The sequence below is a fragment of the Vidua macroura genome, chromosome 5, assembly GCF_024509145.1.
Source record: "Vidua macroura isolate BioBank_ID:100142 chromosome 5, ASM2450914v1, whole genome shotgun sequence".
NCBI lineage: Eukaryota > Metazoa > Chordata > Aves > Passeriformes > Viduidae > Vidua > Vidua macroura.
Window position 1 is genome coordinate 17461693 of NC_071575.1, and position 288358 is coordinate 17750050.

The 288358-nt window shown below is 44.2% G+C and overlaps 1 protein-coding gene and 2 long non-coding RNA genes across 3 annotated transcripts; 1 reads left to right on the top strand and 2 right to left on the bottom strand.

Moving 5' to 3' along the window:
- Positions 1-62698: 62698 nt before the first annotated feature.
- On the bottom strand, positions 62699-233294 carry GRIN2B (glutamate ionotropic receptor NMDA type subunit 2B). The gene is made up of 12 exons (XM_053977411.1): positions 232813-233294; positions 182700-183298; positions 138868-138982; positions 93699-93907; positions 93210-93381; positions 92388-92541; positions 90736-90861; positions 87654-87883; positions 71550-71710; positions 68446-68633; positions 66415-66653; positions 62699-64606 (listed from the first exon to the last, which is right to left on the bottom strand). The coding sequence occupies exons 1-12, from the start codon at positions 233221-233223 to the stop codon at positions 62699-62701; spliced, it is 4512 nt and encodes a 1503-aa protein (XP_053833386.1). The 5' UTR covers positions 233224-233294.
- On the top strand, positions 202057-205410 carry LOC128807220 (uncharacterized). Its single transcript, XR_008437086.1, has 3 exons — positions 202057-202199; positions 203823-203893; positions 205212-205410. It is a non-coding gene; the product is annotated as an uncharacterized LOC128807220 (long non-coding RNA).
- A 35449-nt stretch (positions 233295-268743) lies between the features above and the next one.
- LOC128807659 (uncharacterized) lies at positions 268744-280445 on the bottom strand. The gene is made up of 4 exons (XR_008437231.1): positions 280323-280445; positions 279580-279699; positions 269757-269921; positions 268744-268935 (listed from the first exon to the last, which is right to left on the bottom strand). It is a non-coding gene; the product is annotated as an uncharacterized LOC128807659 (long non-coding RNA).
- Between the last annotated feature and the right edge of the window lie 7913 nt (positions 280446-288358).

Below are 288358 nucleotides of genomic sequence, written 5' to 3' on the forward strand. Positions count from 1 at the left end.
AAGAAACACCTGCTTAGAGGGAAACCACCAAGAGAAAGTATTCAAAGCCATGAGAAAAGAAGTCAAATGACCATATTCTTTCAAAAAATAGACTTGCTGTTTGCTGGAAATGGCTGGTGGGGCCTTGTTTTCAACAACCAGAGTCAGGAAAGAATATTGCATGTGAAACAACACCATGTGCACTGCAGTGTGCAGATCCTTACACACACTTCAGACAGGTAAGCATCCCCATCTTCAGAGAAAGGGGGAAACTCTCCCCTAGGAGAGATGGGCTGTGTTGGGAGGAGAGGGAGGGAGGCAGTAATGATGTCCCACATTAGGAGAAGGATGCTACATGCAGCCAAGACCTCACAGCAGGAAGGAGGCGTCAGTCACAAGCTGCCTTGCTGAGCATCAGTGCTCTCCAATCCCCCAAGGGGAGCAAGGGGCCTGACCCTTCCTGGCTGTGAACAAGTACTGGGGATGCAGCACGGGTCGGCTGGTCTGTGCCTGCCAGGACCACGGGATGCTGGCTGCCCATCTGCTGCCTTGCTACACTGCCAAACGTCAACAGGGAGAGAGATTTTTTCCTTTTTTTTTTTCATTTTTTTTCCCCTCTCCCGTCTCCCTTCACCACAGCTCATTTTTCTTCTGTGTTTCAGATAAGAGAGTGTTCATGAGCAGAGTTAATTATATTCTGCGGAGATTAATATGGGGCTTTTGGGTTGCAGCAGGTGCTCTTGTGCCTGAGGCAGCTCCTTTGCTGCTCCTCCATGCTGATGTGCAGCCCAAGAAAAACCTGCACATGGACCTGCTGTGGAGCTGGGGGCAGGCTGCAGAGTGCCTGTGCTCCAGCCGATGATCTCTCATGCCATGGGAGCCAAGGATACTGCAGAAAGAAGGTCCAACAGCCTAATGGGGAGGGCTGTGAGGGGAAAGGAAGGGAAGAAGGGACTAGTGAGGGCAAAAGCAAGGAGGTGATCACGAAGTGGGAAGAAGATGACACTAGAGGGATAAAGCATTCCTTTCAGGGATCTCTACAGAAACTGAGAAACTGGTGGTCCTTTTTGCATTAGGCATTTTCAAATGCTGTGACAGTTAGGTTTTTTAAAAGTTATGTTGGAGAAAGTCAAGCTCTTCTTCTCCAGCACCACAAACTCATTCTCTTCTCTTTCTCTGGCTTACAGTTGTAGCAGGAGACCTCTTTTGAAAGGTTGCCTTAGTGGGAGAGATTAACACATGAACACATCCTCTCCATGCTCCTGAGCTGGAATAATACAGCATTGAGACTGCCAAACAATTTCTGGCTGGAAGACAAATGCAGTGAAGAGGATGACCAACCAACCACCAATAAAAAGGACCACCTTCAACCATTTGTGCCAGTGAAGGGAAGACCCAAGTAAAAAGACAGGACAGTGAATTTCCAGGCAGTCTCTTGTTTCTTCATACAGTCCTGAGGAGTCGTAAAGGGAGGAAATTCTGTTTCTGCTCTGAGGATAAAGCAAAAGTAAGCAAAACCTGAGGGTCAGGAGGGCAAAAGCAGGGACTACTGAAAAGAGGAACTTGCTGGCAGCAGGAAGAACAAGAAATTATCAAATCTGGATCAAAATTACACTGGGAGAAAGGGAAAAAAACCTCTTGCTGAGGTGGAGTAGGCTAATCATTAGCTCTCCCGAGTGGTGGAGGGGGAGGGAGTCTGCCGAAGGAACCGAAAGAACCGGTGGGACGATTACTTGGGGACCTGAGGAGCTAACGAGAGCAGTTATTTCCATTTCAAATGGAAAGGCGAGAGGAGATCAAACACATTTCACAGTAATGATCCGGAGCCTTTCCTTCAACACTGAGCCACACAAACGCTCAGGGTAATTGAAGCCACATGTAGCTAAGACGGAGAAGCTGAAATCTGCTCAAGGGAACTGGGGGTGGGGGGAAGGTGGGAAAACACCCACAAAGCAAACAAAGATAAAATCCCAACCTGCAACAAACAAATAGCTCTGCACTGGGCTCCCCACCCTCCAATTTGCCTACCACATGTGATCCATATGCATCAAGTGCCCTGCAAAATGACACCACCCTCGTCTTCCTGCAGCTCCCCAGAATCCATGGACACCTATTCCCAATCCCATGGGTGAATGAGCCAGAGGAAAAAATTAAAAACTGGTAGTAAATAAATATTTTGTTTTAAACCTCAAGCTCAGATAATTATAGAATAAGAATGTCAGTAGAGCACAAGATGGGCATGAGATCCTTTTGCTTATTCATCCATTTTCTAAAAAGACTAAGGTGACTTCTGTTTAGAACTAATGAGGAATACTGATCAACTGCTCCCTGCTTTTCAGTCCCTGATCTCCTGCTGAGACTGCATTTAGCTATTAAGTGGTAGTTTGATATGGTCCCATTCTTCCTACCTGGAAACCAGACTGAGATCCACCAGCCTGTTTCAGAGGGAGACATCTGTTGTCACTGTCATCATTGCCCCAGGGTTAAAAAAAACCCTGTCAGTTCCAAAGTCATAAACACTGATTACCTTACCAGCTCCAGATTTATGAATGCCCATCTAAGAGCAAATCTGAGCCCCCATCCCATTCTAGCAGTCCAAAAACCCTAATACAAGAGAGAAGTGTTTCTATGTTGTAAAGAGTATGAAGGTCACTAAAGCTTAGTGTTTATTTATTCAATTAATCCAATTTTAGTTAAAATGTGTGCCCGAGGTTAGAAACAATTGCCTTACAGACAAGAGCATCCACAATGGTATCCAGCACCCAAAAAAGTCTAAGCTTGTCCTCCTCTTCCTCTTCCACAGTCACCTTGGCCAAGCTATGGCAGAAAATGAGGACTCTTCACTCTGGCAGCAGAGCCAGGAGCACCTTTATAGAAAGGGACAAGAGCAGTCCGCAGAACGCTGGGTCTTTTCTCCTGTTGGAGGCAGAAGCCCGAATTCTTCCTGCAGTACCCATCACTTAACTCATGCACAGCAGTAGGCAGAGGAGGAAAAGCAGTTTCTAAGGTAACCGCACACCCAGCGCTTTGGGCTGTGCAGGAGACAGCCAGCTGCTGCAAACGCTGGGAGGCGCTGGGCAGCGTGCAGGTGAGTGCTGTCCCTGGCAAGAAGCCCCACGCAGCACTGGGAGAGCGTGATGTCACACGGAACCAGCTGAAGGAAAGGCCTTTTGTGGGCCATGCTCAAGTAACCCCACCCTGTGGGGACAAAGAGGTGGGTCAGTGAGTTAGCTGGGCTGCCTGTATGCAGGTGCAAGGAAACCCTCTTGGAGCATGCCAGTGTGGAGGCTCACTGCATATCCCACAATGTTTCCTCCCTCCTCCAACCAGGTTTTGAAGGCTGCTCATTATCCCTGCTGTCTGTCTCCTTCCCCACAGTCCCACACGGAATATTTGCCTCCCAAGAGATACTTTTAACCCTTGTAGTCTGTCCTTTGCAATGCAGATCATCAGCATCAGCAGTCCTGGCTGGAAGAGTCTCCTTTAGCATCTGCAGCATATTGACAGGTGAGTGTATGTGTGCAGGCTAGACCCAGGTACAAGCCCGGTGTGTGTTGCGTGTGTGTGCATTCAGGGTAGATAGAGGTGTGCAGCACACATAGGCTCTGTGGCAGTGAGTGAAAGCCAGACACTTATTTCTGAGCCCATTTTGTAAAATACAGGCAGCAGAGCCTCTGCTTGTGCAGTACATGGGAGCACCTAAGCCAGCTGGCAGCCCCACCTTGTGCCGCAGCCAGCACCAACACAGTTTTGCCTGATATTGAAACCATTATTCTTCACCATTCCCTCACCCTGTGCTGCCTCTTCATCCCCCAAGAAGCTTGGAGCTAAAATTATATACCTGAATAATTATTCTTTGGCTTGAAAACAATCTTCCTCCCTCACCACCCTTTTCTTTGACATGTGTGTTTAATATCAAATTATTTATAACCCAGCCTCGCGGTCAAGCTTTTAATAAAAGAGCTGCCAGAGACTTTTAAAAGCATCGTATTCACTCGACTAGCCACATTATGCTGAGTAAGGGCTGCAGGGCTTTAGCAGAAGGAGCCTTGCTGCTGAAAATCCCCCCAGTCCATGTGTGCACATGTTTTACTCACTCACACTGTCTCTTGTTCTCTCTGTGTCGTTTTTTTCTGTCTCTCCTTCTCCCTTCACCTACCTAGATCTGCAGTCTCTGCCTGGCTGTCATGAAATACTGCCCATACTGATGTCTACAAATAAAATAATTATTAAGAAGGGATTCTTCAATGCCACATGGATTTTTCCCTCCCTAGGATTATGCATAACCAATGAGAGGTCAAAAATGAGGGAATGGATCCTTTCAACCTCCCTCCTTCCTTCCTCAGCTTTATCTGTTTCTTCTCACTGCACTAACCTTTTCCTTCTCTAAGACTATATATGCACATATACGTATTCCTCTCCCCATTCAGCATGAAATATTGATGAATTCTGCTCCCCTAAATGAAGGTTTGATGCACAAGAAGCCTGCAGTTCATCTTCAGCAGGAGGAATGCAAATCTGTTGAAATCCTAGGAGGGATAGGACAGCAAAATACAAGGGCTGCTGCAGCAGCTGCCAGATCATGTTTGATTCTGCGCACGGGTACAGACAGTAGCAGGGCAGGAAAGCTGCCCTGAGCAATGCCGACCCTCCTGGTTCCCCAAGCAAGAGGCAAAAACATGCTGCCCAAGTAGGGAGCTTATTTACATGGACTTTATGCCTTGCACTATAGGAGAGGGCCAAGCTACTGTTAGCACATATGTAAATCTGAGGCTAGTGAAGCTAAAAGGGAGTTATTCCAGATTTACACTACCATCAGGGGGGTTTATACATGTAGTTTTCCACAGTGCCTTCTGCCATTCCAGGCATCACTGCACATGTCCAACTTTCATGGCAGGAATAAAGCATGCATAACAATTTGGTAATCAGTCCCCTCCGGGCCTGATGTAAAAGACTTGCCCCCAGGGGATCTGAGCACTCGGAAGAAGAAAACCAACAATAACCCAAAACATTTAGGGAGCTGTACTTTTCTTTGCATCCTCTGAGGAACAAAGGATGATGCCTGTTAGTCTGTGTATGTAATTGGACTCCAAGTGCTAAGTGAGGAACATCAAAGAGCTGAGGATTGCTAACAGACCTCTGAGTGAAGCGCTGTGGCTGTTCCTGAGCATTTGGCATTCGGGTAGGGAGAGATGGAGATAGAAGGCCTTGAACATCACTGCATACAGGGGTCCCAAACCACAGCCCTTCCCCAGAAGAGCTACAGACTCCTTTTTAAATGTTCTATCAACTCCTGCATCTGAGAAGGCAGCCTATATTCTCCAGTAGGGACAGAGTGGCCAGGCAAGATGACAGTGAGGAAAGGCACGAGTGAGAAGGCATCAGGTGCCAAGAGTCTTTTCTCAGTCTTCCATGTCACTGAAACATCCTGGTTTTCCCCTGGTCATAAAGTCATAGGATGGTTTTGGTTGGAAGGATTGGCTTGAGTTCCAACCCCCTGCTATGAGCAGGGACACATTCCACTAGACTAGGTTGCTCAGTGTTCCCTCCAGCTTGGCCCTGAAAACTTCCAGGGATGTGAAACATGGAGATGTGAAAGCTTCTCCTCCTGTAGAGAGGAACATGATAAGAATTCCCCAAACTCTAATGCTTGACATTAGTGCTGCACTGGCACCTCTAAACCTCACTGTCATCTACACTACCTTCACTTTGAAGTGATTAAAGACCTCGGAAAATCCTCTCTGAAAGTCTCTCAGCTAGAAGCCAAACCCAGTGAAACCAAACACAAGCAAAGCAGCCAATCTGATGCTTACCTCAGGCGACCCTACCAAACTCACTGCCACACTACCTGCCCCAAAAGCCACAGCCTCTCTGCTGGCCTTGCAGACCCCTGCTGAAGCCAGACACACTGGGAGATTTATGAGGGTTCTCATGAGCTCTTCTCAGCATCACACACACCCTGGTCACAGCCAGCCCAGGGACAGAGCCATAAATCCCATTTCACAGATGAGAGGAGTGATGCACAGAGAGGTGGACTATTTCACAGTCAAATCTCCCATCCACATCCCTACTACCTTGGTTCCCCAGCTCTTCCCAAATCCTTTAGAGCAGCCCAGACCCTTTACAGTGTGCTGTTCTCACACTACAACTTGTGGTGACGGTGATAGAGGGTGCCCATTGCTCCCCCTCCTTCTCCTCTGTGTACTGGCAGCTGAATGTGTTATTTTTGTCCCCAGTTCAGAGACAGTTTCATGCATCCCACTGTGTGGCTTATCTTCTGCAATTAGCACTTTCCACCATATCTGATAGGAAAGAAGGACTCAGCTGCCCCTGATTAATTGCCAAGTATTTGCTTTCTTTTCCACTTCTGTGGCCTGGAATTAATTAGTTTATCCCTCTTATTCCTTTCATGGGCCAGAACATTCTCCCTTTTTTGTGCAATTATATATAATAGCAATGCTTGAAATCCCCTGGGGAACAGTTGAGAGAGGCTCTCAATGGGGAGGAAAGGAGCCTGAAAGCAAAGAGATTACTAAAGGTCATATGTCCTACAGCTTCCCTGCAGTCTTAAAATATATATTATCCTCTGACTCCAGCACAAATTCCTTCCCTGCACCACCTACCTCGCTGCCTTCTCCAGGTTTTTCAGTTAGTTAATGTCTGAACAGCAGGAAAAGCTTGCAGACGTAAATCCCAAGTGTGAACTAGAGATTTAAAGAATGCTTCCCCCTTGGCTGGACACCTTCAGGTGTTGCAGAAAACACAGACCTCATAGCCCAGCAGGGACAATCTCACAATGCTTGCCTGGCCACTATAAGGTACATGGCAATAGGAATACTGTTTCTAACATGAAAGAGATGCTACAGTTTAGATACAGCAGCTAAACACTCTCACAGTCTCTGGCTGAGGAGGATGACTCCTGTGGCTCACTCAAAAGCCAACCAACAGCACACTGCTGACTTGGGGGAAAGAAGATGCCCCTGAGCAAAAAGACCATGTCCAGTTCCTCCTTTGCAAATGCAGGTGACACTGGCACCAGCGTTCACATCCCAGTCTTGTTTTCCTGAACAGTAAATCAGGAGTAAATGAGTATGAAAGCTCTGTTACTGAAAGCAAACCTTGATCCTTTGTCCAAAAGGGGAAGACTGGTTTTTGATATTTTTTAATTGAGTATCCCCATGCCAGGTCTTGTCAAGACACTGCAGCCTTTGGGAAACAGTATGTGGGGCAGTCCTCTACCTGGCATGAGGAAAAATCAAGGCATCTGGGAAGGAGTGAGGCAGAACTTCATCTAATTCCTGAACTGTGGGCAGTAGATCCATCTAAGGTCTTATTTACTGAGGTTTTTAGATCCATAATTGTTATCTTCCTTCTGATCTTGTTTACACCCATTATTAGGTTATGTGGTCTTTACAGTCCACTCCATTTGAGTCACTTCACTTACTGCATTTTTTTAAGCTGGTGTCAGATGGCTGCATTTGGCCCAACACAGCCTGAGTTTCAGGGGGGTTTTTGGGTGTCAAGATTGCTGTGCATTAAAATTTTCATGCTATCTCACTTGAAGATAAGGAGCCATGATGCAGCCAAGATAGTGTCCCCAGTTCTCAGGCTGTCAGGACGACTGTGGTCTCATCCAGCATAGGGAGGGAGGGATTCCAAGACAGCCAAAAATTAGGCAAGCACTTGTTTTCCCACCACAATACCTGCAGAGCTAAAGCTGTTCAGGTTTTAGTCAGAGAACAGACAGCAGGTTGGCTCTTATGGGTGCAAAAGAGAAGGGATGATCAGGCAAGACAGTGTGCCTAAGACCCTGGTATCCTGTTCTTTGGACGGACATTTCTTTCTGCTAGCTCCACTGCCTCTTGTCTCTACCTTCATTTGGCTGTCTTCATTATTAGCAGTGACCAGTTGTCTCCCTACAATCCTTTTGGGCAGACTGGAGGTGATAAACCTGTGGAAAGTGAGAGTTCTGCATTGCCTGAACTGCAAATCAAGAAGTGGCTGAGGACTGCAGCTGGGTGGCACGGCATCTCCCGCAGCTCTCCTCCCCCCTCTTTCTCTCCTTTTCGCTCTCCTGACTCACAGCTCTGCCAGTTCTGCATCATGGACCCCTCTGAACTTGCTCTGCAGGCAGGGTGTGAATGGAGCACAGACATGCCTGGGAATCTGTAACTGCACAGAGATATCTGTGTGTGTCAGGGAGGGGGAAATGGGCCAGGGGCTGGCCTCACACATGGTGTGGAGCCAGGAAATGCAAGCATGCCAGGTATATTACACACACACTCACACCCCTATAATTTGAATCATGGTCTGCACCCTTCAGTATACACTGAATGCTTCAGAGAGCATCTGCTCAGCAAAGGGCATTAACATACAAAAAGGAGGGAGCTTGCTTTAAAGTCACTGTATATATCCACCCAGAGTGTGTGCTGCAGTCAGTGAGTTGTTTCAGGCAAAATGGTTCCGTCTTTCTCCTTGGGAAGGCACCTCAGTGAGCACTGCTGGGCTCTCTCTCAATTCAGCATGGTGTTGGGGCAGCAGCCATTTCCTTGCTCTCAGATGCAAAAGAACAAAAAAGCATCCACAGCTGTTTCTAATCCATTTGTTTCTGGAAAGGACAAGGTGAGGTAGTTTTTTGCCTCACTCTAGAGGGAGTTTTTCTAATGCTGCGGGGCAGAGCTGGAGCAGATGAGTGTATTTGGGGAGAGCAAATTTTGCCAGTGGTCTGTTGAGGGCTCTAATATAGCCTCTGTTCCACAGGGACCTATGGGTTGCAGTCTCCAGCAGCAGGCACAGAGGAGACCCTTTTGCCTCCCTACATGAATTCCCATTTATACATGAAGATCTTAGATTTGTGTTCTGATTCTGTTCCTTCAACACCTGCATCCCCCAGCCATGCTTTGCTGGTGTAAAATGGTCAGTCTGCCTTTACTTGGGCAGTGCTACAGTCATTTCACCCCTCCCAAACCTCTAAAGCCCTTTCCTTCATAATTAGGGGTGTAACTGACCTCATATGAAGAGCTCTTAAATGGCAGGAATGCAAAACTGAGGAGGCTCTTCATCCCCCCCAACTCTCCCCCACCCACCACAGCGCCTGCAATGTGATTCATGCACATGCACCAAGGAACATTCTTCGTTTTACCTTACAGCAATCCACAGCTTTACTAAGGTGGCACTCACAGAAGTGACTTGAAAGCAAACCCATAAATGTCTCTCTTAATTCCTCGGTAAAACATTTTATTTTCTATCTCTTTGTTTCACAGTTGTGAGTAGCAGCAGACAGGGAAGATATGCAACATACTGGCTTTGAATGATGTGGGGAGCCAAGTGCCTGCTCACGACAGCTCATTCAGGTTTGCAGAAGCAGAGCACAGAGGCACATGCATTCCTGCCTGCCCAGTTCTGAAATGGCATTTGCAATTGCTGAGTGCCTGTACAAACCAAGCATTTTACAGGAGCAAACATTTTTTCAGCCTCATTTGAATGCAAAGCTGCCATCATTACACACATAAAGTAAGCATGCAATAGCCTCACAAGACCCCCAGTGGTGACGGAGTTCATTCCCCAACCTCCTAACAGCAAAGTCCTGTGATTTCAGTGTCAAACACTGCTCAAAAAGAAGGTTAGAATTCCATTAGATCCTAGTTTGTTGCTACACACTGTCTACCTCAGGTTTGCCCTGCTGGCTTCCATACAAAGTGTTGTTTGTGCTTACTGCTATACGTCTTCGCTGGGTTTCCAGACATTATTAAGCATCTGACACAATCCATCCCAGAGGTAGCTGCATTTAGCTGTGGCTGAATGTATGTAGTCTGCAAAGCAGTGAGTGATTCTTCAAGATGTCAGTCATCTTCATTAACATAAATAAGATACATTTCATTTTAGTCACTCTAAAATCATTGAGTCATTTATTGATGTCTCAGTAATTTATGAGCTCTGTATCTTTGCTGGAAACTTACCAGTGTGACTGGTTGCAGGAAGAAATGGGCACAGTACAGAGATAGATCTCTGTCTAACTGAAGTTCAACTATTTCTTCGCTGGGTTAAAGGGTGACACAGGCTGGGGTGATAATGCTTGCGAGCTTTTCACCTGCAGTTCATACAAAATGCCACTGTATTTCCCAGTGAGAAATGGTCATCTCATGTTCCTGTTGGTGCTATGACTTATCATAGGCATCCAAAAACTGAATCCAATTCCCCTTTTTGCTGGCAACTTAGCCCAGAAGGCAAAGGACTCACTAGAACAGAGAATGAGCTTCCTTCCTGTTCCAATAAATGGTCAGCCAGGAGAGGTTCACATTATCTTTACTGTACTGCAGCTGGAGCTTTTATCTGGAGGGGTGATGAAAGGGAAATGTGAGTCTCCCGGGGTGTCAGGCAAGCTCTCTCATCAGTCTAATTTCAGACAGAAATTTTATCAGGCAAGAAAACTGAGTGGGTCCAGATGAGCTCTGGAGAGGCATCCAGATCCTCTGTTGATAGGACAAATCAAAATGCGATGCCAGCTTGTCACAGTTCAGAGAGAAGAGGAGCCCTGCATCCTCAACACCACTTCAACAGCCCTCAGCTCAGTGGTGGGATGGAGGATTTGTCAAAAAAATAGGTCCAAATTCAGCATCTCTCACACAGGCCTCCTTCTGCCACATATTTCAGCTCCTCTCTATTCAGAAATGCCCAGCAAGTGTGACTATGAAGCCAAAGAGGAGAAGGATGGAGAAGTCATGGCCTGCATGAGAGACAGCCAAGCTAAGTGTGATGTTGGGTGTGCGCACAGTCACTCCAGCTCTGGCCATGAGCTTTCCCTCAGACAGGAGGAGAAGGAGAGCAGGACAGGTAGGATGCCCAGAGCCCACACTGACTTTTCTCACTTCCCCATAATCTCACCTCTGTCACCTCACTTCTGGGAGAGAGGTAACTTTAAAAAGAGGTTTTATCAAGCCCATCAAAGGGGAAAAGAAAAGGATCCCAACATGTAAATAAACTTGTGTGCCTTAGTTTCATCATCGCACCCCTATTTGTTCCCTTTCCCCTCTGCTTCTATCACGTTTTCTTCTCTCTTATCTCTCTTACTTTCCCTCTCATCCCTTTCTGCCTCTTCCAGTCTTCTTCATCATGTTTTCTCAATGGAATTCCCATAGGGATCCTGCTCTGTTCACAGGCCCACAAAAACATCTCTCCTTTAAACTCTACTTTTAGACAGGCGTCAGCAGTGTTTCAGTGACCAATCAGAGGTACTTTGGCATCACTGCTTTGGCACCAGACATCTCTGTGCCATACCACCTCTTCCACACAGCCCACAGGAGCTGGTAGCACCACCCAGGGAGCCTTGGCCCTGGAGCAGAGGGAGGAGATGAACCTGTCCTCACTGTAGAATTGCATCACAGCTGGGGATGTTTCATTTAAGAAAGCACCTTTAAGGGCCATTGACACAGGGTGGTCCTTCCCTGCAGAATTCTGCTTGTGTGGATGACCCATGTGCAGGCTACAGATGCTCAGGTGCTGCCCAGTCTTGTAAATGGAAGCCATCAGGAGCCCTGACTTAACATAGAGAGGTTTATATCCCAAGATTAAAAGAGCTTGCTCCTCCTTCCTCCCACCTGAATGTCACCTCTTGGGATACAAAACCAAGGCTTGAGGCTGGAATTTGTCAATTCTGCATTTGTCACCCAGGAATGTTAATGATCTTCCTGCGTGGCCCACAGTCTTCAGAGGTAAAATAGCTCATGTGGAACATTAGGACTTCCATTGATTTACTTCTACTGCTTCCAGGCAGTAACATTCTCTTTGTTTTAACCACTTAATTGTATTTTCCAAAGGGTTTTTATCTACCTATCTGTTACATGCCAGTGGGATGCTGATGCTGTAGCTGGGTGGGCTCACACACAGGTGAACAGGTAAATATCAATGGGGCTTTTTAGACAGGCTGGAGGAGGCCATGTGACTGCAACAATCAGTACAGTTTTCAATGCAATTAAGGCATGGCTTTTCCATGTATGCTCCTTTGCAACCTACCTGCCCTGCTAACCCTAGTTATATCTGGTGGCACTGGAGCAACAGCCCAGCAAGCCTGGCTGTATCAAGCTTTTCTGGCCAGTGGAAAATGCAGATGCAGTTTCCTGGTGATGATAACTGAGATGTTTTATCTCCCATCTGTCATGAGCTGTTAGCATCCACACAATTAGTTATTACAGCCCAGCGATCAGCAATAACAGACGATGCTGTGGTATCTCTACTGCACGTTAATATCTGCCCTTAGTCAAATAAAGCAACCCCTCTGTGTGAAAATAATGTATGATATATCACACTGCCAGATGAGTTTTCACAGGCATCCGAAAGGCAGAAATGCAAGCAGAGCGCACACACAGAGCCCAGCACAGGAACACCAAATTGTTAAAGGCACGTCTAAACTTGTCACATGGGACACTTCTCTGAATCCAGGCATTATTGCTTTCTGAATATCCACCCTCCTCACAAGATGTACTGAAACTCTTCCTCACTGAGCACAATACAGAAGTCAGAGCTGAAATCTGAAAGCTGAGGCAGCTGTCTGAATGTAAAAGACAATAAATCTATACCAAGTCAAAAGGCCAGAACCATCTTAGGATAGCTGGAAAAGGGTATCTCTAGGCTAATGTCCAGATGGGAATCCAGACCAATCCCTGCTGAGCTGCTACCATAGCTGCTTGGTACTTGGAACATTTTGTTTTAAATTTTTAATTTGCTCTTAGTATAATTTTTAAATTACCCTGTTGAACTCCTTGGAACAGGTTCCACTGAGACTCCTCAGATTTCTTGACACATTTAGGAGCTCACCCTCAGCTCATAGGGTGAAAACAATGTCTGTCAGAGATGCCTGGACTTCAGGAGGAGGTTGGAGTCTGCACCCAAGTCTCATGCCATTCCCAGTACCCAGCAGCAGGGTCTCTTGCGAAGATGAAGCACCTGGCCTCAGGACTGTGGCTTCTTCCCTTCTTCTGCCAATATGTTTAGAGGTGGAGAGGAGAGAAATCCCTGCCATCCATGTCAACAGTGACTCAATGTGTTATTTGTGGCAGTTATTCCCCAAGATTTCTTTTTCCACATCAAAATTCAAGACCCCAGGAAGTCAGATCAGGGCTAGACTGTAGAATGCTAAATCCTGTAACTCAAAGAAATACGCAAATGTATAACAAAGCCTAGATTAAAAAAAAAAAAAAAAAAGGCTACACTATTCTTTTTGTGAAGATATTTCAAGGGTCCAGGATATTATTTAAAAACAGAAACACAATAACCCAAATCTCCAAGGACTATGCAGTCTTGTGCTGCACTGATGCATCTTCCTAGGCTTGGTCTTTCATGCTGCCTGCCTGTGACTATTGCTGCTGCAGTGCCTGTGTGTCCTGACACACAGGACACCCATGTCCCTGTCCCTGTCCCTGGGCCTGGACTGCACACCAGGGATTCTCTCAGCTGCCTGAGCCCCTGGGGAGAAGAGTGGGTGCTGAGGATGGTGAGCCCCTCTCTGAGTCATGGCCCTGCCCCAGGGTGACTCAGCTGAGGGGACACAAAGCTTTACTTTTCTGTTTGTTTTTCTTCTCAGTCACTTTCCAGGTGAGCCAATCACTCCCTGAAAACTACAGAGGGTGCACAGCTCACACCCATCATTCAATGCCTGGCATGTAGTGGAAGACAGTGGGGCTAGCATTGCTTTTGGTTCAAGATATGAGATGAGCCCCTGATGGCCAACAAGGGCATTGTGGAGCACAGTGTACGTACTTCCCGTGAGATTCCTGGGCATGCAAGGCACCGTGGAAATGCAAGACACCCTTGGTACTATGTCTCCACAGGTCACTCCATCCTTTCTTTAGAGCTTGCAAAGAGAACAACCCTCTGCCACTTTTACTGACCCCTCTACACTGGCAGCCACCTTACAGAGTTTAGCCTGTAAATGCATTTTACCCTCTAGCCCCAGGCAGTCCATCACATTCCCCATTCCTCTCCCAGCTGCCCCTACCATGTGCCAGCACATCCCTGGGGTCCCCTTGGGTGACTACTGCCCCTGACATGGAGATGTCTCCTGTTTTCCAGCTTTCCTGCCTCTGTCTGTTCCTGCCTGGCACCACAAACTGGCCTCTAAAGGGCCTCCCCAAGGCTTGGGAGGGGTGGCTGGTTTTGGGGAAAGTACACAGGTGGGTGGCTGCAGAGGACAAGGGTTGAAAGAGACACACAGAGAGAAAACAAAGCTCCTGGAAGAGATATGCGATAAGAAGAGAGCCCTTCCCACAGATTTGTAGAAGGTCAGAGGTGTCAGTAAGTTGGAGAAAACCTTGGAGAAGTGGCAGTGGTTTGCTGTTGTTGCCCAGGCACGCCTTACACTGACAAGCCAGGTCCATTGCACAGGAAGTCATGTGCAGGGGAAAGCATTGCTGTAGGCAGAGCAAGGGATGCATATGAAGAGCGAGACTTCGGGAGATCTGGATTTGGGGCTCAGCCTCTAGGCTTTGGTGCTTTACTGTGTGGCTCCTGCCTGCCAGCTCTTCTGTTTGCTCATTCTTGTGCCCAAGTTTTTCTCCCTCTCTCTCTTACTTTTCTGCTTTTCTGTTCAAATAGCAGCTTCACTGTGGCTTGGCCAGGGTTGGAGCTCCAGCTGAGACCACAGGGCCAAGGAGCAAAGAGCACAGCGGTGGAGACAGGTGGTGGCTCCACATGGTGGAGAAGGGACTTGGTGGTGGGGGCAAGGGTAGGGAAAAGGAAAAGCTGGAGGGAAGGAGAGGATGAAAAATAGGAGTAGAATAAGTTGAATGAGAAATCAGAGGAGAAAGAGACCTGGCATTCAGCTGGGCGCCACACAATTTACACTGTGAGTGGCTCCTCTGTGTCTGAAATGTTTTAGTTAATGCTTAGATGCTTAGGGAATAAAATATGTGGAGGGCTTTTTTTTTTTTTTTTTTGTTTCTTTTTTTTTTTTGTTTTTTTTTGTTTTTTTTTTTGGTTAATAACAGTCATCTATTTATAGGCTGTAAATTATACACCATGAACGTTACTCAGAGACAAGACATTATTTTGCTGCCAACTGGGAAAAGGGAAGGAAAGGGGGAAAAAAGCAGATGGAGAGAAGGGAGAGAGAGGGAGAAGGCATACAGAGAGAAAGTGAGGAAGCTGTGAGCCTCTGACCCCCCCCCTGCACCCCATGAATCTACAGCAAAGGGCATGTCATGTGCAACAGGGATGACACTGAAAAGAGGAAGAGAAGCGTGTGGAGCCAGCTGCGGAAGCCCAATTCTTCTTGTTCCTTCCTGTCATAGAGGAAACATGGGACCATTTCTGAATGGGTTCAACCATTTTCTAGTGCTTCTTTTGAGTGCCAGAATAAAGCACCATGAAAAATTTTGCACAGTAGCTCATAGCTTGTGGAATCTGACACCCTCCTATCTGTTGCAGACACAAGTGCATGGGCCACTTTCCAGGCTTTCCTGGCCCCTTGACAGCAATTTGAGCGCTTCAGAAAAACACTTTACCATCCCCCCTCCCTTTTCAGTCCCTTCTGGTTTCCCCCCGCAAACCCTCTCCCTCCTTTTTCAATCACATGTGCAGAGATTCATCTGCCAGAGTTAGAAACCAGATCACGTTGTCTTCCTTTGCAGTCAATAGAAATAGGGAGAGTAATTTGCCTACTTGATCTCCACATTAGTTATGAGATGGCCCTACAATATTTCATTCAGTATAATATTTAAGTATCTAACACTAGATGAGACAAGTTTAGGCTTTATGAGAAACCCAACAAATTGTTTCCATCAAGCTTGCTGTGTACAGGATGAAAACATTCAGGAGTAATCCCAGACCATGGCAGAATAAGAGCAATTTATTTTTAATGCAACTGCTGATAAAGGTTTTCATGAATACTTGGGCTTCAGAAAGCATCACAGCAGATCTAACACAACTTCCTCATTTTCTAAAGCTTATTGACCTTTTTCTTTGGCTCCCTAAGCTTCATCACTTAATTGTTCCTTTCTTTCCACTTCCTTATTTCTCACCTAGATGTCCTACTATTTTTATAATGTCATTCCTTTTGATTTCATACACTGTAAAAAGAATAAGAGGTTTTGACCCAGCTTGCCCATAGGATTAAAAAAACTTTTTAATCTCTGAGGTTTCCCAGTATCTATCCTATATGATCAAAAGCAAAACCTGTAGTGTGAAACCCACTCATTTTAGAGCCCCATCATAGAAAGAACTGTATGTGCACCCTGCTGGTACTAAAACCATACCCTTGGGCAGCAGCCCACTGCAAAGTATCTGTGACATCCACTGAGAGATACCACAGTCCAGGTATGGACCAGAACCAGACACTACTCCCTACGCAGCCTTGAATGCAAGGGGCACGTGTGGAGGCATACAACACTGAGATCCAAACTCAACTCAGCTCTTTTCTCTGGTGCTTAACAGCTGAGGGCACATGGTCAGCCACATTATGCAGCTAGGGCTCCCCTGTGTTTCAGTGAGGTCAACATGGAGAACTGGAAAAGGATAAAGATCTCTTTGACAGCCTACTGAATCATCAACAGTTGAGCAATGAGTGGCTGAGTAACTGGTGGGGTGCTGCTTGGCATTGTTTCAAACCACATGTTGCTCAAAACAAGAAATTTAAATCAGTAATCCACAGGGTAGAGCAGAAGTGAGACCATGAATTTGGATCTGAGCTTGCAGAGCAAAAGCCTCGAAGTGTTTCTCTAAGCTGCTAGTTAGGAGGGACGGCACACACGTCTGAGATGGTGCTATGTTCAGTGCCGTGTCATAAAGTCGGTGAGTTCCCTCAAAGTTCCAGCAAATGGGAGCAACTACATTACAGTGCTTGCCTTAACAGTGCTTGACATTGCAAACCATTCTAGAACACTGCCCTACAGAGCAATCCTTTTCATGATGAGTGCCTGTTTGGTGATGTGTGTGCAAAGGCACTTCCTAGATCCACTTAAAAAGGCACAGGAAAAACATCCTAGATGAATCCAAGGGTAACTCTCATGCAGTCAAGTACAGAGATATCTAAGCAGACACTTAGCAAAATGTTACATCATACAGAGTCCCATAAATATGTTCAGAGGTATTGCCTTTTGTCCTGGGAGTGCAATGTGATATAGACCATTCAGCTGAGATACCGTGTCACTGAATTGCTTTTTCATTCCAGCAGTGAGTCTTTCCACAGCTTGGAGAAGACATCCATGATGGCAGTGATATGTGGGCAGGGAACCTGCAAAGCAAATGCTGCTGCCAAATAATAGAAACTCAGATCTCCAGAGTTTCTAGTTTGGCCTGGAGGACAAGTCAACCAGCAGAATGCATCAGCGTAGATACTCCTCATCTGAACCTCAGGGAACATCTTTACCTAAGCACAGTGCACCCTTACCCCTCAAGCTCTGATCTTGCTAGAGCTCAAATACAAGCAACATGAAAGAATATCCCACAGTTGCTGATGAATTAGTACAATGCTGCCTTCTCTCCAAATCAGTGCTAAAGCTAAATTTGTCTGCATCACATTAAAGAGCTATGCTCCCTTCCCAAACCCTGACGTGTGAAACCTCACCTCATTCCTATCCCCTGAAGCTCAAAACTGATCCTGGACCAGTGCTCCCAGCAAGCCAACTGGCATCCTGCACCCTTGTCAGGGTCTTGCAGCCAACCTGTATTTTCACTGGTGCAGCAAATCAGAACCGAGCAGTCTCCTGATCTGAGCCTTGCAGGGCATAACAGTCCAGTCTCCAGAGCTACTGTCTGTAGCCTCTGCTCTCATGCTCTTCCCATGCCAGAAATGCCTGTTGTCTCTGTGCCACAGAGCCAAGCCATAGCTGCCATTCCAATGGCAGACACCTGCCAGGAAGACCCAGCAGGGCTCAAGTTCTGCCAAATCACATCTGCTTCTTTGTCCTGGTTTCCCCCAGCTCATCTATGATTTCAATTAACTGAAATCACGACAGCTATTCCAGTCCTACGTAGGCAGGGCAGATCCCCTCACTGTTTTTTCTTTTTTTAAAATGAATATTATTTTGGGGTGTAGGTGGAGGGGTGGTGCTTAAGTGAAAAAGTCTGAATCTGTAGCATAAAATCTCATCTCAGCCTAAAAGAAGAAGCAGGCAGATTGATGGAAAGCATCACCATAATGTGAAAGAACAAATAGGGTGAAGATGCTGCCAGATGGGAAAGTGAATCCTCCCTGGTTCTATGAGTATAGATATCGTTGGTGGTGTATGTACCACTGGCACATTCTGCAAGTAAACTTTAATCTTAGCTGTAGCTATCACCAAATTATGCCATGGTCTATAAGAAGCAGCAAAATATTGTACCCAAATGATCTGGGGGCTTGGAAAATCCTTTGCTTGCCTCACTCAGCAGATCCCAGTTTAGCACCTCTGTCCTTACACCAGTGACTTTAGCAGAATGATGAGTAAAGGGGATTGAGGGATATTTCTTCCCTGTGTACCCCATTTCCCCCTCTCTGACAGCTGGAACCTTCTCACAGTGAGACAGCTGGGAGCAGTGGCTCTTTGCAGAAGGCAAGATGGTTTCTATGTGGGTGAGATTGTTGTTGTGAGGGCTCCAAAGAAGAAGAAAAATCTCCTCTGTTACTAAGCAGGGATCTGAAGGCCATTGTCAGGGGAGAAGCAGAAGAATTTCCATAAAAGGAAAAATTATTCTGCCTGCAGCCAAACCACCTGGACTCTAATCTTGTCAGATCTCACATCAGTAGCAGGACTGGTCAGCAAGGGGAGACAGGGTGTTGCAGTGATGCAGGAAGAAGGGAGGGAACTTCTTATCCTGTGCAGACAGTAAATACATTATCCCTGTTGATTTTATTTATTTTTTCCTTTCATGACCAAAAGACGAAGAGTCTTTCATGATCCAGAGCGTGAAGTGTGCATCACATGATGTCTAATCTGACTTTCTCATCTAATTCCAATAGGAGCATTTAGATTATGCTGCATTACTTTTCCTCTTTCCACTTCCTTTCATCATTCACCTAAGCTGCTCTAACCAGCTGTGAGCCCTAGAACTGTTTGAATAACTGTGTATGAAAAATTTCCTTCTGTTGTAAGCAACATAAGGCCTCTGGAAACAAAGTGACCCTTTGCCTGATCAGCAAGAGGGGTCCCAGGACATTAAAGCAGAAATGGACATGACAGAGGAGAAGGGAAGTAGAGTACAGAGTCTCTGTCCATTGATCCAGTGCCAGAGCCAACACGGATCACTGTGGCCTGCAAGGAAAAAGAGGCACCTCCAAATCCCTGCCCCTTTTTCTGCATTACCCAGGGATTACCTCAAGCAGCGTGTCTCCTTGCTTTGTCTCTGAACCGTGCCCAGCATAGATGGCAAAGCTGCAGAGGCTGACACAGCGAAGGCACCCTCCAATGTCCTTGAAGTCCCTGGGACAGAGCTAACGTCTGGGTTAAGTGCACTCACAGCAACTTTCCCTTGGCTCAACTAAGTCGGTGTTGAATTCTCTCCACATGATGGCTGTTTAAATTCACTGTAAGACAAGTAGGAGGAAAAGAATGGATCGGGGGAAGGAAATAACCAACTTTTGTCCTGCTGCTCTTTGGCCAGTAAAGTGATAAAGCAGAAAAGAGAGGAGGCTTTTCCCCTGCTGTATTAAGACGCTGAAAGTTGAAGAGCAAATGAAGAGTATATTTGAAGATAGCACAAATCCTTGATAAAGCCTCTCTGAAACTTGATGAAAAACTTCAGTGTGCATTAGGAAAGTTGGGATTTGCTAAAGGATAAATCCATCAGACAGGACAAACTGAGGAGAAGAGACAGACAGAGATGGTTTGTTTGGGCTCCCAAACAAGTGGGAGTGGGGTAGGGGTACAGAATGAGCATTAACCTCTGTTGGCCTGTCAGTCAGGGATGGAGCACTAGCATGGAGGTCAGGCATGAAGGGTCTTCAGTCTCTGCTAAGCCTCTTGTGTCACTTGAGGAGACAGCCCCAGCATGCTGGCACCACAGATGCAGAAGGTTCTGGGGCAATCATGAGCTTGGCATGGTCCCACTCTTGCCTTGCTCTCTGCCCACTTCCCTGCCACAGGGACAAGCTGTGGACTGCACAGACAAGCAGCACCCTTGATGGGTCCCTGCCTCATCAGGAAAGCAGGATAGCATGAACTGCTCTGCGCCACAAAAATCCAGAGTAGTTTCAGATGTGGTGATAAGGACTTTGGGAGGAGATATAAACCGCTAATCTCACTCTTGGTTTTCTCCAGTGCCTCCTATAGGAGAGCAAGCAGAAGCACTCTGCCTAGGTTTCCAAATCTGCACTAATACTATCTCCCCAAATAGGAAAATATATGGCCTAAATTTCCTACCTGCTCTTCAAAGATTTCTCTTACCCCCTATGCATTTCCAACAAATTAATTCCCTTGGAACAAGCCTGTAATTAAAAAACTGTACAGGGAACTTTGTCATCAGGTAAATACAGATGATGGTGTCTGGAGACAGAAATTCTTTCAATGAAGATTAATAAGCAGAACTCCTGTCCCAATCTATCTGGCAGTGGGGAGAACTGGGTTTGAACATGGCAGAGAAGGGTCAATGCTCCCCCTGCTCTGCACATCTGGCACCATGCACCCAGAAAGCATCGTTCATGGAAGCCTTCAGAGGATACAAATGGTTTCTCTGTTGTCAGGCTTTTTGTTTAGGCAGAACTGTTACTTAGACTGTTCCTGGAGCAGCAGGGGAAAAGGGCAGAGAAAACATGCTTATTCTTGATCAGAAAGAGACACATCTATTTGCCTTATGTGCATTTGCTTCCCAGAGGGGACATGGACAGGAACTGATGTTTGCAATCCACACAGTGCATAGTGGGACGGCAGGTCCAAGAGAAGCAATAGGACACAGCTATGCCTCTTCCTGGCAGATCATCCTGGAAACAGATGTTTTGCCTTAGGAGTTTGTGCTCTTCAGTGCCCACCAGGCAGCAGCAACCTGACTGCAAAGGCTTGAGTCAGTGAAGGGAGCAGGGAAGAATAAAGAGAAAAAGCTTTGCTTTACATGTTGAATGGAAAAAGAAAATATCCCACATGAGGACAAAAAAGCCCACAGAGGTCACAGCACATAAAGGAATAGGAGGAGAGATGATCCAAAACACATCCCAGAAGCTGTGTTAAAGCAGCAAGAAGAAAAAATGCTGAGGAAAGACATACTAAGTATCCAGCACTAGATCAATTAAATGTAGCCAAATTAGGAAAATAGTCAAGAAAAGACAGGCAAGAGAGCAGCAGATGCTGGTGGCGAGTGAGGTTTGGAGAGAGTGCTCACCTTTTAACTAGGAGACTTACATGCATAGCTCCTGTTAAAGGGCAGATTTGGACAGAACTACATTCCCACTAAAAGGGAGACTCCTCTGCCTCCATCTTGCACAGCCACATAAGAACTGTTCCCATGGATTTCATATGAACCATCCCAGAATTTCTTTTATCAACCCAGCAGCACTGGCAAAGGTGAGTAAAAAATCGTGTGTTTTTCACAGTGATCCCTTCCCCACCACCACTCACTGGAAAGTGGAATGGGCTTTGTGGCTGTCAGCAGCAGACTTTAAACAGAGAGGGGAGGGGTTGGGCACACTGGCCATGTCTGATCATCCAGCCCTTTCCACAGGCAGCAAATAACAGGAGCACACAGCTCTTGAGAACAATCTTAGAAAAGCTCTTCCTTATGCATAATAACTTGTTCTTTTAACGACAGGGACAATATCTGCACTTCTTGTAACTTTGGCCCTTGGGACATTTAATGTTAGAATTCCAGAAAGCTGGATTGCCTGGCTGGGAAGGCATGGGCACTTCAGGGAACACCAGGTCTCATCTGGGATATGAATGACTTCAAGTTAGCTCACGGCCCAAGGTGGTGACTGGAATGCTGCTGACATTCCCAGGAAAGAAAGAAATAAAAACAGTATTATGAGAAGGTGAAGAAAGCCTTTGATGCTCAGTTTATTGGGAGGCATAATGTGATATACGAGAGATTTAGCCAGCATTATCTGGAGTACATTAGCCAGCAGTACTGGAGGAGACTGTCAAGTCCTTCAGAAGAGTGATGCAGAGCTGTTCAGGACACTTCCAGAGAATTTCTAAGAGGAATCATCCTTGCAGACCTAAGAGACAGGGAGTACTGGGCTACTCCTTCCAGCTTGAACACTCACTGATATCAGCAAAAACCAAAAGAAGCTACAGGATGAGAAAAGAAGCAGGAAAATTTGGAGGGTAGGGTGTGCAGAGGAAGAAGAAGCAGATAGGTTGATCCAGCCCCAAGCAAGTGAAAAAGACCAGATGCAAAAAAAAAACAAAAACAAAAACAAAAACAAAACAAAACAAAAACCAACCAAACAAACAAAAAACCAAACCAAACCAAACCAAAACAAACAAACAAAAAAAACCAACCCAACTCCAGGGACAAAGAAAGAAACAACAGAAAACATTCTGAATATCTCCCTGAATCCCTGAATTCATGCCCTGTATTTTCATGCACAGAACAAGGCTTCAGGAGATCAAAAGAAAGCAGGGCCTCTGACAAGCAAGGACATAATTAAGAGGAGCTGTATTTGGCACCAAAAGCCCCTGAGGTGTGCAGAAGCAGGGTAACCCCTCACACTGCAGAAACCTTAACACAGGACTTCAGATGTTACAATGAAACCCTAAAGGTAATTGGCATTTGGAGTGCCAGGAGGTCCCAGAGACAAGCAAAAGGCCCCTAGAGCCCACAACCCCAAGGCTGGCCCAGTCTTCCATAAAAATTTTCAACAGGGGTAGGGTAATGTGATTTTTTTTCCCTGACAAATGTTTGTTTGTGGTCAGCATTTCCATGCTCTGTACCACTTGCAGCTTGGCAGGGGATATTTTGCCTGCAAAGCTTTCCTTAGGAGGCAAAGGCTCTCATTTGAAAATGAGAGCAACAGAAATGGCAGAAGATGCACTTCTGATGTGGGGACGGAGCTTGATGTTCAGGTGTGATTAATGCCGTGCAATTTTTGGTGTCTAAGCACAGATAAAAGCATAACATAGAAAATGGGGCTAGAATTGCTTGCAGTCAAAGGAGAGACAGCTACTTTTACATTGTGATTCTTTGATCTTTTTGAGATAGGTACATAAGAATGAGATAAATCATGCCCTTCCTCTCTCATGGATATAAGGGGAGCCTGGCACTGTGATAGGCAGTCTTCATAAGAGAGCAACTTGGTCCTCACAGCTAGAGAGCTTTTAAAGGCTTCAGTTACCGACATAAATATACAACTGACCTGGCAATAAAAAACAGTGAGGACACCAATGGCACAAACCCTGTGCCAAAGCCTATATATCTGAGAAGATGCTGTGCTTGCTGCAGGCACAGGACCACTGCCACCACAGGGGAAGACCATGGGGCTGCCTTGGCCTTCACTCAAGAGATCAAGACTTTTCTCCAAAGCTCAAGTGCCCTCCTCCTAAGGCCCAGCATGGCCCCAGCAAAAGGACAGCTGTGGAAAGCAGAGGATCACCACCCACACACCCTGTAGAAAAAGCTGCAGAGTCTCGGAACCACCACAGCCTTCAGTGGAAGAGGCAAGAAACAAGCAATTATCTTTTCCTTTACAAGACAAATGTTTATCTTTCCCATCACTTAAAGCAGCCTCACTGCCAAGTAGGACCTGACACTCTGCTCTTCCCAGCTCCATTTTCTCATTTCTCTGTTTTTCTGGGTCTACTAGCCTTGGCCCAGGAAGGCCATGGCTGCCTCTGTAGCCGCCCAAGAGCCTCAGCCTGAAGGGCAATTACAGTGAACACTTGAACACTTGCCTTTTCTCTGTTTGATTGGCAGCTAAGTGCAGGGTAGGGGAGTTGTGCCACAAACAGTGCTCAAGAAGTACTTCACAGAGAAGTTAAGAAGACACTCTTAAAAAAAAATGATATCCTGTTCTGGAGGGACCCAAAGAGGTCTTTGTTTAACAGGCACCACACACAAGTGAAGAGTGACAGCTCAGGAGCCCCTGCCCTCCTCCACATAATGAATGAATTTTGCTGGTTTCCAGGGAGGAATATTTGTGTCTTGATGTTCGGAATGCAATCCTATTTGGGGAGAGGTACAGAGAAGCCTTCTCCCCCTGGTGCTTCAGCATTGCTGTCTGAGAGCAGCCAGACTGCTCCACCTCTGACATTTCCTCAGACATTGCCAACAGGAACACAGTTAGCTCCAATTGCAGAAGGCCATTGGTTTTGTATGTGCATAAGCTTGTGTGCTTTTCATGTGAAAATGAGCTTACAGAGCTGTAAAACAATAATTTCCCTATTTGCATAACTTTCTTCTTCATGTTCTATGCAGACACAAGAGCCTGAACAGTGGCCACAAGCCAAAGAATCCAGTCAGAATCTGGAGAGCTCCAGAGGTCCATTGGGGTTGAAGGAATATTTTACAGCTAGGCAAGGGATTATGTTCAATCTTGTCTCTTAGGAGGAGAGATACAAGCTAGGTTTCTTTGCATAAAGTCATCTGTGGAGATTCTCCACAAATGGCACGCATTGAACAATTCTGGCCTTCACTAGTTCTATCAATAAACTTCAGTTCCACTTTTGTTCCCCAGGGCCTGAGAGTGTAGGACATAACAAAATATCCCTTGTACACAGGAGAGGTTCAGGATGAAGCAGAGGGAGCAGTGGAGGAGCAGAGCTGGCAGAGGGTTGAGCCTATTTGAGCTCACAATAGCAAATGGATTTTGCTGGAACAGATTGTGGGATACCCAAGAGAGAGAAGTGGAACTGCTGTGCTCCCTGAAAAGCCAGTGCATGGAAAGATTGGACAAAGAGTTGAACAATGGACCTGAGTGTCAAGGGTCCTTATGGTTCCTCTCAAGCCAAGTGTTCCAGCATTGGAGACATACCAGCACTGAGGACTGCATCCGCCCAGAAAAGCAGAGAAACCAGACCGTCACTGGGACTGGCCATTTCGGAATCACTGCAAGTCCCTTTTCAAGAGTTTCTCCACTCAACACTAACAGAAACAGACACACTCCAAAACACCAAAAACCTGGATGCACACAGTGAAATGAGGAGCCTGTTACTGGAGTGAAGAGCAAGGGGACAGAAGGACTCTGACAATGGCCAGACACAGAGGGCATTGCATGTGCCAAAAGGGTCTGGCAACCCAGAGTCTTCCACATCTTCCCTTCCTCTTGCACAAACCTGACAACAGCACAGCTTATTTCCTCTGCCCTCACCTCATCTCACACCTACCCCCATCCTGGGACCTCCTTTGCCTGACACAGATGATTACATCTTTCAAGAGAAAGGCTCTTAGGCTGTGCTGTGGTCAGTGGACCACCTGTCTCTTTCAGGTTCCAGTTATTGCCTTCACAAGCCCAGGGTGGTGATTCTGACTGCTGGAGGAGTTGCTCCTCAGCTGCCTGGTGAAGAACTCTGCATGAGCTTAGCACAACAAACCTGCAACAAAGCCCAGACTGGGGAAGGTGGAGGAGGATGCAGTTTCTCTCTTAGCTGTAGACACCCCAAAGTTGTGATGTACTATTGTTCTTGCCTCAAAAACATATGGCAAGAACTCCATCTGTGTGGATCCTGGTCAGACCTTGACATGCTTTGGTAAAAGTTTTACTCTGAAAGTATGGTTTTGTTTTATTTTTTTGTTTTTTGGGAGGGCAATGAAACTGCAAAATGCAAGGAAATAGTGGAAAAACATGTTCAGCAAGAACAGTACAAGCACTGCATGAATGTGTTCCAGGAGCACTAGGGGAGAAGAAAGCAAAACGTGGCACATCATCTATTCCATCAAGATCCAACACACTGTCCCTCTAGTGCCAGCACTGAACATAAAATCCATTTTTCCTCCAAAAAGCAGCCTAATTGATGCACAGAAGTGTGAGGACATTACCATGGGGGAAGCACTGTGGGTCTGTGTGTGTACAGGCAGGAAGGTGGTCCTGTGGAAATGGGGGCAAGAGGTGGTGGGCAGTGGGCAGGGGTCAGTGTCCTCCAGCAGGGCACTGGAGGGGAGCAGGGCTCAGGGGGGTTGGCACAGGGGCTGTAGAGAGAGGCATCTGCAAGGCACTGCACAATTCACTGAGCACTCAAGTTTCTGAGTGCTCAACAGCCAAAGCACTTGATGGGAGCTGTTATTTAAACAATCCAGTTGTTAATAAGTGGAACCTTTTAGTCCTAATTGATGAAGAACCACAAGCCTGCAAACCTCCCAGAGCTCTTCAATTATAGATACTGCCCCAGAACTGCTGGGAATGACTGAGCTGGTTTGTGAGCTGCCATGGAGCTGCTCATGTCCATCACTTCATTCAGCTCTGACAGTGCCCTGGTTTGTCAGTGCTGCCATGATTGGGCCTTCCTTTATATACTCTGCAGAGGCAGATTCACCTACAGCCAGTCAAAGGCTCTGAACTCAGAAGAATAAGAGCTTTTTGTGCAGCTGTTTGCAGCAGTTCTGTACTCTGTCCACTGCAGGCTTCCAGCCCACCTCCCACTCATCAGCTCACTGGCTCTGATGGAGCCTATCTGACTAACACAGACTTTGTAGCCAAACTACCATCAAGTTTTTCCATTTTTTTTCCTATATCTCATAACTTCCTTAATCTTTTCCCATCTGTGGAGTGCTGGACAAGCCCAGAGATGCTTTGTTTCCATACCCAAGCTGAGCCTGGTCAGCATGGTCAGAGCCCAGGTACTTACTGCCTTTAGCCAGGCTAAGGCATTTTTTCTCCCTTGATTTTTCTCTCTGCTGCAAGGTACCATCACTGTAAACTACCTTCCTGTATGTAGCTATGAATAAAAAGCATGCAGACAGGGACCACTGAGAGGTGTGAGTGAATCCTTCTCACTTTGCAATATATTTGATGAGTCAGCACACAGTTAGGTGTGGGAATGCATCTAAGAGGCACCAACATCTTCTGAAGGCTCTGAAATCCTCTGGTTCACTGTTTGGGAAACCTCTGGCTCTGCCAAATTAAACATTCAGAATGTTAAGGTCCCTTCCAATCCAAACCATTCTGTGATTCTGTGAAAATGGCTAAGGGATAACTACCCTTTGGATACAAAAAAAAAAAAAAACAAAAAAAAAAAAAACACCCCCCCCCCCCCAAAAAAAAAAGAAAAAAAAAAACAAACAACAAAACAAAAACAGCAAAACAAGATTGCTAGCCTGGATACAGCTGCTGGACTCAAAGGCAGGAGGCTGAAAGCCAAGGTGAGGGACAATGCAACAGCCAATTGCTTTTCTAAACAAATATTTAACATGCCCAAGTCCCATCCATGGATTTATCCAATTGTGTACACTCCTGCCAAGCAAGAAGAGCCTCATGAATCAGTTTTCTAACAGAAACACAGTGTCAAGAAATTCTTCATGAAGCCCCAAATCCCTGCACATTCTCAGAGAGTCTTCAATGTGAGCAAAATCTCAAGGGTGACAATCATATCATGGTTTTAAATCCATGTCTTGGACCCTCCTCTTTCTTCATAAGGAAATAAGTTTCTTGTCTTCTGGTACAGCTGTGTGCCTTTGCTTTCAGACCTCTCATTTGTAACCCATGAAGATAAAAGAAGGATTAGAGGGAAGAGGGAATTCTGAGGTGGCAAAACAGAGTCTGAGCTGCTTCTCCACAGGCAGCCTATTCATTCTGTTGTGTCTTGCAAGGACTTCAGCTGTCTGCTCCTGAAGCCACCTAGACATTAATAAGCATTGTGGGGAAGGGAATGCTACTTATTCATGCTAGTTATGCATTTCTAGACTCAAAAGTAAGCCACACTCTGGGTAGGAGCCAAAATGCCTCTTCCAGAGCAATCTCCATGTGTATGAGCTGCCAGCCCAGCCCAAGTGACCAGACCCCCCAAGGAAAAGGCAGTTAAAGCCACGCTGGCAAGAGACATCCTACAAGCCACTGCATGGGGAGGGCAGAGCTCTGCAAGTCACAGCTGCTGCCTGTGTGGAAGGCAGAGGGATCCTGCGTGCTGGTGGTCACCGCTGTTCCTGCTCCTCAGAGCTGATGGGACAAGTTCACCTCTGAGATGTTCAAAGGGCACATGGGCACACACATGACCCTTTCTCTGCTCATGTCAGACCTTTTTCTCCACAGCCACAGCTGGTTTACCTCCTCTAGCCTGTTCAGAACTCTTCAGTAAGGCTTTTATCTCTCCTGCAGACCTTTTCTTCCTGGCTTTGAGCTCTCTTCCCTGACTTTCAAGCTTTTCTTTCTGTGAGAACTGTTCAGGATAACTATTCTGCCGTGAGCAGTGGGGGTGTTAGTGGCTTCAACAGACTTAATCAATCACTAACAGTATTCAGGGCAGACTGTAAAAATACTTTTGCACATTTTCATGCCAGGGCCTTCCTATTGTTTCCACATGCGAGGAATATGCCATGACATACTCCTATTGGCATAGTGGGAGAGCTTACTGAATGAAATCCACACACCCCCTCCCATCCTCTGATGTTTACATCTTGGGTCTTGCTGCACTGTGCTGTCCCCGTTTCCCTCACATCTGTAGGCCAAGGAATATCAGGCTGGAGAACACAATGATACATCTCCTTCTATAAACAGGTTTCCTCCAGTATAATGTCCATCAAGTTTGGCTTCTTGACACTTGCTTCTTCCTAACCAGAAATCAGCCTTTATAGCAAGCAATTTTGAAAAATGAAAAAAGGAAAGCATAAAAAATCCCGCAACATGGAAGCCCTGTGTAACACGCGTTTTATTTTTAATGAAGAAGCCTTTGAGGCAGCTTTGAAGCAGTTGTGTCAGAATAATGTGTGCTTAAGCTCTTTGCCCTTGGGCTGTTACCTTATCAAACCTCCAAAGAAAGCAGGAAAAACTGCATTGAGGCTCAGAGAGGAGACTATACAGAAAACCTTGGGTGCTGCAGCAGGAGATTAGGGTCAAGGTTATAGATCTCCAGTGATGCAGATGGCTCTTCCACAGCCTAGTCCCTCGAACATTTGCCTCATACTTACTGCTGTGGGGTTATTCTACAGCAGCAGCAGAGTAAAAGGGTGAAGTCCAGCTCTCCAGATTGTGTGGGCGAGATCATACCTGTAAAAGTATTACTGCTAGAGGCCAGGAGGCTGTCTGCCCTCAAAAACCTTTAGTTCAAAGAACTCTGTTGATGAAGACAGACAGCGCAGGAACTGTGGTGGCAGCAGAGGGCTGGTGGCACCGCAATAGGGTGGCTAGGGAAGCCCCAGCACTGTGGTATTTGGGTAAAGGCTGCAGAAATGTCTGACCACTATATACACTTTACTCTTCAGCCCCTACACAGATGGTTCATCCTGCCCAGGGTTTTCACTGTTCAGCATTCCCTTTCCTGCCAAAAGAAGGGTCCAGAGACCAGTCCTCCCTTGCATGGACGAGGCAACCATGGTATGAAGAAAATCTGAGGCTCAAGTGGACTTCATGTTCCTGTAATCAGTCCAGCCTTAATAAGAGCTTCTGCAGCCCCACACCACCTCCACCAGCACTGAACCTGTGTTGTCACATGCCAGCACATATAATAATACAAGGAAGCAGGTCACCTAGGGACTTGGTCCTTTTGAGGCTGCGTTTGTTCTCACACTGTTCACCTTGCTTAGGGATCAGCTGCCCCGGTGCCCCGAGCCTCTGGCACTTGCTCACACTGCTGCTGATAGAGCTGAGCGCTGTCACACAGCACAGCAGCCATGTCCCAGGCTTGTTCACGCCACTGCAGCGTGCAAAGCTGCAGACAGCAGAGCTGCCCTTACTGGATGCTTTGTGGCTGTGAAATCTACCAGCAGAGGAGATCTGTGTCATGCCGCAGCTATAGCCACCTTTTTGGCAAGCAGATAATCCTGCATTCTCTATCTCTGTGTCCTGCAGCCAGCTGAAGATACAGCCTACAAAGTGCCCTGAGGACCTACAGAAAGGGGAAACACACTCGTCTCTGAGGAGGATGTGGGTCCACATGGGTACTGGAGGGCTCTGAAGTTGGCAAGGTCACTTGTGGCGAGGAAAGAGCTGTGCTTTTGGATGGTTCGAACTCCATGGGGGTGGTGATCTGGCAGCAGTGATAGCAGTGTGTCAGCTGGGTGCAGGGCCAGGTCAGAGCCTGTGAGGCGCACGGCAGTGGGGCAAACAGTGAAAGAATTGAACTGTGCACATGGGGAATTGCAGATGCTTGTGAGGTATAGGGAGGGAAGAGAGAAGGTGTAGAGGCTGTGTGTGCAGGGGTAGGTCCAGCTCTTAACATAGCCAGTCATTCACTGTGCTCCACAAGCCACACAGCAGAGTTTTCTTTTGACCTAGGAAGAGTGGTGAGTGATTTCCCATGCCCAAACAGCTTTTGGGAGAGGGAGAGGTAGGTCACTGTCTTCTGCCCTTGTCACAAACATTGATTTCCTTGAGAAAAGTTAGACACAGGGATTTATAATGATCCTGTGCCTTGCAAATTTGCAATTGTGTTTTGGCTGACTGAAGCTTGCTTGAGATATTCAGCAGGCATGTTAGTGATATGAGACCTTGGACTGCAACATAAAATAAAAGAAATCAGTGTTCAGCAAAGGATATGTGAAGCTGCCAAAAGATGAAACTGATCTCTGTTCTTGCAAATGGAGTTTACACTTTTGTATTCCCAATTCCCATCACACAACAGGGACCATTTCAACATGTGCAGACTGTGACACAGAGGAGCTCTCATCATTGCAGAGCCACACAGAGGACAGGTCACATAAATTTCTCTTCCTGGAAAGGAGAACAGGTGGAGCAGATAGTGTAAACCTCTGGCAAGTTAAGGATCACAATGTCTGCATGCCACTGCGCAGAGGACACCACGTATTACAGCCTACTGCAACCCTGCAGCTCATGAAAGCCATTCTGGAGGGTTTGCATTTGATCCTTGCAGGGTTGGTCATGATAGCAAAGTTGTCCAATTTCGAGTTTCAGTTTGTGTCATGGAGATGACGTGTACAACTACACAGACAGAGGTGAGCTCTGGCAGGTTGAGAGGCATTGGAGGCCTGCAATACAGATCTTGCCTAAAAATGCACAGGCACTGAAAAACACTGCAAGCTAGACATCAATGGCAGGGCGTGCGTGTCAGCAGGATTGCCATTCAGCAGTGGATGCAAACAGCAAGACAAAAGTTGTTAGAGGATTTTCTGCTCTGGATGAGAATGCCACATAGGAAAGGTGCCCTGTTTCTGCCATAAACTAGCTAGCAGACTACAACGTTGATGATCCCATTAGAGAATGTAGTAAGGAAATAAAACAGTATTATACAAATCTGAAGTATTTTAAAATTTTAAAAAGTGGGCCATCTGGAATATAATTAATGCTCAAAATTAGCAGAAGGGGACCTCTTGACCTTGGAATCACCATGAGTACTTGTAATGGCAGCAAGGACTGTGCCTCTGATGGGCAGAATCAGATGACTGCTGGGCCTGAGCTGGCTTGCTTTTTAACATTAACTCTCAGCTGAGATGTGTCTGTAGCAGAACCCACAACAGCACAGCAGCACTTGGGAAAAATAAATGTTTTAACACTCTAGCTGACAACTGCTTAAGGTTACTTACTGCCCACACTGAAGCACAAGCTAACACTACAGGAACAGATACACACCTAATTAAAAAAGCCGTGGTAAATAGGGCAGGGACACAGCGGTGGCTGGACTGCCTTGCACTAAAGCAGAGACAACCTCAGCACAGCAGAACAGTGTCCAGGCACAATGGCTCTGCATTGTGCATACTAGAAAACCATTGGAGAGAAATGTTGTTCTCAGTAGAAAGAAATGTAAAATGAGTTAACTAAATGTCTCTGAAGGACAAAACCCTGCTGATGATTTAAATAGCTGTTTTGAAACCAACCTTTACCACAAACTGGTTTGTGATTGACAGAAAGAAAGGAACAAAGAAGCAAAGGAAACATGACAGATCAAGCCAAGCATATCTACATCACAGCAAGCACTTCTTTTGATAAAAATAATTTTCTGAAATGGCCTCCCAGGGGGTCCATGGCACAAAACTAAGCCTAACATCTTTGCCTTTACCAAGACAAATTACAGAAGTAGAGTTTGTAGTAGGCAGCCTCACCTGGGTATAGTTTACAGAATGAGTTGCCAGTGGAGACGGTACTGTTGACCTGGGATGTTACACAGAGAAATAGAGCTCCCTTTGGCACTCACCAAAAGGATAATGGCTGCATTTTCTTAAAATTCTTTCTTTCCTTTTTTTTTTCTCATCAACAGAACTTTATAATTTTTTTTTCTGCTGCATGCCAAGATAAGACTGTTTAATGGAGCATAAACAAACAAATGAACCGCTGTGAAAAAAAGCAGTTAAAAATCCTGGAAAGACATTAGTAATGGGAAAAAAATCTGCTAAAATGCAGGACTTTAAATAATGGGTAAAGTAATACTTACACAAGGTCTGTCTGCTTTGCTGCAGCTGAGTTGCTGCAACTAAACTCATATAAGGAAAAGCTGAGAATGCTGTGGCTGTTCATCCTGGAGAAGAGAAGGCTCAGGGCCTGTCAGTGTGCACAAATGGCTGAAAGGGGAGTGCAAAGACATTGGAGCCTGACTCTTCTCTGTGGTCAACATTGACCAGAGGCAACAGGAACAAATTGAAACACAGGCAGTTTCCTCTGAACACCAGGAGACACTTGGTGTCTTCACCATGACGGCAGCTGAGCACTGGCACGGGTTTCCTAGAGAGGCTGCAGCATCTTCATCCATGAAGGCACTCAAAAGCCATCTAGATGTGGTCCAGAACAACATTCGAGGTGGTCCTTGGCACTGCTTGATCAGCAAGGCCAGACAAAATGACCTCCAAGGCTCCTTCCTACCTCAGACATTTGTGCTTCTGTGAACCTAACTGGCAAGAGGAAAAGCCTTGGAGAAGTATAAGAAGATGCCAAAGATTACTCTTTGAAGATTGACAGTCCAAGGTGTTAGCTAGTGTGAGATGACAGAGAAGGGGCTGTTAGAAAGGTTGCCAATCTATGGCATCAACAAAAATCCTAAAGACAAATTGGCAAAGGATCCGTGATGTTCATAGAGTTTACCAATTGTCCATGGTTCTGACATTGTTCATATTGAATGAAATGGGAAGAAACTGTTCTTATTTCTATGAAGTAACCTTTGCACAACAAGGAATGAGGGTTAATAGAAGTAAAAAATTGCAGGGGTTTTGTAGCAAGTTTTGGGTGCATTCCTAATAAGTAGTGATTCATTTGTATGTTCCTCTTCAATGTGTCATTCCAAGCACACCATCAATGCAGAATCAAATAGGGTAAATGAGAAATCCATACAAATGACAAGAGTGCTGGATAGATAAAGTCCTATTGGATTCAAGTGATCTGTCTTAGCATAGAACAAAATATCTGGCAGCACATTATGAGATTCACCACTTCAGAGATTCTTGAACAGGAATTCTGCCATAGTCTAAAAAGTTTTTGGATCCAATATTAATTAATACTGAAGTTGCTACAAAAGAAACCTATATGCCAAAAGGCACAGAAGACCTTTCTAAAAAGAGGGTAAAACTGTTACTAGCTAGAGAAATGAGAAAGAATTTGATGTTCATAACCACTAAATGAGAGCATGTGGCAAAAGTGACCATGACATGTTTATATAAAGACAAACTACATCAACAGAGTTTGAAATAGAAGGCTGTGCATGAGTCTAGTTTAAAACACAGCCTGCCACTGAAGAAATCACAGTATGATCAAAGGTCCAAGGGTAGGGCAAGTAGATTTTGAAAGAAATGAAAAAAGCTGACCAGTAAAACATCTCTGCCACCCACATCTAGGTTGCATGTCTGAGATATCCCTCAGAGGTACCCCCTGAGAGAAACAGAAGATTGCATCTTCTTTTCCAGGACTCATACAATGTCAGCAATGTTGCTCTGTGGCTGCAGAGCTAACTCAGTCCTTCATGGCATGAAATGAGGTTCTCCACCTACTGGAAACAAGCCAGTGGCCAAAGTTCCCAGAAACGACAAGTCTGGTAAACCAGGAATGGTTTGCTGATCAGAATAATGTCCTTTTCCCACTGTCCGACTTTTGTTGGTGGGACTGAAATTATCTCTACTAGTATTTTTGACTGCAGGATTGATATGCTTTTAGGTGTTTTAATAAAATGACAGAATGTTACATTAACAAAGAGGAACCAGAATGTGTATCACTGAGGAGTCACTTATACTCCCATATTACAGTGTGAACACAGTGAGCTTTTTCAGGCACCCAGGTATTTCCTTGTGTTTGAAAGCACCAAGGTTGAAAGGCTTGTATGTTTCAAGGCCCCTTTGCAGCCCTTCTATAGGATTAAGAAAAGCTAAGACTTCTCCTCCTATCAGTTCTGCCTCCTGCACCTCCACATCCCACTCACTTTTATAGCTGTGACTGGATCCACTGTGTACATGGCAGATACAACTGGTATCAGTCAGCAGGCTGGGTCTGTTTGCACTGTCCCTGCTGCAGCTCTCCTTGAGCAGACACACAAACCTGCTTCCCCATCCTTGCAGCCACAAGGAGAGCATGGAAGTGGCTCATGTTCCTTCTGTGCCTGTCACAAGAAGAGCAGTGCCAGGGGACTTCATGCCACGTGTCAGATCCCTTTGTAATATTCTTCCCTTCCAGTCTTTCCATTCAGGACCCTTCAGCATTTAACAAAACAAAGCAGCTGAAGTAAGAACAGTAGAGGAGTGCAAGCAAAATGTCTAAATCCATGCAAATAGGAAAAGCAGCTCTAACACCAGCTGGTCACATATATATCCTGCCAGGAGGATAGATCCCATGTTACTCCCAAGGGCAAGGAATTCCCATGCAGAGCTGCCCCTAGCTGCTAACTCACTCCATGAGTTTGATTTTGTTTTGGGATTAATTTCCAAGAGTGCCCATGCAGTTTTATATGACTGTTTATTTCTAAAAACATTTAGCCTACCCTTTAGAGTTCTGCTTTTCTTCCACTGGAAGATAATAGCCTCACAAGGGACTGAGTCCCCACTGAAGTACTTACAAATGTGATGTAGGTGGTTAAAACATATTGTTTAATTTCAAGAAGCTCACACTGTGTTTGTACTGTGGCACACCTTTGGAGACAAACTCAGCACATAGCAAAGTCTCCACCTGCTAGCTGCTGCACAAATACAGACGAGAGCTCATCATCCCTCCTGTATGAGTCCTGCACACCAAACATGGTGAAAAGCTGCTGGCACAGCAAGACTGCCAGAGGAGGCATAGCCCATCAGCCAGGGAAGAGGCAGGAGAGCCAACAGAGGGACCCAGAGTGGAGATCCCCTTCTCAAGCCTCGTACCTGTGCCCTGGCAGCTGCTCTGCTTTCCTGACCTCTCAGCAGTAGGATAGTTTGTGGTTATGGCATATCCACTGCCTAGCCCCTCTCAAGGACTTGTTTAACTATCACAGAAAGAGAAGTCTCAGCCCAGAGAAACCCTAGAGTGAGATGAAGGGGAGAAGGAGCAGATACACACCTCTGCTCCAGCTACCTTTCCTCCCTCTCATGGCTTACATAACCATGGTGCGAGTGGTCCAGCAGCAAAGGGTACCTATAGCATCCTCTCGTTAATGTCAGCAGTGACAGAATCACATCACAGACATCGACTGTGTCCACTCAAGGATTCACGGTGAAGAAGCAATAACACAGGTTCATGTTTCATGCAGGTACCAACAGTCAGCATGCTTTAGGTGGCTGCTTTAGACTCATCCCCCTCATCTCAATGCACCTGAGTGACCCCTCAGAGAGGAGACCCTCCTTCTTCTGCAGCTTGTCTTTCCTGTGGCCTAAGACACACCAACAGGAAAGGTAGTAGTTTTTCTTCACTACCTGAGCTCTACACTACCTGAAGTTGGATAATCCCCTGTCTTCCTCTCCCTACTAGAGATTAATTTATGCTTTTGATTTTGTTCTTGGTAAATTTCAACCAAGTTCTTGTTGGGGAACAACACTCCTACATTAATGTCCAATCTGTAAATTTACTATTCCTTGTGCTGTACTGTGACAGTGGTTCTGGTCTGGACAGGTGGGAATTGATGAATCTGTTCCTCTCTGAGGGGTGTTTTGAGCCATAAGAACTCCAGCCAGCTGGACTGATGTGGAAAACAGCTGCAAGTCTCTCTAAGGACATTGCCCAGGAGCCTTCCTGTTAATAAATGCCTGCCTGGCTTTCCACAAAATCTGTTACATTATATGTATTTGATGTATGCAAAAAGAACAAATCCCAGGGACTGATTAATTGCAGGACGAGAGATGTGAGTGCCTTTAATCTATAAAAAGGAAAAGCATGTAGCCTTTATGACTTCCTCTCTTGTACTAGGCTGGCTTGGAGTATCCATTGGCCTGTTCTTGATCATTCATCATGCACCTGTTTATTACCTACACGTTGGTCTCCACCATCCCTAGTCCCACCATGCATCAGCTCCTTGCTCATCCCCTGACAGCTCCCAAGCCCCTCTTGCTTTGGATCATTTGAATTGCCCTTCACTGGACCTCTATGATTTCTGCACTCCTCATTAATTACTCTGTTCCTTTCTTTGCTCCTGTGTTTATTCTTCTGTTGGTATTGGCACACCTCTGCTTGTTTTACAACCACCTGGCAACACATGATGACAGGGTGTTGAAACAGCTTAGTTGGTGAGGGCTGAATAGCCGTCAAAATGCCATGTTAGTTACACAGGCGCTGCTGACTGAGGAATTGGCTCAGACATTCAGTCACCCAGTACAACGCACATTCACATTGACTTTTGACTGAGCTGAGGGAGGGGAGAGGCCTGCCTGGCCGCAAACATCACCACCACGCATCTCTGTGGGTGTGAGCAGAGCAGCAGAAACATTGAGCAGGTGAAGAGAAAAGCTACAGCCTCCTTCCCTATGTGATGCGCACAGAGGATACAGGGCTTGGGAGAGATGCTTGAAGCTGTTTGTTCCCAGCACCAGCAGTGACATCACTGTCAAACTAGTTCTCAACACTGTCCACAGGCTAAGGAAGCCAGCCATGGACACTATTTCTGCATTCTTCAGCCATACTGAATAACCCTCCCTCACACATCTGCCTGGTGGTGGGATCTGCTGTGCCATTGACAACACCCTCCACAAGCTGAATATCGAGTCTAAGTACCTACCAGGCTTCCAAAAGGGTCAGTGGCAATTCTGCCAGCTCAAACTGATATCCTGTGTAAGGGGACATACATGCAGAAACCATTTTACTCACCACTAACATACAACCACCTCCCAGTCACTGCTACCCAGGTACTGAGGTTGTCACAACCTGGCATCAGAGGTGAAAAGAAGGATGTACAGAAGGACACATCTAAGTGTTTTGGCAGAGCACCCTGACAGATCAAGCAAACGCCACTTTCTGGTCATGTCTCATTTGCAGTCAAACAAAGCATCTCCTCACTAGGAAATGTTTAACACTATCATTCACACAGCAAATATGTTAATGTAAACAGCCCAATGTTGGCTACATTAACTACACAGCACATTGCCCAACAGAGTGGGGCAGAGCACCTTTGCCATGCCTGAGCTGCTGCGTTCATCCACTATTATGAATGGGTTAAAGTAGGCAGTTCCCCATGGCAGCACTCAAGTAAGAAAATACTTACAACAGCCCTTCAGTCAGGCACTAAACCAAGGATTTTTTGTAATTTTGGGACAGTCATTTTCCTCTACATTGTTAACTAAAAAATATTTCTGCAAAGAATAGGTATCATCTCACAGAATAATCTTTTTCTGATTGCATCTCCTGAGCTCAGACATATCCAAATGCATGTGCAGTGCTGAGTATATGTCTGATTACTGAATAAAGAGAAGCATTCAGATAGCTGGTACAAGGAGCACTATGCAGCAATAAGCAGTCAGTCTTTGGGAGATTTGGATAGTTCAAGATTTTTTCAATATATGGATGCTCAATCTTTTTTGTTTTCTTAGCAGGATATTATTACATGTAGCCCCATGTAGCACATTGCATGATCACGCAATAATTTAAGCTAAGTGAATTACAGCTTTTGTTGGCAAAACAACGCAAAAGATAAAAAGAGGGATATAAATATGCATGCATACACGTATGTAAAGGAGACACAAAATATTTAAGAAGTCACAGGAGGAAAAAAAGAGAAATTGGTGGTTTGAAGCTGTAGTTGGGAAAATATGAAAAAAATCATCCACACTCATTCAAAATTACAGGTAGAATTTTTAGATAAGAAGAAATTAATTATACAAGCTGGAACTGGGCCAGGACACTGTCCTTTTCTATACTACACAACGTTATCATGTTTGAACATGCTTGTAGCAAACTGAGTCACAGGACGCAAAGCTGAGCACAACTTTCCTCCTCTGAGAGCAGGAGCAAGCCAGCACAGCCCCCTCTGGGTCACCCTGGCCTTATTGTCATGGGACATCATGCTTTTGAAAGCAATTTTTCCAGGGCCCTGCTAAATCAGTCAGGATCCAATCTCTGACTGAACACAGTGTTCAAGTACAAGGCACCACTGTCCTTCATGCTCTTGTAGCCATTTGTGCTAATGTTACACCAGCTGAGAAGAGAGCTCATGAGGATTTAGGTACAGAAAACACCCCTGTGCAGCTGACACCACGGAGCAATTCACAGGGACCTGTAAGCTCTCTACTTGTACAGTGCTTTATTTACAACTCGTGTGGCAGAAAATGGGGGGACAGAGGGGAAACACAACATTGCAGCTGACTGACAACCTCAGTTTTCTTTTTCACTCCTGACTGAAAGCAGTGAGTACTTCTTACACCAATAGATCTTCCTGCAGGATCCTGTTTGCCTCTCCCAATGAGGCTTTATCCAATGCAAGGCACCACAGTGATGACTTTTGCTTTAGGGTCCTCTAATAAGCCTTCCTAATTTGAGAATAATGAAGACTGAAGGGTTCACATCCCTCAGGCCAGTCAAGGAAGAGGGCAGCCCAGGATAGTAGAGATTGGGGAGGATACTAATACATTTTAATTGCTTGCTAAACTTTTCTTGTTTGTCTGGTAGAGAAAGGGGCCCTCTTTGCTCCATTACTTTCACTGCTGGCACATGATGGAGTGATTTCATCCCCCTCACCCCGCACAGGAGGATGTGGCAGCTGGCACAGGACCTTTACTGGGGCAGCCATATTTCTGCATACCTTGGGATTAATATTGAAAAGACACAAATAGGAAGATGGAAGGCAGTGCACACAACACAAGAGGTGTTGGGAAACCTTCCCACTTCTGATCGGTTGAGTTCATTTGCCAGCATTTTCTGAGGGACAGCGCAAGAAGTGGTGCACCCAGCAGAGGAGAGTTGGTCCCCAAGGCAAGTGCAGGAGCAAAGGTCCTTCTGAACTACAGCTGCACTGTCAGTGCTGTGGAGAGTGTCAGGGGTTATATCCTGAAGGATGCTGTGTGGTTGTGTTCTGGGACAGACATGTGGGGACACTTGCTGTACTGAAGACAATGTCAGCCATTGCAATCATAAGTACCTTTGATTTCAGTTACATTTTTTCCCCAAAGACATACATTATTTTCTGACTCTTTTTGCTGCTTATTGATCTGCCATTGAGTACAGGCTGCCAAGAGATGCCTCAGACAATAGAGTTCATTACAGTTCATTGTGCTCCCATTTTACATCACTCAGCCCTCCCCTTCTCTGTGCCTGACATTTTCAGCTACCCTGTAGCAAAGAACTTGGCCAGGAGGGAATTCCAATCCCACCTCTATCCTCAGGGCCTGTCACTCAGTGCAACTCACCTGTAAGGGAGGAATTTACCCCCCAGTCATGTCTGCCATCTTCAATTAAACACAAGCAGCGGGCTTTGGTTGACCTGTCCTTAGTTGTCTTCTACTGAAGATGTCCATGGGTCCAAACTCCCAGCAGATGTTTCCCAAACAATGAGTTTGGTGGGAGATTTCTCTGAGCCAAAAGAGATATCACTTTGGAGAGGATGTAAATATTTTTCTATAGTCCATTGACTAGACAGAGTCTAGATGCCAGTGAAAGCCTAAGCATGTAGGTGAGGTTTGAACCCCTAAAGCTTAGGTGAGCCCCTAAACACACACACACACACACACACACACACACACACACACACACACACACTCTAATGCCAATCATCTGAACAATTGTAAAAGAAATGCTCTTCCAAGGGCAGTTGTGCCTCCTACACAGGTCTTGGGCCAGCATAGCCTATGTTTGAGAAATGCTTACTGCTTAGAGGAAAAAGGCTTGAAGATAACCCCTGCTAGACACTGGTTAGGGTGTCCCTGTTAGGGAGATACATCCCCACCTATGTGGTGAGAGTAGCAGATCCTGGATGGAGCAGTGAATAGCTCTTTTCTATCACTGTGTTCCTGTGCTGTATTTAAAAGCTTTTCTGTAAACCTCAGCTCTTTAAAGGACCAAATGGGCCAGTAAGTGCTAGTGACATCAGAATAAACCCATACTTGTCAAACTTGAGTACCATAAGAGCAGTGATAATGTGATTATTTCCCTGCACATTTTTACCCGCTTTTTCATACCTAGTCCCAGGTCACCAGATTGTGGCTGAGGTGAAAGTAAGAAGAAAATCTATAGAGGAAAGTTAATAAATCTCTTCCCACTTTCAGCATATTGTTGTCCATCTGGGAGATTCAGAGAGGGAATCTGATTTTTCAGTTGCTGTCCCATTCACTGATAGCATCTCCAGACCTCTTAAATATCATTTGCTTCAGCTAAACCACCGTCAGTTGAGCCATTTAAAAAGTTCTGGTTGGATTTTATTTCAGTGAAATTTACAGAAGTGAAAAACCCCTGAGAAATACTTTTCTACTGTTCGAATCCTTCTTCAATCCCTTTTGATTATTATCTTTACTTTTCTCTCACATACTCCATTTATTTTTCTTTTTGGATTACTTGTAGTCGATTAGGAGCTTTCAAGTGCGCAGCTTGGCCAAAAGGTGAGTATTTTCAAACCTGAAATTAAATTGGCAAACATTTCTATCTTCAAAACAGAACCTGTCAATTAAAAATTTCAGTAGTGAAAAAAGGAGTAAATGTTTAGAATGGTATTGAAATGGTACAAAATTTTTCTGTTTTGAAAAGATAAAAGCTCAAAACACTGAAACTTTCAAACCATTAGTTTCCCTGCATCTCCAGCCAAGACTTCGTTCTGGCTTGCAAGTGAAATCTAGTGAAATGCCTGCCTGCCTCTGGCACATGAACCCAGGCAAAGAGCTAAAGTTTGAATAAAATATACAGTATTTCAGCTAAGTGTTGGAAATTAACCAATTTTGGTGAAGTATCCTGCATTTGAGTGGGAATTAATGCAGCTCCATTCCAGACCCAGAAAACAAAATTATGTTTTCTTAACAAAAAATATCAGGTGCTGGCAGAATTGGCCCAAAAATCACATTTCATTTTTGCATTAAGCCACTGTCAAAAAAGTAATTATTACCCATCAAAATGATGTTGTTGGAACTCAGAAATATAAGGATGAGTACCTTATATTCGCACATGATTTGAGGCTGAAAACCAAAACCCCAATATTCATCTTTTTTTTCCTTCTGGTATCATTAAGGTTGCTAGTACACCAGTAGATTTTGAGACTGGGAAGAACCACTGTCACAAGGCTATCCACACAAGCAGCAGCTGAGTCATTTCACTGCAGCAAGCCCAGTGACTTACTGGGGGAAGGGAACGGGACAGGTATATCAGCTTGACAGTGGAGGCCTGGAGCTGCACCCCTCATTGGGTCTCAATGTCCCACTTCCTTCGGTGATGAACAGCAGTGCAGACATGGGTAATGACCCATTTGTCTCTCCAGCTTCATATAAAAACTGAGTATTGAGCCTTTCAGTCTCTCTTGTGCTGTTATTGACTTATCTGTCATCATTAGTACTTAACATCTATTTTCAGGATTTTCAATAAGCATGGGCTTGTGTATCTATAATCCTATTTACCTTCATGTTTACTAGCTGGAGATTTTCTTTCCCCGGTTCACAGTTTTGCTCACCTTATGAATTATCTTCATTTACTAACATTTATTTTGTGTCAGCTGCTATAAGCTTCTTGGCTGAACACTGCATTTCCTGTTCTGAATCTGACTTGGTGCATCTGAGTGTTTCTGCTATGTTCCACACTTTTAATTGCACCCCACAGGTAGTCTAGCATCCCCTGACTAGCTCAGCTAGTCCATTTTCTTTATTTTTAGCTCCCCTAAAAATAACTGACTGCCCTCTCACCATTAAAGGTGATGCACAGCTCTGTATTTCCAAAACATGTCAGTTCTTGGCATTTCTTTATAAATAACCTCTTGAGCCTATTCCATTGTTTGGACCAGGGTAACCTCTGCAAATATCAACTCCTTCCCTCAACTTTCCTGTAGTCTTGGGGGTTGTGATTAATGACTGATGCCAAGGTGACATCATTGAAGACTTCCCCAACATCTTTGCCACCCCTGTCTTTGCCACTCCTCTATAGTCTCAGTCTGGGCTTTGTTTTACATAAACCATGTGCCAAAGTCTTGACACTTGCTGGCTGACAGGAGGGGTTCAAGATATCTCCAAAATCTTGCAGGGTGGTTAGCAGTGATACCAGCAACTTTGTGGTGACTTTCATCATGCAACCCCCAGAAATATTTTCAGGCAGTATAAAGGGAGAATCAACCCATTGAGACAATTTCCCATTCCTATCTCTGCCTCAGTATCGTTTGTGTTTCATGAATATGATCAGGCTGCTTCATCCACTCACTCTCATCACCCAACCCCAAGAATGTAGCCTCAACCCATGGCTAATAGTGGACATCAGGGCAAGAGCCCCTTTCAAGTCACATTTTCATCCTAATTTCAACTCATCACCATTTCAGGCTTTTAAAACATCACCCAGGCAGCAAAATTCCCAGGCATTCTCCAAGATAAGAACAAAATGAACGAAGACAACAAAGAAAATATTCTGATTAAGGGCTCCAATTTTTTTTACCCCTGATATTTTGTGGTACATTTCTTTATTTTCGAATATAAAGTGACAGAAATAATTTGTTGTTAGAAAAGAGAAAGTATCTTTGACTATTTACAGGTTTTGTACATCACAAAGGTTTTCATGTTTTTGTTGATTTTTCTTTTTTTTTTTTTCTTTTTTTTTTCTTTTTTTTTTCTCCACATCCTTTAAACGATGCTGAACTGGAAATCTCAACAGTTCACAAAACCCTCTTCCCCAAAAACAAACCCCCATGAGAAACAAGAGAAATCAAAGGGGAAAAAAATTAACTCCTTTCATAATTGTCCAGGAAATCCATTTGCTTAAATACATATATTTTTATATTTATAGATATTATTTTTTCAAGTTCAAACACCCAAAATTCAAGAAAGAAAGGGAAAAAAACAACCAAAACAAGTGTCTTCCCTACCCCCCTCCAGAATCTGTTGATCCCTGCTTGTCCAAAATCAGAAAGAGTTATTTACAGAAAGAAGAACCGGAGGAGGGTGAGGGTGTAGGAAGGAGGAGAATGAGGTTGTGACAGGCAGAGAAAAGATTGTAGGATTAGGGCCTCGGAGAGGTGAGGCAAGCCTGAGTTCGACCGCGCTTTCCCTTAGGAAGACGCTACACTGGGGAATGTCCCCAGTGTCCCCTTGCCCCCATGTTCAGCGCAAGGGTGCTGCCTTTCTGGATCCTGTCTCAGCCCCACACAGGAGCTTGGTGTTCATCGCTGGCCTTCTCCCCACACCCTCCCTTGTCTTCCCCCGCCAGCCAGCCAGCCCTGGACATCTCCAGCCATAGGTATTACAAGGAGAAGAAGGAGTGCCTCAGGGGTCTCCGCTGCACCCAGCTGAGCCCCTTCACACGGATTCATGATGGGCAGCAATGATTGATGCCCCTTTCCCTCCCATCAGCTACTTTTGCTGCTCACCCATTTCACTCCCAGTCTAAAGTCACTGAGTGCTCAACTAAACTGTGTGTTCACAGGAGCCTAACTCCAGGTCCATAGGTTCCATTACACGAGATTCATCCTGCTGCCAGCTAACCTTGGCACCCTTTCCTTCTATTTCGTGACTGCAGGGCATTGGCAAGTAACAGGCACTATGGAAAGACTTTACAGAAAATCCACCTCAGATCCCAATTCTTCCTTCTCTCTTTACAATATTCTGACTTCAACTGCAACCTGCTGGAAAAGGTCTGCCAGATAAGTCAAATTTTACACGACAGAAAATGAAGTTTATGTTGCAGATGTGAGCCTGCAATTTCCACATGATATGTGTGTATTATAATGTATTAATCAGGAAACACTATGTAAATGTCTGTAAATGCAGACCACGATCTTAAATCAGTTTTGCATAATGCAAGTAAACAAATTAATCTCCCAATGTGCTTGTAAATGTTAATAAAAACTTGACATTAGCCGTTAAGTTAATGTCACTAGATGATAATGTTACTGGATGAGAAAGCAGTGTTGTGTGTCACATGTGTCCTTAAAATGCAAATGAGTAAAATCTACATGTCCAAGAAACATGCTCTTGAGAACTCAAATTGCTGTTTGCTACAAGTCATGTAAGCTCTACTTTATCCGTCAGCAATTTCTTTTTAAAACACTGCCTCCTCCCTGGAGAGAGTAAACCATCCAAAATGTAAGGAACCCTTGCATATTTGAAGAGTGGCAGTGACTGTGTAAGTAGGAGTATGCATAATTTAAAGAGATTCTGGCAAGACAGATCTACAATTTTGGAGCAATTGATTAGGCTGCAAATTGAACTAAGCTGATCTGTAACCCTAGGAAAGCTGGCTTTTTCATCCTAGACTTTTGAAAACAAAAGGAAGCTGGGTCAGCCTCTGTCCAGTTGCATGTTTGTTTGCACTTCAAACCATCCTTCAAGGTTTGAAAGCAATGCCCAAGAAGTAGTTGGCCAGAAAGTTCAGTCACTATTCAAACAGACCAGGTTGTCTTGGATGAAATTCATGAAGAGTTGCCAAGCTGAATGAACACTTTGCATGATACAAAGAGGTTCTTGATGAAGCTTCTCCAATGTGACAGTCTGAGGTGTTACTGCACACTGGTGGAACCAAAAAAAATGGAATTATTTTCTATACAATATTTTGACAGTCTCCCTGTAAATGCTGAAAGTTTGTAGCAGCCTGACAAAAGCAGCAAAGGGATGCTCAAGACTACTTGTGAGGAGTACAGTAAGACCTTGATGTGCAAGTTTCCAAAGAAGGGAAATGAGTTGTATTTTGAATCCTAGTAGAGCTTCAGCTGAGAGAAATTAGGTCAAGCTGGCAGCAGAGGCTGAGCCCCGTGTACTGCACACATCCTCAGAGAGTATTTACAGCTTAGCACCTCTCTGGATTAGGTCCATACATGCACTTCCCCATGTTACCTGTAAAAGTAGAGCTAATTGAAAATGCACAGAGCAATCACAATTTGTGATTCAGGTTCTCTTTGTCCAAGGCTGGGATAAGTTACAGCATTCTCAAGGCTTTGCCCAGTTGAAGAAGTGGAATGAAGCTGGAAAACAAGAGCACTGCTAGAATAGCAAGATTTCTCACAAAAGTCACCTGAATCAGAAGTTGATTGCCCTGGGCATGCTGTCATCCCTTCATGATTTCCAGAAGTGTAAGAAGAAGAAAATATTCTTTCAGGTACTGAAGTGGTGACTCTGGAGTCTTGTAGCTTGCTCCTGGTCACAGATTCTCCTCCTCACTGTACCCCTGCCTGTGTAGGAAAACCTAATCACTGTAGAGCATGGGGGGAATCTCTGTTGGGTGGATGTGCACAGTGCTGCAACGAGACGAGTGTATCTCTTTCAAATCTTGAAAAGAAACAAAAAAACCCCAAACCAACAGGCTGAGACCCTGACTGGCCCTTCAGGTTGAGATCTGTCAACATCCCAAATCAAGTCTCCCAGCATAAACTTCCTACTACTGACTGCATCCCAGAAAGTTGCTACAATCCTTTCTCCAAATAGCAACCATGAGCACAATACTTTTCCAAATGAAAATGCCAGATGTCCTTTTCCTCTGCTCCTAGTCTTTATCCCTGTTCATACAAGTCATACCAAGTCACCTGGCTTATCACGTCTGGATGCCTCAATTATTTCCCCTATAAAATGTATGTCTCATTTAACCTTAAGAAAATTAGATGCAAATGCATGCAAGATTTCAGGATATTTGCATAATATATGTAAACTATGGCATCTGTCAATTTACTTGTTAATGTAAATGCTAATATTAACGTATTTTAGTTTAGCATCAAAATTGCAAACTCTTTGAAGTAAGGACTGTGGCAGAGTGAAGCATCAAACAGACACATCTTGTCTGAAAAAAGGACCTAAATGGTTTTGATCAATTTTATGTCAGGGTTTCACCTTGCTGGTACAGCATTTCACTTTACTTGCTGCTTTCCAAATTAATGACTGGTACTGATACAGTCCAACTCCACAGCAATAGTGTTGTTAGGAGAGATGGAGTCATTTTGATCAACACAAAATTACCCCTAAAGCCACCAGTCACTGCTTGCATTCAATGTGCATCCCCAAGCATACCTTTCTGGTGAAATCCTGCCCCACATGCTACCTACTTCCCCCTCAGTGACAGGTGCTACTGAGGAGGGAACTTTTGCATCTTCTCAAAGGATCCTCATATCCTCAGCTCAACCCAGGGCATCCTCCAGGATTAGTTGGTAGTTGAGATTAATATCACAATATTTTAGGCTTAGGAGAACTCAATTAATTTATCTCACTATTAAATAATCCAGCCACTTCATAAAGAGTTTTTTTTAAAGAATAAACATTTCTAGCTTCTGTAATGGAAATTTCTAAAGACATCTGAGCATCTAAGTACTATTAGCTTTCAATAAGATGGGTTTTGATTTAATAAATTTCCTGTGTGCTTCTAAAAATCCTTCCCTATGTGATGCAAACATGGCAAAAGCATTAACTGTTTATTTCTTCCCAACACACAGTGCTGATGGCTCACATCTGGCATTGCCTGGGGTGCTCTAGGTCCAGGATGTATAGTAGGGGGACTTGAACAGAGCCAAGCAAGTGCTAAATGATTGAGACTCTGGACTCAGGGCTCATCCCTTGACACCAAGGTGGCAGAGAAACTGACCCTGCCCTGTGTGGCAGGAACTAGTCTATTCCCTCAAAAAAACCCAAGTAGAAGCATGCCTAGAGGCTGTGTTTGAGCACCAAAGATCTGCCTTATTCTACCACTGCAAAACAATGCTCTGCATTGAGAGACAACAGTCAGAATTTCCAAGTGAGGGAAGAACCTTCTCTTTCTCCTTTCCAGGAAATTTTCCCTTGGGAGCTGGGGAAATAGAGAAGGAGGAAACCAATTCCTTCTTTTCTGCTTTGATGCAAGTCTACACACCAGCCTTGAAGGAGTGGTGAGCACACGGTGTAAGTCACTCAGCATTCCAGTGCACGTCCCCTGCCCAAGGGCAAGCGCTTACCCAAAGCTTCACCTTGCAGCTAGCAGGCCTCAGTGTCTTGCCTTCTCAGCAAGGATAACTAATCAAAGAGCCACAGAGACAGGTCCAAAGCATCATGCTGCTCCAGTTTTAATCTAATGCCTCAGACAAGAAAGCGGCCACAAAGCCCTTATTCCCTGCATGTAAAATGGGGAAGGTCAGCAGGGACAGCAAACTCAGTTGTCACTGCAGCACAGAGAGAACCCTGAAGTGGCTTGAGGAGGAAGACTATCTGAACAGTTAGTTCCTAAGCAATGTGAAGCTGCAAAGCTAGACAAAGTGGCTGGTTCATTACAACTAGCTTTTTTTCATTCCAAATAAGATGCTTTTACCTGTATCTTAGCACATCAAGGTTCAGCCTCCAGAGCTGAAAAAGGAGTATCAATGTGCAGGAAAGGACCAGAACCTGAGCAAGTGCCTTAATTACATGGAAAAGTCCTTGCATGTGAAAGGCCTAAGAGAAGCCTAATTGTTTGCTTCAATAAGTAAAGAACATCAGATAGTCTTCCCCAGGTATGGGAAATACCACTTTGCAGATGCCTTTTCTGTAACTACAATCCTAGTCCCTTGTTCAAATGTAAAAAAGACACATTGAATAGCTGTTTTTTGCTGACATAATCTTGGCTTCCTGGTGGTCAAACAAATAATGTATGAGAGCAAACAAACCCAGCAGCACTCGTCAACAAAGACGGACGCATTTCAAGAGTATCCAAGGCTTGCATGCTCCAGACCTCCAGACTCCTGCCTTTGCTGTACGTATGTACTGGAAGGAGTTCTGTCCTCCCTCTGGCATGGTTGAATGTCTGCCTGAAAGACCTGATATCTGAGCAGTTTGGTGCAGAGACAAGGTGAGCAGAATGAAAGCTGTTCCACTTTGTCATTAGGTCCTGTGGGTTGAAGGGGAGATAAGCCTGCTGCTTCATTCCAGGGAAGGGAAGGTGAGCGAGCACACAGGCTGGAGTAGAATGGCCCTTGGCTGAATTTCCAGCAAAGCACGTTGCCACAGCCCTGGTTCCAATCTGAGACATTATGCTTGGCAATCTGAATCTTCAGAGTATTCGCCAAGCATCTGCTTTAACTTTGTTCCACTTTATGGGTCCACCAATAACAAATGCAGAGCTAGTGCAAAATGGTCACAGGTGGAAGATACCATATTCTTTGTGAGGAAGCAAGTGGAATCTACAAGGTACTGGAGGAAAGTAAGAGAAACAATACCCCTAAGTTGTGTGTAATGACTTCTCTGCCCTCATTAATCACTGAACAAAACAAAGGAGTCTCCCATAAAGGAGCAAGGGCCCTTTTTCTTAACATGCAAGGGCAGGAGGTCACAAGGGCAAAAAGGATGGCACTAGCAGACAGAACAAGTGGGAAGAATGGTAAATAGCCAGATAATCACTGGATGAACAGACTATATTTGTAACTAATAATGAGAAGAGCTTCATAAAGCAGACAAAGTCTCTTCTTCCCTGTAGGAGTCAAAAAGCAATCACAGATGACATGGTATAGGGATTAGCAACAGGGAGAGACAGGCTAACTAGGACCCACAGAGGCCAAGAAGATGCTTCAGGATTTGGTAATTTTTATGCTAACAGGACTCTCCCTTGCTTTTTTCCACCAAGAGGTAATGTTCCCGTGGATCCCTTTTCATACCTGGCTCAGAACTCAAGAACCCACCAGTCTAGCTGATCTACACTATCATTGCCTTCAGGTCCTCCTTATTAACTTCACTCAAGTCTATGCTGACTTGAGCACAAGACAAGATTTTTATCCAGGATTCTTTTTCCTAGCACACTGCTAGAGGTGTGGCCTAGGTTGATATTGAGACTTTACTGTTTTTCAGGCTTCTCAGTCAGTGCTGAACACAATTTATTTAATACCTTTTTTTAAGCTATATGGTACTCTATTTGCCTCTTCCCTTCCAGTCTACAGTGCAGAAGACATCCAGACAAGAAGGACAGGAGCAAGAGAGAAGGTCCCCTGCTAGCAGGCAGGGCAATGTTTTAATGATTGTGTAGGAGATGGGAGCATGAGGGAGTGAAGCTGAAATTCATTTCCAGGATATCTGATTCACTCAGGCACGTGGAATACCTTCAAGGCAGAATGAACAGAGCAACCTACCAACTTTCCTTGACCATTCCAGAAACCAGCATCTCCTGTCTTCCAAGCAAGAAGAATCCACAGCATGTGCTGAGGAGCCACCTTGATCCACAGCAGGGTGGAGTGAGTGCTAGCACCTGCTCAAAGGCAATGCAGTGCTCCAGCACCTGGAATCAGAGCCCTCAGTGGAGATAAAGAGCACTGATACCTCACCACCTTCAGGGGAGCAGAGAATCACAGCCATCATTTCTAAGAGGGTCTGGAATGCTGAGACAACCTACTGTTTTGTCTGGAATCTGGAGAGGCAGTCTGCTTCCTTTAATAGACTGGGGGGAGGAGTAAAATTTTTTTAAGGAGTGAAGAATGGCACCAATATATCCCACAAAAGGACACTAGCTTATTCTCTTACTCAGAAGGAAATGTGAAGAGCCCCTGGTTTAACTCCTGTAATTCACATTACAAAATAAAAGAATTTTTTCAGTCCTTCGTTAATGTCTTACCTCCTTTGTACCTGCCTCATACTATTGATACCTCAACTACCCAACAATTTTAAATCAAGAGGAAAAAATCATGATGAATGCAACACTCAAAAGCAATTCATAGCCATTTTCAATTTGCCTTTTGGTTTTTTGAGTCCTTGGGATTCATTCTGTTCTTATTTTCAAGGTTTTCTTCCCAGCAATCAGAAATATAAAAGATCTTTTCATATAGAATGAGTTGTGGTTTTTCCTTCTTTTTTTTTACACAATCACAAGATTCCAGCTACCAAGACTGAATACCAAGACTGAAGAAAAACATTATGTACTGTGAATCTCACAGTAAAAGCCATGACTGCAGTGTCCCTCTCTCATACACAACTGCTTCTCTCTTCCTTCTTCTTCCCTCAGTAACTAAACAAAAACACCCTTTGCACAGCTTTTATTCTTGATAATTTTATTTTGGTGGTTTTCATGCTACATAAAAATTTGTTTTTATATCAAAAAATTATTCACAATATTTCCAAAATAGTTCAAGTTTTTTTTTTTTTTCTTTTTGTGTTTTTTAAATATTTTTAATGTATTTTTATTTCTTTTTTTTTTTTTTTACTGCAGCTAGGGTTACAAAACATCCCATTTCCTCTCGCCACCACCAATTCACTGTCGGTTCCCTTTTACATTTGCATATGTAAAAAAAAAAAGAAAAATAACAAAACTTTTTATATCATTCACTTGAGAAATAAAAAGTCATTTGGCACTCATGTCTCTGTGGCTCTGATTTTCACCAGTGAAGTGGCTGGAGGTGGGCGTATGTGTGTGTGTGTGTGTGTGTGTGTGTGCATGTGCACACACATATGCATGCATAAAGGGTACAAAGAGGAGGCAAAATTTAGGCAAAGATGGTCTCAGAAGTGGATAGGATATATCTGCTGTGTTCAACAGCCTGATGGGTGGCCAGGTTCACCGCAAGGTACCAACAGCTCAAGAGAAGAGGAGGTAGCAGTGTTGGGCAGTAGAAGACTTAGACTAGAGGTGAGTATTTATTTTTCTTTTGGTTGATAGATTGAGCTTATCAAAGGTGCTCTCCAAAGTAAATGTACATTAGTTAGAAAGCAAATACAGCTGAAGTTGACCTGTGCCAGGTCTAGAGACGCTACCTGCCCCAACCCTAGTAGACACAACAGTCCTCCACCGCTGTTCTCAGCCACTTCCAAGTGCCAAAGGATGAAGGTGCTGGGTTTTCCCTTAGGTGTTGTGATATTGAGAGCTGGCCAGCTGCCCATGCACCACCTTTAATTCCTACTTCATGGTCTTTGACACTCTGCTCAGCCTTGAATGATGTTGTCCAAGGTAAGAGTCATTCCTACCCATTTGCAAATAGGAGAGGCAAGGCTGAAGACCTCTGGCCCATTCAGGGTCATTCATTTGTCCCTTTGCAGACCTACGTGCCTGGCTCCTGCTCCAGTGTGGGAAGGACTGTGCAGGGGTCAGTGACCCATCTTCCCCTGCCTGCCCTCCAGCCTGATCCACAACCCACACATACTAGAGGATGATCAGCTGTGGATGACCATTCCCTTTGGGTCAGACCCCTCTGCTACAGGGGTCTTGTCCCAAGAGTGGCCATGGAAACTGCCAATTCCATCCTCACCTGGACAATCTTGCATGGCTTCAGAAGGGCAGGACACAAGGGTCGGACAGGCACCCTGCCTTGCAGCAGCCTTTGGTGCAATGGCCAAAGATCACTGGAGAAATGTTTTAACATTTTTAAGGGAAAAAAAAGAGAAATTTTAAAAGGAAGGAAAGAGATGGAGTCCCCCCCCCCAAAAAAAACAACAAAACAAAAAACCCCCACAACTACAACAAAATCTCCAAAGCCCACTTGTGCAACAATTAAAAAAATTGTCTTCTGTGACTCCACAGGGAGGTCAGTGAAAGACTACTTCCCGAAAGGCTGCTGCCTCCACTATATACCAGGTCTCACCTCCAATTACAGATGGTGCTTTGGTCACTGGCAAAGAGACATTTCAAGATAGCCCTGCCATTCAGGAAAAACATGTACAAAGGAAAGACCCCAAATACAGCTGAACCATACAAACAATAACCGCACAGAACTGAGGTCTCGGAAAGTTGTATTGCTGAAAACACCTCCCTGCGCCCACTAAAAGGACTGTGTAAACAAACAAACAAACAAACATACAAAATAAATCAACAGCTAAACAATAAACCTTTTCCCCCCTATGTTAGAAATTCTGAAAATGCAAAGCTAAAAAGAGCAGTTTGCTCTGTTTCTGACCTCAGGTGAGAGACAGCCTGCTCCAAAGATAGGAAAAGCAACCAGACAGGCAAAGAGGCCTCCAAAGCTAGCAGCTTTCTGTGCTAACCTCCACACTGACTGCTGTCCAGTGGGAAGGTTTTTTCCTACAGCACCTCTTGAAGGCTCCAGCTTGCTAGGAGTTTTTAGGTGTATAGCATGTTGATAATAGCAATAATATCTAAAATACACACACGCACATGTACAAGCATTCACACACATATATCTTCTCTTCCATAAAAGACAAACCTGGCAGAGCACAGGATACAATTTGATGGAGAGGAAAGAGCAGCTAGACATGGAAGAAAGCAGAGGAAGTAGATGGAAGTGGTCTGATAGAATGAGTCATTGGAGACCACAGATTATTCTCTTACATTTCATATATATGAAAAAAAAGAAACCATCAAAGAGGCCCAGTGACACCAGCACTAAAGGGCTGGTTAAGCAGACTTAAGATAGGCTAAATGATGAGTGCCCTAGCCCCTAAATGTTGCTCCTTCCTTATCTGACTAATCATGGCATCTCTTCGTTGGGTCCTGATTGTCTTCTCTGACTGCTGACAGAGGACAGCAGTGTCTTGTTCAGCAGTTCAGCCAGCGGAAGTGCTGTGCCGGTTGCTGTAGGGCCCTCCCAGCAGGTCTTCCTCTCTGGTGCTAGCAGTCTTGTGATCTCTCCTGGAAATGAATGGGATGGAGAATGGCTGCAGAAAGTTTACTCTCTTCTACTCTCCCTAGTCACTGTCCCATCGGGAGAAATGGAACCCCTCCAGAGTGTGGGATTTGCAAGCTCCCTACTCAGCTCCAAGCAGCAAAAGTGATGTTCTTCCAGGTAATGGGATGGGAGACCAATTCAATTCAGCTCAGCTTTTTTGTGTGTCTATCTGACACAAGAGCAAGAAAGGACAGGCTAGTGTTTTCTTGCAAGCGGAATTTCAGTGCTTGCATTGCCCTAGGAGGCAGCAAAATTAATAGCAAGGGAGTCTCTTGTTACAGTCGCAGATCAGATTGACCAGATCTCTCCCAAAAGACCTTACCAGTCAGTGTGTGATTGTCTTCCTGCTCCACCTACCAGTTAAGGCCAAAGCAGGTAATGAGTGTGGCACAATGGTTTGGAAATGTGGCACAGTGGATGAAGCACAGAAGTGAATGAACACATGGAATGGGTTTCTGATGCTGTAGTCAAGCCCTCTACAGGGGTCTGCATCCCAGCCTCATCACTGATTCAGAGCTGGTCCCCTGGAATCCAAAAAAAGCAGCCATGCCAGGGTGTACTAGGAAGGAACAAGAGGGTTGCCAATTTACCTGCAGGTACCTACCATCATCTGGCTTTAGCAGCATACGGCCCCCATCACTTTTGTCTCAGCTCAAACACATGCATACAGACACCTAAGCACACGCACAGTGGCACCACACATACAAATGTGTGCAGGCTGCATAAATACACACACCAACATGAACCCACCCCTGCCCCCCACGACAGACACGTGCAAGAAATACGGACAAGTAGCAACAGGCATGCAACGTACACATGATGATTCCAAGCAGAGGGAACCCCTCTAAGCTATGTTCAAGCATGGCAGGTTCCTGGGAGATGAATCCTGGCAAAATACACTGCAGGAAGAGGCCCACACAAGGAAGAGAATCCAAAAAAGCCATTCCAGGCAGCTAAGCCCCTAAGTGGCTTTTCTGAAAGCTCCTTGAATTTCACAGGAGTTTAGCTGCCTGTGAAGATGGATCTGGCTCCAAGGCCTGGAAGGAAAGCAGAGGGAGAAAGTACAAAACTTGAATCTTATCCCTTTGACTGATTTTTGTCTATTCAGGGACAGGTATCACCTTTTTCCAGTTGACATGGGACTTACCAGCCAAGTGACCAAGGACTTAGAGAGAAGTCTCATGTAATGGATGCATTCTCTCTGGACACCCTGCAAACGTTGCCTTTATGCTGTACTTTTTGCACACTGAATAAGCAAAGGAAACACAGCAAAGGGCCTCATGATGTTCAGAAAGGTAACTCACTATTTTGCAATAAATTAATCTATGGAATGTTCTCTCAAGGACTTACCTACCTGCATCATTGCAGGAGCACTAAACAGGCCAGTATTTCCAACTCCACTTATGTTTAGAGTTCTGCCAGGAGTCACTGAAATGTACAGACATACACCTCCTCCCAGACTTACAGGAATTTGTAGCCATGTATTCACTGGTACACAAACCTCCGTGGACCATGCTGGGACAGTTATGCCAACATGATAGCAAGGGTACATCAGAAGCCTGACTACCCTCTTCACACCTGTGAGCAGAGATCCATTCCCAGGAGGCTGTGGTGGTTTTTCTCACCCAGAAATCAGAAATACAAGCCTGCAATGGAATGGGTTGAGCAAGAGTTAGCTGCATCTGGGGGAAGACTGCTGCTCTGAATAACCTCTGGCCATGTTGACCCTTTGCATTGCTCCCTGCACTGCCCGTGTACTTCCATACAACTGCACTACACACACAGAGACTGACTGGCCCTTTCTCAGACCCTGGCCAGCAGACCCTGGTGTCTTCAGGGATAAGCAACCAGTGCCAGGGACATCAAGGATGGTGGGTTGATGGACGTTCATTAAGGAACAATGCAAATTGTCACAAAGGGAAGGAAGGAGATGTCTTGGCATCTGCCTAAGGCCTCTACTAGTTTCATACTGGCTCTGTCCATGCTTATTCACCATCATGTCACTCTCCTTCTGCTATGACATCAGACCACAAACCCTAGCAGCTAATGCCAAGTACCAGCCTATACTGATTTGTCAGATAGAAAGGGACCAAATACTACCAGGCATACCAGGTCTGCAACACAGCAGAACTCCACATAGGTCTTTAGAAGCCTTTAGGCAATAAAGGAAGTGTCCTGTGCTTTTAAAAGATAGCATACTTCTCTCCAGCAGCCTTGCTTTATTCACATAGAGTAAAAGCAAAGAAGCTGTACTGATCCTGATATGGGTCAGCCTGGAGTGGATAAAAACTGTATCTCTCCCTGCTATAAATTTATCAGTCAGCCATCAAAGACAGAAATTATGTTCTTTCTCTGGGCTTTCTCAGAAAATACAATTTCACTGCTCCCTTGCATGGGCAAATTTGCCATATTGATGATTTCTTGGGTGTGCAAGAGCAGAACACTACTTCAGTGAACATGACAGAGAAGTCAAAAATAGCTACAAAATATCATCTTTTAAAAATCTGGTCATGGCTAGAATTTTCCAGGAGAGAAGAAGTGGACGCCTGCCCTTCACTCATCTTCTACACAGCATTGCACAGGCTAATGAAGACAACAGAGCAACAAGAGAGTAATAAGAGAAGTGGGAAAACGGCCAACATAAGTAATTCTGAGGGAAGAGGCACTGAGATGAAATTGAAGAATTGGTGTAAGATGGGAAAGTAGATAAGAGGCCAGGAAGATGAAGCAGTAAGCTGCTGGAGAGATCAAAACACCTGAAGTTCTGCTGAGAGGAAGGACAAAGAGCAGAGGAAATAAAGTGGTCAAGAATGGCACAGAGGGTCTGAGACCATGCTCCCTCCCCTTTCACTGGTACTGGAAAGACCACAAAAAGAGGGAGAAGGAAGGGTTGACCAGAAGAGGAAGGCCCATAGAGAGGTCCCTGTAATCCACAGTAACAAATGTACCCTGCTGACATCCCAGGGAGAAGACAATGGGGACCAGGGAAGAGGAAGTAATCAAAGAGCAAAGCACATAGAGAAGGAAACAGCCTTGTGCCTCACACAAACAGTCCCTAGCAATCAACACGGCTTTTATTACAGGAAATTATTAACACCCTCTGCTACCCACCACCCCTTACCAATCCCAAACCTCCCCTCTCTGGGGACCCTTTCTTGGCACACACATATAACATCCAGATAAACTTTCCGAACCAGCAAAAGCAACCACTGAAACAACTTCAAACACCACAGACCAATAAAACCACAATTTAGAAGTTAACTTTCCCAACCCCCCCCATGCCATTATTTAATAAGGAAATACTGTACAGATATAAAACCCACCCTTTTCCCAACCTGAATATAATTGCTTGAGCTAGTTTCTGTACATATATACACATGTATTTACACAGTAATGCTGCAGTCAAGAAAGCAGATGATGTAAAAGTCACAAAGTGAGTACATAAATTAAATAACTACCAGCAGAACATTAGGAAAGGTCACGCTGTTCCTACTTGGCAAAAATATGTTGTGGGACAGAGTCATTAAGTGTACTGCAATGTACTCTGTGGTGTGTGTGTGTGTGTGTGTGTGTGTGTGTGTGTACATACAGGCATGCAAACCTCACAGCTTCCTGCTGTCTCAGGTTTGTTCATGTATGTCTCACTTCCCCAGTATGTCTTGTATGTGTGTGCATGCCCAGAGGAACCCCTGTTCCACAGCATGAAATTATTTTCTGACCTGTTGGAGTGTATACCAGTGCTTGCTGTGAATCTTTAATGTCAGGAAGCCAGCAGGTTAAGGGATCTGAACTACTAACACATCACAGAGATCCTTCTTTACCTCAGCACTCAGGGGATTGTACCCTTGACATTGGCAGACATGAGTCTTGCTCTCTGCCATATGGTTTCACTGCCTTTTTCTATACACCAGCAAGTTTATGCTGTGTCAGTTTTGTTGTCAGCAATGGCAGAAGGGTGCCAGAATTCACTCAAATGGCATAGCTAGGAGAGGAATTTGGGGAATCTCAAGAAATGGAGAAAAAAAACTGAAAGCCAATTGTACAGTGGTTTTTGTTGTTGCTGTTCTAGTGGCAGACACCCAGGTTTGTCTGCAGTCAGCCCCAGGGAGGTCCAGAGGGCCCATGATGAAGATGAAGCAATAGTGTTTATATTGCCAGTGAGACACTCGGCACCCCAGTTTGCCTTTGATGGGGGAGGAGAGAGGAAGCCACAGGGAAGTGTAGGCAAATGCAGCAAGGGTCTATGGCTTGGAAATCTATTTGGCTGCAAATTGAAAATAAGCCCTTGTGGGGACAACAATCAGGTCCCACTAGTTACTATCTCAGTGTAACTACCTGCAGCATGCAGCAGCATGGTAGGTGTGTTCCAGGTGGACACATCAGGTGTGTTCAGCAGCAGGGAAGCACTTACGGGAAAGAGTGGGTGCAAATGGGGATCGTGGCTTGGAGTCTGTCCCCATTTGTTGCCAGCAATTTGGTTCCTTTCTCGCACATAGCTCCCAGGGACTCCTGTGGTGACCAGGCATATGCCACAGAAAGCAAGCATAAGTGGACCCCACCCTTTGCCAGCTCGGACAGAGAAGAAAGGGTGAAGTGTAATTCCATAGAGCAAGGGCACAGAAGGTCAGCACAAAGTCCTTTCATCCAACACTCCTGATCTTTATCGCTTCCATTTTCTCTTTCTTTTTGGCAACCAAAACTGTGTGGGGAAGTGCAACCTCCCACCCTTCTCCAAGAGAAGGGCTCATCAAAGGTTGCTTGAGTGGAGTGGAGGATGTGTGAAAGGCCTAAGTCTGATCATTGGCTGTGTTCCCAGGCTTGCTTCCATCTGTTGATAAGCAATGGAGGTGGGAGGATATGCCATATTTGACAGAAAGCTCTAAAGCAAAGACTTGCCTATGAAGATCCCTGAGGTATCTCTGATCACTCCAACCTGTCACCACCATCATATTCATTCTTTATCTCCCCCTCTCTCTTTTGCTAGCAATTTTGCTGTGAGCAACAACCTGATCTGAATGTACAAAGGGGCACTATTCAAGATGGATGCTAGTGTCTTCTCAGAGTGAGGAGCTCAACATCAGCAGGCATTGCTGAAGAAGAGACCCATCCTGGCAATTTTTAACCCCTCCATCAAATCCTTTGCAGCATCACAAAGGAACCTTCCTCCCCCAGTATGCTGGAAATCGAAATACCAGTTCCCTACAGGCAAAGTTCATACTTTGATATTGCTGAGCATTTTGAACCCACTGGGGTTCTCACCTGGAGAGTTCTGACAATGCATGCTGGATTTTAGAGAGAATGGGATTTTTCGTTGCTGTTGTTGAGGTGGGGACGGTGTGCTTCATTGTCTCAACTGACAACAAGTTCTGACTGCAGCTTTTCTTGCCTACTTAGGATGTGACATTGCAAGCTCTGATACTGCCCTCACTGGGAGGCATGATGGGAGACTGAGAACTACTACACCAGCCTGTGTTGTGTTGCACTTCAGTAAAAAGCCAGTGTGAATACTCCAACAAGGTTTATGATGTGGAGATCCATGGCTGCAAGTTCTACCTGCCATTTGCTTTCTACTGTGTATGGCACATTTCTGATATTTTTTTGCATATTTCCTCCATCTCCTTCATAGACATCCTCCTTCAACTGAGTACATATGCTCCAGTACCACTTCAGAAGAACATGGCTCATGAAAATTCCTCTCAGAGAGCCATGCCTCTAGCTAGAAGTGAGGAGGTAAATGTCAGAAACATTGCCAAAGGTGCCTAATCTTTCCTGGGAGGCTGTCTGCAAATAATCAGTAGAGGTCACCAACTGTAGAGGACACAACGGTTTTTGCTCAGTATTCTTGTGTGCAGAAAACTTCAAAGAGAGGAAATGTTCCCAGCCACTGCCCCAGAAAATACTGGTGTTTCTACAGCAGAGAGAGAGAAATGGTAAGGCAGGGGATGTGGGGTTTTGTCAGGCTCTGGTATGAAATCTCATTCTTTTCTGGACAGGTAATAAACAGCACATGGGTGGTTTTCTAGTATAGACAACACCTGCTGCTAATATTACCTGTTTGATTCACTTGAATACTTACAATGAAAATACACCAAATCTAAAATTCTAAATATATAATCAGAGTTTAATAACATCATTGATTTATTTTCTTGATTATGAATTATACCCTCCCCCCCTCCCACCCCTTCCCCTTCATCTCTGTCCCAAAAACTTGTTGACCTGTCAGAACTAAAATAAACAAAGCAACCAGAAAAGATCACTTATAGGAGAAAGGATTAACCTGATGGACACGTGGCCTAATATATTACGGGAGAAGGCAAAATACCAGACTCCTGTGGTTAGACCAGTGGTTCAGTCCAGAATTTCCAGTTCTTCTTTTCTGGTTGCCCTAGAGCATTCATTTGAGTGGTTTGTGGCACAGTTAATATTTGCAGAGCACTCAGAGTGTTAATAGTGCTACAACAGTAAGAATACTAGATAAAGATTTTGGCAAACTACCATTTGCCAATCAGTGGAACAAGGGACAGACCAGTTCGGAGAAAATACGAACCAACTTTCAACCCGGAACACAAAAATCAGAACCTTTAAGAAGAGATTTGAAAAAAGTTCCATTAACTTCTTTTTGGTTTGTTTTCAGCTTAATTTCCCTGCAGAGCCACCCTCCAGGTTTCCTCGTTCCAGGTGGGGAGGGACGGAAAAGTACCGAGATAACCGCCAGAGATTAGCTGCCCTCGTCAGCTGTCAAGCTTCCCAACCCCAAGCCCTTAGGAAATACCAGAAATTATCACGAGCTTTCCCAGGTCCAAGATTTCTAAACCAAAGTAGCATTGGAGAAGTCTCTTAATGTCAAAATGATGGTCCAACCTGAGTGGCCAACTTGATGGTTCACCCCACCACTATCAAGACAGTGTAGTGCCTTGAGGCCCAAACTCCACAGAGAGATGCTGGTACAGAGAGTTTATATGCAAAAAGGAATTGGGGGTGTTCCCATCAAAATATGAAACCCTGCTGGCAAGGCTTGAAGTGACGTTCCGGCGTCTTCCATTCATGAAGATAAAGGTGACAGGGCAATACAGGGGGCCTCGGGGGAACACAACACACATGGGTTTCTCTCTCTCTCTCTCTCTCTTTTTTTTTCCTCATTCATACGGCCTCGACCTGCGTAAACCGCTTCCAAAAATGCAGCCTGAAAAGTCATAGAAAACAAACAGAATGGAAACAAACTTCCCCTCCCTCCCACCCCACGACCTGAATATTCACGAGAAGAGAAACACCAATTTATACAAAAACGCAATAAAAAAGAAATATTTACAAAAGAAAGGAACGCCTTCTTGGTGGCTGCTATCAGAGGTGTCTGACAAGCTGCCATGTGTTCTGGATTGCAGATCGCTCTGTTAATTTGTTTGGTTTCTTTTTTTTTTTTTTTTTATCTTTTCTTTTCCTTTTTGTCCTTGTAATGAGAGAAGAGGGAAAGAGTAAGAAATTCCCTTACCCCAAAGACTAGGGGGTGGCATCACAAAGACTCTTCCCCTCTTTCCTCCTTAATTTCCTCTGTGAAATATAAGAAAATATTCCCCTCACCAACCCTGCCCATCCTCTCCTCACACACTTTGACTTTATAGGTAAATCCCACCCTCCCCCCTGCCTCAGCTTAAAAAAAAATAAATATGTAAATAAATAAAAGGCCTTCTGTTGGCTTAAAAAGAGAACAATAAGATAAAATCAACCATGGTGTGGTGAGGAATGTGAGAGAGGTGGCTTTCAGCTCAAGAAATGTGTCTCACAAAGACAGGGCTGCCATCTCCCTTCAGAGTCAATCCTCAGCAGCGTCCCCATGCTCTCAGCACAGGACTCTCTCAACCCTTCACCTGGTGAGCCATGGTGATTGAGACACTGGGACAGACCCAGGATAAGCCACAGAGACTTTGCCATATCTCTCAGGATGGGAGAGGTTGGTCCACACCCCCACTGCTGGACATAGATGACGTATGAAAGGTGTGTTCAGCTTCTCCCTCCTAACATTGCTCCTTTTCCTTTAGTTTAGCTTGCATCTAAAATGATACAATGAAAAGAAAAAACACTCTTATTGATACTAAGTGCACCAGGAAAGCTGTCACTACAACTGCAGGGATGGGAAACCCTAGGCTATTCCAGCTTTACACCTGTGCTAGTATCTCTCTCTTTCACACAGAGGCACACACACACGTACACGCACATCTCAGCTTTTCACATCTTCAGTCTTCAGCACAAGTTTCTGTGCTCTCTGGCATTTATTCAAGCACATCCCTTCCCAGGAAGACAAGCTGTGTACTTCCTCTGTACATTCAATAGTAAATATACACATGTTTTTCCCACGGGTGCATACACCCTCCTCCCATTTTCACATGTGCAAGGAGGCATTTAAACAGTCCACCAGCACCACCACCACCACACGCACCCTTCTATGGCATTTCTTTTTTCCTTTCCACCATTGGTAGCGGGCACCCTATTCTTTTTGTTCCAACCTGCTGGCCAAGCGTAGAGAGAGCAGAAGGATTAAGCTCCTTCTTTCTCTCCCATTCTTGCTGAAAGGACATGCCAAAATGGGTTTGGTGTCCCCTGAAGTGACAGTGAAAAAACTCCCCACCTTTCCTTACTCTTAAGCTCTGTTCTACTGTGTTTAGGATAGCGGGTTTATTTTGCTTTCTTAACAGACATTTCAAGTATAAAGTTATCGTATATACTCGCAGATAGGCAAACCCATACTATATACTGCTCCCACCCTTGAATAATGTCAGAACTAGTGAGCAGCTCACAGCTAACGAACCAACCCTGTTCCTCTTTCCTCAAATCCTTCTCATTTCAGTGCAAACCAGCATCTTTTGTCTGAGTTTGGGAAACCACCCCTGGAGTCAGAGAGGCTCAAACTCATACTCCACTTTTCTCTCTCTCCCACTGGTCTGCCATAGATTCAATGACTGTAATAGCCATAGTGAAACCACTAGCCTGACCTGCAGACAAATCTTCCCTCCCTCCCTCCACACCCCCCAGCAGACAATTCAAAATTTTAGCGTAAAATTTCTCAGCATATACGCAAATATATATATATATATATATTTCAGCCCTAAACCCCCATAGTCTTCACAAAATAATGTAACAAGAACCTCAATATAGCTAACATGTAAGTGCATCATCAAATTAGTCTTGTTATTCTCCCTTCACTTTCTCCATGTCAAACACTACTCTTTTCTAGGCAGTTTTAGGAACAGTTGCCTGAGCAAGCATATTTTCTTGCATGTCCATTACACTACTGCTGCTGCCTCCACCTGTCACACACACACACAGACGTGTGCGCACATGCCTTTCCCTGCTGGGAGCCAGCAGAAGTGAACACTAAAGTCACTGCTGCTCCTCCTCAGCCCACCCCTTCCCTGCCTTTTTCTCGGCTTCCTGAAACCACGAGCAAGGATATCCAACTCCGACATCACTGTAAAGTGCAATGGCCAGGAATGGAGGAGAATGGGAGGAGCGAGAACATGGAAAAAGAGATAAAATGGGAGGCTTGGGAAAGGAGGAGGAAGAGGGGAAACCAAAGAGGTGGCACTTGTCACCAGTGCTGCACTACTCACAACTCCAGTATCCCACAAACTAAGGACGACTCAGGAGAGCAGCTGATGGGATTGATCCCACCCCACCCTCCCATGCTCCACATACATCCCCAGTCCCTCCCCGCGCTCTTCCCCTCTCACTCAAACATCAGACTCAATACTGGAGAGTTTCTCATAAACATGCCCGTTGCTGGAGCCATTGAAAGCCCTGGGGTTTTTGTTGTTAGGCACACAGGGGTTGGACTGGTTCCCTATACAGATGTCCTTCTGGAAACGGGCTGGCACAGCCCCATGAAGGGCTGAGACCACCGGCTTGTTGGTGGTGACAATGGCTCGGAAGTCTGGCCTAGCTTTGGGCCCTCCTGCCACCACAGGCTGCCTGAAGAAATAAGATTTGCTGCCGTGGAGCAAGCATTGGTCATCCCCAAAAGTGGGGATGAAAGGGTTTTGGGTGACCCGGTCGGGGTAGAGCGACTTGCTGAGCATGTAGCCCCCACTGCTGCCGGGGTTGTTGTGGTGGTGGTAGCTGGTGGCGGGCACTGAGGACTTGTTGTTGGCAAAGGTGGTCTCACTGGCTGGCATCTCAAACATGTGGGCGTAGGGGCTCCCCTCCAAAAAGCGGCCCTTGTCCTTGAGGCTGACGCTGCGGGGGGCCAGGGCTGAGTCATCCTTCTGCAGGTCCACAAAGGTGTCATAGGAGTGCTGCCGGCGGAGTTTGTTGCGGTTCTTCTTCTGCACTTTAGAGGCAGAATTGGAAGGGCTCTGAGGATATTTGGAGGAGGAGGTGGCACTGGTGGCCACGGGCACAGGGGCAGGCGGCTGGTCCAGCTCTTGGAGCGAGTTGTCCTCGCTAATGTCATACAGGTTGCCCGCTTTCTTGCAAGCCTCACAGCGGATGCAGGCCTGGCGGGTGGAGTTCTGCCCCACCGTTGATGGCGTGTAGTTGTGCAGCTTAGAAGGGCAACTGCGGCAGAAATTAGCCCCGGTCCGGTCTTCCCAGTCTAGATTGGTCAGGTTCTTCTCCCACGGCGCTGGGACCCCACTCACGACGCTATGCTTGTGCTCATTGCCTCCACCAAACTCGCCTGAGCCGTGCTTGTGATGGGCCCTGTTAGTGCAGGATCCACCTCCTCCTCCTCCCGTGTCACGCTTAAACTCATCTCCCCGTTCTTTGTAGATATCCGTCAGGTCCACGTGTTCCCAGTGCGGTGAGTTCTCCTTGGTCCGAAACTGGTCAAGGTAGAAGTCCCGTAGCCCTTCCTTGTCCCTGAAGTAGCGCTTGTGGTCAGGTGAGCGGGGCGGGCGCCGGCGGTAGGCCAGCTCTATCTCATCAAATTCCCTCCGGGACTTGGCGGAGGCTGGGCGCTTCTTCAGGCTGTCCTTGTACTGCTGCTTCCGCCTCTTGGCTGCATTGCCCTCAATGTTGCCATATGTGACCGTGTGAGTGGAAATGTCAGAGACATCTGAGCGGATCAGGTCGTCGTGGGTCCCACTGCCCCCGTAACGGTCACTCTTGAAGGAGAACTTGCCATAGAGGTCACCCAGCTGGCTGTGCTTGGCAGGGGGTAACCCCAGGTCCAAGGGCTTCTTCCCGATGGAGCGGGACTGGGCGTTGAAGGGCGGGTTGTCACAGTCATAGAGCCCGTCAATGGAGCTGGTGCTGCCAATGCTATGGGGGCGGTGGTGGTGGTGGTAGTGGTCCTGATACACATTGCTGTCCTTCAGCTGGAGATTGCCAAAGGTTCTTTCCACCTCACTAATATAGTCACTAAAGAGGTTCTCCTCACAGGGGGGGTTGTTGTAGGATTTGCAGTCTGAGTGGGTGAAGCTGCGGCGGTGCTCAGAGATATCATAGACGGATGACTCGCGGCGGATAAAGTCCAGGGCACTCTGTGGTGAACCATTGACCCCTGACAGGTTGGCCATGTTCTTGGCTGTCCGAAGCAGGCGGAGGATGTTGGAATGGGTGTTGTTCATAGTTGCTGTGGGGGAGTTCATTGCTGACTGGCGTTCTTCAATGGCCACGCCATGGATGCAGCTGTAGATACCCTGAAATGAGAGAAAGCAAGGAGGTGAGCGGTCCTGTAAAGAATACAGAGGGGGACCTGAACTGGGAAGCATCCTGTGCATCAAGAGCATGTTCCTGTAGGATAGTAGGGCCTATCAGCCTTCCATAATGAAGCACAATCAAATCAAATCAGATCTGCTCTACCAACCCTTGCTGTTCTGACCCTCTTTCTTGACCCTACCATTTTTCTTTTCCCTCCATTCCTCTTCCTCTGCTTTGTTTCAAGTTGTGTCTCCAGGATGCAGGAATGCCTGCTTGCATCTGTAAGAGTTAATCAAATCTAGCAGGTATAACACAGAATTGCAAATGGGGACAATAATATCCTTGGGAATTATAGAATCAAGACAAATGATTCTGTGTGGATGAGAGGATGAAAGTCTGTTTTGGCCCCTGAAAATCGTCTGGGCATCAGTGAATCAATGAGACAGGAGCTATCTTAAAAGGGAACAGCTTCATTTGTCATAAACTTAGCTACCTTTATCACCAGGACAGATTAGAAAAGGAAACAGAGAAAGAGCAGAACTCTTGAATAGATATTTAGGTATTTTGCATGTGGTTTACTAAGGTATAATAGAATTCTTAATTGCATTCTGTTAAATTTAACAATGATAACAGGCTCTAAATTGACACCCCTGAAAGCAGAAGTCCTCTAATCAACCTCAAATCAGATAAGAGAAAGGCCCAATTTCTCCACATTCTCCACAAGCTCATTTCACCCATGACTGTTTGCAAGGGCTATCCCTAGGAACAGAACAAAAGGGGCTCCTTTATTCCCTGACCTGCCAAATGGTGCCTGATGATTAATGTCAATTGTGAAATGGACACCATCACATCATGTTATCATGGTTTATCAGCAGCTAGCAGATAATTAACACTTTTCAGACCTTTCACCAACCTGGCCCAGGTCTAACAGATAACCACAGAATGAAATAATCTATTCTTAGCTTAGGGTCACCAAACACAACACCCCATCTCATCTCCAGACTAAACCACATTAGAAATTAACAATATAGAAGAGAGACTGCGCCCTTGCATTCAAAAGGCTTTGTCATTTCTCTTCAATATGTTATGCAGCAATTATATACTCCTTGTACAATCCAAGTAACTTCTGCTACATCAGCTGAGCTAAAAAATGCCAAGATTTGACCTCACTTCAGAATGGATCAGGAGAATGGACGAGTGGCTTGAAAGAAGGAAAATAAAGCTCCAAATGGGATACTGCTAGCAACACTAATAGTAGAAGATGACTCAGAAATGGCTAGAGTCTGTTTTAAATGTAAATGTTGTACCCTAAGGCAGTTTTGCATAAAGCAATTGCTAAGTTTATGTGGTCATCCTCTGTAGAATGATTTCTGCATAGTTCAGGGTATGGCTTTAGGTTAAGGACTTCTGACTGTCAATGAAGGCACACTTCTAGTTAACAAAAGGTCAGCTGAAAAGCTGTAATTTAGAGGGCAATGTAAAACTCCTGAATTTCTAATCATACTATCCATCATTACTTGATAACAACTCACAACTCACTTGGGGGAGCAAACAGTAACAGTTAACTTGTCTTTTCCTGTGTTTTCATCTCCATGTGAAATTTCTGTTTCCTTTACCATAATCCAGCAGAGACCAGAGATGTCACAGAAAAAAAACTAACATGTTTTTTCAACATTAACAGTGCAAAGATGACACTGTGCAGACTGCCACCTGTGTATTAGACAGTCTTGGTGGATATTCCCATCTCCAGTACCTAGGAGTGTCTAAATAAAACCTCTGTTCATCCCTGACAGTTAATGGCACTCACCCTGCTGATGGAGAAGACCACACCGGGCTTGCCAGAGCAGACACCCATGAAGCAGTGGCGGAATTGCCAGTAGAAGAGATGCTCACAGATGAAGGTGATGAGACTGAGGGCCATGGCTGCTCCCAACATGTAGAAGACACCTGCCATGTTATCTATATCCAGCTGGCTGCTCATAACCTCATTCTTCTCATTGTGACAAATGCCAGTGAGCCAGAGAGCTTCCAGTTCCTCCATCTCCCCTAGAATGACAGACAGGAGGAAAGAAACAGATTAGATAATCCTGCACTGGCTGAAGAGCTCAAACTGGAGCAGTCTGAAATCAAGAAGCTAATCTAATGTAATTTCCTGTCTCCACATTCTTTTTCCACATCTACAAAATCCATAAAATATTCTGACTGACCTTCTGATGGGGGCAAGTGTCCATTTGTCACAGGAAAGTCAATGGGATTTTTCCAAAGCCTGACATTAGCCATAACAAGCTGCACCACAGGACTCAGCTATGACACTTGCTGGATGTCTACACTGAGATCCTGAAACAGTTGTCCACCACATGACTGAAGACCTGGCCTCACAAACTTCCACTTCCATTAAGTCAATGAAGGGAAAAATTAGTGACTGATAGTGATAGACAAAAATTAATCACTTCTAGATGAAAACATTGTACGTTTCCAACTCAGAATCAAAATATTGATTGTTTTCAATCAATTTTTGTTTCTATCATATCCATAGCTCATTAAAATCAGGTGCAATGTTCCAAAAAATTTTGAGCATTTTTACTTGTTTTTCTTCCCTTCAATTTTGTCCAAATTTAACACTTCCAAGGGCTTTGACCAATCAAAAATTTTACGAATTTGTATCAGCTATGAGCAAATGTTCTGTACTCTAATTTCATACACCACTTACTACCATTATGGTACTCTCATGAGGGGTGATAGAGAGGTAAACACTCACACGCACGCACATATTGAGACATTCAGAACAAACTAATTTTGCAGGATGACAAATTGTTTCATGTTGTTAGAAAAGTCTGTTTCTCACATTTTCAATCTCCAGTCCAGTGGCAGGGGGAAAAATCCATATATTTAAGTAGTGCCATAACAGAGTCTTTGAAGCTTTGTGGAGAACTTATGTCCTTCTCTGAAATAATACATAGTAGGCTTTTTAAGAAACAGAACAATCTATCTGTCAGGTGGCCAGTCTTCTGAAGTATGTCCAAGTTATGTTCTTTCCATATTTACAATACCATATGTTATTTTCAGATTTCAGGGGAGAAATAGAATACTTATAAATAAAATAACCTGTGAATTTTATTTATTCATAAAAAAGGACACAGGAAAATGTAATGTGAAATGGAAAGACGGGAAAATACTTGCTAAGAAGGAATTTCTCTTCCCATGAACAGTTTTTGTTAGTACTAGCAATTTCTCTGTAAATTAAGAGGTGAACTAGGTAACTATAATGTTCTTATTACAAACTCATTCCAAAATATGCTTCTGAGTCTCAAGTTCTTCCTTGTTTTTTCGTTTTGTTTTGGTTTGGGGTTTTTTTTTTAGGTTTTGGAAAATCTGATCTAGCTCTTTCATCCAGAAATATTTATCCTTTAATTCTGTAAACTCTGCATGGATTGATTCTATCTAGAGCTATAAAGTATGGAATAACCACAGACAGTCTGGTATAATTAGTGGGTTTGGTCATGGCAAAACCTCAAAGCTAGTGAAAAATTCACACCAGAAATCTTGTTTTTACAAGATATTTTTAACATAATATATTTTTCAAACACATATCTGAGCTTGTTCTATGAAAACTTTAATGCTTTTGGCACTGCTTTTGATGATACTGCTACCCTGCAACAATAACATGAAAGAAGTGACATTCTCGCATTTTTGGTGTGTTGCCTCTAAAAAAACCCCATTAATAATTCCATGTTCTCAACTCACATCTGAAGCACCAGAGCTAGAAACTTCCATTTCTTACATGCAAAACTCAGTATTTCTTAGGAACATTCCAGTACTTATTTTTCTTGTCACTTACCATCTCCAAAAAGCTGTAGAATCGCAAGATCAACCTGGCGCTTCCAGCCTGAGTCCTTTTGGATGGCAATGCCATAGCCAGTGGAGGCAAACACTTTCCCACTCCCAATCGTCACCAGCTTGCAGCCTTCATCTCTGCCAGCCATGTAGTTTAGCACTGCTGCATCATAAATGAAAGCATCCAACTTCCTGCACAGAGGCAAGAAACAACAGGGTATAGTACAGAAAACATAACATCTGTATGAAATCAAAAGGTGTTTTTAGGTAGCTAAGGAAGAAATTAACCTCTTTAAGATGTACTGCAATATGTTATGTAGAATCATAGAAAAGTTTGGCTTGGAAAGGATCTTAAAGACAATCTAGTACCAACCCCCATGACATGGGCAGGAACACCTTCCACTAGACAAGGTTGCTCAGAGCCCTATCCAGCCTGGCCTCAAACACTCCTAGGGATGGGGCATTCACAACTTCATCACCTCACAGTAAAGTGTCTCACCACCACCATGCGAAAGATTTTTTTCCTAATACCTAATCTATCTAATCTTTCAGATTGAAACCATTCCCCCATGTCCTGTCAGTACATGCATTAACAAAAAGTTTCTCTCCAGCCGTCTTGTAGGCTCCCTTCAGAAAAGTCACAATTAGGCCACCCTAAAGCCTTCTCTTCTGAACAATCACAATTCTCTCAGCCTTTCCTTGTAGGAGAGGTGCTCTATCCTTTTAATCATCTTGGTGGCTTCCTCTGGACTTGCTCCAGCAGGTTCATGTCCTTCCTATGCTGGGGACCCCAGAGCTGGATGCAGCACTGCAAGTGGGGTCTCACCAGAGCAGAGCAAAGGGGCAGAATCCCCTCCTTCATCCTGCTGCTCACGCTCCTTTGGATGCAGCCCAGGATACAATTGGCTTTCTGTGCTGTGAGTGCCATTGCTGGGTTGTGTCTATCTTCTTGTCCACCTGCACTCTCAAGTCCTTCTTGGCAGGGCTGACCTTGATCCCTTCATCCCCCAGCTGGTGTTGATACCGGAGGCTGCCCCAACCCAGGTGCAGCACTTTGCACTGGGTCTTGCTAAATCTTATTAAATCCCCATGTGCCCACTTCTTGAGCCTGTCTAGGTCCCTCTGGATGGTATCCCATCCTTTAGGCATCATCTTCACCTTCACCATAGTTAAATAAAATCTAAGCCTAAAGCCGTCTTACAGGTGAATCTGAGTTATAAATGAGGATCGTTTATTTCTTTCTGACTATCTGCTAATCGTCATTTCTGATCTTAAAGGAAATTTGGAATACACACATACTGCTAGATAAAGATGGATGAAGAGGAAGTCAAGGGGATCTATATCCTTAAGAATAGCTTGTATTTCTGTACTGCCTTTCATCTTGAAAGAATCTAAAATGTCTTATAAAATATATCAATATTAGATAGCAAGGTAGGGATTGAAGTAAGATATTTTCTTCAATTCAAATGCTGGCATGACTTAGCTGAGAAAAATTCTTTTTTTTTCCAAATCAAATACAGTCAGGATGTTATGTTTAACCCCTCAGTTACTGTGAAAAGTACTAGCAGATCTTTATCAATGTCAACTTGGCCATAAGGGCAGCTTTATGGTTTACCCTGCTGAATTGGTCTTTGTTAAAGAATTTTCAGCTGAAAATCACAACAAAAATTCTGTTTCAACACATAGAAATCCCCATTATGGACTGTGTAGAGAGCACAACGGCCTGATGAGAGCCTTTTCATACTGCAACAAATTGATTTGGATGTGGGGGGCAGTATTAGGAGGCTGCATCTTCCACAAACCCAAGGACAGCTGATGAGTAAATCCTCCCACTAGATCTGAAATAAAACATTTTCTGATAAATGACCTAAGATCTTCCGGTTGCACATTCTCTCTCACATACTATGTTTACAATACCCCTCCTGCACATATATTTACAGTATGGTGATTATCTCAGTTCAAGTCCTTATCTGTGAGGAAGTCTGTCTAAGGGTGAATATGAAGCCAGGATGACATCTATCACAAGTGATGATCTCTATTTCATCCATATATTTCCAGGACAGTGCATATTTATTTCCTGAATGATGACTATCCTGGCAAATCTACCTTCTCAGGATAATATCCAACTATGGTGCAGCCATTTTTAATGGGCTGCAGGCCTCTGAACCTGGCAAACAGGTTTAGGAATATTCAGTCAATCTAGTAATTAAATTGGCTAAACATCTTAATTTGTGCTTTGAAATGAACTTTCTCATAAGAGTGCAACATGAGTGTAAGCAAAAATATTTTTTGTTCACTGTGGCTGGGCTCTGACAACCAAAATGGTCAGTTCTGAGAGCAAGTCTTTAATTACAAAGGACAAAGGCTTGCAAAATGTCATTTTGAGTTAGGTCCTTTGCAGATTCACTGTTATTAAAATAGGATGAGCTATTCAAGCATGCTTTTTGCTAACGATTTTTCCCATGTCTCCAAAATTACCCAAGGAAACACATTTTTTTAATACATCCATATTATTCAAGTAATGTTTTGTTTAGCCCTTGATACTAAAATATGCCAGAGAGTAGGCTACTTCCAAACTATTTGCTTCAAACCTACCTTCCATTATATTGTATTAGCTGGTGATACACTGGGGTGGGATTAGTCTGACAGCTTCCTGATTAACATAATCTTTTATACACAGAAGGAGGGAAAACAAAGGAATTTCCAGATGACAATATAAATGCTCTGAAAAAAACTTTGTCCACAGAGACCTGTGAGCTTTTCCTCTGTATGCATAAAAACACATCAGCATGAAACATCTTGATGAAGCAAGGTTTTCGGGACCAATACACACGTGGATTATGTACACAGGGACACAGTAGATCCTCTTTTCGTTTTTAAATTCTTATAAACACAGCAAAACCAGAAACTTTTATACAGATGTCAATAGAAAAACCTGGCAAAAAGAACCACAGAGTCCTGTGCTACTGTGCTATGTGTGGTCTGGCTATATTTTAACCATGGAATGATAATAGAGACTCATTTTTCAAACCCTAAAAAGTAAATTTTCCAGAGAAGCATGCAAATGGTCAGGTTTCTGTGGTGAGTAAGCATGTAAGAAAGCCTCACCCAGTCTTCAGCGAGAACAGTGCATCGTCCACCCCCCTCTGATTGAACTTCACCATGTAGCTGTGCATTTCAGGGTAGTTGTTGCGGATGTTCCTTTCCGTGCTGCCGTTGGGAACTGTCCCGAAGCGGAAAGGGGGTGAGAAGTCATTTGGTTTCTGAAACTGAAGAGACAGAAAAAGGAATATTTCTCACAGTCTTTCAGACTGAAGCAGTCATCTGGTTGGGAGAGCATCGGAAGGTTGATCTGATTTTATTTTACTATCATGTAGAAAACATAATTGAGAAGATATATTTTATTGTTTTCAAACATTAATATCTCCTATTAATGCCTAAGAAACAAGAAGTAAATCTGAGCAAGCTGTTCTTTTTCTCTACTCTGGATTAAGTGCATGAAATAGTCAGTGATCAGAGATTAAATAGGAGGTTAGATAAAAGGAAAAAGGAAAGGGAAAATGAAACAGTGGTGCTGGAACACAGTCAAGAAATGGTTTCCAGTACAGTCTATGTGATGTGCTTTTTACCCACAAACTGTCATTTAGTTCCTAAGAAGTATCTTTTTCAGCTCTGTGGATGCCTTTACACTTCCTGCTCCTAACAGAGGTAGAAAAGTAATTAATGAGGAAAGATGCCTCTCAGCACACCTCACACCCACTTCACCAAATTAGTAGCATTCAAAGTTTTGGGCAAATGTCCCAAATAAAATGCTGTTAGTGGCTGCAAGTTACTAGTTATATTTGATACCCAGAACAGAGCTGGCAGAACACTCCAAAGCTTTTGCTGCTTACAAGAAATACATTCATCATATCATTCCCCCACGGCTGCAAGCCTGTGAGATTTTATATGCTGCTTGCTTAACTCAAGTCATAATCAATGCTCTCTGGGACTTTATGAGGAGTAAAATTTAGACTGTCAATTATCAAGACTGCTTAAAACCCCTAGAACCAGCAGATGAGAAGGAGCCAGAACTATAAACCAGGAACTGAATAAGCAGTAAAGAAAAAGATGCAAAGGTAGGTTAAATGGAAGAAAATCTCCTCCTCTCTGGATACATCAAGCAGTAGCTTGCCTGGTGTTGTTTCTTGACTCCCAGCTGTGACTGTGTATTTCTATGATCCTGAGAAGCACACTGACAACGGGCTAATGGTCAGACCAAAACCATTTAACAGCAGGAGTGCACCTGGTACATGAATACCTGCAGTCATACACTGCCACCTTCTACAGGGCTGCAATCTACAGATAGTTCTAGCTTAAAACACATGCAGATGAGCCTTGTTCTTGAGCTCTACTTAAAGCCATTTTGGAACTTGGTCAGCTCAACTGAGGAGGCCAGAGCCCCTAAAGCAGTGTATCTCACTCACATCTCAGCCATGAGGACAGCTAGAAGCTGGGTCTGTGGATAGGTTAACACACTGTTCACCTGTTTCTGTGTACCAGCCAACTCATCTCTCCAGTTTGGATGGCAAGATGGGCTAGGTTGTATGTGCATATGAGTGTGTGAGAGAGAACACATATCCTACTGCTTTAAACCAATAAAAAACATCGGGGCTGTTTTTCTGAACTCAGCTTAGTGCATCACCAACAAAACAGAAGTTTCACATAGCATAAAACAGACTAAGGTGTCTCTTAGAAGTTTGTCACACCCTCTAGAGAGGAAGACAAACTCACAGCTATCAAAGACTGTATTGAAAGCAAACTTTGATGGGAGAAAAATCACCGCAGCATGCTAAAATTATTCTTTTTTACTAAGTTGATTAAAGCAGCAGCCTAGGGGACCCATCACAAGGAGGGCACTCCCATGCCAGACACAAAGAAACACAGTCTCTCCCCTGACATGCTAAACCAGGAGATTGCAGTGTGGGCAACTTGCTTTCCCAGAGGCTGCAGAACTCCACCTTAAAGGCATACAGGACATTCCCATTCCCACAGAGCCCTCCAACAGAGTACAGTCAACAGGAGAAGCATCAGGCAGGCCTGACCAACATTTGTGTGACAGAGTTTTGGCATGTCCATTTTATACTTCCACCCTATATTCCCAGTGACACAATCTCTACTTTTGTCTGCTTCCATCATGGTGCCTACAAACTGGAGTAAGAAGGATTACAAAGTCAGGCATTTCCCTGTGATAAAGGAAATAATCCCAATTCTGAACTATTTTTTGTCCCCACGCTCTTCCAGAGCCCATAATAGCAGCCACAGGTGAAAGGCTCCAGATTTAATTTTTAATCTCCTGGGCAGTCAATAAATGAATGAAAACATTTATCTGGTAAGAAATTACTGTTTCTGGCAACAGGAAAAGCACGTTTCTAGAGAAAGAAGTCAGGTTGATGACTTCTACAAATTCACATACTACTCATTCACTCACCAATCCTTACCTCCTGCTGATTCCTTAGTCAGAACAGATCTTCAAATGCAAATTACTCTCCATACACCAACACGCACACACACTTCAGCAATAGCTTGGTGAACAGCAAGACAGGAAATGATATGAAAGGATCCATATGTGGCCCACACCAGAGAATTTTAGCCTGAGTGCCCAAGAGGAACAGAGATTCCCAGCTAACCTAGCTTAATATTTATAAAGCTGAAAGTAACCAATGTCCAGCTGACTCCACAGTCGATGTAGCCAGAGATAAGCAGCTACTTCTCCATATTTCAGACGTACTAGTAGTACATGCATGCAGCTTTCTGATAAGAGATAGAAGTTCAAAAATCCCCATGTGTGTTTCTTGGCAGTAAGTGGGCACAGCCCAGTCCGGGGATGAAGGGATCTCCAATGAGCTCTTCAGAGTAAAAAAATATTGCATAATTCTAAACTAATTTCTGTCCCACACAGCTCATCCTGAGGGAACAAGAAGACAAGTGAGCCTTCCCAGAAAGTTCATGGGACAGATGGGGAAGGATTGTGTCCTCTTCTGCCGACACGGTAGAGGAACGTGTGGAAGAGCTGGAGATGATCTGTGAAGAAAGTTAATTGACAGATTGTCAAAGAGTTCAGTAAGGAAAGCCACTTGTTTGATTTCTCCCAGGGGCTGGGACCATGAGCCTGGATCATGAGCATCATCCCCAGGGAAGCAGGGCTCTTTGGCAGATGGGTCTATAGGGAGTCTGAGACATGAGGGAGGAGCTGATGCACAGTGCAGGGGCCATTACATGGAGGAAGCCTGTGCAGAGGTAATCTCAATGCTGCAGTGAACACAGACGAAAGAATTAACCACAGATATGGACAGAAAGGGTCAGAATGTAGATTAATTAGAGAACTGTCCCATTATGTCATGCAAAAATTTCTCCTGTCACAACTTTAAGTCACAGCTTTAAGTCACAACAACTCCGCTCCAGGCATCTGTGAAGAGGAGTCCTGTGAGGTTTTGGCAAAAAAAATGTGGTGGTAATAGGGGAAGGGAAGATAAACAACTACATCAGTTGCTGAGAAAACCCAGCTGTACAGGGCCCACACTTGTAGGAGTCCCATGTTTTACTTGCCTGTAGCAGGAGACCTGTCCTGCTGCCCAGCTCTACCTACCTCAAAGGGTGACTGCCTGTGAGGGAACCAGCAGAGCTCAGCTGCAGTCCTGTACCCTAAGAGCCCCAGACAGAGATGTATCCCACTTACATCCTCCCACTCATTCACCGTGGAACCTCCGTTGTGAGATGTTCCCCTATTATGTACCCAAGGTGATGTGCACATCGTGTCACCCATGAAAGAAGTCCCGCTTGCTTCACATCAATTGTGAAAGCGGATGCTAGAGATGGGGGTGGAACGCAGGCACCGAGGATGCCTGAAGGGCTGCGGTAGCTCTAGGACATGAGATATCCATGTTCAGAGCCCAATGGCTGCCTGCCTTTTCAAGCCCTTTCTCCACAAACTGAAATCAAGGTGCATTAAGTGCAAAGCAGACCTCGGCTTTGCAAAAGTAACCTCTCCGAGTCAGAGAGCAGAAATCTTCCTCTGGAGAGCAATAAACACACGCTGGAAGCTGTTAGCACATTCAGGGGGGAGAGCTCCTTTGCCACTCCCCTCCACATCTCTCCATGAGAGCTGTCGACAGCGGCAGTGAAAGCGGGTTTAAGTGACTCGGCTGGCAGAGCTGTTTCATTAGCAATTTGGAGCCATGCCGTGCAGAAAGCAGCATTGTTCTCAGATGTTCGGATATCAATCTGCATAATGAAACAGGTGATAGGAGCTCTTCCCATTCATGCAGCAGCAATTGGAGGGGATTTAGAGATGAGGGGAAGGGGTTATGTCTAATTGGCCACAATTAATTTGATGAGATTTTTTTTTTCAATATATTGTCTATCACCGAATGGATCCTACAGAAAAGCACATCTGCACTTATTTATCTGCCTCATGTAGGCCCTGTTTACACTGTAAAGTGTTTGCCAATAGCATTGAAAGCAGTTTCCCAAACTCAGCAAGCTCTTGCAACAAAAATCTCTTTTTTAACAGCCGATCTACTTTTACACTGCTGAAAAAAACTCCAAATCAATCCACTGCTGAATAACATAATGAGCTGGCAGAACTTGGCGCAAGGGTGGGTGCGTGGGTGTAGTGCTTTACCCTTATACAGCTTCTCTGGGAGGGCTCCTTACACTTTGTAAGGCCCAGATGACCAGTTAAAGTTCTCTACCACAGGAAGACCCACAGCTCTGACCCGTCAAACTGAGAGTCACAAATTCAGCTCCTCTGCTAGCTTCAAGTCCAAAAGAGCTTAAGCCCATGTTAGATACTTTGAGTTCACTTCATTTACCCAAACATAAGTGCCAAGCTGAGATGCCTAGGGAATTTCACCCTGGGAGCAGGTCTCTCATAGTCCCTGTGTCAAATCTGCCCACCACCTGAGGCTAGTTTGGATACCTAAAATAGCTCTAGACATCCACATCGGCCCAAATGAATCTAGCCACTGGGCCATTCAGTTCTCAGGACATCTCCCACCAAAAGTACAGGGAGCCAACCACTATGGGTAGCAACAAGCCTGAAATGTCCACCACCTTCCTAATGTATAATCTCTTTGCACTGCCCAAACATCCTCAATTGTCTCCTCTTGTTCTGGTTCAGCTGTATGTCACTGCAGTCAGCTTGCCCCTTTCTTCACTGCCTGAAAATCCAACCAGGCTGTTTGCACAAGAGCTTCCTTCAGAACCTTAAAAATTGAAGAGTGGGTCAATGGTTTTCAGGTAGCTCTATGCCTGTACTTAAGTCCTGATAGGGTACACATGTCCAAGCAGCATGTCTTGCCATAGCTGCTTCCATGTCCTCTGTTTCAGCTAGGAAATTAATTCCTTCACATCTAATGGACAACTCTCAAAGAGAAAAAGCTTTTTTTTTTTTTCCTTATCCCCAAAATATATCATTTTTGTCCCGAAGCTGCATCACAAACAATGCCACAGAATCACAAACCTGGATTTGACCCTGGGAGATGTCTCTTCCACCTCTATCTCTCTGGTGAGTCTCTCCTGGACATCACCATTCCTGACAGCTCTTAATCCAGCCCACTGTGGAAGATGGCTGGTGCTGGAGACTCCTCCATTCCCTGGACAATGCCCACCAGAGCTTTACTACTGGAAAGTTCTTCCAAGTATCTGAACTAAAGCCGTGCAGCTGCAAATACAACTGCAATATTTTCTGTTATCTTATGTTATATTATCCATGGGCAGGGAAATCCAAATAGTTTCTTCTCCTCTGAAGGTGCATTTTATATTTTTGAAGACTATTGTGCTGCTGCTTCACCATTTTCTTTGACTGCAGCTAAAGAAGCCCAGTTTCTTTCGTCTTTCTTTGCAAGCTGTATTATATGGACCTGCAACCATTCTTGCTGTTGTCCTTTGGCTATATCCTGTAGGTCTTTCCTTGACTTACCTTTGGTTGGTGAACATGCTCTTCATCATATCAAGAACAATCTGATCAAGACCCAAAGACACTGAGAGAATGTTACAGTAAAAAAGTTTGCAGTAAGGCAACACAAACAATGCTACTCAGTGTTCATGCTCATTATTACTCTTCTCAGGGCCTCTCTGCATTATATCATGTTTTGCCTATCCTTCATTTTCAGCTTGCAAGTTCTTCAAAGCTGCAACTCTGTCCTGATCTGCATTCAGGTAGTGATCAGTTTGTTTCTGGAATGTCAATCAACACTGCCAGCACCATCTTCAGGGCTTTTTCTGTATTCTTTTCTTTCTGCAGCTTGGATTGTGCACATAGGCACATCCACAAACCCGTGCCCCTGTCACCTGTCCTGGTAGGGGAGGTGCTCTACAGATTTCAAGTACGGAACTTGCAACTGTTGGTGTCTTGGTGTTGTAGGCACTTTAAAATTGACAAAATTGCATCCCAGCTAGGAGTGTGCCAGCTATGCCAGCCCAACAGTATAGGCAGAAAATCATACTGCAAACCTAAATCTTAGCAGTGGTACAAGTCTGTGAGGAGAGCAGACTAAAGTGACTGTGCTGCTCATTCTCTATTATTAATGACTCTCTTGTACAGATACTTCTTAAGATTCATTCCTACAGCATTCCTCTCCCCTCTGTACAGTCATGTAGTTTTGACATTACAGATATTTTTTTATTTCCAAGGTGGAACTCTCAGCCATTTCTAAGTGACTATGAGCTTTCAGATCATCCTTTTACCCTAGCTCTTTTTATTTCCCTCCTGCATTCTGTCACAATAACATTCTCTGCCTCCTCAGCAGTGGCTGGGACTCCTCACAGCTCTGAATCCAGTTGCCACATCAACTCTTCCTGAAACCCCAGTTTCTTGTCTTCACTAGTCAAACAACACGTCTTGATTTATAAACAAAAAAAGGAAGCTAAAAATAAGGGGACCAAATAGCACCAAATCAAATATGTCGATTTTGGGAGGGCATAAAATTACCCTGTCCTCCCTCAGACTTTGACTTTGTGGTTTATCTTATTATTCAGTACCCAGTGATGTTTCAAATTCTCTGTCTTGCTTTGCATAGCACTTTCACCCATGAATTGCTCTAGATAAGTCCAAGAAAGGAGTTATCAGTTAGTGCAGCTGACTGCAGTGAAGTTGGCAAAGAATTCTATTAAAGTCCCTTTTAAAGGAAGATGTAGTATGGGTCAGACATGCAAACAAAAAAGAAAAATATCTGTGAATATTTGTTGGTGAAATATGGACACTTGCGGTTCAGGAAAGGGAACAGAGCAACGTGGTGACAATGCAGAGGTGAGGGGGGACAGGTGAAAGCAAAAGAAAAGAGTTCAAATATAGCAACTTTAAAAATAGTTGTCCTTGCAAAATAACTGAGATGAAAGCAGAGATCCAATTGGTGGAAGAAGCCTCCATCACATGCGGTTATTGCCAGAGCAGTGCACACAGTAGGATTGTGCAGCCTCTTTGCAAGCTGGATTGCTATGTACAGACCTGCTCTGTGCCACTTCTGCACCTTGGGTAGTGCAGCGTCACCCCAAACAGATGGTATGTCGGGGATCCCACGTCCTCCATGAACACACCTACTTGTGCCTGCTGCCACCACACTGCCTTTATGCTGACCCAAGCACTACAGATACACCAGGTCTGAGGGGCCTCTGCAGGATCCCAGCATCACGTACAGACAGAGCCCACCCACACCAGCACACCAGGAGTCTTCTGGGTGGGGCAAGTGCATGAACATTACATAGGCTCTACACAGTTTCTCCACCCGACAAGTAATATTAAAGCCTTAAATATTCCTCAGGACACATTTGGCAGTATATAGGCTTCAAGTCACTGTTAGGTGTCCCTCAAGCTTGACCAGAAATCTGTAGTGGAATCACTGAGCTTCACCAGTCAGCACCAAAAGCTGCTTGCACAGCTCAAGTGTTAGAATGTATGATATCAGAACACCACAGTCGTATCTGTTGCAATGAAGGGTGCTATGAAATCATAGCTACGGTACACTTAACTTTTGGTTGCGTGCATGTAGAGGATGGAGATCTTCTGTTTATCCAGCATCAAATCATGCCATGTATTTAATTCTTGAAAGTCAGCTTCCTTGGAAGCTAAACACAGTGGGTCAAAGGGTATCTCCTGAATAATCCCAGGCAAACACAAAAGAGAAATTCATGAGGCAGAAAGATGCCATTTACTACACTCATGTTAATATCATTAGGAGTGTAGATGTTCATTCAGAGGGAGAAAATTAACTGATTAAAAAGACCTTGAGAGGAGAGGTGACAGCTAAGTACAGAGGAATTTGAAATCTGCTTTGTTTGCACATGAGACAGCTGGTTAACAAATTATGAAACACTCTGAGAAATTCAGAGGATGTAGTTTGGTGGGGAAGCAATTCCATTTTTCACCAACATTTTCACTAACAAAGGAAGGTCAGATCCTCCTGTCTTCTGCGTACTAACAGTAGCCAGCCTACTGTTATGCGGGTACTATCCACTGGGCAGCAGGGTGAAACCCTGCACAAGCCTGGCAAACCTCTAAAAGACTTCACAGGGCCCATAATTTTCATCCATGCAATTTTAAAAACTTAGTAATCACATTAGTGCAATTTCTTAAGCACATCTGTAGGGCAGAGAGGCAAAGCAAAAAAAGCAGGGCACTTCAGACAGGGCAACACCTTCCCAGAGCTGGGAGATAACACCTTCCTTTAACCTTCTGATGAAAGCTGCCTCCTACCTGCAAGTGAAAGACAGAGAAATGAAAGCCATACCACTCCCATGTGAGTCCTGGGCCACTGAGCTACACCTGAAGTAAACAAGTCTACTGGGCCACTGAGATTTAGGGTTAGTTTCACCTTGAGTAGACAAAGGCCTGGGAGAAGCAGGGCTTCTTTCCATGCGGTGAAGTAAAAATGCCTGGAAAGGTAAAACCTGCCAAATATATATCAAGTATATGTATGTGCACATAACTATAAATACCACAGTCACTGGGTATCAGGAATGAAAGTGTGGGGGTACAGCTGTTGTATACTTTTTTTTTTTTTTTAATCATGTTGATCTTATACTTGCATCCCTTCCACACCAGTAATTCAACCCTGATCATTCAGCTGAAGGAGGCCAGCTCTCATCTCTCAGGCTGCCAAATTTTGGTGGCAGGGCCATTGTCTTTTATTTGACTGCAAAGTGCCAAGTACATTTATGGCACCATATAAATAATAAATAAAAATATTCATTGTTTTCCTCTCCCCTGGCTTATACTGATGTGAGAAGCAGGACAATCTTTTGCTTCCCTCTCTCCCTCTCCCCCTTACGTAACCCTCCAAAGACAGCTTTTTCCAGACTGCCAAGCAATTAGCCCAGAAGCAATCAATTTTAACCACTACCTCCAAAGGGGGATAGCTCGAAGAGCTGATGAAAAGGAAGATGAAAAGAAAGGGTCAGTGATGGCCAAGGCCTGGAAAAGGTCAGGGTGCTGTGGAGGAGGAATGCAGAAGCTGCAAGCTAAGGACTATGCCGCGGCACCATCCCTAAAGTCCCTCATCTAGCAACTCTCATCTGTACCTCCAACAAAGCTCAGGGGTTTGCATTTCTTCCTTTCCAGCAAGGATGAATTAAACCTACAGTCTGACTCTGAGTCAAAAATCCTGAATAGTCCCATTACAGGTTTTTACTGTCATTAAATAATAGAATGGGGTGGAAGGGACTATAAAAATCATCTAACCCCAATCCTCATGCCATGGGCAGGGACACCTTTCATGATACCAGTTGCTCAGAGCCCCATCCAACCTGGCTTGAACAGTTCCAGGGATGAGGCATCCACGACTTCTCTGGGCACCGCTTCCAGTGCATCACCACCATCACAGCAAAGATTTTTTTCCTAATACTTAATTTAAACCTATTCTATTTCAGTCTGAAGCCCTTACCCCTTGTCCTGTCATTACATGCTCTTGTTAAAAAGTCTCTCTCCATCTTTCTTGTAGGTTTCCCTTCAGGTACTGGAAGGCCACAATTAGGTCACCCTAAAGCCTTCCCTTTTTCCAGGCTGGACAATCCCAATTCTCTCAGCCTTTCCTTGTAAGGAGAGATGCTCTGTCCCTTTAATCATTTTGGTGGCTTCCTCTGGACTTGCTGTAACAAGGTCTGTCCTTTTTTTGTGCAGAGGACCCCAGAGCTGGATGCAGCACTGCAAGTGGGGTCTCACCAGAGCAGAGCAAAGGGGCAGAATCCCCTCCTTCATCCTGCTGCCCATGCTCCTTTGGATGCAGCCCAGGATACAATTGGCTTTCTGTGCTGTGAGTGCCATTGCTGGGTCATGTCCAGCCTCTTGTCCACCTGCACTCCCAAGTCCTTCTTGGCAGGGCTGACCTTGATCCCTTCAACCCCCAGTCTTTTTTGATACCAGAGAAGTCCCTACAGATGAACAGAAAAAGAGAGAATCCTGAGAAACCAAGTGAAGTCTAAAGCACACTGCAGCCTCCTTGCTGCTCCGCACTGTACAGTGCTGAGCTGAAGAAAAAGAGGGAGAATGACAAAAAAAACTAGTACTGAAGCAGGGGGAAAACAAAACATGTTTGAAGACCCACTGACTTTAAACATTTATAGTCTTAAAAACTACTGAATCACATTTAGCACACATGCACAGAGGTTTACTCCAAAGGTCTCAGAAAGCATAAAAATTATCCCAATACAAAGTCTGCAGAATGTCTAAATCTATGATAAACACACCCATCTGCAACTGCAAAAATTTGTCTAAGATTATATGTATGTATACAGTAAATGTAAGACACAAATCAGAAAAATCTGTTACTAACATATCATGTGCTGTAGCTATTTAATAGCTATTTATTAATAAGAAAATTTTATCATAATATGTAATTACACATAGTACACATGCATTATGTGTGTTTACACATTATATATAGCTACACTATGTAATATTTTAAAATACTTCGTACTATAGCACCTGATGATTTACAAAGACATACAGAGAAATAATCAGATTTTAAGCCATAATATTTCAGACTATCAGAGCTCTGAGTTTTTTACACTTCACTATGAAGCAGTGTTTCTTTTATTAAGCACTAGTTGATACCACTGTTATTGATAAAGGTCATATTTAAGCAAAAGGCAGAGTTCAACTCATTTACAAGGAGATGTACCTCTAGGAAAGCACCGTGGAATGAAATTCAACTCTTCCCCATGACATAAGGTTTGGAGATTCAAGAACCTCTTTATTTTGGGCAGGTTTTTAGTGTCAAGTAAGGTGGAAGAGGTTATGATTTATCACAAGAGGACAGGATTGGAAGTGGCATGGTCCTTCTTCTGTCTGCCTAATTCATATCTCCACAAAGGTGTCCCAACAATAAAAATCATACTGCTGTTGAAAGATGGTGTACTTTCTGCCTTTGGACACTGCCACATAAAACTTCCTTTGTATCCTGCTGAAATGTATGGAAGTATCACAAATGTCAGTTAACACTATTTAATCCCATGGAAGATTTGTACTGCCTCCAAGCCATCCAGTTAGACAATCTTCCCTTTGTAGAGCTCACAAGGCACAAGACTGACCCTCATTTTTAGTCCTCTTGAAAAAGTCTAGCTGGAGGTATCTGCTCTGCATTTTCTCCAGAACAGGTATTTGTTGTACAAAAGCTGCAAGCTCAGGGAAGCATTTAACTTCAATCATGTGAAAAATAGCCCATTGACTTTAATGTCACCACTCATGAGCACAAAGTTAAGCACATGCTTACGTCTTTTGCATATCTGGGATCCTTGAATAATTTTGATTTAATGTGCCGCAAAGTACAATGTGGGAAATAATTCATTTTTCAGTTTCACAGTCAAGCATCTATTACTGCCAGAAAAGAGCAGATCTTTTTCTTTCTCTAGGTTTTTCAGTGAGGCTTTTGTTTTGTATCAACCTGAAATGTTCCATCCACTTCAGATCTACCTATGTTGTTTTGTCTTCCAATTATCTCTGTCTGTCCCCTTCCTTTGTTACAGAAAAAAAAAATCTTTTCTCCACTTTTTCCCCCTTAAATGTAGGTCAGTTTTATGTGTAGTGCCTTTAGTAAATGACATGTCAAAACACATGTCAGAAATATCAAAGTATTTTGTATAAAGTACACTAAAATGAGCTATTTTGGAAAATATCAGAAATTCCTTCTGCCTTCTAATACTCTCCTCAGGTTTTTTTTCATAGAATTACTGGACATTTTTAATTTCAAAACCTACCTTTCAAAAAAAGAAATAAACTCATATCTATTGAAAAAATAACTGACCCATGCTGCATTTGTCTCAACATTGCATTAACATCTTAAAAAGCAAATAAGTGAAATACGTGTGAAATTTGTGTATTAATTTGCAGGCACATAGAAATCAATTTCTCTCCTTTTCATGTCAATTACAAATTACCATTTTGATATTTTATTAACTTCTTTGGCATTTCCAACTAATTTATAGGAAAGGATACTATTTTTTTATTATTATTAACCTACTGCCTTCTAAATCATTTTATTTAAATGCCCTGCTGGCTGTCCACATTTGCTTTTATTCTATTACTACTTTATATGAATGGAAATTACGTATAGCTATTAGATTACTTCACACATTAGTTCATTTTATATAATCTTTCCTGTATTTATTGCCTTCGTTAGACTGAAATACCGCAGGCGCTTGTTTCTCTAATGTGTCTGAAGCTCTCCCACTAATGGAAATCGGGTTATATCTTCTGATTACACTCAGATGAAATCCAGACCCAGGAGCTGACTGCATATTCTGCAACAGGCCCTCTTACCACTGAGGCTTTCGCAGGGGTCAGGGCAGCAGCCCCCCACATGGATCCTGGATGGATGCAGCCCAGCAGCACATGCAAAGGTGCTCCAGCTGGGCTTGCTGGGAGCTGGCATGGCCAGTGTGGCACTGTCCCTGCCAGGACCACCTCCAGCCCCTCTGCTGGACCAGTGGAAGCAGAAGGTGCTGCTTCGGCACCTGCGCAGGAGGAAAATGGATCAGCACGCCACAAGCACAGGGAGCTGGAAAGGAGATGCTGTCAACAGCAGGACTTTTCCTGCAGAACTGCTGACAAGGCCAGTGCTGCTCTCAGGCAGGAGCAGGTTTCTCCTCCCTCAAACTGCCCATGGCTGCCCCAGAGTTAAGAGCTAAAGCTTGACGTATGATTTAGCAGCTCCCAATGTTAACATGGGGGAATTAACAGCCATCATAAGGTGGGTTCCTGCATCAGCTCTGGCACCTGTCTTGAGCCAGCTATGCTCAAAGGGTGGCATTCAGCAAGGTGAGCATCACCTGGGACAGAGAGAGAGTGGCAGAGGTCCCTACGTTCATACAGGGGGCCCCCAGACCCCCTCAGTTCCACCTGGTACCCTGGGACAAAGGCATCCACTCCAGCCCAGCTCAGACAGACGTGCTCAAGCATCCATAGAAACACAGTGGGGCATGACGTTAGTCATTGTCTTGCATGCCATTAGGAAGTAAATGTTGGGGCACAGCCAAGACATCATCCAAGAGACATCCACCATCCTGAGACATCTGGAGCATTTCAGTCTGCTTTTCTGGGGAAGTGGCACGCCAGCAGCTGTAGGCATCTCTTGCAGTGGTTCTTCCCAGGCAAAACCTAAGGAAGAGGGTCCAAGGAGATGCTCAGGATTGCTGTTGCAGAGTGTAGCCAGTCTGACCTTGGCAAGTGCACCCCAACCAGGCACAGGAATGGATTTTTGGAGTGCATCTGGCATTTTGGCTGCTCTACAGTGTCAGTGGGACACCTTCCCCAAGTACTGTTGAACTACAGAGACATCTGCAAGCAGATTTGGGTCCAGGCAAGTAGGAACAATATCCTTTTGCTACTGTCACTTTGCAGATTGGCTAGGATTACATCATCAGCTGAGTCCTTGTGGTCCTCCAGCTGATGGAGAAGGCCAAGAGACCAATCTGCCTGACTTTTGCTGTGGACACCAGATCATACATTTGGTATAAAAGAGATTGGAAGCAACAGTCTTTCCTCTTGGAAAACAGTCTTTTCTACCTGGCTTTGAACAGTGACTGCCTCTTTTGAAAGTCTGAACTAGCTTTAAGCAGGCAAGAGAAGTGAGGTAGAGCACAGTGCACCTCCGTGTGCCCTGGATGTGGCTGTGCCCTTCATCCTGGCCAAGCGGTGCATTGAGAGGGTGAGTGAGTTGCAAGCACTGCTCCCTTTGGAAAAGGGAAAAGATGAGATTCAGAAGAGTGAATTCCTCCCAAACCAGGGGATCTTGAAGCAGTGTGACAAATGTCTGGATGACTGCTCCCAAATCCTACAGGGCCATTTGCATATTCAGAAGGTAAAATTCATAAGCCCAGTAGATCAAGCTCATTCACTCACTTATTCTGGATGGAGTCAGTCCCACCTGCCTTTATTGCCCAAAGGCAGCTGTTGGCTTTCAGTTTTGCCAGCCAATTTTCATTTGATTCCAGATGCTCTGGTAGATTGTAATCTTACCCAAATATTGTACTTGCACTAGCAGCTACGTTTGAGGCATACCACAATCCTCTATGTACTATAGCCTTTCTGCTCCCCAAGGAAAAAAGCACATATGCTTTAGCATAGCAAAAGTAAATACAGGTACGTTGGCAGAGAAAAGTAGAAGAAAATGGCCTCAATCCAATACACACAGGTGGCCCTACAGTGAAATCAACTAAAACAGGCCCAGAAATTTGTATTCAAAAGCTCTGTGAAGCTCCTGGAGTCACTGCTTTCAAATGATATTTCATGCACATATCTCTGCAGGTATGAAGAATATCTTGAAAAATGTGAGAATGAAAGCATGTTCTCTCCATGAGCCTAGGCACAGCCTGAAACAATAGATCACAGGTATAAACTATCCCATTTAGCCCAGACAGTTGAAAACCTAATGATGACAAACTAATGTTACCTCTGATAGGGCTGGCTGGTTTTGAACAGTATCTTTCAATCTGAAGGAGCTCACAGCTTCTAAAGAGTCTCTGCAACAATCTCCACCTGACAGAAAAGCATCCTCCCCTCCACCCCATCCTCAACACAGCACATTGCAAATGAAGAGACAATGTGAAACAAATTGAGGTCAAAATTAAAACAAATAACAGAAGCACTTCTGTGTGGATTGTACTATTCTCTGCCATGTTTCATTCCAGGAAAAAGAAACAAAAACCAAACAACAAAACGAGTAAGAAAAACTCCTATGGTTAATCCATCACAGAATTTCCAGCCTGCTGAACAGGATACCATATACACAAGAGGCCTGGCCACAAATTATTTCTAGACTGTCATGACAGACACAAGAGTCAGTAACTATAACCAACCCACAACCCACTGACACTTGCAGTCCTCCTCTTGCTGCTATCCCCAATAGCAATGTGTGCAACCCGATGCTATTTGGCTGCCCTGCAATGGCATGACCCCTTAAGCAGGCCCAGGGACTGGGTAACAAGCTCAGCATGGGCAATCGAGCCTCACAATACTCAATTCCTTGTGAGTAGCCTCACAACAAAACAAAAGTAAAGCAGTGCACAAAGCATTACACCCTCACAAGCCAGACAGTGCTACCCTGCATGTATCAGCAATCTTCTCAAAATCCTCAAGTGTTCAGAGTCCAGCAAAAGTGAATGCTCTGCATGGACAAAATGCTGTGCAGATAAACAAGTCATTGAAATGCAGTCTGAACACAAAACCAGTTCTTGTGGTAAGCCTCCAAACACCTTGAAAAAACAACAGCATAACTTCAAATGCAAGCAATAGTAAATCATCAAAGGCACAGTGATTTACCCCCATGGACAGAACTTGTTTTCAGAATAAATTAACAGATCATATTTGCTAGCCTAATGGCCAGCATTCCTACCCAAGACAAATTATTTAATTCTGAAAAAACAGGTTACAGCCATTATACACATTGTCTCTAAAGCTCCATTAATTTGTTTCTTGCTGACAATCAAGGTGTGGTTTGGGATCGTGCAAGCAAGCACAGTTCAGTTCTGTCTATAATTCATTCCTGAAGTGCTTAACACATGTAAAAGTGCAACTGAATACCAATGAAGAACAGTTGTGCTATTTAAACTAGGGTCTAAAGCTATGATGGTGTGACTCTGAAAACACCTGCCCACTTTCCTTGTGGAAGGAAAGAAGAGAGAGTAGAGCAGCCTATTCTGTGGAAAAGGCTGCTTTGAGGGTTTGGGTGGATACATTACCTTTTTGTCGCTCAAGCCAGACACCTGGTCCACATATTCCTCTTGGATCATGAAGGCAGCCAGGTTGGCAGTGTAGCTGGCCAGAAAGATGACAGCGAAGAAGGCCCACACCGACACCATGATCTTGCTAGTGGTACCCTTGGGATTCTGTACTGGCACAGAGTTGTTGAACACCAGCCCCCACAGCAGCCAGATAGCTTTGCCAATGGTGAAAGAGGGACCTCCTGGTTCTAGAGTGATTGAGAAACATGATCCCACAGTGAGAATGTGAGAGTAAGTGGTCTGCATTTCCAGTCACATACACATCTTGATTTCAGAGTTAAGAGCAGAATCTATTCCCACTTGTGAGGCGAACATCTGCAGCTGCACTCCCCTAAGTTCATTCTACCATATCTCAGCTAAGTACAACCTGATTTTTTTTTTTAAATGCCCTCAGGTTTCCATATTTTGTCTATCTCAAGGATTTCCACTGAAACCTTATATGAGGTCATTTTTTAAAAATTTGATTGAAATATTTAGAAGACCAAACATTTAATTTTGGTTGAAGTGTTGTCCCCAGAAACAGAATTTGCTCAGAAACATTCTATCCTCATTTCCATTTGTTCAAGAGTGATGTCCTCAAGCTCCCAGCATACATCTGTGTAAAACATGGCTGTCTTTACAGTACTTGTAAAGGTACGAGGAAGAGCACCATCTGAAATATCAGGGCTCTTCAAATACTTTTGCATGAAAGTTTCATTACTCAGTCTGTTGAAGATCCACGAACCAGAGAAGAACACAGCTCTCTCTCCCCATATTTTGTGTCTAAGGTACATAACAGTGACATATACTTGTTCCACCTTAAGAAAATCTGCAGGTCTGCCCTGAACAGTCAGGGAGCAGACCCAGTGTTTTAAAAGCTCCTATTTTCCCCTTATTTGCTTTTCAGTGTAGAAGCTCACTCATACCCCAGAAACCATGTGTGTTAATGAAGCACTAGATCTGAAAACATGTGAAATGGCACCTGTCTCCCAGCAATCTTGTATCCTCAGCACGTGCTGAGGATTATTAGTGGGAATAGTGGGAACTTAACCCAGAATTTCCTCAATTTGAGCACAAGAAGAGCTGAGAGGGAAAATGCCAATGTGATCACTCTTTGGATACTGAGAAGATCATCTTAGGATGAATGGAACAGTTCAAGCATCTGTCCTTTCTGGAATGGTGCCAACCTGATCAGCATCCCATGCTTTATCTCCTCAGGCAGGCTGATTGGGTCCTAGTGCTGTTGCCTGTGGTTAAGATTGACTCCAGCAAATAGCAAAAGGGAAGAAAGTTTTGACATGCCTCTCTAAACCTCTGAGCAGCAAATAGCATCGATCATCTGGAAACACTAACCGTGTTACCCTAAATACAACTGAACAATGCAAGGGGCTCATTTTTTACCCAGGAAACTGCACGCCAAGTTTGGAGCAGAATCATCACCTGATAAAACTGGTGCCTTTAAATTCCAAGGAGATAAAGTTCCCAAGAGAAAAATAGTTTGGCAGTCTTTGTCTTTTTACACACTGGAGTGGTATTTTTACATCCCTCTCTAACTAATGTGCCCTAAGATATACAGGTGAAAGGCCTGAAAAATTTCAGTGGGAATTGCATGGTGGAAGGAAATCTTGAGAAGTTCCCCTCTAAAAGCCTTCCTCTTTCTACTGATCACCCCACGTGCTTCCACAATTACTTTGTCAGACACAAACAAACCAAGATTGTACTGGGAGATTCCAATCCAAAAGATTTGATGTCCATAAAGAGAAAATGCAGGTGTTTGAGGCATACTGTCAGGGGTGTACTGTCATAGTTCAAATGCAGCCAAAGTAACATTAGCTAGGGTTCTCATTACCAAAATCAGCATTGCAGTCTCTGCAGCAGATTTCTGTATCTTCATATTTCATCTTTCAGGGATAATAGCTGTCTGATCATGCAATACTCTTCATAATTACTCAGAAATATTGATACTTGTAGCTGCGCTTTGGCTAACTTAACAACTGCACAACTGTGTGCCTGTACTAAAAGCTGCTTCCAGTTCCACATCTGTATTAATACCTCCTAAGAGACTCAGGTTTCTCAGTACTTGTGCCCACAGATCCATGCAATTATGATCAAGTGCCATAAAGGCCCTCCATAGCTCTAAGAGACAAGTTCTCCACTTCCTCATGTATGTGGTTCTGCTTGCATTCTCATTAACACTTTTTATTTTTACTCCTCTCTAATTTGATGGCATAAATTCACTCAAAGCACTAGACTTGGGAGCAAATGAGTGCATTTTCCAGTAACTGTCTCTCTCCCACAATTCTTCTACATGAACCAATAAATCCAGAAAGGTTTGAAGGGCTGATTCACCAGGCGGTGAAGATCTGCAGATGACAGAAGACTCAACTTGCTAATTGTTTTCATGTCAATAAGAGGAAAAAGGCTGTATCTTAGGAAGGACAGACAGCCTTTCTTTAATTCATCTGGCTGCCTTCTGAAGATCAGAACCACAAAAATGGATCACTTGCTTGGTCCCAACTTTCCTGCTACCCTTGAAAAATAATTCTTTACCCACTCCCAAGAAAATGAGTTTCCCGTTCTCTCAGTTGGTCTTAAAGAGCCAGAAAGGCAGGGAAGACCTGACCAGGTGACAGATGTGGATTCTGGAGGACATAGCACTATGCCAGGAGGCCAGCAGAGTGGCTTGCTCTGCAGGGAGATGTAGCACTGAAGGATGGATTGACAGTGCTGAGCCCTGTGATTGCCTCAGAGTGCAGCATCGTAGGCCCTGCCAGTATTGGCTACCAGGGCCCATTTTCCTTCAATGAGAAACAAGTTGGAGCTGGTATGTGCTTTAGACATAAAAGGCAACACAGCCCCGTCTCTCACGCCAAGCAAATTATCCATTATACACATCTGCTCTCTTCACAGCCTTTTTTCCACCTCCATCCCTCTCCTCTTCAGCCTGAATGAAGAGCTCAGAGTGGGCTAGATCTGTATCACTTTCAAGGCAAAGGAACACCCCAACAAACAAACAGACTGGAAACCAGAGGGGATCATAGCAAGAAACAGCTCCCCTTACCTCTGCCATCAGCAAGGCACCGATTATAGCCCACAGGGCTGAAGTACTCAAAGACGAAGACAGCCACCGCAGAGATGATAAGCAGCATCACAAACATCATCACCCATACGTCAGCACTGAAAGGTTCTGGAGAGGAAGAGAAAAACATGGTGAAACCTGATAACACCTCACCTCCTTTGCTCTCCAGAGAAGCCCAGTGTGGGGCAAACTGGGTTGGGGAAAAACAGAAGTTAAAGCAAAGTCTTCAACCTGATTCTGAAAAATTTCTTGAACTGGAAAAATTGAAGTTTCTGTCTCTGTAATGACTGCATTCCATCGTACTGTTGCATTTGTGACACATGGCTCCATCTGGAACCACACACAGCCATTGTGGCATGCACTGATAAAATAAAACGCATTGATAAAAGATTGTTCCCAGGAAGTCCTCCAGCACCATCTGGAGAGAGTGGGGAAAATCAGGCAGAACTGGCAGAGTTTCAGACAAGCATCCAACTTTCAAGATGTTATCAAGCCAAAGAGCATCTCCAAATTTCTAAGGTTCAGCCATAATGACAGTATATTTAGTATTCCATCCCTCTAGCAATGGGAACACTGGCTCATTCTAGAAATGTTAGTGTTCATGTACTGCAAGTATTTGATCTCTGCCAGGTTTGCTCCTTCTCCCAGCCTGAACAGAAAAAGATAGGACTGAACCAGATCAAAGAAACAAAGAACTTTGCTCATTTGCTAATATTGCAACTTCAGTTAAATTGCAGTTTAGAATTTTGGAGATAACTTCAACGTTGCTTTTACATACCCCAGCAATATTGGACTTGCTAAGGGAAAAAACTTCTGAAGAGTTAGTAGTCATGAAACTCATATTCAAAAAGGTCTGGGAAAATTTCATTACCCATAAATAAGTATTTCTGTCTGTGAATGTTCTCAGGACTCTGGCAGAGAGCAGACAGTAATTACATAACTCATATACTGTGTTTGCGGCATCATAAAGCATTTTATAAAGCCAAATAGTAGACACTAGGAAGACACGAATGTCTCGGGGAAATGCAGTATCATTTCCATATTCTCTGACCACCCTCCATCGCTGAAGGACATTAGAAATGCCTTTATTGTAAGACACAGTGTCAGCACAAAACCAATGGCTCAACTGTTCTTGAAAAGCTCTATTAGTTCTCTAATTTCTACTAGGTGTCAAGGGAGGGCCAAGTTAACAACACCTTTACAAATAATGTCTCTCACTGTGCAACTAATTATTGCTAATTGCTATCACCAAGTATTATGGTATCCCAGCTATAAGGTTTGAATCAATTTTCTTCTGGCCTACACTCCTTGAACATCCTATTAGTTGAGTCACTAGGAAACCATGTGCTGCAGTGTATGTGACAACTCTGAGAGAGCCCAATTTTTCTAGTATTAGGCATACAATTGCTGAAAAATGCCTTGCCTTGAAACTCATAGGCAGTGCTTATTTGCACTTGCATTTGCCTGGATTTTGCTTGCCTGGGAGTCAGTTCTAAAACATCACAGTATATTTTTATACACCTGTCCCACAGGTACTCCCAAAAAAGAGCTTTCAGGCTAACAATCACAAGCAACCTTCACCTAATTTTTTTATGACCACCGGGTGAAGTTTTAATTTTAGATTGAAACAATACCTAAGAAGGCAGAAGGTGAGACAGTTCCATTGCTACGTGACACCATGACACTGATTCCCGTCTCAATGAAGGGCACAGAGAAATCCACCACTTCTGAACGTTCCTCATTAATGGTGAGGGATCCCACAGCCATATAGGCCCGTTTGGTGACAACCTGGAGGAAGAAAAGAAAGAGATCACACACAGACACGAGGCAGCCCTCAAGCACCACAGTCAAGCCCCTTCTCATCTCCCTGTCTTTCAACACAATCCTTTTACTCCTGTAATCCCATTCCCTATATTGTTTGTAACATCTCTCCTTTCTAATCTTTCATCAGGACACCTTCTTCTTTCAGAAAACCTATAGACATTAATCTTCTCCTTAAAGCTGGTATGTGTACAAAAAATAAATCCACAGAGGTCTTAGGATAAACACATCATCCACAGAGAAGACTCCTTATCTAATTTTTCTGTCCTTGCTTTATCCTCCCTCTAACACTGCAAAGTCTTATTTCATTCTTTATTCACCTTATATACAACCTAAGCATAATCTAGGTTGCAGCAACCGTGGTGAATGGATATCAGCCTCTTTCTAAGACTGTGTAGGCCAAATTTGTGAGACCACAGAGAATAATAATTAATGGTCAGACAAGAAAGGTTGTCATGGTCAGAGTGTCAGAGCAGATTAATTCACTCAGTGCCAAGAAAGAATCAGGCCAGTCACTTCTGGAGTCACCTCTGTCCTTGCCTCAGAAGTGGACCCAATAATGATGGGAGGCTAGACCTGACCCACATCACCCAGCCCAGGGTTGAAGCCCACCAAGCCCTCCTTTTGCTGCTGACCTCTCCAATCATTCCATTCCATGTCCCATTGATCTTTTTTCCATGCTTGCCATTAGTCACCAAGTAGAGGTCATAGGTGAACTTGACAGACTTTGAGATTTTCTTGAGGATGTCTATGCAGAACCCCTTGCAACATTTCTTCATGTAATCTGGCTCCTCATCAGTTTTATTCCTGAACCATCACAATAATAATGGGTTAAAAGACTGGGAGAAACACCAGTAATTCCCCTCTGTTGTCAGTTTGCATTCCCCCTCCCATTATATAATGTGGACAATTTATATTGTGCTATCTGTGCTGGAGGGGGAAGGGACATACTACAATGATTTGCCCAAAGGAGCCCATCATGAGTGGACATGGGACAGGCTGGGCAAATGGAGGTGATTTTCTAAAAAGGATTATAGATTATGATGGTATTGGCCCAACAGACACTTTACATTCTGCTGAGAGCAAAGAGCCCCAGATGAGCAGAAGAATACAGAGGTACATACTCAGTCACAATGCGTTTCTGGCAAGGGACCGTGTTCCTCATGCAGGTGCCACTTAGGGGGTCCACATTCTCCACAATGACAAATGGTGCCTCTTCCAAGGTCACGATACTCAGGTGATCGTCCTCACGTTCCTCAGAGTCAGGATACAGTTCGAAGCGGGGCCACACGTAATACTTCATCTGCAACTTTTTTTCCTTCCACTTCCCCACCTGCGGAGACACAAACCACAGAAGATAGGCTTCTAATTGTCCCATCCCTTTGCATCAACCACAGCTACTGCAGGACTGGGGAAGAGGACCATTGTGGAGTACCCCAAACTCATGACTCGTGTAAGATGGAGACATTTCTGGGGAGAAGGCTCTGAGTGAGTGGATTCAAACAAAGGGGAAGTGCAGAGCAAGAAATATCTCTGAGCTGTCTCATCTCTGCGATGGTCTCACCTTCTGAGAGAGTGAGTGGATAACCATGGGAATACTGTAACTGTGGTCAAACAGACTTACGTCTTTCAACTTTTTCAGCCAAACAACAGGAACACAATGACTTGGTTACATACCTTAGCTGGAAACAAGGAATTGTTTTATGTTTCTGATGCATGAAAATTAATACCAAAGAGTATCTATGATGATTTTGAAATCTTGTTGTTTTTCTCTAATTCTCATAACTTCCATAAATTTCTATTGCAATCTTAGAACACTTAATTTTCCATTTCCTAAGTGAATAGAGATCATATCTTGAGTAGTCAAAAAAGGGGGTGGGATTCAATTAAAGAATGAAAGCTGTTTAGAAGGCACTGCAGTCTTTAAAGAGACAATACATGCAAGCTTACCGACTGCCGAGGCAGACCATTTCTTGCAAAAAAAAAACAAAAACATCCGGGAAAAGAGAAAACTTGAACATCAACTGTACTTTCAACTATCAAAGTCTCGCCTTTGTTCTCAATTCCCCCTCCCACCATCACAGTTGACAGTAATTAGCACCTTGGCTGGCAACCAAAGCTGAGAGGGTGAAGAAGCTAACTGGGCTTTAGAAGAAGCTTTCCTGCATGATTCTCAAAGCAAGTCCTCCAGGCCAGGACTGAGACATGCTGACTTGATGGCAGAGGCAGTGTGGGTGTGTGGGAAGCTTGCATGACTGCTCTTAGTGGTGTACCTGCTTGGTGGGTAAATAGAAAAGCTTCATTCCACTCCAATCCAACACCCCTCCCACCACCCCCAAATTTCAGTAATTTATTTATTGAAATGACAGAATAGGAGGGAGAAACATTTATTAAAGGCTCATTAAGTGTCAGTGGATAATCTGTGAAACTCAAAGCCCAGCTGGGGTTTGGCATTTGAGAGTATCTAGAATTCACATAAAACACTTGTCACCTTCAAAACAAACAAAAGCTTCATCTGGCCATGAAAGAAAAATCCACTCTGAGGGCTTGTGGAATGAGAAGAAAGACAGAAGAAATCACCCAGAGATGGCAGTTTCCACATCCACCCTCCCTGTGCAGGGTGAACACAGCACCCCAGCTCACCCCAGTGAGCACAAGGCAGGGAGGTTGTAAAAAGATGGGCAGCTGGTCTTGCCTTCCCAAAGGCAAAGAATGCTAAGGAGAGCTTGCCCATAATGTTCCCTCCACCCATGAAGATGCTCTGTACTCATGCTAATATCTAAGCCTGGATGTGGAAAGTGAATTTCTAAGGGAATTAAGAGCACAGACTCACATGCTTATCCAGGGTCTGCTCAGCCCTGGATTTCTCACTCATTCACCAAGCAGGTCAATTTATCATCATCTGAGCCAGAGATTTCTGCAGTGCTACTTTAGCTCTCAACTAACTGAGCTCAAATCCCCAAAAGTAGTAACTGCCACACGGGGCTCAGCAGGGACCAGTGATTAAGATGCCGCACAGAACAGCCCAGTTTTCAGCTCAGTAACATTAACTTATCATAGAAATAAGTGGCTGATGAAAGAGGCATCTCGCAGAATCTCAGCAGCACTTAGGGTATCTCAGTAACAGGCATGATATAACCCCCTAAGTGATAAATTAGATCAGATAGGCAAACCCAACCATAATTACCCAGAAGTTCTCTGGGACAGAAAGGGGAGTTCGTAAGGCTGTGTGCCAGACACGTCTCAGAGTGTTGTACTACACAGAAACATTATGAAATTAGGATAACAATGACAGCCTTGCCACAGCCTTCTGTGCACTACATCACCTCACCTGCAAATACAGCAGTACACAACCATTCCTTATTATCCCAATAAAATAATTCTAAATTGTCCAAAGAGGAAGAAAACAGGAGGTAAGCAAATGTTCTGATCTAGATCTCCAAATCAACTATAGACTGTCTCAAAAATATGTGCAAATGTTACATTTTATTGCTAACCTGAACAATCAGACATGCCATATAACTCCATACATGTAAAAATATGAAAAAGAAAAGTAAGAAGAATCATAGTGAATTAAAAGAGGCCAGACTTCTTTACATGCTTATGCATGAAAAGGTCAAATATATTTGCACATAGTTAAAGAAGGATGGGCACAAGCAACATGTGGGCAATGAGAAACACCACATGTGCAGAGGATGGAGACAATGCAAAATAAAGAATACACAAATGTGTATTGTATGCTAGATAATCTGCCAAAAGAGGGAAGGAGCAATTCACTGAAGGGACAGAAGTTAGCTGAATTAAATGTCACAGATTTGTCCAGGTAAAGATGTCTACACCTAAAGATTATAACCTACTAAGCTGTGCAGAGCAGAGCAAGGCATTTCTGAAGTCTCAGGGTACTTTGTATTAACAGCCTATGAACTGTTATTACTTGGGCTCTGATGAGTGCCTGCCTCAGCAAAAAGAGGAAAAATAAACTATCCCAGGCATCCTTCATATTGGTCACCCTGAAGTTTCAAGACACATTAGGTGTTCTCCAATCAGTACAGTCATCCAAACTCCCACTAGGAGCCCTGAAAGATCACAGAAACAGTAAAAGTAAAGATAGTAGGAATTTATTAAAACTCCGTTCTAATCATATTCTCCAATCCCTATGTAATGTTACTTTATGCCACGACACAGCTCTATCAACTGTCCCTTGCTCTATCTGATCTTGTCAAGAAAGTAAAGTCACTTTGGCTTGGAGGTGTTGAGGGAGGGGAGTAGCTAACTTTTACCTTAAATATAAGATCCTATTTTGGATAACAAGATTGGAAGTAGAAGTCCAACACATTTGCAAAGAAAGAAAGGGAGAATTTTTGTAGAACAGAAAGGTAATCACATATGCTATTTGTTTTTCTAAGCATATAAGTTATCCCATGCAGACAAAAGGCAAGATTGCCTATGCAAGGGGAAAACAAGTGGGAACCTTCTGAAAGCCTTCCAGCCAGCTGGCAAATTGCCTTAACCGCGGTATAATGCAGCCAGAATAAAAGAGTTCTGCAGTATGTTAATGCGCATCTTTAATGAAAGGTGCATCACATTAGTTCCTTGAAACTAATTCTTAACAGAGGCTTTTCTCTCCTCCCAAGGGAAGCTAAGGTTTGTAACAGCCATTTGTGGCAGATGTTTCTCTAACCTGTCCCTACACTGAGAGAGAGTCCGTGGTCTCCACAAGCAATCTATTCCAGTACCTAGATATCCTTCCCATTAAAAAGTGAGGTTTTTCTCCTGATGTATAACCTAAATCTTCTTGCTGCAATTTATACCATGAGAGTGTATTTCCTTATTCTCCTACATGTGCTCTTTTCAGTGTTATCAGGTCAGTAAGATATTTTTAACAGAGAGGAGCTGATACTCTCATTCAATGTCTATCTTATAAGCTCCATTGGCAAAAGCAGCCACCTATTCAAATGGCCAGCATCCAGCCTCACCATTTCCAAAATCCTTACCCGGATGGGTAGTATGGACAAGTACAAGCTACGCCCATGAATTTCCAAAATCATCTGTTCCAACAAAGGCAGAAGTAAATTCCTGAGTTCCTCCTAATATGGCAATGTAGGACTTCAAAACACAAGAGCATCTGGAAAGACTACTGTCAACAGATGGAAAACGAAAATCTCCTAGAAATTTGGTTTTCAAGGGCTAGGCACAAGAATACAGTTCTGAATTAAACCAGAAATGTTCAGATATGTTTCTTAGGCAAGATACTCAGCAGCATTGCACTGGTATTTGGAGTGGAGGTTCCAGAGAGAGCCTGAACCTTCAGGCACTTGTTTTTCAACAGGCTGGAGTAAAACTAACTAGGTGAAGTCTCCTGAAAGTTATTATTTTATTCAGGCTCCTGATTGCACCATTGCCTTGCACCACTCTCTTTTCATTTACAATCTTATCTCAATTCCTGCTCTCTCTCTTCCCTGCCTCTCCCATTCCCACCCCGCTATAGAAGAAATGCAAAAGGAACAAAAGGGATTTGGTTTCATCTGCAGAATAAAAAAAAAAAAAAAAAAGACCATTCCAAACTCATTTAGGACTTAAACTGCTTTCTGCATTTTCCCAAAAGCTCAATGTTTCCTCCCTTACTATTGGTTCTTTTATTTCTTTTCCCCCAAGAGCTAAGGAGTTTATTCATTCCAGTGGGGAAGCACTAAAGCAACAACAGAGAGCATGAATTAGGAGGAAGAAATTCCCTATTCCATGAAGAATCTCTGTAAGCCCATCTGCACCCTTATGGCTCCACACTGGATAAAACTGAGATAATGCCATGTTCTTACATCTGGGGTGCACTGGGTAGATAAACACAGAAAAGGCCATGGGACTCACAGATACTGTAGAAGTGAGGAGACACATACACGTGTCTAGAGCTAGGGAACATATACACCATATATCTATGAATGGTATAAATGTATAGATGTGAAAACTTCCTGTCTTTAATATTTGGGAAAATATTACATAACTTCTACACCTGAATTAAATACATGAAAAATGGAAGATCAAATATAGAAAAGGTAAAGGTAGGATGTTGGACAAAGGGCAGAAAATAGGACTGTTATTGGTAATATAGCTGATGGAGAAGCATACCTAACCCCTCTGGGAAGCAGGGCAAGTCCAAGGAGAAATAAGATTCTTATCAGTAGAATTGGTACAGATCCTGAATGAGGACATGAGAAAACCAGAACAACTGGGCAGGACCTGAAAAGGGCCACTCTAGAAGCACCATGGAAATAACAGTTATAACTGGGACACTGCCAATGGAAGCAGGCATTACTCAGGGTACATAAAATAAAGGTAGACCTAGGGGATGCTGTTGCAACCTTAATGCTGCAGTAGACTGTGAAGAAATAAATCATGCATAAATAAAGTAGAATCATTTTGGATTGAAATAGGTTTTGGAAGGCTGATGCAAGATATTCCATGAGGACCGAACTACTGTAGCTCCACAGGCTTGGCTTTCAATCTAGATGGAGATGTCATTACTGTTTCTAAAGAGAAATTTTATCAGGAACTAAGTTATTATGGAAGTCTTTAGCTTCACAGAGATTAGATATGAACAAATGCAAATTTTCACAGCAGCACCTTGATGTTTCTTTTTCTGGATCTGATAGCTGGCATATTTCTTTACCCCAAAATTACTCAACAAGCAATAGGTCGTGATGTTTTACACTCAGTTTGGGCAAAGCAGCAAGGAACCTTACAGAAAAGCTAGTTATCAGAAATAACCTTGGATTGAGCGATTAGGGGAACAGAGAGCCTGTCTTAAAGATGGAGATTAAAAAGCTTGTCTAACCTAGATAAATGAAAGCCAAGAGGGATATGACTGCTCTGTATAAAGGGGGGATAGATACACAAGGGAGAAAAGAAAGTGATTTTTAAGCAGTAAAATCAATGCCAGCAAAAGAACAACTGATTGTAAGGAAATTTGCCTTGAAAATAAGACAGATTTTAACCATCAGAGGGGAAGTTCTGAAACAGCTGCCCAAGAGTAGCTGTGAAAACAACTAAACTAGGGTCAAGAAGAAGCACAACTGGTTTGTATAGGGCTATACGATTTTGCTGCCTAGAGCAGAAGGATGAGACCAGATGAGCCTTTCCAGTCCAGTGACTGCAAGTAAGCAAAAGCAAGAGGAGGAATTCCACTGTGAAAAGCCTTTTTCCGTCAATTTTTCCATCTGCAAATGTCAAAATTCAGTCTTAATCATCGTATCTCTGTCCCCCAGCTAACCCACATGAGCACAAAGACTCATGCAAATAATACCTCCAACTCCTTTGCTCCTACTTCCCTCATTCAGCAGCAACACCTTCTCTAGTGCCCTAAGAATAAAACATTCCTCTCAGCCTTCACCCAAGCTGGTTAAGTTTCGACTCTCAGACTTACAGTGCTGACATCATAGCCTCTACCAAACATATCATTCCTGTGATGCTACAGGTTTATATCCTCACATAGGCTGGTCTACAGCAGGTGGAAAAGAGATTCCACAAAGAGCAAATATCCCCTGTTTACAGACACTCTAAGGTGATTAATTAACCACATCAGCCGAAGCAGCCAAGAAATGGTTGTGAATGCTCCACATGCAAAATTAATTAACACAAAAACAACACTCTTTCCTGAACCTTAAGTTCACCTTCCACAACCACCTGGGGAAGGATGCTTTCTTGACTGCACCTGCAGAAGCAGGAATTGTTTCTAATAGCCTTTCAATTAAAATGTAGGCTGCAGAAGATGGTGTGATTTTCTCTCTTCTATATTTATACAGCACCTAGCATATGCCAGAAGGAGAGAGGCTGAGGTTAGAATACAGACAGGGTGAGGTACTTGCTCCTGCTTTACAACTCATTCTGGGAATAAAAGCTCTTTGCAGAAACACAGTCTTCCATCTCACTGAGATCTGGCATTTACACAACTCTTGCCATTTTTGCTGAAACATTTATTTCCTGGTGCATTTACATGCCTTTTGCAGTTGCTAAGGTCCTGTCCCCTGCCATGATTAGCCAGAGAAGGTTAATGAGGTATACTTTGAGTACTTTTGACTTCTGCAAAGTCAGTAAACTATGGGGCTCCACTGGTGTCGCAAAAAGGTCAAAGCTGTGAGAATGCCAAAGAGTTTGCCTTGCTAAATCATTCCTCCAAACCAGAAGGCAGCAAGAATTCAATACAGGTATAAAACTAGCCCCTCTGGGAGATGATGGTGTTCTTGATGGTAGCATTAACTTGATGTCCCAGAAAGTGGTTCATCCAGGCAAGGCTGGGGAGCAGGGACACATGGGGGACATAGTTATTCAAGGACCTCAGTGCTACCTGATGTATATATAACCATGATTTATGGAAATGCAGACTGCAATCAGCACAGGCATAAATAGGAGACATGAGGAGAGAGGAAGCTGTTAATGGTAGTAGGGGCTATGATCTGAGTAGGCTGGAGAATGTAACTAAGCTTCTAGCAGGGGCAAATCAGGTGTTAGGATTTGGGAAGAAGAATTAGAACAAAATTTATATCTTAAAAAATACTGAAAACTGACTACCATCCAACATAACCCACCTTCAACTAACAGGCAGTGACAGCACCTGCCTCAGACTCTTAACAGTGTTGTATACTTAGAGCCATCATGCCCTTCTGAAATGACTGTGTGAGGACAGGGGAGCTTAATAAATGTCCCAAATTCCAGCAAGATCAGTCTTTTCTGATTCTGGTCTGGTAAATAAAATCTAAAGTCGGGGAGCTTATACTGTCCATATCATTTCTCATCTAAGGTCAAAGAAGGTTTCACCTTGAGCATCTCTACAGCTCTCCTTTGCAGAACTGTGAGGCAGGGGAAAATGTAGCAGGGGTACTGGTAAGATTGCACATTTTTTGTCCCAGGCGGCTCGGGAGTCACAAAGGCTTTAAAGAAAATGTATTTTTATGTGCATGTATAGGCATCTAAATGCTTTATGTAAGCATTTTGCAGTCTCTAGGAGTGCATCCGCATTGTGCAGGTGTGTGTCTGCATCCAGTACGTGTCCATGCATGTAATGCCCTATCTAATGATTTTTCCCCTTGGCTTTCCCTGTTGAGTTCTGAGTTTGAGTTTCATTTTGCTGAGCTTTCATTTATTTCACTCAGATTTTTTTTCCCCCCTAAAGCATGTTACACAGAGGGAGGGAGGGATGCTTGCCAATTCACTCTGCAGTCTGGGAGACAGTTTAGAGCTTTGGCTGCTAAGTGTGTCCAGTACAGTGGTGTACAAAACCCTGACACGTGTGCAGTGACACCTACTCTTTACACTGATTGAATACCTCTCCCAGAATCTCTTGGGATCTGAAGCTGAAGGAATGTTCAAACATACAGATGCAGAAGAAGGCCAAAGTCGTTCCCTTGTGCTGAGAAAAGCTAAATGTTGGAGCTGCCCCAGCAGGGTAAGGAGAGGAAAAAATATAAAGAGAAAGGGGGTGAGTTACCTAAATCTCACTTTTTTCTGTGCTGTGCAAGCAAGACTAAAGGCACTGCTTGAAAAGCATCTCTAAGAATATCAGAGAGAGATCCTTTACCTTTCAGTGGGGGGTGTCACAGCAGGTGAAACACCTCCGCACCTCACACAGAGCAGCCAGAGCCCCTGCCCCCTGCCTGGCAGTCCCACATTGCCCCTGTGCAGAGGTGCATCCCTGCCAAGAGCAGCACTGGCACGGCTGTATGCACACCCTCTGGCAGAGAGATACGGGGTGCTCAGCTCTCCTCTCACTGCTGGAAAGGGGAGGATCAAACCTCTTCCAGAGGGATTACTGCACATGTTGGGTGCCAGATTCCAGGGAAACCAGTTACAAAGCCACAAGTCACTGTTTCTTTCTTCTCTCACCACTGACAGCACTGGGCTGCTGATTGCAAATGCTGTCCTCATCGACAGAACACCTTTTGTCTGGATCCTGGGTCTGGATTCACACTGGCATAGCCACAGCCAGCCCCACTACCACCAAATCTTCAGGATGCATGTCTGCAGCCCCCCTCAACCTGGCACACTGCAGGGAGTCTTGTGCAGTGCACCAGGGCCATCTCAAGAGGTAGCCAACTGAAATACTGTTCCAAGTTGTCACCAGATCTCTAAACTGAGTTAAAACAACAGGTCTGCTCTGCATCCTGGTTCTCTGCCAGTACTCTTTTCTTGGCTTTGCAAAGAGACAGGATGGGAAGCAAAGCTGTGGGATAGAAGCAACGAGGGACAACCTTGCTGCTCTCCCTCTATCCCATGGGTGGTTAAAGCAGCTGCTCACTGCATTCTTGCACCTTTTCTTATCCACAGCATCCCTTATCTGCCTCTGTGCAGGGAGCATGTAAATATCCTCAGGCCCTCATTCATTTTCACTCCCTTCTTTCTTTTATTCACTCAGGCGCTCCCCAACAAACACAGGTGACAGGGAGTGAGGGCGGGGGAAAGCAGCAGACAGCATCCATCTCACCAGTCTAACAGAAATGGATGGTGGTCCCTCCTGCCCCAGCTCATCAGTACCCCATCTCTCAACTACCCACCTATGGTCCTGCCTCCTGTCACCACTGTGCACCATGGACACAGTCCTCACTGCACAGACCTGTGTCCTAATCACTGCCTCCCTCATGTCTTCAGTCTGGTGCTCCTGTGCCAGGACCAGTCAAAGGAGTGAGAGTCAAGAAACCTGCAGGGATGGGGGAATAACTTGCAGTGTGATTTCCCCCATCTCAGCTCCCACTGACTTAGATATGGATTGGCTTGTGCGCATTCCAGCAGCGTCCACCTCTGTCCTGAAATGAACTGCTGGCCCAAGCCACAGCAGTGGGAGCACTCTGCATCACCACCAGAAGTGGGACTTGCCAGGGTTCTTCTGCCTGTGCCACTGCAGATCAACCTCCCATGCAGTAGAAACTGCCAGGCCAGATGGGGCCTCCCAGGAGCTAATGTGGGCTGTGCTCCCCAGCTGGAGACTCCTGCCTAAGAAGCTCACGCTTCAGACTTTCTGATGGATGAGAACTCCAAAAAGAGAACCCATGAGTTTCACGACCCCCACCTGACCCACTGCTACAGCCAAGTGCTGGGCTTTGCTTGAAAACCATAACATTCAGCCAAGTTTGGGTGGAGCATTTGACAAGACCTGCCAGCTCTACCTACACCTTACAGAGAAGACCCAACCAGGATGGAGCCCACCAGCAGGACAGCTGGTTCATGGCACATGTGCATTACTGCCACACTGGTTGTAGCCAGCAAGTGCTCGGGGAGTATCAGGGAGTGATTCTGCCAAAGATTTTTTTTTCCTTTCCCGTGCCTTACACAGGTACTCACACACAGAGGTACCCCCCAGCAGCAGTTATCTCAAGCCCATCTGAGCTTGGAGTCCAAGCAGAATTGCCAAGGGCCCAGCTGAGGCCATCTGGGCTGCAAGGCATCTCTGTGCAAAAGGAGCACAATCAGACATGAGTGCGGAGGAAGTGAGAGGTAACCTTGAAAACAGTGATTTAGAAAGGAGAGGAGAAGCTATGTATTTGCCAACTCCAGCTAGCAAAGAAGAGTTAAACCAAGAACTGTTTTCCTGGGAGCATGTCCTTAAAGAAATAAAATTCTTCCCTTCTCTCAGACCTGATGGACCCCAGACACACCTATTTTTCAAAGATATGTATGTCATTTTGATCATAAACACGTCAACATAAACCAGATCTTGTGCCATTTCTGTGGCCTAAGAGTAGGACAACAGGCATGACAGAGGCAGTCTTGGAGACATAAGATGAAGCTAAGGCTCTCAGCAGGTTGCAGGATATCTTTTATGATGGCATGTAAGTCTACACAGAGAATGATTTCTGTCATTGGTTTTGTCTAGAACCAGGTGGATGACTTTGTGTATTTAAATGTGTGTGTACTGCATAGCTACCACTGTTATACGGAGATAAGCAGTTAGCCTGTAATTAAGTTCTCTGACATTTTCCATTGCAAGAGTCTTCAGGCCAGTTCCCTGAGAAAAACCAACATCTCCATATTTTGCAACAGGCATTTCAGAGTCAGCAGGGCAAAAATTCTGAGACTAAGGACATGATTTTTACTTTGGCCTATCAAATTTCATTCGGTCTTAGCTGCATTGTAAACTGTTGAATAATTACAAATTTCTTTTCTGTCACTTTCTTGCAGAAATCCTGGCAGACAGTCCAAACAGCATCTGAGCATAAATGTTTGAAGAGTTAAACCCAACACCTCAGTAAATCGGTGGCAACTCCCCACCAGTACCATGGTAAGTACAACACCTCAGCTTTGGCAGAGCAAGAGAAAGGCAAAGGTCCAATCAGGCTACACACAAAATGTGGACAAATCATCTGGGTTCTCTTCTATCTGTTTAAATGTGCCTCTATGTGAAAAGGTCACCTGCACTCCGCTACTCAGGATGCAGAAGAAAGGCAAACCACTTTAAGCTTTCATGAATGTCTGTGAAACAAGTGCAGGTTAGTCACCGGATTGAACAGACTCAGTGCTGGAAGCTCAGCATGCATGAGAATGAACAATTTATTTTACTGAAAAGATTTTGAGGGGTTTCCTCTCAAGAAACAAATTAAAACACAGCACATATAAAAAACCCATCACCAAACCATAAAACCAACTACATTAAGGGTAATTTATTTACGCTGAAGTATTAGAAAATGGCAGGTTTGCAATTTCCTTTTCAGCTTTTCTTCCATCCCACTTGTGTGTGGACATTTTGAATCAAATTTTAATTAATGAGTGCATGCAGCTCTCTCCATGGAGTCCCTCCCTCAACCCTTGTACTTCAAAGAAACTTGAAGAAGTAGAATTAAGGTGGCCTGGGAAACAAGACTGGCATTTCCTAGCTTGACTTCACAAGCTAAAAACTGAATCACTGTTCTTTTATTTTCTGTATGTAATTGCTTCTACGGCTTGAATGTGCATGAGCTATTACAAAACCAATAAACGGGCCAAGAACTTTCTGTGAAGATGGAGAAAGAGCTATACCTGAATCTCCAAGCACTGGCAGAGGAAAGAGGAATAAAGAAACAGCAATGGACAGCAAGAAAACCAACCAATGTAGAGATTACGCAATCCTGTTTATGATGAAAAAAGCAGCACTGACCTTGCCAAGGGGTTAAATGAGGCAAAGAAAGAAGAAGCCAAATTGGAAAAGGTGCATTGGAGAGAGGTGGAAGATGGTGAAGCTGGCAGGTCCCTCATTGTCATGATGCCCAGAAGGTGAGGCAAAAGGAAGGCACTAATCAGGCACATCATGCTGCAGACAGGTTTCTTGTGGTGCAGCAATAACTCGTAAGAGACTAAGAGAGGGCTGAGGGCTGTACTGCATGGAAGGTGAGGAGAGGACCAAGCTCGTCTGGTCTGTGTAACCTCAGAGCAGAAGCACCATGGTTGGGGTAGATGCAATGGGGATGGTTACAGTCCAGACACCATGTAGCCTTAGCCCAGCAAGGCCAAGGTGAGAGCTGAGGCAGCTTGCCAGGCTCACACAGCTGCCTTGCACCCTGCTGTGCTGATGCACCCCCATGGCACTGCTCTGCACCGTATGGATTTACCATCGCAAGCATATGCCAGCACAGGCAACACATAGCTGTGTTCACAGGGCAAACTTGCCCTAAGCAGCTGTGCAGCAGCTGTGCAGAGAGCAGATGCTTTCTCCTCAGATGCCCAGGAGTGAAGGGACTGAAATGCTGGCTGTTATCTTGTCCTGTGCTTACTCTGTAACTTTAAGTGAGCCACCAAAGATTCCTGAAGCTCAGCTCCCCCTCTGTTAAAGGGTCTGAATAATCAGTCCCTTGTTGCAAGGGGTATGAACAAGGACCTGACAGCTGAGAGCTATGACAAGGGTAATACAGTAAGGAGATGCCTCAGCTCACCCACTCCAGAGAAGCTGGGCAGCTCAGGGCTGCACCTACACCACCTTCCCGCCTCACACCAGAAGAAGAAGCTCTGCCAAAGAAGGGTGGTGGTTGGTGTAGAGCAGCCGTGCATGACGACAGTCAGCAGTGGGAATCGTGCTGATTAATGACAGAGCAGCAGTACTGCAAGTCAGGCATGTGGATCAGCAGCTTTAAATGGAACAGCAGGATTTTACATGGTACTTGCTAAGGACTAGTTTTCATGCAGGAGATTAACTAAAGCTCAAGAGAACATTCTTGGGTTCTCTCCACCTGCGCTGGAAGCTGAAGTGACACAAGTGACCAGGCAGCTGTCTTTCCTTGCTCTCTGAAAATACCTTTCCTGGAAAAGGGAGCACAGTGATGCTCTGGCTGATGCAGCGGCACTCAGCCCTGTCCCTTTCAGCTTCCAGGAAGCAGATGCATCCCATCTCCCACACTCAACATAAAGCTCAATCAGCTGAGGCCCCTGGCCACAGCTCTCCCTCATGGCTCTGAAGCTGCCACTATGCCATCCAGGGTCCCATACACTAGTTCTGCACACACATAGAGGTGAGATGTGGGTGAGAGGGAGGGAGGGAAGGAGGCTGCAGCCTCCTCAGATACCAGCATTGCTTCTCCTGTCCTGCACTACTCAGAGCCCACCTCCAAGGATGGTCCCCAGCTGTGGCTGAGAGCTGTTGGCTCACCAATGCAGTGCTGTCTTCCACAAGGGAACACAGGGAGCCTGAGACCAGGGCAGGAGAAACAGTCCCAGAGAAAGACTGACCAGTAGACCTCAGTGACAACACAGGCACTGTGATAGGACAGAGCCCCACAGCCAACCCAAGAATATGCAAATGCAAAGTTTCCTCAGTGCCACCTTTATAGGCCTGGGTGCTTTACTGCTGTGCCAAGAATATCCAGTAATCCAGGCCTTGCCCTTTTTTGCAATAGAAAATATCGTGTTTATGACTGAACATTTATTCCTTCCAGTCTGCTGATTATTTCACCAGGCAACCTGAATGTTCCATTAATATCATCTTTTGTGGAGCTAAATATATACACTAACCACATATACAAATACATATAAATACATCTCTATCTAGCAGAGAATCCAATTAAGTGAATATGTTACGCCTTAGCAATTAATGAATTCAACAAGCTGAGCTGCCTCTTGCATATGATTAAAGTTCAAGCAATATCAATCATAACAGCAAAAAAGATTCCAGATTTTCCTACATGCTGTCTACAAAGAGATTGTTAACACTTAAATCAATGGGCAAATTCAAGTGTGTTTGCAAACCTCAGGAAACTTGTATTTTCAATGACATACAGCCTGTCCTTCAAATTATGGTAGCCTGTTCTTGAATGCAGTGTCTCAGGCCATCCCTACTGCCTTATATATCTTTCTGCAGCATTTTCTGGATGGCAAGTCTGTAAAAATGCTTGTGTCCTATGGATCAAAAGAGAGCAAATTCCATGACTGAACAGATCAGAGTGACTCTAATCACTTGACTCACGCAAATGCTTTCCTTCTCTTTGTGTTCAGTTGCCAGTTTTATGTTTGTGCTTATACATGTGTAAGTGTGTGTTTGTGTGCATGGGTGTGTGCTTGTTCTTTCACACATTAATCTTTTTCCAGGACAAGCCTGTTCGTGCAGTTTCTGCCTCTCAGCAATAGAAAACACTGAGCCCTCTAGGGACTGCTCATTACCTCCTTCTCTCACAATACCCCTCCTCTGCATTCATAAGACAATCCCCAGGGGCAAGTTCTACATAAATAAATATTTAAGTAGCCACTAAATCACCAAAGATGCAGAAAAGCACGTGAGGGACTTGTCTGCAGTATTCAGGGCACAAAGGAGAAAGAATACAGGCATGGCTTGGAGGGTTAGGAGCCGACCAATGATGCAGGTTTGAAATGGAAACACAACCATCCCCTTCTCTTCTCGACCCAGCCAGTACAGTGGGTTGGTTTTCACCCTGAGACCAGAGCTGATATAATACAGGTCTGTGTTAGTACAGCTGCATAAATCCAAAAGCCAAGAATGTGTCATACTGGGAGGCTGACAGAGGAAAGAGCCTTTAACTGAACCACCACAGACACAGACAATTAATCCTACTACTAATGCTGAGTCTTTTTCAGTTTAACTGCTCCATTGTTCTCCTTGTTTGTTGCCATACTCCAGAAAGAGGCCTCGAATGCCCAGGAGAAGGTTGGAGTCTCATTTCTGAGGACTAATTGGGTCTGTCACAGAGAGGCCAGGCATGAGACCCAGACCTGGTTGCTCCTCTGCCCTCTGAACTGGGTACCAGGAGGTGCCTTTGAGAGTTCCTTCCAGGCTCACCAGCTTAGAGATCCTATATCCACACAGAATTACTTGTGCCTGTGCCCATAGCACTACAGATTTCATAAGTCTCTATGAGATACCAAAGGATAACATTTAGATCTTTTCTAGATTCCTTGAGAAACACTGTTCTGAAAACTAGTATTTTAGGGAATATGTATTTGGCCACTTATGTCACCTATGTAAGACAGCAGTTTGAAGGGTGCTAGCCATGTAAAATATGCCATACCCTAGGAATCCACATACTATTTGTATGCTTCCCAACATATTCAGGAGAGCTAAAATGCTCTCAGAAAATCAGTCAAGAGACAGTTTCTTGCAGAGCACACTCTAGCAAAAATCATAGAGCCCACAGCAGGCACCAGCAGACTTGAAGGACCACTTGTATGATCAGAGGAGGGCACTTTTTGTGCACTGGCACGCAGCTGTTGGAGGGTGACATTTCAGAGAGATTTGGAGAACTTTCCTTCAGGAGTATGTCCCAGATTTTACACTTCCCCAGAGAGCAGAAAGGTCAAGGAAGGCCCCCTTTCAGGTTCACTAGTACTATTTTCTCCTCCAGTACAAAGATTCTGGCTGCTACTTGAGTTGTGGTAAGAAGCAAGCCATCAGCAAGAGCTTTGGGCCCAAAGTGAATGCAATCAGCCAAAGTCACTTCTTCCCTCTGTTTCAGCAATTTCTGCAGCTTTTCTTTCTGCCTCAGCAAGATGGGTTTTTATCACTTTTTTCACCCTGCTCTACATCAGTGTTCTTTAGGAAGGGAAGACATTTTGGGTTAAAAGCTCATTATTGATAATGACAAAATAAAATACCCAATCTGTATAAAGAAATCAAAAAACCCAGCCTTTGCACATATGCAAACCAGGGTGTTCAATGGGAGAGGGTTTTTTTTACCTGAACTCTGTGCAATAAGTATATAGAAATGTACCTCCTTCCCTAGGCAACTTTCTGCCATTACAGGGAGAAGCACCCCGTCCCTCAGCAATCTGAAGAGTGAGAAGAGACAGCAGTATCCACCAGAGCAATAGATGGAGGTGCCCTGACAGTGTGGTGCATACCACTGAACATGAGAATTCAGCCCATTCCTTCCATCCATTCCCATTTCTCTATAAGCAGAGTGGAAAATGAAAACATCCTTCCCAAGATGTCAATCCAGTCATCCAGATGTCAAATCATAACTGCATTTGCGCACTTGGGATTCCCTTGGGATTTTTCACAGCCATCACAGCTGATGATTTTCCTAAGTGGCTGCTGCATTGTCAGGTTTCTTGCAGTTTGCTTTCTGTGTGGCATCAAGCCCTTTCCACCCATCACCTCCCTGTCTGTGATTACCCCCGCCTGTCAGCACTGCAGTAAATACGTGCATATTCCCGGGTCTCTCGTTTTTCACTTTACAGAACTCTCTCACCTAAAAAATGCAGACTTCCCAAACAAAACAGACACTAATATAGAGAACAAACAGGAATTTTTGACAGGCTAATGGGCTCCACTCACTATCCATGAATCTACCTACACATAAGAACTTTAGTCTGCTTCTTGCAGGTTATTGCACTTGTGCAACTGTGCCATTGTAAAGCTGTTGTCAGAGGTGCCTGTAATCTTATAGATCAGGAAAAATCAGGTCTCATGGGAGTTGGACAAGATATCTTCCAAAAGCAGAAGTCCAGTGACATACAGCAAGCAGCACAACAGGACTCAGTGCAGGAGAGCTCAATGCTCAAACTTCTGGGCACAAAAAAGCAAAGCCTGCTTCTGGACAGACTGTTTTTTGGAGGGGAATGCAGCCAGGCTCCTGACCCCATTTTGTCTTCAAAGATGCAGGTCTGAAGTTTGGGATTAGGGCCCAGGTCTGTTGAACCTTACTGACACAAATGGTTCTGCTCCCTTCCTTACTCTACCGTATTTTCACTTCGGCTGTGGCAAACGCCTCTTGGTCTCCCACCCCTGCACATCCATTCTAAAGGCTGTTCCAGAGATTATTTTCCTGATATAATTTTCCCCCTTTCTTTTCAGTTTTCCTTTGCCTCCTTTCTCAGTTGTATCAAGTGCCCCTTTTCCAGGACACTTCATGCCTCTAACCCCTCAGTCAGTAACAAGATGTGAATGCTGACCTGTTCCACTTTCTTCAGCAGCTTTTCAGAGACCCACACAGTGTTCTTCAGTTTAGCCTTCCTCTTGAGGGAGGTCCCATGAACACCAGTGAAGTTCTGTCATTGCTTTTTGTCTTACCCTACCATAAATCTCACTTTTGCCTTTTACTCACTCTCTGCAGATAATTTGCAATGGTCAGGCTGCTGATATGTTAAGCTTATAGTCTGCAAACTTAAAATTCTCACCCATTTACAATTCATATTTCCCTAGCAGGTTAATGCAAAAATATTCATTGCCATCAGTGAATAAAATATGTCATCTCTTTACAGACTTTCTCCAAAATTTCCTGAGCAAGAAAATCCTGGCTATTTACTACTGTTCGTAACTTGCCTGCATTCGCTGTGCACTGGCTCTCCCATCTGTTGGTGTGACCATGTTTTCTCAGCTTATATTTACCTGGTAACTATTTAGTAGCTACAGCCACCATCTATGCCTCTCTGTGCAGCTTGCAGCGCAACAGGGCACTGGTTATTGACAGGCTTTTTCAGTGAATAGAGTAACACAGCTAATCAAAATAACCATAAAGCTTGTTCTGCACAGTTCATAAATCAAACTCACCAGGGCTGGTCTTTTGCATGACAGAGAATGATAGTCTACTGCAGCCTGAGTGCTATTCATTACAGTGTCTGTTTCCCTAATTACCCCTCCATTTTCACACATTTCCTAACGGCTAGTTAGAAGGGCTTTGCACTGATGAACGGCTGCCACATCTCATCCTAAGAAAGCACAGTTACATCTCTGCAGAGGGCAAAGCAACCTCTGTGAACACAGATCATTCACACAGAGTTCAGAGACCCTCCAGGCTCAGGGAAAATAAGAGATCTGCTATCACTGATTTGCCTTTGCCTGACCACAACAAGTTCATAGGTATCTGGGAAGTCTGTCTTGAATTTATGTAAGTAATTTATATGTATTTAATGCCACTTGAAAAAATGGCAGAAACTGAAGAAGTGAGTGTCTATTTTTTTTCCATTCATACCTCAAAAGTTTGTCTCCCCATCTCCCAGCTCTCCTTCCCCCTATCCCAGCATGAAACACACCCTTTGAAACACTAGCTACTCACTCCATGCATGTGATAGACTCTGATTAAACTCACAGATAATAACCTTGCAGGGCAGAGTCAAACTTGCAGCAGTACAGGCTGTTCTCATCATTGGCTCCCAAAAATAGTTTGTTGCCAATAAGAGTCAATCAGTTCAGGCTTTGCCAGCCTGTACTTCTACTGTCCTCCCCCATCACAGGGGCTGCTGACACAACTTGTCTCCTCCAGAGTGGTTGCAAGGGTTTAAATACCACCAGGAGTCGTGTATTGGTTGCTGAAAATACCTCAGGTTTGTAAAATTAGTGTACAGCACGCTTCCAGGGGTCCTCCCTGTCTTTGTTCCCTTGTGAAGGGAGATACGAGAGTTCTGGCCTGCAGTAGCTATGAGACAGCATTTATGGACTTCGGTCTACATCTTCCACAACCTCCTAAGACCTAGTGGCAATGATGATCCTGGAACAGCTGTTTCAGCTTCATCTCAACAATGCCTGCAGCAAGAACTCAGCACAACCGTATCCAAAGAGGGAGGAGAGAAAGCATGAGATTGCAGACATGCCGATCTGAAGACATTTGGGAGGATACAACACGGAGCAGAAAAGAAAGTCCCAGGACAGAAACAAACAGAAAAGAGGTTCTCAGTATGCAAGGGTGGAGTGCAGCATTGGCAAGAAGCCGAACCAAGCCTGTGAATGGGTCATTTTGGGGAGAGAAAGCAGTCCATTATGTCTTAGACCTGTTCATTTTGATATCTACATAGCAAAATTTTTTTCCTGACATCAAGCAGTGAACCTACTTTGAAGCCAACGGAATTGCAACACTTATGCCAGAGGTGAATTTGGCTTCCAAAGGACTTTTCTATGCTGTGATTTAGATAATGAGCCTTCAAAGCTTACGTTGCTGCTATAGCGTGAGTGGAGGAGAAAAAGGGCCAAAAAAGGCTGCAATAGAATAGCCATCTGTTATACTCAAGTCTAGAGCCCAGCTAACTCAGCTGAGCCTAGAGCTCAGCTATGGCATAAAATAAGGGCAAGAAATACTGGAAGTTAATGAGCACCCCTGGCGGAAATCCTACCCCCATCTAACAGTACGAAACAGTACAGATGTGTTAATACAGGTCTCTTTATGAAAACTGCATCCCAGAATACTTTGTGAAGTTAAATACAAGGCAGAAAATGGCATGCAGCATAAAGAATAGCTGGTGCACTGAGCAATCAAGAGGCAGTGGAAATGGCCATATAATTTCGCCTTTTAAAAGCAACTTCATAAAAGCTCATTCATCCATAAAAATGCTGCGTTTCTGTTTTCTGCATTCCTAGGAGCTTTCTTTCCTGCCCCCTTTATCTTCAACTACAGATTTTAGATCTTCTCAAAAGACTAAGAACACCTGTCCTTCCATGCCCAAATATTGCCTCCATACTTCAAGGTTGTTTTATATAGCTCCTAAGTATTGCCAGATAGGGCTAATCAAAGAGTTCACAGGGCCTCAGACTTTTAATATATATTAAAAGTAATGCAGATGATAACTGTCTATGAATATTACATCACCAGCACAACCACTACCCCCAAAAAAATAAAAGTATGTCAAGGCAGTATGTGGTGAATACATTTGAAATTTTAAAAATAGAAATTAATGGGATACAGTTTTAGGTATGGAAGACTAAATTTGTTTCCCAGTTCCTTTGAGAAAACAGAATTTGGCACTCCGGCATCCAATGGAATCTAGACATAATTTTAAACACCATGACATTCAGCCTTCAAACTCTCTTCAGCTTTAATGTCTGCAGAAGCTATTCAGACACCAAGTTACAAACACCATTCATTATGCTATAATACAGGTATTTCATTTCCTCATTGCACCTAAGATCTCCCACTCTCTCCATATATATGTTTAATTTATCTACTCATAGTGTGCAATATCTCCTTTCAACACTTTGAGAGACTGACCTCTGGAAGGTGTTTTGTGGTGCCTAATAAAAGACACCATAATAAGGACGTTAAGGATGAGACAGTTGATATATGAAAGTCCTAGGGAATTACAGCAACCCAGAAGACAAATACAAGAAGTTCGGAAGAGTGGAAGTTGAGGCAGTTAAATCACTGTGGCTATATACTGCTGATAGATAGGAAGATAGACAAATATATACACACAGAAGATAGAGATGAAAGAGAAAAACAAAGATAAGGCCAAGTAAGGCAATAAAAAGCAAAGCCTGACTTAAAGAAAAAAATAAAAGAGAGACAATATGTAGCCTTTATCCTTCTTCCAGGATTACAGATGCTGTGCAGAAGATGACCTGCCAACCGTCCAACCTCACCTTGAAGACAGCAGCTGGCACACAGCACACACAGTTAGTGACTGCAACAGCTCTTGGGCCCAAGCAGACCCTTGGGCTAGATGCACCCACTTGTTTCAAGTAAGAGAGATTCCTCATGAGCCCTGCTCCCTTGCTCCCCTTTTTTCCTGTGACAGTCTCTAGTCACTATATTGACCATGGTGCAAAGGAACTATTCCAACACACGGGAACCACCTGAACATCTAACCATACAAACCACATCACAGAAATGTTCCCTCCATTGGGGACCAGGTAAAAGTGCTGACACTGTCACTGATGCTGCCACTTAGTGCTGCCAAAGGGATTGCTGCAAATCGGGAAGCTCTGAGATTCAGAGTCCATTGCCTGTTGTGCAGTCTCTCTCCCTTTCTCCTCAGTTCTCCAAATTACAACTAAACAATGCCATTTCATTAAATCATTGTTCATAAGACTTATTTTCTACATCCCTGATTACTCTCGCTGCTTCCCCCAGTGTCATTCTAGTTTGTCTAGACCTTTTGTGAAGTGCTATCCACAGAACTGCAGAGAGATGTGAAGTCTTACCATCACCCAGCAAAGCACAGAGATTACATCATATGCCTTGCAGGCTAAACTCCTATTTATATGCCCAAGTACAGCATTTGCCTCTTTTTCAACAATACACAGCCATGTTCAGCTTCTGATCCTCTTTTATCCTTTCCCCCAGTCCTCTTCTGCAGAACTGTGATCTAATTGATCTTTCTCTGCACTGTATTTATGTAGTCTATTGTTCCTGCCAAGGTACAATAGTTTGCACTTGTCTCTATTGAATTACATCACACTTTTTCAGTGTACCTCTGGTTTGTCAAGAGCATTATGAATTCTAACCCTGTTCTCCATCAAATTCACAGTCCCTCCAAGCTTTCTGTCATCTTCAAATTTAATATGCAAATTCTACATCAACCACCAAGTCTACTAAAGAAAACATTGAACTGAAATGAGCACAGGACAGACCCTCACAGAACTCCAGTCCATTTTCCCTTCCCTTTTGACATTCTTATTCATTTTTGCATGCATTTGTTATTCACTCTCCTCAAGACCTTGTTCCTCTAAGTTGCTAGCAAAGTATGATAAAAGAGATGAAAAAACCTTACTGGAGTCCAAGTAGATGACACCTTAAGTTTCACCTCTGTCCAAAATGCCTGTTACCTTGTTACAGAAAGATATGAGATTGGTCTGACATGACTTGTTCTTAACAAATCCTGGTGGACTTCTATAAGTCTCGATGTCATTGTTCACATGCTGACGAAGAGTTTAGTTGATAATTCATTTCATATGCTTTCTTAGAATCAGGGTTAAGCAACAGTGATTCCATAAATCTACAATTCCCGAGCTCCTTTCCCTTCTGCTCCCCCTGATCTTTTTTTAAAGACAGGCATTGATGTTTCTCCAGTATCTGGCAAATACCAGCTGGGTCAGCTTTATATGTAGAGATTCAATGCAGTGCCTTCAGTGAATGCCCTTTCTGTACATTTGCTTTGAAAATTGAGCAGGTTGGGTATGTAATGTGTTGCTGCAACAGGAAAAAGGAGGTTGTTACTAAGCAGTTTAGTCAGTGTATCTATGACTCCATCCGCAGCATCTCAACTATTTCGGTCCTTCCTGCCACTCCACACTCAGTTTTGTCAATATGCCTCTGTCCTGCCAGCAGCATTCCCAGCTACCCTGTCCTGCTTACCCTATCCAACCTGTGTGCTCAGTAGGGACTGATGTTAAGCTGATGGCTTGCACCTTCCCTGCTGTGACAGTTCTCACCCACTGTCCTGGTTTCAGCTGGGATAGGCTTAATTTTCTTGCTATTAGCTGATACAGTGCTGTGGTTTTGATTTAGTATGAGAACACTGTTGATAACACACTCATGTTTTAGTTGCTAAGTAGTGCTTACTTGAAGTCAAGGACTTTTCAGTTTCCCATGTTCTGCCAGCGAGTAGGTGCACAAGACTGGGGAGAGCACAGCCAGGAGAGCTGATCTGAACAAGCTGAAGGGATATTTCATACCATTGAATGTCATGTCTGGTATATAAAGTGAGAGGAGTTGTTTGGCAATCGTCAGTTGCTGCTCAGGGATGGGTTGGGCATGGGTCAGCAGGCATTGAGAAATTGTATTGTGCATCACTTGTTTCTCTTGGGTTTTAGTCTTCTCTTTTTTATATTCCTTCTTATTTCCATTATTATTATATTTTATTTTATTTCAATTATTAAACTGCTTTTATCTCAATATATCAGTTTTACCTTTCTCTGATTCTCTTCCTCATCCCACTGGCAGAGGTTAGCAAGGGACTGCTTGGTACATAGCTGTTGGCTGGCATTAAACCACAGCACCCACTCTTCCTCCTCCTTCTCCATCTCTTCTGAGACATTTCAACCCTGACTTCCTGCTCTCTCCTGCACCTGCAGCTGTGCCAGGGCATCTTTCACCTCAATAAAAGCAGCTAATCCTGGGCAGGCAACAAGTTGTGAAATGTTTCAGTGTGAAAACCCAAGCTGTGGAAACCCAGAAGATGATGTGAGGTCTGCTACACTTGTTCCAGTTACAGCAGAGGACAGGCTGGACAGGAGTGATCAGGGAATAACCCACTGGAGGAAGAAGGCAATTGAACTGTGCTCTGGTGTGACAAGTGGAAGTCAACAGCAGACACAAGTTCTATGCTGGAAGAAGTGAAGCAGTTGAGACAACTGGAGAAAGGAAGTTTCTCTATAACTACTGAGAGATCCATTAACTGGTGTGCTGGGGAAACAGTGCTGTTCCAGCAATGAGCTGTGATGGCCAAAATAGCATTTTCATGTACTAAATACCATGTGCACTCTTCAGTGCAGACAAGGACTAAGGTGCTCATCAATTATTGAGCTTGCTTGAAAAGGCATTTAGAAGAACTGCACAAGAGGCCAGTCTGCAGTTCTACCTCAGTCCCAACTGGGCTGCTCTTAGCAACCCAACCAGTGGAAAGGAAAGAGAAAGGTGGAGGTGGGGGGGAGAGAAGGAAGTAAAAAGAGAGAGAGAAGATGGCGGGGCTCACCCCCAGATTGGGGTGACCCCAGGAGGTGGTAAAGTCTCTCCTCCAACCCGGGCCTTCAATGAAAGACTCAGTAGTCTTCAGTCGTCCGGTCACAAGGGAGTTTATTGTATGTTATCTCAAAGCACACACACTCCCTGACATTCTCTCTGACTCCTTCTCCTTCTGCGTCTCTCTCCGTCTCTCTCCGTCTCCGTCCCTGTCCGTCTCCGTCTCTCTTTGTCTCCGTCTCTGCCGCCCAAAGGGCTGGTGCCATCTTTTATATCACACACTACGTAATAAATGTTTATAGTTTTTCCCCAATGCTTATCACCTATATTGAACAGTGACTTTCTACTCTAAACCAATCTGTGGGTGCCAACATCACCAAGTACCTGGAGGATAGGAAGGAGAAAGAAGGAGGACAGGGCACGCCCAAATCCCTCCATCTTAGAACTTCTGACCCCCATGTACAAAACTCAGACCCCTCTGTACAAGGCCTAAAACCCCCCTGTACAGCACTCAAAAATCCTTCCTTTCACTTTGTGACTACTTCTATTATAATATCTAAACTTTTGTGATTTCTTGTTCTTCCTGCAAGGTTGGTAAATTGTTCCATGGATCAAATTCAAAACCACAGGGGTTTCCGGCTGCCTGCCAGGGTCTCAGATGCTTCTGACCTGGACCCAGAACATCCAAGAGTGTCTGAGAGACACCTTGGGTTCCAACAAGAAGAGGGAAGAGCCTTCTCCTTGCCTCCTTGATGCCCTATAGTATCACCCTTTTCCTTCCAGAGCAATTCCTGGTTTCCTCAGGATGGAGCCCATACCCTCTGAGGCCAGCTCCAGGACTGCAGACAAGACCTTAGACTGGAATCAGGTAAAGCCAAGGACCCATCCTTGCCCCAGCAGCACTGTTACACATCTTGAACACGGCACTGCCCCAGACCTCAATGGACTTCACAGCTCTATGAAGAGCTGCCGTAGACTATGGCATAGCTCAGTGAGCTATGAAACATCTGATGCTCCTTTGTGTCAATGGCCATTTAGGGAAAAGCACAAACAGCCCTTACCCCAAATGAGTTGCCAACATTTAAACTCCCACCCCATCTATCAAACGCATTTTCACATATGATAGAAGACTCTCTCCTAACAGCACAAGCCCATGCAACCATTGCACTTCACCAGGAATGTTGGCTATAGCCAGCATTTAATCTTCACCATTGTTTTGGATATGAAGCACAACTCTCCAGAAAATCGCATGTCTAGGTGCAGCTCTCTCAGGAGATCCACAGCTGATGTATTTTCAAAAAGAGAAAATGAGAAGAAATCTCAAAGAACAGCTGCAATCTCAAGGAACATTCACTCACAATCACGCAGAACGTTTCTATTTGTGAATGAGATTTCCTTGGATGTGAAACGTCACTCAAGCCACATAACAAGCATGAAGCTAAAATTTGACCAACCACAGAATTATACTAGCACTAAAAGGTGTTTCTTTATTAAAAAGAGGGTTTTTTTTCTTCACAGTAATAGAATTTGAAAAATACTTAGTAAAGTCAAATTCTAAATGCTTTTTTTTCAAGATTTTGTTACAATTTTGAAATTTTAAAGAATGGTTGGGTCAAGCACACATAGAATAAGAATATTTTGGATCACCATGATCCTCAAAAGGCAGAGCTTTCTAAACCAGGATATTGTAGAAGACTACATACAATTATAGAAGACCACACCAAAATCAAATTGATTACAACCCAGAAAAGAAACAAAGTCTTATGTTTTGAATCTAGAGTCTTTAAAAAGTGGCTACGAATTTGTTGAAATTTCTATTAGTGTCTTTCATTTAGGATCACACATACATGCTTTTGGGACCTTCTCCACAAACTAGAGCATGAGGTTATGGAACTTGCTGTCATAGCACAACAATAGGGAACATGGCTTGATGCTGAAGAAAGGACTGAGCACTCCTAGGTTTAGAAAACACTCCCAAAGTTGCAATGGCAATGACTACAAAGAAGCAAAGCCAAAGAAACTTGCATTTATAGGAGTGGTAAAAACTCTTGTGGTCAATCAAGAGTGAAAGAGGTGACGGTGGCTTTAGGCCCTGCACACACACATAACAAGGCAGTGCTCCACACACACTGCAAGGACCAGTATCTCTTAATTCACACACAGCACCAGTACACTTCCATATCCACCCTGTTAAGCCCAACCATCCATATACAGATCTGCAACTTTCTGCAGACATCAAACACCACTCACCTATGCCCCTCAAAGAGCAACAGGCAAAGTTTTGTCTGCCCTACAGCACCTTGCAGAAGCATCATCTCCTGGAAACACTGCAACAATGATCAAGATTCACACCCAGTACCAACCACTGCCTGCTCACAGCCATGTTGAGGTTTGTTTCTAGGCTTACATTTGGTGTATTGGGTGCAGAAGCAGACAAAAGCCAGAAGCTAGCCTGGATAATAAGTGTCAAGCAGAACACAACATTGCAGACTTTCACACTCGGCATTTTGGTTGCCTGAGATCTTTGGCCATTGAACAGAAGTCCCAGACTGCAGCCAAAATAAGATAATAAAGAAGATAGGGGAAAAAAAATCACCCCAAAACTAAAAACTAAGACTATTTCCCCCAAAGACAAAACACTGATGGGGAATCTAGCTCATTCAATTATGTTTAAGCCATTCCACAAGTAAATCTACCTCTGCTTACTGTCCTGGCCTAGAGGAAACTCTGAAAGAACACAGCTTTGAACACAGAATTACGCCAGAAAAATGCTTGTCCCTAGAACAGTTTTATTTCTTTTCCTGGGCTCCTGAGGACCACACACTTAAAATATCCAAGGGACAAAGCCTTATACATGAAGTCCAAATCACTGGATACTTAAATTAGTCCACTGGCATTTTAACAGTTCTCAGCATCTGTGGAGGAGCCTGGAAGGACAGCCTGAAGATGCAACTCACTCAGCTCACCAGAAAGCAGAAGCAGTCCTGCCTTGCTACTGAAAAAATGGGACATTATGTCTCGAGCCACTCTGAAGTCTCACACATCATTTATTGCCCACATTAAAACACTACCTGCTGTGGAGATACACTTCTACTCACGAGCAGAAAAATTTGTAGCATAGAGCAGAGGTTTCATAGCAGCTGCTGAAAGAAACTTCACTATCTCTGATTATCAATGAAAGTCCCTTGATCTGTCTTCACCATGAAGTTAAGTGGCAGAGACATTGGACTGAAGGAGATGTTTAGGATTTAACATGTTCTTTCAAGAACTACTTTTCTCCACCACCTCTTTCTCTTTCCACAGTTAAATTTCAGCTGCCATTTCTCAAAATACATCTTCCTCAGCAGTCACGAAAATTGGCTTCTGTGTTCAGGGAGGGAGGGAAAATTGTCACAAGGACAGTTCCGCCTCTCCTCTCTTGGCTCTCTTGGGGAATTTGTGCACAGATTTAAGAATGAATTAGTCTACACCACATGCCATCCATCACAGGCTGCAGAGGTACTACAAGAAGGACCTAGAACAATCAAGCATCACCCTTTCAGAAGCAACTGCCACCTTACAGCATTAAAAACTGCTGCTGTAAAATAGGTAGTAAGAAAAGAACATTTGCCCACAGCCACAAGCCAGGAGATCATTGGTAGTCAGCATGGCTTTGGGACAGAGAATTACAAGATGTCAAAATTTTCCTATTCTCAAGTAAACTAATTTGTTTGGAATGGCAGTACAGAGGAAATTCTCATTCTGAGACAATAAATACTGAACAAATTTATCCCAGAAATATGCCCCTTTGTAAACTACACTGTCAAAAGACTGAGAATGGAAATCAAAGCAAATAAAATTGCATCTTCTTCAGGGGGATTTAGAAAAGATATCATCACAGACAGTTTTAGTGAACTGCAGCAAAACCCTTTAGGGGTTTGCTCTGAATGTGGCAAACTCTAAGAGGTAAGGGACACTTTCTCCAGAAGAGAAGCCAGAAAAAGAAGGACAAGTAGTTTATTAGCCAACAATGATGCTCCAGGCACCACAGATGTAAGATTTGCCAAACCTCATAAGATCATTAGGTTTATTTACTTCCCATTCTGTATTGTGTTTTATTTCAATCTCTCCAAGTGCAATAGCAATAAAATTGAAAAACATCCATGGAAACACTTCCAATTAACTCAAGGTCAGAAAAATTACATTAGAGACCTCCACAGCCCATAAAGAAGAAAACCATCTCAGAAACAGCCTCAGAAAGCAGGCAGGCAGTGCCATTTGTCATAAAGGTCAACAACCTTTTGCCTGTGTTTTACCAAGAGCACAGAAGAAAGTATCAGTGTCTAGCACCCTGTGTGAATGCCACACCACCTGTAAGCTACATGCACAAACCTGATTTCTATCCAAGCTGAAGGATAAACCTATAAAACACTGAGGATGCAAAGCCACAGAGGGCTCTGAAGAGCAGATTCAGTACCTTCAGTTGCACCAGAAACACAAAACAAGGTAGATCTACCCCTGAAAAAGATATGTACTGTAGGGTCAGTGTATGAGCACTTTTCAATGAAATACCTCTAACCTCACTATGACTTTGACACAGGCTCCTATACACCCAGTAGTGAGAGAAATAGTGACTGCAGTAAGAAGGGAACAAAACACAAGTAAAATTTAAAAAAAAAAAATGTTTTTAAACAACTGTGGTTGTGCTATCTCTTGTCTGCATGTCCAACACAAAATAGATGGGACACTCTGGTACCAGGAGATCAGCCATCCAGTCTCATTTCATGGGCAAATTGGAACAGTCTAGTGCTTTTCTGAGTTCTTGTGGCCTCTTCCAGTCAAGTCTGAGCCTTGAAAACTACCAAAACCAGATGCTGCTCACACTCACATGGAGGTCTTATCCCTCAGACCAACCACCCTTATAGAGATAAGCAATTACCTTAAACTACCCTGAAGCTGAAGTGAACAGAATGGAGGTGTTAATGAAAAGCTTGTGTCTGACTCAGCAACTGGATCATGGTAATTACAACCTTCACAGTTTCCCTGTTCCCAAACCTAAGCTGAAACAGGTGAAGAAAATCAGAGATTTTTCAGATCTACTTCTGCACAGGCAGAAACTACCTTCACCTGCAAGGAAACCCTCTGACAGGCAGGCAGATAAAGGGAGAGGTCATCTACTTTAGAAGATAGGTGTTTGCAGTATCTCTTAGAGCTTCTCACAGAAAGCTGGTAACCTGTCTCCATCTCTTTCTATAGAGGCCATGGCGATGTCAGAAAATCCTTGAAGTCAGTTCCAGTTTCCAGTGCTGTCAGTGCTATGCTGCAGGTAGATTGTTGACTGGCCACGTGGCAGTCAGTATTCAGTTCATTGCTCTGCAAAGTGCTGCAGAAACAGATGACCAGTTACTGCAAAATTTCAAGCAGAAATAACCTTGGCTTAGTCTCTTCCCCAAGATACACGTTTGTAATCAAGGGTGCAGTCAATTTTCTTTCAACACAGATCTCATGAGAGTCCTTTATTTTAAACTTCCCACCTCTTCCCCCTTTTCTTGGCTATCTTCCTTTTCTGACTTTGCTGAGCTTTCCACGACAATCCTGTCCAGCACTGTCTGAAGGGACAGTGTTGGGAGAACATGAAAAGACTTCCTCAGCATGTGCATCTCACATTAAGAACCAGGCAAGAACTGCTGTCCCAACCTACCAGAAGACAGAGATTGTGCTTGTGCCCCAGAAAGAGAAGGCTGGGTCAGGAACTGCAGTACCATTTTTACAGCATCAATATAGCTCAGAATAGTCTGGTTTGCAGCAACAGAAGTGGGAGAGAGCAGAAGGCAGCAAGGAAACCTCACACGCCTTGCATGTCACTATAGAGGATAGTGTCTGGGTGGTCTGTGAGAGAGGCCTTTCAAGAACAGAACACCTCTTTTTTGCTTTAATTTTTAGGAACCATCTTGCAAAATGTGATGCTGTCTAAATATTTATAATTCATTCTTGTATCTCCTTCCAATAATTTCTGTATACTTCCTGCCACACAGCTGTGCCCATGTTCACCATACCCTTCATAAGCCCTCAACAGGGCTCACAGCTTCAGATATGTCCAGGATCACAGAATTGTTTGAGTTGGAAGAGACCTTGAAGATCCTCCAGTCCCAAACCCCCTGCCATGGATAGGGACACCTTTCACTAGACCAGGTTTCTCAAAGCCCCATCCAACTGTCTTTGAACACTCTCAGTTCAAGAATCTCAGCCTTGAACTGATTTCCATCCCTAGCTTTTTCCTCCGAAACCAAGGTTTGGTTATTCCATCAGCATCTGCACAGCCTTGCATATATCATTGCAGAACTTTCTGAAGCAGAGAGAGATGATAATTTCCTCTGAAGGAGGTACAGTGGCTAAAAGTATTTTCTGTTTTTAATATCAGAATCATCTGGTTCATGTTTCTGGTTTCCTGAAGCACAAAAAAAAAAAAAAAAAAAAAAAAAAAAAAAAAATTGAATAGAAATGAGAGGAGGTCCCTGACTTCTACTGCTGAAAATTTCAAAATAGTACTCAAAAATCTGAGATAAAAAACAAACAAAAAAAAAATGTGCCCATTTGTAGCCACAAAAGACTCAAGACTGTCACTTTTCAATCTTTCAGACTTCTCAAAAAAGTTAGGGTGTCTCAATGAAAATAAACACTTCAAAAAAAATTTTTTTTTAAATACTAATTTTCCACCAAAAAAACTTTCAGAAGTTTTTCTGCAAGTTAATTCAATACAAGTTGCTTCAGGCCAGAGTAACTCAAATACATGTGTTTGCACATGTAGGCCTCTTTCCCAGGGCCTACACTTTAGTATTGTAACAAATCAGCATCAGGTTACATGTCCCTGCGACAAAGCCCCAGTGAGCAGGATAGACAAACCAGTGCTTCTTCCAGGATAACAGCCACACTTCCATAATATTAATATCTTCATTATATCCCTTTTGGTGCATTTCTCTACAAGAAATTATACTTAACAGTTTGCCTGCCTGAGATAATTTACCAGTAGAAGCCATACTAATTGAGAAGTCCTCAGCTTGAAGTCTCTGCCTTACTTTCTATCGTCCCTTTAGAAAACCTCCACTGCCTTTCACTTCAGCTTTGCACATCTGTACCTGTCTCAGGGACAGCAACTGAGGTGGGACAGAGCACCCAGCACAGGGGCAGAAAGCATATAACATCCCAAGGGCTTGAGACATGGGCTTCATCTTCACCTTGCATCCTTTTTTATCCACTTTGACCCTGGATGCAGACCAAGCCAAGCCAAATAGCAGCCTCCCATAACATCCTTCTCCTGCTGCTGGTTCTACAGAAACAGAGTCAGCATACACAACATCCTTCTCCTGCTGCTGGTTCAACAATCCTCAAGGCCCCCATCTCCTGGGTGCCTCCAATCTGATGCCAGAACTGACATCCAATACCCCCAAATTCTGGTTTTGCCCACTGCTCCCCACTTCTGCTCTCCATGGTTCTCACTGTGCCCTTCACATGTGCCGCTTAGTCTCTGAGGGCTTCTCCTGAACCATTTTCTGACCTTCCCACAGGCCCACCTATTTGACCCTTGAGCCTCTTCTGAAGTCTCCCCTGCAGCGCCCTTTCTGCTGCAGCAGCCCTCAGGGAATGTGAAAACTTTCAGGGGGATAGGTCACCCCAGCAGCCAGCCCTGTGCTGCCACGAGGAGTCTGTGGACACACACAGCTTATCCAGGACCTGTAGAATGTAGTGCCAACAGAGCAACAGCACTTGTGAAGCAGAGAGGAGACCCACAGCACCCACACTCATCCTAACTGAGCCTGTTTGAGGTTGGACTTTTCAGGCTCTCTCTGTACCAGAGGAAGCAAAGGTGCTTTTGAGCAGGGCTGACTTTTAGGCACTTTGAATTGCCACCTGGAAGAGTCAGTCTGTGACTGGTCACAGGTCCAACCTCATAAATTTCACTTCCCTTTTTCCTGGGAAAAAGGGAAGCTCTGAGCCTGCTCAGGAGCAGTGGTGTCAAGCAGCACCCCAGACACCAGCAAGGCTTTGTGCTAAGCTCCCCCTGTCCTGAGACTGTGCTTGGAGGTCCTGCTTTCCTCAGCTGCCTTCATCATCCACATCCTCTACCTACTCCTGCAGGCACTGCACAAAAAAGGCAAAGGTCCCTTTTCTGGAGCAGGACTTGAAAATGCCTAATCTTTTGCTCACATTTCCTTCATTTCAGATCCCAACTGAAATCACGGGGAACATTTTTCCTCCCTTACCTACCCCTTTCACTGCCCTCTGTCAGAATTATTCAGCTCTCTGAAGCATTACAAGATACACTATGTAGGAAAGATATGGCAGAAGAAATTAAATAGTATTGTTAGGTATCTATAATTACCCCAAGTAATTTTTTTCCACAGTGCAGCAATTTGAAATCTCTCACAGCACTCTCTTTGGAAAGCAGATGTTGACCATGTCAGCTGTGTGCTAAGAATGCATTTTCATGAGTTGCATTTCTTGGAATTTGCAAAGTGATGGTGGTGGCAGAGGGGGATGATCCTGGAAAATTCCACCCATGCAGGCACAAAGCAGGCAGTGCAGAGACCTGCCATCCTCCTCAAGGTATCAGGGGCTTCTCAGCCCTTTCTCTCTGTCATGGCACCAACTGGGCCAGCCCCGTCAAGCAAAGGAAATTTCTTCTACCTTCCTGCCCATAGGAAGGCAGGCAGTGCTGCTGGGGGAAGAGCACATCTGGGAGAGGAAGAGTTTCTCCTGGAGGGGGGATATCTGTGCTGCTCTCCCTCTAGAGAAACACGCTGACAGACATGGAACAATGAAAACAAAAAATTTTGGTGGATATCTCTGCTGTCAGTTCCTCTCCATCTCCCTCCCATGTGGTCTGTCCTGTCCCATAGGCAACAGCTACAGCAACCAGGCTCCCAGCACGTCCATCAGACTACTGTTCTGTATTTTCTGAAAGAACACACTCTTTCCTGATACTACATTTAAATGCACTTTTGCTCTACCCCCTACCTCCCATTACTCTTTAATTACATTCACTTGGACTGTCCTTCTTTCTCTTATTGAATATTCCCTTCAAACACATGCAGAAAGTTATCATACTCCCTATCTAGCAAAATATATATATTTGGGGAAAAATCTATCCTCTGGAATCAGGCAAAGGTCCAGTGAGACACAGGTGAGCCAGAGGAAACAGGTTTTAACTAAAGTTCAAGTAGCATTGTGCAATAAACCCTGGGAATTCTTCAGTGTTTATTTGAGACAGGGGACTTCTTAATGGAGGAAGTTCCTAGTCCTGATTTCACTAGACTGTACTCTTTTAATCCTTATTTATTTATAAGACAGTGTCTCCATTAGTCCCAGGCTGGAGCAAGGTGTCTGGGCAATGAGCAGGAAAATTTATACACACATAGAACTCATTCTGGACCCAAACAGGAAACAGAGCATGGATAGCACAAACATTCAAATAGAGACACAGGGAGTTCTCTATGGGTCTGTTCCTCAGCCTTTTAAAAAACTGAGACCTCAAACAGCAGTAACCTGTAAGAAAAAGAACAGGACATGAACCTGGTGGAAACTACAAATGCTGATCCATACACGCAGGACAAGCTCCAGGAAAGCAGCTGTCCACAGGTAGCCCCTGTCAAAGGTGAAAAAAGCTACAGAAATGAGATGCTGCCATAATCCCAGCAGTCTTTACAAGGCAAACATAATTTAATGCAGCAATACAAAGAACTCTGGCCTCAGTGAAAATGAGCACACATCTAAGAAGGAAAGCAAATAGTTCCCACTTCTAAAAAAGAACAAAAGTAAAGCACTCACTGAAAGAAGTGACCTGAGCAATCCTGAATTCTTAAAACACCCAGATGATGCTTAAAGCAAACAGTTAACTCAGTGTGCCAGAGCTGATCTCCAGCAGCAGACTGCAGAATGGACTCTTTCTGTTACTTCCTAATCTCCCAGCTTGGACAGTGAGACTGTTGTATGACACTGTTTAGACTGGAAAACTTGCAGCACATCTCTGCTGTCCAGTGCTGCACCCAATATAAATTGATTTACCAGCAAAGACTATTTCCTCTCAAAAATCACATGATTACATAAACCAGGATTAATCTAAGGGGAGAACAAAAAGATGTGCAACACCTGTTAGTATTTAGATTTCACTCTGTAGTTTCTCCAGTCACATAAGTGCTCAAACTTCATGTTCCACCGCTGACCAAAATGGTACTCTTTTGAAGCTGTGCAAAACCAAATTATTCAAAGCAAGATATGAACAATTAAATAAAAATATTTTTTTAAAAAATTAAATATACTACTTCAATCTAAACCCGGGTATTTCTTCCATCTAAACCCAGGTTTGTTTGCTTTTTAGAATTTTCCACTAATCAAACTCAGTCATTCAACACACACAAAAAAAAATCATATTCTTTACCAGACATGAATAATAAAAGTGATGGAAATTTGGACCAAAACACACTTCATGTACTCATTAGCAACAAAGTAGCAACTAAAAAAAAGAAAATAAACTATAAAATCCCAGTCCCAAAGGCAAGACCTTTCTCATGAGAGGTGACAGAGACCACAGTTTGAGCCTCCATTCGGAGTCAGGCTGAAATGATTTGAATACGGTTTCCCACTGCCTAGTATCTGTCCTCACTGTTTGCCTAATAAGATTCCGGGTTCTGGGGGAGGATGCTGCCATTTTCTCCTCCACATCACCTCTGTGAATGGTACCTAAAGGCTTTTGTGAGTCTACATGAAAACACCATGGTGTTTTCATGTAAATGAAATGTTTTTTCATTTACAGCAATAAAACTTCAAAATAAATCCTCCATATCTGGTCAAAATTAATATTTTCATTGATCCTGAACTATGTTTTTTCACAAACTCATTTGTTTGTCCCACCATATTTCTGAGGCTGGGACATTACCATCTGGAAAGAGAAGGACACAGGCCTTATCACTCTTCTTATTTAATGATCCATGTCATTTTCCCCACAAACAGACTTTGTGGACAAAATTGGCCAGAATTTAATTAAAAATTCCTTGCCTCCTTCTGTTTGAGACTCCCGTTCCTTACCTTACATGGTTGTGCAGCGCTATTTTGCATCATTAAACAGTCTAACCCCATTCCACCACACGAGCAGCTGAATGTTACTCATAGTGAAGTGTTGTCTCTATGTTAATTTTGCAAAGTGCTTAGGATCCTTCGCGAATGAAGGAACAATAGAAATGTAAGCCATTATTGTGTATGGGAACTGAGGAAATAAACCTAAGGGAAACAAGCACCAGAAGCTGCCACACAAAATGCAGACCAATTTGAAAGCTTAAAGGGGAACAAGAAAACGGCTGTCAAACAGCCTCTCAGGCTTGGCATGGTGGGAGACATTGCAGCATGCAGCTAGCCCAGCAGAAGGAAATTAAATAAGACTATCAAACTGCTGACTCAGCAGAAGACAGCACAACTCCCAGCACATTTTAGAATTAAACCCAGGTCAGTAAATGCCAGGTCCTTTCACAAGGAAGAAAGGCCAAAGGATGGTGACAGAAACTCAGACACCACTGCAAGGCAAGGAAAGAGTCAAAGCCAGGATCTAACATTACCAAAGGCAGTCTGAAAAAATTACAGACTCGAGGAAAACACAGTTCAGGCACAGGGAAAACAAACGATGCTGAACATACTGTATGCTCAAATCAATGACAGTGAGCGCATGCCAGAGATCATGAGCAGCAAGAGTAACTCAAGCACAGAGTAGCTCCAGTGATAACCACAGCTTTAACGCTGAAATACCTTTGAAAAACAGCAGAGAAGTTTACACGTAACAGTGCAGAGAAGACCACAAGGGAAAAGATTGTCCTGGTCTAGTGAAAAATACCATCAAGATGCAGTTCAGTATCAAGCCAAGTCAACCACATACAACTAGGGTTCAAACACAAAACAAGGAGCACGTGAGAACAAGCACAGGAACACTGAACCAACACCAGAGGAGAGAAGCAAACCAAGCCAAAGACACAACAAACAAGCTATTTCTTACTGAAAAATGTCTGAGCCGTTTCATATTAGAAAAACTTTATTTCAAATTAATTCAGAAGCAAATATGGCCAGACTTTTACTGCAGGAAAATCAAACTGCCAAAATCTTACCCAAAACAAACAGAGAAGCGGAGGAGGAGGAAGAAAAAGGAAAAGGCAAAAGAAAGAAAAACATAGGGTCCTATGAATATGCAGCTTTTCACTTCTCTCAAGCCCCATGGAAGGAAAACAGAGCCTCTAGATAATAACATTCAGATAATGTAAAAATAGAAGAAGCAAAGGATTCACAGGCCAAGCAAAGATGTCGTTGACATGAGACAGTTTCTAGCAAATGCAAGTGAACAGATGAAAACACACCCTCAGGCGTTGGGGGCACATTCACTCACTGTGAGTCTCCTTCAGCTGCAGCTCTGCTAGTTCTTTCTCCAGACTCAGTTTGGTTGGCTGCTAGCTTTCTGTGCCCTCATCTCTTCATGCATTTCAAATCTTAAAGCTGCCTAAATTGCCATACTTTCTTCAGCTGCCTTTTCATAGCACAGTCTGGCCACCAAAAGCAACAGGAAATAAACTGCCTCTTCCAATGGCACCGGTGTGGCTCCTCACTGCTACAGACTCCCTGAAATGATTCCCAGTAGAAGACTGGGTACAAAGCAAGGGAAAGTGAAAGGGGTATGCTGTGCATCTATCCAGGACTGAAGGATAACCTGTTCACATCACTCCTGAGTGAAGTAATTACTGTTGGGCTGATAAATAGTCACAGAACCACAGAATCTTAGAATATCCTCAGCTGGAAAGGACCTATGAGGATCACTGAAGTCCAGCTTCTGGCCCTGGACAGGACCATCCCAAGAATCACACCATATACCTGAGAGCATTGTCCAAACACTTCTTGAACTATGGCAGCCTTGGTGCTGTGATCACTTCCCTGGGGAACCTGTTTCAATGCCCAAACACCCATTGGGTGAAGAACCTCTTCCTAATATATAGCTTAAACCTCCCCTGACACAGTTTCATGCCATTTCCTTGTGTCCTGTCACTGGTCACAGAGAAAAGAGATCAGTGTCTGCTTGGCTGCTTCCCCTTGTGAGGAAGAGCTACACTTTATGACCCTTGTGGGTCCCTCCCAACTCAGAATGTTCTGTGACTCTGTGAAGCCGTGAATTCTGTGAGACTGCTATGAGGTCTCTGCTCAGTCTCCTCTTCTCCAGGCTGAACAAGCCAAGTGACCTCAGCCACTTCAGTCAGCTAATTTGTACATTGAATTTGGGGAAAAAGTCACTCCTGTGTTCAGATTCAAATCAGGTACAAAATCAAATCACCCTCCCTGGTCTTGGGTTTTTTTTGGAGTTTGGGGTTTTTTTGAGGATGCTATAGATTCATCCCGGATGATGATAGGATGGATCCTTGATACTGTGCTGTGATAGGAATATGTAATTACTGTACCCCTACCTGAAAGCTTCCTATAGCAAGTCAGCTATCTCCTGCATTAAGATATGGATGTTTATTTTCAACATGCTGAGATGAAACATTCCCACAATCAATGAAATGCTGGAACACATATACACAGCAGCATCTGACATGCCATGGAAATCTCCAAGCTGCTGGCAAGCAGGAGGGTTTCAACCAGAAGCAATGTGGCTCTGGCACTAGCACATCAGCCCCTGCACTGGGAGTTTGTGCTGCATTGCAAGATGTGGCCTTACTAGAGGTTTATTGGTTCTCTGAAAAGTTAGGATTATCCCCTCAGATATAAAGAAGACTGGAATTTTTCCAGCAGCATTGGATATTTTGGAGCTGTTGCACCTTCTCAGCTGCAGCTCTCCAAGCACTTCTACTGCTTTTCTCTGCCTGCCCTTCACACTCTTGATGAGGCTCCCATAAGCCTGCACAAAGCCAGTTATAATTCTCTGCTGCCTATCAAAGCCTTCACAAGAGTTAGGCAGTTGGTGTGTAAAGCCTGCTGCCTACCATGCTGACTAATGTTGTCTGATTGTTCCCTTGTACTCCCCCGTTGGTCCATCTGTACCCATCTGCTACCTTTTGTCTTGTAATTAAAGTGTAACCACTTTGGGGTAGGAGCCACCTTTTTTGTTAGTGTTCACTCAGCTCCCTGCAGAGCAAAGTCCCAGGTCCATAACTGGGTGCTGGGGACAGCAATGATGGCATGCAAAAGGTGGATATACACGTGGCAAAGGGTTACACTGGCACCTCTCACTTTGTGGCATGAGCAAGTCAGCTGAGAGAAAGCTCCAGACAGGAGTCTTCATGCAGAATACAATGGAGGTGAGGGCAGTCTTCTCTTGGGGCTGGATGTCGTTATCACATGTTGTTATTAGTACACCAAGCACAATCCTCCAGGATCCCCTGTCCAAGGAGTCAGGTTGGCAATCCCAGTAAAGGTCAGATGGCTGCTATCACCCTCATCAGCTACACCAGCAGAGAAATGGTAGGAGGCATTCTAACTACAGCCTGGGCTTAATAAAGATCTCCAGATATTCCAATATTTGATTTGCATAAGAGGACAAGGTCTTTCCAAGAAGCTGTCATTGTTTCAATGTAAGAATTCCTTCCAGTAGCAAGGGAGTAGGGTCTGGTGGAGAAGAGCCAGAATATTTTTCTGCAGGCTCATGAATCATACAAATACTCTCCAAAATTTAAGCAAAGTCAGGAATTGCTTCAGCAAGAGGCAAAGAGAGCAGACAGCTTATAATGACATAACATACAGTGGTTAGGAAGAGACACCCAATATGTTCTCTTTGGTCAGAACTAGACTAGTTTATTATTACAGGATGAAGTAATCCAGCAAAGACACAGTTTGACCAGCATGTCTGCAAGATTTACATAGAAGGCTTTTTCAGAAAGATAGTTCCATTTATCCTCTGATAAGGAAGGCTTTGTGTGGCACTTGAGTCTGTCCTTCTGCTTAGGAGTCAGTGTAAGATTAACATGGCCATAATTAGCCACAAATACATACAGTTAGATCCTGGGCAACTGTGAGAAGTCAGGCCAAATCCTGGCAGTGGGTGCAGCATAGGTGCACAAATAAAGCCATCTGGTTGTCTGATTGAATCAGGGTCATAAACAGACCCATCAGATGTGACCTAGATCAGATATCTAAGGGACACTCACTTGGGAGTGAGATATCCATAAAATATGTATTCTTTGATGCAAGTCTGCTGTCTAATTAGAAGTAAGGCATTCAGCAAATTATGGTCTCTTAGAGACATGTCCAGAAAGAACACTTTAAAAATAAGGGGGGAAATGCATGTACAGACTCCCATTCTAATTTCAGCCATATGTGCTTGAATCCAGAACAGTCCCTCTGCCCTAAGAGAAGCTATATACTTCTAAAAACTGATTCTGTGGGAACAGAATCAGTCTCTTACTCTGAGTAGGTTTAAACAAACTTCTATGCCATTTCTCCTCAGGGACAATGAGTCATAAATCCCCATGTACACAGCAAAATTAGCAAAACAAGACTGATTGGAAAAAACAATCCAATCTTGTCTCACTGTAAAAGCAGTCAGTGGAATAAAAAATAATATCCTCCCTAGACACACAGGCAAGATGCCAGAACTCGACACACAGAGCAGAACCTGACCAAAGGCAGTAACTTCTACCCCATGGAGGCAAGCATACATGTGCAAGGTTTGCCTAGGTGGGCACCAGACAACACTAGGAAGAAACTGTCTCAAAACATCTAGTCATCTAACCAAAGGCAGGGGAGGGCCTTCAGAGAAGACTTGGATTTGTACACCTGCAGTTTTCACCTCACAACTCTACATTCTTGTTCCTCTCCTATTTTTAAAAAGCCTTCTTTAAGGAGGCTTTTATTCTCTAAGAAAGTTAAAAAAAAAAAATCTAAGTCCTTCCTTCTGCTAAGCAATGTAACAGATAGGATAACATGATTCATATTGATTCTTCACGGAGTGGTCAGTACCACATGGACTGTTACTAAAAGCCAAGAATACTGATCGTATTTTCAGTCCTCTCCCCTGTTATTTCTCCCACTGGGACATTGAAACACACAAAGAGATGACAGAGAATATTTCTTTTAATGCACAGTAAGACTTGAGATCAGTCCTGAAGGCTGCATCATCATCAAATGCTACAGCCTCTTCAGTGTCTCTGTGGTGCTCATCAGCTCCCCAAAGGTGCAGACTTCAGGAGGTGACAAGTGCCTCCGTAAGAGCTTTTGTTCACAGACATGCACAATAGCCTTCACATACCAACTGCCTGCTCACACAAAAGGTTCGTGGTGGAAGCTTGAAGAAATTATGACCTCATTGGATCAGGTTTGAAGTTTCTGCTGATCAGCTTGTCCATAACCCGGGTTGCCTCTCCTATGAAATAAGCTGCTTTTTGTGAGACACTCTTCAAGTTTGTCTTGCTCATCTAATCACAGAAATGTAGTCTGGCAGAGAACCACAAGAGATCACTTACTGCATCCACCAGCTCAGAGGCAGGACAAGACAGACTGAGATCCTGCACTGTGGGATATTTTTCTCTATATACTCCAGCAAATGAACCTCTACCAGCAAATGAGCCCCACCATGTCTCACCATGCCAATAATTAGACAGCTCCCTACATATCTAACTGAAATCTTTCTGCTTGACAATTTAGCAAGACAACTTCTTCTTTCTCCCTACAGGGGCATCAAAAGCACTTGACTAGTACGTCCTTTTTTCAACAATCATTTAGGTGTCCAAAAACTTATCTTGTTCTCTTTCCTTATTTTTTTAGATAAGGGAAATCTTCATTTTTCATTTTTCTTTTCTAAATCATTCTTTCCTTTCTGTATCTCCCTCCTATATCCCAGGGGAACTCTTCCCAGGCATGGATGGGCATAATGGTGCTCTCTTCCAAACTGGAGACAGGGTCACAGAAGTTCACAAACTCATCTTATGCAGACTGTGATCGAGGTTGAACACATCTCTGGAAAGTCCATGCGGCAGAGAGTAGTGGCACTATTTTCCACCCTACTGCAGCATTAGGAAGTCCTGGAAGTCCACAGTCACTGAGGCAGTTGAGAGGATGTCACAGCTCCCATTCCCAGGGAGCATTAATGTGTACAATGCTGTAAGGGTACAGGCTAGGAGCAGCCTGCCTGTGAATCATGGTCTCACCAATGGCTAGAGGAAGCAGAACAGACCCTGCTGGAGTTAAAGAGTTAAAGACTTAAAGAGTTAAAGAGTTCAAAAGTCAAATGCTAATAATTATAGCACCAGCAGCAGGCAAACATTTTATCTGCTGAGTGGGGTGAAGGTTAATAGGGGCAGAGGATTAGTACATGCAGCAAGGAGAATGAATCTTTCAACATAAGTTTCCCATCTGTCTTCTAAGATGGTTTGTAGTGGCACCCTGACCAAAACCATCACCTGGGGCTTTGCTTGTCCAGACAGGAAGAGGAGTGAATGGGGCATGCTTGGTAAGGGATGGAGGGAGCTTGTGAATCAAAGGGCTCTGTGGGGTGGCACAAGAACTTGGTGTCATGAGCCTCATGGAAAGGTGCTCTGAATCCCTAGTGACACACCTAAGAGAAGAGGCTGAACACAAACTAGTGATAGAAGTGATGCCAAACTCACTAGTAATTAAAGTAGAGAAAGAATCTGAAAGAGGGCCTCAAAGTTCATAACATTTGTGTCACCCCCAGGTTTGCTGGGGGAAAGTGAGGAAGCAGATGGGAGGATCTGGGAGCTAATGGGACAGGACTGTTGGTGGGCAGCTAGTGGGATAGGACTCAGTAGAGGAGGATATAAGCAGGAGCTGGAGATAGCAGCACTTGCTAGCTCTCACAAAGGGATCATGAACCCAGAATTAAGTCCTCATCATATGTTGGATCATAGGAGAGCAGAAGAGAAAGGCAAACAGTGAAGAAAAATACTGGGTGAAATCTCTTCCCACACAAAATATCACAACCCACTGACACACAACCTAGTATAGTACTGACTCTGGCTCACTTTGGCAAGACATCTGGCCCCCGCTCATCACTGCACTGAGGCATGGTCCTTCATGGGGCATAAGAGTAGACATCCTTCACCACCTCCATCTGGATACCTGCACCTCTATGATAAACAACAGGGGCATCTAGGCACCCAAAACACACCTACACTATCTGGCCAGTGAAGAAAAGAGCTTTACTAACCAGCTGATGAAAAGGTAGTGAGGAAAGGCATGCAGCATTCTGTCCACAAGGAGCAGAGTGAATGAAATTCAGCACATTTGCTTATCATGGTTAAGACAAGCAGGAGAGCTCAAGTTACTGCCCCCTTGCAGAAAGTGGGTTTTCTTCTTGCTCTTTCATGATTGTCAGCCCTACAAGGCTTCAGTTTGTCTGAAGCACTCATGAGGAGATTTATTGTCATCAGAGTCTGGGGGCAGCTGCAGCTCCTATGGAAAATTAATTCCTGTTCTGAAATAACTGGTGAGGTTGTGAAGATATTTATTGGGAAAAAAAAAATCAAAATCGCAAAAGATTTCACAGACCTGAAATCCTGAAACAGTTCAGTCACTGTCTGGATCTTTGCTGCTCAGAAAATGGAAGACTTCACACCTATTTTAAAGCATATCTTTTTATATATACTCCATGAGACATACCCTCAAAATCCATTTGCCATCTTTCAAGAATCAAATGCGCCAAGCTGTACAGAGCTGCAAGCTGTGTTACTAAATCCAGAGGAGACTAACAGAAATGATCAGAGGACTAGAAAACATGACCTACCAAGAGGGACTGAACAAATTCTTGTTTAACCTACACCAGTGATGACTGGGAGACAACATGATAGAAGACTTCAAACCTACATGGGGACAATAAGAAGTGGTAGAGAATAAACAATTCCCTATGTCCATTAGGGAGGTACTAAGTATTAATGGGCTTAAATTGCAGCCAGGGAAATCTAGGGTAGACATCAGAAAAACTTAGCAGGGTAAGGAGAAAGAAGCCATAGAACAGATTGACTTGGGATTTTGTGGGACTTGTAGCATTGAAGGTCTCTCAGAACAGGTGAGATAAACATCTGTCAGGAATAATTTCAGTCTAGTTAAACCCTCTCTTGGGGCACAGGGAGGGACTAGTTGACCTCCTGATGTTCCTTCCAGGCATAGCATCTGATTATAGATAAGTGTGTAGTTAAAGACTGAGCTACAGTGAATGCAACTGGACCAAATCAGTGTTTCCCACTCAGCCTTTCATCTCATGTCTCCTACTGCCTGTTTGCCTAAAAGTTCCCAGGATGAAGCATCTTGCTATTTACATAAAATTAGTGAGAATTTTGTTAATGTTCCAAAGCACTATAAAGGTATTGGAATTATGTGCTAAAAATATATTAATTTCTTGTATTGTGGCATTGCCTGGGACCTGCTGTTGAGGGCCAACAGTTTGTGTTGCCTGACTCTCTGCAAACATGGAACAAAACTATGATCTTTGTCACAAAGATCTCTGTTTCACACTTATATTTTCTTGTTTGCATTTCTGCTGAATGGAAAAAAGAAAAAGAGCATGAGGTTCCAGGTATGAAAGGTTTTGGTCTGTGATCAGAACATTTTGGAGATTACTTCAGTGTCTTCCAGAAAGAACCTGCCAGCATAAAATTGAACCAGTTCAGAGTTTGATTATAATAATCTGATCCTCTCTGAGGAAGACACCCACTTCAAGATAAAAATTTGTGTCCAGGAAACACTCTGTGTTTTTCTTACCACTAATACCATAGTTCATCATAGCCTCATTTCAGTCCAGCCCCAGCTCCTATGAAATGAAGGATTGTTTTAGTTTAATGGATGCCAAGTAGTCCTCACAGACAGCAGGGCTCAAGCAGGTCACAAATCTAATCCCAGCACTCCTGATAACCAGGATCCCTTCTACTAATTGTCTGTTTCATCTGAGAGACCACAAATACACTCTCAGAGACTGAACAATCCTTCTTACCACTGATGGAAGCCACCAAGCCTTCACTGAGGGTGCGACATGTGAAGCGTGTGACAGGCAAGATAAAACCAGGACTTTTTAGCTGTGCCTCCCCAGAGACCGCAAAGCATTCCAGCAACAGATTCCCACAGCCAGGCCTGCTAATAACTCCTTGGAGGATTCATGCTGCTACGGCTTCATTTTCCTTCTCTGACGATGGAATTTTCCCCCGTGAGAACAAATGTGGTGCCAGCTAGGAACAAATCCTCCTGGACTTTTCCTGGTAAGCTTTAATGAAGTTGAGTGACGGGCTGAACCTGATGTGAGGTCTCTACAGCCTGAACTTTGCACATCCACACCCTGTGCAGTATCTAGACAGCCTGCCTTCAGCTATGTCCAAGAGTTGTCCACACATGCTATGCCATGCCCTTTGTTTCCTCACATTTCTGGCCCACTGAGACCTCCTCTGAATCTCCCAGACCACACACCCTCATCTGGTCTGAACAGTGCCAAGACCATGAGGTAGACAGGTCCTCCTGGAAACCAGGCACAAGCTGGGGGCTTTCACCTTCTTCCCAAATTCCTGCAACTACTGGGAGACCCTAGTGCCTGCCAGGCACTAAAGTGATTGCTCTTCTATCTCATTCACAATCTGTAAGTTGTTCTCACAGCTGTTTTCTGAATACATTTCTCCTGACAGCTCCCCATCTCATTCTCATTTCCCCATTAATTTCTTCCTCACTTTCACCAAGCAAGTGAGTTGCAAGTCCAAGCAGGGGACAAAGGGGCTTTTTTTCTAAGCCATACATATGATTGCACACAGACCAACTTCTTCATATCTATCGAGTGTTCTGACGAATTTTCCTTCTTTTGCTCTGACTTCTCACACCCAAAACGTTTTTTATATCTCATTTTCTTAGCCCTTAAACTACCCCCTCTGCTTCAACAAAAACCCTTTGGAATTACTTGTTTGGAGCCTGGACCACTGACATTTATGTGGGAGGTGAAATGAACCAAAACTTCCCACTAACTCAGAAATTCACACCATTTCTAAAATGGTGCTTTGCAAATTATTCCAAAATATGCAAATTTGGATCTTTGAACAACTCAATATGATCTCACGTTCGTTCACATCCTACTTAACACACCATCCCATTGCAAGGGACACTGGCCAGATATATCAAGCACAGTTAATACTGGCATAAATTACTAAGTGTGGCTGTAGCTCAATCATAGTCATTTAGTGTACAGAACTTCACTGCCACCAAGCCATACAGAGAAATATTTTCTGTCTCAGCCATTGAAACTCATGGCACAGAGGAGGTATCTTCTCTGAAAGGCCAGGAAACTTATGTTCAGAGATTACAGAAAGGAAGCTGATGAATTTTTTATGCGTGCTAATGGAAGACTGTAATGGCATCCTGCATGGAGAAGACAGCAGCCTGGGCATTGGAGATACCAGTGGTCAGGGATACAAGAAGCAGATTGCCAGCCCTTGATAAGTACAGAAAGGTGGGGAGGATTATTTGCCTGGAGCCTTCTCCCTTCTTCTTCCCTGACACAGTTGGAGAATTACCAAACATATCCTACCCTCTCCCACTTCCTCTCCTTGGTCAAAAGGATGATGACCAGCTTGGGATGCATCTGGTATCCGTCCTCACTGAACGACAAATTCCTGCCTTCAAAGGTGACATTGATCAGGTACCTGCAGGAGAGAGAAGAGAGCAAGGAGAACATTAATGCTTGGAAACCAAACCCAAAACGAGATCCTGCCTCGCTTCTTCAGCTCACATCAGGAGGGTAGAAGCACAGTGCAAAACAGTAGAAAATCTAAGAGGAAGGGAGTGAGAAAAACAGGACAATTACTCCAGAAGTTGGGACATCAGGCAAGGCAGGGCAACTGCCCCCATTTTGTGGCTGGGATAGGGAAGTGATGTACTATGTTGGCTCTCAATGAATTCCTAAAAGCATGTCTAAGAGTCACACGCATATGTATGCCCACAGTCCCTGGTTTTCCTCTGCCTCAAAGGGCAGAGGGATCTTTAGCAATCAGATGTGTAAACACACTGCACAGCCTACACTTCACTCACTCTCCAAAGGGGATTTTGCATGCCACTTGAGGACAGTGATGGGCGACAGGTGAGGCGGTGGAGACAGCCTCTCCCCAGCCCAAACATCGAGGCAATGACTCAGGAAGCAGTGGAGACCAGAGGAAGCAGCAGCACACCTGCAAGAAGCCCTATCCCTATCAGAGCCAGCACACCTCATGGGGCCCAGAGTGATCTTGTGAAGGAGCTTAGGAATAGGGATAAGGATGTTGAAAGAGCCTGGTGAAAGTCCTTTTTCCTACGGACAGAGTCAAGCCTTACACCCAGTAAAATCAAACTAAAGGGTGATCAGCCCTGCAACCAATATCAGCAATTCTCTTTGTCTGGAAAGGCTCCATCACTTCTGCAGAAGGCACTCCCTGTTGGGGTATTTCATGTCAGCTGTACAAATGGACAGTTAAAACAGTCTGGGCTTCAATCTCATTTATCCTAAAGCCTCCTTACTCAGCTCTGGCAATAGGGAAGGCCTTTAAGTGGACTGAGATTACAGCTACACTCATTTCAAGGCTTTGCTGCACTGTGAGAGCATGTTAAAGGGGTGCTGCTGTAAATAAGAATCAGGTCTATTGTTTTCTTAACTGTCAGATCATCTAGAAATACACTGTAGGGAAGAGGAGGTAAATACACATTTCACAGTTCAGTGGTTTATATGACATCGCCATGGCACTCTGACGGTTTACCCTGTTCGTATATTTCACTTCAATTCACAATCCTGTTGCATGAAGTAGATTTTACCTTTGTAAATCTGCTCTGGCACCAGTAGCATCACATCACCGTGAGAGGCAGAGGTGACCAAGCTGCCTGCAGGGCTGGCCCCTGGACTCTGCACTCCCCTACTTTGCACAGTTCTATAAATTACACAAGCAACATTTCTATTACAGACATGAGAGATTTTCTGTTCTATTACACCATGACATCAGGAAAGATTTTCTAATATTCAGCTTCAATTTGTCCCTTATGAACTCAATTTGAATCAATTTTAAGAAAATAAATAAGAGGGGGAAAAATCTGTTCTTTCGGTGTGTTCATGCTGCACAGAGACCTCCCTGCTAATCTAATGAAATCATTGTATCAGGGAAACTTCTTCAAACAAATAAAAAAGCAGGTCTTATTTTACTTTCTTCCTTTTTCAAACTTTTTTCTTTTAACTCCATTAATCAACCAAACTCATCTACTAACTCCCCATTGCCAAGTGCAATCAGCAATTATGTTTATTTCTAAAGGAAATTCCACATTTGCTCCATGTTGTGACCTTCAAGGGACATGTTCAGCACTGGAAATACAGCCATAAGGGAGCCCAGCATGAAACATCTGCAACAGGACAATTTTCAAAGGCAGACTATTGGTTATTTTCCAAAAGCCAAAGCCATTTGGAACCCAAACATTGAGCAAACCCCAAAATATCCCCCACCTGAAAAATCTTAGCCATGCAATTGTTTGTAATGGCATAAAACATCCCATGTCAGAACCACACATGCTCTTTTTCTGGCTTTTTTTTTTTTTCCCAGCTGTGTGAATTGTTCTGGTACTGAGGAATGCCAGGCACAGACCATTGCCAGGTATGTGCACCCTACAAGACCTAATTAAGGCTCTGGTGGTGGTGGGAGGGATCTTCCAGCGGACCAAGATTACAACTTTATGACTTCTCTGCACTGGCCACCAGAGTAAAGACAAAGAAAGGCTCCAAGAAGATGAGGATGCCATTAGCCTGATGGGAGTTGCAGCTTTATATGTCAGTAATGAGAAAGCAATGCCAACATCTAATTAAACAAACACCAATATTAAACCATTCTCAACCCTCTTTCTCCTCACACCCAAGAATGATTCCACTACAGGAATCTCCCTTGCACAGCTTGACAAGAAGAGTTCATAGAAATCAGCAACAGATATGAGACAAGAGGGTGTCATTTATGCTCATTTTCACTGGAAAGATTAGAACCTCTAATAATAATCAAGGCGGGATCATCAACAACTCCAATCCTTGGAGCTGCCTTGAGATTTATACTTAAAGCAGCACTAAAATCCCTTGCTTCACACCTTAATGACTGAAATTAGTCCCCAAATTTGGCAATATAACTCTTCAGAGTGTTTTCTCTCCAACCCATTAGCAATATGTTTACAAAAGTTTGCAGAAGTGCAGAAGAAGTGGCATTCCCCCCAGCTTTCCCTGCTCTCCTGTACTTATGCTGCCAGCTAACACAGGGATGCAGGGTGAGAGCAGCTCACAGGGAGCTGCAGGGCTTGCTCAGGAGCACTGAGCCTATGTGACAAAGCATCAGGGCTTGAAGGACTCCCAGGCAGGCCGAGTCAGCAGCATGCTGCAAGGCAGCCACACTCGAGTGGCTCTGCCCTCCATCATTGCTGCAGCAGCAGTCATCCCCTTCAGCAGCACTGCTGCCCTGGTACACCAGTACCACTGCTGCCTGCCCTGGCCAGGGGGGATTTGGTTCCTCCCTACAGTCCCTAAGCAGGCAAGCAGGGGGCTCAGAGACTCCCTGACATGTCTGAACTGAGCCTCCAGATGTAATGGGGGCACAACATGAGAGCAAGAAGGTTGTGCATGCAGGTGACATAAACCAGGAGGAAACCGTGCCTGTAAAAATCTTAATCCCTGCATGTTTGGCACTCCAAGATGGAGGGAGTTAGAGAAAGAGAAAGGAGGCATGGTGGGGGCTGACACGGGCAATTTAATTTAATTTGCTAGAAGCACCTTTCAGCAAAAGATTTTGCTTATGTGGCAACTTCTGGAACTACTTGATGCAAGCACGAAAGGGTTGAGCCCTTCGCCAGCCCAGTGGGGATGCAGCGGATGCAATACCCAAACTCAGACGGGTGAGAGCAAAACATACACAGCCTGTGGAAACAGGCTGACGCCGTGAGCCCTGTGGTATGGACAAGCAGGCAGGAACAGAGGGACATGCCCTTGAGCACGAAGCAAATTAGACCCAGGGGTACCTAAGTCCCCATCCTGGGCTCTGAGGTAACATCAACCATCCTAAATGTAAATCTGTCAGCCCTGCAAGTTAAGGGAGAGTGTTTTAAAGCATTGCAAATAGAGCATTAAAACCACATCAGATGGCCAATTTAGGACCAGCAGAGAGATGATGGCATTTTAAATGGTTTCAGCCATGATGGAGAAAGCCTGGAGAGGCAGATGGTGGGCACAGAGGGCTTGAGGGAACACAGAAAGGGTGCTAACCAAATTTTTTTTCTGCCCCGGAGACAGGTGTGAAGGAGACGCATTTGAAATCAGCACTAGGTGCTCCTACATCTTCCTCCAGTGCCTTGCTTGGAATCAGCTCCTCCTAAGCCTGCTGACCGGAGGGGCAAATTTGGACATTGCATCGGTTCACTCCGTCACATTCCCTGCCTCACATGTGTGCAGCACACACACAAACACACATCCTCCCCTGCGTCCTGTCAGTGCTTGTTATACTTCAGGAAGACAAGCAGTCTGTCTGAAATGGCGTGATTATCCTTCCATCGATCGCTTCCCTGAATAAGACAGACCATATAAATAAAACAGCCTCTCCACAGTCAGCACTGGGGAGTCATCTCAGCAGCCCAGCACACGAGGGAAAAACAAGGTGTAGGTGGAGGGTGGGGAAGGAAAAGCTGTGGGATACCTTTTACCTTTGCAGGGTAAAAGGCAGGTGGAATGTGATGCAGGATAAAGGGATGGGGATGCATACCACCATCAATCATCCTGTCTGGAATCTCAATGTAATGGGAAACACTGAGGCCAATCATAACAGCAGTGAGATTAAAGCAGTGAAAGGCCTTTATTCCACAGAATCTGCATGGTGAAATAGCCTTTTTTTTCCCCCTAGAGACAGTGTTAAAAATTCACCCGTCTGAAGTATCAGGGAACAGACCCACTTCATGCCCAGGAAGGAGCAAAAAAGCAAATGCATGTTTCTGCATTTTAGTAGAAGTGCCCACAGCTCCAAACCACGTTCCCTCTCTCAGCACTGGCAAACCAACCCAACCTTGCCTGATGCAAACAACCAGGGCAGAGTACATCAATCCAGCCCTGCAGCAGGGTCCTGCCCATCCCTCACACCTGCTCCTGAACAAGGATGGACAGACAAAAGGATGGGTAGACCCAAAGGACAGGGAAAAGGAGTCTAGGACCAGTATATTGATCTAAAAATGGGAATTCTGACCTTCAAGGGGCAACTGATTGACAGATAAAAGACTTAACCAGCACTAACTATGCTGTTAATGCCTTCATCTGAGTGACTGAAGTAGTGTTGATTTTTTTAAATGAGAAAACCGCAACTGATCCCTTTCACTTCTGACTTATACCTCCATTCTCCAAACCCATGGAAGGTTTAAAATAATACAGATATTATTTCTCTATACCATTGTTCAAAATTTCTGTGGCTGGCCTCTGCCTCAGAGCACAGCCAACTCAGACACAAGAGCCATCCAGACCCAGCTGTGCATGCATGAGTTCTGTTGAGGTAAGACAGGCTCCACAGGATATCAAACCCAATTGTTCACCCAAAAAAAAGACAAAAACAGGCTCTGCCTGGGCATTTGATCAAATTTTGCCATGGAATCTGTTCTGAAAATCCTGATCCTGGCTGAGCCTTTCAGAGGTTCTCTCACTGCTCGCTGCCCTGCACTGTCCCTTACGCTGCTGCACTGTCAGTGGCTCATGGAGTTGTGAAAGGCGGGCACATCTGGCTGTATCTGTGTAACATCTGTCTGGTGTCAGGTACAATTTAGAGCAAAAGAATTCCATGCAAAGGGCATGAGTGCAGCTGATTTTATGTAACAAGAGGCTATTATGAAGAAAAAACCAAAACAAATGAGAAAAAAAAAATAGAAGCAACCATTGACTAGGAAAATTAAATCTTAAGGGAATGGTATCTCACTCTTCTGCATTTATTTATTTCTCTTTCACTGTCAGTGGTACCACCAAATATAGGGAGATGCACTGTAGGAAAGAAAGAGTAGAAAAGAGTGCTCCCAAATTTTAAATTGTACAGGCATCCTGCACCAGAAGATCTGCCCAGACTACAGCCTAAATTACTTCTGGGAATCAATCTGACCAGTAGCCTTAGAAAAATGCCCAGAGCCCAAGACTGTTTTCATTAAGCAAAAAGATTTGGAGATCATCTAGATTAGGAAATATCCCTCAGGCTAAAAGATAACAGAGATGTAAGAGATTAATTTGGTTTGTCTCTGCTGTCCACACCTTTTTATAAGACAAGAGGGCAGCTACTGGGCTGCAATAAATCAGTGCTACTCATCTGACATCAATGGAGTGATACTGGTCAATCCACTGAGATTGGCCCCTCACCTCTAGGAAGATGAATTTTTTTGGTGTTTGATCCTGACCTCTGAAATAACCATTTCTGGTGGAAGACAAATTTCTACTGAACTATCCTTACTATTTCTTCAACATATTTAGCAAAGTTGCTTTGAAAACAATGTGCATGTGTGCTGTGACCTCCAAGTAAAAGTTCCTAGGTACAGTGGAAAGATGAAGCTTTTCCATCAATCCCTCTCTTCATCTTAAAAAAAAAAATGTATTTCCACTTTGTTTCCCATTTCTTCTATTTATCTACCACAAATTTGTCATTTCAGAAAGACTCTGAGATGACAGTTCCTGGGGACTGAGGATATATCTATCCTTGGAGGATGCAGGGAGCCACAGCAATGGCAGGGCTGCTTTCCTACACGCATTGCTTGATCCTAATGAGACGGGACCATTCCTGAGAATGAGAAGCAAAGCTCACTTTCCACAGCGTGTGCAGCCCCAGCCTCCCTCCTGAGAATGTAAGGGGAAACTCATTATCACACCACAGGGTTTTGCCTCACAGGAAGCAGACAGGGTGGGGGAGTCATTGTGCAGGGTCACTGAATTACCCCTCGAAAGGGAACATGGGTTCCAATCTGGAGCAGACATGACAATAATGACACCTAAGTGGAAGGCTGCTTGCGTGAGCTTCACAGTTTTCACAATAAATTTTTCCTCTGTGTACATATTGTCATTCAGAACCTGATCTCCCATTTGATTTTTATTCTATGTCACAGTAATTCCTGCCAATTACATTTTGAAGTATAATTTTTTTTATTGCTATACCTTTACATGCTTCCTTATTCATTAGGTACAGAAAGAGGTACCATTCAGGCCTAGTGGCATTTCACACTCCCTCTGCCAGGGTGCTGCTGAGAGTACCAAAGGCAGACTGTATGTGACTTGTAGGATAAACAAATATACAATAGGATGAGGTAACCTATTCATGGGAGGAAGAGCAAGATAAATCTTGATTTTGCCTGGTGTGTTATGCTGGTCACAGCAAGATCTTGAAATTTCAACCAAAGACAATTTTTTCTCACAGACATCCTGACTAACCTATTTTCACAAACGCCAGAGCCATGAAAAATTATCTGGCAAAACCACTTTTTAAATGGGATAAGAATGTGGCTGCAACATTTTCTCACAAAGAGGTCAACATTTTGCTAGAAAGAAAAAGAAACATACGATCTGAAAACTGTAGTAATTTTGGACAGAAGATGAAGTTTCCAGTACCATCATGCTCCCACACAGTCTGGTCTGTTGTGTGACACCTTCCACCCTTTCTTCTGTGGAAAAAAGTCCCTATTAAAACACATCTGTAATATGTCACATGGAAAGAATCCTATAAGGAACAGCATCACCTCAACAGGGGAAGAAATACCACTGAAGACTTAGTTCAAGTTTTGTGAAGGAGAAATAGGAACACAAAATTCCCATGCTCCTAATCACAAGAGACAGCATATAGGATTTCCATGTCAACATATTCCCTTTTAAACCCCAAATACTTGATTTACAAGTTCTGATTTTTTCTAAATTTATCTATTTTTTTGTCCTTTTTTTTTTTTTTTTTCCTCTGGGAAAATGACACAGTCCTAAGTAGTTAGGGAATATACCTCTACATCTTCTGCCCCCCCTGGAAATAAAACAGAAATAAGGAAAAGTGTTCTAAGAGCATAGTCTGTTAAAGCTGGAACTATCTATAAATGTCGTTAGAAATCAGTCTATTCTCAGAAAGGTTTTTTTAGACAGAAAAGCTTTGATAAAAACAAATATACTTCTGAACTGACTCACCAAACCTTTAAGTAACAGAAAATAGCTAATAGAAAATTAGCTTTAAGGTCAAAATTGTTACAGTCACTGCATAAAATAAAAACTAAATGTTCAGTCCAAAATTGGAGCAGGCTGGAAAGCTTTACAGAGTTATTAAATTCCTGCCAATTACATTTTAAAGTATTATTTTTTTTATTGCTATACCTTTACATCCTTCCTTATTCATTAGGTACAGATAACATATCACTTTTCTCCAAAGCAAAAATAGATTTCAAGGTATTTCTTCCATATGAAAGGACTAAAAATCAGCTTACACGGGGCAGTAAAAGCATGGAAAATTACATTTGTCAGAACAGCTGACAATGGGTCATAATTATGTCTTGGCACCAACTAACAGGTCACTGATGAAAGCCATACCACTAGAATAAGGCAAATACTGAAAGGTTAAGAGATGACCTTCAGATCTTTTTATATGTCTTAAGGCATAGTCATACAATCATTGATAGGAGAAGCAGTCACAGAACAGAAGTCAAATGAGGCTCTTCAGTGATTTCTTCACCCAGGATCATGTCTTTCAAGCTCTGTCAATTTCAAGAGCTGTAAAAAAATATTCCAGTTGAACTATTGTCCCTGTGCAGTGAATTTAATCCCGCTGACAGCAGCCTTACTTTTCTTAATAATTTTTTTACATCCCCTTGAAATCTCTCACATGGCTGTGGACCATGGCTTAAAAAATCTGGCCAAGCAGATGTGCATGTCAATGACCTCTTTGGTCTTCTGAAGGTGGCTGGTACGCTGCTGTGGAGCCAGCCATCAGGGCATCTCGCTATTTACCCAGAGCTCATTCCAGTTTCTGCCCTGGGAGTCAAGACCCAGCAAACAGGTGAACACGTCAGTTTTCCTATAGACCTTTCAGAACATTTTTGCTTGTGGAAAACCACTCAAATCTGACAGAAAGGTCCATCTCACTAACAGAAGCCAGGCAAGGCTAAACCAGTTGGAGACCGAAATAAATCCTTTTATTATATTCTCAGAAAAAGTAACCTAGCTCAACTTTTTTGACCCAAGGAGAAACCACTAGTGATTTTGGGGTTATTCAAGTTTATCAAGTGTTGAAGGCATTCACACATTTGTAAGGGGCAATGAATTTACAGTGTTGGCAGGAGCAGAGTCACGCCTGCAAGAAGACTCACTCCAAACAGTGTGACTGGATTTTCTTGGGTCTGTAGCAGTTTGGCCAAGCTGGCACCCTATCACTTTCTTCCCTATAACATTTCCAAGAGGAAATCGATTCAAAAAATAAACAAATAATCACTCCTGTCTGTAACTGGGAAGGGAGGGTCTAGAGGTTGCTCTTCCTTTGCCAGAGGAGCCACTCTCCCTCTGCTGCTCTTCCCTCTCCTTTCTCCCTCTTTCTCTCCCTCTGTGGGTTGATGTTTCCATGGAAACGTGTTCTTTACTGCCGCTGAAATTACATTGCATTTAAAGCATTAACCCTTCCTTGGCCTGAGGAAAGTCTCAGAACTATTAGGGTTCTTTTTTTTTTTTTTTTTTCCCCGTTTCCTTTAAGCTTTCTTGTGATTTTTTTTCCCCTGTAGCATTAGGAAAACCTTTTTCTTTCAAGAAGGCCTCCCAGCTAGCATTTGTCTGACAAGGGCCACAGGATGCATCACCAGTGGGGTAGTGTCTAAATTAAGATTTCTTAATTTCCTTTTTTTTCCTACATGAAACCCTTAACGCATTTCTTTCCACCCTATGTGCAAAGAGGGAAAATGCTGCAGTAGCAAATAAAATGAAGAGTAAGATAGAAGGAGAAGCAAGAGAGCCACAAGTTGGCACATGTGAAGAACACAGCTTTGGTTAATACCAGAGCTCAAACCCTTGTAGTCACGCACTGATCAGCATCTTCTTCATTACAAAGTGCCATAATCACAGACCTCACCACTCCTCCTCCAGCCTGCCTCCTCTTCCTCTTCACAATCTTGTCTGTAATTAGTCATCCTTGTCCTCACTTGTAGTTAGCACTCCAACAACACTGGGTGCAATTAGTAGCCTCCTCACCATTAGCACCTTCCCTGTGCGGCTGCTTCTCCACCCAATCTGCCATGTCTGCCATCCTTCCTTTTGGCTCTCTGCTGGCATCCGCCACTTCCGTCAGCACTTCCAACACAGCCATTGCTATTACACTGCTGCCTTCACTGCAGCCAGCTCAACTGCACGACTGCTACTTTCTCTGCTCTGACTGTGACAACAAGGCTCTGAAAGTCGAGATGTCCCCATCTGGGACCCTGGACCTCAGGTCCCAGGTTAAAAATTACCCTGCAAATCCTCAGCCCCCAGCCTTTGCTTATACCCAGTCACAGCAATAACACCTCTGTGCTCTTCTTTCACTAACATCATCCCTTTTTCAAACACTGGGAAATTATAAAAGAGAGACAAATACCAAGAAGTTCCTTCCAGTTTTTCACATGGTTTCCTACACTCAGACATGCTTCCTTTCTGTCCCAAAGTCCCATGTCCTGACAGATTGCAAACTGCTTCTGTTAATTCCACCTGTATAGCTACAGAGTCCATATTCCCTTGCACCATCTATTTTGGGTTTCCCAACACACCCTTCAAGCCTATCTCACCATTCTCAACTCTTGCCCCAAAAGCCAGGGTGTGAAGAATCCTGCTTTGAGCTGGGTGCATATGTAGTGCTGTGAGGAGGGATCAGTGTGGGAGGAAGATGCTATTCTGAAATGAATGATAAATATGGATAATAAACTCAACCTAAGTCTTTTATGCCTGTCTCTAGTGGGTTCCCAGTATGGGAGATAGAAATATCATGGGTACATTTTGAACACAGCTGGGAACACTGCCAAAGTCCTACTCAGAGTTCACACATTTACATCATTTATATCATATCCGACTTGTGCCTTGTATTATTAACTTTGTAGAGTGTTTTGTGATGCAGTTTGTAGTTCAGGTTCTGTTAAATCAACTTACATGCCTCTCTCTCTCTTCCTTTTGGTAAAAGAGAGAGAGAGATCGGGGGCTACACAAGGTCTTGCTAAGCACAGGAGGGTGACTGGTTTGCTGATATGATCAATGCACTCCTACATTCTCACATAGTGTTCTGGAAAATCTTTTGGGATCCATCCCTGAGGTTTGACAGGTGCAAAAAGAAGGGAAATACTGCATTCTGGTCAATAATTCAACTCCTAGATCAGATTGGTAGTGATTGAGTAATTTTTCCAATTGCTGCTAAGTGTTCAGAAGCCTTTGTGAAACACTGAGATGGGGTCCACTGGATAGGTGCCCAACACGCCGCTGCAACTTCTCAGGCTTCTTCCTCAGCAGTGCTGGAGAAGAGGTAGAAAATGGAAGTAGACAAACAACCTAAGGCATGGGACTGAAGAAATTATGTTTGTCTAGAACAGAATAAAGGCATATTGCCAAGGAAAAAGGTAGAGTTCTGCTCACAGATCAGGCTTTTTGCAAGCATTGCTGAGAGATCAGACTTTTTGCTTTCTGTGTGGCAGACCACATTCTGTGGCAGTTGGAAATCCATCACCTTCCAGGGATTGATCCAAAAGAAGAGGCTCTAAAATGATCTAGCACTATGACTTTATGGTTTTGTAAAACAATAGTTTTTCCAACAATCTGAAAAGACTCAATGTTATACTCCATCTCCTACTCCACATGTCCAGGCCAGACTCCATGACTATTACGGCGTCTGAGGTCAGGTGAGCAGCAAGTGACAGACAATGGGGAGAGGTAACCATGATGAGGAGATAAGGAACTGCAGCAGGCCACCTGAACATAGTCATTTATATAAAAATGAAACAGGGCATGCGTCCTCAGTGTGTCCTGAAGAAAGAAAAGAGTCAGCTTCAGCCCATGTTGCTTCATCTCCAGTGAAATAAATGTGCCATTTTATTCTAGAGTTGCATTTGATCTTGAATTACTTCTCTGCTTCTTCTCTGAGAAAAGGTCACTTTAAAGAAGCCTCAGGCATGATACTAACATTGCATCCAATAAAAGACTCTCAGGAGGTCTGAAATAAGTACAAGGTCCAAATTTGGGATATATTATCTGAACCTTATTCCTTCTCCCTCCTGAAAGTCAGAGTGGGAAATTTGACAAGATTATTTCTTTGCTCAGGAGACTTACAGGACTCCTTGGTCCTAGAAATACCGTGAAAACAGTTTTTCAGCAAGTATCTCAGCATTCCAGGCCACAGTGTCCATGGTGGGAAATCTGAACACAGAATGGATGGAAACAAGTGTCCCAGGAGTGAGACCAGAACATTTCCACGGAAAGTGCATCAGAGGGTCAAGCTCCACATCTATTACCATACCACAGCTCTCTCCAGTTCAACCAGCTCTCAGAAATCTAACTACTTTCACCTTTAACTGGTACTGAAGCTAACAAACAAAATATAACCCACAAATCTCATACACAAGTCCTGATAGATGTGGACATACCCTGAAAGCTTGGGAATTAGCCTGAGCACTTGGGAGAATAATGTGGCCTCTAGTTCTGGTCTCATTCAGTACCTTTGGCTGCATCACTCCCACAGCTCTTGCTATGCACATATTGTGGCAGCGTATTAGTTGTCTGCACCCTCTTCTGTTAGCAGCAGTCACTAAAACCACTTCAGAAAAAGCAGCCTCAAGAGGAGGCACCTTTAAGAAATCTCTCACCCCTCCTTTTTCTCCAACACGTCTTGGGTGCTTATACGTCATTGATTCAGATGCTGAATAACACGGTCCCTTCAAAAAACTGGTCATAAGCTCCAATGTCATGTAAGCACTTCTCAAGGCCATAACCCTGGTGGGGTGCCCGTTAGCTGGAGCTCCCATCCAGAGCTTCATACCAGCCTTCCTCCAGGAGGACCTCCAATTCCAAGACAAAGACCTCCCTCTTGCCCAGCCACAAGGCTTCAAAGAGGCAGATACAGCCTTCCCTACCCACACATTGAACTGAAAAGCAAACTTTTAACATGAAAAAAAAAACCAAACCAAAAACCCAAACCCCAACGGCTGTGGGGGGATCTGAAATTCTTTGAGGATTATGACTTTTCCATGGCAACAGGCTTGAGAAACAGGAGGGCTGGGGAGGGGGGTGAGGAGAGGGAGAGGGAGGGAATGGGAGGCAGAGTGCTGAGGAGGGAGCAAGCAGCACTGGTACATTGCCATGGAAACCCTCTTCCATCGGCAGCCAACTGCCAAAGTCAGTCAGGATCCTAGAAATGGACTTGGAGTTGGGCCTGGGAGGTGCTGGGGGAGTCACCTTTGCCAGCCCTGAGGCTTCCTCAACCCCAAGAACCCCAGTTCCACTCCTGTCCCTCTTTCCCAACAGCCTTGACACTGCTTCTACCCTTGCCTCCACGAGACAGAGTCAAATTTGGCCCAGCTGAAGAGTAGGAGGAAATACGAGTCAGCAAATGAAACAACCAGAGCGGGTGGAAAGCAGCAAGGCAAAGAGGGATAATTTTTCTGATAGCCCTTGGTTTTCTTTCCACCTTTCTGGATCGATTTGGACCACGCAGATGTATTTGTTTTCACACCCCAGATGGCTGTAGAAAGAGGATGTCACTCCTAATCACTGAAATCAAGATGGAAATGTTACTTTCCTGCAAACTTAGCTACCAAGGAAAAAAGAAGAGCTGTTGCTGTGTTCACATTTGCACAAGGCCAGGTCCCCTTCAACTGTGTCTGTCCCACCCAGTATAGCACGTCTCAACCTACCTCTAAAACATGACAGATGTCACAATATTGTGGCCAAGCAAAAATTAGGTGAGATTCTGTTAATGGAAATGAAGTAGACAGTGAAAATAAGTTAATTCTGCCTTCTAACCCACATCTGCAAAACTTGGAGGGCAGGCAACTCAGTGAAATGAACAACCATTCACACCCTTTTGCACGCTGTATTTTGTCAGAAGCCTTTTGGTGCTGTAAGAAATGGTCAAAGACAGAGTTTGGAGAAAGAACTTTAAAAGGGCTGGCAAATTTTACAAACCCTTGCTAGTATTTATAGTTGTACCCCTAGCATGGTAAGGGATGGATGAGTCGTTTCAGGCTGCAGACGGCTGCAGACGGCAGGAAGGAATTGACTCCTACTCCAACCACACAACTGGCTAAGCAAATTGTGGAGGAAGATTCCCTTCTCCTGAAGCATCTGTTATCACCCATCTGATTGCACAATGAATCAGTAGTATGAGGACAGGCTGCTGTGAGAGTGGGGGAAGAGGGAAAGAGATTGCAAATCAGGCAGTTATAAAGCAAGGAGATGCCAGTTTCCACCTCATCACAGAAAAGGACACGGACCAAACAGAAAGGGCCTGACTTGTTATATGCATAGTGGGCTCTGTTATGTGTTTGGATTACTACTGATAGTATAGCATCAATGAAGTAGCTTAACTTTTATTGCAACAGCAGCTTGGTCTTCCCACATGTATTTCAGAGCTGGAGATCCCAAAGTGCTCTATGCTCTGATCATTCATTTCTCTAAATGATCTGCACTGATGAAATAAAGCAACCAGCCTCCAGACAATGCTCAAACAGAAGAAAAATTCCTTGCCCCTGCACTCTGAGCCCAATCACAACTCTACTGGACCACCAAGTGATTCATCTGCATTGCTGTGCTTATTACTGAGATTGGAGCCCAAGCCCAGGCCTCCAGACCACATCTAAGATTATCTAGTCACATTATATGGGATAAAGAAAATAAGCACGGACAGGGCAGAATTTTTCTCAACTTTCCTGATGAGCAAAGAACAGCTGACTGACTCTTCTGAGCTTCATAACCTCCTATGTGTCTGATGTAAATATACCACAATAATCACTTCAGGCTGAAAATTAGTGAAAAATCACTAATGGGTCAAACTCTTATTTCAACTGTTGTTGGGACCTAAAACCAGCCAACATTTTGGAGGAAGAAAAAGGAAATTATAAAAATTACCTGTTATGGGCTTAAGCAGTAAACAAGTTAATGCAGAAAAGAGTCAGCACGGGAGTAGTTTTTTTCACACGGACTTTGGTTGTGAAACAACCAATAAATCAAATCCAAATCAGTGCTGATTTTCAGATCTGACAAGAAGCTCAACATCACCTGGCAATGTGCATTTCCAGCACAGAAAGCTAACCATATCTGGGGCTACATCAAAAGCATTGTGGCCAGAAGGGTGAGGGAGTTGATTCTCTCCCTCTGCTCTGCTTTGGTAAGACCCTACCTTCAGTGCTGCATCCAGCTCTGGGGCTCCCGGCACAAGGAGGGCAGAGTTCAAGGCCAGGCTGGATAGGGCTTTGAGAACCTGGTCTAATGGAAGGTGTCCCTGCTCATAGGAGATGGGTTAGAACTAGATATTTTTTAAGATCTCTTTCAATACGAACCATTCTATGATTCTACGGTCTGTATTGAAAAGTTCCTGGCAAGTCTGTTCTTTTGGGACCAATTTCAAGTAGGTGACCTCACAAGGGGAATTTCTTTTCAGGCTGGGCCCCTTTGAAATCTTGAAGTAAGGTGTTGGGAGTCACTCTGTAGGCCAATATAAGGGATGCTATTGGGGAAAGGTAGTAGGCCCAGATGAGACCAAGTTTGGGTCATTTTTGTGAGATGTGGTCTGATTTGGAGCCTGGACAAAGTACCATGCCCTAAGGGTAGGAGAAAGGCATGGGGGCTCCCACTAGATGAGAAAACACTGTGATCCCTACCCAAAGGGCATCAAAGCTGCATCTTAGGCTCAGACAAAGGTGAAGAGGACAGTGCACAGCCCAGAGCCCACTATGCATATAACAGTAACCATGCACTAATAAAAGGAACCAATATCCAGTATTTTCTTCCTGAATTCACTGTTGCATTTACTCTTCAGGAATACTCGGCAACATTGGATGCACAGGTCAAAAGGGGACAGATTTATTTCTTGTGGCCTGAAGTCTGGTTTCAGAGATCATCTACTTCTGAGCTCAGCAGGGGCTCCCAGCCAGCTCACCCCCAGTTATTTACCAATAAAATAACTCAGTGGCAGTACCAAACAGGAGTCTGCCCCTAGAAGCCAGACTCCTATTGGCTACTTTGTGCCTGGCACTGAATTTTTTATCCCTGTATCCCTTGCACCTGCACCTGCCTCCAGAGAAATGGATAAGCTATTAAATACGGACTGGTATCACTTACAAGAGCTTTGCCGGCCCATCTGTGAAATTGCTCTGTGTCTCTTGAAGGCGTGCGCAAGAGATGTTCTCTCCCCCCTCCCTCATCCTCCACTGATGGATTGGGTCTGTCAGCTTGTCAGCTCTCATTGGGCACTGTTTGACATCAGTCCACACTGGGGCAGTGAAAATCTGTTTGCAGTCAGCTCTTCCAATAGCTCCTGTGAAAGAGGGGAGGCTGACCCACTCCAAAACATGCTGCCTCAGCTGGCGTCCAAACAGCCACATATGATAATGGTGATAGAAAACAGCTTGAGAGAGGGTGGCAAAGCTACAGGTTTCTTTGGGGTCTGTTGGGCAGGTCAAGGAGAATGCTGAGAGCTGGGATAGGGCCCTCATGATTCCTGAATGCCATGCACAAACATTGCCACCAAGACCAGTAGTCAGTGACTGAAAAAGAGGAAGTTTACACAGCTGAGGTTGTGCAGGGACGCAGCTCAGTGTAGTGGGCCCTGGAATAATGTTCTGAGCATCCCTGGCCTCACAACTTACAAATGTCATCTGTCAATCCCAGACTCAGTCCTTCCAGAGCAGTTCTGACAGGGGTAGCTGAGAAGGGACATCAGAGGCAAGCTAGGCTTGCAGAGCCTCCAGAGGGTCAATTGCCATGGTACATCAAGTAGCCAGTCATTCAAACTAGAGTTTCTCAACCCTGCTTTCTTAATGTCTAAAAAATTCAAACTGTTTAATATATCTGAAAATCCTCAGTCTTTACAGAAAGCCAGAATCAAGGCTCTTGTGGCTAATCACAGTGCCTTGGAATGAGAACATTAGGAACACTGAAGCTTCCATTATACCCCCTTCAATTCATTTTATTTTGACATGAGAAAAGTCATGTGAGAAATATGAGTTTCTAGGAAGAAGTTGAGGTGCTACGACAGGTAGTGGAGAGACTAAGAAGATGTAGTGTAGCTTACAGAGATTCATAAAGGGAGCCATTTCAACAGGGAAAAAAAAGCAAACTGTACTGCAAAATTTCACATATTTCACAAAATTCACAGTTTCAGCTTTGCAATTCCACTTCCAGCTGCAAGCCCTCATTTAGCTCTCTGAAATTGTAAAGGCTTTGACCCCATTTGTTATTGCAGCCCTTGATTGGCAAAACACTTCTACAGATGAGCTCTTCAAATTGCCATTTTTTTGCTCTCCTGCAAAGTAAGATTTGTTTAGGCCATGAAAGAAGAAACACTTGATTGGATTTCTGTGCCTAGACAACAATATTCCAGATACTGCCCAGTCCCATCATGCCACACACTGTGAGACAAGCAAATAATAACATACCTCAGGATGAAAATATCACAACAGCAAACAGGATTTTAAGAGTCACAGAGAAATTCAGGTTAGAAAGGACCTCTGCAGGTGACCTGGCACAGCCCTCCACTCAAAAGAGGGCCAGCTTATGTAATCTTTTTCCATCCATTTTTCAATTAAGCAACCAAACATCAAACTATAATCATTAGCTTACTTGTCACCTATTGTTTCACGTCATAGTAACCCACTCTTACACACCCAAATGACACATAAACAGAGAGCTTTTTAGCTCCATCTTCAAAAAATAAACAATAGGTCTCTTCAGTTACTCTAACAAATAGCATAATAAAAAACAACTGAACAAAAACACTTGAAGCATCCTGCAGTTAGGTACGATGGGTAAAGAGTGGGAAGAAGGTTCAAGCAAGAGAGGAAAGATTGAAGGGCAAAAAATGTGACTGTAGAATGGTTGGATGGAGAGGGGGAGTGCTGTGGCATGAAGAACCTTTGAATCTGTGATAGAAGTATAGAGAAATATTAAAAATTTCACAAGCAAGAATTAGTTTTTCTGAGTTTTCTAGCTCAGCACTTCAGAGTCAATGCGTATGGGCAGTTGAGCTAAGCAGACATGTTTTAGATACTGAAGGGAACTTGATTGGTTTTGGAGTATCTTTTCCTCAGAGCCCCAGTGGGTGCCACCTTCCTGCTGGGCTCTCTGACCACAGTATCTGCTCTGCCAGGACTTCAGTCCAGAGGCAACCCTAGGTGCAGGCAGAGGGACCCACAGCAGAAGCAGCTCATATGCACAGCTGTAAGAGCGAAGAAAAGCTGATGACCTTGAAGAGGGAGCTGATGTTGCTTTTCTTGCACCAGGATAGACAGTACAAAACAGAGGGATGAAGGGCTCAGGGTGAGTGGTAAGCATAGGGCCAGTGTCACGGTTTGACACGGAAGTGAATTTTCTCAGGAAGTTGGTAGTCAAACCAATCAGTGGTGAGGGTTGGATATTGGCATTTGGACTGACTACTGAAGGCATGGACACGCCTCTGAGAACACAGAGGGTGAAAAGCAAGAACTCACAGGGGAGCGCTCTCTTTGGTTCTGGTCACTGGAGAGTGCAGAGTCTCCCTTGCCCAGCCACAGGCTGGGTGGGGGAGGGGAAGCCATGTGGCCTAGGAGAGGTAGGCCAGGGGCTGAAGGACTGGAACCTGCCAGCCCCCTGCAGATGGAAGGGTGGAGAGAAACTGAGATACCTTTGTTCCCCACCACCCCCAAGAGGGAAGGAGACAGAGAGCCTGACGACACCTGGAATTTGCCAGCAGAGGAGAAGGAGAAGTGGGGGGGAAGGTGCCCAGCTGTAGGAGCTGGAGTTCTGGGCAGAGATTTCAGCTGTCCGGGGAGTCCGTGACTCTTAACTCTTTCCTGGGAAATGAAGGCTTTGTAAAATATTACTCCTCCTCAATTTGAAGTAGAAGAGAGACAGTCTGGGATCTGAGGTGTTAGAAGAAGGAATTTTTTTGGTGGGAGGAGATGATGGAGTGGCTTGTGGCTGGACTTTTCTTGTTAGCCATAGACTGAATCAAATTCTCCTGCAACAGAGACTGCATTTTTAGCAGGATGCGATGGTGAGCCAAGAGACCTGCTTCAGCAACTACCAGCACAGGAATGGCGAGAACAGAGAAAAGCTGAGGAGAGAATGGTGATGCCCTCTGTCCTCAGGAAGAAGATGATCTCTATTCTTGAGACCCTCGGCCCCAGGGGAGGAAGAAAATGGGGGGGACTGTGGTCCCAAAATGAGAAACCGAACTGTTGTTTCTTTTGGTCCCTGGCAAAGTATCCTTAAAGGAGCCCTATGGGCAGTCTGTCCATGCACGGTGGTGAGAGCACTGTGACATGGAAAGGAGAGTGTCACACTGGCAGATTTTGTCCAGGCGGTTGCCATGTGTGACATGGAAACAAAGAAGGGAATTGTGTTTCCTGGGGGGGTCTATGGTGCAAGAAAGATTCCTCTCTCCCTTGATGGACTGAGTATTGATTATCTGAAGGGTGGCAACTTGATCAGGAATCCCAGGTGGTGTCTCACTGTGGTTTGTTGGAAATTGGGTGGGGGGAGGAGGAGTGTTTTGGAGGGTCTTCATTCTGTATTTGATGGGTGTGTCTTTTATAGTAGTAGTAGCTTAATAAAGTTTTCCCTTTGTTATTAAGCTTGCGCCTGCTCTGCTCTGTTCCTGATCGCATCTCACAGCATTTATTTGGGAAGGTGCATTTTCATGGGGGCACTGGCATTGTGCCAGTGTCAAACCTTGACAGCCAGGCAAACTCATTTAAAGATGAAACTATCTCCACCTCAGAGCCCTGCCCTGTGCATTGGTTTCATCATTAGCGATGACAAAGATGACTGAGGATTCCCAACCTGGAACAGAGATATGAGAGCATCTGCAATTCCCTCCTATCACTGTCCAAATGAACTTCCTGTCTCTGCAGAATTGATACATGAGCTTTTATTGCTCCTACCCCTGTGTAATAGCTGGGGTTAGTCCTATTCAGAAAGCTGGTTAATCCACTGTGGTTTCTTTTTAAGCTATTTGCCATAATATTCCAGCTATTTTCATATTTTAGATACTGTATTTTTAAATCTCCTCCTTTTAGTCTTTTGCCTTTCACATATTTTACCTCAGGAAATTTTACCTATTTGCTCTTGGAATATTGAAGAAGGTATGGTAGGGTCAAGCAAAGAAGTCTCAAGAAATTAGTACTGAGATGGAAGAAATACCAACAAACTCTCAAATACAAAGGTGGAGGCAGCTGAAGGACTGGGAAATACATGTGAAACACTGCCTTGAGAGCACCCTGCAAAGGTGCCACCATGGAGTGTAGGGCACATAGGTGAGAGAAAGCATGCACCTCTTGGTGTGTGCTCAGGTCAGTGCCTCTTGACAGGGACACATTTTCCCACTGCACTCTCAGCAGTCCTGAGCGAAGCTTAGCAGAGGTGTATCCTTGCCAGTTTCCTTTAACAACAGGGTCCTGTTACCTGTGATTTTCTGTGAGGTCCTTCTAGCGCTGTCAGTATGGCAGCTGAATACCTGAAGAAATTTATTATAAACCACAAAGCAGAAGTGTCTGCTTTTTACTCCCATCTCCCAGTCATTGCTGATGATATGGAATAAAAGGAGTGGAGGTGGGGTGGGAGAGGGCTGTGAGCCCCCATGCACAATGCAGGGTAGCTCAGATAGGGCTGGCTCTTCACAGGTGTGCAGCATGCCTGAAGAACCAGCTTGATATTTCAGATGAGAGCTTTAGGCAACAGTAAGCCTTGCAGCAAAGGGCTTGGCACTCACTTAAGACTAAAAACAGTGCACTTCTTATTAACAGGCTGATGTAAAGCCCAGAGCAGGGGGAGTGGTGCGGGGATGATGCAGAAAGGAAGGACATGTGATATTCATTCAGTAAAAGAAAACCAACAGCTAAAGAATGCATAAGGTTTTAATATCAATCGCTTTTCCTGCCCTAGAGCCTTTTGGCACTCAGAAGCTAATTTGGGTGGGGTGATACCTTCACATACACACAGCAGAAACACACATCACACACCCCATCAGCCTCCCACAGTTTGAAAGAGGAGTAGATATCCAAACCATAGACTAAAGAGAAGAGCTCTGCAGGGAGAAGTGCTTAATTGAGAACAGAACTGGTCCTAGCCCAGAAATCATCAAACTCTCCAACTCCAGGGATGAGGACAGCTTTCTTGATGTTAGCCATTTCCAGCCCCTGAGTACGTACACTGCCATTCCCTGCAAGAGGAGCCACAATTCCTGTAGGAAGCACATGCAGGGTGGGTACACCCACATCTTGCCCATATCTATCTCTCTTCATTACTCCCTGTCTAAGCTTCCAGCTTTCCCACTCTTGGTGCTAGAGGCTCTCCCACTACCATCTCTGTGATTTAAAGAGACTGAGGGTGGTACAGCCTTTAGCTCCCATGGTCCTGCACAGCAGCCTCACCCACAGCAAGGAACAAAAGGAGAATTCTCTCCAGGTGAGGAGAGGACCCTAACCCCCAGAGTCCCCTCTGTGTTGCTCTGGGTCTGGTCACCGCCAGTCCTTTGGCTCTAGCATGGGTGCTCAGAGCTATCCTTGCTGCTTTCAGACTGGTTTATACCCTGGTTTCTGGGTGCTTCTCATCATAAATTGTCTAGCCCTGCCTCCCCCTCTCCCCACGGCACAGTGCAGCTTCTTTGCACAGTCATACATGGGCCAGAATCCAGGATCACTGCTAACCATATCTGAAATGAAGAACCAATGGGGGAAAACAGAAAGTTCATTTTAGCTTCAGGTGACAGCCAGGGAGAGCTAACGAAGACAAAGCAGAAAGGGTGGCAAAGACAGATGGATGGACAAGAAAGATGGCACATTTATATTTTCTTTTACCCAGATGTAAATGGATTTGTTGCCCTGCAACAATTTACAACAGCTGAAAACCGGTCTGCAAAGCCCAAGAGGGAATAAGGATGTCCCAGAGAGCTGGAAAGGTGGATTCATGCTGAGCTGCTGCTCACTGGGAGTCCTTCTAGATTCACAGCCCAATCAAAATACTGGCCTCAGTATTTTCTTCGCACCATAACCAGATGGACAGGAAAAGTCTGCTCCACTGACCACCTTCCTCCCCACAACTGCCTCAGCCACGTGCATAACAAACTAATAATTCAGTCATGCATCTTCACCACACTTTCACTGCAGCCCACACACTCACCCACCTGCTGCCAGAATAGGCACCCCCCACCATTGCCAGAGTCAGTCAGGCATGTTTTTCTCCCACTCGTGCAGTCCCACTCAGCTCCATCCACACCCCGACTCTGTCTGCCTTTAACAATTATCTCCAGCTCTGGGAAGGAGCACTGCAGATTTCCATCCCAGCCTTCCCTCTAAGTGCTTATTCGTTGCATCACAGAACATGCCCTGAGCTGGAACGAAATTTCGCCCTTTGCATATCCTTACTTATTTATACGTGCTGCCCATGCTGGTTGCCTAAGGGATGGGAAGGAGGTAGGAGGGTATTAACAAGCTCTTTAACATGATACCTCTTAGAAATGGAGTAACTACCACTATCTGCATCACTATCTTTCGCTTGAGTGAGAATCAGGCAATGGACGCTACTGCTGGCCGCTTTTCTATGCCCACATGCTACCATAAGACACACTAGGAATTTGGGCTCAGCTGCTGACCCAATGATTCTAAAAGTTAGCATTCACACACAAGGCTCAAATTTTACAAGGTGTGAGATGGCAAGTGTTTTCAGACACTTTTCAGAGTTCAAGACAAGGTGATGCTCTTCAGAGACAGAGCCTTTTACAATCCATGTCCATAATTCTATGTCATTATTCACAGTCTTTTGGATGCATATATCCTCTGCTCTCTTCACTGCCTTCCTCTAGTCACTCACCAAGACCTTCCTTCCCTCTCCAGAAAAGCCCACTAGTTAAGCCCAGTAGTTAAAGCACTGGGTCCTTAAATCCTCAATGCCTGACTTCAGATAAGGATGTCAAGCAAAGTCTCCCTGGGAAGGTGCCCTAAATTTGAAGATGTCATATATACCGATATAGAAGAAATTTTCTAAATCCCTTTTTCAGAAGTAATTTTATATCATAAAAAATACTCTGCATGGGCAGAACACTCAGACCTTCAACCATACACAGCCTCAGCTGATGATCTGGATCTGCCAGGGGCACAGGCATGGAGTCAGAGGAAGAATGTTTTTACCAAATTGGAGAATATGTAAAGAGGAATTTAAGGAAAACAGAGTCTGTCGGAGGGGCCACTTGCTGGGAGGACAGCTTGCTGGCATGGGACAGGCAGCTGTTTGAGTGTTTGCAAAGCCTTCACCTACAGCTGTTCCTATGCAATGGCCCTCTCTCTTCAGGAGGTGGCTCAGGGCTCTGCACAGGACATTCCAGTGCCCCTGCATTGCACCCCACTGTCTGCACCAGGTGGGTCCCCAGGAAAGCAGCTGGCCCTGAACCTGCACAGCATCCCTGTAGCCCCTGGCTGTGAAGCTGATAAAGGATTGTTGGTATAATGTGGCATGGGAAGAACAGAAGAAAAGTGTGACTGGAGAAGGGGCCATGAGGAAGTAGGGCAGCACTTTTCCAAGACAAACATCCTTCTTGTACTTCCTGGAGATAACACAACACAGTACAGAGTAAGGGCAGGAATGAGGCCAAGAAGCAGCTATGGACTATAAGGGGGGATCAAGACCATCCAAGCCTTCCAAAGCCCTCTAACCCATTTCCAACATGTGTGGAAAATTATCTGTGCATGATAGTCAATTTGCACAGAAAGTGAGAAATCTGTCTTCAAGGCAAGGAAACCTATCTATGAAAAGATACCTCCACCAAGCCCAGGGAGCATCCCCAGGATCCTGGACAGGAGCCCCTTTCCCATGGTGCCACCAGGCTAAACCCTCCCCAGGGAGTTGGGGGTGTCAAGCCTAGAGAAAAGAAGGCTCAGGGGGGATCTTATTGCTCTGGAAGAAGGTCATAGAGAGGTGGGCATAAGTCTCTTCTCCCAGATAACAAGAGATAGAGCAAGAGGAAATGGCTTCAAGTTGAGCCAGCGAACAGGCTGCCCAGAGAGGTGGCGGTGTCACCATCCCTGGAGGTAGATGGAAATGTGGCACTTAGGGTCACAGTTTAGTGGTGGACCTGACAGTTTAGGATGATTGGATTCAATGATTTTAGAGGTCTTTTCCAACCTCAGTGATGCTATGATTCTATGAGTCTTTGAAGCCTGAATCTGTGGCATCTAAGAGTGTCATCACAGCAGGCTACAGTGCCAGCCCCAACTTGGCTAAGGATAGATGTAATTGTACTGGTAATAATACAGCTGCTACCCCTAGAACAGTTGTTCCTTGAAGTCACAGAAGTACCAAGTAGGACTTCTTCCCTAATACAAGCAATTTGTGTGCACAAATAATACCAGTTGTTGGGACCAAATTGATTTTTCCCCCCCAAGCTCTCCCATCCTTCACCACTGATATGTAGCTGAGGCTATTCGGGAATGAAAGCAGAAAAAAAAAAACCTGCTCCAATTTTTTTCCCATGGATGCTGGTTCATGACTATCATGCTGAGGAACCATAAATACATCATTTTCACTTACTCAGCTCACTGAGTTCCCCTCTCTGCTGCCAAAGCCATAGAGCCAGACCTTATCTTAGCTACACAGGTAAATCCCTGTGACTTCATTTAGTTTTTCTCTGCTGCCCAGTTCTTCTGTGGCACTCTTCAACACACTGATATTACAGATTTCTACCATGATAATTAAGGGTAGAGCTTTGTATTGGGTCTGGCTGAGATGGAGTTCATTTTCCCCCAGCAGCCCTCACTGTACTGTGCTTTGCACAGTACCTAGAAAGGAGGTGGTAAGACACCAGAGTTTTGGCTACTGCTGAGCAGCGCTGGCACAGCATCCCACCTGAGACTGAAACTGTGCTTCCAATTCCTGTGATTGCTAAAGCTAAATGTTCATACCATGCCATTACACACATCTTAATTAATCCACTGATTGTTCCCATACTCTCCCAGATTAGGATACCCTCTCCTAGAAAACATTAGCTTATTAACCCCAGTCACTCTTTCTAAAGCAGTCCCAGAACAGATAATTGCCTAGCCCCTAAATGCCAAGGTATTCATAATGTTCTGATTTACCAAGAGGCATTGCAAAGTCTCTCTGAAGTATTTGAGTGTAGGAATAACACACAAGCTCTTTCAGAAGCATCATTAAAACCAGACAAACCTTTCAATCCATTTAGTGAAGTGCCTGGAGGCTGTCTTTTCAGAAGGGAAGCAGAAGTAAATACAGCACACTGAAATTGAATACATGCAGTGCCACAGGCAGCAGCCCTCTTGCACATCATTTGTGATGCTGGTGTTTTTTCCTGTTTCGCCTTTTTTTCAATTTATACTCAGCACATTTCAGGCTCATGTGAGGAGGAATCATAACAACCCTGGAGATTTTTATTTATCCCTGGGAAAGGTATAAAGTGGGCATCAGCCAGGCAAGTTACCTCCACTGTCTACTGAATGTCAGCCAGGAAGTATCACTTACCTGCCATGAGAAGGCAGTTCATAATTCAACCCCACTCAAACCCCCACCCCTCTGCTGTGGACAATTCACAAGAACTATCTGAGAACGGCCTCAGGAGAGGGATGATATCAGCACTGAACCAGATTGAGATACCTTGCTCATCTCACACATCCCACACCATTGCTGTTAAGTGGCCATAATAGGATGAGAGAAAATGGCTTCAGGTTGTGCCACAGAAGGTTTAGATTGGATATAAGGAAAAATTTCTTCACTGAAAGGATTGTCAAGCACTGGAACAGGCTGCCCAGGGAAATGGTATAGCCATTCTCCCAGGAAGTATTTAAAAGATGTGTAGATGTGGCACTAAGGACATGGTTTACTGGTGGACTAGGCAGTGCTGGGTTAATGACTGGACTCAATCTCTGAGGTCTTTTCCAACCTAAATGATACTTTGATTCTATGAATATTTAGCTAAGGCTACTGGTGAGGCTCGAGGCTGCACCACCTACTCTGAAATCTCTTCCCAGAACACAGAATGCCTTTCACAGAGTCCAAAGAAGTAGTATTTTTCACTATGTTTTTTCCAAGAAGAGACCAAGGGAGGATGCATCAAGTGTCAGAAGATGCTTGGCCAAATCTTTGCCAAATCTCTCCCAGCATTCTGATCCCAAACTTGCCTCTTCCAGTCTGCCACACTCTGTAGCTCTCAGCCAGAGCTCTCATCTGGAGCCTGTAACCTCAACATGCCACTTGGCTCCTAGAAACATTTTACAAAAAGCTGAGAAAAAAACAGTATCTCTGGCATAGCTTTCTTCCCACTATGGCTTCCCATGTTTGGGATGATTCATGAGCTGCATGAGTTAATGTGTTTTGGTGAAGGCAGGACTGCAAAATAGTTCAGCACTGTAGCTGAACACCCATGGCTGCAGCAAGGAGGAAGGGAGAGAAGGAGAAGTAAGAAAAGGACAGCCTTTGGAGGACTGGATTTTTTTCCACTTTTGCACTTGTTTTCTCTAACTGTTTGGATGGTTGGTTTTACTTCCATGCTGAGGACTGGTACTGATTTTCTTTCATTGTGTGGCATACATTTTTAAACAAAGATTAAAGGTGCTGAAAGCCTGGGGTAGACACTTTTTCTCTTTTTTTAAGAAACATAATTTTCAATTGAAACTGAAAAAAAACAATTTGTTTTTCTGCTTGCTGACTGAGACCCAGGTTTAAGACCCTACAAGAACACATTCAGCCAGTAAGGAGATCTACCTTGACCTCCTAAAAATGTTCCAGGAAGCCCACAGACAGAGGAGAGATTTGCATTGCTGGAGCTGGTATCACCATCTCTTCAAGCTGTCTCTTCTTCTCAAGGTAAAGCCTTCCTTATAGATTCCTCTAGCTATGCCAAATTTTATCTTTAAGAGTGACATTTTCCATATCAGATGTTCATGTCATGTCTGATATTTGATGAAGATTGAAGTTAAAATGGTCCATTCATTTCCAAAAACAGGCAAGAGGAAAAAAGCTATTTTACCAACATTAGGAAAAAGATAGTGACCTTTATAAAAAGCTCCCGTAGTTCTCTGCTTTCAAGGGACATGAATTTTGATGAGAGAGGAAAGCAAACATTCATTTCATGCTGATTTTCCCCATACTTGTGAAAACCTAGACAGGTCATAAGCCTTTGGAAAAACTGTAATTTACAGTTGTTCAAGAAAAATTATTAGAGCTTTCAAAAAAAAAAAAAAAAACCCATCCTTTTTAAACTCCTCTCCTGACTGGGCCTTCTGCCATCTAAGGCTCAAGTAAGGCCTATGAGTGGACTGGGGAAGCAGAAGAAGGAGGAATACATATATTAGGTTTGTATTTCCCATGATTGTGCCTGCTCCCTGCACACAGAGATGGCTGGAAAAGGAGGCTGGCTAATTCCAAAGTAGCAGGAAAGAGCCAGGAAGGTTATCAGGACACACTGACTTGGGACACTGCAAGAAGTAAGGGGCTAAAAGAGAACTGGGAGGTGTGACACCTGGACTATTTGGACAAAGAGATTGTGATGTGTTGGAGCTGAGAGGAGGAGAAGACAGATTGGACAAGGAGTCAGAATGTGAGATAAGTGGAAATGGATGAAAATACGTGACACAGTCCAGCAGTCGAGGCTGGATTTTTATAGACCCAGGTTCTGGAGCTTAGATTGCTTGTCTGTTAGAGAGATTCTAACTTTGCTAGGTGATAACCAGACTGGGACAAGAAGCCAGAAGGGTAGAACAGACAAGACAAGCTGGTGGAGACAAGACAAAAGAGGTCAGCAGTGGGAGAGAAAAGCTAACGAGTTTGTGACCACTAAACCATGCAGTTTGGCAAAGTGTTGGCTTATTCAATACAAAAAGTCAAGGACTGCAAAAGAGAGAAAACATCAGCATTATAGTTATTCAACCAATTTGAATGCATCCCATTTTGCATAACAACTAAGAATCAGTCCTGCATCAACAACTTTTCTTGCAGGACCCTGATCTCATTGAATGCACTAAATAGATTAATTTGGGAATCAAACTTAGCTGTTTGGAAAGTGGGCAGTAATCAAGTGAGAGGTTGAGAATGGCTAGGACAAACAGGAAAATCATATTGCTAAGCCAGCTGAAAAGTGTACTGCAAGGCTGGATTTGTCCCAGCCTCATGCACAAGGCCATGGTGGCACAAATAGAAAAAAATATTATTATATTATATGACATTATGATATATTATATTATGAAATATAATATAATATAATATAATATAATATAATATAATATAATATAATATAATTAATATAATGTTATGTTATGTTACGTTATGTTATGTTATGTTTTGTTATGTTATATTTTCAGTTGAAAGGGACCTACAACAATCATCTAGTCCAAATGCCTCCTAAACACTGACAGGCTTGGAGCATTGACCACCTATCCAAGAAGCCTGTTCCAGTGTTTGACCACACTCTCAGTGAAGAAAACCTTCCGAACACGCAGTCTAAACCTCACATGGCACAGCTTCAAACAATTCACATGCATTCTATTACTGGACACAAGGCAGAAGAGATCAGTAAATTCTCTTAAACCAGATTTTTTACAAGCAGTCTCTAAATCTGTGCACCCTGTTTTCTGGATGCTTAACAAAAGCTGGACAAATCCTCTGGCCCCTTTTTTTGGTCTGGTGGCAATTCCAAACAAAAATAAGTACTTCATTGAGAGCCCAATTTTGGCGGATCAGTAACTATAAAGTTTCACTTTGTTGAAAGAAAACATATATATATTCAGCCTGTCTTCTTTTGAATCTGAACATTTTCAAACATCTTTTTTTTCAAATGAAAGGAAGATACATATTGAAGTTATAAACTAATTGGAATTTGAAATCCAGTGTTTCATCTCAAATATATTGAAAGAAATAATTCAAATTAAAATTAAAAAAAGGGAAATGGTTTGGAGACTGTTTTGCTTTTCTCCTGGGTTTAAGATGATTTCTGCAAAATAAACAATTATATGGGGTATAAACAAACAGCCCGTATAACTTGTATGTCATCAAATTTCCATTTCTACATTAATAAAAAATCAATGAAAAACGGTGCTCAGTCCTAGGTAAGACTTGGCAGGAGGCAATTGAAGAATTGCCGAGTTGAAGACAAAGAGGAATTTGCTTTGAACACTGAAAGCATTCTGTAATGATCAGTACTTTGAATAATGAGATTCTAGGTGTCTCAGATGGGCCATGAAAAATTAATAGACATTTTTGACCTTAATCTTGCTGCGCCTCAGTTCCCTGCCTATACAACGGATTTACATAAAGTAGCTTGTGTCCTCTCATCTCGTAGGGTAGGGTGAAAATCCATGAACTTCATGATGTACTGAGATACTGGCCTAACCTGCCACAGATAACACCTTGAGACAAAGAATCCTCAATTCTCAGCAGCCTGTGAAAGCAGACACAATACAAAGCTTAAAGATACACACTAAGCAAGGCAAAAGAAATGAAATACTGAATCACTGCTCAGTCAGCAAATATTCCCCATCATGCATACAGAAGCAGGCAGGGGTCCTGTCTTGAAAGATAGTACTGAAACCACTGCTCTATAATGCATAGACACAAGAATGCCAAATTAAGATTGCAGCCTTAATTCTGGCATTTTCTTCTGTTTGAAGTGCTTGCCTTTGCAACTGAAATAATATTCTTCTGACACAGTTGTGTGTACGTAATATATGAAAGGCTCTTGGCTCGGGGGCCTTGGACATCACAGAACATTGCAGCAGTCCCCCTGAGTTTTCCTCCCCAGTTATTTTGCTTCCAGCTCATACCGGTTTTGCAGAACTGTATCAGAGCTTGTCTTTTCCTGTCTTTCTCCTTTACCACATGCCCCTCCTGAGAACTGCTTCCTCACCTCCTGCCACCCACCCACCCACCCTGCCGGCTCCCCAGCACCAGCTTTCATTGCTGCATTGTTAATTATATGCTTGGGCAATCACGATCCTAGGACTACGGGCACAGACAGAGGTCTCGCTTCATTAGATATAAAACAGCAAAGAGGTTACCTCATTTCAGGGCAAAATTGCAACAGTGTTGGCATTCTGTATCCTTCCCAGATCTGGTCCATGATGCAGAGATGCCTGCCTCCATCTCTTCTTTCTTTGCAACCTTCCACCCAGTAACTGTACTGGTGGGTGGCAGAAAGGAAAACTTTGACTCATCACATCTGTCTCTAGTGGCAGTTGTCATGCTCCTCATAACCCCAGGTTCCCTAACATTTTCACTGCTATATAACTTCTGGAGTATTATAATCTTTATTCATACCTCTTTACCTGAACAGCAGGTTAAAAATTCTCTACTTCTCACCTGAAAACATCTTTTGGAGTAAAACTACCTTCTGAGAATTTCTGGTATGGTTTTGTTCATCATGCAAAATATTCCCAAAGCCTTATGCAAAGACCATACAAACAAGAAATCAGACATTTGCAGACAAATGAAACAAAGAGACCATATCAGGGTGGGAATAGGGCCTGATGTTTAAAAAAATTCTGTGCAGAGGGGAAGATAACTTAGAAATTGCCAAAAAGGAATTACTTGAAAAAAAGAGTTCAGAGCTTCTTTAGTTTTCAAGGGTTTTTTTTTCCTACTAATATTAAGCTTCAGAAGCTGAACATGTCAAAACAATAGACAAAGACCAATCCAGTCCAAAACTGTGGATAATCCTCTTCTTCCTGGCATCATGACACCTGTCAGTGCAAGATTCTCCTTTGCTAACACCCCTTGTCCTGTCCTGTTGTAAGTTACTGACTCACTCCTTTTTCTTATTTTCTCTCTCCCTTTTTCTCTCTCTCTCTCTCTCTCTCAGCTCTCTCCTCTGGCTCTCCCTGGTGAACAGTGAGCTGCAAGAAGCATTCCTGGGCTAGAAATTAACATATTAATGAAGAAAGAGCCTTGAAGAAGGGTTGAGAGATGGGGAGAAAACAGAGAGAGGAGGCAGGCAGAACAAAATAACAAAGGGAAGATATTATGAAGGGACACAGAGCCAAAGCACAAAGGGAGAAAAAAAAAGCCTTTCTTGGGAACTTGTGCTACTTCAAACACTTCCATGGGAAGAAAAGATGAAAGAGAGAAAAGAAAGGGGGTAGGAAAAATGGGGTGGTTCTTGTGTTTTAAGCTAAGATTTAATATTTCTATAGAAAAGAATCATCTATTGAGGGAAGGATAAGAAGATGGAAGATGGGAGTGATGGAGGGACACAGAGACACACAAAGGGGGCATGACTGATAACAAGAGCAGTGGGCTCATCCTTGGATGTTTGCAAAACACCATTAGCATGGAATCATGGAAACACCAGTGCAATAGGCCTTGCCTATGGGCCATTGCCTCCCCTGCAACCTCCTGTTCTCTCCTTCCACAGTGTAAACCTGAAAGCCTTGCCCAAAATTATGCTAAAAAAGAAAAATAAAATGTCAGTTAGCAAGGACTACAGTTGATCTGGTAAGCTCATAAGCATCCCACTCCCAACCCCTCTCAGCTCTCTCTTAGGCAAACAGCGGGAAACCCATTAGGATCAGTGAATTGAGGAGGAAGTAAAAAAATTGTTAGTTCAAACATTTAAGTACTTGTTCCATCCTCTGTTTCTCTATTTGACTACCCACCATTTATATCCTTCCTTAGAAGCACTGCAGAAGAACAGATCCTGAATAATGCAAGATTTTCCCTTGCACCCACTGGCCAGAACAAGCCCACCATTCCCATGCCTGATGACAAGACAAAACGAAGGGAAAAAAAGGATTCTTGGCCTGAAGAAGGAACATAAAGAAATAGCATTTTTAGTGGTGAAATACATAACAGACATTGCAAAACCAAGGCATAAGGACTTGATTAGGAAAACAAGCTTTTTCACATAGGTCTACATCAGTAAAGGTGTGAGTTGTTACCAAAGAGCCATTCTTGCAAAACAGACCTCTCTCAGTTTGTCCACAGTTTTCACAGTCCCACCAGCATGTGCCACTACACAAAAACTTGTTCCACAGCTTCCAGGTGGTACCAAGCCGGCTCCTTGACACCTCACCAGACTACTGCAATACTGAGAACACCCTCAATCCCCTAAGAATTGACTGAGGCCCACGGTCTTGTGCAGCAGCCTCCTAGCAGTATAGTAAATAAGTAAATAGCCACAGGCACAGCAGTGTTTGTCTCTTTGATCAGCCCAACTCCTCCTTTCTTGTGTAATGGTGAGGGGAATGGACCAAGGACTGTTTGCCACTTGGCCATCACCGGATGAGACCCCTAGGTGCTACCACACAGCTTTCTTTGATACTTAAAGAAACTTCCAGCATGAACCTCTGTCATAAATGTGACAAATTTACATGGCTGCTTTCCCTTGACTTCTCAGATGACAGGAGGAGGTTCAGGGATTTCCTGGCATAGGCGTTCCCACTGTTCAACTTCAGCAGAATGGCCACAGCCAGAGTCACAGCATCCATGCAACTGCCTGATTTTGAGTACTACTGCTGCTCTGACCTGTGGCATCTGAAAAGGCAAGCTCCAAACCACACAGAGGAATGAAAGTCAGTGTCACCCACAGCCCTCCCCCTTAAAGAACCAGCTGCATGTCCTTCAGTGTGAGTGCTCTAAAACCAAGCTCAGTGATGCTTTATATTTCCCCGAGTGGTCCTCCATCTGCACCATATCCCCACACTCCCTTTCTGTCAGTGCCCTTCTCTGGGGACCTGCTTCCACACTGACAACTGATGGCTGCGACAAATGTTTCTGAGCTGCTGCAGCTGAGCACCAAGAGGCAGAACCCCTTCTGCAGGCTTTGCGAAGATCCAGAAGAGGGTGACAAAAAGGGAGGAAAGCAGCAGCAATACAAACCAGCCTGATCTGCAATGCAAGTTGGTAGATGCCTCTCACTTGGGCAGCCCTCCTCTCCCCTGTGGCTAATCCTACCCCTGAATGCCTCCATACCCTCCATACTGGCTTACACGGTACTCCCAGTGCCATCCACTGTTAGGAACACCATGCTTTTCTCATTTGGCTCCCCCACTCTGCCAAATTTCCTTGTTAAGCAATTTCATGGAACTATAATAAACTATTCCAAATCAATTTCACAGCATTGCTAAGCTTGTGCCTTCATCAATTCAAACTTGAGCCTTCCATAAAAAATTGCTGGGAGAAAAAATTACAAATTAGTAAAATAAGTAAACTTCTCACTCTAGACAGTCAAACTGGAGCCTTTTCCAGAACTATCATCTTTCCACAGCCACCAGAGAAACTGTGGCTTGGTGCTACCTCCAAGGCACTCTTTTGTGAGGAAAGGCTGAGAGAATTGGGATTGTTCAATTTGGAAAAGAGAAGCCTTTGGGGTGACCTAATTGTGGCCTTCCAGTACCTGAAAGGAACTTATAGGAAAGATGAGGCAAGACTATTTACAAGCGTGTACTGACAGGACAAGGAGGAATGGGTTCAAACTGAAAGAGAGAAGGTTTAGATTATGTATTAGGAAAAAATTCTTTACTGTGTGGTTGGTGAGGCACTGGAACAGGTTGCCCAGAGAAGCTGTGGATACCTCACACCTGGAGGTGCTCAAAACCAGGTACGATGTGACTCTGAACAATCTGGTCTAGCTGAAGATGTCCTCTCCCACGGCAGGGAGCTTGGACCTAGATGATCTTCAAGGTCCCCTTCCAACTCAAACCATTCTGTGCATCATCTGACCTGTAGTCTCACATTTACAAAAAGCAAGACCTTCTCCATCTCAATGATACATTAAAACCAAAATAGATCTGCAAGTAAAGCCGCCCAGTATCTCAGCTACATGCCTGCAAGGAAAGGAAAAGGAAACTGAGACAAGGGCAGCAAAGCATGCAGAACTCTGAAATAATGGTTCTGCTGCACTTCCTGAATCTGGGCAAGTCAAATGCTGCAAAGTCCAATATCCCACGCTGCCCTGCAGAACAGCTTTTTGACATGAATACACACTAGGCATACTGAAGAGTAGTTGCTAGATGTTCAGATTTATTCAGAGGCTGTAAGCATCTGTATTTTGCACCTCAAAGTCTTCACAGTCCCTTGGTGATGCTGAAGAGCATTTTACCATGGCTTAAGTACCAGCACTTGTACGCACTCACCATGCCATACGTCACCACTCAGATGCAGAAAGACAACATCAGCATCTTTGTGAAGAAGGCAGAAAGCATTGCTTCCAGCAATCTGTTTGAGATACTTCATGTCACTCACAGGGCCTAATCTGTCAGTGACACATTATTTTAAGGGGGAAGAAAGCACTGAAAAGTATCCTTTTGGGAGGATCATCTGTTATATATGACATCTATTACCCATGTAATAGATGCTTCATTGCAGTCAACCCTTTTGCTCTCCATCCAGTTCTGGTTATCACTTATCTGTAACCACAGCAGCCTTTCTGGATATCTCCCACTGTGCAGGGCTGTCTCCAGGGGAAATAAGCACATAATCAATGTAAAATCTAGATATATCAGCTCAAAACATGTCATTCTCTTGGGATGAAGGAGGTCACTGAAATTAGATATCATTTGCTCTTGAAGTCTGCACGCTGGAAAAGCTGCTAACCTCCTTGTGACACCACTTCTGGAGCTGCTGGCTGCCTGCTCACACAGGCATAAGAGACACATGTGTGGCACTGCCGCTAATATCTTGCGCTCATTAAACACCCCCAATGTCTTGACGAAAATCCACCTCTAGTAAATTCATTCTGCCAGCTGAAATTCCTCATGCAGCTTCAGTGAGGTGCAGTATTCACCTCCACTTCATATTATATTCTGTTAAACAGTTGCTCTATTTCACCCCAGAGATGGCTGCATTTTTTGAAATAATTTTGAATTAAGCCATCCCCCACCCCCTTCTACTTTGTAAAGTGCTTTGGAACTGCAGATAAAAGATGCTACAGCCATCATAAATAAATGTAAGTTGCTGACACTGCTATTGGAGGTAGCCATCTTGCTGAAAAATTATTTCATTTGTGACACTAATAATACAGGGAAGAACACTGGGCAAGACACTAAAAACTCATTTCCATCTCATTTTAATACAGCTTCAAAAACCAAGAAAAAAAGTCAGCATCGAGTCAGCATTTGTGCACTTTTAACCACTGTCAGGCTACAGAGATTCACAGGTTTTCAGTCCATTGTGGCAGCTATCTTCCACCATGACCACACCATCAAGAGGGTGAACGCTTCATCTGATTATCTTTTGTCTCTCCAGATCCTTAACAAAGACCAACGCTGAGTTCACCAAAGGTGTTTTTCCACCATTTCTCACGGTACATTACTGCAAAGGGGAGGCCCAATCACCTTACCATCTTTATTCAGTCAAGACAGGGGTAAAGACCTGTTTGGTGTGATATAACAAGATCAAAAATTTCTCCACAGGGGCAGAAAATAACTTATTTTGTATGAAGATGGCTGGCAGCACTCAGTCTGATTGATCATTTCAAGGGCAACTATGGTTAGATTTTAATATTCATTTTATATTAAGGTGCTTGCAGGCTTGAGTAGGGACATTTTTATTACTTAAATCAGGAGAGAACATGCTGCAGAAATGATAGAGCAGGGTGTACTGAACAAGCTGACAGGTCTCCGCTATTTCTATTTTCTTTGTTATTATTTCACTCACATTCAAGCATTCTAAACACCACATTTCTAGATTATATTCCATTCAAATACTTCAAGAAATATAGTGCACAGCGAATGTACAATACAAAAAAAAATTACGCTAAGGTAACATACATCACCCTCAAATGTTCATAATCAATTCAAAATCACATTTTCTAAAGTTAGCAAAGCAGGAATCCCTTGTCTAACACTGCAAACCAATTTCTGGAGTTTGAACTGAAGCTAGCTTTGAGTTATTTGTCCACACTAACAGAAACTCCACTGCTGGCTAATTATTTGAAAGCAGAACAAATTCATCCATTTCACACTCTCTTAACTCAAAATTGGATGAACAGGGATTTTTTTGCTCAGATTTTTCAAAAAATGTTCACCTTTGGACTGTGAATGAAAATAAACTTTGCTAAGTAAAACAAAATGTACTCTAAAAATTATTGCTACTTGAAAATAGGCCAGTGGAGAGACATGCACACTGCAGAGAGAGGTCTGGATTCTGCACAGGTAACAGGTAGACACAACCTGTTACCTGTGCAAACTTTGGTAGGGTCCCTTTCAGATAAGTATTCAGCTGCCCCACAGATATTTTCCCAAAATGTGGATGCAAGGCTCAAGTAACCCTTAAAGCAATGATTTTGAGAGGAATTTCATCAGCAGCATCTAGTCAGGAGTGCTCTAAGCCTCAATTCAGAAAAGCACGCACGTAACCATGCACAATCTCTTGGACAAGGCATAGATGGCAAAAGCCACTGAACAGCAGGTGCTTCCGCAGAGGAGCAGGCAGCTGTTTGACAGAGCTCAGCTCCATCACACAAGCGTGTAAGACAGAAAGGGGAAAAGGACACCCCATTGAAAGTTAAACCACAGGAACAGTGTTAAAACTGCAGAACATAAAAAAAAAACCTCATCTCAGACACACCAGGGTTAATACCTCCACACTTTTCCAAGAAAGGTCACCTGACTTAATCTTTTTCCCTTTTTTAGTGAACACAAAAAAGGCTGTGATCGTCCATTCCCCCCCCCCCCCCTCCCCCGGGTCTTCCAGGAGAGAGCACTAGTGCAAGCAGTCCTTGTCAAACTGAATCGTGAACCCAAATTGCATCAAAGAGAAGAAAAAGCTGCTCCAGAGCTGCAGGGAGCCATAGCAATGCGGCAGTTCCTATTTTTAAAAACTTGAAAGATAGTAAGAACATTAAGTCTGAGGGGAGGAGAGAGGGACAAAAAAAAAAAAAAAGAAAAAAAAAAAAAAGAAAAAAAAGAAACTACATTTCTAACAGAAAGGGGGAAAAATGGACATGTTCCTGATAGGCACCAGTGATGAAACTACATATGGCCAGCCATCAGTGTGCAGGTGTGCCAGAAAATTTCCCCATCAAGCCAGTTCTTGAAGGGAAAAGGGTATTTCTCACCTTCCCTCCACTGCTCTGCTAAAGCAGGTTTTCAGATTCCCTGAGGCTCTTTCAAGCTCATAACATCCTAAATGCATTTTGTGATCAGAGCAGGATCAGCAATGGCATAGCTGGTGCTAAACTGTGGCCCGGACTGGGTTTGTGGTTTCAAAGCTCCACCAAAGAGTAGGATTTTGACTCACTTTCCATGAGGAGTGGAGAGAGTCTGAAGGCACACATTAAAACATATTGTCACCAGCAAGTGAAGTTGCTAGCACTAATTGGATTTGGCTGCAGAGCAGAAGATGTCTCAGAGGGCTGGAAACAGAACACGGACTTTTTCCCATCTGGAAACTGATGGTGCATACCAAAATTCATTCCCAGATGGTGGATTTTGGAGGCGTTTATGAAAGGGTATGTCCTTTAATCAAAAGACAACCCTTGCCAAAAACCTATCACTTCACTTGAACCCTTCTATTATCTCAGTTGGTTAGAGCAAGGTGCTAATATCAGCAAGGTTGCAGGTTCAATCCATTTGCAGGCCTTTCACCTAAGAGTTGGACTCGATGATCCTTGTGAGTCCCTTCCAACTCAGAATATTTTGTGATTCTGTGATCCTATTTTAATTGCAAAGAGGCTGAAATACCCAACTGACAAAGCCCAGCTATGCAGGACTAAGGCATCCTGTGGTGCCTGCTGAGGAACAAATATTTTTGCTGGGCCATCATATATTCCCACTGAGAAGCCAGGGAGCTCCAGTATCCTACCAGCATTCAAGTTAGTTTGATGTTTGTCCTTCCACTGTAGGACAGCTGTGCTTCCCACTGCCCAAGCAGGACTGCTTAAGAGCTGGAGGACAGCCAGATGCAGACTGCTCTTCTGCATTCAGTACCCTTACCAGCCCACCTGTACGGGGGAGGTTTGGATCAAGAGCACGTTACAAACTGCCCTCAGCATTCCTCTCCAGTGACAGGAAAAAAAGGAGTCAGAAGAAGCCAACACTTCCTCCAAGATGTGGTGGCACATGACTGTTCACCTCCTGACCAGGCAACATGAATATCCAGTAGCCACAAGCCAACAAGCCCAGCACCTTTCACCAGCACTGTGCAGTGCAATGCACACAGGGCAAATGAAATGCAATAGAAGATGCAAGATAGGGACAGAAAAAAAGTGACAGAGAGCAAGATGGTGTGCAGCAAGGGATGCAGGGAGGCAGAGAGACCCTGACAGAGGCAAGAGGTACAGGCCAGCCCCAGCCTCCAGCTGTTGCTGGAGCAGTGACAGGAACAAGCAGATTTCAGCAGCAGGGATGTCTAATCTGTCAGCAGCACTCGCCACGTGCTGCCACTCTGCACCAGCCTGACGGCAGCGGGACACACCAACCAGTGGGAACATAATGAGCTGCTAACTAGACATGGGCCTAAAGGCTCCAAAAGGTCAAAAGTTACATATGCTCCCTCACCCTCCAAGTTTCTGAAAAGGGCAATTTCTGCATCCTTGGGAACATGCCACTTATACCTTCTCTCACCACCTCCCCAGCACTAAGAAGCAAGTCCCAGCACCGTGCCTGCCACAGCTGAAGGACCACAGGATTCAAGGGCTAGAGCAGGGCTTCCCAGCCAGCTGCCAAGCAGGTAGATGTAGCCCTGCCAAACTGAGCGAGACAGGGCTCCTGTTTCTTAGTATGAGGGTAACTTGACAAACCTGTGAATTAATAAAGAACAGTGCAAATGGTCCATTGTCCATTCCTGCCCTCAACTCCCCTACTGCACTCTGTGAAGGTGTGTGACCCACTCAACCAGGAGACAACAGAGAGTGGCTCCATAGCAATACCTGCAAGTGACATATGATGTCCCCTATGTCTGGCGTGGAAGGTGACGGCTGCCATCATTAGAGAGGAGAGGGCAGGAGGGTGGGTTGAGAGAGACCAGAGAAACAAGGAAAGGTGTTGTCTGTACTGACCTGGGGAAAACAGGCCCAGGGTGCTATGGGTATGGTGCTGCCCACAGGTAGCAGGGTGACACAATACCCTTTTTTAGGGATATATACAGCCCATATGGTCTTGAGTTTCCAGAGAAGCAATTTGTTTGTACAACCCAATTGCAAGAACTTTCTCTGTTCACTGACTCACTGTTGAGGTATCTAAGCCCCAGCAATTTCTAGTTTCTATTAGGGAAATGTGGTCATGTGAGAACAGAGCTTGCCCTGGCTGTTCCAGGAAAAACAGTTGCCAAGCACTCATCAAAGGTTCTTCTGCATTTCTTATCTGTTTGGCAAGATAAAACTACTGATAAATGTTACTTCCCCCAGAGTGGAAGTGTCATGTCCAAACAATGCACTGAGCAAGCTTGCCAGCTGTTTTCCTATTTGAAGAATCTGAGGTAGAGCATTGAACCTAACTTTGTTTCCCTCTAAAAGTATTTCTTTGCAAAGGTGGTATAATTCCACATTTGTATTTTAATTCCAAAGCAAATGCTCCACTGCACTTTTTATTAAAATGAAATCTGCTGTGTGCAGCCTGGTGTTAAATGAGAGACTATTAAAGCCAATCAGTGGAGAACTCATTAGAAACCCTACAACAACAAACTAGTAGTTATGGCCCAGCATTCACAAGCAGCCATGACAACAAGGAGAAAGAATCCAGGTCTCATTGAAGGCTACAATAAAACCACAGCTTATGTAGCCCAAAGACTGTGAATATCCATACAAAACAGCTGAGCTTCCATTCCTCAAATATGTGCCAGAAATTATATTCTCTTCTCATGACTCATCTCTGAATTCCACTCCTAAGAATACTCCTGTCATTTAGTTATTTCTTCCCATTTCTAAAATGTAATGAGAAGCACCAATCCAGAGCTCAAGGAAATCTGTCCCATCAATTAAAATAACGAAATAAGCAGAAGGCTGCCTATAAACACATCCACCTCTGCCCACTCACTCCTCAGCAACCATGGTGAAGGGAAAAAAGATGAGCTTTGCGGGATGCCTGGAAGCCTAGCAACTCTCCTAGGAAGGGCCAAGAGGTAAGAACTCCTCATCTGAGCATTTCCTTCCCAACCTTTGAGATCTTCTCATCCAGTAGAAAAGAGCAGAGCACACAGTGGTTTTGCTGAGTGCCCAGAAGACCTGATATTGGGATAACTATAGACTTGGTAGACTGAAATATTCAGATCAGATTTTTTTTTCTGGGACAATGAAGGAATAAATGAATAGGCAATTATTACAAACAGAACAAAGAATTAAAGACTGTAATTGAACTGGGAAACAGCATTTGGATATTTGGACTCCAAATTACCACCTAAGCCTATTATCAGCATAAATTGAGATAAATCCCTCACTAGAGGAAAAATTCCTCAAAAATCATTCAAAAAAGATAACTAACAAACCTTGTAGAACAAAACTCTCCCAAAGTATCATTTTGCTACTCTTTCGTGGAGTTATCTCATCAGCAGGTTCACTTACTGGACAAAATCCAAAATGTTCAATGGTCGTGATCATACTTCTGCAGCTCCAGTCTAACACAAAAGAGAACCAGTTTCAAAACAGACAGAAACAGTTGCTATGCGACCATTAGTGATACAAGAAGATGCAGACCAAACACCTACATTGTCAAGAAATGGTATTTAGATAACAGTCTGTCTTGCTTCTTTTTGTGCTTACAGCCATACTTCAAATAAAACTTTGTTTGCACAAGTTCTTGCAAAAATGAACAAGTGTCAGTGTAAAAAGGTGGAAAGGTGTGGAGAATCTGAAAGACATTCAGTTCCTTTTCTCCTTACTCCATTATATACCCAGATCAACCACTGACACCATGTTGAGCAAGACCATTTGATTTTAGCTGCATTGAGAACAACTGCTTTTTTAGAAAGACAAGGGAAAAAAGTAAGAAATGGTCAGAGTTCAAAGGAAGATCTTGGGAAATGACTAATTCACAGTCAGCGTATGGTGTGCCCCAGCTGAACTAAATTACACATTTTTTTAGTTGGATGTGTCACTCTCCAAAGAATAAAATGGGAAAATTCCTTTATTGCTTTGCCTCCCCAGCTATGGATTTGAAGTAAATTGGACTCCTTTGGATTACCTTCAAGAGGTTCTGAAACAGTAGCTACATGGTGATGCTTTATCTGAGGTCACATACACATACACTTTGTCTCCCCAGACATTAAGCCCACATACATGCATTTCTCTACTTTGTGTAGGCATGTGGAGGGGGAACTTTAAGTTACAGATGGCTGAAAATAGTATTGCTGGGTCCAGAGCAAGGCTAAAATTAGCTTTCCAGAACCTGCAGTCCAGTCCAAAATGAGCCAAACCAGGTGCCAGACATGCAGGTATTGCTGCTACCCGGTGTGCACAGTGCACAAATGGATCCTAATAGATGGAAGGGGTTAGGGAAAGTATAAAGTAGCCAGGTCTGCAGAATCTGTAATATCCCACACAGACAAAGCATATCATGAGAGTTTTAAAGCTTAGCACATAGTAAATTCCAGCAAATTCAATGGAACTTGAAGGTATGAACACAGATTACAGCTATTAATCTCTGTGGGTTTTGGCTCAGTGAAGTGAACTCACATCTTCATGACTGCCGCCTTCCCCACCTTGTGCTTCTCCTCTACCTCTTCTTCTCCACAGACTTCAGGCATGAGGCTGAGCTTGAAGCCATCCAATTTCTATTGAACCCTTGGATTTGTAAAAGCAATGGCTTATTTCAGACACCACTAGCTTTTAAACTTCAAAAGGTACCTGAAAGTATTTTGACTTAAATAAGAAACTAAGCACCCAACTCACTGAAGTCAAACTTTTTAACCACCTCCCTTGGAAATACAGAGAGTGTGGAAAGATGGATAGGTGGGGGGGGGAAAGGAGGCAAGGTCAGAACCCCCTCACAGGCCAGCACCATGCGAGGCAAAGCGAATATTTGCACTGTGCTCACAAGTAACTACAAAAGTGTAATTAACTACAAAAGTGTAATTATTTCTGAGTTAGCTCAGGTGCCTGCAGCTATCTACACAGTGGCAGAACGGAGCCTGGCACTGACTAATTTGACTGTGCTTCTCAGTGAGACTGATGTCAGTACCCAAACTAAGCTGGGTGTATCTACACGTATTGGCACTCATTCCTGTGAATGCTGCACCCAGAGCTGACAAGGGAGCAGTAACAGCATGATTTGGGCCATGAAGGTGAAAAGAAAGCTAGGATCTTCACAAGTGACAGGAACTGCTTCAATGTGGGGTGCCAAGGCTTCAGGGCATATCTACACAGCACAACAGTGCTGGCATATCTACACTCGAGAGTCTCTGAGCTGGCGACTTCTAAACAATGCAAAAAGGTGCTATGCAGAGAGATTATGTTGGGTCCTTGAAGCAGCATAGCTATATGGGTGTGATGTTATGCATAGGCTAACAGAGTGTCAACAGAACTCATTAGCAGAAAGTCTCTGCAGAACGCTGCATCACATAGCAGAGAACGCTTTGTTTTCCAGATAACTGCTGAAAAGACACAATAGAGCTTCCCCCAGAATCCCTCCTCATTTGGAAAGGTAGAACAAAAGCCTGCCTTGATGTTACTTCTCATTACTTTGTATACACTATATATATTTTCCCTGCTTAATCATTTCAGTGATGACTCAAAAGAGCGGCAGAAAAAACCCTTACTCCTAAGCCTAGCTGGGAAGGAAAGAGATAAAAGCTTTGGGCACCTTTGGTAGTTTCAAGGCCTACATAGAGAAAAAAAACCAGCATGGGGAAGAGGAAGTAAAAGCAATAGGACCTGGCAATATGCCAATGGATCATAGTGACAAAAACAAAATAGCAATATGGGTAATATATTGGGCCAAATAATAAAGTTCTCTCACAGTCCCCAAGGTTCAGGCAAAGCAAAAATCTGCTTCCTTGTCCCTTTATCCCTCTATCTGCCTAGTAAAGTTGACAGTGAGGGGTCACAGCATGCAGACCAATCCATCACATTTGCACTGCTCAGTGATTCAACATGACAAATGAACAAAGATACTGAGCTCTGTGTGGCCTGATGGCTACTGCCTGGATTCTCCTTTTCTCACCACAAAGGATCTAACATGTCCAAGGATTTTATATGTAAAACATTGGACAATGACAGCTGAGCAGATCGGAGGACATCTGGATTCCATGTCTAATTATCTGGGTTGCTTTGCTACATGCTCAAACTCCATCTGGGACAAAAAGGAACATTTAGTAATCAGAGTGCTGTTCTAGAGGTTGTTCTACCACAAGCTTCCTCTATGTCCTTAAAGAGATGCCTTAGCACTGTTTCTTAGGAAAATTTGAATTTGGATAAAAAGAAAACGTTTATTCAAATAGGTTTTCCCTATGTTTAAATACCCTTTTCTATTTGGAAAAACGTACTGTTCTAATCGAGGTACTAGGCTTTCTGCATAAGGTACACAAGAAAGAACAGTTCCCAAAACACCCAGCAGACAACAGCCAGTGAAGTGCCAAAGAGCAGGGTGACAGCACAAGCCCTCCTCTGAGGTAAACCAGATTCTTAAGACATCCAAGGTCTTTAAAGGCTTTGAGTATGAAGCAGGATCTGAGCAGAGTTGATGGCTCTAACTCTTTTTGCAGCTCTAGTTCTCCGTATCTCTTTGCACTTCCTTCTATCCTGTAATTCAGGGCAAATGAACAGCAGAAGGGCATTTGGTGTTCAGACAACAGTTGCCATGAAACTATTCCAGGTAGGTTACACAACCATCACCTATAAGGGACACCTGTTCACATAGTGCTAGTGCCTGGAACAAAGCTGGTGCCTTCTAGACTTCAACACAAACATTCCCATTGCTTGCAGCAAGAACCCACCTGGGAGCTGCAGACCCAGTCATGCAAAGACACCCCAAGAAGTTCAGTGCCGTTAAGAAAGCAAAAATTTGTGCATTGAGGGGCACACTCAGATTGTTGGACTATACCTTCATTATTCCTTTTCTCATGCTGACTTGCCCTCTGTGTTGTATGAAGGCTTTCTAAAGGGGTGACAACACTGGCACTCAAGATGCACAGCAACATAGGTCCCACCCTCAGCTCACCTCCCCTTGCCCAGTTCTGGCCAACACCATCTGCTGCCCCAAAACACCACATACCTAGCAGAAATATTCTGGTATCAGAGGTTATCTTTGACCACCCTTTTGTATGGCTGGCCTAGCTCTTTCCCTTACCTGTTGAGCATGTTGGACTGGTAAATCCTTTTCTCCTGGGTGTTGTAACAGCTGCTCTTGGGCTCAGGGATGAAGCTGTGTTCAGACAGCATATCAGAAGCAGCCGTGGTGATTATGGCTATTCCATCCCTTACTCTGGCAGGAAGACCGTAGTCCCATTCATCATATGAGACAGAGATGAGCCCGGTGGGGAACTCAGATGGCACTGTGTCTGTATCCCCTGCCACCAGGCTGGGCACGATCCACGTGTAACCATAGCCTGTCAGACCCACTGAGTTGGCCACCTCAAAAATGTAGGTGGCCTCTTCCTTTGTGCAGTAGAGGAGGATAACAGGGCTTTGGAGCTTCTTGAGCTGGTTCTGGATCTTTGAGTCCCCATCGTCCAGGGACATGTCCAACAGAAGGACCTCCTCCAGTTCCCAACCCACAAAGCTGTGCTCAATGGTACTGCGGATCTTGTTCACAAAGTCCTGGTAACCAGGGAAGTAAGTAGTGACAATGGAGAAGATGTACCAGTCATATTCTTCCATGATGTTGAGCATGACAGAAGCTTGCTGTTCTATTGATGGGCCAAACTGGAAGAACATGGATGACTCATCCTAGAATAGGAAGTCAGAGGAAGAGAAAAAAAAAAAGAAAACAAGAATAGGTCAAAGGAAATAAACAGCCTTCCTAGTCAATCCATTGAGCATAAAGGGGTAGGCACACAGTCAGAATCTTACTTCATATCTTGGCCCGAGCATAAAGATTTTTAACTTTTTAAAATTTAAGTGAAGCAAGTGAGAAGGAAGTAAAATCCTTTTTATGACCAGCTGTCCTTACTTTATTTTTAAAGGCAGGTTGCCATAATTACTTAAAGGTTTCAACTGTTAGGCCTGATTCTAACAGACAGAGAACAAGTGGTACACAAGTGAGGACAAAGAAAACCAGAATATGTACAAAATATTTCCATGAAATTAAGAGCTTTAATCATAGGATTATCATAACCTTTTATGTAGCATAAACAGGATACACAGCAGTTTTGATACTGATTTTTGGGACAGTCACTTTGATACTGAGCTTGGGACAATCATTCTGGTTTGAATGTCCAGACTAAAGTACAAATAGAGTAGGCAAAATCATTGGATACAAATAGCTCTGATATTTCCTACTGCTAGCTCTTCTCAAAACAAGCAGCAGCACAGAGTTTTGTGCAGTTCTTCTCAGTACAACTGTGAAGACTCAGTGTCAGAATAACATAAAATACATTAAAATAAAACAGAGATTTCTAAACTATATGAGGTTTGTTGACACCATGTTTTAGAGAAATATCAGCTCAGTATTTTTTTTGGTATTACTCTCATACCCTTCTACCGTACTAAGTTAATCTTTGCAAAAATTAGAACTTGTACCACTTTACAACCTCAAAGACTCCAAGGAGTTTTATACAGATCTCAGCTCTCCAATGGCATAGTGTAAATCTCTTCTGTCCTGGGATTTCACCAGATACCAGGCTTTTAATTTGTGACAGATCCAGAAAAATGCAAATCCCTGCTTTTGCCCAATTCATGGAGGAAAGGAATGAGAAAAAGTATTTGCCAATATGCTCTCTTAGGGATATATCTTATATCTTTTAAAAGGAATTGCAAATTCCTCCTGACTTACGGACTTCTGTAGAATAGGATTAGATCATAAAAAAACCCAACCACAAATTTAGAAGAAAAAAAAAAAAGAAAAAAAAAAAAAAACAAAAAAAACAAAAAAAAAAAACACAAAAAAAAAAAAAAAAACAAAAAAAAAAAAAAAAAAAAAAAAAAAAAAAACACCACCAAACCACCAACAAAAAAAAATCCCCCCAAAAACAAAAACCCTGTAATTAAATTATATCTCTCTGTGTAGAGATTCCCATCATAATAACAAAATTCTCCAAATCCAAACACTGCTTTAAGGAATGAGAACAGCCCCACCTTCTTTTAATAAGCCTGGAAAACTGGACCAGAGATACAAAAGGATGTAATCAGGAGTTTGAGACCTGGGAAAACTCATTGTGCCTCAAGAAATTACCTCAAGATAGTCACATTTAGAACAGCTCTCTACCAAATTAAGTCTCCTACAGTCTGGCATGTAAAGCTGTTTCTCGGCAGGGATGTAGTTAATCAATGATCCATTCATCCTTTAGTCATGGTTTTGATTACCTATAGCCATTTCCTATATTGACAAAATATGTTATAGCTCAGCAACTCCAGAAAATAAAAATAAAGGCCTGATCCCATACCCAGCCTTAAGCTGCTTGTTGCTTTTTCCTGAGCTCCCTATGGTTCACATCCTATACAAAAGAGTCCTTGCTCCCAGATGCCCATGCCTCTCTTACGAGGTTTGGTGATTAAACTCTGTTTGCTTCCTCCATACAGCTCACCACCCACATGTGAAAGTTCTCTTAGGGCTGCTCTTTGCTTAGTGGAAAAATAAATGTATGCAAAAAGAAAAAAGAGAAGACGACAGCAACGAACTAAAGACAAGTTTAAAAAAATTAAAAAAAAAAAAAAAACAGGAGCAGCAACTGGAGCCACTCAATATATGGAAAACATCTTTTATTTTTTACCATTGGAATTCACCCCCTTCTCTCCAAACTGTGCTCAGGAAAAGAACCTACTCCTCTAATAAAAAGATACTTTATGTCTTCGAAGCTTATGTAGAAAATTAGAAAAGACAGAGGAAAAAAAAAATCAAACTATTGTCACAGCATGGGCCAGAATTTGAAAAAATCCTGAACAAGCATCTCAAACATCCTTCATTGCACAGTGCCTTTGAAAGCCACTTGTAGCAAACTGAATGCTAGAGTGCGAAGACTCAGCCTTACTGCAACATGAAAAGGCAAGACAGCTACACCGATGACTAGTTATTTATTTTTATATTAAGTTCAACAAGAGCCTTTCTACATTTATGCATAAGAGCCTCTGAACTGACTGCAATTTTTCACCATTTCTAGCAGACAGTCCAAGATCTGAAGGGCCTGGTTATTGAATTACAGGAACATTTGACACACAGCATCTGGAAGTCTTGTCTAGTTGCTTCCTCAGTGACAAATAGGGGACACTAGGTGGTAAATCCACTGCTATTTCAAGGCTACATAGACATACTCTCAGGAGTTAGTAGGCATGATAGCAAGGTGCAGGAGGTAATGCCCTCCCAGTGATTTAAACAGGGTCAAGCTAAAATGCCTGCTGACAGTTCGTTCCACATGAGTGCACCACCTAACTGTCAGAGGGAATTCAGCCCCAAAAGACTCGAGGACAAAATTCAGAACTCTTCACTAAGAAGAGCGTATCAGAACATCACAAATCAATACACCAAATAGACAGCTTTATCACAACCCAACACAACAATTCCACTCCACTGAGAAATGGAAGCACCCCACTTTACATCAAGCACAAGCCACTTGGCTGTGCATGCAATAATTGCTCTTGAGCAACTGTTGGCATTTCTATTACAGAAGCAGCAAGAAGAGGGCAACTTATATTCAAAATGAGAGCATTAAAGAGGTGCAAGCCAATCCAGATTTTAGTTTGCCAAGATGTCTCTTGGCACTTAATCACCCCAATAGTTGGGCTAGCCAAATGTTCTTCATTCCCTGACCAACTCAGCACTCAGAGAGGGGTGAAGAAGGAAGGACAGACAATAGTAGAGAAGAAAGTGTCCCTCTCATAATAAATCAGGAGAATTGCTGATAGAGTTGGATAGAAATCTCAGTCACTGCCTTTTGAGGGGGACAAAAAGTAAACTAAGAAAAATGTCCAAAAGCCACAATTTTCTTCCCAACCTTGTTTTCAGGCATGCCTAATGAAAAATCAAGGAAAAAGAGAAGGAGCTGAACTGATACAGAACAGTGGGGCTATCAGAGTATGAATTTGACCTCACTGTAGTGTTACAGTGAAAGTTTTTAAATTAGGAGACAGATCTAAGGTGGTTTTACCATCTTTACACACATATACCTACAGAATCATTATTTCTTTATTACAGCCTAAAACCAAAAAGGAATATTTTACTCTTCCAGACACTACAGGTTTTTACAGAACATTCTAAGTTCTTATTTTTCTCCTGAAGAAATTTCACATTTTCCACCTTCCTTTTTTACCTTGAGACAGCCAAAATATGGTTCAGCATTGCCACTGGGAGACAGTTTTAAGTTTGGGACAGGGATAGGTCAAGTTTTAATCAGAAGTCCCTTACATTGCGCATCATCCAGGTGAAATAAAAAAAAAAAAGCCTGTCTTCCTCCTACAGCCCTTTTACCTGCAAGCTCAGGCTTTCCATCACTACCTGCTACAAGAGACAGCAAGATGCTGCAGGGTGTCCCTCACACAGTCTGAAAAAGCAGAGGCTCCATTATAGGATCTCAAAGCTTCCAGAGATCCCAGTACTCCCCCACTGTCACCCTACAAGGTCAGGGATCTGTAGTTTGAGAGCTGAGCTGGAGGTGGAGCTGATCAATTGACACAGCACCACTCCCCAGTTGACAGATGGCTTCCCACAGAAAATCTGCTCTGAGTTTACTGATGCTGGGACAAGTATTGCCTCCTCCTCCTGCACGTTTAACCCTTCAAATAAGAAGGCTGGATTGCACACAGTGAAGGTACAAACACACTCACCATGAAGCCTTCTCTTGCAGACTGGTGGCTAGCAAGTTCCTAGGTGGTTGGAAGAGGATTTGCAGAGGTAGGACACAGTTTAAAGTACTATCACCAACACTTCTAAGTTCTTCAGACTTGCAGATAGGCCAGGTCTGACCCACACCTCACTGAAGAGGCACGTCCTTTGCAAGGCTACAGGTGACTTTCCCGGGAGCCCTCCTCCAGTTGCACCATTTTAAACCAATCGCTGCCATTTAATGAGCCATTTACCTCAGATGTAGCAGGAGAAGTCCTCAGGGAGCTTTTCTCACAAGTCCTTTCCTAACAGGCACTCTAGATTCCCCAGGCAAGCAAATACAATTACTGCCTTAAAAACAGGATCTCACAATCCAGAGCAAAACTGCTTCTCAGCATGGGGCAGACTGGGGAACATTCACAAAGCAGGGCAATGCAAGATCCCCAGAAACAATTGCAGTGTTCCTCTGCTCATGCTGAGGAACTGGCCAGCCTTCCACTGAGCCATGGTATTGACTGCTGACCTGGCGAGTGAGGAGATCAGCATGCTATGTTTCCTCTGTACAGCCCTCCTGAATGTAATCTGGTTCTGTGCTCCATGCTCTGGTGGCCAGTCCATGAACACATTTTTGCTAGGGGTGACAAGGTCCTTTAGCTTCAGTCAAAGTGCCAGACTCCACAAAGGCAAGGTGTGTCAAGTTATGCACAACGAATTCGAGTAAGGAGCAAGTCCAGAGCGTTTGTTTACTTCCAGGATTTTGAGAAATATACCATGTCATTGCAAAATGCCCTACTCTGCTGTCTCCACACAGGTGCAGGACTAATACAATCTGTACTGCTAGGCTAGTAGCCCCTTTTCATTAGGCTTTTGGAACATCTGTATATTTAACCACATTTGCTGCTTCATTAGGCTTCCTGTGCAGCCATAATTTAACAACTGGGGTCTGCCCTTCCTTTCCAGCTCACAGAGGGGATCCTATCAGATCCTAATGACTCAGGCTACTGTCACTTTCCAAAGCCCTCCTCTCATTTTCCTGATTTAGAAGAAAAGCTGTTCACGCGTCTTTAGTACAGTCTTGATTTGCAAAATTACTCTATGACCAACAGCCAAACCACACAGGGCTGCCTCTTGTTTAGATTTCAGTCCTGTCTACCACACAGTCTGGGGGGGGTGGGGGGTGGGGTGGGAAAAGGAGTGAGTAAGCAGTGAGTGAGCACCAAGCAACTTCTGGGAAAACACAAGCTTTCATTTCCCTACCTATGTATTTCTTTTCTTCAAAACTGAGACAACACTGTGTACCTATTTGTCACAGTCCTGGTGGGATACTTGATTCACTGGGAGTTTTACTGCTCATGATGGAAAATGCCACAACAATTCAACGTCTTATAATTTAGTTTCCTATATGTCTGAGTCCCGTTTGTTATAACATATTTGACAGGAAATCGGGATCTTTGTTGCTTAAGTGTTCATTTACTTCTGTTTATCTTACCACAAATCCATTACTGCCTCAGGCTAGCCTACAGTCAGGATCCTCCATCTGTTTGGTTTTTTTCTCTCCAAATTTAATTTTTTTATTTAGTTTTCAACAAGTCAATACAATAAAACTCTGGCTTTTATATTACATGTTGTATCATGCTGTGTGAGTCCTTTCTTGAATGCTTGCAGTAGAGACTATGAGAACATGGTGACACTACAGACCTAATATTATGTCCTCCTGGTGGAATTGGCATCTAAAACAGAGTATCTGCATCTCACAGACATATACACACTCACACTACCACAAATACATTCACAGCAAAACCTATTCAATGTAAGTTGGAGCACATTGAATTGTGTAATTTCCTAATGACTCTGCCTAGTTTATACTATTTAATAAGATTTCAAAACTTTCCTGTTTTACTGAAATAGGTTCCCTGGGTTACTAATGGTTTTGACTTGCATAGCACATGACCTCCTGCAATCCTTTTCCCATGTTCTGATTCACTGATGAGTGGATCATTATTAGTGAAAATCCTCCAAGCTGCCCTGGGAACGTGCTACCAGTGGGAAGTTCAAATTTGCTGGATGAACAAATGTGGGTTTATATTTTTTGTGGTTTATCAGTTCCCTCCCTTTTTCTTGCAATAATTATTGAACACACTAGACTTATTTGACAGAAGGATACATAGCTCAGAGTTGATGGTTACAGGAACTGGTGGATGAGTGATAGCAAGAGACCCAGTTCAATGTCGCCGCTGATAGAAAGACAGGATATACTGTGATAAATTTATTAGCAGAATGGTTGTCGACTCTCTAAGTCTTCTCTGGAAGCCACAATCCCTGATGGCTACTGATTGCAATGAAGAATCTAGAATTGTTAGCACAGTTAATGACAACAAATATATCAAATCCACATGTATAATGATATTACCTACACATGAAAGTTTCATCATATACACAGATCCCAGTCATGGACTGGACATTAATCTCTCTATAGCAGTGGAAACAGATCTGCTGCAGAGCCCCAGCCCAGGGGTAACAGTCCAAGTGCTCCAGCACCAAGGAGTTCCTGAGAGATGCAACAAAAAAGTCTCCAATTAAAGATGACTCAAGGGCTGAAAACAGCTAAGTGATTTCCACTTTCTACTTTAGGGTCTGCAGAAATAATTTGTTCAAAAGACTTTGCAACAGAGGAAACACAAGATAACCTAGATTCTGTAATCTTGATCTTGGTGTTGTTCCACTCTATACTGCAAGCAGTTAATAAAAAAGATGAAGGAATCAAACATACCAGAGCCATTGTCTGATATATACAGTTCAGAGAAATTCAGTTGTTTGGCTCAAGAGGGGTGTAAAATTTATGACTTTTATAAACAATGACTGGTAAAAGCAGGCTAATATATGGTGGTATGTTGTACCAGCTTCTTAAAGCATCATGCATGGATACCAGCATTTTTCCACAGAGGAGAAACAGCAGTTAGCAAGCTGCCAGGATAAACAGTTTTCCCACCAGGACTGTTACATTTCCATTTTCACCTCTGTAGGTGTGTATTTCCTTGTTTGATGAAAGTACATGGACAGATTAGACCACTGGCCACACTGAGTAGAGTCCATCCACCAGGTGATGTTATGTCATGCGGGCAATGCAGACAGCCCAGGACCAGTTTCCCTGTCCCAACTCAGAGAAGCCCACTAGGCTGGCCTAATGACATTGCCAGCCCAAAACCAATGAAAGTCAGACTGCCCCATTACTCATCTATCTGATTACATCATGGTGTTTGCCTGGCTCTTCTTTTTTGGCTGTCTTACCCTCCAGACTAAGGACTGCATTTTGACTGTAAGCTGAATGGGATGTCATTTTGCATAGCCTTATTAATCAATAGCAGACATAAAACTATCCAGCACTTTAAAAAAAAGTCCAGTCACACTATTTGGCAAGATGTCAATGAATAAATTTCTCAAATCAACTATCCTCGGTGAAATACTATTTCTTTTTTATCATTTCTAAATTAACTACTCTCCTATACATCAAGTATACCTTTTGTCTCTTATTATAAGCAAACCTTCATGTGAGCTGAACCTCCAAAGGTTCACAGAGTCAATTTACATAAGTCCTGGAAGTTCAGCATTGCATCCAATGCCCCCTGAGCCTCTCAGGAGCTTAAGATCTCTTTTCACTATGGTCCAGCTGTGGACAGGTCAGAGTGTGTCTGTTAAGTGCCTCTATTCCTCTTCTCTCATAAAGTAGTGATACCCCCCATCTCTCAAATTTTGCCTTGCTTATTTAATTTAATTAGCAACCTTCTGCAGGCTAAGCTGTTAGTTGTTTTCTCTGTCCTAAGAGATGGCACCTGCAGTCCTAATGATGCCACGGTCTAGTCAGCCTTTATGGGCAGAGTGAAGCTGGCTGTGCCTATGCTCTAAGATGGACAGCTGAAGTAAGGCAGTCAGTTTAAAGTAATATTGTACCAGAATTTAATCTTTTCTCACAGGCTGGTATTATTAACCAGTTTAGGTAATGTTTAACACATTGATATAACTTTTATACCCTTTGGATCAGAGTTGGCTTGCCTTAGAGTACAAATGAGCGAGCAGCTGCACGCAAAGTCTGTGGATGCTTTCCTTAAGGCAAGGAGCAATAAAAGGCTTCAGCCTCATCCATCCTGGACAGCAGTAAATGGACAATTCTGTTACTTTAAGGAAAAAAAAACAAAAAACAACCCACTCACTTAAAACAGGAGAGCTCTCTAGCAAGTGGACAAAACCAAGAGCTGAGGTCTGACTAGATTGCAAAGACTCCAGATTTCCCATTACCTCATACCTGGCTGCCTCTTCTCTAAGAGTCATAATTGATATTCTGAACATATCCCAAAAGAAAAATAAATGTAAAAAAAAAAAAAAAAAAAAAAAAAAGAGGAAGAGAGAGAGAGGCAGAGCACACGATATGACGCTGCGGCCGCAAGCTCTCGACCGCTGGCATCCCACTGGGAGGCACCGCACTGCGCCTGCCAGAGCTGTGGCACGGCATGGCACGGCCCGGCACAGCACGGCCCGGCACGGCCCGGCATGGCACGGCAGCATAGGAGCTGCAAAGACTGGTGCTGGGCGTCACTACTCAAACCACAGTGCGGGACTTATCCCCCGACAGCCTCCTGGGACCACAGAGATGCTTGGGAAGGGGAGCAGGACTGAGGGGCCACTCAGCAAGAAGGGAGCCCACCTTTTCTCCTCCTGAGCCTGGGAGTAAGCATTCACCATTTCATACTCACAGCTTTCTGAGACAGTGAGTATCCACAATTCCCTCCACCGCACCTTCCAGATCAGATTCCATCACTTTGGGAAGGAGGTGCTGCTTGCTCAGAGTGCAATTCCTTCTTGCCTTGAGCTCTCCCAAACCTGATTCAGCTCACTTCAACCTGTGTTTTACAGCAAGGGCTGAGACAGGAGGAATGCCAAATCATTGTTCTGCATACCAGGCAAGAAGGCAGCTCTGTGTGGTTTTATTTTAAGAGGGATTTTACCCCCTGCCTTATATTTTCAGAACAGGATGAAATAATCTGGGCATAAAATGAAGAAAGAGTACCCTGTTCCATTTTTGTTTGGACATGCTGCTGGCAAGCAGCTGTCTCATTAGCACAGAATGTGTATGTCTGTACCAGGCAACAGGAGGCACAGAAACCATGCACTGGCCCTAAGGCATCTATTCATCAGCACTGTGTGGAAGCTCCAGCTCGTGTCCAGTAGAGCTGCCAAATCAGGAGAGCTAACTAGTTCAAATCCCAGCCTGCACAATCCTGGTGACCCTTATTCTGGTATTAGGTCTAGCTGGGGACTCTCCAAGTCTGAGAAGATGTATTCCTGACCCATTCGACCAGGCCTCTGGATTAAGTCCCTGCTTTGGAAAGCTACTGTATCACTGTAATGTGTGAGAGAGTCCTTGGCTGAAACAATAAAGATTTCAATATGCTTGAAGACCCGATCCCCATTAGAGCTTGCTTTGGCCATAGCTAGTTACCTCTTGTGTTCCAGGATGAATGAAAATTGCACCTACCTTCTCTCTACCTAGCTCTCCTTCCTAATCAACCAGTGAGGAGTGCCCCTGTTGGGGAGCTGCTGTCATGTCTGTCTTGCTTATCGAATTGATTCACAAAGTTTTAAATTATTATTGATTCTCCTCATCCCCAATGGAAACTCTGAGACCAATGGAGTTATTACACAGATTTTAGACAGGAAAGAAGCTCCCTTCTCAAATCTTCTTGACTTCCCATCTATTAAGTCTCAAAAACTCAATAGGAGGTTTTCTACAGCTTTACAGATAAAAACACTCACAAATACATGAAGTCTCCTGCAGGCACACATGCCCATCCAAACACATGCAGCATCTTCTGCCAAATCCACAGCTGCTGCATTTTTTTTTCTATTATTTTTGTTTGGGATCATAGCTCTTCCATCCCTTTTCTTTGTCCTGATGATTAATCGCTGTTTTTCACAGCTCTTGTTGTTATGAGACTGAGGCAGAAATTGTGGCAAACTCTGTATCAATGGAACGGCCATTTCTGAACTCCGAAGAATTGGAAATTGTTCTTGGTAAAAGACTGGAGACCACAGGAGACTTGTAGACCTAGAGTCTGAAATCTTCCCCACTACTCCTGAAGTACTTGATATTCACAGTTGCAACAGTGATTGGTGCTGTAAGGACCATTATGTCCACTTCCATGATCTAAGCACATGAACATTTACACTCCTCAGGATTTGATTAAGAGGATCTGGAGGTGGGAATTGGTCTGGCTGACTTTGCAATAAGGATGATACAAGTTTCAGTTTTGTATATTTTTTTGGTTGGATGATGAAAGTCAAGAAGCCCATTTCCAGTCAGCTAAACTCTGTGCCGAAGCACACATAATTGAATTCAGGTTCTTTCTATACGTACCTGCACATTAATATATATCTATATATTCAATATGCCCTTGACAAAACTTGAAAGCAGCAGTATAATAAATAAGACACTTTTTGTACTTGAATTCAAATTTTTCTATCTATATTAGGCTTTGAACTTTTTTAAACAAAACCTGAGGCTGAGACTGAACTGCTGTATATTTTTCAAGATCACACACGCACATGAGACACTGAGATTTCTGTCGAGGATCGACACAGCAGAGAAAGGGAATGATAGAGCAGCAAAAGACTTTGCCTCTGCTGGTCTTAATAATAAGAGTAACAAAAGCATCTAAGAGAATAAAAGCCAGAGTGAGATGTGTTAGGTATAGAAATAGCTCTTTGACTGACTCAAAGGCAAAGCTGGTGCGTCTTGTTTTCCTGCATCTCCTTGTCTGTCCTCTTTCTTAACCACACACTCTGGCACAATGGGGAGTGGGAAGTAGATGGAAGCATCGGCAGGGGCTACAGCAAGCAGGGGAGAAACAAGATATTCAGTCTGAATAGCCCAAATAGTCTGAATAGGCCTGGCCAGGGCCTGTGACAAAAGATAAACAAATGACCATATGAGGGGAGAAAACAAAAAAGTCATGTCCAGGCTGCAAGGGAGGAACCACAGGCTGTGGTGTTTTGTCTTTCCTTCCACTCCAAGTCATTTTCTGTCTTCCTGCACTCCTGGTTTCTCACTGCACACAGGTGTGTGTGTACACAGATATACACATGTCCATGTATACAAAGGCAATTACTTGCAGGATGTCTCAAAACAGGTGAAGTGTCTCATCTCCAGTATGCCAGCGACACTCCAATGCAGGCTGGCAGCACCTGAATTAGCACCTGACAATGATCCCTATGAAATCAGATGATGGTGCAGCCCAGACTTACTGAAGAGCAGTGTCTGCATCACCACACATGCATTCAGAGCTAATTAAACCTCTGGTTCGTGTTCTCAGGGAGAAGCCAGGGTTTACACAGGCTGCTTCACTACACAGCCCTGGCCACAGCCCAGAGGAAAACAGATGCCTTCAAACCATGGGTGAAAACACTCAAGGTACAGTTTTAACAGACTTTATTCTTTCTGACAAAATACAGTCCTTCAGGACTCATCTTCCATGGAGACAAGTAGTCATGTAAATAATATATATCAAGAAGATTTGGGTTAAAAAAAACCAAAAAGGAAACAAAATCAAAACTGTCTTTTCTTTAGGTAGGTCATAAGAACGAATATTTGTGGGAAGGGTTTAGCCACAGGAAGGTTTATTTCATGTTTATTGCAACTAAACAATTCTGAAAGCTGATACAAAGACATCACTCTGGTCATCTAGCTTAAGATTTCTTTTTTTTTTTTTTTTTTTTTGCTAGTGGGAAGTGTTTTTTCTCTTTTTCACATAAAACTGAATATCTCCTTCTGAGAAGCACTGAGATGAAAAAATTTTCCTTCAGGAGTGGTGGCTAGTGCAAGGAGCTCAACCTTTTCATTATCTCAGTGCCTTCAGGATGTGTGTATTCCTACACTAGGCATTTGTCTGCACTGCGCAGGAGCCTGCAGCAGTAGCTGTGCACCCTTTATCTCAGAGGACATTCTCCTCTTCTGTGTGCTAAGAGTAGAAGGAGCAGAGTTGAAGAACGATGTACATTTATTATCTTGGTGTTGGTGCTCTTCAAGGCATGCAGCCTTGCAGACTGGGCAAGCTCAGTGAATGAAGCACACTACATGGAAAACATCAACCCAGCGTTCTACAGCTCATTTGGTGTCCAACTGCTCTTGTTATGTCACCCAGCAGTTTCTAAGGGCTGACAGTAGATCTCTGTGCTTTTGCTCCTCAGGCTAATCCCACTAACTTCATAGTGTTATCATACTCTCTAAATGGAGGTGAAAATATGGTCAGGCTCCCTGTGCATTCTTCATTAGGCTATGGACAAACTTCTCTATTCATCAGTGGAAAAATATGGCCTTTCCTCAATGGCCTTCGTACTGAATCTCTCTTTATACTGTAACTCTAGAACACCCAAGGAAGAAAAAGTAAGCAATATTTCTACATATTTTTATGCTTTCCATTCCTATATAAAGTGCTGAGGATGCTAAATCAAGGGTTGTGTGTTCCCTTTCAGCTGTCTTCGGGGGCAGGGGGCCGGGGGTGGTTGCACAGCCCATTGGTAATTTGTGTGTTTCATTGCTATGCATCAATTGTTGAGTCCCCAGAAGATTTTCATTTAAATCCATAAGCACCAGCATGTCTGTTTCAATAGAAATTAATCATACAAGCCCTCCCAGTCTTGGACTCAGTCCTTCTCAGGGCAGTTTGCTTCCTTACACAAGGTCAGTTGTGTATCTCGGACTTGGACAAAGAAAGTCCTCACTTCTCTGGGAAGTCTGACAGCAGCATTTTAACAGGGCACAGTGATGCTGTGCAAATTTACAGTCTAAACTTAACATGAACAGCATTTCAGACAGAAGTGTCAGGAGGACTTTAAGCAGGCTGATCATAATCCTTCCTGCTGGGATATGGACATATACCATTGATGGTGAATCTTGGTAGAGGATTTTTCAGGACTGCAAGTGGGCAACATCCTCCATCCTACAGCTTCCAGAAAACCACCTTCTCAGAGTTTATCAGTTATCTTACAGTCTTTGTGAACTCAAAAGGTAGATTATTACCTCTTGAGGTGTCAAGAGCTTTTGCTACAGCTTCTGGGTTTCCCTGAAATGCCCTCTTCTAGGTGTGGATTGAGCTAGGTATTACAATTGAAAAGATTTTCATTTAGCAAATTTTTCTTCGCACTCCTCACAGTGCAGAGGGAATACATTAAGTGAGATCTCTTTGCTCACCCATTTTTGCATAAGCTTGTTCTAAGTGCACTATGCAATTGCTTTAATTCCCCAGCAACAGCCTCCTCACATTTTCAGACCTTTCAAAACCGTGTCTATATTGTATAATGCCACATCCCTACCTCAGAAATGCAAGAGCTAACCTGAACAACCTAGAAAGACCATAAGGCACAGCAACACCTTGCAGAAGTATTACCTTGGGTCCTTGAAGCCGCAGAGTGGTTTCAGTATAGTCCCTGAGCTAAATTTGTTATGATACAATTGTACCATTCTTCAAGGTAGCCTGTTGGGTGCTATCTAAAGGTCCACACGTGATACCATGTAGCAATGACCTTCTCAAGACTCACTCCCTTCCTGCAGTGTCCAGGCACCCCAATATCTCAGAGTGCTTCCCACCACAGCTGCTACGGCAGACTTACCCCTGCTGCCTGCTCCTCAGGCTCCCTCTGCCCCCAGCACCTCATCAGAGGTGTTTTCCACTCCCAGGACTCAGGGAATAACTTTAACCTCTCTCCTTGGACCCTTCTCCTGCACCCTCCACACCAGCTCCCCTCCCACGCGCTTGGCACAGGACAGTCACAACCACGCTGGGACTGGGGCAGCAGGAGGTGAGGCCAAAAGGCCAGCAGACGGTGGCTTCACGTCCACACGCATCCCGATTAAGGATCCAGCTTTGTTTCCATGGCAACGTGCAGAGCCACGGCAGCACGGTCCCTTCCCGCAGCGGCCGTGCTCCATGCTCGACACCGCTAAATCCTCCCGCCGCTGCCCGCCACGGCCAGGGCTGCCAGCAGTGACCTTTTGTGCACCTTCCAAAGCCCGACAGATTAGGGCTCACAGATTTCCCACCCACGATGTGCCAGCCAGAAAGAGGCAAATAAAGATGTGCCAACTAATAGCGGTGACAGAAATAACACCTCCCATCGCAGCTGAGCTGTAAACCCCTTAGAACAGCATTACAGGGAAATGCGTTTTCTTTCCTAGAAGCCGGCAAGCATAAGCAATGGAATGCAGTTCAGGGAATTAAAACAAGGTATTGTTTTTCTACGTGCAGGTAGCACACAGCCAAACAGCCCACGCTCCCCTTGATTTATGCCAAATGCTACTCACAAAGCACACCCAACTCCATCTTTCAGAACAGGTAGTCCCACAGAGCACACCTTCCCATGGGACAGCACTAACACTCTTTCCAAACAAGGATATCACCAGGCTTCTCTGCTTAGCCCCCACAGCAGGAAGGGAAAACACCAGAGAACAGTTGGGACACTGGGCCTGGGAGCTTGCACCCTCCTCTGCACCTCTCCAGGGAGAGGCATGTTAGACACGGCCAGATGTTTCTTCAGACCTTCTTCAGGCAGAAAATCTACTTGCCAGTTTAGAACTGAATCACAAGCAGGGCTGCTCAAGATTTCTCTGCCGTTTCTACTACATCTAAAGGGTTGTCTGATGAGAAATGGTTGGGAAAATTAATCCAAATTAAGTTGTGAGGTTAGTATGAATTCATTAAATCACATTAGCCTTGAATGGACACAGTTCTTCCAAATTAAAGCAACCCTTAGAAGAAAATTGAACTAAACTGAATTATGGTCCTCTTAAATCCAAAGAGCAGAGTGCCTACATGGGGTTTGATATAATTAAGAGACAGCAGTCTGGGAAGGATGTCCCAGCCCCAGTTTCCCAGAGAGTCTTTCCATATTACTCTTTCCAGGAACCAATAATGCCCTCACTGGAGGGAAGTTAGGTTTCTCACTTTCCCATGTGATTTGAAAGTTGCTGTAGTGATGACTTTCTGCTGAAGCCCTTTCCTAGCCAGTCAATACCTTCACCAGTAGCTCTTTACCTTGAAGAGCACTATTGCTGCCAGGGTATTTTCACCCCACTTTTGTTTTAGTGGAGGGCAGCCTTTTCTGTTTCCTCAGACTGCATTTTGCCAGGTTAGGCAAGCTACACTGTCTTACTCTCCTCTTGTAAAATGTGTTCTTCCCTCTCTCTACCAACCAGATACTTTTCTGGCTCCACTTTCCTTTAATTGGAATAACTGGAATTATACACAGAGGAAATTACAGTAGAGACTTTTACAATGATACTGACACTTCCCTGCCTTGGCAGGGAACATCCTGCCTGGCACCTAGGAATATAATTGCCTTTTATGCTGATGTCTCATATTGAAGACTCAGTTATCACATCAGTAAATAATACTCCCACTTTTTCTCTTTTTCATTTGCTTATAACTGATAATCCTATTGTTTCTAGGATCAATTAGTAGGAGCAACAAAGAATCTTTCCATACAGCCTAGCAGACTGTGCAAAGTCATCCAGACCAGTTAGAAGAAATAGAAATATGTTAGTGTTGCACTCTCCAAACAATTTCTGCTGCTCAAGTCCCTAAGATCTAGTGTGGGTTCTACCAAAGCTAGGCTCCAAAACAGGCACTGGAGTCACATGTCTACCTGCATGGTCCCAGACTTCACAATGGCACACTTCAGCCTACTTCTACATCGTGGTCCTCAACAATGTCCAGTTCTTCCTGTTTGTTCCCTGTTTCACTCTGTGGTGATCACGCTACACTACTTACTCTCACGTGTGCACAAATGTCCTTATGAACACAATCTCTCACACTTCTACGCCATAAACCAGAGCCAAACATTTGGAAACTTTTGCAATTCTGTCATTTAGAAAGCCTCGGTTTAACCACACTACATCTTTCTGAGATGGAAAGAGGGAGCTAGGGAGACAGGTTGGAAACAGGCAATTAATGGAAGTGAGAAAATCAGGTCTCCCATTCAGACAAGCACTACCCATTGAAGGACACAAGCACATTTACAGCAAGTGTCACATTAATACATCCAGCTAAAAAAGAAACAGTCTTCATACAATAAATGTCCAATCTTTCCTTTTGCTACAGGAAATCATTGCACTGATCAGGAGAAAGAGGCAAAGAGGAAAATTATTAGGTTATGATTCAACATCCCATTATTGCCATTCAAGACGATATTTACCAAGGACTAGGTTACTTTGCAGAAAAATACAACTTTTGTCCTGGTAATTTAGGCCCTTTAAAAATATTAATTCACTTTTTTAATGCAAAATTACTTAAGCCTAGCTTGTCTGTGTTTGTTTGCTGTCAGTGCTCCTATATAGGAGTTTTATCTGCATATTCATGTATGGAAATTTGCAAAAACTTGCAGAAGTGTACATCTACCATGTTCATATGCAAGTATTCAAGACAGAAGTGCTTGTGTGCTCATTCAACAAGGGAATAGAAACAATACCAAATAGATGTCTCTGACCAACCATAATTAAGTAAAGCAGCCTGTATCAATCCATAGAGTAAATATTTTCCAAGAAGTTCACTAAATAAATTCAAATAAATTTGAGGAAATTATGATCTGCACAATTGATATTCCATGAGCAGAAAAAGCAGCTAAATTCACTGAATAAATTATGTGTTGTGAATTAGTCCCCCAGCTCAGCAATTACTATGGCTGGATTACTAGAATTGATGGATAATTTAGCATCAATGATACTACTTTATTCTCTAGGTACTGCTCAACATCAATTAAAAGAAAGATTTTTGTTTCATTTTCTTTGTTTGGGGTTTTTTTTTTTTGGTGGGTTTAGGGGGTTGTTGTTTGGTTTGGTTAGGATTTGGTTTGGTTTATTTCTATATTTTACAAAGGAGAAAAATAAAGAAACAACCTTTCTGGTGTCAGTGTGTGTCAAAGTTCCCAGTGTGCACCAGCTCAGCAGACTGGAGGAAATACAACCCACATCCCTGAACAACCATCTAGATCCTCCTTCCAGCAACAGCAGAAGAACTCGTTAGGACATGATCCCTCACACACATCCCTTGTCCCTCTGTACGAGAAGATGGTTGCATTTGAGATGCAGGAAGAGAAGGGATCCTGTTAGCTTAAAGCAACAGGCAACAGTTCCTGTTTGAAAGTGTCTCACTACATTTAATGGACTACTGAGCACTAGATTTGCTCTTTTAGAACAGGTCCTTTGGGAAAATCCATTATTAATTGTGATCTCTTCTGTAGTGTCCCCGAACTGTGATGCTCAGCAAACACTGCTCCAGTCTGAGGGGTAAATTAGTTAATTCATCAACTAGAAATTATATTGAAATCAGTCTGTTGCCACGAAACAATCTGGAAAGTAAGCTGCAGGGTCTCCCGCTGAAACACCTCCTTCAGCACCACACACAGAACTGCCGCAGGAACAGCAAACACTGGTGCAGAAAGGCAAAGGGTTTAGGAAGTCTGAGCTGCCCACTGCCTCCTGGGGGACTTTCCTGGAGCAGGGGTGAGACACTGGCCCAAGCCAGGGCAAGTGGGAGGGCAGCTTCAGGGCAGCCTTCTCTTGTGATGTGCCTGGGATGGTAACTAAGAAAATCATTTTGTGCTGCAAAAATCATCAATTTGGCACCTTGCACCAGCCTCAGAACTATTCTGGTTAAAATGAACAAGGCAATTTCCTGATAACTTCACTAAGCCCTCCCAGTTCTGATGTAAAGCCACGGGTTAGTGCTCGTCCATTCCTCCCTTCCCCAGGTGCTGTGCTGCTGCCACGCGCGAGATTAACAAGGAGGTTATATTTAAACTTCCAAGAGGAGCTGCTGTGCGATTATGGGTCTATTTAAAATCCTCCGGGCAGCTGCAGTACAAAATAACAAGTCAGCGGGAGGGAGGGAGGGAGAGAGTGGAAGGAGAAGAGGGAAAGGAGGGGGGGTCAGGAAAACATCACGGATTGTCCCTGAAAAATTGATTGCCAGAAATGGCAGGGGGTGCAGCCACGTTAAAGTGCCCCCCGCGCGTAGTGAAAGGGAGAGGGGGACACGCGAGAGAGGTGGCAGCAGCAGAGGGGTGCGCTGACAGCGGCAGGGGGATTGGAGAGACTGGCATGGACAGCTGCCAGACCCGAAACCTCCCTGCCTCGGCCAAGGACGTCATTCCCTTAAACCCTCTCGGCTGGCTCTGGAGGGCTCTGTCACACGCCACTGGGTGCCCGTCCAGGCTTCCTCAGATCACAGGCGTTTGAATGAGTAAATAGCTATTATTAGACTTCTCCTGCTTGCCCACGCACACACCTCAGCCTTAGGCCAGCATAAAACTACCCCCAAGAAAAACACCACTTTTACCTACTCCAAAGGGCTTTACCCAGTCCTGAGTCCTGCTATGGCACTTGGAAATGTATTCCCCTGCCAAAATTGCAACTAAAGGAGTAGTGCTTCCTCATGACACCAGAGCAGGGACTCAGCTCTTTCTGCCTCACCAAAAATCACATTTTCTGGGATTTCTTCTGCAACCCTCTCACCAGCTGACTCCACTATCTTCTGTGATCAGGGAATGGGCAAAATGGGCTAAGGCCCCCAAGTGATCACATTCTCAGCTTGCAGTGATACCAGAGCTCAGTGACATCATGTCTGGTGAGGTTCCACAGGTGGACATGGGGCAAGTGAGATGGCAGCAGCAGTGGCCAGGCAGATGAGTGAGAGCCATGCACAGCTCTGTAAGAGGCTGTGCTGGTGGCACCAGCCCTGAGCTGAGGAAAGGGGCCCTCAGCGCTCCATATCACTGAAGGATGAAGAATAATTCACTCTTCATTGCAGGGGTGAGACCTTTGAGCCACAGGTGTGTTTCAGATAAGTTCCACGCCATCACACAGTTTCACATCTAATGATTTCCCTTTGGTGGTATCACAGCCTCCTGCCTGCCTTCTCTTAACCAGCTGAATTTCCATGTCCTTTCAAAGACTTGCTGCAATCCAGCCAAGATGACTGCATTTCATTGCTGACTAGAGCCTTCGTGATGCAGTCTATAAAACACTCTGGGAGCTTTCCAGAGGAAAGATGCTCAAGAAACATCACTCACAGCAGTCCACACACATTCACTGACACTGTCCTATGTGGCCCTTTCCTACACTTCTTTCTTCCCCATCCTCCCATCCCTACACAAGCATTTTCAATACTGGAGGTTGATGGTATCAGGCAGGGAAAGAGTGTGTCTCCAGAATGAGATTTGCCTCAATTTCCATCAGCAACACAGAAGAAGGGAAAAAAAAAAGTCCAAATTAAGCTGCTTGATTACTGAAATTAATCTTGTCACTTAGCATCCCTCTTCCACAGAATGGGGCCTTTGATTAGCCTCCTTGTTTCAGAATATTACAAGCAGACGTTTATTAAGCAGAAGGCAATTCCTCTGCAGGGGGAGAGGGGCAGCTGATTCCAAAGGGAAGGCTGCTCTCTGGATAAGAGATGCCCACAGCTTTGCCTGCATCCCTGGCAAGTGAGGAGATGCTGCTCTGACAACACAGCCAGGGCCCCCAAGGATTCTCCAAGATCCTCTCCCCAACATATGACTAAGGACCATCCTGTTATTACTGTCATAGGCTTGGTATTTATAAGGCTGACAGCTCTTGCAGCAAATTATCTCTTGTTATTACCATCATCCTGAGAGCCTTCAAAGGTTGTGAGGTGCTGTGTCCTCCTGTCTGGCTCCCTCAGCATGCTAAGGAAACACAGAAGGATTGGGGATTATTCCCCAAGGCAGCTAATGGAGCAGTGGACCTGCATGTGGGACCTTCAACACCCACACTTCCCTCTCTGCTTCCTCTCCACCTCCACGCAGCATCGCCAAACACGCAGCGGTGACTCTGCATGACCGTGCTGTCACAGGCAGCTTTGTGCTTCTCCACTCCATAGGGCACGTGCTCAGAAGCCAGTACCTCGCTGTAGGCATGGTCTGCTCTTGCTGACCTGACACAGTGTGCTGTACTGGCTGGGATGGCAGAAGGGAGAGTTCAGAGAGACCAGTGGGGTGACCCACAGATGCTCTTGCAGCTCCCTGGGAATTTAAGATTGACACACCTTAATACAGGCTCCCAGGAGGTGACATCCAGGAGCTCCAGAGTCCAAAAGTGGCACTGTTGGGTACAGAAGAGGGATGAGAAAGGGTAGAAGGTTGCCTTTCATGGCTCTTTCTGACTCTGCCTCCACCAACCAAAAGGTTTTTGGACATTGTTACTGGCATAGGGATATACTCAGCAGCATTCCAGGCAAATTACTGACAAATTTTAAGTAGCCTAAACTGATTGCTGGGTTCCAAGCTACAGTGATCAAAGTCAGCCAGCACTGAAAGGTTGTAAAATCAAAGATCAACCTTTATGCTATCTCCCTTTCTGTTTCTGTGCAAGGGATGTTATGGTATTGCAGACCTAACCATCCCAGTATTACCATTAAAATTGCTGTATTGCAGCCTCCATGTAATGAATCACAGTGCCAGTGCTCCATCCTGCAGGAGAAACACAGATCAGAGGGAACAAGAGGGTGAGGCCTGCATAAGCTTTATGTAATTTTTTTTACAGGCTGTTGATCTGAAGGGTGGCAAAATTTGGCTGTTACCTAATCACTCTCACCAGAGGGCCTCAAACTACTTTCCAAACATTAGCTAAACAACTTTCACAGTAGCCCAAATCCTGCAAGGACTTGCTTGCACTGACCAGTGAAGTCAACCTTGTCCAGCCTATGGGAAGGTATCATTACCTTCTCCGTTCTACAGATGGGGAAATTGAGGCATGGGGAACCAAAGTTATTCAGAGAAGGTCATGAAGATAAGCCAAGAGCAGAAGAGAGCTTTTCTTGGTTTAGCCCTCTGCATTCCCACTCTTTGCAATACACTCAGAATCACAGAATCAATTACGTTGGAAAAGACCTCTGAGATCACCAAGTTCAATCTATGAAACACCACCTCATCAACCAGCCCATGGTACTGAGTGCCACATCCAGTCTTTCCTTAAACACCTCCAGGGACAGTGACTCCACTACCTCCCTGGACAGCCCATTCCAATGCCCAATCACCCCTTTTGTTTAGGAATTCCTCCTAATGTCCAACCTAAACCTCCCCAGCACAACTTGAGACTATGTCCTCCCATCCTGTCACTGGATGCTTGGAGAAGAGGCCAACCCCCATGTGGCTGCAGGCTCCTTTCAGGCAGTTGTAGAGAGTGATAGGGTCCTCCCTGAGACTCTTTTTCTCTGGGCAAACAACCCCAGTTCCCTCAGCCATGCTGCATAGGACTTGCCCTCTCCCCCTTCACCAGCTTTGCCGTCCTTCTCTGTCAAAAGTCATTCCTGAACTGAGGGGCCAGAACTGGACACAGCACTCAAGGTGCAGCCTCAGCACTGCCGAGTACAGGGGAACAATCACTTCCCTTGTCCTGCTGGCCACACTAATCCTGATACAAGCCAGGATGCCACTGGCCTTCTTGGCCACCTGAGCACATGGTGGCTCATGTTCAACCTGCTGTTGACCAACACCCCCAGGTCCTTCTCTGCTGGGCTGCTTTCCAGCCATTCTGCCTCCAGACTGTAGCGTTGCCTGGGGCTTCCAAACTGCATTCAGCAGTCTACATATAACAACAGATCAAAGATTCTAGACTTGGTCAAATGTATGTGAACCTCCAAAACTATTCTGAGAGGCCCAGATGGAGGTGGGGGGGGGACAAGTGTGTAACAAGTTCTAATTTTCGCTGATTTGTGCTTGCTGGTCCTTTGCTCCCCCAGGGCAGCAGGTAGGGTGTACAGACTGAATGAGAAACCGTGCTCTAGTGAGGCATCTACAGGTTTGGTGGGGTTTTGTTTGCAGGTTTGCTGTTTCCTGGGTACCGGGGCTGTGTGAAACATTGAAATTCCACCCTGAGCAGCAGTGAGCAGCAGAACCTGTTTCCATAGCACTGCCATGGAAACAGCACTCTGCGAATCTGTGCCTTCAGGCCCCTCTGCGGCTGAAGCATCTCAGTGCTCCTCCCCAGCACCCACCTCCACACTAAAAGCCCCCAGACCTCCTTGTGTGTCTCTGGTGATTAAAGAGTGTGGTACACAAGAAAAGCAGAACCTTCTGTTCGGCCTCTTACTGAATCATAATGTGTAAAAGTATCCTTTGAAGATAAATACTAAAAGCATGCTTCTTTCCCCCTCTTCCATGCATAAAAGTAGAAAAAGCTACAGTTAAAATTCAAGTTGAATTGCATCAGTAAAATTTCACCTGGTAATATATTAAGGTGAAAACACAGTAATCTCGTGCAATGGCTCTTTTATCTTCCTTTGTCTGCCAGGAACACCAGCTTCCAAAAGTGAAGGATTTAACTGTTAGAATGTAGAACAGGCTCCCCTTAATCTTCTCTTCTGGTTTGGGGATTCTCTTTGCTTCCCATCCCATGGTTCATACTAAAAAATACTCATGGCAAGGGCTCCATAAAATGGAGGGATAAATGTATGCAAGACAGGTGTTATTTCCTCCCTGCATCCACTGAGTGCTTGAGGAAGAGCACACTACAACACGCATGCTGCTGGTATTTGAGCATCTCAGAGACATACAGCCTATGAGTGTTAGAAGCCATCTCCACTGGCTGGAAGACCACAGGTCCACCTAGAACCTTGATAAGTCAGTCCTTAACAGGCTTGGTAATCATGAGGAGTTTTAGTTGTAGTGCTTAGACCCCCTATCCCAGGAATGGGACAGGAAAACAGTCTACATTTCAGAGGGACACCACCAGAGAAGCAATGGAGAGTCAGGATCAAACTGACAGGCAGCAAAATGTTAAAACTTCTTCTTACTAACCTCCATCATGGGTCCTGAGGGAGGGATCATATCCAGAGCAAGAGAGAAATCCAGTCTCCCTGCTCTACCAACAACCTGGTCTCTGCCACAGCTATGGAAAAGGATACTGCATTATCAGGATAGACCAGAAAATTTTGTTCCAAGTGGGTTGGAAATCACCCACAACCAATGATACAGAGATGCTTCATATACTGTAAAGAATGGCAGTTGTCATCTGACATGCATGGAGCAAAGTAAGGCCCCAAATGGGGAAAGGATCAGTTTTAACTGGCCTAGGTCAGAGACCATCAAGGGCACAGACCCTCACCTCTTCCTTTCTCAAGCAAGTATCAGAGTAATAGGAATCAACAAACATCAACATAATACCAAATTTTGCATATTTATAACCTGTCCACTGCCTACTCAAACAAGTACATTGAGTTACCCTCTGAGGCAACCTCTGCTATCACGTGGACCAGCTCTTCTCCATGTGCAGAGCAGTGCAGAGTCTATCAGTCACATCGTGGCCAGGGTCACATCTCTCACCCGCTGTGGCTGTAACTCATCTGAAGCCTTGCTGAGCAAAATGACTGATTTGCTGCATTCCCATGCGGAACGTGAAGATTGCCTGTCTTCCATTATATGTGTCCACCTGACCTGGCAGTCTCCTACTACAGAGTATTTTCCTGTGTTGCCAAGCCCATCCCTAGCTCTTCTTCTTCAGCACGTGTGAATAAAATAATTTCATGAAGAAAGGAAGCTGCAAATGCTTTGAGATTTTTGGTTTGCCCTACTTGTCCTTTCATGTAACTAACCACAAATCCCAAGTCACTTTGACCCCAGTTTTTGACTCCAGTTTTCTGTTGAGCAAAAAGCCTGCAGGAGGCATCTCACCCTGTAGATGCCATGCTGTGATTTAGAAGAGCTTAATACAGATCAAACTATAACCCACATCCCTTTCACTCTGTTCTTTATTATTTTAATGAGGTTTTCAACCCATCTGTTAAATCATGGATGAAGAAAACTAGCAGTTACATGTCAAAATCCATGCAAACTACTTAAAATCCATGCCTACTAAGCTGGCCTATAGTCAGATGTTACTAAGTAAGTCAGGTGTACGGTGTCTGGAAAAACAAATTTCATATGCATGATCACCTACTTAGCTGGAGTGTCTTCTAATAAGGTTAACTTGAGGAAGTGAGAATAATAGCTTAGGACAAGTACATACTGAATTGTTTTATTTTTGTGTTGGTTGTTTTGCTGCTTTTTCCAGGCAGCAAGGGGACAGTTTTCCTTGTACCACTAACTCTTTCACTTGACGTGGCCTACATTTTACATTTTTGGTATGCATGTGAAAAGCTTTGACAGCCTCTTCAATACCACTGCTCTTCTGAGTTCAAGATAAAACCTCTCTGGCCCCTCTCAAGTCCTTTTAAATCCCTAAATTACCTTCACATAATCTTCAGTTTCTCATCTGGTATTCACTGGACATCTTGCACAGAAGTGCTCTCAAGACCTGAGCTGTTGGAACTAAACAAGGCACTGAAATTTCTTACAAAGTTGTGGTACTTTTTCCTTGTCTCTGGGGCAGTATTGGCAACACTGCGATCTACCTGCATTAACAAATCTTCACAGTATGTAATTTACACTTCATTGGTACTGGTTCCTCACAAAGATCTGATAATGGCTTTATGGAGTTTAAATGCAGCTGAAAATTTCCACTGCCTAAATGTTCATGCCCACTGTCTCAGAATTCTTCCCCTCACAGTAACAGGAACTGATCTATTTTTAAACATTTATTTACTCTTTAAGATCGTATGTGTCCAGCTTTACACGCTTCATCACCTGATGATTTCCAGAGGAATAAAATCTTTCTTTATTTACTCTCCACTTACAACCAAAAGGGAATTTTCTAGGGTTATGAATCATAGGCTGACTTGACTCCTACCACTCTACCCTACAGCTAGGCAGCTTTCCTCACCCCAGGAAAGTACCCTCAAATGGTTTCTTGGAGAGAAGGGTTAGCTGGTTTTGATCCTTACAGACCACTCCTCCTTAAGTTTGTTGGGCTTTTAGCCATATTTTCAATTCAGCCACTTCCCTTAAAAAGACCAACCATTCCCATACATCCTAAACTTCCCTGCTTTATCACTTCCATTATTTTTACTTTTTATACTAATGTAATTTTTTCTGACATCAGACTAGCATGCTCCTGTGCAAGTTCACTTCAAGTAGTACCCTTTGATGCCAACAACATAATCATCTTCTATTGCAGAACTGTTCTTTGCAGCTACAAAGAAATGCCCAGTTTTAATGATGATGAAGGCATCTTCATTACTATATTGGGACTGCCTTTGCAAAGAGAGCACAGCGCTGCAGTTCTCACAGCCTTTTCTCAGATGTCGGCACTGTCTTGGTTATTGCTGTTTGCTGCAACTTTAGCACTTCTCTGTGTCATTTCTGGTGGATGCTGACTTTGAAAAGGGAAGGTGGCCAAATACCTTTTTGCAGATTTTTTCTCTTGCAGCATATCAGGTTCCTTACCAAACCCAGGCTTTCACTGGACTCAGTGATTTCTCCCATCAGGAAATTCAGAATACTTTTCCAAGGGGTACCATAGAAAATCCTGTGCTCACGTTCCCTCTCTGGTCACACTCACTGAGTTTTGTTGCCTCCTAGCACCATCCAGTCTTCCATCAGGGACTGGTTTAACATCTCAGAATTGCCAGATATGGAGGTCTTTGTCCTTTCTACTTTCACAAGCCCTCTTGAGATTTTGTCTTCTTTTTTTACTCTGGTTGAAAATTTACACTATTACACTGTTTACACAGAATTTACACTAATTCCAGGATCACGGAATTTATGCACTCCCATTCCAAATGAAAGCTCATATGGACAAAAACCCCTGATAAAAGCCCATGCTTCCAGCTACCCACGCTTTTCATTTTGCTTGCAGGTTTAGGGTCAGTTACCGTGCACATACTCCCTTGCATCACTCACACTTCCAAAGAGACTCAGCTATGGCAAGGCTTTTGTCTGCTCTGTTCTTCTACTCAACATGTTTTCTTAGCTCATTTTACTCCTGGTGTTATGTATTTTCCAGTATTCACTCACAGTCAAGGAGCCACCTTCACCCAGCATCCATTCACAGGTTCCTTCACAGGAGTAAGGGAAGCATCCCTATAACCCAACAGCTGGGTCATGTCAAAGCATCCTGGAGAATGTGTCCTCTGTGCAAGGGCTTGCTCAGGCAGCTCGGAAATATCCCTGGATATTATCCATAGCAGTGTATTTTGGACTGGCATTGCTTTGCAGGATGACCAAGAAGATCTGCAAAGGTTACCCTGCTCACAAACTGCACATTAGTCCAATTATAAAGGTAAATTATAAGGTAAGCAGAAAGTAAATTATAAGCATCCTGAACAATCATCATACAGAGTCAGAGTCTGAGCAAGGCACCTCTCCTACCCACTGTGCTACCCACCAGGGCTTGGAGAGAACACAGATCTATATGGGGAAAGGTTCTGACTCTTTCATAGCTGTGGTTTAGATATACCAGGCCCTGAATAGCAGCATGCTGTAGAAAAGTCCAAAAGCTCCTTTTTTTGATCTAGAGCCTCCTGGAGATATATTTGCATACATAAGTGTGCAGACATGACATCTTGGACCTGCACAAGCTCCCACTTAACGCAACAGACCAGGATGTTACGCAAGAAGTCAGCACTGAGCACCGAGCACCACGCACTGCCCCTCTGCACAATAACATGTGCGTGGCCTCAGAATGGAAACCCCTTGCTTCTCAGCCTGTCCTGGCCCCCATCCCATCTGCCTTCCCCAGATTTCTGACAGCTTTGGCTCGATGTCCCTTCACTGCTCCTAGTAAACACAGCCCTTCCTCTCCTCAGTATTGCTGTTACAGACTGTGTCACCCTGCTCTTACAAGTCCCCACTGCCACAACTCCCTTCTCTGCCCCTACAAACCCCACAGCCCACCATTGCCTCTCAGAAGGGACATGTGTCCTCAGCAAGTGGGTGCAATGGAGATAGAGATGGCTCAGATGAGTCCCACACCACAGAGGGGACTCCCAGAGGAGAAAGAAGCACCAAAGGAATCATACATAAAAATTTCTTGTCTCCTTCCTCCATCTTCTATGATTTCTGTAGGGAGGTAGCTCTTCTCATTTGCCCCATCCCACCTATACCCTGCATCTAAATATGTCCTTAGGATGAGGAAGCATCTGTGCAGTGGGTGGTGACGCGGAGGTGCAGCCAATAAAGCTGCAGCCTAAAAGGACTGAAAGAGAGATTTGATAGCAATAGGACCTGTGTGCTTTGAGCTTTTGCTGAGAAGGAAAGCACCAGAGCAGCTTGAGGGACATTCCGCAAGTGGATTTTGTCTGAAGGGGTGTATTGGGTCTGAATGAGACAGAGCTCATTTCTGCCTTAGCAGCCCTCACAGTGCTGTGCTTTGCTTTGGAAGCTGGAAGGGTGCTGATTATTGTGCTGCATATCTTGAGCTGGTAAGAACACAGAATTGCTGTTCTGTTTGGAGTCAGAGAGCAGAAAGTTCTCCCACTAACATGTATTAAAAATCAAATATTTGAGAAAACTTACAGAAGATAAATACTTGAAAAACTCCAGTTTGGGAGATGGCATTTTTAGCTTGTCACCTACTCAGCTGGCAGGCGAGGGATCTGGAAGAGCTGCACAGGCTCTCTGCAGACCAACCAACCTGCCTCATTTCCATCCACAGTTGTGACAGGCCTGACACATTCACAGTGGACTTTTCATACCGTAGAATCAACAATTTCCAGCAGAAAATTGTTCCACTGGGAAACTTTCAGGTTTCATTTGGAAACATTTAGAAACATTTTGTATATACCAGTATGTTGGGCATATATTAATATGCTATTCACATTCTATAATCTCCAGATACTTCAAGTGCCTGTCTCTAAAGAAAAGGTAGAATATGCCTCTTAAAATGCCAGTCACAGTTAAAATGATGAATGATCAGCAGAAGGTTTTGCAAGAGAAGCTCATAGGTGGACTCTAATTTTCATTCTTGCTCTGACCATATGGCTGACTGCAAAGCAGCTTCTGCCATACTTGTGAAGAGCCTCACTGGATTCCATAAGGATCTGCTGACAAGCTGCAGACACAGGCATTATATCAGTACACAGAACCCAAGTGTGACATCCCTGTATGTTTTCTGTCACACAAAAAACTGTGGATATTGCACATGCATACTGGATTGCAGACTCAACTTCATCTCTTTTTGAAAGCTCTCCTCTACCCCATGAGCTCTCTCCTGTGGGATTCTGTGGCTGGAAAAATTAAAAATTTGTTTCCTTTAAATGCTATAATTCTGCTATTCCTAGAGGCAGCTACAATTCTTTCTCTGTGATCTGAAATTGCAGCAATAATTATATTTCCTACTTTGTTCACTGTAGTTGACTGTTTTGGCAGTCATCCTGTAGCAGTAATCCACACATAAAGAGTCATCTTGCATTTTTCAATCCAATTTAAAGGGAATTGTTTCTCAAGGAAAGCAAGAGGGTGAAAATGTTCCCCTCTGGCAAAAATTTCAAGCATTTTGGTATTACATTTGAGAATTTTACCTACCTGTCTTATCATTGTTGCATTTTACAAGCACTAATTTAAATTCTTTGCACTTCTAGGAAGGCCTGAGACTTTCTTCATGTGCTTTTTTGCTTAGTCCTCCCATACTTCTCCTAGACACTCAGAAAGAGAACTTAAGTTCCCTCTTTCCAGATGATGCTCAGAGCACCAAGTGCTCTTGTTTTGTTCTTATTTTGTTCTCGGGCTATTTGTTCACTCTAGAACAGGGGAAAGGATGTCATAGAAATTAAGGCAAGGGTGCATTAGGAGGCAAGGGAATAATTATTCATTCTTGCCATCAGCTCATTCATTTGGTTTGATTTACACCAGTTGCCCCAAAGTTTTCCTTCTAATTTTTCACTGAAATACCCAGAAGCCTTTAATAATGGCATTTACATGTATAATGTAGCATTATTAATGTTAAACAAAGCCTTTGAAGTCTTCTCCATTCTGCACACCCCATACCATTTCAGAACAAATTATTTTCACAGTAACCTCTGCCAGATACAAACACACACACATGCACCATTGCTATATTATTAATTTTGGATACTTTTTCCTTTTTCCCACACATTTAAATTCTAATGTTCCATAATCTATAAGAGCAGCACAGGAATGAAGGTGCTGTACCAGAAACAGTACGGTCAGGGCAGACAAAGCAAGGTGACTGGAGATTCAACCTTTAAATCCAACAGGATTTATCAGACAGGACAAGCACCTGAAATAATAGAATAACAGTACAAGAAAGAAAAGTTTCAGCATATCTTAGAAAAGCTAGAAGAAGAGAGTACTTCTCTTTAGGAAGCATCCTGCCTCCCATCCCAGCACATCTTATGTTTTCAGCCAGCTTACACCACCAAAACCTGCACATCATCAGAGGAAGCTTCATACACATCTGTTGAAATTACAGGAAATCTTAGGAGCTTTGTTCTTTTTTTTTTTTAAGTTGTTGTTTTAATGGGTTTTTCTATCTCCCAGGCATGCAATGATTGAGGCATCAGTTGTTTCTACAAGACCTCTGCTGCATTCATCCCTGTGACCCAGCTGCTGCTCTGCTCAGCAAGCCAAACTCACTCCAAGCCCTGTCCCACACTTTGTTCTCTGCTCCTGGGGTCTGTTTGAGCATCCCTGTGCAGCTGGGCAGGCGAGCTGATGGAGACCCCAGGGCACCCCTACAGCAGTTACTCCGCCTGCTGCAGCTTCCCAGGGATACGGTAACTGCTCCCGGGTGCTAAAAACCCACCTGCTCAGCACTGCAGCCCAAAATCTTGCTATGTAGAGGAATGCAGGAAAGGGGCAAAAACCTAAAAGATCAATGCCAATGTAAACTGAAATCAGAGTGGGGAAAAAGAGTCACAAAGAGCTTTTGTACCATACAGGCAATCCTAGAAATTTTCTGCATTTTACACTCATCATCTCTAGGGTATCTCAATGTCACTTCATGGCATCCCACTGAAATATTGACAGGGTTTGAAGGATCCCCCCACAACAAGGCTATCACCAGCAGTAGATCTGCTTAGCTGTAGCTGACCTCAAGGCCCTTGTTCCAACACTGTACTACCTTACTATTGAATTTTTTTTCCTGTTGTCCAAGGACTTACCATGGCCTTCCATGACACTGTCTGGCACTACCAAGTACAGATTAGCTCCATCGTCTTCGTAACTACCCTTCAATCAGGGATGAATACCTGCACCTCCTACCCACATCTCAGAGGGCAGAGCCAAAAACAGTCCCTCAGGACAGCACAGGGCATGTTGTGTCTGTGTCAGGGCCAGCTCAGTTAGACACTGCAAGTAATTCCCACAGCTTATAGATCTTCTAATTTCCAGTGGAGAATCTCTATAAAATACCTTTCCACAAAGAGATGCAGAAGAGGCAAAAAAAGGTATGAGGTTGGATGACAGAAGTGGAAAACTCCTGATATGCAACTAAATAAATTACTGTTCTCCCGAAGAAAAGTGACAGTAAGGACTTCTAATGCCAGGGGCTGGATAGAGAAGGTGAAGAGGGAATAACTGCTAGGCTGCTTTTTTTTTCCCATCAAAGAATGAGGAGATATCAAAATGGGAATACCAAGGAGCAAGTTTCCAACAAAGAATTTCTTCACCCTACGAGAAGTTAAGCTTCCTTTGTCTCTTGGATGCTAAAAACATACCTGGGCCCACAAATGCCAAGAATTTGTATGTTGGTAAGGGTATGGAGGAAAAACCCGTCAAGCACTACTAAACACAGAGACACGCTGACTCATGGGACGTTTGGAGAATATTCTGAGGAAGTATCTCTAATTGATCCTCTATCAATTGCTGTTGGATGCAAAATCCTGGACTAAATTACCTTTTGATATAAACAAGCTCACACACCATTACAAAAAGTTTCTAAAATAGCATTTAACAATACTGGACAACTTTTAAGTCTATCAGGACAGTGTAGCAAAGTTCCTACTACTATCAGTCAAACTAATATACAAGTTCATCCACATCTTGTTATTTAACCACTGCATCATTAAATAAAAAGAAGGCTTTTGGCTTCCTGGAGCAAAGGCAGGACATTACCACCGTCCCACCAGCAGCCAAACACGCAGAGCACCTGGGTTTGAGCCCAAGGACTTCAGCCATGGAACATCACTCTGCTTTGCTCTTCACTTCACAGCCAACTGCCCCCAGATTCAAAGCATCTTTTATGAAAAACAGCAGTGTTGTACCATGGCTAGGATAGAACATGCTCTGAGGCCAATCACTTTCTCAACCAAAATTTATACCTTCTTCTCCACTCCAAATACAATTATTTTTGTCCTCCCCTGATTTTCTACCCTCTGCTATATGTAAAACTCCCAAAACAATCCACAGAGTTAAAAACTGGTCTTGGGATAGTAGCCCATTTGGCCAGGGGAAGAAAGAGTAAGGAAATCTCATCACCTTTTCATTTCTGCCCTGATGGGTAGAAAAGGCTGGATTGTACTGTTCTGCCACATTATCACCTCACACTGTCAGGATGACACTCCTCTGGGACAGTGGATCTGTTCCCAGTTCCTCACAATACTCAGCCACTCGGACCTGCCCGATATGGGCACACCTCAATTTCTGCAAATTTCTGGTGCTGCCTGTGCCAACTCTTTTCCTACTCCCTTGGGTCAGATGCATAGCCCAGGGAAGACAGCTTGGCTGGGGGCATCCATGTGTCAGACTACTCCCAGCTGCCACAGGGGCCCTGGGAGTCTGTCAGCAGCCAGAATAAATTGAGGTGGGTCTGACTCATGCCAAATCCAAAGCCAGCAAGGGGAATATACAGGTGCAGAAGTGGTACAAAGCCAATTGCCTGCTTCAGCACACTGACACGTACCAGGTACAGCTCAGTGTATCCAGGGGACAAGATCCAGCACTCACAATTCCCCAGTGAGATAAATTACTCCTATGGTCCTCCAGCTGCAGCTGCCTGCCCCATGGAGGATGGGACCATGAGGAGCCAAGGCTGTCCAACAGATCTGTGCATGCAGATCTAGCACATTTACATTCACCCCAGGTTTATTACACTAGCTTTTCTAGTCCTAAGATATATTTTAAGCTAAGCAGCCTTCACCTCAGCACCCAGCTCCACACAGCCCTGGCAGCAGGCAGGCAGAGATGAGGCAATGGTGTACTAAGCAGGGAATGAGCACACCACGGTCACATGCTGCTATCCCCTCCTAACCTCACCACCTTTACACCTTCCTATCCCTCCTTGCCCTGATCCTGATTGTGCAGCAGGTTCATTGTGGAGCACAAAGTTGGTCCATGCCAAGCTGGAACAGGCTTCAGAGGAATTAATTTAGATGGGTAAAGTCTGATCCCTTTCACGGAGCATTGGAAAGAAGAGGCAGCGCTCAGCACTTTAGACATCAAGGGAGAGTAAGAGAGAAAGAGATGAGAGAAAGCCTTGCATAGAAAAGGCAGCAGGAAAAAATGTCCTAATTTGGAGAGACAAGGCTCATTGCCATGGCAACCCAGAATCACCCCAGAGTGGCCAAATACGACTTTATATGTGGTGTTAAACGATTCAACCATTAAGAGAAAATACTAAGGGGAAAAAAAATAATGGGACTGTGGAAGGGAAAGTATTTGGCAACAAAGAGCTTTCCTCTGGGGGTACTCTGGAAACAGAAGTGAACCTTTTGAGTCTTAAGTTGTATTTTTTCCCCCCATCCTTAGGTACAGACACATTTTTGTGCATATGCTTGTTTGGGGAGAATGAGTCACTCCTTACTGCCTGTACTGCCTTCCCTCCCCAGACTGTCGCTCATCAGCAGTGGGGCCAGATCCTGCCTACTGGGCAGCAGAGAGAGGAAAGGCAACTGCAACCCCTGTCCCTTTCTTAAAAGTCCCTTACCAAGACCTTCCAGGATAAGGCAGAAACCAGTAACGCATGGCAAATCACATGGGGACGCTGCAGGGTGGCAGAACATCTCACCAAAGAAGCAGCAACATAATACACGGTGGCAGTGATCACCAGGAGCTCCAGCCTCCAGTCCACAGCCTTGAGAAAGCACATTCGGGATGTTTGTAAGAGATCTGGGATTGCTGAGCACATCTGGCAATGGGCTAAGTGAGAGAAGCAGCAGGAGTGATATGCTCACTATAAGTCATACAATGCACATACTGCTGGCTGACAGGGGAAGATGAATCTCTGCAGTTGTCAATTATCTGATCTCACCCTGAGTCCTTTCTATCTGCTTCAGTCTATTAATTACTTTGAATGTCTTATCAAATGTCCTTATCCTACACCCTCACTTCCTTGCACTCTCACACTTGGGACACCCTTCCTCTGCACTGCTGCCCTTTGTCAAACACCCCTATTCAGCAGATCTTCCAATCTCTTTTCTTAGCCCTGGCACAGTTCTGTTACATTTTCTCAGTCTTTATGAGAGGTCCCACCAAGTCTGTAGGGGCAACACCTTACAGGATGCTTGTACATGGAGGTGGGCCAATATGAAGAATAGCAAGACCAGGTGAGTGGCAAGGAAAATATTTTCTCTTCTGGAAGTTACCTCCTTGTAACTGAAGGTACTAATCCCAATGGATGAGTTCCCAGAGGACCATCCCCTACAGATTCCTAAGTGCAAAGTAATAAATTGATTGTCAAGGCAAGATCCTCATCACTCATGTCTAACCTACTCATGTCACCTCATTTCCCTATCCAATTTATTCATCAAATGCAGCAAAACATTTGGCCAAAAGGATTCCTTGAGAGCAGAGATGGATGCAGTCTGGAGGACAGGACATGATTCTGCATGAGCATAGTTACACTGAGACACAGCCACATGTCTTCTACATGCTGTTACCCATTCCTAGACTAAACCATTTCTTCCTGGCCACAGAAACCTAAACAAGCCAAGCAAGATAATCCTCTCCCTAGTATTTTAATCTAGACTAGACCAGGAGAGGGAAAAATTGAAAAACTAAACTCACTCCACTATTACCAAAAACAAGCCTTCAATGTATGATTCAAGAGATTTGTGTATAGTGTAGCAGCAGAACAGCATGAGCTGCTGGCTGGCTTCTGGCTCTCTGGCAGCACAAAATGCTTCCCCACAGCTTGTACTGTGTATTACTGAGTTTTATTATAGGCACACCTCAAGACATAGAGCAACAGACTGCAGGACCAGTATATTGACCAGTGAGTGACATTGTCAGACAAAAACATGTTCCTAAGCACAGCAAGAGACAAATATCACTCACAACCTCTCTTTCTCCTCCCAGTGGTCAGTATCACAGCATGTTTTTTGCCAGCCTCTGGTGAGAAAGCTGCCAACCACAGCTTCAGTTTATAACAATTAAGCAGTTGAAACCTCAAATCCACATGTGCACATAAAATCTTCCAAGGGTGCTCAGACAAGGGCAGAGGGATCAAGCAGAGAGAATGGCTGGGACAAGTGCTGGTGAAGATGAGCCCTGCGTTCTCACAGCAGGACATGGAGACAGCAAAGGTTAATGGCAGCATGGCTCATTGGGGGAAAATGGACCATGGACACCAGCACAGTCTGGTGAGGTTTCCAGCCATTCCCTAAATGAAGCTGTTCCACCATCTGCAAGCGAGCACACTTTGGCATTAAACATTTTGCATGAAGGCCTATTTAATGGAGCACAAAGTGACTTATTAAATCCAAATTAAAGAACCAATTGACTATCAAAAAATTTAAATCTCTGGGTAGGTAATGGCTGTGTCAAACATTTGGATGTACCCAAAAAAACACATCAAAACTAACCTCACAGTTATACAACAAAATAGAAGCCGGCTACATGGCTTTGGGGAGTCTCTCAGATGACCAAAACTAACAGAAAGAGATGGCTGACTGGTCCATCCTCTGTCTAGTTCCACCTTATCTCCCTCCACTTCAGCAGTGCTGTCCCCTGCAGACATGCACATACTCCACAACTTTGTCAGTCCCATTACAGACCATTTCAATGGCCAGACTGCAGCTGCAGAGATTAGCCCAGAGAGCCATGGAGGACTAACTGTTCAGCGGTACAGCCAAAGTTTGCTGGGCACTTCTCTGCCCTGCACTTTGTCTCATTATACTGTTCAGATCTCCCCAACTCTCCTATTCCCAGGATTTCAGCCCATTCAGCAGACTCCCTCATTTAGATCAAGGCATTCATCCTCCCTTATTTTCATCACCAGGCTGGCCCCTCCTCAGCCTACCGAAGGCACACAGTGATTAGAGTATGCCTTGATCTTCAGCAGCAGGTGAGGAACTCAAACCACCACAGTTTGCTGTAGGCTTGCCACAGGGCTAAGAATAAAGCTACACGGAAAGCTGAGCCAGTCAAAAGGCAGAAAAAAAAAAAAAAAAAAAAAAAAAAAAAAAAAAAAAAAAAAAAAAAAAAAAAAAAAAAAAAAAAAAAAAAAAAAAGTGGGGCAGAAAACAGATGTCTACTTGACAGTTATGAAGGAAAAAAGGCATAATTCACATTTTAAGTGCAAGTTTTAAGTCTGCATTGAGAATACTGTTAAGGGCACATGTCTTTCTCTTCCACAGAGGATACTAACGGAATAATCCAATTACTGCTGCTGTCGTCAAGCTAATTTCTTTTCTCAGGAGGTCTGTCGTGGGACTGAAATACTAAAATCTCCAAGCCTCGCGCCCTGTTTCCCTTCTAAAGCTCACCGATAGGAGCATGCGACACTGAGCAAGCGCGTGTCCATGACCGTGCCTCCCGTGCTGCCGCAGCCCAGCGCGCAGCGTGAGTCACAGAGCGCACACATGTGCTCCCCGTGCGAGTGTGAACGAATGCCCGGCCCCGGGAGCCAACAGCGCCCGCCCGGCCGAGTGCAGGGGCAGAATCACAGTGAGCCACCGTGGGAGCGCCCGGCTGCGGGGGACGAGCTGCGAGAGCGCTCGGGACACGCTGTGTGCGGCACGGGACACGCTGTGTGCGGCACGGGACACGCTGTGTGCGGCACGGGACACGCTGTGTGCGCTCGGGACACGCTGTGTGCGGCACGGGACACGCTGTGTGCGGCACGGGACACGCTGTGTGCGGCTGGGGACACGCTGTGTGCGGCACGGGACACGCTGTGTGCGGCACGGGACACGCTGTGTGCGGCTGGGGACACGCTGTGTGCGGCACGGGACACGCTGTGTGCGGCACGGGACACGCTGTGTGCGCTCGGAACACGCTGTGTGCGGCACGGGACACGCTGTGTGCGGCTGGGGACACGCTGTGTGCGCTCGGGACACGCTGTGTGCACTCGGAACACGCTGTGTGCGGCACGGGACACGCTGTGTGCACTCGGAACACGCTGTGTGCGGCACGGGACACGCTGTGTGCGGCTGGGGACACGCTGTGTGCGCTCGGGACACGCTGTGTGCACTCGGGTCACTTGTGCCAAAAGCACAGTGCCCGAGATGCCCCGGCGCAGCGCCGCGCCCACCTTCTGTGTGCGTGTTTGGCTTGTTTCCTTTAGGAAACAACACTCTTGCAAACCTGGGGATGTGCATTTATGCACAGGTGAATCAGGCCTCCCAGTAACTCTTGAACCTGCTGGCCAATTTCCACCTGATTTGACAAAGGGGCAGAGGACTCAAGGAGAATTAAATTCTTAGAGTGCTCTACAAAATATAGCCTGCAAATGCATGCAGTCCCAAAGCCTTTGTCTGATCCCACAGCATTATGTATGATTCACCCACTCACAGTCAAAGGCTTACTAGGCAATCAGACTTCATCCTCACCTGGCAGCACGCTTGTTGTGGACAGCCCCTATACACAGAAGCCTCCGGCCACCACAATACAGCTCTCTCATATACTGTGCCAGCCAGTGACTATAAAATGTGCAGTGGAAACTGGGAGAAAAACAATAGGAGATCTAGGGAGAATGGTATTTTTGTAGGGAGGAGGTGTAGACAGTTCCTGAAAAATTGAAGCTGCTTTGGGTACACACACTTATTTGGACTGGTCATCTTCTAGTTGATACAAGGCAGTGGGTGAAGAAATGAGACACTTTTAATGCCCCTGGTCTTCACCACTGAGGGAAGGGTGAGTCCAGCTCTTCTGGAATATCTTCACTTAGTTCAAGTTCTCACTTCTGTGGACACTCTGGTGTCTACCATGGACTAAGCTCACATTACAGCCTTAGTATATGATTCAGTTACAGAGTCAATTAACTGTGAGATGTGAATCCAGTGAAAACAGGATTCATTCATTTGGGAGCTGACAAAATTATTTGTTCTATTGCCATTCCGCTCGCCGTCTTCTCAACAAGCTGTTCCAATGTTAGGTCATAAAATTCACTTTCAAGTGTGTCAAATAAGGGAAAAAATAAATAAAAGCCTCTAGTGTGCATTTGCAAAAGCAGTGAGGGAGGGACTCAGAGCGTCCATTCAGAGATACCACATGAAAGACTCAACTTTCAGAAGATGGAGATGCCCAGCATTTTCTCAAATGTAAGCTGCCTTAACCTGTCTCATGTTGGATGCTGAAAAAAAAAAAGAAAGACCTATATTCACTGTTCACACTTAAAACACTCCAGCCTACTTCTTTGATTGCCATCGCTTCCTGGGAGGTGGGCAGAGCCCATTCAGATACCAGGTGTCCTGTGCCTTGCAGCTTGGCAGGCAGTGCTGCATGGAAAAGGCGCTCCACTCCACCAGCCTCGATGCCACCTGTTCCCAACCCTCCCGCCGCCCACCCAGCCCTGCCATGTCGAGGAACAGTCTGAACCTGGCCCACAGCCCAGGCCATGGAGGAGCCCAAATGGAGCCAGGCAATTTGGAGACATGGAAAGCAAGCATTTCTGAGAGATGCTCTCCCCATACACCGTTATCTGACAGATACCCCATTATCCAACAAGAACCTCTCTCTCCACTTCCCAAGCAACTGTCTCCTCTGTTGAGAATTCACTGACCCCTCCTTTTTATCTATGGTGCTGTCAAGAGAAGAATCCTTTTCATTACATTTCTCCTGTGCTCACAAGGTGGTTTGTGGGATTTTTTTCAACTCTCTCTGGTAGATAACTAAAAGGTATTGGTAACCATCTGCTCAGTGCATGCCCTGAAGGAAAGCATGTACTCTCCTTGCTCAAACTCCTTCCATATTGCATCAGAAACAGGACATTCTCTGCTCTTCACAAGTCTTTGTGAACTGGAAGCAATGGAAACACTTCATTTCCAATGGCAGGAGTCTCAGCAAGAAGAAGCCATCCCCTTCAGAGGGAAAGCTCATTTACTTAAAGAGGGTCAGACCCACACATGGCCACCTGCAAGAAAGAACATTTCTGGCAATGATGATTTTATCTCACAATCTGACCCCATGCATTAACTCTACCTTCTGATCTGGCAGGCTTAAATAGAAGTTAAGAAAACAAAACCGTGCCAGACCTCTGACCTTTGATAAATGTGAAGAGCTGGTTAATGCAGCACACCAAATATTGAATCTTCAGCTTGAGTAGGTTTGTGTTGGAGGTAGCCCCTGTCAGCTGGGAGCCATGAACCATCACTGCACACCACTTCCTTGGGAGCAGCTCTGCCCCAGCTGAGGTGACATCACACACTGCCCCAGGCCCCTGAGAGACCAGCAGCCTCATCCCTTAGCCCAGGGGGAGTGACCAGCGACATGCAGGGCTGTAGCAAATCATTCCCCAAGCTTTCCCCTTACCGGCTCAACCATGACATGGACGCTAGTCTGCATGTTCGGCTGTGGTGAGAGGATCAGTGGCTTGTCAAGCTGGTGATGTGGAGAACGGTATTAACTGAGTAATTAAATAATTTCTGTAATTACTCTCACACAGCTATAAATAACGTAAGCCCACACATTCTCTCTGGAAGCCACAATAGCAAGAGAAAAGAGAGTGAGGGATGCTAATTAAAAAGAAGAAATAATAATAATAATAATATTTTACATTTATACAGCACTCTGCATTTTCAAAGCACAGTGCAAACAAGACTTAAGAAATGGGTAGAGTGACAGACAGGAGAGGGTGAGAGGAAGGGAAGCAGAAGAAGGGAGAAGATAGGAATGAGGATAGGCACGGAGCAGGATTTGAGACCCAGCAGGGCTGGTGACTTGGTGTATGCTCAGCCCAGCCCCGTGGCAGGGCCACTGGCTCTTCACCACCCAGCTCAGTACTACTGCAGAAGCCAGGGGGCCAGGACACAGCTCTGCCTCTGCAGAAAGCGAGTGAGCCGAAGCGGGAGCGAGGACAAAGCGCTGCGCTGCAGGAGCTCACACATGGCGGAGCTGGCAGCTCCATCATGGAGCTGATCCCCTCCAGCACAGAGGCCTGACTGTGACTGTGCTGGCCCCAAGCCAGGCAGCTGGTGGAGCCTGTGAGAGCCTTGCCCCCTCCTTGCAGGAGTTTTTCCCCCTGCCCATGAGGCCCGGGGCCCTGGAACAAGGATGCTGGCTGAAGGAGTGCGCAGCCAAGCCAGCCCCAGGCACACTTTGGAAGACCCGCTGGCCTTGCCCCAGCAGGAAGCATTGATATCAGTGTCCCAGTCACCCTGCAGAGTCATTTCTGACTTCCTTTGTGGCTCAGGGCAGAGTGGGAAGGGAATATTTCTGCCCAGCTGGAGGGAAGCAGCACACTCAATGGAAGCATTGCTGCCCAATCCCGCTGTCCTGTGCCCTGCCTCGGCCCAGATCTGGTCTTCTCAACTACACAGTTTCCACCTGACAGGTTTTCCATTCCCATTTCACACTCCTTATCCCGTTTGTTCAGCAGTTCTGCCACCCCTTGTTCTGCTCCCTGGCTCTTGCTCCTGCAGACAGCAAGGAAGCATAACCTGGGCAGGTTTCTCTTTCCCTCTCTGCATTTTCCCATCCTCCTGCTTCCTACCTTTATCTAGTCCCCTGCCCATCTTCTTGTATCAGGATCTCTTCCATATACTCATCCTCTTAGTGGCTCCTCAGAATACCCTGCGTGTCCCCCACCCCACCCACATTTCTGCCCAGATTCCCTGCTGCACAGCACATTCCTGCTGGCTGGATCCCACCAGGATCCTACAGGAGACCTCCAGCTCCAGCCCAGCACGTGCAGCCCCCAGGGCCAGGTGCAGTTTTGAAGGCACATTTTGCAATGACGAGTTCTATGCAAGAGACGTGGCAAACATCTAAAAAGACTCCATGCACATCTGCAGTTTCTTACACATATAACAAGGCCAAACTTGGAGCAGCCAAGCAAAAGCACATCTCTGGTTACAAGTCCTTCCCTATAAGACACCCCTGCTCCAGACCTGTGTCCTTGCTCATGTGGTGGTCAGGCAGAACCTTTAGAGGAAAATGTGACAGCACTTGCGATATAGATAAATCACATATCGTCCTGTGCCACATTTTCAGCAAGAGATGTTTTATTTTCCAAATAAATAGCAAAGTAAATCAATCAGCTTGAGGCATACACCTGGCATAGGAAACTTTGCTCAAACAGTCATAGTCTGGCAAAATTACAGGAAACCCCCAAGAGGATTTTATCATGGGGAATGCTGACCAAGCTTATAATAGATGGTACTATTGGCTCTGCATAAAATGAGTTCTCCAGCATAATGGAGCTATTCAGCCACCACCTCTAATGGGGGTTAAAGCTTCTCCTCCTGGAGTCCAGATTTTCATCTCAAGCATTGTATTTACTTCAGTTAGAAAAATCCAGCAATTGTTTCCTAGTAATTAGGTCACCTTTGCCTTTTGTAGAGCTCAAACTTTACAAAAACATTGTTACGGTCTTCTTGTAAAGGGCAAATTGCTGTAGACAGCAGCTGAGCAAGTGCCTTACAGTCATGTTTTATAGCAGAGCTGCAGTGAGGACTAGGGTCTGTTAGAACTGCTGGATTCTGTTGGTACCTTTTAGATCAACTCTCCTCACTGCATGTACCTGCCTCTTTTACTTTTTTGCCTGCTCACCCTTGGACTCTCCACATCCTTCATTCCTGTCTTCCCCTTTCCTCTGAAACCTACATCTATTGTTATTATCAGGAACCTCACAGATACATAGCTAAAAGCTATTGCCAAGCACAGAGAAAAATTGCTTCAACAGAGCCTTTAAGGTATTTTTTTCTTACTCTCAGAACTTACTCTATTTTTTTCCTTAATTTTCTCCCCATGATCCTAGGTTCAGGAGATGTTTTCCTATCTGTCTTTCATCTTCTTTATCCTCTTTTTCCCCTGCTTCATCTATATAACATCTTCTCCAGCACTTAGTTCAGTCCTATTTGAAGACAGCTGAAGAAACATGGTTTCCATATTCTTCCCTAAGAAGTCTGGAGTACTTCCTAAGAATAGTCAGTGTCTGAGCCTTTTTCTTGATACACATATATATCAATAAATACTATAATTTAATGTATCATAATACATAATTTATTTCCCCAACTTTATCCTGTCATTCCTATGTCTGCTTCTGGCAGCTACACTAAGCATTTTTTTCTCTAATCTTAGTCTACCTCTGTTCATTAAGTATATAAATCACACCCTGACTCATTGTTCAACCAATCTTCAGTACACACATACAGCTGTTTAACTCTTTCTTCATTTATCAGCTCTTCCAGTCTGTTAACAGTGTCACAGACTACAATTATGTCTTCTTCTTTACTCTGTTTTTTCCAGCCTCTGTACATGTCATTCCCTTAGCTTCCTTCATAATCCAGCCCCTCCAAACTTGGCTAATGAGACAAATAAAAGGCAAATAGAATAAGAGATTCCCTGGAAAGAATTGTTTCTCTCTGTCCTGCGGTTACTGGGGAATGACATGCAGATCTAAAGCAGCACCATTGGGCAATTTCACACACTGTGTTTTCAATTTTATTTTGAGGCCAGTTTAGAGTAGGGACAAATTTGAGTGCAATTAATTTAGATTTTGTGAGACAAGTTACTGCTTGGGGTTGTAATAAAGGACTGCCTGTCCAGATTGAAGAAACTAATCTCCTTGTCCGGCTGGGGATGGCACAAATTGATTTAAGACCTTTTTGTTGGGTTTTTTGTTTTGAAGAAAGGAGTTGTGATAAAGATTATAAATAACTGTTGGTCAGAGCTCATCAAGCTTCCAGATTTTCTTCAGGTAAGAGCTTACAGACTTGGAGATGTACTTAAATATCATTAGTGTGAAAATCAAGGTACAAATTATACTACTCCAGTACCCCCTAAGAATAAAACTACTAAGCTAAATAAGTTCCCACAACAATTACCAAAAAGATACAAACTCATTTGTAAAAATAAAACCTATCAAAATATTCCCTCAAAAATTAAAAGTAGCCCATACAACATCAAACAACTCACTATAATAACACCTAGTGTTAAAAAAACCTTAATCCAACAACGCCCAGGTCTAAGCTGGAGGGAAATCAATGTTTTCCTCACAGATACTTCAACAGTTCTATTTCCAGGTAGACAGGGGCAACATCAATTGTAAGCAATGGGAGTGACAAGGTTAATTCACCTTTTCTTTACCTCAGGTGGGTTGCAGAAGTTGCGTGCAGAGCTAGGGAAGGAAAGGTCTTCTGTCCCTCAAAAGAAAACATCACTATAACAACAGAAGAAAACTAACACTCTGTACTCCTGGAGGAAAAATCCTATGACCTGAAACAAAACAGCTTATAAATAGCTGCAGAAGGCGGATGTGAAGGAATCAGACTTCACTTTTGCTTGACATTTGTTGTCTGAGACAACTTGAAAGCACCCACACCTCTGTGTGGACATCCTCTCCCTGGGCACTGCCCCTGCCCAGAAGCATCCCAGGGCACCTTAGCAGGGCATGAGTCTCACCAGGGTACCAGGTTTTCTCCTTCCCAATTCTGTGACACCCAAACTCAGGTAACACCTTCAAGCATCAGGTGTCCAAGGCTCAGGGCAAATATGAAGTGCATCCAGTATAAATTATTAGGAGGGAAAAAGCCAGTGGAATATTTCATGAAAAGTCACATTTCTGTAAGAATTTTCTTTGTTTTTTTAAAGAGGTTTTCTTGTTGCTTTTAAGCAATAAACCAAAAAGAATCAATTCCACATTTTGTCCCTGTGACTCCTGAAAAAAATACCCTAGAAAAACGTGAAGGCCTTGAAATTAAGTTCCTCCCAAGAAAATTGGATATGAACTAGAGGAAAGCCCTAAAAATTAAAAAAAAAAAAAAAAAAAAAAAAAAAAAAACCCAAAACATAAAGAAGTGCACTATTTTAATAGGATAATTAATAAAAGAAATTATGCATTTCTTTGAAAAGTCATATTTTCATTGGAATAATACTAATGAGAGTACTTGAGCTCTTGTTTAGAAAATGAGAGTTCACATTTAAGGATTTAATGGCCCTGGGGAGAGGTTAGACCTCTTAAACATTCATTTCCAGGTTTCCTAATTTCTGAGGGTTTTTAAGTGCTGTAATTTATTTGTAAAGTAATAAAAATAGTTCTAGGGAAATTCTCAGGTGTTAAACTTTCAAAAATATGCTGCCCATATTCCCTTTCTTTACATGAATAAAAGAAAATGTTATTTTGTATGGGTTAATTAGAAACAGATGTAAACATAAATTACAGACCCACCTGTTTTTTTATTGCATGTGTATACGAGGGAAAAACAACCCTGACATACAATACTTGCTTTTATTGTCTATGTCTCTGCCTTACCTTTTATTCTTCTTCCCCAGCCTTTGCAGCAGACTTGTAATTTGAGGACACATGATACTTAGTTCATTATTTGTGAGCTACAGAGAGCAAAAGGAAACAGAGTACCAAAAGCAAAATAAGTGTATTAATCATGTCCTTAATAAAATTATTAAGAGTTTGGAGGGAAAGTGCTGATTTCTTTTTATTTTATTTTTTAAAAATCAAACTCATCTTTGCTAACCACTAGGTAAGTTTAAGAAACATTTAAATTATTATTATCATACAATGCAGTTTCAAAGAAATGAAAACACTTTGTGAAATTACGTGAACTGCATATAAATTTGTTTTGCAGGAAAAAAGGGATAGAAATCTTTCCATGTCTGCAGATCAAAATGTGCCTTTCCCCCCACTTCTAAGCAACATTTTGTTTGGAATTTATTGTACTTCAATTCATATAATCCATTCAAAGGGAACTTTAGCTCTTTTTTTAATTTTTTTTTTTTTACTGAATTTCCTTCACACAAGGGCTTGAAAATTTTCAGATGTCATCCCTAATGGAAACGAAACAGATTTACACCCAAAAAATGAGGTTTTCATTCCCTATGCATCCCTATTACTTAACCTTTGAAAACCTGAGAGTGAAAGTGCTTTCCTTTTAATTACAGATGTTCTGCTTTTAGCAGCACTGTCCCAGTGTCTTTGACTTTGTCCTGGTTTCAGTGTGTATCTAGGTGCTCAGCTTATCCAACTAGTTTTGGCTTCCCTGTACCTGCAGCATCACTTTGCTGCACTCTGGCCAACAGCTACTCTCCTTCCCTGGTGTTTTACTCCCACTGTCCAACTTTGGACTTGCCTTCCACCAAAATACCAAAGAAATGACTGCTGCAGCATCATGGCCCAAACACAGAGAGATCACAGCAACCTTTGGCATTGAAGGAGAGAGACAGTGTATCTTGGAAATTTTGCCAAAAACAAAAATAAAGGGGACAGGGATTTATGAAGTGGGGATAAAAAGAAAACATCACGGCTTTGGTATAAATGGAGAAAAAAAAACAAGGTAGTGGAGGGAGTAAGAGAAAAGCAAGCTCCATGCTAGGTGAAAAATGAAGGAGAATCTAGCCTAGAACAGATTTTATATTTCAGGTTAGTTTTATGCAGCTTTTATACAAATTGTATTACTGGCACAGCTGAGTAATACATCACTCTTTCCTACTATTTTATTTCCATCAGCATGCTGATGCATACTGTGTGTATCCCTGTGTGGGCAAGCCCTGGAGAGAATAGCAAGGGATGCAGAGACACAGAAGGCTGATTTTCACCTGGGAAAACATAACCATCCTCTTCTTCCAAGACTTTTTTCCTCTTCTGCCTGTGCACCATTCTGTTACTATAAAGATGCACAGGACAAGAAGCTCTGGCAAAATAACGTGACTGTGGAGAAGTAATGAGGAACAGTTCCAGCAAAAATGATGGCCAGAGCAGCTGTGCTATAAGAGAACCCAAATCATTTTCTGTTCTTCCCTTTTCTGCATTCATTATCACCAAGTTGCCTTTTTCTGTTATTTTAAAACAAATAAATAGTTTATCATTAGAAAATGGACCAGTCAGCCAAATGGTATGGTCGTTTTTTAGGCAAGAAGCTAAACTTTTTCCAATGCAGTAAGTTTTGTAAATCAGAATAACAATTCACCCTTCCCTTGAGATACCTATAAATATCATATATGATATTTATATATATGAATATATATGAATAACATTCATATATGCTATTTCCTTTTTTTTTTTTTTTTTTTTTTGTGATTGCTCCTTTACCTCCTAGCTGTGGGCAGAACTGATTTTAGGTAATATGGAAACAAAAACAAAGAAAAGCCTAGTCCAGATTTCCAGTTTCAGGTCTGCAACCCAAGATGGTGGTTTGTGTGGTTATCTGAACTGAAGCTTGGTTTACAGTCTGAAGATTTACTTTCATCATCAGTCTCCTAACACAGGGCATCCTCATACAATTTAATTTCTGCTTTCAAAACAATTGGAGAGAAACAAGAAATTATTTTCAAGGCTGGAAGGCCAGCAGATATGCTCTCTGGTCAAAAATGCATTGCAGTCCTCTAGACAATACAAACTGATGCTTAAAGTGAGGAACCACAAAGCTGTTCAAAGTCAGCAACATCAGGCAAATTGAAGGGACCAGCAAGCTTCCACAAAGTTTTTGGACTGCAGAAACCTAACACTTGCAGTGGTGCACATTTCTCTCCTCTCCATCTCATCTATTTTGGATTAAACACAGATCACTAATGATCAATGCTATTGCTCAGGTCCTAATCACAAGTCCTGGTGAGATGATGCTATCACCCTAGTCCTTTTCAAGGAGTCAGCACCAAAATAAGGTGCTTTCTTACAGAGATGGAACAGTGTGAGCACTCTTCTACCCTGTCCCAGAGCTACAGCCATGCTTCTCTGAGAGGAACTAATCTGGGGTCTGTTGGACCCCCTTAGCCACCACTCCCAGGCCCCCCAGCCCCAGCAAAAGGACTGCTGCACTTCACTCCATTTGGAGTCACTGCTGGCATGCTTATCAAACTCAGGGACCAAACTGCTGTGACAGAACTCTCACTCGGCAAAGTGGCCTCTCCAGAGCTGGAGTGAGGCACATCATGTGTCTCTGCTTCACCGTTTTCCTGGAACTAAACCCAGATCACAGTGTGCACACAGATCATCTGGTCACATTCTTCTTATGCCAGATTAGTCAGAAATTAAATGTAACACTCTGTAACAGGTAAACAGGTGGAATTAGAGACACAAGCACCAAGGAGTAAAAACAGCAAAACCATGTAAATGTCTCTATAATTATTTTTCAGAGGAAAAAGACAAAATACAGGGAAAACAAACTATATAAACATTATTTACAAAATCTAATCAAATACAATATTAAAGAATGTGAGTTTGAAAAGAATCAGGAAAAAAAGGATGTTGCGCTTTCAGCAATATACCTTCACCTGCTATGTCACACCTAGGGCAGGATTCATGGCATTTAACTTGAGATATCATGAGGTACAGCCTTCTTCAGTAATCAATGGGGAGACACAGGACTATCCCATGACCTTTTCACTGCACCCTGAATTGGGTGGGGTGAATTGTCCTCAGCTGGTGTCTCCATTACCACTGATGCCTAGACCTCCAGCTGGTGGGTAGCAAACCTTTAGATAAATATTAACTGAGATAAAGCCAGCTTATAGTGCACATTATACAATATTTCTGTCTTTATATACAGGACAAAAGAAAATTTGGGCTTGAAATCCTAATTTTTTCTTTTCTTTTTGCCTGCCCTTTTGTGCCTCAATTTACCACCTGCATGGTATGTTACAAAGACCTTTTTACACATGACCCACATTTCCTAACAGAATACTTACTAAACCCTCACTGAAGATGAAACAGAATTTCAAATGCTGCTCCAGGAAAGGTGGTTTGACTGGGTAGGTTTTTTTTTTTTGCATTAAACTCCAGCGAAGAGGGGCTTATCTGTCACACCAAGACATTCGTGGTTTCTAGCATTCCTTAGGTTTGCATTGGCACTACTGATCACAAACACACGGGGAGCATAACAAAGCTGTAAGTGCAGATCTGAACCTGTGAAATGCTGAGCAAGTTCAATCACAGCTGACTGCTGTGGGCGTTGAGGGGATGCTGAAAGAAGCAATCCATGCTTGCAGGATCAAACCATAGCCACATAACTCATCTGCAAAGGACATGACTAAGAGTCACTAAAAGCAAAGCCTCTGTGAAGGCCCTCTATGGAAAATAAATTGCTGAAGGACTTACCAGGATGACTTCAGTATTTTTAGTAGAATTTCAGTGTATTTACACTCTACCATGTTTTAATTCAATTCATCAAATAAATATTATCCATTAAAGATTACACACCTATGGATCAGAAGTTGTAAAGGTCAGCCCTTTCAAATTATTTTTCAAAGAAACCTTGGCCTTTCTTAAAACAGATCTTTGTACATAACCTGCAAACCTCCTGTCTGCAAAACCACCAAAAAAAAAAAAAAGAAAAAGATTGGTAAAGCAGAAGTCTCCATTCATAAGGCTTCCACCTTTGAGCTCCCTGTGGGCTGCCTGCCTGCCAGAATGCTCTTTAGAAGCAAGCCAGTGGGGTACACAGGGCAGTGGCAGGAGATGCTGCCTTCCCAAGGAGAGACTAGGGACAGGTAGAAAGAAAAATCTTTTCGAAGTTCAATAGGCCAAATTTTCCTTTGAATTACAGCAGCGTAAATCTGATCTAATCCTGCCAAAGGCAATGGGGTCGTGCTGGATTTACGCTGCAGGAATCTGAAATCAGAATTTGGCCTGCCATGTTCAAAGTCACAAGGACTTTTTCCCAGTGCTTAGGAGGTTTTCTGTCAGTAGCTCTTACACTTGTCCAAAGATGTAAGATGTCACCCCAAGTGTGAAATGCAGCACTTCAGCACTGCTTCCAACCCTCCTTTGCACAGACATAGATAACCGTGCAACACAGCAGGCAAGAGAGCATCAAGATGCAGCATTGCTGCCTGCCTGGCCTTCAAAGCAGAAAAGCTTCACTGTGGGTGGAATGGGGCAGTGGGACTTCAGCACATGTGCAACTATTCAAGGAGTGAGAGAAAAAAGGTCCATGATTATTCAGTGACTATTTCAGTTTGAAGGCCAATACAAGAAAATAACACTGCATACTAACCATGTGTTATTTGGCAACTGAACAGTTGGTCAAAAAGTGAGAAAGTAATTTGTTAGCACCTTCAATAGCCTGCACTGGATTATTTACTTACAAGGTAAATAAAAGAGAATGTGCCAGGATTTCTCATCTCACTAGATCTCTTTCTGAGGAAAAGCTGCCATAGTGGCCAGGTCAATTCTCACCCTTCATTCAATTAGGCCTGATTCTGCCTAGTCAAATGTCTCAGACTCACTTAAGAGCCGTCTGTAAAAGAAAAAGACTGTCAGCTTGAGTCCCTATTTACTTCTTTCAGATGCACAAAGAATAGTCAAGAGGGTCTTTTCAATAAAAGTCTTGGCCTTGACTGTCTGGCTTCAAGCATGCAGAAAAGGGACAGCCAGCTTCTCTCACATGTTCCCACTGGCCAGTAGCCCCAAGGCCACTGTTAGCCACACTATCTGGCCAAATGCACATTCAGGTGTGAATTGCTGCATGTGCTGTTTGTGAAAGGTGGAAGAATTGTATCAGGTCCACCTGCACTCCATGGAGGCTAAGAGTTATTAGCTGGCCAAAGATGCTACTCCCTCTCTGCATCTTGCCCTGTTCAAAAGCAGTGGCAGGATGGCTTGTTTGTGTAGTAATTCTTTAGAGACTGGCTAGGGCCTGGGAAAACAATAAAGTGTCTGTGACATGAAGGAATAAAGTAATGCAGTAGAAAAAAGAAAGATTTAGCAGGACTGGTTCAGACTGGTTAGTCACTTCAGCTAACACCTATTTAACTTCAGGAGCTAATGAACACTTTATAGAGAGGATAGCTTTATTAGAGATTCAATTATATTCCAATTAAGATGTAAGAGCTGTATTAAGCATCCCTGAAAATACCACAATGTCCTCCAGCTACATGCAGGAAAAAACCCAGGCTATGATCCCTGGCTCTTCTAAAGTAAAACACAAGCAAAAATAAAACCTTAAAAAAAATTACAATCGTCACGGGCTCTTTATCCTTCTTAAGGAAAAGGGCTGATTCTTTTGTGGGTCTCTTCTACCTGCTTCTTTCCCTCCTCAGTTTTTCTCTGCTGCAGGTAATTCCTCATGATTAATAGGCTCTTCTCAGTAGTGCTACACACAGTTAGCTCTTTTAATCTGTCTTTGAATCTGAAGCTGTCTAATCCCCCAAGCCTTTGGCCCCATGAGACACCACCTGAGGATCACAGAATAAGATACTTTTCTTTGTTTTAAGTTTGGATCCACAGGTCTGCAATAGAAGGAAGCTCATTTAAATTTACCTTATCTGCCATGATCATAGAGGAGCCTCCATGGATGCCCAGGATGGGAGTGAGGGTCTGGGCAGAGATGAAGTCCAGGATCTGGGCAATGGCTTCCTGGTCTGTGTCATCAGCGAATACCACCCCTTGAATCTTCCGGTCAGACATGAGGTCACAGATGCGGGTGATGATGCTCTTGGGATCCGTCTCATTCATGGCCACCAGCTCCACCCGAGGCACCACTGAGAGGTGGTGGAAGTCATCTTTCTCGTGGGCATCTTTGATGGCCACTTCGTCTGAGGTCCCCACCAGGATGACTGCAATGCCAATGCTCGGGTGGCTTTTCTGGGCATGGGCCCCGCTCCCCGTTGTTGCGAGGACTGCCAGCACCAGCCAAAACCTTGGAGAGTAGCACTCCACCCTGGGCCTCATCTTCGGCTCTTACACTCCCTGAGTGAGGAAGAAAAAAGAGGGAAAGTAAAACAAAGTGATTAATTGACAAGTCAATCATGCACTCAGCCTTCAAGGTAGATCCATTGATCTTGCTCAACCACTAGCTCTCCTCCCAACAATCCTTCTAGTCTGATGCTGAGCCCTTTGGCTACATTCAGGGCTCTGTTAAAGTTGGGGGGTCAGACCAGTCCAGACCAGTCCAGCCCCTACTTCAGAGTCTGGCATCACTTAAGAGAACAGCTGTCAGCAGAAGATGGGATCATGTCATCTCTCAGGTCCTGTGTCACTTTGAGACGCAAGTCAAAAGTGATAGAGAATTGTCCCTTTGACAGCTGATCAGATGTCTTTGTGAAATTAATTGCTTATGTCAAGCCCATGTCTGAGTGCTCACCCTCAACACAAAGGAATGACTGGTGCTTGAGATGAGTTTGGACTTGTGCTGGAGGTATAGGCAGGGAGGCTGAGGAGACCAGGCAGATAGGGACCCCCTTTTCCTTTCTCAGCACAGTCCTTCCAGAACAAAGTGAGGACAAATGGGCAAGGTCATTGGATGTATATTTATGTGTGTATCCATTGCATACACCACCAGGACACACGCAGTCCAGTGTGTAGTACAGTCAGCCATATGCTTTCCACCAATACAGGATTCTTTTTTTTTTTAAAAAAAAAAAGAAAAACAGGAATACAAAATTTCCCAGCTGTCATGGCCAAAACTGGATAAGGATCCTCCAAGTCCATATGACAGCTGTGTTTGCACAGAAGTAGAAATGCCAACAGAGCTTACAATGGTTCACCCTCAACTACTACAGCCAGGCATGCTACATTAATCTTCTCCCTGAGCATGTCCACTTCATTTTGTAATCACAACAGTAGAGATGAAAAAACCTGATGAGGTCATCTCTCTAGCCCCTGCCTGAGTGGGACAGTTCCCTGCGGGACTGTTTGTCGCTCTTTCTTTATTCAGTCCCACTTTAATAATAGTTCACATTTCCACAGCACTTTTCATCCTCAAGGCACTCTACAAACACTAATGAACTTATTCTTACAGCACCCATGCAGTGTAAATACCAGAGACAACAGAACAGTGTCCCCCCATCTGCCCACCACACCTGTTGGAGGTAGCACTCCTTGGTGTGCCCACCCAGGGCCACACTAATGTCCCAAGGAAATTTCAGGCATTTCAAACTAAAGATTTTCCCTCAACACAACAGGTCCTGCTCAGCTGCTCATGCCCAGAATTCTGTACTTCAGCAACCAGGTACACTTGAAATAAATACCCCAGCCCTGCACTGCTTTGTGCTACACCTCTGGTCTTGGGTGTCCAAGAATGGTATCCTTCCATACTGTTCATTGCTACACATGCCTTTATCAAATTAACAGTAAGCCACAGCAGCAGGGAAGCAGGGACAATGCTGGCAAAACTTTGTGGAAGCAGGAAGTCCAAAAACAACCCTAGCTGACACTAGCCACCCACAGGGAAAAGGCCCAAGAGGCCCCATCTTGCCCTGCCCAGGAGAACACACACAGGCTCAACACCTGCTCCCTCATTGTCATGCTAAGCAGAGAGGATGTATCCTGCATTGAGATTACCAGATAAATAAGCAGATAATAAAATAGATAATAAATATGCACCAGAGAAACCAAATCCACTTAAGAAGCTGAAAGGGACTGTGGGTGCGAAGCACCAATCGATTCTAAGCTCTCTGAAGGATTCACTTTCTGAGAGATGCTCACAAGGAGAACCAAGAGACTTTGAGAGTTTGGCAAAATGAACAGTTAACTTCATTCCAGTATGACTGTTATCCTCCAATTACGAGTCACTAAATTAGATTCCTTCACAGTGAAATGCAGTCCCCATTTCTGCAATGCTTTATTAACTTTAATGCACTCTATACACTCTCTGTCTCTCACTCTCTTGCTCACTCACTTAAATGCTATATTTGTTCTCTTAAAATATGTCTCCTGCAGTCCCTCTGCATCGACTCATGCAGTGTATTATGGTTGGTTAGGCAATGCCTAGTTGTGATGCCCAGGGAGGAGCGTAGGTTTTTCCCAGCCCCTTTCCCACAAGGAATAATTTATAGGGCCTTCCAACCCAGGGCTCAGCACTCCAGCAGGAGCTATACAGGCAGTCATGGCAGCTGTCAGCCTTCATGCCCAAGCACATGCTTCTCCCAGTGGGAAAAATGGCAGCCAAGAAATCTATTCCCTACTCTTCGCCTGCATTAAAGCCAATAAATCACCAGCATCTACCTCCAAGCAGGAGAGCCCAGATCCTGAAGAGCACATAGGTGCCAATCTGTTGGGTGTCTGTGCCCCACTCAGGCAGATTTTTCCATTCAAAACAAGATGGAGTTATCTGCACAGTGCCAGATCCTCAGGCTTTGGCCAGATATGCAGGGAGCAGCCAGGGCTAGGAAGAAGCTAATTCAAAGAGGAGGTTGTCTGTGGCTCAGTAGCCAACCTGCCATCTCCAATTTGGCTCCTCAGCCATAAGCCCTCTCTGGATCAGGCAGAGCAATGCTTAGGTAGCCTGTGCTGTACCAGCCAAGACATTTCTCTCTCCATCTCTCACTCACACATTACACATCTGTCATGCTCACGATGTCTTTCAGGTGCTCCATGGGCAGTCTGTGTGACAGACAGCAGTGTTCTAAGGGAATAGCAGGTACCAGGTCCAGGCTGGGCTCCCTCATAGGATGGGAGCTGGGGATGTGATAAGGGAGGAGAACATCAATAAATCACACCCAACCCAGGGCTGAGTGTGGTTTTCACCATTCAGCTCCCACAAGGCAGCATAGGGGTAAACTGCTCAAAAGACTAAATCAGGGATGCTTATGGTGTTACAATCCCTTCCTACTTTGGGGCTGACTTGTGTTCACATCAGTAGCCACTCTTCACACATCTGCTCACATGCATGTGCTGGCTGTTAGAGAAAGGACAGACATCCCAACACCATCCTCACCTCGCGTTCCTCCTCTGGTCTGGCTCACTGCAGGCCCCTTTTGAATGTGTGCTAGTAGAGACAAGGCAGGCATGAACCACCACACACTTATTATCAGATTAAGGGGACCCCAGAACTACTGTGAAAATGTGTTTCTGCATACAGAGCAACAGGTTTTGTCCATGATTTCCACAGTGTTCAAGTGCAAACATTCAAGGTACTCCATTAATTAAGCACTGGAGGCAGCATACAGACCTCCTTCTAAGTGTGTTCCTGTTTCCAGTGAAAAGGGGGGATGGAGAAATTCACACACAAAGAAATTCATAAGCACCTGACAAGGCTACAGCTGTAAAACAGGGCATTTGCCCTTCGCCATTGCAAGAAATTTTAATAATTTTACAGTGTAATTTCACCAGTCAAGAATGATTATAAAAGCATGCAAGTATATTTTATTACCAACTATTTTACATGACCAGATTTTCCTTTAGAGGTGGTGTGGGGCAACACAGTGTTTGAAGTACTTTCTGTGATCATGGCACTCCAAAATAGTTTAGTAAATCCCAAACTCCAGACTGGTACGTAAAATCCTTTACACATTACTGCACACTACTATATTGTCTCTGACTGCCTAGAAAATAATATATGGTAGGGCCATTAGATAAAGTGGTTTTACAGACATATCTATATTTAGGTATAAACATGTCAGTAAAATCATTATACCTCTATAATCTTATTTTACTTACCAATAAAATATATCCACCACTGTAGGGGAGTGCAGTGTGTACTTACTGCAGAGCAATGTTACACAATCATTTCAAATGGGAAGTGAAAGCTAACTTCTCCAATTGAAAATGCAAGAGGAATGTAGGTAGTCAGACAGTAATTATTCCAATTGGAATTTAGCCAGGACCAAAGGTTAGATTGCTTAAAAATATCATGAAAACCTTACTTGACACTGCACTTTTATGTGGATCAGACCTAAGATAAGTATTAATAGAAAATTATTAGGCTGCACAGGCAAAATACAGCTCAGCATTAAGAGATAGTTCTGGATGATATTTCAAAATACAGAAAGTACACAAATAGGTCACTGTGCATTCAACCAGGCTAACTGTAAACAGACTACTACTCCAGTAGTGCACAGCAAAGCCAGGCCATATTCAGGTCAGGTAAAGAAACTGAGGCAGAACAAGGGCTGGTCACAGGTTTTTGGGGATAGTTCTGTTGAGTGCTGACACTGGTACCTCCTCCTGCTGCAATCATGCCTTCTAGGTGGCCTTGCACAATACCCTCTAGGATGGGTCTTTGCAGGCTCCCCACACCCAATCTCCAAGCTCAAGACAGCAAGAGGAAAGGAAGTCATGTAATACTGCAGTTCCAGAACAAAAAGCTGTCTTGAAGGCAGCTTTTCTAATTAAAAGGAAAACAGTGCTTGGGACAGGAGGCTGAACAATGCCCCTAGCCACCATCAAAGGGAACTTCACAGGGATATTGCCTCCATATGGGAGAATGAAAAGCCTACCTCCAGCCTCCCCCTCCTATGCTTCACTGGAGGGCCACAAGGAAGTTCCTATCCCAGTGTTTTCTGGGCTCTGCTTATTGAGAGCTCTGATGCTCTAAGCACTGCTTAGACTTCAAGCCACAGAATTTGAATTCAACAGCTAGTTTTGTATCTGTACCAACTGCAATGCTAATTCCCAACTGTACTCTCATCACTAGCCCAGTTCCAGGCCTCAGTCCCATAACTACCTAAAGACAGATGTCCTGCCAGACCCAGTGTGAGACATCAGCATTACCCTTTGGCATTTGCTCACCTTTGACAGCATCTTAATTCACACTGCCTTCATTTCTCTGACAGTTTGAGCAGTATCAGACAATGAACCCAAAAGCAATCCTTATGTTTCAGGATCTAGTTGGAGGTAGGAAGAAATCCATCTCACCTGTGAAATACTTTAAAAACCTCAAAGGTGCTTTGGGCCTAGTATCCAACACACCACCAGAGAAAAAGTGCACTAGAAGAAGCTGTAGGGAAGTCAGCATTGCACTAGATGGCTACTGGGCTGTCATACAAGGAAATACAAGTATGTCCAGATCAAAGAACACTATTTCTGTATTTACAAATGACAGAAGACTGGTGACATTTTGATCTTTTTGTCTGCTACCTGCCTTATGAGCAACTGGAAGAGCTAAGAAGACCCATGAAAGAAAAAAAAAAAAAAAAAAAAAAAAAAAGAGGCAGGACAGACTGGAACCTCATCAAGTGTTACTCCTAAAAGCTGGGGTTTAAAACTATAAACCACACCACAATTTACACCTATTTTTTTCCATCTCTCTGCACAATTTACACCTAAGTTTCTCCATCTCTCTGATTTTTGATTACCCAGTTTCAGCTTAGGACATCCTCTCAGTCTCGTGGTTACTCTGCAGTGTAGACATGTTGCATATTGTATACCTCTGAAGAGGCATTCCTCTTTTTCTAACACTGCTGTAACTGTTATCCTACCACACCTTCAGCCCAAGCTATTTGTACATTGACAACTCTCGTGCTGCTGTGTCCCATATTACTGCTTACCACATAGGTGACATAAATACCCATAAATCTTCTTCTGGCTCGCAGCCCTGTTGTTCCAGGAATTTTGTCAACAGACACAAAGAAGAGGAGAATGGACCTGGGGCACGATAGATGTGTCTTGAAAGCGCCTGCACATTTCAGGTGCTGATAAACAGAATGAATGATGCTGCAGGAAAATCTCCATACATTCAGAGCAAAAAGATGGCAGAGACTAGGGACAATGGAAGTGCCATCCATACACAGTGGTGAATGCAGCAATCCAGCACCTGGACCAAAAGGGTTTATTATGATAACCCTGATTAAACAGCCCTCCAAGGGCATTTCAGTAGTTTCAGATGAAAACTGATATGGTTTAGTTTATTTTAACTAGCTTTGGACATCACTTATATTATCATTCTGAGCCAGAAGTGCTCCTACGACAGTGGCAGAAACATTCCTGCAAAGTCTTTTCGACAGGTCTTCTTTCTATTCTTCACAATCACTCCCTCTCCAATAGGTACCTTTGTCCATGCCTGTAACATCCCACAGATCCATTTCTATCTGGCACACAAAATGTTTCCAATTTTCCCTTATTTCTCCCACATCAGCCTTGTTCTTTCAGGGGATGCATCACATACCCCCAGCCAAAGCCTTCAAAGCCCTTGGAGCTCCCTCATTACCTCACTGTTAGCTCTCTTTCCATAGACACTGGGTGGAAAATAGCACATATGTTTACTTCTATTCTCTATTTATTTTCTTCAGAGATGTTCTTTCTTTATTAAACCAGGTACAAACTCTTGGGCAGTGTCAGATACATCAGAGGCTAGTTTGCCTCTGTCTATCCAACAGGTGTATGCAAGAATAAGGTGAAAAAGTGCTTCCCCTTCTCTACCCCATGCAAAGGAGAAGAGCAATCCTCTCCCTGCACTTAAGGCAGTACAAAAAACACTTTGATCATCAATTAGACCCATATCATTCCCAATAGATGAAGAACTATGTCTCATTATTTTAAGCTTGCCCAAGGGTAAGTTCCCAGTGTCCTTCCCACTTCCTCCCACCCACATATTTTACATATCACGGCTGATGGCTTATACAGCCACAGCCTGCAACCTTCTGTTGAGACCAACACCAAATGATTCATAGAAATCAAAAATGAAAATCCTCTGCTTAATAGTCTTGCCCTTCCCCCAGTCACTTCAGGATTACTGTCTACAGCACCTGCTTTAGCACACTGCCTGCTCTGAAACAACTCAAACAGTAAGATTACCACTGCTAGGAGATGGCTCATATTTTGAAACATATCCCTAAACTCAGCCTAAATTTTCCCTTTGCTCAGCTATCCTGTAACTTTAATAATACCTCCTTCATTCAGCCTAAACCATTTCTCCCTCTCAACTCACCGTTTCCACTGTGAAAATGCTTGTAGCTGGTTATCTGATCACCCCTTGAGACTTTCCTCTGCTGCAGGAAAAGTTCAGCTGTGTTTATTGCTCCTCATAATTCGAGTCCCGTTGGATCCTCATCGGGATGAGCGAGTGAGAATGAAGGAAATGGCTGGGCGAGGGAGCGAAGGAGCAGGTCTGACCTGCTTACCCAGACTGGCACACACATGCAGAGCTGCAGGACTCAGTGTCACACACACAAAAGCCATTAAGAGAGACAGCAGGTCAGTCTGGCATTGCCCAGTGCCAGCTTCTAAATGCCAGAGCAGAGAGGCTTGGCACAGCCATCCCTCTCTGCAAGCCTGGCTTGCGGAGCCAGGCTAGAGCCACTATTCCCCTGCCAGGATCTCTCCCTTCCCCCAGCATCCTGCTTAGAGAAGTTTAGAGGGTTGAGACAGGTCCTCCCTGCCAGAGACTGAAATATCCTCACCACCTGGAGGGTTCAGTTGCCACAGCTGTCACTCCATGCATGTGTATGCTCCACTTGAAACAAGGGATTTCAAAGCTTACGAGGCATACACCATTTCCCACTTGCAACTGTTGTCTGCCCCACCTCAGAACTGACTCTAAGCTCGGAGCAAGACCATCCAAATCAAGGGACACGCTGCTGCATGTGGGGCCCCTCCACAGGATTTCAGCATGGTTGAAATTCAGCAGCTTTGCCTCCTGAAGTGCAAGACTCAGTTAAAACAGCCAGCAGAATGCTGCACAGAGCAACACCAGGTTTGCCTCTTAAACAGAACTGAGGCCCTTTGAAAATCCATTGGACAATCCCTTCCTTCCTTTCTTAATTCTCCACTTCCAGTTTTCATTTCCAAGCAGGAATCAACAGCACATTAATAATATGAGGATATTAAAGACCGCAATTTCCAAAAGCTAGGGATTTAAATACCTCCGATCCATTAATAGCCATGAGAAACGCACGTTTAACTTCACTTGGATGGTTTGGAAAAGCACATCATTGGCATTTCTCATTATTTGATGTATTAATTTGAGGTTTTCTATTCAACTTTAATCAACTCTGCATTTTATGCATTGACAGATTGATACAATAAATTTCAAAATTTAAAAAACAAGGAGAATTTTGATTTCCAATGGTGGAAATTAAATGGGAAATTTATTTTTCCCCAGATTCTCTCATGCACCTCACTCAGTACCTGCTCATTCCCTTTAAGGGAAAACATAGAGCAGGTAAACAGAGTCTGCACTGGCTCTTGAAGGCAGCTGCCAAATTCCACACCAGCGCCAAGATCCCCATTGATTACTCAGTCTCACATCAAGAGACAGTGTTAAATTATTTGGATACCGGACATAAACCGTGTAAAAGCCAATTCAAAATATTTTTTTTTAACATATCATAAGCAGGAAAGAAAATTTTCTTTTTTAGGCTAAAACTGAGTAATTCCTTCTTCTACAAGTCTGAGAATTCTAGAAAGGGCATCTGAGTCAGAGGGAGACAGCCTCAAACTACACTTGCACTTTGTACACACTCATCCTGTTTGCCTATCTTCCACATATAACATATGACGTGGGATACAGTTTTAAAGCACAAAGCTGCCCATCCCTTAAGATCTTCATGGGTGCACATTTCAGTTTTGGAACCCATGCAGCAGGGACAAGGTAGGAAAAAAATATACTGCTTCTGCTCATGATGGCGAACTTCAAATTTGCTACAGCAAATCTGAAACAGCCCTAAAGCAGAGTGCCAGGGTTCACCAGGCCTGATAGACTCTTATGAAGGTGTTACAGACAGCAGAAATGGCAGAAAAGGTGACATGATGCCTGAAGCACCAAGATGTCATGAGGACAAAAGAGCTGCTAAGTGGAGGTAGTGGGGTGGAGAGAGAGATACATCCTGTGAGCTGATCCAGGACAAAGTTGCAGTGCTACAGACGTGGATGAGCACATTTCACAATCCACCAACATCCCTCGGGAGTCTCATGCCCTCTTGTTCTCCACTGCTATGTAGCATTTTGGAAAGTGAGGTTTATTCACCAGGGACCCTGTGACAGTGCCAGCCTTATTTATGAAATAAGACAGGGAATTAATCTGGAAGTGAAAGGGACCGAGATAATGTTTAGCATTTGGAAATAGGCATGACAAGGCCACTGAAGCCAAGAAGAGTCAAAGGCAAGTTCTGGTCAGGCCACTAGAAGTGATAGAGGAATACCCAGAAAACTTTGGTTTGAGTCTCCTTTGTAACTGCCTGTGTGTTGATCCCTCCCTTCTCCTCACTCTGATCCTTGGTAAAGGACTTTTATGTTCCTGTTATCATTATTTATTGAAAAATAAAACTAAGTCTACCCAGAAGAAATAATAAGGCAAGACAAATATATGACACCTCAAAGGGTGCAATGGAAGGTATTTGGAGCTGTACACTCCCTATCCAGAAGCATCCCAAAAAACACTTATCACTTTAGAAAAGCCTGATCCTTGTGATAAACACTAAAGCCAGCATAACTGGAGAATTGATAACTTCAAATCAGAAAAATTTGTGATAGTCTAATTTTTCTTCTCCTTTCCCTCTTTCTTCTTCCAACCCAAGTCTCTTCCCTTTCCCTAACTTTCTGAGTTCAATGATCAGTAAGGGACCAGCCATCGAGCAGCTGGATACAATATGCTTCACAGTACATTAGTGCTGTGCACCAGACCATGCTGTGCCTGCAATTCTATGACAGGTCAGGGCCAATTCATCTTACTGAGACCTTCAATCAACAGTGTCCAGAAAGCTCTCCCAATTGGAGGGACCCAGCCCAGCAGCCACTGACCTCTTCCTCTGCTCAGCACTCCATCATATTTACTGCGCTGCAGTGAAGGAAAGATACACAGACAAAGCCATGTTGGGATCACAGCTCATCACTGGCTGTTGATGCTTCAGGGACAGGGATGGGAAGACCCAATCCAGTGCAAACAGACCAGATTTGGCTCAGCTGAATGCCATTTCCATGCTTTTTTTTTTTTTTTTTCCTGTTTTTTGTTTTCTCCAGCCTCTCAAATTCATTGATGTTGGCTACTTCAGGCACCTTTCCCAGTAGCTCATTCAACTGTTAATTCCTCCTCATGCCAGTGAATGCATGTGAGGAGGTACCAGCCCATGTCAACTGCCAGACCAGCTCCACCACTGACTTCATCATGGTGCAGTTCAGCTCCCTTGGACCACATCTGCTTTACACAAAAATCACTTTAGCTTATGTTTGCAGCAGGAAAAAGAAGTATTAGTAGCAAGAGTAAGAGATAACATGACCAGAACACGACAATTGTCACAATAGTGAATACTAGTAATGAAATATCAATATTATGGGCAAAGTGTAGCTCTGGCTCATTAATGCTTTAAGATCATTTTAGTTTTAAAATAGTATAAGAGGGCTTAGTAAAAAAAAAAAAAATCTAGTGTTTCAATATTCCCCATCAACTTCCTTCAAGCTACAATGTATGTCCTACTCTACCACCCTTCCCCATCCATCATTTTTCTCCAATCCATTTTTTGTTCTTCATGGCTCCATTTCTCACTTTAAGCACTGTCATATTTTTGGTCCATCTTTTTTACCTTCTTATTTCACTTGTATTCACACCATTCATTGTCTGGGTTTAAATCTTGAAAGCATGGAGGGAACAAAACACAACAAGTGAGGTCTTGTTCTAATCCTTCATATCACCATCTAAAACCAATAAGCATTTTTTGAAAGTGTAAATGCCATTGGTTTTTTTCTCATCCTTTGCCTTATTCTCCTCATCAGAAAGATGGAGATGCATCTTCTCTGCTTCATAGAGTTGGAATGTTGAATTATTTATGGTATTTAAAGTACTTTTGACTCTCAAGCAATAGAAGCTACAGGAGCTTATTGTTATTGCTTTCCATTGCACTTACCCGAAGGCAGCAATGTCTTCTTGTGAGATCATACCCAACATTACTCACAGGATCCCAAGAGAGTGTGTTAAAACCTGTATGTCCAAGATCTTGAGGACAATAAATCCTAGTTTAGCTAGGAGCAGAGAGAAAGGAAATCCTGTAATACCACAAATACTTGGCAACTGCCAAGCTAATTCCTGATACTCAATATCAACTTTGCCACATTGGCTCAAATCACAAAACACTGCTGATCTGTAGTTTTTGATGAAACATGTTAGCAACTGCAGGTTGGTTAAGTTTATGCTCACAAAAAATATCAAAACTCATGATATATTTCACCTAGTCCCAAGCCTTGCTGACAAGGAAGGGCAAGAGCAATGCAGAGCTTTGGTGAGGGAGGCAGAGCTGCAATGGGCAGCCAGCCTTCAGGGGTGGAGCTGCAGCTCTTCTCAGCACCAGGGTCCATCCTCCAGGCAAACTTCAAACCAGACCTAGGAAATTCCTGTTCCATTAAGAGATCTGTCCTGAGGGTCTGACACAGATCCAGGAGGTCTGGTTCCAGTAGCTCTTGGACAGTGGAAATGTAAAGCCCAGCTCCATTTCAATTCACTTGCAGAAACTCAGAAAGGAGATCTCCTAGGAATGGGTCTCCAAAATGGAGAGCCTGGATTTAATTTGATCTGGGGGAAGGTGGGCAGACCAGACTCAGCAGGCTTTACAGTATGGACAAAAAAATCTTGGGAGCGGTAGTTCATTCCCAAACAAAATCCAGGAGCCTGCAGACCCCGACAGTCCTGTCTGGGGCTTCAGTGTCAGAGGTGCCAGAAATCTGGGATTCATGGAGAAGTCCTCACATGTTATTTTGAGGCCCCATGCCCTTAGACCAGACTATGAGTTACAACAGCCCACAACTAGAAGCCCTGGGAGCTGGGGGAAGAAATACAGCTGTGACAAGTTCACCACTGTTAATTATTGTCTCTTACAGGTACCTCTGAACTTGCAGTATCCCAATATTTGCAGGGAAAGGGAGGGAACTTTGACATTAAGTTTGGACTAAAAAACGTTTCGGCCTCTGAAGGTACTCCCCCTGCCTGGAAAAGCTTCTTGCCCCCTGCAGGCTTGTGATCCTGTCAGACTTCACAAACTGCACTGCACTGTGCCTGAGCACCTGAGTGACACCTGGAGAGAACACAAAGGGATTTGAGGGGTTCTGGAAGCCACAGGGTAGTTGTTGTCATCGACACATTTACAGAGAGAAACTGCTCTGCTTTGGGGGATTTTTCTGTTGAGCAGGGACAAATGATGATGGCTGGAGTAGTCCTGGAATCAAGAGAAGAGATGTCTACCCTGACTCAGTTTCTTCTTTCAGTTCCCACCATTTCCTGGGTTACACTGCCACAGAGCAATGTTGAAAGACTAGTGCATTCCCAATGCAGAATTAATTATAAGGTAAAATAAGGGTGTGTATATATTTTTTACATGCACACACACAGAGTATATATTTTTTATATATATAAACATAAAGAGTTTGTTATTATTGTTTATTTTTATATAAATTTAGAGGGTATATATGCACTCTATCTCATCTTGAACAAGGAGACAGGTCTGCATTTCTTCAAAGGTGGAAAATAGATGAGAGAACCAACTTTTTACCCCTTTCCTTTCAGACCTGAAATGGCACCAGTTCCCAAACACACTAAATCCATGTATTCCTGAAAATAGGAAAACTCAAAAATGAGCCTGGGACAGAAAAAGAAAAGGTGGAGACAACATTCAACTTGCATCCCTTTTACATCTAGGATGGCCCTTAAAGGTAATCAGCTTCTAAAAAAACCAAATGTTACTGCTAAACCAGAGGCCAGCACTCAGCAAAAAGCAGCTGTTCTCCCTCCCAAGAGTTGTTTCTGGGCTGGAAGAAGAGGCACCACTCAGACACTGGGTGGGGGTTCGGTGGCCACATTGTCAGGGCTGTCTTAACACTGCCCATCCGCACATCTTGAACTGCTGCAATAGCACTGAGGTGCCAGCCCTGCCTTCTGCAGGACTTTTATACAACCCTGAGGTTATAGTGGCAAATAGCCACCATGTTAAAGTTGTCAGTTAAAATGGTCTTTACCTCGGTCTCAGCCTTGTTTTTATACAGCAGTACCAATACTGACATCCTGAACAGCCAAAGATTATATGCTGCAAATATTACCCATCCCCAAAATTATGTAGATAAAGCAAACTCAGCTGTCTTTATGAACTGCTTCTCCAAGTGCCTTGAGCACACCACCATTCCCCTCTAACCCCCTCAGGCTATGCTCACTTTGGGGTTTTTGTGTTTCTTCTACTCAACATAGCTTTGATTCTTATCCAGACCACATCAAGGCCACAGTGAAGTGAACTTCATGGGGTCCCCAGTTTTAAAAAAAAAAAAAAATATTTTAAATATCAGCCCTTAGACACCATCCTTGCTTCCTGCAAAACCTCTCTGACACAGCCCTGCTTTGGCATCCTGTTCAGGATGACAATGTGGCAGGACCTTGATTCCAAGCCAGGAGGCATTTCTGCATGCAGCCGTATCAATTGTTATATTTATGAAGATGCCAAAGTATATTAAAATTCTCAGAGGCCTTTGCACTATTCATTTCCACTACCACTGTGCCAGAGGGGTGTAAAGCCCCTTTGATCTGATGTGGCAGCATCTTAAACCTACTTTGCACAGGTTGTTAGCACCTTTGTGAAGCACTGCAAACCACAGGAGGGGGTTCATGATCTACATACAGAGCATACATCCAGAGAGAAGCCTCTTGCCACACTCCTAGTGGTATTTGTCTCAGGGGAGAAAGGGAAAAGCTGGAACAAATAAGACACTTATGCATTATCAACTGACTAGACTGTTGGTGTTGTTCTGGGATCCCCTTCCTCTTGTTTATACTTTATCTTCAGAGCCTGCAAAGCTTCAGGGACTCTCCACCTCCCTGACCATATTCCTAGCACAGCCCTGTCATCACTTCATCCAGAGTCCCAGGGTACTTCAGCAAGACAAAAAACAATACCCATTTATCATTCCTTCTTTCCTAATTAAAGAAATCGGAGGACTCAACAGATCTGGAGCTGAGGTGAGTCTGTGGGCAAGCTGTGCAGCCCTTCCAGGTGATTCATCCACTCAGGCTGGCCTGGCATGCAGCTAAGGAACCATCCTCTCCAGATCCATCTGCCTTCCAACTTCCCCCCACTGCTATAATTTTTATTTATATATAAAATACAATTGCCTAAAATCATATATTTAAAAAGAAAAAAAAAAAGAAAAAAAAGAAAAAAAAGAAAAATCACCACCTCATACCCAAAATATCAAGTACCCAGACACTGGGGAAAGAAAATGCACTCAGGCAGTGCATCAACTCCCTAAGGGAGGTACTCAGGTTTGAGTTACTGCCAAGATGACATCTGTAGGGAAATAAGCCACCAGATGCAGGGAATGGACTGCAGGGGCCCAGAGCAATGGGAAGGGGAGGGAGGAAGAAAAAAAAAAAAGAGCAAGCAAGAGAGAGAAATAAATCAAGAAATTAAGCAGTCTGGTTTGTTCATCACTAGCTATTCTGCTTTACAAAATGTACAGGCATTTTCCACTCCCTAGCTCTGCGGCAGTAGTTTCCTAAATGTCCCAGTACCTGCTTCAAACCATCTGGCTTGCCATAGCCCAGCCTTCAGATTCTCAGCCAGAAAGGTTTCACTGTCCATTGGATCAGAAAAGAAGAGACATTTTCTCTAGGTATTGTGATCTATGGGTTCCCTCACTTCTTCCCTCTACCTAAAGGGTCCCCAGTCCCCTCATAAAGAAAAATAATCTCATACACATTCCAGCTTTCAAAGCAAGGCATCTTCCCAAGCATCCCTTTGGTAACGTCAGTCCTGTCTCCCTCATGCCTTCAAGCCCACTGGTGTGAAGAGGGGATATGTCCCATGCCAGCAGAAATGTGAAAAAAAGAGGTTGATCTTTCGCCAGATAGCTTCGGACTTGTCACAGCAGGGAAAGAAACATACTTGAAAACCCTGGCCCTGGCACTAACCATCACCTCCTGGACTGGTAGTGCAGGACAGCTGGAGTTGCTGGGGCTGAATACCAGATGTGAAATGACAGGAATGTGGAGCAGCAGTCACACAGGGCAAACATGGAGGCAGTAGGAACCACAGGCTCCCTCTGGGACTGCAATGACATGTTCAGCAGACAACACATTTAGAGCAAGAGCAGTGGAAAAGATGCACGTACCAAAGAGTCAAGGGAGCAGGGTAATGAAGAGTCAAACCATCTGATCACAGCTTGCAATGAACAGCATCAAAGCAAGACAAGCAATGTGTGAAAGAAGGGCAAGGTCTAGGGAAGGTTCTGCAGCATAAAACATGCAGGGCACCAGCCTCCCTACAGAGTTCACCTGCCCAGAAGACTTTACTCTCCCCAACCCAGCATCAGCCCAGAATGACCACTAGTGGCAATTCTAATCCTTGTTTCACAGAGCCCCTGTAAAGGTCCTTAGACATCATGCCTGAAAACTCAGATGACCACCAGACAACTGTACTTTGTACATGTGAAATCTTTGTACTTGTGAAACCTGTACCTGTCGTCCAGCACCTGAAAGGGGCAAAGGAGGATCCTTGTCTTTTCCCTACTGTTTTCTGTGTTCCAGGAGACAACCCTCTGCTATTACAGAAAATACCATCTGATGCTGAAACCTCACCTAGAGATATCCCTTTCTCTTTTTTTATAACCTTCACTGGATTTTTGGTTTTGATGGGCCTCATCCCAGCACCAAGGCATCAGCCAGATGTCAGCACAGCTGATACAGAAGTCTGCTGCAAGTAGACAACTGGTGGGACAAGGGGATCCCATGGGGATGGATGTGACCACGCTTTCAGTTGGATGACTGAGCCCATGTACCCTTTTCCTGCAAAATTTTAGCCAGAAGGGGACTAAAATGAAAAGGACTGCCCCACAGTGACAGTCACAGAGCAACCAGCAGATGTGCTAAGAGTAAAGCTAAAGTCCTTGCAGATAGAGCTGCATCATAGAGAGAGGGATGACAGAGATGCTTTGCCTTTTCTTGTCTTCAGGTGCTTACTATTCCCCAAAAAGCCCATCAGCCTGCACCCTTCCTCTAGCAATGCACGCTTTTCCAAGGAGGTGGCCATGCACAGCTAGGTGCAGGCAGTCCCTCTACCCCATCACAGGCTGACATCCATGCCAGGTGCAGTGCACACACCCACATACCCATGAACAGTGATCAGAGAAAGTGGATAAAAGCTAAGGGAAAGATAACAGCAGAGCAGAGAAAGGGAGGACAAGAAGAAAAGTAACAAGTGAGAGGGACGGTGAAAAGAAGAGACAATAATGGGAGAGAAAGTGGAGAGGGAGTTACTTTGCAAGCGGTAGCTAAAAATCTCCCAACGTTTACAGCAAATGATGCATGAAATACACTGTCAGAAATGCGATGCCCAGAACCTATTGCTGGTAAATATTTAATCTGATTGGCAGGGAGCCGTTAAAACCTCAGAGTCTGGATCTCAAGCTTCTACAGAGCAACAGGTAAAGTAAATACATCAACATGTAGTGATTCACCATGGTGTCACCAATCTTTCCAATCTGCAGCACTCGGCAGGGAAAAATGTTGTCAGTGGATATTAGCAACATTAGAAACAGGCTAGAGGAAAGGTGCTGTTTATGGACTTTGGCTCCCACTGCACCCTAGAGAAAAGGGGAAGGTGGATATGCCAATTGTTTTCTTCATAGATTAGAACACACATGCTGCTGCAAAGATCTCACACAATGCAGTTCACGTCCCTCAAGCACTAGAAAGTCATGCAGAAGCATGGTACATCAATGCTGCAGTTCTACTGGCTCACACTTCCCTGTATGTAATCCCTGAAGCCAATCTGCAGGCAGACCAAAGGCTGCCTCCAGCAATCAGCTTCCACCGTCTGTCGAGCATGAAGCAGGTCAGAACGTCCTGCACACGTGTGTCCTGATACCAGCACCAAGACTGCAGCAGGGCAGCTGGGGTGCAGGCAGGTACACAGCCCTTTGGGGTAGGAACCTGATTAGCTGCTGCAGCATGGTGAGGGGATGCAGGGCAGCCACCTGCTAACAGGGGCTTGCGCACACAGATGTTTACACACCCAGTGCAGTGTCCCCCTTTGCTGACTCCACCCATAAAGCTTCAGAGGCACTGCTGTCCATGTCAGCTCTCGTGTCCCTAAGCCAGCAGCTGAGCTGGGTCTCTGTTCCCAAACACTGGCTTCTTGGAGCTTTGTGAAGGAGGAGGATTGTGTTTAGATAAAGCTTTTGCAGTTTAAAAGTACAACTCCATTCTGATTTAGAGTCAAACCTGGCCACTCAGAGGTAGTCTGGGGAAAGAAACAGACTTCCTTTTCAATCATTTTGTATTGTTCAAATCCACTCATTTCTAGAATGAAGCCATTTAGAGTGTTGTTTATATAGGCATGATGTATCATTTTATATTTTCCAAAACTAACAAAGGTAAAAATATTCTGCTGTGCTATAGTGAATTTCAGACCAAGTTCCTCACCATCATCCAATACTCCAGCAACAAGAGTACAGCTCTTCCTAAAAATTCCACAGGTCCAGGGCATGTGGTTGACTCAGTGCACTGACAACTTAAAAACTTTATGAACCAAGTAGCTACCTTCCAAAAAAAGAATAAATAGATATAAATAAATACATAAGAAGTGGAAAGCCATGACAGAAATCTAAGGAAAAACCAATATGCTCCATACTTGTTTAAGAGGACATGGAATTTTACTGTATCCAAAACCCCATATCACACAAAACATCTACAAATCTAACACTGGCTGCAGAGCATTGGAAATCTGAGATGAGGGCTTCACAGATAAGACAGCACTGAGATCTTCTCTAGGCACAGATCTTGCAGATCTTCCGATAGATTCACCAGCATAACTCTCCCATCATATTCCCCTTCCTGTATTTCTGGTTCCTTTGCCGTCCCTGTTGCAGCTGTTCAAGGAGCTGACTTCATCAGAATATGCTTTGTGAAGTGCTTTTCTGCTCTGTATGGTGCTTTTGCTTGCTTGCTTTCTTTCAGTAAGTGCCAAATCACTGAAGAATGCCAAGGCTAGAGCTCTGAAAGCTAAGACCAAGTAAAGAGTAAGTATGATTCTGTGGCATCATCAGCTGAAAAGTGACACCTCACAAGCACAAAAGGAAGTGTGACTTTTGAATACAGCTGTACAGTGTTCATCATCCCGGCTCACCGTAGCACAGGTAGGCTGAGTGACTTGCTCATGGGCTCTGACAAATTCTGCTACTGCTTAAGACTTGTCCAAGCCCAGCTTGCTAGGCTTGTGAGAAGGTACCATGCAGCTGGCAAGGCAAAAGGAGACCTGTGCCTGCATTTCAGCTACTCCAGCTGACAGCCTGACATGCTATCCTCAACCACCAATGAAGGTGGGCTTGCCAGACCACTGAACTGCTGCAGGGAAAAACTGGTGGGGCAAGGAAGCAAAATGACTTTACTGACCACAGCTCTTGATTAACTAAATAAAAGCTACTTAATGGAATAGTCAGATAGGAGGACCCTGATGACCTGCCTCTTATCTTTACCACAAATTGAGTCTTCCCTGTAGCCCAGGACAGCACAGCCCCACACTTGCCCACAGTGCTTCAGCCTTTGCCTTAAAAAGCGCCCTTACAAATTTGCAGCAAGAACCCATTTCTCTGTTGCTGGGCTCCTGTCACTCTCTGAAATTCCTCTTACAATTGCCCAGGAACTACCTGTGACACCAGGACACAGTCACTGTCCTATAAGGAACTATGCTGAAGCACTTATTTTACAAATGGCCCTGCAAACAGGTATAACAGAAGAACACGTTTAGGATGCTCTTCACATCACAATTGACACAGCTATTCACCCAGAGAGGCTGGAGCCACCAGCTGAGATACTGCACCAGCTAATGGCTTTGTTTCTTATCCTCACCTCTTTCTTTCACTTGGAAATGTACTCAATCTTAAAAGCAGATCAGGAAATTAACATTTCCAGGTATAAAATACTTCCAAGTATGAAATAGCCTAGCATGTGAAAATGGGCTTTATATGAAAAATGTGCAGAATTTTTAAGCACAACTAGATGAGAAATATGGTGATAAGAGCTCTTGCTTCAAATTTTCCCATGCCTGTCAAAATGAGGAGATACAGAACTGCACACTTTTTTTTAACTAATTAGGCTATTTTATTCCTCAAAAAAAAAAAAAAAATCATACTAAAGGGGCAAAAACCCCCAGCTAATCCACACTTTGTTGGAACTAACTCCTCACTGCATTTTTTGTGAGAAGCGTGCATTTCCTCCACAACCCTCCATTGCAAAAGACAGCATTCAAACAGATCTATAATCAAAGAAAATATAAACAGAAATATTAATAAACTTGCGGATACACATGATATAAACTAAAAACCTGCAAGAAAAAGCACCACTGCTCTATCTTGTTCAGAAGCTCAAATAGATTTTAGAGTCTCCAAAATCACATGAAAATTTACTGAATCAAGATCAGTTTCACAATGCCTGCGTTGAGTGATAAACAAGTGTCTCATGTCACCCCTGGCCATCTACATTCATAACAATTCTCCAACCCCTCCTGGCCTCCTTGTCACCCAACGCTCAGGCTGCTTCTTCATACAGGTCCTGCTTTTCCCAGCTTCAGCCAAGGGCTCACTTTCTTCTAGATCTGCCCTTAGTGACTAAAGGGAATATTTGGCCCCTCTCCTCTCTTTATAGCAGTCCTTTACAGAATTGCTGTTTGGTTTCTACCCACAGTTATCTTTCCTCTAGACTGAACATGTTTGGCTCTCTCAGCATTTCTTATAGGTGTCATCTACCCCATCCCCGTGCTTGCTCCCACTCCACCCTGCAAACTACCTTTTTGGAAACACTGCACCCTGACATGAATGCAACACTACACATTCACGGACAAAAGGAGAGGGGATAAATTATCTATGGGTCCTGCAAAGCAGAGGGGAAGGACTTCTGTGGGAACACCACACCCTTTTCCTCCTCCCCAGAATTCTGGACACTACTTGTAGCAAAGCTTCAAGAGTCCACTGCCACTTCCCTGGAAACAGTACTTTAGCCTCTGCCACATTTCACAGCAGGAACTGTGCTGTCTATTCAGGGCTTTCTTTTGTTCATTTGCTGCTATTGTCTGCCTACAGCCACTTCTCAGTCTCTGGTTCTACACAACTCCGGTAGCAGTGCAGAGCAGGCATCTGACCAACAACCACTCCGACAGCACTACACAATCCCTTGTTCTAGCTCTCTCTCCTCTCTGTTTACATTCTTAAGCACACATTTTAAGGCGGTCATCACATCTCTCTTTTAATTGTCATTTGGCCAAGCTAAATGTAATTAGTTACTTTAATCTTCCCTCTTAGATCAATCCCTCCAGCATCTTAATCATTTTTGTTGCTTCACTGAATTTGTTCTAATTTGCTGCCATCTTTGGGGCACTAAGTTCTCCAGAAATTAGACTAGGTACACTCAGATGAGGCTCCTGAAGAAAACATGACTAGAAACACAGAAAACATTTCCTTGCTTCAAGACAGAACAGCTCTCTTTATGCAATCCAGAAATCACATCAGCCTCTTTTCTGCCGCATTGTACTGTGAGTGCATATCTCATTTGCTAACTGGTATAACCCGTGTCATTTCTAGCATTACTGCTTTCCAGGGGTGCACCTCTCATCTCTGCTTTCTTTCCAAGCACAGTCTGATTTTAACTCCTACTATTCAATTTACTATCCACTCTGTTAATCCCCAAATCCTATTCTGAGGTATGACTGCTTAGCTTGCTATGTATCTCAAATCTCTTTGATTTCCAGTGAAAATACTCTCACAAAGCAAAGGCATGGGGTTTGTCATCAGAGTAAAGTCAAAGCATATCCCTAAATTCACAAGACAATATGGATTCTTCACAGACATGTCCCCATCATCCGTCCCTCACCAAAAACTGCCAAAAGGTTTACAAGGGCTTCAGTTTGCTTTAGTGGTGACCAGTGCTAGGCTGCTGTGTGACAGCCTTGCTGCTCTCAGAAAAAGCAGTGGGCCCTGGAGACCCAGGCAAGGGCCTGTGACAACAATTGGGAGCACTGAGCAGATGCTGCTTAAGCATCACTCCGAGGTACATTTCTGTACACTGCCTTTCCCTGTGCACACCCTCAAAGTGGGCACAGCACCTTCCCAATAGTCTGAACATCAGCTTACTCCAAATAGTGGTGCCTAAGCCTTCCCTCCTCCTTCATTCCAAAGGGGGGGAGGTGGAAGGCTACTTCAAAGCCTTTCTGTGAGACACCACATTTGTGCAAAGCACACCAGATGCTGCCTGAGCAGCGAGTAGTCATAGAAGCAGGACCTGGGTGCAAAGAGTATTTTTTAGGATGCAAAAGAAAAAAAACCCTTTCCCTCCTCCAAAATTTCTCCTTCTGAAATCCCCTTCAAAACTCTTCCCCTGCCCCTCCAGCTCCCAGACACCAGAGCCTCCAACAGCTCCCAAAGTATTTCAAAGGCACTGAGACACAGCGGCTTTGCCTCCCCAGCCACATTGACCACCTGCAGGACTGCCCTGGCCCAAAGCTGTGCCTTATAGAATGAAGTCCAGCTGGGCTTGTCCAGACTGTAGGAGGAGAAAAGAAGAATGAAGAAAAAGGGAAAGGTGGGGGTGGGTGGGGAGCCTGCCCTGAGCAGAATTGATTCACTGCCTCCACGGCTGCTCAGCTCCAGGGAGGAGAGGCTGCTGAGCCCTGTCCAGCTTCTGATAGCCACAAGGCAGCTGTGGCTCAGCAGCGTCTAAATGAAGTGAGGGGGTCCTTGACACTATATCTCTGACTGTGCCTGCTCCCCTTCCACTCTGGGACCCAGATGAAGGGTGCACATCTACCACACCAAGTGGGTTGTAGCATCTTCTTCCCTCTTCAAATCCAAAATAAAGCAACGGCTACTCCCTCCCACCCTCTCCCATGAGTATGTACTGCCAGCGTGGGTAAACATGTCAGCTCTCTCAGTCCTTCATGGCCCATGTTTTACCAGGACCAGAATGCAATTTATAGCCAGTGAAAGTTCAACAAGGTGTATAAATCTGCCTTCTGGCCACAAGCTATTCTCATAACCCCTGTCAGCTCACTTCCCCCTCACCAAGATCAAGAGGTTTTCTGATTAACTTTCCAGACTCAGAAGGAACAAAGGAAGCTAAGCACAACTCAAATCACTTGAAAAGCCACAACATGTGTGAATTGGCTGGATTCATGACAGTTGTTAGCACCATGACAAAAATCTTTATAACAGAATCCATCTCAGCAGAGAGAGAAAACAAAGTGGGTTGCATAAAAATACAAAACTGCATCCATCCTTTGTGTGTTCAGAAAACATGAGATGACACAGATGCACACATACACCTTCCCCACACTTCGCACTTACTTGAAGCCCAAGGGTCATCCTGCAGGAGACCAGTGTGCCTCTAGCTGAAAAGAAAGACCAGACTTATGCATGTATCTAAAGCAGAAGGGCTCCATCCAAACCACTGGACCATATCTCTGGGCACAGACCAAGGATGGCCGCTTTCTGCCAAATGCTGATCAGCATGTACTAGACCAGCTCAACCAGGATGGAGGTGGTCAGCTTGGCTTCACCTAACTGGGAGCTGACTATGGCCAAGAGAAAGCTTAGTGTAGCTTTTACCTTCCCAGTCTAGCACATGACAAGATGATTCCCAATTACATCTTCTCCAAGCCCTTCAGTTTCGCACTGAGGAACTCCATCCATTCAGTGCACCACAAGTTCTGGTCAAGGTTCTACAGCTGTTCCCCAGTGTGTTCTTCTGTTTACTGGTATGAATGTTTCATGTCTCAGGCCCAGTTATGAGAGGCACAGTTTAACATCCTCCTCCCAAGTGAAGCTTACCATCTCTTTACATTGCTATTCTAATCTTCCATGCAACATATAATCTCCAGATGATTTTATCCAAGTTCTGTATTTCTTTGACTGGCGTAGTAAATGTGGCATTTCAGTAAAGCCAAGATTCAAACTGAATCTTTTGCACAGAAACTGTTTAAACACCAAGGCTTCAACTAAATAACACACAAAGATTTGTCCTATGCAAGAGGAGCATCGGACCAAACAATTTTGCTACTAAATATTTAGACTTCATCTAAGGAAATTTGAAATTTTAAAGAGAATTTAAGTTTTGAATCTTTTTTTTCCCTCTCCATCTGGATCTCTGACTGTAAAATCAGGTTCTAGGATTTTTCCATTAAGTTTTGTCCTGCATCTTTAAAACCATTTTATATTACTCTTTCAAAGTAGTTCAGATTATGAGAAAACACAATTAATTTGCTTTAAAAGTCTCAAATTTTGTTCAGATGGAAATTTCAACTATGCCAAATACAATAATTTTAAGCAGTTCTACCAGAGAGCATAGATTTTTCTCCCCCAGGCACAGTCCATGAGGATTTGGGGCAGCAAACCTGACACAACTGAATCTGATCCCAAACTGAATGTCAGCTAGATTCTGTAACTACTCCTGTTTCATATTGCAGGAAAGAAATATATTACACAATCAAGAAAACACCTGAAAACTTACATGGAAAAGAAGCGTTTAAGTGTTGGATCCTTATAATCATGTTATTTAACATTTGAGAAAAAAGGAAATAATCAGACACAAGGACAAAAAATAGCACCTTTTGTATTAACATGAAGCATTAATGCAGCATTCATTGAAGGCACTGAAAGAGCAGCCTAGACAGTACCTAAATAGCTCTTTATGATGTCCCTCCAGTGACAAAAGTGAACAAGTTTATAAACAAAAATACTTCAAAATTAAGCTGATTCAAATAAATATTGGAAGCCCTTGCATCTCATATCACAGAGCAGACATCCAAAGTCAGTCCAGTCTGCTGCTGAATCCACAACCAATGCCAAGATTCCCCATTTTGAAGGGACAGTGGAGCCAGGCTCTGGGCTGCAGCTGCACCCTTGTACAGGTACACGTTGCAATTTGTCCTGCCACAGTTGCTGAACTGCACTATCACAGAAGACTGTCAATTAAGAGGACACACAGATTTCTGTATTACCCTGTGCACTTAAAAGGACACAGACTGTCAGGGCAAACCTTCTCTCTAATTTTCTGGTTTGTTTATTTTTTATGCTTTATCATGCAAGCAGTATTTTCTTAGGAAAGATGTGCTTTGATGAAGATGGGCAATGCTTCTAAATGCATGCAGGAAAAAATGTACGAAGACATCTAATAAAATGTCATTCTTAAACTAGCTCCCTCCTGGGACACAGTGGTGTTACAAGCAGCAAGCCCTGGCTCATCTCTCCTTAGCCTGTAACAGCCAGAGAAACAGGTCTCTGTGGGTGCCACAGACCAGCCCTATACCTGGTCACATCAACAGACCTCATGCACCAACTTGCCACTGTGTGGTTTGAAAGCAAGGTCTGAGAAATCCATAAATCGTAGCTCAGCTCACCTAAGGGGACGTTGGCGTTACTTGCAAATTCAAATCACCTTTGAGAATCGTTTACATTGGGCACAGGCTAAGGAATCTCCAGGCCTTCACATTCAAAAAGAGATGGACTATCAGGTACACAGTCTTCTTACAGAGGAATAACACAAGACAGAGAAACAGGCATTAGGAGATTTTGGATTCCTCATGGAACATGACTGTTTTCCAAACTGGGTGGTGAAAGAGTAATAATTTAATACACCTCTTGTCTTTTCTAGCTCCCAACCGAGATACACGCAGAACAAAAGCGATAATTAAATGCTTTTAGAAAGCTCATCTATGTAGGCTACCTTTGACCTTAGTCAATAGGGATTAGCTTTTCTAGAGGGCAAGCTGGAGCACATCCATGGAGCTCCTGCTCTACACTGCCCTTCAAAGAACCTGGTCTTTCTCCACTGACTCCCTGGAATTCTTCTGGAAACAAGTTTCCCACAACCAGTGTTCACATCTGGAAAAACTCCCCCTTCCATACAAAAGTCAAACATCTCACCAAGCTTATAAAAGCAAATGTATTACAAACTATGAGAGGAGATATACTGAGGGATATGAACTGCAGGAATGAAAATCCCAAGTGATTTTAAAGATCTGGATACAACTGTAAAGAGCTACCTGCACATTATAGGAAAAAATAAAAATTTTCATTGGAGCAGTAACTCTGGTTTCCTGTCCCAGAGTCCATAGTTCTCATCCTTTATCCGTAGTTTAAGAGCACTTGCTTGAGGATCAGGTCTTTGTTTCCCAGGAATTCACCTCCTCCTGTCACTTTATTCCCCACCTGGAATCAGTACTGGAGCTCAATGCTAAATGAAACATTTTGTTGTCATGTCACTGGGAAAAAACAAATGCATCCAAAGCAGAACAAGAACAAACCTGCACTGACTAATTTGGAGGAAGAATTAGCTCCCATGTCTCAGAGGACTCCACTGCCTCTGGGCTACAGAACCTGTGCCTCCATTTCGTTCATGCTGAAATAAATTCTCTTTTTATAAGTAATTACTTTGTATTGGGCCAAAGAAACAAACTACCTCCACAGCCCAGTCGTTCGAGCACTCCCTCTCCAGCACAATGAATAGGCATTTATATAAAGTAGAACAGCTCCAACTGGAAAAGTTCCAACTCAGAAAGCATTACTGCAGAGGACCCAGTAGTCTGAGCCCTCATCTTGGCTAGGACAACCTCAGGGACAAGTCCCCACTTCTAAGTATGCAGAATAAGGATGCATCACACAAAACCCTGTTAGTTTTCTGCCCACCAGGCTGCTAGCTATTCTTTTCTCTGCTTTTTCATGAAAACACATCAAACACTCTAATTAAGCTCAGTGCAGAACTAGCAAAACCTCTGAAATTACTTTGTTGTTGTTGTTGGGCAGTTAACCGGTTTCCAAACCTCTTCTGTCAAAAACATTAATCATCTTCTCCAATGTCAAAAGCTGAAGTCAGGAAATCAATCTGTCCTAACAAAAAACACCCTAACAAAAAAAAAAAAAAATACAAGACTATTAAGGCAAGGCATGTCATTAAACAACCCTCATCTCCTATGCATCTTCTGGTTTCTGAAAGTTATTATGGCCTCCAGTAAGAAAAAGGCCATTCCACAGAAAGGGTTGTTCATGTATGATACCCTCTGTGACATCCAGCTGCTGCTTCAGAGAGCACTGAGGTACAGGCACTCAGTTCCTGCAAAGTTCTCTGAGTCCTGAAGTTCAGAGAGCCTTGGAGCCCCTTTACTCTGCATAGAAACGGTGCAAATTAAAAATGATTAATGCATGATCCTTGGCTCTCTCTCTCTGAATCTCTGATTTGAAAGTTCACAAACTTCCAAACCAGGGATTCAAAGTGCTTTCTGCAAGAGCCACTGTATCTTTCAAGGCAGCCATCCCACAGCTATCCTATTTTTCTAAACTACCTAATTTTTGTCTCCTCCTGTTTAGGGTACCGGTGCCCCATCACTTAATGAAATTATTGCAATGTCTTTTCTGAGAGTCTATTTATACTTTCATGGCATTTACCACTGTTATTTTCAGACTGAGTCTTAAAAGCTTCCTTCCAGAAAGACAGTACCACAGACCACATCCACGCTGATTTTATACTTTGACTTTCAACACTTCAGGACACTATCTATATAATTTCAATTATATATGATAGTCACCCTTTCAGTAATAAATTAGAGGGTAATTTCAAGTTGCACCAAAAACGTGGAGAGCTGAAAGGGAGAGACTATGAGAACAGATTATGTCATACTGTCACTTTCATTAGACTCTCCCTTGGGGATTGTCAGCCTCTGATGTTTCAGCTTGCCTCTGCCGAAACACACGTCTGACAGGAGGGAATCTCCCCTGAGATACTTAGGCTACTGACTACAGCAGCCAGCAATAATAGAGAATTATAGAGGAGGAGAGAGAGGGGTGCAGGGATATGCAGATCCTTCCCATGTGCTTTCCATAGAGGCGTATGCCTACGTGCAAGTAGCCGCGAGTTAGTGCATTCTAGTGCATTTCCTTTGCCACAATGCACTTCAAATGCATTTCTAAGCAAAGTCTTGTGACAGAAATTCCCCAGCAATCCAGCTGTGTACAATGAAACAATATCCTGCTTTACCTGGCACAAATAGCCAGCAGCAAATTTACAGCAGCAACCCTTCCTCCATCCTCCTCCTGAAGCAGGTGGCAGCATCCTGACACCTCTCCATGCAGCAGTGGAGCCATTCTTCTTACTGCACAGGTTTCAAAACTACTGTGAAGAGCTGGGATTGCCCTTGGCTTTAGGATCCTGGCAGTTCTTCTGCAATTCATTTCCAGGTGGTATTGATTTAGGACCTTCACCTTTTGCATTCCAAAGAGCCACTGTGTATCTCCAGTACCTCGTTTCCAGCTGTGAGTAGCAGAAGTCTCATGTGACACAGGGAAACCACAGTCCCTTGTTATGACAGGTTTCAATCTCTAACCTACTTGTGCCCTACTGTGTCCTGTTCATGGCCCACAGCCAGAGTTAACAACACGGGACCACAGCAATCTTAAGCTATTCATGAGACTATTATGCCTATCACCTGAAAACAATTTTCTGTTCATTAGGCAATCAGCTGTGATGTAGGACATGGCATTTGCACTAGCAAATTATCATCAGGTTGGTGACACCAGATTTTATCTGCCTCAGCTGGCTTCAAGTAGCCAACTCACTTCCTAGTCTGTTTTGAAGTGGTGAATTTAGTAGTTTTACATTTGTTTCCTTTTGAAAAATCCTCCAAATTATTCAGAGGTCATGCATGCAAGAAATCCATGTGAGAGAGTTGTATATATTATCTCCCAAAAGAGCATGGCAACCTCAACTAAGAGATTAGGAGAAGAAGCTAAATAAAAACTTGAAATCCAAGTATAATGAGAGAGCATATTGTGTCATTTCCTCCATTTGAGTCTGAGTGTGTCCTGGACACCTGTATAGAAAATTCCTGATTCCCACAAAAAAAAAAAAAAAAAAAAAAAAAAAAAAAAAAAAAAAAAAAAAAAAAAACCACCAGAGGTCAGGATTACATGCTTGTCACTCTCTTTTAAAATAGTGTAATCCACCAGCAGGGCTGCACCACAGTCACCATTTCTGCTGATGCACAGGAGGATATACATAGGCCTTAGGCCACACAGCACATTCCCGATGCTGGCCAAACTCACAATTTCAGAACAGCCCTTTCAGCCATCTCAGCCTCTGGTAGGGGAATCGCTACTGACCTGAGGTAGGAAAATTCTTCACAGAACCCACTGCCAGAGCTGCTCACCCAAACCCCAAGCAGGCACAGGAAGCTCCTCCAACTCAGAGCACAAAGAGATGTGACTGTGAAGGCTGGCTAGTGAAGTGATGATCCTCAGAAACCACAATGCTCATGGCTGCCCATATCCCATTTTATCTTCTGGAAGCAGCAAAGAGGAGCAAACATAAGGTGCTTTTAAACTGTATCTCATCTTGCAAGACAAAAGAATGACATCATGCAATAGCAAAGTGTGAATTTTCATATCATTCAGTGTGTGACTGTCAACTTCCCCTCCCCTTGCAATATCAGGTTTTGGCACAGTAGCTATTCAGATGCTGTGATAGTGTAAAGCCTTGAAAGCAGTGGCTACAGACAGGTGAGGATTCTGAATGAAAGAGACATGATCTCAATCTAAACAACCCAACTTATCCCAGGATTCAAGAACTGTGCTTGCAAATGCTAAAGCATCATTCACACAAGACATGTTTGTAAGCGTCTTCTGCCCGATTCCTACACTGCAGCTCTTGCCAGTCCCCTGGACAGTATGAGCTGTCACAGCCTACCAGAGGTTTTGTAAAGCAGGCATCTTTGGGGAGCTCCTGATACACGCAAGCTGTGCCACCAGTTGACACCATCATTTTGACTCCTGCAGGTACTAGATGAGATTTGTTGCACAGAGCCAAACCCAATCAGGTTGCTCCAATGGGACAGTCTCTCCGTCCTACACACAGGACAAATCAACCTCATTATCTTTCTTCCAAAGTTGTTTAGTTAGGCATGCAAATATCATGATCTGAGGTTCACTGGAGACAGACTTTATTAGATACAAAATCCTGATAGTTCAGCACCCAGATCTAGCTTTAAATATTGTCAGTCACAGCTGATCTGCCAAATTTATCAGCTCTTCTACTGTCACTAAAACATTAGTTCAGTAAACATTTAATTTGATGTTTAATCTGTATTCTCTCTGCTTCATCTTAAAGTCATTTATTTCCTGATCTGTCCTCTGTGACTAATGAGAATAATTGGCCCCTGTCTTCTTTCTGTAACAGTCTTTTATGTATTTGCAGACAGCTAAGGATCCACCCACAGTTGTCTTTTCTCCAGACTGAGCTTCCCTAGGTCTCTCTCATTCTTTCTTTACAGGTCTTGCTTTCTCTGCTCTGTGATCATTGTCTTAGTTCACTCCCGCACACTCCCCCCAGTCCTTCCCTCTCTTAGAAGTGCTGCCCTCAAACAGAACATAGTTACCTAAGCAGAGCTAAACCACATCCGTAAATAGGTTCTAGACAGATCATTTCATTGTTTTGAACAAACGAGGATTGTATACAGAGTTCACACACGGGCTGGACAGTGGGTTTGGAGGAGGATGGTGGTAGTTACACTGCTTAATTCCTTGATCCATGTTTGAAAATCCAGACTGGAAGTACAGTAAGCAAGAACTGTTACCATAACTAAATAGCTACATAGAGATGGAGTAGGCTGACTGCTACCTTGAGAAGAAACTTAAGACTTTGTCACATGGACAGTTAATTGGAGGTGAGCTCCTACAGCCCCAAAGTGCCAGAGGTGTGCAGAAGTGGCAGAATATCCCGTGGATTATTCAGGCCAGATAACCCGGTGGCCCTGCACCTGTTTTAGTGGAGGAGCAATCAGTACAGATAAGCCACCAAGCATGAAGATCAAATTCACATTTTTCCCTTTAGAGTGTTTCTTTCCTACAAATGTTTCAGCACAGCCTTGTATACCAATGTTAGCAATACTGTATGTGCTTTGGGAATACAGAAACATCTTCAGTATTCAGAGCTAGCAACCTAACCTTTTACGTGAGCCACTTTCAGTGACTCTTTTCAGTTCTGAACCTTCCTTGTGGATGGGGTTTGAGGTATATGAATGCTGCAGAGATCTCAGGCTAGTATCCTTTTCACTTTGTGCCAATAACCACTCTCATTCAAAATTTCTTTTCCCCTAGATGTTTAATCAATTCATCTATATTGATGTATCTAGGTTATATATATTGATATAAAACATAGTCTTCGATCGCTTGTGTTAGAAAGGGAAGAGAGCCGCCCAGCATACTTTGCAGTCAAAAAATACCAGCTGTATTGGGAAGATGAGCTGGCAGTGAGTCTCAGAACACATACCCTTTCACTCTTCACTTTTTTTGGTGACCCTGGGTACGGAAAAAGAAGTGGCTTTATTCTTCTCACATGAAGCATATTTAATGTATATGTAAAAATTTTATAAAGAGAAGTCTGTCCCTTCTCCTGCCCAGAGTCAGTGTTCTCTTCTGTTTCCAAGAAAGCACTGAATAAAATGAAGCCTTGACTCTAGAGGTCCAAATTAGCCATGGTTTGAATTGAATTTGAATTTGCACAGTTTGCACACTGCCTTGTGCCATATATTTGTTTCTGAGTGCATAGAAAGGGGATTTTTTTTCCTCTGCAGTGACCTCAGGCACATGGAGACACGCTGCTTGGTTTGCACAGATCACCACCCTGCACTTGTTCAACTTTTACACACACCAGTTCACACTCCGATGTGCAATTCTAGCTGGGAGCTTGTGGTTTGCAGCTTTAGGAAGCAACGAGCTCCTGAACAATAAAGGATGTGTTTGCTTGGATTTTTTTCCCCAACATGAAAGGTAGCTTTAACATTTAACCTGGACAGATCAATCTTCTAGTTCCCAGGTACTTAGCACCATGGCACTAATTTTGCCAGAGCAAGCACGAGTCCATACCTGCCAGGAACCTTCTTTCCTGTCTTTAGATAAACAGACAAACAAGAAAGAAAGGTAGGTCAGAGGGATGGTGGAGCCCTCTTTGTGGTTGGAGAAATGGGTTTTTTAGTTCCCGTTACAAGGTACTTTGCCTTGTAAGCAAAAAGCAGAAAGCAGAAAGACAAAACTCATAAGAAGGGACAAGGCAGTAGTAGCAGGTGGGCCATGCTTAGCTTCAAATATCTTATTTGCCTCTGATTCCCCTTCTACATATTTCACTGCTGTGATCTTCAAACTGCCATTTCATTTTACGCAGGGAAGTACCCAAGGCAGCAGCAAGTCTGTCTGACTGCAGCAAAGCGACAATTAATAAGTTGACTCACTTTGGTGTAAAGAGTTCTTGTGGATGGGTGGACAGAGGACAGATCAGGGTAATAGCAGATAAGTGATCAGCCGTGCTTCTCTCAACCACTATGTTTTTCTCTCAAGAATAAATAAATATCAAAGAGAGCTAATCACAGAATTGCAGAAGAGTCTGGCAGGCCTAGAGCCCTATGTCAGGCAGAGTGGATACTATGAGCATTCCATGGTGGATTAGGCAATCACAATACCCTGAGCCATCTTGCTCAGAAAGATCATATAGTCCATCTTTCCTATTAACTAATCCATTTTTTTGTGATTAATTGAGGCTTACAAAATGAAAACTCTAAAAATTAAAAAAACCCTCTGCCTGTTCTCCAGCTGCAAGATAGCTGTCTTTCGCCACTGCCCACCAAACCACGCTGCTAAGCAGAGTACAAGCAGGGTAGAGCTGCAGCCTCCCTAAAGGCCAAGAAGATTAAACCTCTTGGGACCAGACCGCAGTCTGGACTATCTCATAGGCAGCTTTTGTGCATCCTAAGGATGGGAATGTGGAATGGAGCCCATTGCAGATACAAGCAGTGCTATCTGTACAGTGCTCCCACCCTCTGCCAGCTTGGGGGAATGAAAAACAGCACCAGGAATCAAATCCAGACCTCCCACATGGTACTGCAGAGAGACCGATTCCTGGTGCCAACCCAGGCAATGTGAGTCCAGTGTGGGAATCCAAGCACAGCTCCACAGCTCTGGCACCAGAAGCGAGCAGTGCCAGAAGCACCTGCCCTCTTCCAAACCAAGCACAAGAAACAGCCCCAGCAAGATGAAATATAAATTAATTCCATCACCTTTTCCCCCTGTAAGTTAGGGTTTGGTGATCAGGTCCTTGTTTATAGGTTGATAGACTTTTTATACAGGGACAGTTGGTAATCCAAATTGAGGACAATACAAGTCAAAGTGTCAGTTATTAGATGGGAATGGCAGCTTGGGATTTTGCCCCTGTTCTGTATTTTCCACCTCTCTGTGATCTCCTGCATGATGTTCTGGCATGTACAGATGCAACGTAGAACTCATCCAACAATGCTGGTATCCTGAGACCCTTGCCCAGAACAGGATGGCTGGGTGCTGCTGCTGACATCTTCCTTTGCTCAGAAATGGTTTCACTGGCACAGGGATCACAACAGGCACCAGGACTGACACAGGCTGAACTGGCTGGTGCAGCACGTGTGCCAACAGATCAGAGCCCAGGATCCCTGGAAAGAGGAACTGTGGCTTTTACCATGCTTCCTTCCTTTGCTGAGATCTGCCCCTGTGTAACAATGACTGAGCCAAGAGGAAGCTGAAGCAAATCTCACCATCCCCGGGCTGTTTCCTGACTCTGCCCTCAGCCTGTTCCATCGTGTCCCAACCCTCTGAGACCTCCACCCAGGACTGGGAGACAAGCTGGTGTGGTAAGGGACCAAAGAAAAGTAAGATATATGGAGGCAAGAAGAGCTGCTGCTTTGGGGTGGCGTGGGTGAGCAGCTGAAAACTGTCCACACCCACACCTCCCCTCTTGCAGAGCACCCTGCACCCACGAACAAACTGCTACTCTCTACAGAGCTGCAGCTGGGGCACACCAGGTCACCCGACACAGCAGGGTGCTGTGTCCCTGCTCTGCTCCCCAAGGCCTTGGGGTGTGGGACAGCACCAGCACCCCATGAGCTGGGAGTGTTGCATACCCAGCCCTTCCTGCTTGCCCAAGGGGCAGCTCAGGAGGGATCAGCTGCCCCCATACACTGCTTGCAAAGCCTGAGGTAGCTGAGCTTGATGGTGGGGAAAGCAATGGTAGTGGACATCTCCTTTTGCCCATACTGGAGCTTGCAGAGAAGATGAGGAAAAGTCACAGGTAAAGGTAGCAGCCAGAGAGACTGGGCAGTAAAGAGTGAGGATGTGGGCCGGTGTTCCTGAATCCCACGGCTGAGTATCAAAGCTTTAAGACCCCTCCCCAAGTCCCACCTGCCCTGCTCCACCTCTGCACGAGCCTGGCCCTGGTCATGGCTAGGAAGGGCTGTGGCAGGGATGCGGTACCCGCTCGGGCCGGGCGCCCCGCTGGCAGGGCTGGCGGCTGTGGCAGGCAGCGGGCAGACAGAGCTGGGCACCGCTCTCGAGGGGAGCGGGCAGCCTGGCCCCGCGGCCGGCGGCTGCCACCCTGGCCAGGCACCCGAGAAAACCTTCCCCTCTGCCGTCCGATGTGCCTGCAAAAGCCAGTGTAGGGGGCAGAGGGGCAGGGACTCAGCCCACCCTCCCCTTTCCGTGCATCCTCCCCCGGGGTTTGTGCTCTTAGGGGCTCTCAGGGCTAAGCGATGGCCGACGAAGGGGGCTACAGTCCCCCACCAGTTCGGTGCTGGGGTCCTGGGAAGATCCGGGAGCTGCGAGGCCTGAGAAATTCCTTCGGAAAACGGGGGAAAGGCTCCCACACGCCCTCCTCTCCGTGCAGGTAAACTTTCTACTCCCACTTGCGGCGAGGGAGGGAGAGCTCAGGCAGGGAGGATCCAGGCGCGGATACCCTGGGAAGCCTTAGATATTTATAGAAGCACAGCCAGAATATGTCAGGAAAGGTGGCTCTCAACCCCTTCACGCGGAACCGCTCCTGGTTTTTAACAACAGGCCGACAAAACCCCCTCAGAAATGTGGCAAGGAGGATGCAGGCAAAGGAGGCGATAGGAAAGGCGCGCCGTCGCCTCGGCATGCTCGGGATGCATCAAGGGCTCAGCGTGCCTCAAGCTTGCCCCACCCCGCAGCTGGGCTGGAGGATGACCCCCTCCCTTCCTCCCTCTGCTGTGGGGTGCGCCTGCCGCTCCTCTTGCCGCCCCCCACCCACTGCCAAGCTTCCGGTCTGGAAGGGAGAGGCGGCTCGGGGGGAGCCTGGGCGGGGGGCTGGCGATGCGGGTAAGGGTGCTGGTGGTCCGCCCCCGGGGGGGGGGGGCAGTGCAGCAGCTCACCCCTGCCCCCGCCTCTCCCGGCGTGGGGGCGCGCAGACCCACGCGTGACGGGCGAAGCGGCGCGGCGGGCACGGGCTAAGGCTTAAAATAACCCCGAGACGTTCAACACCTTGTGCCCGGCGCCCCCGCACCCCCCGGCTCCCTTTGTCTTGCCACCATCTTACGGAAAGACTCACATGTCACGTTACGGTCGGGATGCATCGGTATCTCTCGCGTATCTACAGCCGAGCGGCACGATAGCCATTTTGCATCCCTCCCGAGTGGGCTGGGGAAGGGGCTGCCGGCGCGGGGACACGAGGGGCAAGGCGCGGTGGATGGGGAGGGGGAAGGATGGGGCAAGGAGGAGAGGGGCCACGATGCCCGCTGATAGCACCAGGGGGACGGGGATAAATTAAAACACGTGAAGTTGCCTGAATACAGCGCCTCGTAGGTTCAGGCTAAGTCGCTTGACGTGCTTGGACTTAAAATAGCCCTCCACCTCCACGCAAGCAAGCGCACTCGCCCCGGCTCTGGGCGGGCTCCTGCCGCGGTGCCAGGGGCGGCCCCGGCCACTCCCCGGGCCCCGGCCCCGGCCCCCGCGTTAGGCCGCTCACGATCGAGAGGCCGGCGTGGGTTTTCAGTAATGCACCACCCTCCTCGGCAACAAGCGGGTTTCTACGTCCTGTTGTTTCTGACCAGCTCTGCTTTCACATCAAAGCATGGCAAGGAGCCGCTGGACCAGTGAAAAGGAGGAGGCAATTTGCGGGTGGATGGATGAAAAAATTATTTTCGTTTTCACCCCTTTCCAAAGCCGTGTTCCTCCTCCTGTGTCTCCCCCGACCCCACCTGCCCACCCCCAGAAAAAAAATCACAAGGGACTTTCCCTCAATTCACAACGTGGTACCTAAGTCAAACCCTTTCGCCTTCTCTTCATGTCCTATTTGATGAGCCAAGAGGGAATCAACATGTCTGGTGAATGCTGGGGGGTTTTTTCCCTCTATCTGCTTCTGAAAGCATCATTTCTAAACCTTTTGTTCTACCGTGAGTGATCTTCCCTGGGCAAACCCGCGTACCAAAATGAGCTGCAAGCAAAAAAAACAGAAACAGGAATTTCCCTACCTTGGTTTGTAGAAGCAGAACCTCTAGACGGACAGATCAAGGGAGAGAGCATGTTGGGAATGTCCAGTCTCCTCTTCTTGCTTGCATATCCACATAAGAAGAATAAGGGTCGGGGGCAAACGTGGGGGAATGAGTTAAAAAACAATCCTATTTGGCTGTAAAAAAAATAGAGGTTTCTTTGTGGCAATCTTGCGTCTTGAAGCGGTGCAAATTCAAAAGCTGGAGAGAATCACTTCAGAGGATATTCAGCACGAGTGGTGAGGATCGTCAAATGCAGGTTCCAGAGTAAGCATTCCTTTCGCCTTTTTAATGATTATTCTTATAATTATTCTCTCTCTCTTTTTTTTTTTTTCCTGGAGCCCTAGTGGAGGAGGTTGTGTTTAATGCAACTGGAGGTCGGTGCCGTTCTTCTGTGAAGCATGATTATCCTCAAAGCGTCCCCTTCCTGAAGGGAAAAATAAGCATCAATTTTGTATTAGAGGGATCTGACGGGGATAGAAAACGCTCCCCAACAAAGACATTAATATATTGAGAAGAAAGGAAGGCAAAACGCATTTCCCAATAGTGCACACAAGCGGAATTTAAAAAAAAAAAAATTAAAAAAAAAAAAAAAACAGCTGGCACGAGTCTATAAATAATTCAGATACGGGCTGACTACACCATTCCCGGGATAGGCATGCATACGAGACGAGAAAGCGGGCGCGATGTGAATAGCGGAGAGAAAGCGGCTCCCCCCCCCCCGCGGCCCCCTCCCCATGCACGCACAGCATTTCGCCCACCCCCGGGCCCAGCCCCCGAGGGCTGGCGAGGGCCGTGCCCACCCCTCTGCAGTGCTGCCGGCACCGCTGCCCGCCGCGCTCGGCTCCACGGGCAGCGCGGGGCGCGCTGGGCGCACACACACACACACGCACCGCCACGGGGGTGGGGGGCACGGGGGGCTGCTTCACCTGCCACGGGGCCGGGTTGCACTACGCGCCCCCCGCCTCTTTCGGCCCCGGCAACACAACCCTCGGCTCTCCGGGCTTTGCGTGGGCTCTTTTTTTTTTTTTTTTAATTTCTTTTTTTTTTTTTTTTATTTTCTTAGGGGTAGGTGGATGGCTGGGAGTGTCCCCACCACCACCTCCTCCAGCACAGCCGGACAGGGCTTACAGCTATGCAGGCATTTATTTAATGAAGCCGCAGATATTTATTTCTTTTCCCCTCCTTTCTGGCTCGGTAAAAGATTCACACTTAGAGCTGTCATAAAATCCAGACCCACATACATACCAGCAAATCCTGCTTCAAGCATTCGGGCTGCTCTGAGTAGCTACTGCCCCCCTCTCTGCCTGCAAGGCTGATCCGCCCCAGACATGCTCAACTTCTTCATTCTCTTCTCTGGTACTGCCCGGGTGGGAGATGAGGGGCGGAGAGGTGGAAGTGCTCAGAGCATCACTAAAAATACATTTAAAAAAAAACATCTCTGCAATATAAAAGCTCCGAGAATGCTTCCCGAAGGCGGGGAAAGCATGGGAAGGTGAATTAATAAAGCAGCTTAATAATTGATAATAATTAAATATACCCGCGGAAAATGGTGGGGAGGGGGAAATATCAAGGGGGGGGGGGGGGGGGGGGGAAACGGGGGGAGAAGACGAGGAGGAAGAACAGTACGGGCAACGGGAGACCAACCCCTGCCCACTGCCGGAGGGAGCAGGTCTCGGCCTCCGGCGGGGGCGAAGGGGGAGGCGGCACCTGTGCCTCCGGCCGAGCCGGGGCCGGGCCGAGCCGCCGTCGCAGCCCCGCGGGTACCACCCGAGGCTCCCTGCGTCCGGCGCCCTCTCGGACCGCGACCCGCATGTTTGGAAGCAACCGAGAGTAGGAATGCTTAAAAAAATGTATTAACAATAAGCATAAAATAGTAATAATGAGAAGAAAGGAACGGGCACCCAGCCAGCAGGCAGGCAGCAGAATTGGATCCGAAGGAAAAGAAAGCAGTGAGAGCAGAGATAACGCTAATATCCAAATTGGATACTCCACAATTAAGCCCGGTGCTTTAATTGCTATTCTCAGAGCCCCTTGGAAGCTAAGAAACGTGAAATCAGCCTGAACAGAAAGGAACTCGTGTCTTCATCCTCATCCTGCCCTGCCCATGGATGCCTGAACCCTTGCAGCCCATGGTGCTCTCAGGCTCACTGCAGCAGGGCAATCCACTCTGTGGTCACAGATCCATCCCTGTCCCCTCCTGTGCCATGGGTGGCCTGAACAGAGCGTGCCCACCTACCTCTCTCAGCACTAGAGAATGGCTCTAGGGTAAGTCTTGCCCCCTCCCAGGAAAAGCCAGAGTGGGTAACAAAGCAAACCCCTTCCAGGTGGAAGTGTCAAGTGCAGCCTTCAGGATGTGCAGTCACTCTAGGGCTGCAAACACGCATCATGCCGATGTCTGAGTCTTGGAAGGAGATTTGGAAGGGCTCAGATGGTCCTTGGTGATGCCCTAGAAACAGGAGCACTGAGGAAAGCCCTCCCCATGCTTCCCTGCCAGCAACACTTGTCCTGCAGGAAATCAGACCCCAGGCCAAACACCACATGCTCTGCTTCAGTGATGTCTGGCTTCTGCCGATGCAGACTGCATTGTCCAGCCTTTGCATCTCTCTCACTGAAAGCACCCTCCAAGGAACACACAGTTGCTTGGACCTACCTAGCATTCTCTATGTCCAGGAGCAGTGAGGAAGATGCTGCCCAACAGACAGGCAAGGAGGGCTGGATCCCACATGCCAAAGAACTGTGTTCCAGAGAGCAGATGAGCACTCAGTGTTGGACCTTTGTTGCACTTATGTATTTGCAGAGCAAAATATGCATATGGCCAAGGTTTCTGAGGGAGGAAAGCCTCCTAAAAGAACCACAGCAGCTGTGGACTCTCTCTTAACCGCCAGGTCCTCTCTCAGTTTGTACCTCAGGATCGATCCACATGCTCCAAATAGAGTTTGCTGGTCTGTAGGGAAGGTTATGGACAGCAATGTGGCTGTAGCACTGTGTGCATATATATCAATATGCCATCTGGAGCTTGAATGAATTTCTGTTTCCATGTGTAGTGTGTGTACAGTGATATTTTTTCAATGTAGCTGCAGTGACCACAAGCAATACCAATCTGTGCTTGAGCTCTTTGACAAAAGCAGACACCAATATTTTCATTTTGACAGCCTGGATCTTCCTGAGGGTGCTGGTAAGGGCTGTTCTCCTGTAAGAAAGATTTTCCTAACATTTTTAGGCATGCTTTAAAAAGTGACTATGATATTTTGCATTCTAATTTCAGTAAAAATGGAAGACATATTAGCCAAAGCCTAAAGTAATCTGAAATTATCTCAGAACAGTTGGAGAAAAGAACTGTAGAGTGATACTTACATACAGAAGCTGCTAATAGCTGAAGAGATTAGTCATTTGACTTTGCCATTCCTTTCACTGATAATAGTGATACAGGAATAGCAGATATGATTTGGCCAAGGGATGTTTTTTCCTTTCTGTATGGCAAGAAGGGATAAACTATGACTCTGCAAGTCCTCCTGCATTCTTCTGCATGAAACAAGCGGACAAGGAGCTTGACAAAAAGAGAGGAAGGTTTTCATCCAGCATATTACTTAGAAACACAAAATGGAGGGTTAAGAAGTGTTTCTAGGAACAATTTCTGACAGGAGGCTGCAATCATGTTAAGCAAGTCAGTGATATTTAAGGTTATAATTCTCTGTGATCTTAAGATGAACTGTTTTCCTTTATAAAACTACACAACTCCACAGTTATATGGTACATGAAAGCCTTGTTTACTTTTAAGGATGAAACTAGTTGCCTTTCTATTTGATAGATATCCATGCACATCTTACATAAACATAACACATATGTATATTTAGAATTCCTTCTTAAATAAATTATAAGGGCTAAGTTCCCTATAGTGATTAGGGGCCTGAGTGTCCAAATCAACAATTTTTTTTCAGACAAAATGGGTGTATTCCCCTTGACCAAAGAAATCAGGCTCAATTACAAGTTTGAAATCAGGCACATAAAAATGCCAATTGCTTCAGAGTTATCTTCTCAAGATTTTGCACCACATCTAACCCCCAAATTATTTTTATATTAAGATGTAATAGTTAGTGTAAATAATGTGTGTGGAGGTTGTCTCCAAATAAAAAATGTTGCAAAATCTGCAGCAGCACACTACTGTGGCAGGGTTTACTCTCACTAGCTGGGGTAGGCTTTTTTTTTTTCTGCAATCAACTAAGATGAATAAACTGCCTAAAATGAAACAAATAGCATCTCTGACAGGAAATGGTTTTTCAAACATCTCTTCAATTCAAAAGCACTTAAATGTTATTTGTAAGACAAATTGAGGGATTTATTTTAAATGGGTCCATGTTTACTATAAATTAAGGGCTATATTATTTTTGTCCTGCCTAAGATAAAAGAATGTGAATGAAAGTTCTTATATCAAAAGCAACCAGGGCTGGATGTGGCAGTGATGATGTTGGGGAGGATGCAATCTAGCAGAGCCATTCTGTCACAACAGAACAGCCTCTGCCAGCACTGACAGGGACCAAAGGCCCTACAGTAGCTTTGACCCTTAGTAAATGCCCTGCTGACTTCATAAAATCAGAGCCTAATTCCAGGGCTGCATTTATCTAAAATGGGGTCTGCAGCAAAAGGAAAATACTACCACTTCATAGGTCTTCTGTTCAAACACAGACACACTTGCATTAGTAGAAGAAAAGCCATGTTTATGGAAAACAATTTCTTATAATCAATTAAATGGATCAATTTTTCTGGATAATTCACACCATAAAAAGGTTTTTCATAGTAGGGCTCCTTTGGGTGCTTGCACATGGGCTGCAGAGCATGGTAACCAAGACTCCAGCTGCTTTTATACGGTGCTCTGTGCCCTGGTCTACTCAGCCAGTCTGATTATAAAGAGGCTGAATAGGTCTATGCCCTTCTCCTGGTGTTCAGATACCACGCCTATGTCAGTTTTGGAAGATCACCATAACATTGGCCATACAGGTCCACAAACAAGGATGCCATGTCATGATGCATAAAGAACAGCATGGAAGAAATTTTATCAGCTAATTAAAGGGAAAGCAAATGGAGAAACAAGCATACAAATCTAACAGTGGTACAACCACCTGGCTGAAGGACTCAGCTAAATTTTGGCATGAAATCTATTTTCCTTTCTTTTGCACACGGTTCAGGACTAAGAGATGCTAGAGCAAGATTGAGCCAGAAGCCACTGGGTGGGGAGATCTCATCAGTCTTTTGCAAGGACACCTGGGCACAAGGATACTGATCACTTTGTTTGCTACTCAAAGGACACTTATCCTGCCAGCAGCCCAGCAGAAGGGAATTGTGAACACTGCTGCGGTTGTTTTGAAGTGTTACACATGTCTCAGCTGTCATACCAGGACACTTAGCTGAGCTCTCATCATTTTACATTGCAATAGTTGCAGCATCCCCTACTGTCTCTGCCATGGTCAGTCTGCCCCAGAAATCCTAACTAGCAGACTGGTTTTTTGTCATGCAGAATCAAAAACAATGTGAAGTAGATTAAAGGAGAAATAGCTTTCTTTGTGTCTTTATAGACTGGTTTTATTTTTTTGAGTATGGAATGTCAGGCTTACTGAAATTTCTTTTCCTGGATGGTCATTTATGTATGAAATATGGGCACATTAAACTAAGAAACTGTGGAGTTTGTTCTTTCAAATGGAAATGTGTTATTTTGGAACTGCAGAAGTACAGACAGGATTTCAAACTGACGTTGTCACTTTTCTAAGATGATGCATGGCTCTTCTACCTATAGCACACCCAGACTGAAGAACCTATCTGTCAAAAGGCACTACATCTATCTAATAATAAATAGTAATTATCATCAAATGCTGTACTGTATTTCATCAAAGCATGGTACAAACATTAGCCATAGACCCTTTTACCCTGCCACTCAGAAGCAGAAAGAAAAGGCTGAAGCACTCACTGCCTTGCATGACTCTGAGGAAGATGCTTTTCTTCTCTACCTCTGGGGTGCAAAGATCACTCCAGTGGCTGGAGATTTTGTCCCATCTCACTGGTCTTAAGAAGATACGGTGTCCTGACACACTTGAATGAATGGGAAACTGCAACCCTCCCGGCAGTCATCTCCATCCCATTCCAACCCTAACAAGACAAACAGATTATCTGGGTTTTTTTACTAAAATCAACTTTCTGGTTGATGAAAATCTTACTAGTTCTCTCCAGATTCAAGTGATGACTCTCTTCACTGGAAGAGCTGCAAAATGGATTAGGCAGATTGCCTTCACGGTTTAAAGGAAACTGAAAAACCGTTTTCAGTAAAAGATAAAGTGTGGCTTTTGCCAGCTTATCATGATGAAAAGCTAAAGAAGAGTTTCTTCAGGAAAGTACCTGCATTCACCTATTTTCCATACAGGGCATACAGCAGCCAGAAAAATCACCCTTATGTCTGAAAGCTGTCTTTAATGTTCTAGCAGATGATCCATCAGAGCATTCAAAACTAAATTAAAATCCCAAGGAGGAATAGGGGATTTAATTCTAGGATTAAGCTTTGAAGTTGCTCCCAGGAAATAAATTATTATTGGATGAGAACCAACACACCAATTATCTAGTTTACTGCTCATGCTACTGAGAGCTGCTGCAAGCACCCTCAGGGATCTGCTTTACCTAGACGGTCTCATCTTTAACACAATATCCATAAAAAGGCAAAAGCTCAACTAGTCACATGCCAAGAAACTTTCCAGCCCCTAGTACTAAAAGGGAAACTGCCCACTACAAATACACAGGGCAATAAGTTTTCAATCACTTAAGTTCCCTGGTTTTCACCATTTAACTTGCTCTGTTGTAGATAATAGAATAGTTAATAACATGCCACTTCTTTGATCCATGTGTTACAGTTGGGTCAAAGTTCTACAGTATTGGTGCTATCATAAATAAGCACATTTATTTTTCTTACCCAGAAGGCCTACATGCTAGTGAAGTGGCTAGTAAGCCCTACTCCATTTCAATGGCCTCTAGACAAAACAATGGGACATTTCTAGCTTTTTTGTTGCTATTCCACAGATATCTTAACACTACCCAGAATACCTCAATTTCACTTATGCAGCTTCAAATCCTTAATGCTTGTTCAATGGGACATTGCTAAAACATGTACCACCTCTTATGAAAAGAATAAGTAAAGTTAAATAGCTCCAAGACTGATAAAAGTGTCTAGAGCAAAAAAGAGTACAGAGAGACATCAGGGCTGATATTTCACTCAAACTAAATGGTACCAGTTAATCAGTGCTATTATAAACTCACTTGGAACATTAAGTTACTGCAGGTAAAAAAATAAATCTTTCACTCTTAAAAATACACATCACCACTGAGGCCAAATCTAACAGCAGCAGTGTCCACAAATACTTGGTTTTCTCCTAAAGGATGCATTTTTTGTTTAAACACCTTATGACATAAAAATACTGTCACCAAAGCATCACTACTATTTTCCTCCCAAACACATGATTCCTATCTTTTCTCCACAGATTCTTTCCAGTCCTTTACACAGGGAAAAAATGTACGTAAAGCAAAGACAAAACCCCACCCACCTCCTATGCCCTCCTTCAACTGCAAGCTCTGTCAGAACTTTTGATACCATTTATTACACACAAGAGCATATGGAGAGGTTATATCCAGCAAAAGGATTCACTTTAATGGCAATGTGGCAAAAAGGAGGCACTGGTTAGTGTCACCAGCTGGGCTCCCTGTCGGCATAGTTCTGAAAATCCCTTAGTTCACAACATCCTAACAGCCCCTGCTTTTGTTCAGGAAAAGTTCAGGGTTGGTAACAGCACCGAGTCTCTCTCTGTTCATCTCATTTCTCCTTCAGGTGAAGCAGATGGTATTACAAATAACTCACCAAAAGGGTGCAGGGGAAGAAATGGTAGAGAAGGAAAATATTACTTATACTGTCAAGGATTCTGAAAAAGGAGCAGCATGACGTTAGAAAAGCGGATCACTTTTCTAACACAGAAATATGGGCCTGAAAGCCTTCCTTAAAACAGAAGTATGAATTATTTCACCAGCAAGCCAAGAGCCTGTGAGCTGGAAATGTTCTCACTGGGTTTGAGTTAGGTGCTCACTACAGCATTTATTGTACATTTGCATTGACCACCTAATTTAAGACAAATGTTTTCTTTAGACACACTTTAAAGTGAAAAATTAGTTCTGTTAGCATGCAGCTGTGGTCCCCCAGAATAGCTCTTTGCCCGGGGGCAAACAGAAGAGAGATGTTAACGAGCTTAAAAGTAGCTCTGAAAATTGCTGTCCATGGTCAGTTGAGAGCCAGCAGCATTAGGGTCACCTGCTCCTCTGCCGATTTATTTAGTAGTCTCATTAATTCAAAAGATGGAAAAGGATGTGCTAAGCCTGAATATTTACAGTCCTGGGAGAGAATACCTACTTACAGCAACTGAGGTTAACCTGCTGCTCCATCACCACCACACCTTCCTGATAAAATGAGACCTACCCTTGGCAAATTACTCTATGCAAATGGAGATAGATTTCTTTTGCTTGAGCTGTTTCCAAGTGAGCCAGCTGACTCAATAATTCAGCCCTCTGGCTGGAAGAAACATTAAGATTTCTGTCAGATTACTCTATATTCTAAAGAAAACTGCCACCTTCTTTTCTCCTTTACTTAGACATCTAGGAAGAGGCAATAAGCAAAAGACCTCTAGTACACTTCAGCTGCATCTTTTAATCTACCATCAAATTGCAATGCAGGCATTTGTCTCAACAGCTTTGAAGCCCAGCAGCCCATTTTTGCTCTCATGTTAGGCCTGACCCAAACTCAAACCTCATCATTTTAATGGCACACACTACCCACAAAATGTCTCATGCTCTGATATTTTTTGTTTGTTTGTTTGTTTTTTCCATACATTAGCTGTAAACCTGACCTCAAGACCAGGCCTTACTCAAATATAAGTTCTCTTTCACCTTCCCGGTGATTATGAGCTCAGAGCCAGTGCTATCTTCAGCTGACCAGCCTCCATCCTTCAGCAAGTCTGTATGTCCTCTACCTGCCATGTGACAGGATTCAAGTGTTGATTGTGTTTCTGTGCCCTGGCAGTGGGAAAATGTAAAATATGTACCCTGGCTGTGCATGGGCTAGGCCTTTTCCTCACTCCTTATTAAGCACCGAATTCAGAAAAGCACATGATGTTCTGTCCTTCTTCCCTCATCATCTTGAGAAAATGTCCACCTAGAGCTTTGGCCACACCCTGGCAGCTTTCCCAGTCCAAGGACGGAGGCTGGGCATTACAGCAAGGCAACATTTATTGGAAGGACAGCTTAAAGCAGCTCACCGTGAAAATCCTGGCTTCCTCTGGCCCTTGTAGATAGGTTTGCCTGAGTAGAGGGAAATCTGTAACTGTATTCTGTGGGTTTACAACAAGGCCATTTGTCATTTGTTGTGCCCTTTAAGTGCAAATACATTAAACTCTTGTGGAGTTATGGCTTGTTCGCCTGGCAAAAAAAAAAGCAGCTGGACACCTCTGCTCCAGCCCATATGTCAGTCAGGAGTCAGAACCCTGGGCTTGATGTGCTACCAGGCTTTCTCATGCTGACAAAGAGGGAACCTGCAGGCTGTTGTGCCCTTGTTGGTCATGTTCTTATCCTAGGCCAAGGACAGACTGCTACCTGAAGGAATTAATTGTACATTTTTTGTTATAAACTGACTGGTGTCTCTTGCATGACTCAACTTTCTTAGGCCCCATCTTTTGCCTAACAGTTTTTTTGTTGTAGCCCAGCCTCTGCAGAGAACACTGTCTCAGTGTCACAGACAACAAAGGGACAGTCCACAAACGAATGAAGTAAAAGCACAGGGAATAGGGCTATCACTAATGCCACTTTTCCCAGATATTTTCATCTTTAAAAACATTAGAGAGGGTCTGTGTCTCAGTTATATTGTTCCTTCTGGCAGCTCAGGGGATGCAGAGAGAAGAGAGATGCTGAGAGAGGGTAATGAAGAGATGAGTATTTGGCAAAACTATGACTTTATGCCAAGGGTCATTTAGGTGTCCTACTAGGAAAAGGTTTCTCACCCAGAGGATGTTTGGGCACTGGAACAGCTCCCCAGGGAAGTGGTCACAGCACCAAGGCTGACAGAGTTCAAGAAGTGTTTGGACAACACTCACAGGCAGATGGTCTGACTCTTGGGATGTCCTGTGCAGGGCCAGGAGTTGGACTTGATGGTCCTTATGGGTCCCTTCCAACTCAGGAGTCACCCAGTACTGGTGATGTGGCTGGGCTGAGCAAAGGTAGGTTTGACTTCAACAAATCCAGTGTTGATTAAATGGCTCCTTGTTGGCCTCACTGTCTTGTGGTGTCCAGAACAGGGTACAGAAATGTCAGCAAACCCGGGATGCTGTTACAGGTGACTGACTGAACATGCATATTATGGTAGGTCAACAGGACCTGAAGGCATACTGCAATGTCCATGATGGTCAGAAACAGCCAGAAAGAGAATTAGGATAAGCTGCATCATTTGGAATGCAGATTGGTGGCTATGTGCTAGAAAAGTTATTGTCCACAGACAGAAAAAGCCTCATCTGGCCATGACGACAAAGAGAACTTCTGACTATGTAGGCATCCAACACACACCCAACATTGCCTGCATGAATGCCCATAGAGAAGGTCAAACATCCTATTCAACCATTCATTACTGCCTATGTTATAATGGTATAGGACTCCATTTTCTTCATTTGGTGAGCTGTCACCTCAGGCTAACAATTTGTAGAGACATGGGCCCAGCAACTGGAGAATTCATTTAACTAAAACTGTTAATACTCCCTTTGGGACACTACAAGGTGTGTGGTGACATGGGGCACATCAAGATGGAATAAAAAGTGAGCACCATGACAGTGCCTACCCCTCCTGTGACAGCCTCGGTGATGAACTGAGGCTGCTACCCACCAATGTAAGCTGATAGCTGTCCCTCTACACCCTTGGCCTTAAAGGCTGCATGCTGACAGTCCTGGATGTGTGAAAATTCACGGCACAGCAACTCCGAAGATCTTTACATATATACAAGCACCTGTACCTACTGCTGCTGGCCTTACCAGATGCAGAGAACATCATGAATCCATGGAGTGTTGGTCCGTGTCACCCAGAACTGATGGTCTACAGCACGGAAGCAGGAATCGGGGTCAGTCACTTGCAGCTGGAAAAAAAAAAAAGTCTAAATAGTGCCTCAAAAAATCAAGGGGGCCAGAATTGTTTCATCTCTCTGCCCAGATATACTGGGTCCCAGAGTTGAGAATAGACAGGATACAGGATTCTGGGAAAGGCCTTGGTCCAGACCAGGTCTCCACCAGAAGAAAAGCCGGCACCTCACATCATAAGATCCCTGACAAAAACAGGTAATAGGATAAGATGATTAGGGCTGGATGCAGGCATCCAGGTAACAAAGTTGAGTTCAACCTATTCCCTGTTCCTCAGGTGATTCCCACTGTCTCCCTCAGCCTTTATCCCCCAAAAATGCAAACTGAGAATTTTTCCTTTCTGAGAATACTAAAAAAAAGGCTAGGGGACCATAACAGCTGCAGAGAAGTCTGACTTCAACTGTCATAATTCCAAACATGTAAATCTTCAAGGAAGAAGTGAGGAGGACTGTGCAAGTGGCTGCAGGAATCCCCATCTGAAATGACCATACTTGGTAGAGGGCACTAGATACAAGTGGACAATTCTGGCCACCTGATGCTGGAGGCAGGCTAGTATTGAGTAGATCCTCACCACACAGGATACCACTGTTTCAAAACCCAGTGGTCTGAAAGGACAGCTTACCTAAGAGGCACTGGTGCACTTGAACACGGAGCAGAGTTAGGTATCCCCTGACTGGTAAGGCAGTGAGTCGGGAAACTGGTTATGATCATCTGTTTCTACAGTAATCCAGGAAACAAGTCCTTAGGCACACTAGCTGTAAATAAACCAAGTTGTATGGTTTCTTTGCTTAATGGAAACAGCATGATGAGATCATGGATACTGGCTAACTTCCTGGGACACAGAAGACCAATACTAGGCTGATGACAGCCCCATCCTCCCAAACTGTCACCAGGATCTGCATTATTCTTCTCTACCAGTAGCTCTACTGCATAGAACTGAAATAACTAATCACACAATCTCACAGGTCTCAATGTCACAGGTTGTAATGATAGGCCCCAAGCTATATGATAGCAAGAATCTTGCATATGTACAGATGATAAATGTCCCCTGGAGTTACTGCTCAAAAGATTACTTTCAGAGTTTTCATCAGAAAGGACTGTCTCCTTAAAAATATCTTCTTTCTTCTGAAGATTGACAGAGTTCTGCTTGGTGCCTCTGTGTGCTGCAATGAAAGAAGTATAATCTCCTTCGAGGGGGTGAATAGGAACAACTGGTTTTGGTATTAACTATATATCTGACTGTCATTTTATGTGTGACAGTTTTGTTTCTGAGTTTCTCTTGGTGGCTGCAAAGGTTGGGAACTGCAGAGGTAGAACTTCAAGTGCTTGGCCTGAAGTCTGTGGGCATCTTACAGCACAAAGTAATAGCAGCCCCTCCTCACCAACCAGGCAGTCATAGGCCCACAGGATAATTCAAGCTGGGAGGGGCCTCAGAAGGCTCTAGTCCAATCTCCCGCTCAAAACGGGGTCACTTGGGAGACCAGAAAAGGTTGCTTAGGTCTTTAACCAGATGAGTCTTAAAAATATCCAGGGATGAAGACTGCACAGCCTCTCTGGGTAATCTGTCCCACTGCCTTCCTGTCCTCAGTCAATTCCTGCAGAAGCATGGAAGTATGCTCCACAGGGTCTGAGAAGGCCCAAAATTCTGAGAAGGACCATATTGGCTGGACAGACCAGTATGCCTTCACAAGGGCATAAGGAGGCCTGCTCCACAATCCCCACAAACTCACGTTCCATGTGTCTCTTCAAAACCCTGGTTGGTACCAAGACAGGGTGCCCATCCTCCTCGTCACCTGCTCTGCCCACATCCCTGTACAGCATCAAGATGCTCACCAGCTCTCTATCTCCACCGTGGTTATTGTACCCACCCTTGTCCCCCAGCTCCCCCTTCTCCTCCCAGTGAGTATTCACCAAAGTGTCCCCTCCTTGGATATTGCATCTGAATGGTGACAACAGGGTTGCCAAGCAACATGAATCCTCCAAGCAACCAACCATGGCAGATCGCAGCAACCCATTGCAAACCCACTCCAAAGCTTATGGGCCTGACACCATTTTGTCTCTTAGCATCTCTTCCATCCAGCCATAGCTCAGTGCCATTCAGATCCATCCTCTTCTCTTCCCTCATCAACCAATAGCACCATCCCAGGCATTCCTGCCATTTCCAACCTAAATTATCATTCTATGCAACATGCTAAAGGTCAGCTTCCTCTCAACAGACCAAGACAAATGATTCAAGCGCCCACTACCTACCTTAAGTCCTTCTTCCACTCCACAGGACTGCTGCAACACACAGAGTATTTCTCCAGGTTCACCCCAATCTTTCAAATGAAGCAAAATGTTTTTATCTGCCTATGGAAACACACCTTGTCCTTGCAAGCCTTCAGCAGATGCAATGACACGATCATCCTGGGGAGGACAGTGGTTCAACCAGCCACCAGTGGAGGCAGACCCCAGCCGGCCACTTTTGGAACAAATTCCTTAGGGGCTGTAAACCACAATGGCAGGAGACAAACACACAACAGCAAGATCCAGAAGTGACTAATTGCTGCTCTTTATTCTGTCTTTCTGCTTTTCTTCAGGTGCCAGTCACAGCACCTCCTGGGACCAGCCCTAATGGATCCCAAATACCAAATCCCTTGTCTCACAATCACATAACTTCCTGTACAAGGGAGATGGAGGCAGAAGGTCATTTCTGTGCTTCATTCTCCTGGAGTTTTTAAGCAGATACTGTGAGCAAATGAGAGGCAGTAAACTCTTGGAAGGCACTCATGGCACTCAGGAGAAATTGAATGCTTGGCCTTACTGCCTGCAATCTGCTGCATTTAGAGGGGGTAGAGATTTCAGGATGAGCCAACTGCTGTCTTCACTCAGCACAACTGAGAAAGAGGCTCCCCAGGCTGCCTTGGGCAATCTCAGAAGTCACCCCAGGAGAAGGCTGAGCTCGGGGGCTGGCACCATCAGCCTGGGATGTGTGGCCGTATGAGGGCAGCCCCAATAGCTAAAGGGCACACTGTTTTTACCAGGTGTGTCACCATTAGGGGCTGGGATCACCTCCATGGTTGGCTCCAAGTTGACCATCTGGGGAGAGAAGACTTAGTGGCCACTTCTTTCCAATGCACATTGCCTTTTGTCCTGAGAGATCTGGAGAAGGATGTTGGTTTCCAAATTGATTGTTAGGTTTGACAGGGCATGTCTACACTGCTCCATGGTACAGTACACTGACATTAGAAAATCCCAATTGTGGCATATAATGATGCCATTAATCAGCCCATGTGAACTAGTTTGCTGATAGGAATTCTGGATTTGGTCTGTCCAGACCTAGGTTACATGTATCCACCTCCATCTCCATTGGCTGTACAGCCATGCCCTTGTAAAGATGTATTTTAACCAAAGCTAACTGAAAAGGGTTCAGATTAAGTAAATCAATCCTCCCACATAAAGAGGCTGCATAGACTTAATTAAATTGATAACTGGGCCAACCTGAACTAAACTAGTGCAAATTTGGGTATAGACAAGGCTTTATTTTTCTTACTAAAATCGTTAACTAATCCAAGCTTTAATTGGCATTAACTGCATGGTAACAAAAGTGAATACTCAGTCCAGTCTTCTAGTGTCTCTGTCTCCATCTGGCCCCAAATATAACACTTGCAAGAGCTGGACACACTCCTGAACATGCCCTCAGAATCAGTATTTATTGTGTTCTTACCTGAAGCCCAAAGGACTCAGTAAAATCGCCACTTTTCCCATAAAAATAACTTTATGGAAGCATCTATACAACCATTCCTCACAGAGGAATCTGAGCAAGTCTTGCTCTTACAGAGAAGTTATAATTTCTGAAGAAGCACCAGTTAACCAAATAATTCTGTTCCAGCGTCTCATCTATGGACCCCGTATAGGGATGATGGTATTATCCTATTTTTCTTTCTCAGCTAGTTAATAGGAAATCCCATTTCAAAGGCAATTTCCATTTTAAATCACCCACATTAAGAGAGACATGTTTAATACCAATAAATCCGCTTTCTTAAAAGAGACATAGAAGCCAGGCTCATCGGCTGACTAAATCCTCTCCCCCCACCCCCATTCCTGCCTTGCAATCTGTAGATCTCACAGAAGGGTGATCTAAGACAGCTGTAGTTAGCTAGCTACACTTCTGAGCACTAAGCTGCTCCTCGCTTTGTATTCACTCTGTGCCAAACCAAGGTCACGGGGACACGAGGAGCTAAAGTGGGAGTTGCAGCCGGAGATGCTTGGAGGCTGGGTTTCCACACACCTCCCATGGGAGCCTCTCCCTACATCAGTCTCCCACTATGAATCAGTGTGGGGTGAGTTCTATCTAAAGCCTCTACAGATGAAATTCTTTTTTCTTCTCAAACCTTTTGGAGCACACTGAGGAGAACCAGCCACCAATTCCCAGAGGGATCACGATGCTCTAAACACATGCCCTAAGGGTCCCTCCTCATCTATGGGGACCCTACTCTATCTTCACCAGTGCTTCTCTTATCCAGAGAGATTTCTAGCCTAATTGCTCTTGCAGCTGTACCACACCTTTGGCACAAAAGCAGGTGGCAGCCTTTCCAGGTCTCTTGTGTGCCTAAAGCAGCAGCCAGCAGTGTGGGCAATGCTAAGGCAATACTCCATCAGAAGCCAGAGAACAGTGACTTCAAAGGACCCCCACAAGGTCAGGGCTGCAGTAGCATAGGTATCTCACTTGTCTGACAGGAAGAGACAAAGCTGAATGAAGTTTCTGTTGCTTCTCCTGCTGTGACAAGTATAAGGAGCAAAAATTACAAAGTAAGATAAGGCTTAAGAGGGAATAAAGCAAAACCAAGGCACAGCAGAAAATCTCAGTCTAGCTGCTCTTAGTGCTGCCAAGTACTTCCCCAAAGCCACCCATGTGATTTTTCCCCTGCCTCATCATGCAGCTCCTATAGCCAGACCTCCAGCTGGCAGGTATAATGTTGTGTCCCTGCAAGGGCCTCTCATGGGAAACTGCTCCCTTCACTGAGACGAGATCATGACACAGCAGTAGGAATCCCGAAAATTACTCTGAAATCTTCTATCTGAGGCAGATATAATTCATCGTGCATTTTCCTAATTGGAAGTCTGAACTATTTATTGGGCAAAACAATCCTTGTTTGTTTGATAGCAAAGGGGTCCATTTGCTCTGGACAGATCCCTGTTGCCCCACCAAATACACAGGCTGCAGCTCTGCAAGCACCCCTAGAGGTGGTGTAGTCATGCACGAGCATGCCAAAAACAGCATCACCATCAGCAAGTGCCTACCTGTGTGCCTGTATGAAGTAGGGCCCCTCAGAGTGGTGGGACTGAGCCCAGTGCCTGTGGAGGGCCCTTCAGCAATGTCCCAACCCTACAGCAGGACCCTTAAAATCAGATCCTTCCTTTCCAGGACCACTGCTCCAACAAAGCTTGTTGATAGAGAAGCATTTCAAAAAGAAGCTTATTTCTTTAAGGAGCATAAAGGTAAGAACAGAAGACTCTTGTTTCATGCTTTATTGTTCAGAGAACCTTGCCCTCATTTTGCTCCATGACTCTGTGACTGACTGGGCACTGCTAAGCAGCAAGGACAGTTCTTCCAATGTGGGAAACTGCCCTGCCTTTACTGGAGCAGGACACCATCCTCCGCCTCCTCCTCCCTCACAGCACTCTTTCCAGTCTAGATAGCATGGATAATTATATCTGTTTCTATGCTCTGCTTAACCAAAATGGTATTTCTTAAACAATTCCATAAACACAAACAAAAGCACTTTGCTTTCAATCTTGTACTTATTTTCCACCTGATAACAATATACATTTCTTGACCTGTGAGTGCATAAATATTAAAAAATTACTTAATTCTGTAGTCAATGGAGAGAAAGAGGAAGGGCAAAACCATGAGTTGGGGGCACTTCATGGCCTTTTGCTCTGCAACTTGTCATAATAGGTCACAGCAGTTAGGTTACATTACAGCACAAGACCAATGAATGATATGTAGATCAGGGTAAAGCATACAAAGATTAATATAAATTTTATGCAACAGCTTGCTTAAATAATGCTTCTAGGGAAAAATAAGTTAAGAAAACAGTGGGAGGGAGAACACACAATCCTCGTTTTCTGTGATTCCAAGACAACTTCAACCTGTTCAGTGGACAAAACTTCTTGCTTGACCAAAATATTTTTGCTTTAAAAAGATGAATTAGTACCATAAGTAACTTCTACCATGCCCCAGGGTGGAGTTAGGTGCATGCTAGAATGTTCCTATCTGTCTGTATCTGCATTGAACTGTTAAGCAGATGCTTACTGAGGAGAAAATAGACTGCAATAAACTGGCACTGACACAGATCTGAATCGCTGGAACTGCTATAGAGATAAAATTCATTTAAGAAATGTGGTTTCCATTTCCATTTTCCTTTAATAAAAAGCTATTGAAACATTAAAAATATCTACTATTTCAACCAGCATACTATGCACATAAGTAAGAAAAGAAACAGACTTCATTTTATTATGTAAAATGTAATACAGCCCGATACTGCACCTCATGGAAGAGCCAAATTAAAGTCCTTTTTCAGAGCAAGGAACAAATCCTGTTCTCATTTGCAGAGCTGACTAACAGTTAAGGTCTGGTCCATTTTCAGAGCCATAGTCCATGTATGAGGACACACCACAGATCCCAACAGGAGAACTGCACGTGGGAAAGAAGAGAGCATATAGTGCAACACATTCAAGTGGAGGTCTCTAGTTATGCTGACAGTGGATTGCCCTTACTCCCTCCATCAATCTCCTCTTTGGTCTTACTGTGTGCTCTCTCCCAATTACTACACAGTGTGAGCCAATACACACTCGTTATATTAGCACTGCTCTTCCCAGAATGGGGCAAAACCCTAAAACAGACAATTCTTTGACCTTCATGCACATCTCCCCAAGTTCTGCCCAGGCTGCTTCAACAGCATGTAATGAGCTCCTATCCTGTGCAATGAGTAGTCATGACAAAAGTCCAAAATTACACAGATAAATCATTGTCTCCTCTCATGATACCAAGAACAGTAATTATTCTGCCAAATTAACCTGCCTCCAAATCAAGCCTTTGGTCTTGCACTCCAGGAAGATTTAAGAGTAGGAATTTGAAGTACTCTTAGTACTCAGATGAGATCAGAAGCAGGAGTGGAAAGCTATAATGGAGAGCTGTATGCTTCTCCCCTGCCCCTGTGTAAGCCAGGCTTACAGCTCCAGAGCTGGTGGTTGTCACACCAGCCTTCTAGAGATCTGTGAAACCTGAACAGATACAGCACCCTAAATGCTTGTCATTATGTAACATTGCCATGCTAAGCTAATAGATGATCAGGTCTTCTTTAACCATGTGACCAAAGATCATCATGAACATTATAAATTGCTGCATAATTTCAACTCTGAAGAAAAATCTGAAGAATTTTAAATACCATTTTTACTGGCTATGACCCCCCCCACATCCCACCTTGTATATTTCTCCTAGGAAACTTTAGCATCACAATGCCCAAGTCCCATCTCTTTCTGGTCCCTTGTATTCACTGCCTTGCCCCACCCTGTTGTAGGAGAAACTTGGTCCAAGGTGAAACATCATCCTTCTTGCTGCAGAAGATTCCCAGGTCACTAGCAGAGTATGGCAACCCAGAATTAGCAAGAACATCAAGACTGCCAAAAAATTAGCACAAGGCTCATAGCTATACTGAGTTTTTGGTCTCTAGGAAGAAGCTAAGCAGCCATTTCATTATAGCCACACTTTGAATGCTCTTGCAGTGACATAAGGAAAGCCAAAAAAGTACCAGTGCTCTTTTCAGTAATGCCTTGAAAAGTATTTGTGATGGAGAAGAGGAAAGTGCCGCATTTGGGGGTGGTTCCTGATATGAGACCCTTTAGGTTCTCAGGGAGCAGAAGGGGCAGGCTGCTCCACAAGGAAAAGTGAGAAAAGCTGGGCACTGCAGGACCACACCATCACCAACACAGGCACAGCACCTGAGCAAAGCCAGTACTGCAGTCACCTTACAACCACAAATCAAGTCCAGGGTCAGTCTAGGAAACACAACAAGATTCATCAAAGCTCTGCTGCTCACTGCACAGCTCAGGCTCAGAGCAAGGCTGAGGCTAGAGGGCATCCCCAGGCCAAGGAGCAGCGAGGGTCAATGGATGGGAGCTCCAGGTGAGGTGCACATGGCAACTGCAGCCCACCAGAGCAGTGGGGCTTGGCAGCAGCTCGCAATACTCAGTTTCCCATGTCAGGGCCATGAGTCAGCTTCCATGGCTGCTGCTACAAGTTTTTCACCTAGCAACAAGACAGACGGATGGATGGGGGGGTGTTAGGAGAGATGTTGAAGCAAAATGAGATGAGAAAGAAACTAAATTGTCAGGGAGATTAAGAGAAAGATGCGGTGCCTGAAGCTACTTGAGCTTCTAAAGGACAAAGTTCGTGGGTAGCAGAGTCCCTTCTGCATTCCAGCCTTCCTGGGAAAGCATGAACACTTCTCATGGGGTGAGGGACACATCCAGCTCCCTCTTGAGCCACACTGCAGGTCTGTGGGCTCCTGTGCTTTGGGCTGCATGTCAAAAGCTCTGTATCAGCTCATCTATGACCAAAGGCTTTGTAATTTGCAGTGCACAAGCTTACCCGAATTCTGCTTCTCACCAGAG

Bases quoted from the DNA above. Each gene is read 5' to 3' on its own strand.
- GRIN2B (XM_053977411.1), bottom strand. From the start codon at position 233,223: ATGAGGCCCAGGGTGGAGTGCTACTCTCCAAGGTTTTGGCTGGTGCTG. The intron at 183,299-232,812 runs GTAAATTTAAAT...TTCCTATTCTAG, and splicing joins CTATGATCATGGCAGATAAG to GATGAGTCATCCATGTTCTT. The intron at 64,607-66,414 runs GTGAGTGCCATT...CTCTCATTTCAG, and splicing joins TGGTCTTCTCCATCAGCAGG to GGTATCTACAGCTGCATCCA.